The 241,716-nt window shown below is 43.3% G+C and overlaps 1 protein-coding gene across 3 annotated transcripts; it reads left to right on the forward strand.

The window, feature by feature from the left end:
* Positions 1 to 64,617: 64,617 nt before the first annotated feature.
* Positions 64,618 to 200,531, forward strand: NOX4 (NADPH oxidase 4). 3 transcript variants are annotated; one of them, XM_054015679.1, is made up of 18 exons: positions 64,618 to 64,702; positions 65,688 to 65,783; positions 79,630 to 79,740; positions 80,957 to 81,041; positions 82,925 to 83,022; positions 85,680 to 85,707; positions 91,035 to 91,107; positions 94,250 to 94,330; positions 100,921 to 101,140; positions 106,089 to 106,253; positions 106,407 to 106,469; positions 124,521 to 124,581; positions 148,757 to 148,838; positions 180,932 to 181,051; positions 186,355 to 186,463; positions 187,271 to 187,339; positions 189,814 to 189,914; positions 198,853 to 200,531. In XM_054015679.1, exons 1-18 carry the CDS (start codon positions 64,646 to 64,648, stop codon positions 198,971 to 198,973), a joined length of 1,740 nt encoding a protein of 579 aa, XP_053871654.1. In that variant the 5' UTR covers positions 64,618 to 64,645; the 3' UTR covers positions 198,974 to 200,531. The 3 variants fall into 3 exon arrangements, with proteins under 3 accessions (XP_053871654.1, XP_053871655.1, XP_053871656.1); XM_054015680.1 differs by lacking the exon at positions 94,250 to 94,330; XM_054015681.1 differs by lacking the exon at positions 64,618 to 64,702 and having other exon boundaries at positions 65,694 to 65,783; positions 79,634 to 79,740.
* Positions 200,532 to 241,716: the final 41,185 nt, after the last annotated feature.

A 241,716-nucleotide genomic window follows, 5' to 3' on the forward strand; every position in this document is an offset into this window, starting at 1 on the left:
GTACTACATCTGCTTTCCATCCTACAAGAAGAAGAGCTCTGTGTTAGCTCAAAAGTTTGTCTCTTTCACCAACAGAAGTTGGTCCAATAAAAGCTATTACCTCACCCACCTTGTCTCTCTAGTATCCTGGGATCAACATAGCTACAGCAGCATTACAAACGGCAATATTATGTTAGCTACAGTACACACTCTTGTTTTACTGTTACCAACTGTAAGAGATGGGATTTATAGAGGCTTACAAATAAGACAGTTTGTTTCAGTGGCAATCTCTATTGAGCATTGTCTCTTACATAAGCTATGGAGAATGAAGACTACAGCATTACAAATTTATAGGGAGTTTAAAGAGGATAACAGTACTTCACCGTGTCTCTGCAAAATGTTGAGCAGAATCGCTTTCCCTAGAAAAAGATTGCTTTCTTCTAGCTTGAGCTGCTCTCTACGCTCTTTCCCGCACCTACTATTGCCTCTCCTGCCTCATTTGCCAATGCTAAAAAAAATAAATACATTAAATTAATGGAGATATCCTATCTCCTAGAACTGGAAGGGACCTTGAAAGGTCATCAAGTCCAGCCCCTTACCTTCACTAGCAGGACCAAGTACTGTTTTTGCCCTAGATCCCTAAGTGGCCCCCTCAAGGATTGAACTCACAACCCTGGGTTTAGCAGGCCAATGCTCAAACCACTGAGCTATCCCTCCCTCCCCAATGCTAGCACAATGACACTTGATTTCTAGTGGTAAGGGTGATGCTACTGGGAGAGACAGAGAAGAGAGTAATATCCCATTCCTTACTGTGCGGCACCCAACCCATATCTGGCGAACGTGCTGTTAGGGAAATGAAGCTCCTGGGACAAGTAAGCATGCACAGTATATACACGCGCCAAGCCTTAATAATGGTGGAAATGGTGCACTGGAGATGCCTTCTCTAATGAAACTGGGTGAAATTCTGGCCCCACTGAAGTCAGTGGGAGCTTTGTCATGGCTTTTGTCAAGTTTTTATCCATTATGAAAAGGGGGCTTAGGATGGGTTCTGCAAGTTTAGCACATCCCTACTTTGCCATAATAGAATGTACCTTCTTGTCACATCATAGTGCAGGGATTTCAATAGAGCTACAGAGCAGAGATTTGGGTCTTGTGTGATATATACCATGGATATTTCTGGTCCCAAATTATTGTGAACATATGCATTCTCTCTCTCTTTATCTCATATGTCCCTACATACAGGAATTACAAGGTAAAATTCAGTGCAGGAAGCTGGATAATATGTATTTCATTGATTCCTTCTGGCCTTGACATCTAGAGTTGTAGGTAAGGAGGACTCTGTTATTTCTCATTGTGGGAGTGGGCAAAGAGGATTATTCTTGCTGGGTATCTGGCTGTCTTGGATAAAGGTTGGTTCAGATGAATCACAAGGTACCAATAAAAATCGTTTCACTTCAACATTTGACTCATGTTTCTACAGCTGAGGAAAATCTTGCCTCCCCAAATTATGCTCACATTCTAAAGGACATACATAGCAAAGCTTAGTCAAAATGAAAACATAATGCAGTAGAACCTCCGAGTCACAAACACCTCTGGAATGGAGGTAACATTTCATAACTCTGAAAAAAATGTTATGGTGGTTCTTTCAAAAGTTTACATCTGAACATTGACTTAATAGAGCTTTGAAATGCAGAAGAAAAAATCTGCTTTCCCTTTATTTTTTAGTAGTTTATGTTTAACACAGCACTGTACTGTATTTTCTTTTTTTCCCCTCTGCTGCTGCTGCATGATTGTGTACTTCCGGTTCCAAATGAGGTATGTGGTTGACTGGTCAGTTCATAACTCTGGTGTTCATAACTCTGAGGTTCGACTGTAGGCCAAACATATCCCTGTTGGAACTCCACTGTGGTTGTGGCAACAAGAAATGAATTTGGACCAATGAGAAAAAAGAGAATGACAAAACAGGGAGAAAATTGGGTACAGTTAGTTTGATAGGGTCTGTTTTCTAGGGCTCTGCAACATTTGGAAACATTTGTGTCAACACTCATGTATCTCGCTCAGGGAGGCACAAGCTGTTCATGGAGTTTTTATGCTGCAGCCACTTTTACCGGCATCTTTGGGTAATTATCCATCAAAATAAGACTTTGTCACTTGTTTTTCTCAGGTTGTTATTCAAATATTTAAAAAACATGCAATAAAATCCCAACACCACCATGCCACATTTACATAGGCCCATTGAGCTAAATATTTAGAAGCACTTTACAGATATTAGATAATCCAACCTTGGTTCCCCCAGTAAAAATGGTATTTTACATTCTGTACAGAGCGGTAAACTGAGACTCAGTTTACAAGTGACTCACTTAAGGCCTCAGAACCAGGAAGAGAGCCTATTAGTTCTGGTTCCCAAGCTTTGCTCAAATCACTATTTCCCTGTTACTAAACAGCCTACCTAAAGACTATCAGCAGATGAAGAGCTGGCAAGATCTGCAGAGCTTGTGTTATCAGTCAGGCAAATGGGCTCTAAATGTCATGCAGACTAATGATATACTGCCCACTCAGGACTGAAGATTGCCCATTAAGGATAGCTAATCGGATAATGATTTAAGATATGTGTTTATGGGCAGAGTGGAGCACTGTGATACCAAGACGACAAGAGCCATTCCCACTGAGTGGATTAATCTCACGCACAATATTTTTTCTCAGCAAGAGCTCTGAGAACTGGCTGAGAAATACCAGCTGAAACCCCTCAGTCAAATCTGGACAGCTGTGCACATGCCACTACTAAGTCATCTGCAAGAACACACTTTGTATTAGCTGCTTTCTGTAGTGTGAGTAGTGCAGGGGCTGCATTGAGAGGATGTAGCATCATTATCTTGATTTTCCACTTCCTTCACCATTTCTCATGCTTCTGCATTTTCTCCTTCATGCTACACAGTGCTACCGAATGCCAATGAGAATATTGATTCAATGCCAGTTTGCCAATTTTAAGTAACTTGGTCATGGAACCAAATACTCATATCAAAATCTTTTAAACAGTGCGTGGTCCAAACTAACTCCCTCTATCTAGGCAGTCTTGGACCTTACAATTTAGATCAAGCCAGAACTTCATGGTTCTAGTCCATGTCTAGATTAGATTTTAGACAAAAGCAGTGGGAGGATGGTATGTAGGGTTTGTAATGATATGGTAGGTAATGAATGCAACATACGGTTGACTTGAGTTCATTTACATCTTAAACTCATATTTTCAGTGATTAAAAACAGTCTGGGCCTTTTGAGGAAAGCAGCAGTGCATGCCATATAATGACCAAACAATGAAAGATGCTCTCTAATTATACTACATATGGTTTTCTTGCATATTGAGTTAGATGTGCTTTGCAAACATTACTTTATTTATTATTACAGTAATGTCTAGAAGCCCCACTGAGATCAGGATCCCATTGTGCTAGGCACTATGCAAATGTGTAGTGAGAGATAATCCCTGCCCCAAAGAGCTTACTGTGTAAATATACAAGATGGACAAGGGTAGAGAAAAGGGATGCATTAACAGGAGTGTTATGTAAGACACAGGAGATAATTGTTCAGCTCTACTTGGCAGTGGTGACGCTTCAGATGGATTATTGTGTCCAGTTCTGGGCCATTACACTTTAAGACAGATGAGGACAAATTGGAGAGAGTCCAGAGGAAAGCTACAAAAAATGATAAAAGTTTTAGCAAACCTGATGTATGAGGAAAGGTTAAATAAACTAGCATGTTTAGTGTTGAGAAAAGGAGACTCAGAGGGGACCTGATAACAGTCTTTGAATATGTTGAGTGATGTTATAAAGAGAAAAGTGATTGATTGTTCTCTATGTCCACTGAAGGTACAACAAGAAATAATGAGTTTAATTTGCAGTAAGGGAAATTTAGGTTAGACATTAAGAGTAACTTTCTATTTATAAGGATAGCTAAGCTCTGGAATATGCTTCCAAGGGAGGTTGTGGAATCCTCATCGTTAGAGGTTTTTAAGAACAGGATGGACAAACATCCATCAGGATGGTCTAGGTTTACTTGGTCCTGCCTCAGTGCACAGGGCTGGACTTACTGATTTCTCAAGTCCCTTTTAGCCATTTGTGGTTCTATGGAAATACAAAGAGATGATTGTCAAATGTCACGTTAGCTCCACAAATATTTTAATATGCTTTGTTTTAAATAATGAATCCTCAAAATGCCCCTGTGAGGAAGCTAAGCTAACACCATGATAGCCCTTCTCCTGACTGGAAAACGGAGGCATGGAAGTGAAGTGATTTGCCATAGGAAGTCAGAGTGAGGCTTTTGAACTAGAACTGAGTGAAATGTTTCAGACGAATGGTTTATTCACTGAAAAATGCAGTTTCGGTCTATCCAAAACTATTCCTGAATTTCGTGCATGTATTTCTGACCATTCACAAAATGGTGATGCTGCTGGTGATGCTGCTCTACCTCCCCCTCCCCGTGACTCATAGTCCTTAGCCCCAGGGGTAGGGCATGCACCAGGGCTGTGGCAGAGGCAGGTTTGAATCCCCGTTCTAGATCTGACACAAAAAGAACTTGTCTGATTCACAAATCCTTTTTAAAAATTCAATTTTGGTTCAGCCCAAAACCAATTTTTTTTCTTCAAATTTTTTGGAACTGCCACTCAACTGAAAAATTAATTTCAGACCCAGGTCTACTTGGAACACAGGAGTTCCTGCCTCCCAGCCCTGTGCCGACGTCTCTAAGAACAAGCCTTTCTGTTTGCATATCATCTTTTAAAAATGCAGTCCTTTTATTATTTTGTTTAAGCTAATATCTGAACACTTGGGCTTTCTTTGTTTTAAAGTATAGGTATGTCTTCAACATGGGGCTTATTTATGATGTCAGCTTTTTTGAAAGTGCGGAGGACTGAGAAAATATGCAGTGGGGCTAATGATAATATTCAGCCCAGAGATGCACCTGCTGGTCTTGCACTACTACTTCACAACACTAAACACTAGTGTTTCACTTTGGTAGTTTGCCTCCAGAAATCCCATCTCTGAGAACCAAACAGCTTAAGGTCTGCCACTTAGACAAATCTTTCAGAAAATGGTTTGTTTTTTTTCTTAAAACAAAGTCTACAGATGTTTGAGCAATGCTCTATTTTAATGTGATGCTTCAGGTTTCTTGATGGATGATGTGACAATAGGAATGGTCATTACATCATATGTTCTAAATACATTAGTGAAAGAACTGATTTGCCCCACATGCCTAACAAGGCTCAGATTCCCTCCCAGGGGTTTGGTGATTTCATTATCAATCCAAGAGAATGGTGTTCCAGTAGTGTAATGTTAGCAGAACCTCCAACATTTTACAGCCTGATTTTCAGAGCACCTGCAGCTTTCATTGTCATTGACTTCAACTGGAGTTGAGTGCTCAGCACATCTGCAAGTCAGGGCATTAGTGTATGCAGATGATTGGTGATTTTAATAATAGCTCTTCTATCATAGTGGAAAAATTAACAAAATATTGCCCCTTTTTTGCTCTTGCTTAGTCCAGTGGGCAGTGGAATTACTCCACACAAAGTCAAAGGAGTCATTATGAATACGCGTTGATATAAATGAGGGCAGAATATGGCCCATAGAATGAATAGTTCTTTTGAAGCATCTATTTAAAAATTACAACCCAACTCTCTTTTGAATGCTGCCAGGGGTGCTCAAAGAATCTCAAATCCAAAATCAAAATCTCAAACAAAACTTCCAAGTGTCTCTTGCTTTAATGCAAAATCATAAATGAGCCCAGATGCACTCAGTGTTGGACCCAGGTGCACTCAGAAAGCTTGGGAATTTTAATGAACTGTTTGACGTACATCATCTGAGATTTGACACAGGAATCTGAAAGCAGGGGCAATGAGGTTTGTCTGATTGTGAACACTTCTCCTAGATGTACTGCAAACCATTTGATTTTTCTGAATGCATTTGCCGTGGATAAAACTTTCAAAAATGCCTATGTCCCTTTTTCAGATGTGACCCAGGCACTTCAGACACACTTTGACTTTCAATGAGACTTAGGTTCCTAAGTGATTACGTCACTTCTGAAAATGGGATTTAGGATCCTAGATTACTTAGAGATTTGAGATTTGTACTTTATATCTAGTGCTAAGAGAACATAATGACTAAAATGGACTTCAAGATACTATTGGAAGAACTAGGAATACAAAGAAAAATGAAAGAAAAATGGCTACTGTGCGTATCCAGTTATATGTAAACGCAGTGGAAGAAAGATTCCAATCCTCCTTATTGCTCGATTTATTTGGCCTAAGGACAATGGCCTTCTTTCCCATTCTTTCTTGAATTATTTTTCCCACTATGTACTCTCTTGATCACACTGCACTCATGTAGTTTTCTGATTAGCACTCAGAACATAACAGCAGATAAGTGCATAGAGCCAGATCATCAGCTGTAGTAAATCACCATAGCTTCATTAACCTCAGTGGCGTTACGCTGATTTATTCCATCTGAGAATCTAGCCCACAAACACTTGCTGATAAAGAGCCTGTGAGACGCTTCCATGGTTAATGGCAATATTAGCAGTTACACTAATTTTACCTTCTGTACTGACATCACCAGGTCTCCAATGGGAATTTTACCTCTGTTAGCTCTGCAGGGATTAGCCATTATTAGCACTGGTCAGATTTTCTCTACACCTTGCCTTCTACTCAGAAGACTGGAATTACTGGAGCTCAGCAATGATGGACAACACGGCAGAATGAAAAGGATACGCAGTATGAGAAAGAATTGCCATACCAGAAACAAAGCCACTATATCCATTTCATGAGTACCCAATTCCATTTCAAGGGCCACCAGTCAGTTTTCAGCAGATTTAAGCAGGCCTGCTAAATTGGGGAGGCAGGGAAAAAAACAAACATTAAGGGATCAGAAACCAAAAGGACCTGGGAAAAGTTAGAATCTTATATTAAACACAGAAACCATTTCTTCTCTATATGAAACAATAAAAATAAACAACTCAGATATGCTCAACAATGATATTTTGGATATAGCAACAAAGGCAGAAGGATCCTGGTCTATTAAAAGGAAGCAAGTGATCTATAGAATGGTAAAAATAAAACTCCCTAAATCATTTAAAATTCATGAAGACAGTAAGTAAATTACTGAAGCGTTTTGCTACAATAGATCTTAGACTCTGGCTTCTGACCCTGGTTTGTCTTTGGTTTTGCTCTTTGATTGTTGTCTGTAACCTGGTGCCCAGCCCATATCTCCTGGTAACCAGACCCTGCCTGCCTCCTGATGCCTGACTCTGTTTGCCCTCTGGCCTGTCTTGGACTCTAACCTCCAGGTATCTGACATGGCCTGACCCCTGACTCCTGGTCTGACCATCCTTCTCCCAGTCATGACCGTGAGCATGTGAACCATGAAGGCTTCATTACCATCATTCTGCAAGGCTTGGTGGATCACAGAGAGATTCATGAATACTTGTCGGGAGAACAGGAAAGCCAGAGTGCGGTGGGGATCAGTCCGTACTTGAAGGGTGAAGCAGGGACTTTACTCCCCAGAGATGATATTGTGATGAAAGGGGTGTCTGTGCCAACTTTTATTTTTTATTATGCCCTGCTTACTCACTCATGAAACCATACCTCTGCATTGGTAGTCCTGGAAAAAGAAAATTCACTTTCAACCTCAGTAGCTGCAGGATGGTGGTGGAGTGTACATTTGGCAGGCTCAAGTCCCATTGGCATTGGCATCCAGCAGGGTTTGTAGGCAATGTGGAGAGCTCTGTTTATATGTGCTTAGCATTGCACAACATCCGTGAAGGTAAAGGTGAGTATTTCCATGACAAGTAGGCTCAGGACACTTTGATTTGCAAACTCTGTACAGTTGCTGGCGGACATAAACTCTGCTGAAAAGCAGGATGTGTTCCAGCACAGAAAACATACCCACAACTTCCCCATCCCTGATGTGTATCACTAAGAGCTACTCTACACTATAATTGCTACAGCAGCGCAGCTATATTGCTGTAGCTGCGTTGCTGTAGCGCCATTAGTGCTACACTACACTATGTCACACTACATTATGCTACACTACATTATGTCACTTGGGGGCTGGCTTTTTCACACCTCTGAGTGACTTAAGTTATACCAAAGCAAGTGCTAGTGTGTACAAGCCCTAAGATATTTCTGAACTTTGGGGGAGATTTCCACAGTCATCCCAGCAAAATTTTCTACACCATTCAATGACGTAGGGTAGAAAATGGGAGTCTCATTCTACCACCAAGGACATCGGTTCACCTACACAGGACAGAAAAGATACACGCAGTGAAATAAATTTGACTTAAACAGTGAGGTAGATGGTCAAATGTGTTTGTTTTTTAAAAAAAAGGTGTAATACGAACAAGTAGAAGAACCTCTGTGTGCAACTCAGTCTTAACAGGCAGAGGATATCACAGTACCACGCAAACACACAGATGTCCCAGTGGCAGCAAAATATTTCTCAAGGCAGCATAAAACAACAAATGTTATGTTGAAAAAACAACAAAACAATTTCACAAGCAGTTTTCTGTACACTGTGTCAGAAGTCAAGAATTTGAGAACTTGTATGTTGCTTCGTTTCTAAAGGAGAATTGCACTGAAATTTTAATCTCTTTGAATAGTTAACCTCCTACTCATTTGGGAGAACGGTGAGGCATGATGGCTCTGGGAGCCACACAGGAGTTTCTCTGAAAAGGCTGGTAATTGTGGATTTCCTAGCACATCTGCTGGCCCAGCTTTGTCCTCCTGCCTGGTCAGGGGGCTGTTTGGTTGCAGAGCTACCAGTGTAGCTGCAACATGGCCTGCAAATGAAGGAGGAGGAAGAGGAGACTCATGAGCTGGTCCTGGGGCCTTAGCAGGCAGACACTGCACTCTGTTGCACACCAGTCCAATTAGCCATTACATAAAAATATGTTCCCATTCTGTATGCGGCCTCTCCTCTTCCAGGTCCACACACCTCTTCTTCTGCTGCAGAACCTGCTCTTCTTGCCCTCAGGAATTCAAAACACTCCTGATTTCTCTGCTCTATCACAGCAAACATGGTCCTTCTATGTCATCTTCTGCCTTCTCTGGGGTTCTGCTTCTGCCCTCTTGGTGGGATGGTTTCATGCTCAGGAGTTGAAGGTATTGCCAAGTGAATAAGAAAGAGAGCATTATATTTTGGGCCTTGGGTAAATCATCTAAGGTCTTTCTCCAACAATCTAAGGACCCTTTTTATTTTTATTTATTTGTTTGTTTGTTTGTTTTTGCCAGAAGCTGGGAACGGGCAACAGGGGATGGATCACTTGATGATTACCTGTTCTGTTCATTCCCTCTGGGCACCTGGCATTGGCCACTGTCGGAAGACCGGATACTGAGCTAGGTGGATCTTTGGTCTGACCCAGTATGGCCACTCTTATGTTAACATAACATAACTTTGCTTTAGAAAGCCACGATTTTGATGCCTTTAAACATTTAAAGCATGCAACCCATCTCCACAATCTATGCCCTGGTCCTTACAGTGCTGTGACTGCTCATGAGATACAAACACATTGAATTTTTAACAAATGTAAATGTTCACCATATCATCAGGGAGTGGTGGTGCTGGGGTGAGGGGTGGAGGGTGGTAATTCCTTCCTGGGGCTCTGTTACCAGTTATATATTTTCCCTACAAGGCCGGTCTATCTTTGGAAGATGCAGTGTTATTTCAAGTACCTGAATGGAAAACAGAAGTGGCTGTTCACTCCTGTGATGGGGATCCCTCAATCTGTGCCAGGAAGATGTTTGTGAGAATGGTCCCCTCACTACATATTAATGAATGGAGAGGTTTGATGAGTTATAAAGGTGCCCAAACAGTTTTGCCCTCCCACTGACCCTCAAGGACCACTTAGAGTTCATGCTGAATGAAAATTTGCTTGATCAGGACTGGGAGAAAATTAGAATGTAAATCAACATAATTTTGTGCTAGTGTAACATGGACAGACCCCGGTGGTCAGTGGGTGGGATTGAACTGGGAACCTCTGTAGTGAAATGCATGAGCCTCTACTGCGTGAGCTAAAAGCCATGGCTCTTAGTTAAGGCTGTAGAGCAGACTCGTTAATCTCTAAGTGGTCTTGGTGTCACTAGATGGACAGAACACCACACCCAGGTGTGTGGGTTACACTAGGATGGGGACTTTCATCCAAGAGGAGTCTTGACCCACACACATCCCCCACCCATCCCTGAGATCCCTGCCTGGGTGCCTGACTAACCACTGTAAAAAATGGAGAGGAAAGGGGTGAGAGACTGCAAATTTTCTGGGTCCCAGGACAGTTAGTATAGCACTGCAAAACTTCCCCTCAGACAGCTTTAAACCCTAGTTTCTGTTCCACTGTGAAACTGGACTGTAACTCCCCTTCTCCACGTGGCCCAAGAAGCCTGCCTGGCTGCCAGGAAGGAGAGGGAATAGAAGGGTGAGACATTGCCACTTCACTAACTTTCCCGTGACCCAGAATTGCAGTGGAAATCTTTTCCTCAGCCAGCTCTAAAGGTCCAGACCTAAGCCATGCACCGGAGACTCTTGCTGCCTGACAGGTGGCTGAGAAACAGACAGACACAGGGTCACACTGTTGTTGTTGTTGTTTTTTTCCTTTCCAAAGTGTTTACATGATGCGGTCTGCAAGGCAAGCCACATATCCTGTAATTGTGGTTCTTCAGAAATGTTTGAGAAACCTATCTTGCTGGAGGACCATTTTGGGGCCGGGTGTAGCAGGGGCTGACTGGAGGGGGAATGTTGGAGGAGGTTTGTAGGGGAATGGGGTGGGACAGTGGCGTGGCTTCAGCACTGTACTGCACACACACAGAGACACAGAGCAATGCATGACCTATTATCCAGAGAGGGGAAAAATGTGCACATACATTCAAATGCCCTTGGTTTAAAAAGTTGAAATTTGCCACCGACATAAGGCAGGAGTTTGGGGGCAGGGCGGAGGTAGGTTGTTCTAATTTACCAGTCTGGGGTTCTGGTCCCTGTCAAGATACCAGTCCCTTTTCAGGGGTCTCACCGAGGGCTTTTTCAACCTGCACCTCTGGGAAGAATCACCTCTTCCTCACCTTCTGGGAGTTTGATGTTCCCCGCTTCCTCTTCACCCTCGCCCTCATCATGGTCCTGTTGGACAGTCAGTCCAGCTGGGTTCAGCAGGAGACAGTGAGGCGCAGTACTAGGGGCCCGTGTGAGCACATGGTCCAGTTCCTCATAGAACAGGCATGTGGCACAAGCCCTCCTGGTAGCATCATTTTTATTGAAAAATGGAGGGGAAAAAATTGAACAAAATAAGCAAGTAGCTTTCTTCAAAAACTTCTCCGGGGGGAGGGGGGGCGGATGGTCCAATCAGCTCTGCTCAATGTGTATAGTTTTTCTCCTTATGCTTCCTCTCAGGGGGCACATTTAGAACTGGTTAAAGTGCTTAGAACATGTTTCAGTTCGGTCCAATGTCTCCAAATCCCTTCCACGTCCTTCATTTTCCTTTCCTAACCACCCTCCTAAAAAGAACCTCTTTAAAAAGAACTGCAGGTAAAGGAAACAAGAGAAATGGCATCTGACATTTAACAAGTTTCCAGGTATTAGAGCTATATTTTCAAAAGCGACTAGTGATTTTTTGGGGCGGGTTCTCAGTTTCTTGAGTGCCCAACTTGACCGCTGTAAGGGTCCTGATTCCAGAGGGCAGATGCTCAGCACTCTCTGAAAGTCCCTTAAGATGTTCCTTCCTGGACACTCAGAAACTGAGTCAACAAAAATCACTAGTTACGTCTAAAAAAAAATAAATTAGACCTGAATATTTAGTGAAGATCAATAAAATAATAGAGCTGTATATCGCAAATATGAAGTGAAATGGCTGTAATAACAATCTGCTGCATTTTTCACACAGGCATCTCAAAAAGTATTTCATAACCATTAATTAAACGTCTCAGCACTCTTGCCAAACGACTGAGGCACAGGGAAACTAAGTGTCTTGGCCAAGGTCACACAACAAGTCTGTGGCGAGACCTAAGAGTCTCTGCATTCCAACAGCTACATTCTCTGCTGGTGTAAGAAGCAACAATGCTGTTGATGAATAGGATTTGGCATGACATCTCCTGTTCTATCCTCTATAAATCGCACCGGTCTAATCTTTGGTAAATGTAAAGTTTTTCTTAGGTCTGATCTAGTATCTGATTTCAAATGCCGGCTCTGATCACCAGACTGCATTTATGATTCCTAATGAAGGGTCATTTCCTTTGAGGATTATTTCTTGACCTATTGGAAAAATGTGTAGAGGAATGTTTAGGAGGACGTTGCATGCTTGAGTGCACAAAACAACAAACTGGCAAGGAAGAAGGGGGGAAAGTCTCTTAATGGGGTACCCTCCTACAAACTGTGTTCATTCTATAATTGGGCTTTCTTCATTTGAAATCTGACATCTTTGGGTCACAATGTTGTGCTGTTGCCATTGTTTGCTTGGTTTAAGTCATGTAGAAAGAGCTTGCAGCTCAAGCATGAAAAACCTTTTCTTCCCAACACCGTAGGGAGCAGGTTTGTTCTTTGATCTGGCTGTGGTCTGTTGTTGTAGACCTTTCATTAGTGACTCTCCCCTTCCAGCGTTCCCTCCAAAGAGTCTACTATTACTTACTGCAGATATATTTAATTGAAGCTGTGTCCCTCAGCAATGGGAAGTCTTAGCAGAGTGTTACCATTGGATATTTTTATTAGGTGTAAAATGTTTTATGAATTGGTATGAAAACACTGACATCTTCCTTCAGTGAGCTGACAGAGATGATAGTGAGTTCAGTATATAGATTTTGGATCAGATATGAGCGGAGAGAGAATTGTTCCCTTATCAACAATGGCCTATTTGCCTAAGCAAAATGATTCTAGCAATGTTTTGATACATGCTACTAGATCTTGTAATTCCTTATGTGAATGGCTTGTTTTAGTAATCTACACTATAGTAACACCTGGCAATGCTTGTTTGTGCCAGAGCAGTCAGCAGAAAATGGACAAGGAACGGGAAAAGAGGAAAAGGCATTTGGGGAGTTGGAGGTGCCATTCAAAAATTTGTCAGTGCTACAGTGTGAATTAAAAACAGGAAACTTGCCAAGGAAAAGATTTTCTTTAGAGACTTAATTAGTTGACATGGCTTGATTCTCTTCTCCCCATGTGAAATAGCTGCCAATGGATCTCTTGACTGAATAGAGCACTTAACTATTTAGTTGCCACTGTCTGTAAATCCAAAATCCTTCACAACCTAATTCTCTGTTTACCGTTCTTCTTTCCATACAGCTTCAGCATTAACCAACCAGAGAACATAGTCGAGAAATGGATTTTTGTTTCACCTTGTCCTGAGAGATTCAGGTTAGAAATGGTATCTACTGTGTTTGAACCTCAGAAAGGAAGCGGCTGAAACTCAAGGCAAGAGCTGTGCATTACGTTATGGAGTTGGATTTTCAAGCTACTTTCTATTATGCAGAGTCTATGCTATATGGCATGTTTTGTAATTATGATGTCGCTAACAGTAATATTAGATGAGAACACTGGCCATGATTTGCCGCTGTGTTGTTCCAGTGAGATCAACAGAGTGACTCTGGTGTAAAAATGGAATAAAAAGGTAGTGAATCAGGCGCTTTTCTATGGGTTTTAAGTCAGTCCATAATGGAGTGGTATGTATTTATTTTTATTTACTTAGCGCCCTGGAGGGGCAAGTTATTTTACATCTATGCACCTTAACATACAATGAATGTATTTAAATTTAGTCTCAGCAGCATTAAAATCTGTTCCACAGGAACTCAGCCAGCCGGTCACTTACCCCCTTTTGTTATCTCAGAAGTACACCCTCAGCCTTCTCCAGAGACCCTACCACGCAGATGTCTTTCACAGCATGCCCAGAAAGTCACCAAAATGCAGGCTATTTCAGACTAAGCAGGGGTGCAAGTTGCAGAGTCTTGGAGTCTTCACAGCGAAAGCCCTGCCCGCTGCCCCCTCTCTTTTAGAACAAGGGGGATCCAGCTGAGGTGCCCAGGCTGACTGCGGGTGTGGCAGGATGGCACAGGGAGAGCAGTGGCCCTTGGGTAGGCCAGTCCCAGGCTATTCCAGGCGTGTCATAACCAACCCCGGGAACGGCACCCGGGGGCCAACAGGCAGTAGAGGCACGTGAACCCATGGCTCCCTTATTCCTGGTGAGTGCCTGGCCCACCGGGCTGTTGGGTGTTCTGGGATAGGGCCAGAGTTTTCTCTGGCCAGAAATTCCATCCTGGACCCGAGACCCGTCCTGACAAAGCATTTGTCTAAACCAACCCTTCCTTGTGAAAAGTTTAATTTCTGACAAATCGGCGTATTCCAAGGAAAAACTGTTTTGTAGAAAAATCCCCTATGAAAAGTGATGCCAGTCCCATTCTTGGTAGATCTGTGCCCTCTATTTGCTTGATCTTTCACTTTTTAAACTTCCAGAGCTAACACAGGTTCTGGACAATGAGCTGGAGTCTCTTCTCTTCTTGTACATCAAGAGAATTATGTACAGTGAAACACCAGAGTTATGAACTGGCCGGGTAACCACACACCTCATTTGGAACCAGAAGCCTGCAATCAGGCAGCAGAGACCCCTCTCCCCGCCCAAAAAAGTAAATCTTGTACAGTACTGTGTTAAACGTAAACCACTAAAAAAAAGAAAGGGAAAATTTAAAAAAATATTTGACAAGGTAAGGAAATGGACTCTGTGCTTATTTCATTTAAATTAAGATGGTTAAAAGCAGTATTTTTCTTCTGCATAGTAAAGGAGCTATATTAAGTCAATGTTCAGTTGTAAACTTTTGAAAGAACAATCATAATGGTTTGTTCAGATTTGCAAACATTTCAGAGTTATGAACAACCTCCATTCCCGAGGTGTTCGTAACTCTGAAGTTCTACTGTACTGAGCTTTGATTACATCTGTGTATAGGCGCTGGGGTTCCACAGGTGTTGCTAAAGGGCTAATTTGGCCTGTAGAATGTTTAATACTCTGTCATGGACCTTCAGTGTGACTCTGGTTAAGTCATTTAGCCTTTCTCTCTGTTTTCCCTCCCATCGGCTTGTCTGTTTAGCTCTGTGTTTGTACAGCCAAAGATAATGGGATCCCATAATACAAATAATATTTTGCTTAGTGACTACCTATCTCATAGAGCTGGAAGGTCATCAAGTCCAGGCCCCTGCCTTCACTAGCAGGACGAAGTACTGATTTTGCCCCAGATCCCTAAGGGGGCCCCTCAAGAATTGAACTCACATCCCTGGGTTTAGTAGGCTAATGTGCAAACCACTTAGCTATCCCTCCCCCCACTGATGAGATTCCACCATTGGACTTAAAGGGTGCACAATTTAAAACCTCTGAGAGATCTCAGCTCACAGTGACTTCCTCTTAATTATGCAGCCAAAATTTCCTTAACTATAATAGATGTGGTGGACTACTATATTATCTGCCCAGAAAAAAGCTGCCTGCTTGTTCCCTCTAGCAGTGGATTAATTCATTACCCAGGAATTATCCTGTACTTTTTGCAGTTTAGAGTAGTCCCTTGCACATTCTTTTTAATGTGAGGTTTTCTTTATAATTATGCAGTTGCTTCACTGAATGTAGGGAATGATTCCCTCCAGTCTTCATTTATATAACACTTAAAGACATGACAATTTATTGTTATTACACAGAAGGTATTTTAAGTGTGCGAACAGTGCTCAATGTCATTAAAAATAGATTTTAGGAAAGTATAAATTGCTTATTATATGTATAAATTACTGTGGCCCACAGATTCTCTTCCCACAAAACAGTATGAGAGGGTAAACCAATGTACAACAGTCAGAATCTTCTATCCCACAACTCCCAGGTCCATGAGACCCAGGGACAGGGCTTAGTAAGACAATAAAGGGTTACCCAAACCTGTGGAACATAACCAGTAACATGGAGGGATTCTCTCACTGCATTAATCCATTCCCACCTGTACTGCACAAGTAATCGTGCTGCTATTGGTCACCAATCTCTAGCTGTGCTCTGTGATGCTGTAGAGGAGAGTCAGAGGGTATGTCTACACAAGAACTTCAGGTGTAATTTCAATTCTACTTGAACTAGCATGCTAAAAATAGCAGCATGGCCACGGCAGCATAGGCGGTGGTTTGAGCTAGCTGCCCACATATGTGCCCCGGGGATTGGGGGGACTCTACTCAGGCAGGTTGCCTCAGCTGCTGCCCGTGCCACTACAGCCACACTGCTATTTTTAGCACGGTAGCTTAGCAGAGCTAGCATGTGTATGTCTACCTGAGCTGTGAATCATGCCTCCCAGCTGCTGTGTAGACATACCAAGAGAGCTTTCAATAGAAGTCATTGCCAGCTTGAGCTTTCCCACAGACTTTTGTCTACCAGTCAACCCCAGTTCTGATGCAGAACACTGACCCTTTTTCTGCATGGCATGTCTTTTGTGGAGTGGGGGAAGAGAGAAAGATAGTGGTATAGGATGGACATAGAGGAAATAATTCCTTGCAGATACTTTCCTCTTCCATGCATCCACACCACTGTTTTTGCTGTGGATTTTCTTTTTTGGGTGAACAGGTGGGACCCAATCCAAAGTGCTAACTCGAGGAAAGACTCCCACTGGAATGTCTTTCTAACCAAACCATCTGAGAGCAGAAGAGCAGAGTAATGCCAATGGATCAATCAATACTTAACTGTGCTTCTTTCCAGCAATAGCTGCAGAGAAGTAAAGACACATGTTCTTGATCCTAGCAGAGTATGTGGCCCCAAACCCAAAACATCAAAATTTTGTGGCTTTCTGGCTCCCAATCTATGCCTTCTGGTCCACCCTTCATCCCAGGCCCTGGTCAGAGGGGGAACAAGGAATGGACACAACAGCCAAGAGTTAAGGTTTCCTTATCTTGAGCCTGACATGTCATATTTGTTTCCTAAATGTCACATATTCTCCATTTTTGTGCTCTATATTATCCTTTATGTATCTCTTTCTGGTCTGGTCTTTTTCCACCGGTATAACTATATTAATTAACGGTGTGATATTCATTTATTTCTCTATTAGTGAGATAGTTCCTCTTGTGTAGACACAGTTATACTGATACAAAGGTGCTTTGTACCTGTATAGCTTATTTCCCTTCTTGTTCAGGAATCAGCTATACTGGTATAAGAACCAACAGAGGGTCCTGTGGCATCTTTAAGACTAACAGAAGTATTGGAGCATAAGTCTTCGTGGGTGAATGCCCACTTCATCAGATGCAAGTTGCGTCTTATGAAGTGGGCATGCACCCACGAAAGCTTATGCTCCAATACTTCTGTTAGTCTTAAAGGTGCCACAGGACCCTCTGTTGCTTTTTACAGATTCAGACTAACACGGCTACCCCTCTGATACTTTGTATAAGAACATATATACCAATCCAATCACATTTATATCAGTACAACTGCGTCCACTCTAGGGCGGCTGTGTCACTTTAACTATACCAGTAACTCTTGTGTACGGACCTGTCCCTTGTATAAAAGGGTACTTCTTTGGTGTCATAGTAATATGGTTCCCAGCACTCTGGATGCTGTGTCTAACCTATCAAATGCTATTTTAGTCCATTTAGCATAGCCATTTGCATTTCCTGACAATAGTATAGCATGTTCATCCTTTAATGACGAACGCTGCTAACAGATGATCAAAGATTCTTGGAGAGTGACTAATATCTTCCCCTGGATAATGAATTAACCATCAGTGTTAAAAACTGAATCAGCATATGTAAATATACTTGACCTGTACTTCCTTTTGATTTTTTTTTGTTTTGTTTTGTTTTGTTGGTGGAACATATTGAATTTCAGTAATACCATGCTGTTGGGTTTTTCTCTTCTGCTGACTATGCATGCACAAGGGGGTAAGAGTTCAGTTATTTTAAATGTAAATGTTTGATGGTTTTGGTTGTTTTTTTTTTAATAAATTCATGAGCCAGAACAGTTGGGTGCATAAGATAGGTAAGAATGAGGAAGAGGCAAAATTCAATATCACATTTTTGGTGCTTTGCAGATGGCAAGATTTCTACATAAGCCCTGTGGCCTGAAGCTCAAGAGGGCAAGGGTCTCTCTGCTCCCATTTGTTGGTGAGCGGGTGGAAGGACAGGCACAGAACTGCTTCATCTGCATAAGCTACTTAACTAGCCATAGAGAAGCTCCAGAGGGGAAGGGTCTCTCTACCATAATCTATTAGTGAATGGTGGGTGTCAAGAACTGGGCCATGGGCGGTCACGTTCAGTGGTTAGAGCCGTAAGCAGTTAGGCCTGAGGCGTTGACCCAGAGTCGGTAGGTGGGGTCCAGAGCCAAGGGTCACACCAAGGTCAATGCTATTAACTGTAGCCAAGGGTCAGGCCAGAATCAATAGTCAGGGGCTGTAGCCAAGGGTTAAGGCAGAGCCAATAGCCAGCAACCAGAGGGCAGGGTGGGGAGGCAGGAACCAGGAGCAAGGTACCAGGAACAGGGTGAGGAAACTGGAACGAGGAACAAGGTGGGGTCTGTCTCAACAGCAGGTCAGGGATCTGCCTTGTTGCACAGATGACTTCCTGGTTCTCCCTCCAGGCCTAAATAGTAGATCTGGGCCAAACATCATGGGAGGGGCTGCTGGTCATCTCTACAATGGGCAGCACTTCCTGCAATGATTGGTCTCCCAGAATCTATGGTGCACTGATGTGCCCAGGCTGCTTGGTAGCAGTGTTTTAGTGCTGCAGACCTTGTTTCAAGTCCTACAAATCCTCCTACCTGTGGGGGGGAAGTATGGCTGCAGCGAGAGCTTAATATATCTAAGCTTTCTACCTAGAATTACTGTAGTGACACTTTGGGAGTCACCATCACTGTATACACGTCTGAACCGGTGGGGTAGTGGAACTGAAAGGGGGGCGGGAGGCAAGGGGTGTGTAATGGAAGGCTCCAATTAAGGGCTTTATAGTCCACTAGTTCTTTTCCCTGGAAGATCCTACCCTTTTGTGAGAACTCTATGTGGAGAGACTGGCAGACTGAGGACTTTGATGTGACAGCTTTTGAGGTGATGCAACACAGGGCTCTTCATCAAAGCCACAGAGGACAACAGCAGGCCTGAGTGAACTCTGGGGAGGCTCCTCCTACCCAGCCACTAAACAAAACTGGAATTACTATAGCTGAGTAGGTAGTGGAGCCTCAGGATAGGAGCAGGCAGTGCTTCCCAAGGGCCTGAAGACAGACCTGCTACAGTGACCCTCACAAGTCTAGGACTATACTACCCACTCATACCAAACCTAGAGTGGGGTTGCTGGATGGGAGAGAGAGAAGTCATGTGATAAAAGGACATTTACTTATTGGATGTTCACACCAGAGGGTGGGAAACAGTATTGATTGTCTGCTGCCACAGTTACCATGGGGGAGTTTATCTTTCAGCTAGAAATATTGTTGCTGTGTTTTCCCAAGCTGATGCTCTATTCTTTCTCCTAATAGAATTTGCCTTGTTCATCTGCAGACTTGGTGCTTACGAGGAGGGAAAGAACTGTGTATTCTCTAAGATCTAGCTGCCTATTCATTCAGTTAAAGAGAACGTGGCAAATATCTGTAATAGTGCCATCTGTTGCCTCCCAAAACTTTACAGATTAATCACTTGGGCAGTTGATTTCCTTCTCACTGCTGCTTTGTTTATTAAATCCCTGATTTGTCAAGGTACTTACACATGTGCCTTATTGGAAGCACCGTTGATTAACAGCATGTAACTTCAGGTGCTTGGGGCGGCTGCTCCGGAGAGGGGCGGCACGTCCAGCTATTCAGCGGATGGTCCCTCACTCCCGCTCGGAGTGAAGGACCTCCCGCCAAACTGCCGCCGCAGATCATGATCGCGGCTTTTTTTTTTTTGGCTGCTTGGGGTGGCCAAAACCCTGGAGCCGGCCCTGTTCAGTAGAATACCTCAAATGCTTCAAGTTTAACTACATGGCTAACCTGAAGCCTACAGGCTACTTTATTTTCTCTCTCAACATATTTTAGTAAAGTTCCCATAAGAAAGATGTATTTAGATTTCTAAGACAAGTGTTGTATTCTCAGAAAGCATGCTGATAATGAGTCTTCTGCAAGGAAACATTCTGTAGATTGTATCACCTGAAGTAACTGTTATGTTGCAGGCAGATATGAATAGGGCAGCTATAATTTCTTTTCAAACAATATATAGAAAAACTTGATGTAGAAATTACAAGGAAAATAGATTTTTTTTATTGTCAATCAACCATTGATAGTCTGTCATCTTCTCTTGCTATATTCTCTTTTGAATGGCATGATAGGCAGTGTCTATACCACAACAAACTATTATGTATAAGACAATTATACAATTCTTAAATCTAGTTTTTCAATCATTTTACTATAAGAAGATCAACTATCCATTTGAAACCCCCTGGCTATTAAGATGCGACTGTGGTTATATCCTCGCACCCAACTTAACTATTTTTAATAAAGTATTAGCCAGTAACCACAACAAAAAGTGTGTGAGAGCAGTTCTTTGGTTTTTTTTAAATAAGTTTGAAAGTTATTAATCATGACAAGAACACTGAGGCACAGTTTTGGAGACAAGGCATTCTTTGGAAGGAAGATGTTCTTACCATAAATTACCACTCTTGAAATTAGTGTGAATGAACTTGTGAGAGCCATCTAAAAAAAAGAGGTCAAGCCTTGAACAGGGAGTAACACCAAGTGGTGATCTCTGCAGCTCAGGACTGAGGGTCACTGATAGAGTACGTTGAAGAAGTACCTCAAGGCTCTTTTTATTTATTTGTCTAGGTGTTTAGATGGTCACTGTGACACTGCACCCCATATTCTTCATAGTGATATTGTTATGATAATAGCATAATTATGATGTATTTTATGCAAGATAAGTCATGTGAGTTGTCATTGGAAAAGTTATGATTTGCTGAATATGATTATCCTATGTTTATTGTGGCAAAGTTCCTCCTCTATCTTGGTGGGTCCTGTGCTTACTGGCGGATTTTCTTGCCTCAGAGATTCACCATGTGGGTTGGGGAACAGCCCAGAGACCTTCCCCTCTGGAAGAACCCACAGTCCAGGTCAATTGGGAGGTTTTGGGGGAACCCAGGCCCGCCCGCCCTCTACTCCGGGTTCCAGCCAAGGGCCCTGTGGACTGCAGCTGTCTGTAGTGCCTCCTGTAACAGCTGCATGACAGCTACAACCCCCTGGGCTACTTCCCCATGGCCTCCTCCAAACACCTTCCTCCTGGTGTCTGATAACGCTTGTACTTCTCAGTCCTCCAACAGCACACCCTCTCAGCTCCTTGCGCCTCTTGCTCCCAGCTCCTCACACTCCCACCACAAACTGACGTGAGCTCCTTTTTAAAACCCAGGTGCCCTGATTAGCCTGCCTGCCTTAACTGGTTCTAGCAGGTTCCTGATTACTCTAGTGCAGCCCCTTCTCTGGTCACTCAGGGAACAGAAAACTACTCATCCAGTGACCAGTATATTTGCCCTCTACCAGACTCCTGTACCCCACTGGTCTGGGTCTGTCACAGTATGCATGCATCTTTTTTTATCTGAAGCTATGAATATTGACTGTATCTGGATTTCAAATGTGGTAACACCCACTAGGCAAGATACTTTCAGTCTAGATACCTGGTTAGGAAGGGCTTACTCAGGATAATGAGCCATTAAAAAGAACAATAGGCCTTAGGAGAAGCTTATCTCCCACCTGGTAAGTCTTCCTGAGAACGTTCCAAACAGCCTGTAAGTAATGGCTACTATGACTCTACAAGGATGTAATCAGACCATATGTCTCTGGACCCCATCTTGGGATGTGAGTATTTTTCCACAGACTGGTCTGGGAACCAAGCTTTGGAACAAAGGGTTCCTACCATATGCAAAAGCTAGATAAAGCAGGGAGTGACCTCATCTGTGGTTCTTCACTCCCCACACAAGAAGACTCCTGGAAACACCTGAGGAACAAAGACTGAACTGTGGGACATGCTGGACCCAGGCTAAAGGGATTTCTAGCCTGTGAATGAAACATCTGGGGATTCCAAGCTGTAAAGCAAGTGCCGCTTGTCCTTAAGAATCTGCAGCCTGCTTGAATCATCTCTTATGAATTAGAAGATTCTCATCCTATCCAATCTACTTAGTATATTAAGTCTCAGTTTGCATTTTTTGTTTATTTGCTAGGTAATCTGCTTTGATCTGTTTGTTATCTCTTAGAATCATTTAAAATCTATCTTTTGTAGTTAATAAACTTGTTTTTGCTTTATCTAAACTAGGGAGTTGGAGTGAAGTGTATGGGAATCTTAGCTCAAGGGGCAAAAGCTGTTACATATTCCTCTCCACATTGAGGGAGGGGGCAAACTTTATGAGCTTATGCTATACAGTTCCCTGTGCAGTGCAGGACAGTATAATTTTGGGCTTATACTCCAAAGGGGTAGCGTGCCTGGGGTGCTGGGAGTTGCCTTGGCTGTAGCCTTCCTATGCAGGGGCTGGAGGGCTTTGCAGGTTGTCACAGCAGTACAGTATAAGAGGGAGCCCAGGCTGGTGGGTCAGGGGGCTCAGTGGTACTCCAGTTCCAGGTGGCATCCCAGGGGGAACCCATCACAGTTGCCATCCCTATAGTGTCTGATTTTTCATTGTATCATGATCATTCATGGGTTTATCCTTGTTACACCCAAGTGAAATAGGGAAGCAGGAAATGCACCATCCTAAGAAGTGCACCAGTTGTGTGACAGGAAAGTGGTACAAAAGTTTGGGTGCTTGCCTAGGCCACAAGAGACCTGGTGTAGCGGAGTTGAGACTCACCAGCATGGTGCCTCCTGCTGGTTGTCCAGGGAATTAGCTCTCCAGCACTCAGCGCGCCTCCTGGTGGCTGGTGTCTCACCTGCCGCTGGTCCCCATGTCCCTCCTGGTGCCCTTTACGGTTCTGTCCCAACAGTATCCCACCACACTCTGGGTCTCCCCTCCCAGGGGAACTCCCAACCCTCTCACCCACCTTGCCTCAGTGGCTACTGCCACTCATCATCTAGCCCTCGCTCACTGGGGCATACTGCAGTCTATCATGGCCACTCATCATCAGCAAGGGTGTTTGGACCAGCTGCCTCTGCCTAACCCCAGACTGCACCTCTGCAGCCCCAGTACCTTCTTTAGGCCTTGCACAAGACCTGCAGCCTGGGCAGTTGCCAGGCTGGAGTGTCCCAGCACCTCTTGCCTTTCCCCAGCACTGCTCTAGTGCTAGTACCCTGCTCCCAGGCAGCTAGATCCTTCTCTGTCCACTGCTAAGGAGAGACTGCCCCAGCTTCTGGCTCACAGCCCTTTTATAGCGCCAGCTGTCTCCTAATTGGGTGTGGCCCCAGCTGTGGCTGCCTTCCCAATCAACCTACCCTATTGGCTCCCTGGGGCAACCCAGGGCTGTTTTTACCCCTTCAGGGCTGGAGTGGGGTGACTGCCCCGCTACACCAGGGTTTAATTCCCTGCTCCACTATGGACTCTGTGCATGATCTTGAACACATCACAGTGGGAATACTAGCACTGCCCTACTTCAGAGGGGTGTTGTCAGGCTACCTATATTAAAACTCTGAATGGCTCAGATACTATAGTAAAGGGGGGTAATAGTAATACCTTAGAAAGAAGTCATGTCCCCATTTTATAGATGGGAACCCAAGGCATAGAGAACTTAGCAGACTTGCCCAAAATCACACAGGAAGTCTGCGGCAGAGCCAGGAATTGAACCCAAGTCTTAGTCCAGTGCTTCAGTTGCAATAGTATCACTACTTCCCATCCTGTACATAAAGATTTTCATGCTCTGGAACTGTCAGTCTTGTTCCTTTTTCCAGCACTAAAATTGTTCCATTGGTGGGGGTGGAGGAAGGGCAAGTGGCAACAATAATGAATACCCAAGTCCTCACTCCTTTGAATGTTCCTTGGAGGCCCTCCTCTGGACTGGGCCCAATGCGTATGTATTGTTTCAGTGGAATTCTATTTGATCGTCAGGAAAAAATGCATAAAACTTTATTGCTGCTTTGGGAGGTAGATGGTGTGCATGGCATTGAGCATGAATCTAACCTGTCATTAGCTCAGTTACGAGGCCCGAGTAATTGCGCAGTGAAATCGTGTAAGTGGACTCAGAGTGAATTAAGTACCTAACTAAATAGTTTTAATCAGAATATGAACAGACCTCTCAAGACACCACTTACCATAATGCTGGGTCTCTTTTGTTTTTGTCCAGATCACTAAAATGCACCACTCTCTTTTGTGAAGTTACTTAATGCAATTTTTAGTGTTCAAAAGCTTTTGATGTATTAATAAAATATAATCATCTGTTCCCCCTATCGCCCTCCCCAACCACCTCCACAAAAATCCTCAGTCATGTCCATCTAATACTGAGACCTAAAGCCAGCTTTCACTGATTCTGGTGTGGCAGTATGGTAACTTAGTCTTATTCATGTATTGCTCCCACACTGCAAATCTTAACATTTCAGACAAGTAAATTGTATGACATGTTGTATATACAGGTGTAGTGATGCAGAGTAGCCTCCCTCCAAGCCTAACACCAAGAGACCACTACACTCCCTCGAACCAGCCCCACTCCCCATGCTGGAAGTGCAAGGACAGGACAAGAAATATAAAAAAAGGATCCTACAGCCCATTTGTGGCTGAGCCAGGGAAGGAGGCAGACATCTTGAGCCCTCTGCAGGACTCCGGACCAGGCACTGAGCTGTGCCATGCCCTGCAGCCAGAAGAGACTAAGAGCGGAGAGGAGTTAACAGGACTGCCGTTGGCTGTCTACCTCCAAGTGACTGAGGACTCGCTGACTATGGAGCCATGCTGATGGAGGGTGGTAGGAAGTAGCCCAGGAGAACCAGACTTTGGTTAGGTTATGCTGCCAGGAAATGAGGCAGCAGAGTTTGGCTTGACCACCGATCCAGTGGAGGGACTACCCACTACTGAGAGGGCCCTGGGCTGGGATCTGGTCGAGTAGGGTGGGCCCGGGTCCCGCTACCCTTTGGATGGGGATTGGCCACACACTCGCTGTAGGCCCTCAGGCCCAGACTGTGATTGCTGTCTGTCCTAGCTAGGATGCTAGGCTAAAGACTTCTGACTGCTCTGCCCCACCCTGGGGGTTGAGGACAGAGCCATTGAGACTGAGGGACCCTCAACTATTTGTTGAGTAATCAACAAATACTGAAGGCTGGGGCCTGGCTGTCCATGTGTTGGTGTGCTAGGGTGGAGAGGGAGCAAGGAGTCTTCTCCCCCCACCATCATTTGTGCCCCAGTACCAAAGTAGGCCATGATTGTGGTGGCACCATGCCTGAAGCTACTGCTGCCAATGGCACTAGTCTCCCCAAAGCAATGGTGGGAAGCTGGAATATAAACTTACTCCTCTTTATACTGGTCAGTAGAGCTGGGCCAATGTGTGTATTAGCACATGCTTTATCCTTCAAAAGGGTAGCACACACTTCCCCAGAGCTTTGTGTTTTGGGAATTGCTCCAAGTATGAGCACTGGCATGATTTTCAGAGACGTTGAACACCTGCAGATACTATTGACCTGAACTGGGGTTACTCAACAACTCTGAAGGTAAGAAACTTGAATTTGAATTTAGTAGCCTAACCTTGGGTTTGATCATTTTCTCCCCTTGTTTGTGCAAAGACAAAACAAATTTAAATTGTAATAAAAAAGAGCACAGGAGTAATAAAAAAAGCATTAGGCTAAAGGTCTAAGGTTCCTGATTGGGCCCTGGGCTTTGGCAAGACATTTATCCTAACCATTTTTAAAATAGAATGGGATTATATGATGGGGTTGCCTGTGACAGCAGGGAAGTGAACTTGATCCCTAAGTACCAAGAGGAAGACAAGCAGGAATATAAGTGTTGCTTCACTTTAGGCTGGAGTATGTTTCAGGCCAGGTGCCTGTCAAAGAGAAAAGAATAGAACAGGGGTTCTCAAACTGGGGGTTAGGACCCCCCCAGAATAGTCACAGGGTTATTACAGGGGGGTCACAAGCTGTCAGCCTCCACCCCAAACCCTGCTTTGCCTCCAGCATTTATAATGGTGTTAAATATATAAAAAACATGTTTTTAATGTATAAGGGGGGCCGCACGCAGAGGCTTGCTCTGTGAAAGGGGTCACCAGTACCAGGGCTGGCTCCAGTGTTTTTGCCGCCCCAAGCGGCAGGGGAAAAAAAAAAAAAAAAAAAAAAGCTGTGATCGGCGGCACTTCAGCTGCAGCTCTACCGCTGCCACTTCATCCTTCTGCGGCAATTCTGCGGCAGGTCCTTCCCTCCAAGAGGGACTGAGGGACCCGCCACTGAATTGCCACCAAAGAGCCAGACATGCCGCCCCTTTCCCTTGGCCGCCCCAAGCACTTGCTTGCTGCACTGGTGCCTGGAGCCAGCCTGACCAGTACAAATGTTTGAGAACTCCTGGAATAGAACAATCCTGTGTTCCTAACTTTCAGTGATTCCTTAAGACTTCCGTTGTAGTCAGGATTTAAAATCATATTTCCCCTAAATAGTAACAAGTCCCCACACTTGTTCAACCTCACTGAAATTTCTCCTCTGGGTTTGGTGATCAGGACTATTTCTTGGGTATACTTAAATGTCAGAAATGAGGTAGATTATGCCTTTCTCATTCATTATTATTGTACTTAAGTTGCTTGTAGGACCCCCAATCATGGACCAATCATTGTGCTACGGTAGATGTTGTAAAAACACAGAACACAAAAACTGTTTCAGCCCCAAAGAGCTTATGGTACCTACTTGCACTTGTTTGCTTTATGGATTGCTCCTTCTTTATCTGTTCCCTAACTGGAAGAATACAGCTTCTAGTATTTACTTACATGCAGCCTTCATAGGGCCAAATTCACTGCTGGCTTAAGCTGACCCAGCTCCATTGACTGCAGATTCACTAAGGTCAGCAGTGATTTTGGCCTAAGTCCTTTTTATATAATAGAAGGAAATTGATTTCCCTCCTCTTCATATTCTGCATATGCAAAGTGTGCCCTTTGATAGGTCACACAGGAGTGAGCAATGCCACCAACATCAGATAATACGAAAATATTTTCAGGCATCAGAGGTAGCAACAGTATCATGAACAAACTGTGATGGGGCAGGCAAAGATTCACTAAATGTGGCATGAATAACAACATACTTAGCAGTTACAGCGTTTTTCACGCTCAGGACTCAAGTTGAGTTTAAATGAGGATAAGTGTCATCAGTCTCATTTTGACAGAGAGAAACCAAGGCACAGAGAGATGAAATAATGTGTTTACGGTCCCACGGAGAGTTAATGGCAGATCTGGGCATAAAACCAAGCCCCCTGTGTTCCAAGCCCAGTGTTCTGTCCACGAGGCTTTGCTGCCTTGTGCTACTGTCGATTCCTGTTACACACTACTGGAACTTCCTTCTTTGACATACTGTAAAGATATTAAAACTTAAGCAAAGCAAAGTTAAAGTCCTCCACACCCATACAAAATGCCCTTTGCCTATAGTTAAAATCAGCTCCCAAGTAACTGAGTGATGCTGATGATACTAGAGGCTGTTCAAGTGATTATGTTTTTGTTGATAAATACTCTGAGGTCAAGTACAAATACCCATCTGGCTGCCAAGAGAAATCATATTATATGCCCATGTAAGTCCAATATTAATGAACAGGGACATCTTTACCGAAGGGAAAGTTGAATCTCACTTTTCATACACATGTTTTTTTCTTCTTCTTCAAATGTTTTAGTATTTAAGAGACATTACAGAGTTTGAGAATTTACTTCAGGAAAAATACTATATGAGCCTACATTAAAATATACAATATTGATCTGATCCAGCCTTCCTTGTGTATGCAGGGTCTGAATGAACTCTCCCCTGTCAGCTAGCTGGGAGGGGGAGAGACTTCAGGAGCAAACTGTATTTACATGAACACACCTACTCTGCTTAGATATCCAGCAGATAGAGTAGTATGGCTCAAAGTGATCAACTTTGGCTGGTGTTGGGTTAAAAATCCCTTTAGTACTGAATGCACGGGTAGTGAAATGCTGTTATCAATGTTGAATAAATGTATGAATAAAGGGGAGCAGAACTGTACTTAACCTGTCCCAAATAAGGGGGTCACCCTCAGCTAAAAGGACCTCATTAAGCCAAGAGCTCGAATGCCAGCCCCCTGTGAAAGTAAGAGGGATGAGGACAGATATCCCAGCCAGGAGGCATGGCCTCTTCCTAAGGGTCCTCGGTCTGGTTTAACCCTGTTCCTCCCCACTGTTCAAAGATAGAGCTAACTAGGCTCTATTAGGAGCCTTTGTTGTTTTAAATGCTTAAAATGAGAGCTGAAATCACTTGTGGTGGGACAGTGTTTCTGCCCAGCCTGCTACAAGCTGACAATCAGTAAGAGACTGACCTACAGATGTCACAGGAGAGAGGCAGGTGGCAGTGGAAGGTTGGCCAGTGGGAGTGGCGAGCAGTTGGCTGGCAGGAGTGGCAAACAAGTGGTCGGCAAGAGCTGAACAAGCAGTCAGCTGGTGGGAGCAGAGTGACTGCTGGCAGGCTGCCCATCGGAGAGGAACCATGGCTGGTGGGGCAGCCAACCAAGCGCTCAGATGGTGGAGCAAGCAAGATGCCTTCTTCCCTGGGTGGGAGGTGAACTCACATAGATGCACCTCTGAACCCTCGATCCTCACTGACTAAGGACAACCACTGTGAGTGGGGTGTGGTGAGGGAGCAGAGAGGGGCACAGAAAAGGAACTTTTGATTGCAACACTCAAGAACATGAGGCAGAAGGCTCTGCCCCACGCACTCCGGGGTGGGTGTCCTGCTCACAGTTTTATGTTTATGAATCCTGCTTGTGGCATTTTCCCTAATTAATGCAGGGTGACTTCCCTCCTTTCATTAAAAGTTTCTTTGCTACACTCAGACTCTGTGCTTGTGAGTGGGGAAGTATTGCCTCTCACAGGAGCCCAGGGGTGGTGTGTAATTTTCCCAGGTTACTGGATGGGGGCTCGAGCCAGTTCTGTGTTGTATTGTTGAAAAGGAACACGTAGATATTGAACCCGGCCCTGGTTGCTGCCGGCTCCACCTGGCAGAAGGGTTACACTTGTACATCCTAAACGCTTAACGACTCGGGCTTGGTGCAGAAGAAATAAACTTTATGTTATTTTTATAACAAAGTTCAGGTTTCTGGTTCTTCCCAGGGAGAGTAATCTGCACCAGCTATATACCTGGGGTAGATTCTTGCCCCTCTGCCCTGACTCAGCTACTCTGGCTTATGTGTTGTGGATTGAGAAATGGAAACCAGGCCTCCGTCTACCCTGACCCATCCCCAACATATATGCACAAGAGATTGGTAGCAAGCCCCTGGAGCACATGCCACTTATGATACAGGTAGCCCAGGAAGGGGACTAAGTCAGAAACTTCCACCCCCTTCCTCTGTCTGCATATTCATACAGAGGAATAAGTGACAAGCTCTCTCCCTAATTATATAATTAACAATAAGTCTACAGTTGAGTGAAAATAATTATATATAAGCTTGCATTCATTCAGATTCATAGTCCTCCTGTGTGGTGTTTGTGCTTTTAATCTATCACAGTATGAATTATGCAATACTAAATGTATCTATTGTTCTCCTATTTCTAAAGACTCTTCATCCTTACATCTCTTCAGCACAGCTGTTCCCTTTTTGAAGCTGCTGCAAAGCAGTATTTTTCTTCCCTTTTGTGACTTCCCAGGGATGTTATATAGTCTTTCTGGGAAAAGCACTTTAAGATATAATGTGAAGGCTTGTTTAACTGCTCTTTACATCTGTGCTGGAAGAAAACATTCATCCATTATGTTTTATAGTCTTCCAGGGGATTTACCTCAGTAAAGCAATGGTCACTACCATTGTTAAACTGGTGTAACCTAGAAACTTTAAATGAAACATAAAGCTCTTTCATTAAATGTAGACATCTGACTTTGTTACTGGAGAAGAGAACGTGCTGTGAGAAGTTTGCGATTTCAGGGTAACTTTTTCAAATGCTGTATACAGTATTAATAGCCGTGTCAGTCCCAGGACATTAGAGAGACAAGGTGGCTGAAATAATATCGTTTATTGGACCAACTTCTGTAGGTGAGAAAGACAGGCTTTCGAGCTACACAGAGCTCTTCAGGTCTGGGAAAGGTACTCAGAGTGTCACAGCTAAATACAAGGTCAAACAGCTAGTTTAGCATAAGTAGTTAGCACATATTCTAAGAGACCATTCAAGAGACCATTAACAGGGTACTTAACCTTGAATGCTCCTTTAGCAGACATATTAACTACTTATGCTCAATCTGTTCCATCTTGAATTTAGCTGTGACACTCTGGCCATGTCTATACTACCATTTATGTCAGTATAATTTATGCCACTCAGGGGTATGAATAAACCATTCCCTTGAGCAACATAAGTTACACTGATATAAGTGTCGGTGTGGACAGCACTGTCGGCACTCCTGCTGACATAGCTACCGCCACTCATTAGGGGTGGATTAATTATGTTGACGGGAGAGCTCTCTCCCGCTGGTTTAGCGCGGCTACACTAGAGATTTTACAGCAGCGCAGCTGTGACACTGTAAACTCTCTAGTGTAGACATAGCCAGACATAGTACCTTTCTCAGTCCTGAAGAAGAGCTCTGTGTAGCTTGAAAGCTTTTCTCTCACCTACAGAAGTTGGTCCAATAAAAAATATTACTTCAGCCACATGTCTCTCTAATTTTCAAACACTGGCACTTAATCACAAATAATTGTGTGTCCAAAACTTCCATTAGGGCATACAAAACTGTTACATGCACCTACAAGTATCTGATTGCACGTGCACCTATCCTTTCTGCAAGTGCAAAGGTAGGTTTGGATGCACAAGGACCTGTGAGAAAATCTATTCTGCAAACACAACTTGAGCACCAAGGGCCAAATTATGTTGTCAGTTACATTGTGGTAATCCAGTGAAATGCACTGACATGGTGAATTTTATTCTGGATTATGCCAATGTAAATGACAGCAGAATTTAGCTCCAAGTTTGTAAAACTTTTCCCTAAAATTCCTGCATTATATCTGTAAAGAGCTGCACAGAGGAATCCATTTGCATGGCACAACAAGAAGTTTTGTTGGCTCTACAAAAGTCAGGACTAGCGCTGATCAGAAATCTTCCACTGAATTCTTTCGACAGAAAATATGGTTTCTGCAAAATTGAAATATCTCTTTTGGAGGCTGGTCAACCTTTCTTCTACCCTGCTGGGGTTCACAGCCAAAACAATGGAGACAAGTCACGTGAGTGAGTGCATATGCATCAGTGTGATAAGAAAGGGGATATGTATTGCTTCACTGTAGACTAGAGTATGTTTCATTTAAGGCCAGGAGCCTTTCAAGGAGGGAAGAAGAGAAGTAATAAGTCCCAGTGATGGGAGAGAGAGGAGCCCTATGTTAAAAGGAAAGAAGTTACCTGCTGAATCAAGTTATTCTAACTTCCCCCAATGACTATTTCTGCTGAGAGTGTTGTGTAGCCTCCGCCCAAGTCACTGTAAAGTGGGCTGCAGTAAATATGCTGGGCTGAGACACTTGCTACTGGCTGAGACTGCTCGCAGAAGTGGAAGAGGGAAATTGATTGGGACAGGTTGCTGCTGGTGGATGGGGAGCAAATGAATGAGGATTTGGAGGGGTTGCTGCCCAGACGATTGGGATTCTGATCAGGAGCCTCAACAAGGAATGATGAGGAAAATTGGTTTAAGGTTTGAGGCTCTGGAGAAAAAGGGACAAATGATGAGGGGGCTGGATGCTGATTGGTGCTTTGGTGGCTTGGGGTGGCTACCTGGAGAAATGGGAGTGCAAGACACAAAGAATATAAACAGTGACAAACTGAAACAGATGAACTTGTTAGAACAGAAGTGTCAGATCAATGTACAGGTCCTTTCCATAGGTGCTGGAACTAGGGGTGGTTTCAAGTGGTTTCCATTATATACAGGGGTTACAGTTTGGTTCAATGGCTCTCAGCGCCCCCACTATACAAATTGTTCCTGCACCCCTGGCCCTTTCTTTTTTTTTTTTTTTCCATGTTATAAGTTTTATTCACTTTCTTTAAAAGAACGAAATTAAATGAAAATCTATTCCAATTGAGAATTTAACAAATGCAAGGCCATTCAAAAGTAAAAGTCCCTCAGCAGCGTCAACTGGCCTTATTGCTTAATACTGCCTGAAGTATTCTGGATAACTTCTCATGCTGGTAATGTATGCTTTGGTGCAGATGTTTATAAGTAACTAATACTCCTGTGGGAAAGCTAACATGAGAATTTTCTAACTCTTGTGCATTTAAACTCTCAATATTCCCATTGTTGTTAACATGGGGGGGGAGGGTTGTTGTTGTATTGCGTCTACTTCTTCTTAGCATATGCACAACATGCCTCAAGTGTGGCATGTGACCAGGATTCATCACCGAATTTGGTCCGCTGGTTGGATCATTAGCTTCCCTGACCTGAGCTGGGTACTGACAGGGAGTGTGATGTGAACGCTGATCCATGTCTCCCATTGCCTCTATTAATGGATTAATCAAATTCTTGAATGAATTGCTAGAATAGGTTCATAGCCAGCTGACTTCTTAGAACTAGCCAGCTCAGGCTGACATCTTAGAACTAGCCAAGTAATGCAAAAGTCCTGTGAGGTCATCGCTTCCAATGTCTGAACATTCTATGCTGTGCTACTGTTCTGGGCACATCCTCTCCTTCCTTAGGTACATGAAGGCCCCTTCCAGATAGGCAAATATTTTTTAAAAACTCAACAACTTGGTCCAGAAGAATGGAACAAAAACAAACAAAATATTATATCTAGCCAGGAAAAAATAAATCCGAGTTTGTACCAATCCAGTCTATTTATCTCTATTGGAGTGGCTGGTGGTTGTTTTTCTTCTGCTCTTTGACTATTTCTTCTCAAGAAGCTTGAATTCCAAAACTTCCTGAAATACAGACTGTGATAGTAATAATATCTAAGCAACCTAAAATCCTTAGCTACTGCTACTTACACTATTAATATTCAGAATTCATTGTACCAGTTCACATTCACTTATGCTAGAGTTGTCCTCGGAATTACTGGATGACTGCTAGTTTAAATCACATTTAATGTATTACTAAATATTAATGGTTTGATGATGGCTAGTACTGAGCGAGCTTGCCACAGTCTGAATGTGGAATTTTCCCTTACTTTAGTGATTGCCATTAAAAAGGCAACATGTCCCTGCGGCCCGCCGCTTCCCGCAGCTCCCATTGGCCGGGAATGGTGAACCACGGCCACTGGGAGCTGCAGGGGGCCGTGCCTGCAGACAGTCAATGTCAGCAAAATGTCTCGCGGCCCACAATCAGATTACCCTGATGGACCACATGCGGCCACCTGCCGCAGGTTTAGAGCCAGTTTAGGATCAGATCCAACCCCATTCCTTTCAAGCCCATTTCCAATGTCATCTATATTTGAAGTTTAAGGTGCCAGCAATTCATACACTCATAGAGAGAAGTATTTGAAGCAGAACCTCTTGATATTCTGAACCAACCATCCCCTCTAAGTTTGTTCCATGCATGGCTTTTCTTTTACTCTAATTGAGATACTCTTTGTTTTTTCTTGATTTCTTTTGGCTGTTGCAAGAACCTGGATTATGTGTATCTTTGTGGGTTTCTATAATGGCGTGGTAATTATTTTCATGCATTCTGTGAATTGCTGCTTACATTTTAATGTTTGGCTGAACTAGCAATAGCTAGTTCATTTTTCATAAGTAACAGGGACTGGGAGTTCTTCCTTTCATTATTCCCAGGGCTCTTCTCTTCCAGTACTTTCTGTTTACCATTTTCCTCAGTTTCTTTCTTAGCATTCTCACATAGTTTCAAATGACCTTTCTGCTATTTCTCTTTAGCTGTGGTTAAATACCAGTTCTGTTGCTATAATTATAATTCTTCTTTCCCTTTATCCCATTCTGCCTCTTGGTTAGCTTTGTGCTCTGCAGCCATGTGACCTGAGTCTTTGATATAGTTGCCTCTACCTGCCTGGCAATCAAATATTTTTCTGATATCTCCTTGCAAATGATTTCTTCAGACTCTTTCAGGGAATCCCTGGTGGATTCTTCCTTCTCCTACAATACATCTTCTTGATTGTTTCAGTATATGTTTCCATATCTTGCTTCTCAGATACCCTTGCACATCACTTTTGCTTTCTGAAGCTTCATTTCTTTTCTTCTCCCTGTGTTTGTACTCCCAATAGGTCATATTGTGTCATCAGTTATGAAATAGGATTCTTCCCTGGAATAAATGGGAAGTTCAATGGCACTGTATAGCCAAGTGTTGGTGGAGTTTTTTTAGCGAAGATCATTATATTTTTCAACTTGCTGGTTGATATAAGCTACTCTTTCTTTTGCCCACTGGCCACTTGCAATTACCATAATGATCACATGTTTCTTCAAGTTCAGCCTTCGTTTTGTTCAAAGTACAAAACCTTTCTTTAGGTCTTTGCTTCCAGTTATTTCTTGGGCTTTTCTTTAAGTAAAGCTCTTGCAGTTCTTCCTCAAAATCTTCTAGTGAACACTTTCTCTGCAACCACAATACAGCTTTCCTGCATCATCATGTTCTCTTTTGTCTGTCTCATTTATCTCTTAACTGGGAAAAGGATATTTGAAAGAGAGAGTTTTTGTTTACCCTTTTCTGGTATTTTCTTCTTACATAGTTCACTGGTGATTTTATTAGTTGCTAATATTTTCTTTTACATCTACCAGTGTCTTCTCATTTTGATCAAACCCTGTCAGTTATCTTTGTTTGATTATACATTTTATTCCTGGGGGGGAATTCTGTGCCTAAAAATTCTGCGCACAATATTTTAAAATTCTGCAAATTTTGTCAACATAACGCCACATAATCACGCAAGTTTCATTTATTTTGGTAATTTAGTTCAAAATACCCATCAGCAAGTATGTCTGTAACAACAATACAGACACACAAAAATTCCCCCTGGAGTAAAGAGTTAAAGAAATCCCTATGACAACCCAGTTTCTGTTTCTCTGTCCCCTTTCCTCCACAGAGCCCAGCTGCGGGGGCCAGACACCCACAACCCCTCCCACACAGAGCCAACCTGCAGGACCCCCCCCCAGCCAATACACTCAAACCCTCTCCTCCCCAGAGCTGACCGCAGGGCCCCCCCCCAGCCCAGATACCCATCCCTCCCCCCGAGAGCCCAGCTTCTGGCCCCCCTTTGCCCAGACACCTGTCCCCCTACACCCCCAGAGCTCAAGGATCAGATGGAGAAACAGCCTGATGCTCAGTCCCAGGCTTGCCCAGAGTTTCCTGCATTCCCTCAGGGCATGCTGGGAATAGGGTGACCAGATGTCCCGATTTTATAGGGACAGTCCCGATTTTTAGGTCTTTTTCTTATATAGGCTCCTATTAGCCCCCACCCCCGTCCCGATTTTTCACACTTGCTGTCTGGTCACCCTAGCTGGGAACTGCAGCTGTCAGAAACCCTCTAGCTCCCTCTCCATCCCCTCAGCAATGTCTTCTATGTGCAAGCTGGGCTCTGCCGAGTCCAGTGGCCCCTAGTGGCAGCCAGCAGTACTGCAGCCCATTTCTGTGGTCGGGGTGGGGGGGGGGGAAATTCAGCACGCACAACGTTAATTTCTGCAAAAGTCTGCATTGTGCCATGGTGCAGAATTCCCCCGGGAGTAACATTTCTTGTCCTACTTCTCACTTTTCAGATACTTGCATTAAGTGTCTAAACTGTATTATTATTTTCATTACAGAATCTCCTGTAGGACCGAACCAAGATCAGAGCTCCATTGTGCTAGACACTGTTCATTCACATATTGATGCTTTTGTGCTTTTTGACCAACTTCGCTGCATTTCAGATGATTTATACTTCACAAAAGTGCCTCACACAGTGGCTTAAAAACTCTCTCCCATCACTATTCTCTCACTTATGTTTGGAGAGCCAGGTGACTCCAAAACTGTGTGGCATGATTGTCTGTATTGCAGCTCCTCAACTTTCTCCAATAGCTGCATGTACACTAGGCTGCAGAAGGGTCTGAGCCACAAAATTAAGATCCAAGTTTGAACAGCACAAATTTCAGAGGTATTTAGATCCCAAGATTTTTGTTTGGTCCACTATAGACACAGGAATTGACACAAAATTCAGGTCAGGAGCCTGGATTGGGTTCCATAAGCCATATACCCTTAGCTTCAGGAGTGTTTGAATATGGTTTAGGCTAAGCTCTATTTCTTTCCTGAACATTTCTCAACTATATACCTTAATGCAGTTTGTGATAGTGCCCATTTGCAGGAGTTTTGGAGCCCAAATTCAGCTCCACTTTAAGTCGGTGTAAATCTAAAGTAACTCCAATGGGTTCCAAGAACTTACCCTAGGTTTATACCAGTGTAACTAAGAACAGAATTTGGTCTTGAACGTTTTCATCAGAAATATCTCCATTATTGGTATGGTCAATAATGTTATTTCTTACGAGTAAAGCATCTTATTTTTGATTTAATATATTTAATTTAAAATTTTAATTTATTTATTTTATACTAACATTTCTAACTAATCTCAAGAGGCGATTGAATTATTAGTGGTTTGAAAAGTATTTTTTTATAACTGTACAAACAATACAGTCAAAAAAGGCACAGTGGTTGTCAAATGGCTACATTCTGCTTATTATCTATTTGTATTACTATAATGCTATGGACCAGAACACCATTGTGCTTGGCAATGTTCAAACAGAACAAAAGCACTTCCAATCTAAATATTAAAAAAAGAGACAACAGATGGACACAGACAGGGGAGGACAAGGAACCAATGAGACAATATTGATAAGCATGATAGGCAATAGTCACAACATACCTATTGCCTAATTGTTGTCAAGTTTTATAGGCATCACAGCAGAATGATTTGGAGGAGAATGATGAGGCAGCTTTGTGGATGTTTACAGGGAATTCCTCCTCCCCAAGCGTGAGGGGCAGCATGGGAGAGAGCATGAAGATGCTTGTTTGAAAATTTAACAAGTGGGTGACGGAGGCTGGCCTCAGGGGCCAATCAGAGGCAGGAGTCAATATCTCGATAGTATCAGACGGGTAGCCATGTTAGTCTGAATCTGTAAAAAGCAACAGAGGGTCCTGTGGCACGTTTAAGACTAACAGAAGTATTGGGAGCATAAGCTTTCGTGGGTAAGAACCTCACTTCTTCAGATGCAAGACTTGGACCCTCTGTTGCTTTTAACATCTCGATAGTGAATGAGAGATGATGATAGGTTGGGTGTGGATAGGCCATGAAGGGCTTTGAAAGTGAAAACAAATATTTTCATACTTAAGATGAGATCCGAATTAAAAACCCTTGGTAAACCCTGCTCTTTTACACTGACGGTACCTGTGTAACTGGGACCTCGTCTACACTTAAAATTTAGTTTGACAAAGCTATGGTACCCAAGAGTGTGAAAAATCCATACCCCTGAGTGCCAGATCCATGCCAACCTAACTCCCCGTGTAGATGCAGCTAAGTCAATGGAAGAATGCTTCAGAGGACCTAGCTACCATTGCTCCTGAAGGTGGTGTTCCTATGGTGATGGAAAAATCTCTCCTATCATTGTACACTGAGTCTACACTACAGGGTTATGCTGCATAGGTATGGCACCATTTGTAAAATGGAGATAACAATGCTGATGTCCTTTATGTAGTGCTTTGAGATCTACTGAGGAAAAGTGCTATATAAAAACTAGGTATTATTATTATTTTATTTTGTTACTTGTTTCTTTCCAGATACAATATGTTTAGAACATCTTTGTTTTCTACTTGTCTCTGTTTCTTTGTGTGTGCAGTGAGACTGAATACTCTGGTCCACTTTGCAATATCCAGACTCAGTTAGATCAAGGGCTGGATTGTGACCCCTGTTAACTCAGTGAAAATCCACAGAAACACCACTGAAGTTATTCAAGTTCTACAGTTGTGTAAATAAGACCAGTCTGTGGCCTTAAATGAGTCATCACATACACATTCCAGTGAAACCATCCCTCTCCAATTGCTGGGCGTTCCATCCTCTGTTTCTGTTCTCTCTCAGGTACATGTAGACCCTCTACAATCACACAAATATTAAAAACTCAACAACTTGGTCCAGAAAAACAAAAATATTAAACTTGGCCAAGATAGCAAAGAAATTAGTCTGCATTAATCCAGTATCTGTTTATCTCAATTGGAAGGGTTGTTGCTAGTTGATTTTATTTTTGTTTTTTGGCTGCCGCTTCTTCTCAAGGACCTTGAATTCAAAAAATTGCTGAAATCTAAACTATGGTAGTAATTATAACTAAATATCCTAAAGCCCATCATTATGACTACTTAAAATAATACATAAATAGACAAACATTAACTTTCTTCTAGATTTCTGGTGCTGTTCAGCTTTTCCCCTCATTTTTTATTCTCTAGTTTACCACTATTTAATGCTTTTACTTAGCCAAAAAGATACAGAAAACTAACTTACTTTGAATTGAGGTACCTCTCAGTGTTATTTTTTCCACATTCACTTTTGATGAAACTCTTTGCCTTTAGAGTCTCTTGTAACTTTGTAGCAGTATCTTTCATCCACTCAACTGTAAGGTTCAGATCCTCAAAGGTACTTCGCTTCCTAATTTCCACTCATTTCAGTGGAATTAAGGAGCTTAAATATCTCTGAGGTTCTGGGCCAAAGTTCTAAGTCCCTGAGGCAGGGGCATAGGTGGTGGGTGAAACTTCCCCTGGGGGAAGCGAGCTCCTTGTCCTGCCTCTTTTGCCCACAGCCTGCTCCCACTCACCGCTGGCTCACCACTCACCTCTTCACACACACACACACACCCGAGAGTCCCCTCCGCTCACCTCCTCCCCCAACCGCCTGCAGCGCACCTACCTGCTGCTCGTCTCCTCACACCGCCCACCAGACCCTTTTCCCCGCCCGCCACAAGACCCCCCCACACCTGCTGTGCAGCTGGCTTGCCGCTCGCCTCCTCACCATGCTGCTGCCCACCCGTGACACCCTCTCCCTTTTTCACCTTAAAGCACTAATAACATTCCCCAAGGGAACTGAACAGGGAACAGGGATAGCTCAATTGCCAGATAGATTCTTCTCTGCGTGGCAGGGAGTTCGGTGTATGCTGTATAGAGAGAGACGAAAAGCCAGGCTACCTGCGCCAACCTGAAGACGGATCTCTCCTTTTGAAAAAGTGCTTGTCATTGACAGCCAGCATTAAGGCAGTAGTTTAATCACTTTTCTTACACAGAATTCCCTGCCAGACTCGTTTATTTAAACTGGATTTGAATAAAACGATTAGATCAAGAAATAAACTCACTGGCAATGTCAGCTCCTCCTTGAGCCAGGTTACTTCTTCTGGGTACAGAGACTATTGAAGGCTCTCATTTGGAAGCTGTTTTTAACCCCAATAACACATTTTCCTACAATAGAAAAGCCGGCTGAACATGCCTAAAGGCTTCCTGGGCGTTGGCAAATGCCTATTAAATGGCTTCATGACCACGTCAATGGCTCTTTAACAGTGTCAGTGATCTCTGCTACTAGGTCTCTGGAAGACTTTTTCACTGTGTAAAGTTACTCAGAGATCCCTTCTCCTCACCTCCTCACTCTCCCTAACCCCCTCTGTCTGCCACTGACTCCCCACTTGCATTCTCTCTCTCTCTCTCTCTCACACACACACACAATGGGGAGAGATGCGGCCGGCAGCTGCGGAGACCTTTGATGGGGAAGGGGGTGGGGTAGAGGACAGGAGGAAGATTCACCCAGGCAGCAGCAGCAAGCCATGGGAGAAGGGTCATAGATTCATAGATTCATAGATTATAGGACTGGAAGGGACCTCGAGAGGTCATCGAGTCCAGTCCCCTGCCCGCATGGCAGGACCAAATACTGTCTAGACCATCCCTGATAGACATTTATCTAACCTACTCTTAAATATCTCCAGAGACGGAGATTCCACAACCTCCCTAGGCAATTTGTTCCAGTGTTTAACCACCCTGACAGTTAGGAACTTTTTCCTAAGAAAAAGGTCAGAGCAGGGAGGGGAAGAGGTGGGAGGGGGTGGGGATCGCTGTGCGAGGGAAGGCAATGCCACTTGCCTATTATACCTGTCATCCGTGAGCAGGGGCTACCGTTTTGAAGAAGTGAAGTTTTGTGTGTCTAGAGAAGGACAGAACAGCAAATTCCCTGCCAGTCTGCGGATGCCAAGACTTTCTAGAGGGGGCTTTTTATTATTGGTTTAGCACTGACAGGACACAAAGATGAAGGCAGGCCTTGGTCTTGAAGAGCTTTTGTTGTGTTTTGAGAAGGCAGCGCACAATAGGAAATTGGAGGAAGGCTTCCATGGAAGCTAGGAGCCTAAATATCGTTGAGGATCTGTGCTTAGGTATCTCATGTTAGGCACCCAGCGCTTGAGGCATTCCAAATTAGTAGGCGCTTTAGCAATTTTTAGCATTGCCCTCTATGCTTTAGCTCCCTAGCTGTAGAATGCGATTAATACTTCCCCCCACTTCACTAGGCGGTTATTAATGAATTTGTATTCATGTTTGTGAGGTGCTTGAATTCTCCAGTAATGAGCACAATAGAAAAGCTCCCCCCCAAAATAAAATATCTTCTATTCAGTGTGGCGTTTGGATGGCACACAGCAATTAAGTCATGGGGCTACACATTGAATGAAGAGGACAAAAAGAAATATTTAGCAGCTAGCTGACTCATTTGCTGAGTGCTGGTCATCAAAGTGTCTATTTAAACATTTTATTTATTAAGAATAGAAAGAAAAATCAGCTCAAAACAAAAGAAACAGCCTGATTAACTAATCTTATACTTCAGCAGGATTAGTGTGCCTGGGGAGAGCTTTTTTTCCTTTTTCAATTCTGACCCTTTCAGCCAGTCAACTTGTCATACACCTTATTCCACTGATTTTTCCCTTCACAGCCCTGTTAGACCTTTCAGTTTTTTTTTATTATACCGTGCACCTCTCGCAAGTAGTGTTCGGTAGGTCTGCCTCCAAAATCAATGTTCATTAAAACTAGGGTGACCAGATCGCAAGAGTGAAATATCAGGACACATTGGGCAAGCGGGGCAGGGAGAGGATGACAATGACAGACACAGGTGCACAGAGCCATGAGTGGGGGCCCTAAGAAGCTGTGCGAGGGGTTGTACAGCCCCTGCTGCAGCCTGCACCACAAGCCACAGGGCAAGGACACCTATTGAATTCAATGAGAATTTTGCATGTGAATTGGTGTACCTAGTTCTGAGATTATAAAGCCAGAAGGGATCCGGTGATCACCTGGTCTCACTGCCTGTATAGCACAGACATAGAACTTTCCCAAAATAATTCCTAGAGGATAGCTTTCAGAAAAAGCTTTTAGAAAAACACCATGACCCTTAGTATATTGTTAATCGTTAATTACTCCCACCATTGAAAAGGTATGCCTTATATCCAGTCTGAATTTGTCTAGCTGAAACTTCCAACCGTTGGCTCATGCTCTACCTTTCTCTGCTAGACTGAAGTGCCCATTATTAACTATTTGTTCCCCATGTAGATACTTACAGTCTATAACCAAGTCACTTCTTAACCTTCTTTTTGTTAAGCTAAATAGATTGAGGTCCTTGAGTCGATCACTATAAGGCATGTTTTATAATCCTTTAATCAGTCTTGTGACTCTTCTCTGAACACTCTCCAATTTATCAATATCCTTCTTAAATTGTGCACACCAGAAATGGACACAGTATTCCAAGTCGAGTGGAGGGGGGCAGGGGCCGGGGGGAGGCTCTTTGCCGGAGTCTACAGGCCCCGCCCCGCTGCAGCAACAGGGGAGCGAGAGCTCCTCGCTGCCTTTCTGTGTGCCGGGGCCGGGGCAGGGCTGTGCTCTGCAGGCTCCTGCCGGCCGTGCAGTGGGCCCCGTGGGCTGGCGCCGTCACGCCGGGAGCTCAGCTGTGCACTGCCCCAGGGCCCAGGGAGGGAAGGTGAGTGGCGCTGGTGGCGCCAGCTTGCCGCGATCCCCCTCATATAGGGTGACCAGACGTCCCGACAAATGTAAGGTCAGGATGCGGGACAAGTCCCCTAAAATCGGGACTGTCCCGATAATATCGGGACGTCTGGTCACCCTAATTAAAACTCTTTCAGTTCCACCTTTGCATGTTCCTACTATGTAAACATCCCCTCTCAGTTGCTTCTCCTCCTCCGCTCCCTTCATTTCCTCCCTATGACTGGAGGGGAGCTAATGGACTACTCTACTTTGAATTGTCCCTTGAAATATGTGTTAACTACTTATGCTAAACAATCGGTTCCATCTTGTATTTAGCCCTGAGGCTCTGAGTACATTTTTCAGACCTGAAGAAGAGCACTGTATAAGCTCAAAAGCTTGTTTCTCTCACTGACAGAAGTTGGTCCAGGGATAGCTTAGTGGTTTGAGCATTGGCCTTTTAAATGCTAGGGCTGTGAGCTCAATCCTTGAGGGGACCATTTAGGGAACTGGGGTAAAAATCTGTCTGGGGATTGGTCCTGCTTTGAACAGGGGGTTGGACTAGATAATTTGCTGAGGTCCCTTCCGAGCCTGATATTTTATGAAAAGATATTATCTTGCTTACTTTGTTTGGGTCTGTCTAAGGCATTTATATGGCCCCCATTACCACAGACTTGGTACCTCACAATCCCCTGTGAGGTAGGGCAGTGCTATTATCTGCATTTGACAAACGGGGAACAGAGGCACAGAAAAAATAAGGGCTAGCTCCACAAAGAAATAGCCATGTAGTTAAAGCACTTGCCAAGATGTAGGAGACCCAGGTTCAAATCCTCACTCCTCCTGGAGAGGAATGCAGTCCAGGCGGCCTACTTCCCCAACAAGTGCCATAACCCCTAGGCTATGTGGCATTCTGGGGCTGGGCTAGCCACAAGTGACTTGCCAATGGTTACACAGGAAGTCTGTGGCAGAGAAGAGAATTGAACCTCCATTTCCTAAAGGGTAGACTAGTGCCCTAACCATTCTTCTAACGCATCCTTTGTTTTTTTTCCAAACTCCAAGGCTTCCTACCTTTTCCGCTGGCCTTGACCAACATGCTTTAGCAAGTTAATTGTCTTCTCTGAAGGTGTCTCCCTGAAACCAACTTAGTCGTCTTTTAAAGATGCTGGAGTTATGTAATCTTACAATTCATTCTTAACATTAATTCAATTCCCTATCAAATATACATTGTAGAAAGATTAATTGATCTGTCACAGGTAATGACAGGGATGCTTCATGTTTCCTTAGATGCTAAACAGCCTTTCAAGTTTAAGATAGTTCATGCTGGTCTCTTGCTTTAAAATTCTCCCTTTAGCCTTGAAGCAGTAAGAATTTGATTTTGTTCATGCTACTACATCAATAGATTCCTAGAGCTCTAATAATTCTAATAGGGTGCACAGATTTAGCTGATAAATGAGTTCTCTCCTGTATGTCTGAGGTCTTTTTGAAACCATCACAGCCTGCTAAATTATTGAAATGCAGAACCAGAGTTGTTAGTCACTTTATCCTTTGTTGTCATTCAACGTGCTACATTTTTTTTCTTTTTATGGAGGCTCCTCAAGTTTAATTTTATCTAATTCTACCCTCAAGGGTTTTTGAATTTTCAACTAATTCCTTAATCAATATTTCAAGTAAGAACATATAACAAACAATAGACTCCTTGGTTAGATAACCATTCATTTATATTTTGGGGGCAGGGAGAAAAATGAATTCTAGCCTAAACCTGACAAGTGGGGTCAATATAAATCTTTGAACCCATGGAAGATGGGTTTTCTTGACCTGCTGCTCACAAACAGGGAAGAATTAGTAGGGGAAGCAAAAGTGGATGGGAACCTGGGAGGCAGTGACCATGAGATGGTCGAGTTCAGGATCCTGACAGAAGGAAGAAAGGAGAGCAGCAGAATACGGACCCTGGACTTCAGAAAAGCAGACTTTGACTCCCTCAGGGAACAGATGGGCAGGATCCCCTGGGAGAATAACATGAAGGGCAAAGGGGTCCAGGAGAGCTGGCTGTATTTTAAAGAATCCTTATTGCGGTTGCAGGAACAAACCATCCCGACGTGTAGAAAGAATAGTAAATATGGCAGGCGACCAGCTTGGCTTAACAGTGAAATCCTTGCTGACCTTAAAGGCAAAAAAAGAAGCTTACAAGAAGTGGAAGATTGGACAAATGACCAGGGAGGAGTATAAAAATATCACTCAGGCATGCAAGAGTGAAATCAGGAAGGTCAAATCGCACTTGGAGTTGCAGCTAGCAAGAGATGTTAAGAGTAACAAGAAGGGTTTCTTCAGGTATGTTAGCAACAAGAAGAAAGTCAAGGAAAGTGTGGGCCCCTTACTGAATGAGGGAGGCAACCTAATGACAGAGGATGTGGAAAAAGCTAATGTACTCAATGCATTTTTTGCCTCTGTCTTCACAAACAAGGTCAGCTCCCAGACTGCTGGACCGGGCAGCACAGTATGGGGAGGAGGTGACCAGCCCTCCGTGGAGAAAGAAGTGGTTCGGGACTATTTAGAAAAACTGGATGAGCACAAATCCATGGGGCCGGATGTGCTGCATCCGAGGGTGCTAAAGGAGTTGGCGGATGTGATTGCGGCGCCATTGGCCATCATCTTTGAAAACTCATGGTGATCGGGGGAGGTCCTGGATGACTGGAAAAAGGCTAATGTAGTGCCCATCTTTAAAAAAGGGAAGAAGGAGGATCCGGGGAACTAAAGGCCAGTCAGCCTCACCTCAGTCCCTGGAAAAATCATGGAGCAGGTCCTCAAGGAATCAATTATGAAACACTTAGAGGAGAGGAAAGTGATCAGGATCAGTCAGCATGGATTCACCAAGGGGAAGTCGTGCCTGACTAACCTAATTGCCTTCTATGATGAGATAACTGGCTCTGTGGATGAGGGGAAAGCAGTGGATGTGTTATTCCTTGACTTTAGCAAAGCTTTTGATACGGTCTCCCACAGTATTCTTGCCGCCAAGTTAAAGAAGTATGGGCTGGATGAATGGACTGTAAGGTGGATAGAAAGCTGGCTAGATCGTCAGGCTCAACGGGTAGTGATCAATGGCTCCATGTCTAGTTGGCAGCCGGTTTCAAGCGGAGTGCCCCAAGGGTCGGTCCTGGGGCCAGTTTTGTTTAATATTAATGATCTGGAGGATGGTGTGGACTGCACTCTCGGCAAGTTTGCAGATGACACTAAACTGGGAGGCGTGGTAGATATGCTGGAGGGTAGGGATCAGATACAGAGGGACCTAGACAAATTAGAGGATTGGGCCAAAAAACACCTGATGAGGTTCAACAAGGACAAGTGCAGAGTCCTGCACTTAGGGCGGAAGAATCCTATGCACTGCTACAGACTAGGGACCGAGTGGCTAGGTAGCAGTTCTGCAGAAAAGGACCTAGGGGTCACAGTGGATGAGAAGCTGGATATGAGTTAACAGTGTGCTCTTGTTGCCAAGAAGGCTAACGGCATTTTGGGCTGTATAAGTAGGGGCATTGCCAGCAGATTGAGGAACGTGATCATTCCCCTTTATTCGACATTGGTGAGGCCTCATCTGGAGTACTGTGTCCAGTTTTGGGCCCCACACTACAAGAAGGATGTGGAAATATTGGAAAGACTCCAGCGGAGGGCAACAAAAATGATTAGGGGTCTAGAGCACATGACTTATGAGGAGAGGCTGGGGGAACTGGGATTGTTTAGTCTCCAGAAGAGAAGAATGAGGGGGAATTTGATAGCTGCTTTCAACTACCTGAGGGGGAGTTCCAAAGAGGATGGAGCTCGGCTGTTCTCAGTGGTGGCAGATGACAGAACAAGGAGCAATGGTCTCAAGTTGCAGTGGGGGAGGTCTAGGTTGGATATTAGGAAACACTATTTCACTAGGAGGCAGGTGAAGCACTGGAATGCTTTACCTAGGGAGGTGGTGGAATCTCCTTCCTTGGAGGTTTTTAAGGCCCGGCTTGACAAAGCCCTGGCTGGGATGATTTAGTTGTGAATTGGTCCTGCTTTGAGCAGGAGGTTGGACTAGATGACCTCCTGAGGTCCCTTCCAGCCCTGATATTCTATGATTCTATGATTCTATGTATTATTTTGATTCAGTGTAAGCCACCATTTTGCTAAAAACCTCATCTGGGTTATAAAAAGAAAGCAATTTAAAACACACGGTCTGAAAGACTCATACCATGAGAACATCCCTTTACCTTTTAAGAATTCTCTTGAAAAAATATAGGAATATAGGTATTATTGCTGTGGCTTTTTACGAGGCATTATTCTAGCCCTTCCTGTTCATGAACAACTGCATTTGGGAAAGCATGAAAGCCTTTATGAAAGACACGTGGCAAAATCACAGTTCCTGTGTTTGATCCATTACCATGAAATACATATAATAATGTTTAATCACAAATGGAATTTTCTGGGTATATTATCTGAATTTCTGATAGAATTTACAGTACAAAATGGCCAGTGTGGAGCGACAGGTGAAACTGGTTCTTGTAAACATTTTCAAATGATCTTATTTCTGGTGGATTGCTGGCTGTTCATAATAAAATAATAGTGTTATTTCTGCTTTTCCCTGAGGAAAAATTATATACCCCAATCGAAGGACAGTGATCTGATGTATGTGTTAAAGAATGGAGGCTTATTAGAAAGGTGCAACCCTCACCAGGAAAAGTGGCATAAAGAAAAAGAAGAAGAAGAAAAAGAGAAGGAATGGAGGCTCATTAGAAAGCTTCCATACTTGTTTCAGTTTTCTTTTCTAGGTACTTATAGCTCTAGTCACTGTAGCGTTCAAATGATCACCATCACCAACAATATTTCCCTGCCTCACAACAGCACCATGAGGTATAGAAATATTGCAGATCAAGAAATGAGCACAGAGAGATAAATAGACTTACCCAGTCTCCAAATGTGTGGCAGGACAAGAACATAACCCAGATCTCATGAGTCTCAATCAAGTGCCTTATTCATAAGACTGTCCTTCCTTTCTATCATTGTCAGTTACAGTGGGTGCTACTAAAAGCACTATTACTAGCAGTTATGATGTTATAATATTTGAAAAGTAGCACATAAGCACAAATGGCTGCAATGATACACACAGACACCTCCAGTGGCAGCCCTGAGACCTCCAACAAATTTGGAAAATTCTCCTGGAACATTTTTTTCAAAGTTGGCAAATATGCATCTCAAGACCATTTTCTATATGAGCTTAGCTTTATCAGCTCTGAAATGGAACCAATAAAAAAGAAAACTTCAGGCTAAAATAACCCAGGGAGCTAATATTTGCTGTCACCAACCCATCAAATCTTTCTAGGAAGCTTCTTGTAGCACTTTGAAATTCTTAATTTTATATCTCAAGGAAACACCATAAAGATAGTTCTTAGTGTAGCATACACTAAAGTAATAGTGTTATTTCTGCTTTTCCCTGAGGAAAAATTATATACCCCAATCGAAGGACAGTGATCTGATGTATGTGTTAAAGAATGGAAGCTTATTAGAAAGGTGCAACCCTTACCAGGAAAAGTGGCATAAAGAAAAAGAAGAAGAAAAAGAGAAAGAATGGAGGCTCATTATATAGAAAATCTCTGAAAACAATGTTGCAAGATTTTATTGCGGTGTTTTGGGTTGTTTTTTTTTACTATAGGGTGGGGGAAATGCAATATATACCTTAGTTTAATACCCTTTCTTCAAAATGTTGTTTATATTGTACAATAATGAAGGCCTATGAAATGTCTAGTTAAATTAGTCACATTTTCTACACTTCAGTAAACATGTTCTCGGGAAAACAGTTTAAGTTGGCCTGGCAAGTGAATTTTCAAAGTAACTCAAGAGACAGAAAGGTGACAGTTACAATTGCACATAGTATATACTGTTCATTCCTTTATTTACACCTCTCAATCTGTAATTACACTTGCTTTTAGAACGTAGGTGGTGATAAATGAGTTGTTTAAATCCACCGTGGAATAATGTTCCAACTACCAAGTGCTATTTTTTCCCCCCAAAATTCAGGAACTCTGCACACACAGGTTGTTTTCCTAGTCTTTGTTCTCATAAAAGGAACATTCAGTTAGCAATCAGCATTCTTTAGGATACATGGGTATTTAGTTTCTTTCAGTAACATGAGCTATAAATAACAGCTGTTCATTGCTATAGGGAGGGGGAAAAAAAAAGAATGAAGCTGTACTCCAGCTCAAACATTATCTTGGCATACACCAGGCAATTGTGAGTTTCATGACTACAGCCTACAGCATACTTATACAGTATAATATATAAGCACTTAAGAATCAAATATTTTCCCACATACAACTATAATATCTCTGTGTAGATATGGTAATATACTTATCTGACAAAAAGCAACCACAACAGCAACCACCCAGCAACTTTATGCTCCAAAGCACTGGGTAGTTTTGTCCAAAAAGTAGCCTTTTTTTACAGTTAAATTGAAAAATAAAGTATTAATGTAAAATCAGTGCTCCTGTTAAACATTTTGAAATTGAGAATTGAGGTTTTTAAGGTCAGGCTTGACAAAGCTCTGACTGGGATGATTTAGTTGGGGATTGGTCCTGCTTTGAGCAGGGCGTTGGACTAGATGACCTCCTGAGGTCCCTTCCAACCGTGATATTTTATGATTCTATGATATCACAGGCCACCCACACCACTCAGCACCCGCACAACTAAATCCACCAACCAAAATTAGATCAAAGTATTACAGCCCACAAGAGACTAGACTATTATGTGCCACAGGGGGGACCGAGGTGCACCAGTGCCTGAGGCCCCACAATGGCAGGGAGGGAAACAGATAAACCTGGCCCGTAACCTGCATCAACATGCTGCAGAGGAAGGCAAAAACCCTCCAAGGTCACAGCCAATCTGACCTAGGGGGAAATTCTTTCCCAGACCCACGTGTGGTGGTCAGTTAGACCCCAAGCATGTGAACAAGATCCACCCAGCCAAGAACCTGAGAGAGAACATGGTTGGTCAGAGCTCTGGCACACCCTGTCTGGTGTCCCATCTCTAGACATAGCTATCCCTGATGCTTCAAAAGAAGTAGATTAAAAATAAAACAAAACAAAACGCAAACCAACCAATCACCACCACTACCAAACCAGAATACATTGGCGTGGGGAGGGGAATCCTTTCCTGAATCCTGCAGGTGACTGGCTGAAACCCTGAAGCATGAGCCGGGCTGGATTTATAGCTTACGTGCCCCTAGACACAGTATCTTCAGTGCCCTCCCCAACCCCCGCCTACAGCTGATCTTCATGTTTTCTGTAAAAAATGAAACTTTTAACCCACTTTTCACTAGAACAGCAGCGCCCCGAGGCACGTGCCTACAGTGCCTAATTGGAAATCCAGCCCTGAGCATGAGCTTTTAGGAACATAAGATGTGACCTAGATGTAAGCCCCATGCTGATGAGCCTTGTTCCCCTGCCATCGCAAGCAATCCTGTTGTATAATCACACTCATAAATTTGTCCAGGTCTCTCTTAAACCTAATTAAGTTGTTTGCTCCCCACAGCTCCTACTGGGAGCCTGTTCTGGTACCTCATTCCAATGATGGTTAGAAACTTTCTTCTAATTTCCATCCTGAATTTGTTCATGGCCAATTTATATCACATGTTCTTGTGCCCACATTGTTCTTTAGCTGAGATAGCACTTCACCCTGCCTGGTATTTATCCCTCTAATATATTTATAGAGTGCAAACATATCCCCTCTCCACCTACCTTTTGATAGGCTAAACAAGCCAAGGTCTTCTAGTCTCCTTGTAAAATAGACTGTTCACTCCTCTGATCATCCTAATAGCGCTTCTCTGGACCTGCAAGATAACAGCAATGAGGCCTCATGATTTAAGACATATGATGATCGCTGCTGTAAGCCACTCTAGCAGTGGTATGTGGTGTTTCCCCTCTATTTCCTGGTTCACTAGAGCATAATAACCTTCTGCTGCTGGTAGCTAATGAAGTTACTCCTTTATCTAACATGGTAGATGTCTGTACTATGGTGCTGAAGTCCTCCAATTCAAATCCTGTGAGGTAGAAAGGTTATATTTGCAGTTGTCAGGAGCAAATGCCTCCACTCCTCCCACCCACCTGTACAGCAATGGACAACATAGATTATGGAGTCAATCTGCGGTTTCTTTCTCTCTCACCTCAGATATTGGCTACAGCCAGGAGGAAGCACACCAGATTTATGAAGGATCAATAGAAAATAGAAGAACAGGAGTACTTGTGGCACCTTAGAGACTAACAAATTTATTAGAGCATAAGCTTTCGTGGACTACAGCCCACTTCTTCGGATGCATATAGAATGGAACATATAATGAGGAGATATATATACACACATACAGAGAGCATAAACAGGTGGGAGTTGTCTTACCAACTCTGAGAGGCCAATTAATTAAGAGAAAAAAAAAAAAAAAAAAACCAAAAAAAAAAACTTTTGAAGTGATAATCAAGCTAGCCGAGTACAGACAGTGTGATAAGAAGTGTGAGAGTACTTACAAGGGGAGATAGTCAACGTTTGTAATGGCTCAGCCATTCCCAGTCCTTATTCAAACCGGAGTTGATTGTGTTTGTAACAGGCTATGGAATAGAAAATAGAAAATCCTGTGTTTGTAACAGGCTATGGAAGGATGTTTTGCTATCCATTTATATTCAGAAATGTATTTCTCACTGATCCAGAATTTACTCAGATGTTTGGTCCATTAAAGACCTGAGGGTAACGTTCTGTTAGAGCACCACATGCTATAGAACTGAATGACGATTGTGTGAGCTTTCTGAGGGCAGAGAGCCCAGTTCTACTTCCACTGAGGTTGGTGGAGCTTTTATAAGTGACATCAGGGCAAAGGGAAACAGGACTAGAATGTTTAATTGGAAATAAGTGAATCACATGGTGTTTTTAACTAGAATGCATCTTTGAGGTCAGCAAAGTATGTCAATGCTTTCTTATGATATTAGGGGTCTACGAGATAGAATACTAACCTACTACTAGATGTGCTAAGATTTGGAACAAAATGAAACTGAAATGTAGAGGTTTTCCATAGTGGAAGAGACAAGAGATGAGAGGGAAGAGCAATTCTTGGAAATTTGATTAAAGCCTCTTTTTTTTTTTTTTAATGCCTTCTACCTAACCTTCTGTTTAGAAGAGGGACACTAGAGTGTTTAGGACCCTAGCCTGGGAATTCAGAGACCCAAATTCAATTCCCTGCTCCACCACAGACTTCCTGTGTGACGGTGGGCAAGTCATTTAGTCTCTCAGTCCTCAAAACTGTAAAATGGGGATGATAATTAATGTTACATTTAGTCATGAGTATTATTAGTCATGGACATGTCACAGACAGTAAACAAAAATTCACGGCTCGTGACCTATCCATGATTTGTACAATATACCCCTGACTAAATCTTGGTGGGGAGGGGATGGCCCGGGAATGCTGCAGGTGCTCGGGGGTGCAGCCTGGGGGGCCCCATGAGTGCTGGGGTGGGGGGTGGCCTGGGAGTGCTGCAGGTGCTCAGGGGTGGCCCGGGACCCTTGCTGATGCTGGGTGGGGGTTGGCGGGGCTGGCAGGCTCCCTACCTGGCTCTGTGCCTCCCTGGAAGCAGTGCCATCCCTCAGTTTCTAGGTGGAGACATGGCCAAGCAGCTCTGCGCGCTACCTCCGCCATGAGCACCGGCTCCGCAGCTCCCATTGGCCGGGAACCATGGACAATGGGAGCTGTGGGAGCAGTACCTGCAGGTGGAGGCAGCGCGCAGAGTCCCCTGGCCGCACCTCCACCAAGGAGACGAAGGACATGCTGGTCGCTTTTGGGGAGCTCCCCCGCATCCCCCGAGGTGAGTGCTGCCCAGAGCCCTCACCCCCTCCCGCGTCCCAAACTCCCAGCCCTGAGCCCTCCATCTGAACTCCTGCTGCTGCTGTGGGAGGAGGGCGCAGTGGTCTGAGACTGCCCCAGCAGTGGCCGGTGCGGCTGGCCCAGGGGCTGCCTGAGCTGCTCAGGCGGCACCCGAGCCAGCCAAACCAGCCCCTGCAGAAGTCCCGGAGGTCCCAGAAAGTCACAGAATCCATGACCTCCATGACAAACTCGCAGCCTTAATGTTAATAATACTTCCCTACATAATGGAGGTGTTGTGAAGATGAACTCATTAATGACTGTGAAGAGATACTATGTCTGGTAGGCATAAAAATAGATAACTCCTTGATAGCCAGGTTCAATAGTTCTTCCCAAGATGTCAGGAACAAAAGGCAGAGGACAATAAACTCCAGCAAGACTCATTATGGCTAATTTGATCTGGTGACCCAATACAATTCCTATTCAAGGTATCCATCTCTTTAAATATACAGTCTGTATTGTTCTGTGTGTACAGATGTGCAACAGCTCCAGAGTTCAGGGTCTGTAAATGTCCAACTGTGTCTAGAGGCCTGCCTTTATGATTGCTTTTCAGATAGAATTGAAAGCACTATTAAGGTTGTTCCTCACACCCATCTTGGATATAAAACAAAGTAATATTTGAAAATGAGACATTTAGGTAAGAATACCATGTTCAGCTAAATAACATGACCAGCTAGTGAAATATCTTCCTTTGTTCGGGCACCTCTTAATACTGCTGGTATTAACTTTGAATAAATAAACTTATAGATTTACACATTTAGGAGATATCAAACCTCAGCTGTCCAGCACTCCTTGAAGATATCGGGTGTTTTGCCTACAGATGAACTGTAGAATTGGGCTAAATTATTTAATTCCTTTTAGGAACAATTTAATTCCAGGAAAGAATAAGGGGTTTTGGTTCTGGCATAGCGCTGACTATGAATAAATAACACAGAATTTTTTTCTACACATTCCCCCAGCCTCATTCACATACCCTTAATCAGTGAGAAAATGTTAACATGTTTGAATAAGGGGGATTGGGAGGGATGGAACAAACTTGTCAGGAATGCAACTAGCAAATTTTGCATTGTACAAAGTCATTACAAAATGTTACCTCTCATTGACCTTTGATTTTGATCATCCTTACACACTGGACACTTGAAAGTGAGTTTTGTTTAACCCTTTCACAGCTGCCAGAATATGCATTTATGGTTTCCTAATAGTATGTCAGGTTATACTGAGGTATAGTACATTAAGAAAGCACTAGCCAAAAATATTTGCTCAAAAGCACCTGGTATATCATTCAGCACTTGAGTGACTTAAGGCATTTTGAATTTTGTGTGTGTGAGTGAGACAGCAGGAGAAGGACAGAGAAGCTATTGTAGGGAAAGTCTTTTTATAACATTGAAGTGCAAAAATACTACGGAGTGCCTGCTGCCATACTAAAGGGCCAGCATAATGGAAAATAAATGTCATTAATCTATTCTAGATTACCGAGTGTTCATAATGTCTGAGACGAAGAATGAGCAATAGAATAGAAATTCCTACTTTGGAAATGAGGGCAATTTTTTCCCCCAAGCCATCCATCTCTAATCCCAGAGATTTTCCCCAGAATGAGATGAAAATCAGGAATATTACACAATAATATTGAGAATTTGAGCTGAAGAAATTATGGCGTTGTTTGCTAGTAGTAGTTCTTGGGGTGATTTTTAGGGTCAGTAGGCAACCATGTAAAAGTTAGAACTGACATATATAAACGTGATAGTAGTGAGCTTTTCAGTCAGATGCCATGAGGAGAGAGCAAAAGAGAATGTTTTGGAACCATAAGATTCCCTTGCATAGAAGAAAACAACAAGATATTTCAAAGACTGTGGGAATTTAATAGCTGTCTGAATATCCAGACAAAAGCCCAACCTATAATATATAAGAAGTTAAAGGTTATGTTGTTTGCAGGGCCGGCTCCAGGCACCAGCTTGCCAAGCAGGTGCTTGGGGCGGCCACTCCGGAGAGGGGCGGCATGTCCAGCTATTCCGCGGCAATTCGGCTGACGGTCCCTCACTCCCGCTCGGAGTGAAGGACCTCCCGCCGAATTGCCACCACTTTTTTTTTTTTTTTTTTTTGCGCCGCTTGGGGCGGCAAAAACCCTGGAGCCGGCCCTGGTTGTTTGCCATTCAAAAGATAATTTCTCTTAAACTGGCAAGAAAGTATCAGAGACCTATGACCCAGCTGTCATGATACTATTAAAGTGCTCCGTTAAACAGTTCCCATAACTCATCCAAAGTGGTAACTGCCTTTCATCGGTGTGTAAAGTTCATAAGACGCTTTGGGATTCATCTGGATTCAAAACACTACCTACAGTAAAATGTAAGTCATGTATCTCAACATGGAAGAGACGTCAAATTTCCACTGGAGAGGGCATCTCAATAAACCACCAAATGGGCTGAAAATAGCTGACATTTGCCCAATTTTACACCCAGTTATACTGCAAAAGAATGGCTTGTTTTGAAAGAGATGTTTCACCAATGTCTCATCATCTGTTACATGTAAACTACATTGTGACGGGTTGGATCACAGAAACCCCCTTGGGAGCTGCCACCCGATGTGCAAAAGACTACCCCTGCTCCTGTTTTCCCTGCCAGCTCAGGACTCCAGCACCCTGTCTTGCTGAGCCAGACACTCCCGTCTGGCTCCAGACACAGACCCAGGGTCTGAATCACTTGTCCCAAAGCTGCAAGTTTACCTGAAAACAGCTCACAGACGTGTGCTTGTCTCTAGCACTCAGATGCCCGACTCCCAATGGGGTCTAAACCCAGATAAATCCGTTTTACCCTGCATAAAGCTTATGCAGAGTAAACTCATAAATTGTTCACCCTCTATAACACTGATAGAGAGATATGCACAGTTGTTTGCTCCCCCAAGTATTAATACATACTCTGAATAAATTACTAAATAAAAAGTAATTTTATTAAATAGAGACAGTAGGATTTAAGTGGTTCCAAGTAGTAACAGACAGAACAAAGTAACTCACCAAGCAAAATAAAATAAAATGTGCAAATCTATGTCTAATCGAACTAAATACAGATAATCTCACTCTCAGAGATGCTTCAGTAAGTTTTTTCTCAGACTGGACACCTTCCAGGCCTGGGCACAATTCTTTCCCCTGGTACAGCTCTTGTTGCAGCTCAGATGATAACTAGGGGATTCTTCATGATGGCTCCTCTCCCCCCTTGTTCTCTTCCACCCCTTTATATCTCTTTTGCATAAGGCGGGAACCCTTTGTCCCTCTGGGTTTCCACCCTCCCTCACTGGAAAAGCACCAGGTTAAAGATGGATTCCAGTTCAGGTGACATGATCACATGTCACTGCAAGACTTCATTACTCACTTGCCAGCACACACATATACAGGAAGACTCACAGGTAAATACAGCCATCTGCAGACAATGGGAGTCATCAAGATTCCAAACCATCCTTAATGGCCCACACTTTACATAATTACAATAGGCCCTCAGAGTTATGTTTTATATTACTAGTTTTAGATACAAGAGTGGTACATTTCTACAAATAGAATGATCACACTCAGTAGATTATGAGCTTTGTAATGATACCTTACAAGAGACCTTTTGCATGAAGCATATCCCAGTTACATTATATTCACTTATATTTTTATAAAACCATATAGACTGCACAACGTCACATACATAAACACAAGTAAGTCATAAAACTACAAAGAGAGTTTGAAATGGAAATTCTGATATTGGCAGCCTTCCATGCCAGGGTGGATTCTAATGGCTATAGTTAGAGTAAGTGCTCGGGGGGGGGGGGGGGGGGGGGGAGAAGAGGAGAATTGTTGGCCAAATTTTGTTCTCCGTTACACTGATGTAATTCCATTGACAATAGCAGTGTTGTCCATGTTTACCTCTGTGCAAGGCCCTGACTCAGCAAGCAGTTATGCTGGTTGCCCTTGGTTCCTGTTAATGTGCATGGAGGATAAGTTGGAGGTCCTTGGTATTTTGCAGTACCTGAGATTGTAAACACATTAGGCCCTAATGATTAGGGCAAGGACGCATTATGTTGCTTGGTTGTATGAAGAGATATGTATATTCACACGGCAAGTAATTGCTACTATTTATTATTATTTTAGCAAAAATGTTGGACTCAGTATGATAAAGGATATGATTAAGAAATTGGAACAATAATAGGGATCTTTCTCCAGAAGTGCAATCAGGATTTAATTAAAAGAAGGATTTGACAGTATTAAAGTCAGACTAAGATTTCTGGAGATGAGTCAAGTGAGCTGGTTCAGGGAACCGGTTATGGGTAATGGAATCTTTAATGTCTAGATTGCTGGTTTCAGTGCAGACCAGGTGTTGTTAAGTTGGTCAGTGGCCAACATGACATGAATTGGCATTTTTTGTAACAACTCCTAGATTTATTCATCTCCCAAAATCACTACCTTGGCACTGTTTTGAAGCCCTGTTGTAATCACAGCAGCAAGGCTAAAGATGACAGGAAATGGGAACAGAGACAGAATAACAATGCCACATTGCACCAGATGGAATGACCATCCTGTGAAGTGACCCCTTCCAGGTCAGCAATGAAGCACAGGATGGGACAGTATTCTGATGCTTATACAACTGTTGCCATGCTGGACTGGTTTTCTGGATAAATACAAGACTTTAAGGTAAAATCCTGGCCCCACTGAAGTCAATGGAAAACTCTTATTTACTTCAATAGGGCCAGGATTTCACATGTAATCTCTGGGGCTCTTGGTTGGGACTCTTCATGATCACTATTTTAAACTATTTGAAAATGACATTCAGTGGTATAGCTGATGGGACTAGTGTCTTTAATTGACTTGAATAAGTAGAGGGTCTGGCTAATTCAGGCCAGATCCCATCACCCTTACTCATGTTGAGTAGTACTCTTTCATTGGGATTATGCCTAGAGGTAAGATACTACACACACAAGAATCACAGACTCTGGCCATTAAGCATATTGTAAGATGAGTTTTGAAATGTGACAATATACAGTTGGTCCAGTAAAAGATATTACCTCACCCACCTTGTCTTTAGGGATGAAATCCTGCCTCTAGTGAAAATCAATTGGAGTTTTGCCATTTATTTCAGTGTACCAGGATTTTACTCTCGCTATTTAGACAGCATAAAATTGGACAGCTTCTTGGGGTAAGAAGAGACTTTCTAGGAAATGTAAGACAGAAAAATTCAGAGCAGCACGTTCATGGTGCTTCTTGTCGGCACATTCTGTTTTCCCTTTTCTGTTTTAATTTTAGTTGGCAGCTTCTAACTTGCACTTTTGAGTGGTTTCTTGATGAGGGCTAAAAGTCAGCTTTAGTCCATTTAGTCACAAGTTAATTTCCTCCCGTCCTCTGCCTCTGCCATTCCAATTTAGTTTTGCCATTGTCTCTGTCTCGTTAATTTTGTAGTAGAGATGTGCGCAGCAGCTTGGCTGAGATTAACAAGGAAGAACTCTGCCACTTCTTAGATCTGGGGTTCTGATACTTGTAGCACTGTTGATCCCTAAGAGTAAAGTTTTTCCAGGAATTGGGCAATTATGAATGCTTAATCAATGTGATATTTACTAAAGTAACCACTGTCCCCCCCCATCTCTCTACACACCTGTTTAATCTAGTCCTTTGTAAAGGTCTTCCCAATTTCTAAAAACAGCCTGCAGTTGCATGTTGTATAATATTCTTTTAGGACTTCACAGCTAGATAGGGCTGGACTGGGCTGGATTAGTAAATGAATAGAGACCTCTCTGGGACACCTAGATATGTCTACAGTGCAATAAAATACCTGTGTCATCTGACTTGGACTCATGGGACTTGGGCTAAGGCAGTGTTTCTCAAACTGGGGTTGCCGCTTGTATAGGGAAAGCCCCTGGCGGGCCGGGCCAGTTTGTTTACCTGCCCCGTCCGCAGGTCCAGCTGATCGCGGCTCCCACTGGCTGTGGTTCGCCACTGCAGGCCAATGGGGGCTGCTGGAAGTGGCAGCTAGTGTGTCCCTCAGCCCACACCGCTTCCAGCAGCTCCCATTGGCCCGGAGCAGTGAACCGCGGCCAGTGGGAGCCGCGATCAGCTGGACCTGCGGATAGGGCAGGTAAACAAACCTGCCCGGCCCGCTAGGGGCTTTCCCTACACAAGCAGTGACCCCAGTTTGAGAAACACTGGGCTAAGGAGTTATAAAATTGCAATGTAGATGGGCCTGGGTTCGGGCCCAAGCCCGCTATGCATAGCCCCACAGCCCACGCCCCGCAAGCCTGAGTCAATTGATACAGGCCAGCTGCAGATGTTTAATTGCACTGTAAACATACCCCTAGGTTCTGCTTTCTGAGCTGGTACTGAATGAATGCCCTGTGTTGCCGGAGATGCCGTCTTTTGGAGATATAAAACAGACTCCTGATCATTAAAGATCCCATGGAACTTTTGCAAGAGCAGAAGTGTTAATCCCAATGGCCTAGCTAAATTCCATCTTTGGAAATTATGTTCTACCTATCTAAAATACTGGCAGCAATTCCACCTGGTTTCTCCGCTTCCTGTCCTAAAATGTTGTGTAACATTGCTGTGCACTGTTAAATAGCTGCCTTATTCTACCTTAGAGGTGGCTGCATTGTGGGTGAAGTTAATTCCTGTGTAGGCCTTACCTACTCCATGGGGTTGCTCTCAGGCTTAGTTAATGTTTTTGTTAAAGCTCTTTCAGATCCTTAGAAGAAAAAGGCCCTCCTATGTATCTACTATATGGCAAAGTATTCTTATCCAAAGAGGGTGTTCCTAATCTAGTAGGATCCCCTAGGGGTGTGTTCTCATCCCAAGCTATTCAAAATCTTTATTAACAATCTGGAAGAAAATAAAAATCATTACTGGTGTCATTTGCAGCTGACAACAATTGGTGGAGTGGTAAATAATGATGGTGAAAGGTCAGTTATACAGACCAGTCTGGATCACGCGGTAAGCAAGGTTCATTTGAGCAATGTGTTTTAATACACTCAAATGCAAGGAACAAACAAATACATCTAAGAACAAAGAATGTGGGTCACATTTACAAAATGGAGGAATTATATCCTGGACTGCAGTGACACTGAAAAGGATTTAAGGGTCATGGTAGATAACCAACTGAACATGATGTCCTAGGGTAATGTTGTAGCTAAGAGTCCAAATGTAACAACTGGACGAAGGAGAATATCAGGTAGGAGTAGGGAGGTAATATTGCCTCCATTTATGAATTAGTGAGGCCATTACTAAAATACTGAATCGAGCCCTGGTGTTCCCACTTCAAAAAGGATGTTGAAAAATTGGAAAGGAGTCAGAAAAGAACTATAAGAATGATTTCAGGTTTGGAAAACATGATTTTTAGTAGGAAACTTTAAAAGTTCAAGCTATTTCATTTATCAAGAGAAGATTAAAACGTGACTTGATCATGGTCTACAAGTATCTAATGGGAGAAGAGACTTCTGATAGTAGAGAGCTCTTTAATCTAGCAGAAAAAGGACTAACAAAATCCAGTGGTTGAAAGTTGAAGCTAGACAAATTCTGACTGGAAATAAGGTACGCATTTTAACAGTGAGGGTAATTAACCATTGGAACAACTTGCCTAACGAAGTGGTGGATTCTCCATCACTTAAAGTATTTAAATAAAGATTTGGATATCTTTCTAAAGATATGTTCTATCTCAAACAGAAGTTGTTGGCTCAGTACAGAAATTACAAGTGAGCTTCTTTGGCCTGTGTTATGAAGGAGGTCAGACTATACGATCATTTTGGTCCCACCTGGCCCTAAAAATCTATGAATTATTATATTTACTATATACAACTAAATTTGAATCTGCTTTTACCTATTGTACTGTACTGTTCTGCAAAGCTCTGATCGTACTTACACTGAAGTCAATGGAAAAACTTCAGGGGAAGTTGGATCGGGCCTTAAGCCTTTTAAGAGCTATAAGACTTTGCCATCTTAATTTTCTTCTGACTGTGTGGGTCAGTTCTGTAAAGAACCTACAAACCCAAGGCAAGTTTTATGATCAGTAGGACAAATGAATGCAAATAATACTTTTCACCGGTTTGTCATGGAATGCACAGCAGCTGTATTTATTATACACACTTTCCCTGCATGTGCTGCTTACTTGCATTCCATTATATTAATCAGTGTTACTGCTGTGCGCTGGAGTTGGTGTTCAGTCTTTTCCTGTTGAAAGTAGGAATGTGTGGGAGGTTATTTGAGGACATAATGTTACATGACCTCATGCTATATTTTGTGATACTTGTAGCATGGAATTTAACAGTGAAAATTGGGCTCAGTGGTTTGGAGGGCTATTAACAGAAGCAAAACTTACACTGTTAATGTCATTGCTAAATTTAACAAACACTTTCTCTAATGGCTAGTTACTGGTTTTGCTATTTCTATAGGAATCAAGAACCAGCTCTTCAATTAGTGCAAACTGTTGTTGCCCCACTGAAGTCAATGAAGTACACTGATTTACATTTGTGGTGGCTCTAGCCCCAGATCTTCAGAAGCAGCTATCGCTTCAGACCCTAGGGAGACCGTAGAGTCAGTCAGGGAGCCATTCCTAACAGAGTTTATTGTATGGCATGCAGCAGATGAAAAGATCCAGTTTCAAAAAATAAGAGAAATGATACAAAATGAAATGCCTTAAAGGACAGGTGCCCTTTGTGTAGGATATTCCTCTTACACAGCATTGAAAACAGTGATATAAATATTGGACATCATTTTAACCTTGTGACATGATACTGAATCACACACTATAGACAAACAGCATATAGCTTAATTTTAATCAGAATGTTTTTAACAAATACAGGAAGTCATGCATGGGCCAGTTCTTCTGTTTTATTTTTACATTGCTCCAACACTTGCAGTGTTCCTGTTTGAATCTATTAATTGTTTTTTCAAGGGAGAGCAAAAAACTCTGAAGCGAGGGGTTAGATGAGGAGGGAAATCTTTAGCGCCGCATAAAGCTGTACCTGTGTAAACAATAATAACGGAGTGCTTTTTTGAACAAAGTCCAAGTAACTAGCTGTCATTGTTACTTAGCTATTTTCAGAGTAGTAGTAGTAGGGGAAGTGTGGCCTATTTGCCTGGGATGTGAATGACCAGAGTTCAATTCCCTGCTTTACCCCACTTCCTGTGTGACCTTCCGCAAATCATGTAAGGTAAAATTTTCAAAAGTGTCTACGTGACATAGGAGCCTAAGCCCCATTGAAAGTCAATGAAACTTAGGCTCTTAAGTCATCTAGGCCTAGATACACAAAGATATTTAGGCTCCTAACATCCATTGATTTCAATGGACATTGGGAACCTAAACAGCTTTGTGGATCTGGGCTGTAGGTGCTTTCAAAAAGTTTACCATTAGTCTCCCTCCACCTTCCCAATCTGTAACAGCACTTCCCTACTTCAAGGGGTGTTGTGAGGCTAAATATGTTAAAGACTGTGTGGTGCTCAGGTACTTTGGTGCAGGGGGTCATGAGTATCATGGAGAGAGACTAGAATAACAGTAGACTTGGATGGTGGATTTAGGTTTAGTGTTACTAATCTAGAAGAAACAGTCTCATCATAGAGTGTTTGAAGGAAGAAGAGTACTGCATTGAATACAGTGCTCCATTCAGTGTATTCCAACCAACACACCTAGTTAGACAATGAATGAGGTGGAACAGTATGAAAACGGGAGAAGAGCCACCGTGCGTTTAGGACAGTGTGGTGAGGATGAGCGAGCGTCAGCTTCAAATACATGTCACAAAATATATTAAATAAAGAGCTAAATATATAACAAAATATATTAAATAAGACAGCGCTCTTATTCCCTATATTAACTTTGAGAGGCCTCATTAGCACCATTTACTTATTTATATCACTTTATACCCTGTATTATAGTTTCGTAGAGGTTTAGGTCGGAAGAGATGATTCACTGCTTCCCCAGTTAACCCTTCGATCTCCCTTCAGGAAAAGCTTCTCATAGTAGCTGGGCTCTGCACACCACTCGTAAACTCAGATTTTCTGAAGAAGGGAGAGAGCAAACTCGAGTCAAGGGCTCTCAGCTGAAAATGGCATGCCACCCTGCCTCCTCTCATGTACATTTTTGGGATGTTAGCTCATGTGCCTCAGCTGTTCCCAACAATTTGGTAGATATGTGGAGAGGGGAAGTTTGTAATTCAGCTAGGACCCAAACAGTGCTTAATTTGTGCCAGGGCTTGCTGGAGGTGAGCCCCAGCACCTCTAGGCTTAGCAGTTCATAGCCTTGGCACGTCTGGGCTTGCTGCATCAGTTATGAATGTAAAAAACTTGCTTGAACCCTGGCACCTAATTGCTCGAGCCCCAGCACCTCTTTCATTAAGCACTGGACTCAAACTATTAAGGGTGGAAATGAGATGGTGGCCAGTACAGTCACTGAAACATGTGTCTTCCGGCAGAAAAAGTTCTACATCAACTTCATTTCCCAAGACATCTCCAAGAAGAACATGCTGTGTAGCATATTGTCAAGTCTGCAATAACACTTCAAATTATTTGTTGTTTTATGTCTATGGTGGTAGTGATTAAGGCCTCAACCAGGCCCTATTGTGCTAGGCAATGTACATCCTGCAAATTTTATTTTCAGTTCAGAACATTCCCCAGATAGTCAAAGGGGGAGGGATAGCTCAGTGGTTTGAGCATTGGCCTACTAAACCCAGCATCGTGAGTTTAATCCTTGAGTGGGCCATTTAGGGATCTGGGGCAAAAAATCTGTAAGGGATGGTACTTAGCCTTGCTAGTGAAGATAGGGGACTGGACTCAATGATCTTTCAAGGTCCCTTCCAGTTCTATGAGATAGCTGTATCTCCATATACTATAACATCCAAAATTATTGTGCAGGGCAAATTTTATCAATTGGCTCTCTTTATAAATTGCTTCAATTTTTCTATACATTCCAACAGAAATGAGGGGAGAGGAAAAAAAAGAAGAAGAAAGAACCAGGTAGTGAACATCTTTTTTCTGATGTCATCACTGCTCTGGCCTCAAATGTGGTTTTTTGCTTGCTTCCAGCATTCTTAGCAATAGCACTGTTCAGTATAGCTGCCCTCCTGAGCCCTGCTCTTCCGGGACCTCAGTTTGAGAATTAAGCAGCTGCCAAAATCACTCAGCATTTGGGGCTGGGCTCATATCACAGGCAAAGAAGCAGCAGCAGACTCAGCACCCACTGCACTGGGACCACCAACGAGCTGCCAGAGCAGCTGTACTGGAGAGTGTTGGGTGTGGTTCTCCCCTCAATCATTTGACTTCAGTGCCCCATTCCTTCCCCCCTCTGGGAATCTCATGGGGCAGGCTCTCCCACAACCTGCGGCCAGAGGGGGAGAGAGATAGGGCTGTGCTTCTCCCAACCCTCCCTGGGCCAGGCACACGGCTCTAGCGACCAATTCCCCCTTCTAGGGGCAACATGTAGGGCAGTTTCCCCCCAATTCTAAGGGCAAGAGTGGAAAAGAGCCAGGTTGGCTAGGCTTCCTCTCATCACATCCCGATCACCCTACTTCACTCAGGAAAAATAGCCTTCCGTTGCTCAAAAAACAGTAGTGTGTGTGAATGCTGAAGGTTCTGTGTTCAAGCTCTGCTGGTGACTTGTGTGGGGTGATACTACAGCTGACTGATTTTTGAAAAAACCTTGTAAAGAAAACAAAACATACACATAAAGAACTATGTTAAAAGAATGATATTTAGGTTGCAAAGTCAAGCCCTCAAAAGTAAGGAAATTCCAGATTTACAGTTGCCTGTGAAGTGCTTAATTCAGCTCCCTTGTCTGCATGCACTGTGGCAACAGTCTTTAATCACATGATCACATACAGTTTTTTCCACAGGACCCCATGTCCTTCAGTGCACAGGATGGACATTCAAGGGGACAGAAATAAGGTCATGCCGTCAATGGTAAATCTGGCATTTCCTAACTTTCAAGTGCTTCATTCTTTGAACAGTTTTTTTGATGTATAATATATTTTTGTTCGCTAATGCACAATGGGGCGCTGAAAATGCGGGAGCGCTTTTGAGAACCTGAACTCAGCAAGAGTGCAATGAAGGGGGGAGGAAGTAGGGGGCCAGGGCCCAACCCTTCACCCCCGATCGGAGGTGGGAAAGCCCTTTCCCTGCTGGCACGATGGAGGAGCAGCTGGGCCAAATCTTAGTGGCCCGTGGGGTCACAGCCCTGCTCAGGTTTGCACGTGTGTCTAAGGAAGGTGTTACAACTGCATCAAGTCTCCTAGAGCCCAGAGCCTCAAAGATCTTTAGTCTTTGAATTCTAGCCACTCGGCCTTTACGGGGCAGAGATGCTGACATGCATCATCCAGGGAGGAACACAAGCCCCTCCACCACCCCCATCTCCCTTTGACAACCCGCAGAAGGCTCGCCCCATTCCCAGCAAATTCCCCCCTCCCGCCCTTCCCCTGCCCGGCCACTGTCTGGCAGTGCATCTGCAGCTTCCTGACCAACTGGCTCATGCCCCCTGTGCTCAGAGATGCACCCAGCTGCCCTTCTTCTTCCCCCCACCCCCAGCCCTTCTGCCCTCCTCTGGGTGCAGTGTGCCCCGCCGCTGCTCACACCCTGCCCTTTCCTCCTCTCCCATTCGGGCGCAGGGCCCGAGGGCAAGTCTGGGCAGGGGCTTCACCAGATGTAACTGAGCATGCTGAGCGCGAGCCTGCCCCGGCCGGCCCCCCGGGGGGCAGAGCAGCGCGGGGAGGGAGAGCACGGGGGCGGCGGCCGGAAGGCGGGGAGGGGGAGCGGCAGGACTGAGCAGCAGCCGCAGCAGGACCGGCTCCGCGGCTGGCCCCTGAAGCCCTGCCACAGGCGCGGGGCTCGCACCATGGCTCCGTGCGGGAGCAGCTGGCTGGCCAATGAGGGGAGCAAGCACCTCTGTCTGGTAGGATGCTGCGGAGCTCGCCGGGCGCAGCCCCCCCGCGCACGGCGCTGCCTCTGCCCGCTGCGAAGTTCGCCCAGAGAAACTTTGAGCTCCGAGCCTCTCCGGGGCTGGGGGACCGCGGCCGGCCAGGGCTCCGCGTGCGTGCTGGGGAGCGGGGCCGCAGGGAGCCGCCTGCCTTGTTCCGGGCACGCCTGTGTGTGCACATGGACCTTACATGCCGTGCGTGGCTCTGTGTACGTGGGCACGCACGCTGCCCTGCCTGAAATGTACCTTACACGCGCGTGTGCATCGCACGGTCCTGTGTTCTCTGGGTCCCATCTGCACGCGCTTGTCTGGGGTGGTTGGGTGGCTAATGTACATTGTGTGTACCAGGGATTTGTCTCTGTCTGTCGTGTGTAGCTATGTGTGTGTGCAGTGGTTTCCATCATACAGAGGACAGGGCTTACAGTTGGGTTCAGTGACTCTCAGCACCTGCACTACAAAAATCGTTTCAGCACCCCTATAAATAAGGGATAATGAATTTGTGTGTATCAATGCATGGTGCATGCGGGTTTGATCTATGTTATAGCCAGTCTCCAGGGTTGGGGCAGAAAAAGCATGGATCTCATCTGAAAATGTGCTTTTCCTTGCTTAGGTCTCGTAATTTGTCTTTTCTTTCGCTATGTATTTATTTTTTAACTCTTTAATAGCAGCATCTAACTCCATAAGTTTTGATGGACAGTTTGCATGCAAGATGCTACATAAGATTCTAAAGGACTCAACCTCGAATTCAAACTTTTGGGAGGCTGGCTGAGAACAAAAAGTTTTGCAGCCAGCAGGGGCTGTTTTTGTAATGTCTTTCCGCTCGTTTTCTCATTCAGCGGCAAAATCCTTAGAGAGCTCATTGCATGTGTGCTGTGTGATGGAAAGAAATATTGAGACGTTCTGGATTGTACATGTGCCTTTCACTTACATGCATTCTTTCTTGTTGTCTTGTTCGTTTTAGCTTTTCTGGCTCTCCCTGAATGTCTGGCTCTTCTGGAAAACCTTCCTGCTGTATTACCATGGGCCACAGTACTACTATTTACATCAGATGCTAGGTGTAAGTGATCCTTTTTCCAGGGCGGTGGGGTGGGAAGTCGGGGGCAGAAATGCTTTGCTGAGGGATGAATTGGGCTGCTTAGTAGCCCTTGAAGGTGTGTATGGGGGGGCAATGGAGGATCAATAAGAAATTTACTATGAGATTGTTGACATTTTTGTGGGGTTAGCAAGTTGATAGTGTTGAGAACAATCTCTGTGTTGGAGTGAATAAAGGGTAAGGAGCCAGTCCAGTGGTTAGGAAAGCCAACTGCAGGCACGCTTAAAAGATCGGACACTGTAAACATGATCACAGATGACTGGGGCTTTAGTTTTTAGTCATCATATCATTAGCAAGCTTGTGGGCTTGTTCCGGTGAACTTTTATGCCAGTTCTCATTATGTATATTTCTTAGGGGAGTTGTTTTATTAACTATCTTTCTGCCTCTGCATCTCATTCTCATGCTTCCTGTGTGCTTGGTTAATAAATAATTATAAGCCACATTATTTTTTGCCTTAATTTTTGGCTATCAGTATGAAAAAGCTGGCATCTACTGGTATAATGCCTTTGCAATGATGACCCACAAGAAATAGTTTCTAGGTGGTGAGATGTAGGTCTGTTTTTTTCTTGAAGTTATCAGTATCTCCTGAATAGGTACAATTAGCATTGTAAACTGTCCAGAGGGAATGTACAAAGGGGAAAAAATATAATGAGGAAAATCTGGCCCTTGGTCTGTCTGTGTCTTAGTCCCCCATCCGTAAAATGTGTATGAATACTTCCCTAGCTCACAAGAGTGTTGTGAGCACAAACACATTAAAGGTAGTGAGGGGCACAGACACGGAGCTAATAAATAGGACCTTAGATACATCTATTAGTCAGAGGCTGATGAGAAAGAAGGAGTTCCTGGTTCTGATTCAGGAACACTACCTGAGTAAGAATTCCAGCATTCTCTCAGTAACCAGTGATGGAGTAGTGCTTGTTATTTGCCTGTGACTACTAAATTTAATCCTTTGTCCATATATAATCTGACCCACGGCCAGATTTTCCTCATTATATTTTTTCCCCTTTGCACATTCCCTCTGGACAGTTTACAATGTAAGCTATATAATCTCTCTCTCTCTCTCTCTCTCTCTCTCTTTCTCTCTAAAGCCACCAGGTTTATAGCTACATTAAACTGAGTAAATAAAAATCTATATTTTTAAGCAGAGAAAAAAAGCATGGGAAATAATTTCTTAACTGCTGAATAATGCTCCCCACACCCTTTTTTTTTTTGCCCACCCATTTTTGCATAACTCTAAAATGGCCAACTAGTCATTAATGGAAGAAATTACCTTCTGGGCATGAGACCATACTGGAGAAATTGCATCCCCAAAAGGAACTTGTTTGGGGAGTATTACATAACTGAAAATGGAAGTGAAAAGAGATACTTTAGCTATACTGGTATGTCTGCACATAGCATTTTACAATATATTATGTTGATGTCTTCTTTATTTCTTGCTTGGAATATGTTCCAGATGATACAATGGCTTGAGCTCTCATTTGCTGTTGCTTTATCATGATAAAGACTTTGCTATTTGAGGCCCAAGTTCTCCCTGCAAATTTCTGGTGCAACTCCATTGAAGTCTGTTTTTCCCACTACAGTCTGGAGGGAATTAGGCATCTTGAAACTTTGTTTGCTTTAACGTACTATTTTGTATTTAATTGCCTTGTAACCAAGGGATGCCAGATGTGTTTATTAGTTTGCTTCTTCCAGTAGGTGTTTCGTGTAGCAAAAATTGTTACTAGAAGCTTTTATTTTTTCCTTTATTATTTAAGCTCCTCTTCCTGTATTGGGGTTTCACAATATTGTTTAAGGCTTTAACTCAGTGTCCAATTGTCAACATAGTCCATGTCTGATTTGGAGGCAATTTGCTGCCTATTGTTCTGTCTGCCTTCTCTTTCTGCCATTCTGGTGTTTTGCAGAATTTCCTTTAACCCTTTGTCCTCTCTTCTCAGACTCAACAGTTCAACAATGCTATTAGGGTTATCATCTGTTAAGGGCCAACGAAGAGCTTATTCTTTGCACTGTACAGATCTTTAAGATTCATTCTTTGCTTTTTTAATTCTTTTCCACTCAAGTGGCAGTGCTCCCATCAAGGGTGTTTATATGAATGTTTTTTTGGGAGACCTCTCGCTGTTGTGCTACCTCAGATGGAGCTTCATCCATAGTAGCAACATTGGGAGCATTAATGCACACAGGGCTCAAGAAGCCCCCAGCATTTTTACCACTCTCTCTTCTAGAACTGTGGTAAAAATGTCGGAGTCCTGTCTACATTACCATTGGAGCTTAGATACGAGGGCGGTGAGCACAGAGTAAGTACTTACATAGAAGAGAATAGGTGCAGTGATATCTGTGCAATGGAGGGATATTTCCCCTAATAGTCTAGCGTAGACAAGGCCTTAGAATGAACATAGACACCCTGAACCTTGAAGAGTAACTTTACTTTCAACCAGTTTTGCCTGGGTTGATTAACTCCCCGAGATGGAGATGAGTACAGTGTGTTTCCTGATCGTTATTGATGTTTACATTGTGGTCTACATGACAAGGTGTGAACCTAATGACAAAGAAGGATGAATTCAACAGAAATGTGGAAAAAAGGGGTGGGGAGAAAGAGGAAATCCCTGAAATAGCAGCACTTCTCAATAAACCGTGATCCAGACAGTATTAGAGATCCAAACATCTCAAAAGAGAAGCCTCTTTGGGCCTGATCCTGCAACCTGTGCCCTTTGAGGTGCTGAGCACCCTTCTCCGACAGCTGACTCCGTGGTTTTTTAGGGCATGCAGTATCTGGCAGGATCATTCCTTCATGGTCTTCTGGTTAAGAGTGTATAATAGAGTCCCATTCTTCAGAAAGGGACTATGTTCCTTCAAAGGGAGCGTGATATAAAATGCCCACATACCTAGAAGGACGATACATACATGACAAGAGGCTTTATTTTCTAGCTTCATGTCACCTGCTCTGGGTCAGGACACTGTTACATCTTCCCTATTTTTGAAAAATAAAATGCAAATAAAATCCTATATCAGCCCAATCCCCTCCCCGCAAATGACTATGGCTAGGTAATAAAACACAAAGAGATATCTAGGCAGGAGATCAGTGTAGGCCCTGATGGCTTCTGTTACACTTCAGACAACGACTTACTTTGCTCAGGTAGGTTGTGTCCTTGTCTCCAGCAGAGTTACAGAGCTCATATGATACATGCAAGTAACATATATAATGTGTACATGCACTGGCTATTAAGAAAGAAACAGACAAAACACCAAAAACAGTCTCAGAGGAGTGGCCTGATTAATGGGTTCCAAGTGGCGTGGAAAGAAAATGACTCATACAGTTAGCCACAAGAATTTAGAGCTTCAGTATTGTTATGAAGACCATTCCCCTATGTTGGGGAAGGGACTAAATCTGCTTCTGATGTTTGCTTTCTTCTGCCCCTTCCCTATTTTGCATTGCATTAGATTCTGATCTCAGTTACACCAGTGTAAACTTAGAGTAACTCTGTTGATTTCAGTGGTTACTCCAGATTTATCCCATTGTAACTGAGATTAGAGTCTGGTCCCTAATTTATATATATACATATATAAAATAACATTAGATATAGATGTATCTGTAAATATATGACCACGTGTCAAACATTTAAAAACGTTCTGACTCCTGTGTGCCCCCAATGACTTAACATAACTTCAAAAGAATTGCAATTAATTGAGGATGGGATTACATAGCTCTCTGCCCCCAAAGTGCCCTCTTTTAGGAACAAGTACAAGTTAAAATGAGGTGCTAAAATGTTCTGGTAGATTTTTTTCCTCCCACTTCCATTTTCTGGAAATAAATAAATCCAGCCAGAAAAAGCTGTTTTTGCCAGAGTTCCAGCCAAATTTGGCTGACTCTAGGGGTATGAATAAGTTTTCTTTAATAAGCACCTGATCTCAACCAAGATCAAACTCCAAACTTTTCTTTCATCCCAGATTGTAAGGTGTGTGACATTTCATGTACTCTGTGATCAGGAATAAGGAAAAAATACACAGTACAAAGAAAAGGCAAATGAGTAAAAATTAAGTAAAGTTTGCAGTGGAGCCTGCCTCACCCACAGAGATCCTATAAATAATTTTGACTCAGAGAAACTGAGGCATGGATGGAAGTTCACTGATGGACTCTTAGTCTTGGTCCTTCTGTATTGTGCTTCAAGATGGGTTTAACATGTGAAATAATACCCTACTTATTGAGATCTTATCTGTGAGCTCCCTTCTAATGCATTCCCTGAACTTAATATTAGGTTTCAGTGCATGGAATTGTGACATTAACTTTCAGTTTAGTGTTGTTGATAACTTTGGTTGAGAATTTTGGGGCATCATGTGGTTTATATTAATGATAAATAGTTTTAGTCTCTTCTCGTGCTAATGCTGAAATATCCTGCTTAACCCAAGAAAAGCATATTTCCTCCATTACAGCATTCCTCCAGCATCCCTTGCAGCAGCACCAGAGAACCAGGAACCAGTTGTGACTCCTTGGTTCTTTACTTCAGCCCAGGTTAGAGCAGCCTGGGGACTACCCTGATTGACATGTGCCAGCTGGCAGTGGTCCCCAGGAGACCCTACGTTGCTGGGGCTAGCTGGAGAGCAGTGCACTCCACCCATTCCTGCTGCCCACTCAGACATGTCTATACATATTCTCTCCCCCCCTCATCCCCATACACTTCCTTGGCTCATACTGGCTTTGTGCTTGCCTAGAGAGAAAAGGTGATTCCGTGTATTGGATGCTAGCTTGTGACTCTGGTTTCAATTCCCTGCTCTAGCACAGACTTCCTGTGTGATTTTGGGCAGTCATTTCAGATACTTCTACATTGCAAAAAAACACCCCGCGGTGGCTAGTCTCTGAGCCCAGGTCAACTGACTTGCGTTTGTGGGACTTGTGCTGCACGGCTAAAAATAGCAGTGGAGACATTTCCGCTTGGGCTTGAGCCTGGGCTCTGAGACCCTTCCCCCTCGCTGGGTCTCCAGCTCAAGTGGGAATGTCTACACTACTATTTTTAGCACCGTAGCAGGAGCCCCATGAGTCTGAGTCAGTTGACCCAGGCGCCTAGACTCACTGCTGAGAGCTTTTTTTTTCTTTTTTGCAGCATAGATGTATCCTTAGTTGCACCCTCAGTTCCTCATCTGTAAAATGGGGATGATAGAACCTCACAGGAGACAGAGGACTCCTAGCAGCAGCAGGAGTTGCTTCCTCCTTTTGCTCTGCATGAAACAATTGAATGTGCTACTTATGTGAAGTAATATCTTCTCTTTCTAGACCATGCCAGCCTGCCAGGGGACAAGAGAGGATTGTATGCCTGCTATTTTATAGTTAACAGGGATATGTTCCCCTGTTAAGATTTGCCTTGGAGCAAGAATCTTCTCTTCCTCTATCATTGTTTAAAAATCCAAAGGTCCACTCTTTTGAGCCATTTTTTACTACATGATAGTTTTAAAGTTGCCCAGGTAGCACAAAGGAAGTTGAGAGACCATTTAGGGATCACTTGGAAAGAATGAGTTACTTGGTGACATTTTTGAGCTCTTGGATGTTTATCAAGAGAAGCTTTAGCTCTCCAATTTATTTCTGGACCTTCCGTAAACTGTGGTTCTAGACATTACTCATTGTGTTGCTTTATCCATAGTTTTCCAACAGCTCATGAGCTTGTCACAACATTGCCCAATTTGATTTCTGCTCAGTAAAAGCTTACACGAAGGATTATTGAAACCACATGACATTTTCCGTCAAAATACTTCAATCACACTTTTTTGGAAGTGTCCTGCTTTTTTTGAGAAGTTGTTTCACCTTTTGTTTGTAATAACGTTGATGGAAATAAACCTGAATTAATAGGAAGGCAGTGCATTATAGGCGAGTATTTATTAAATAACACTAAGACAAAACACAAATAATGGTTGCTGGCCCATTTAGACAGCAACCCGATTCCAGCAGAGGGCACTTCTTAATTTTTCATAGAAAGGCAAGCTGATTCTCACCCTCCTCCACTCTTGCCTGTCCTCCCTCTCTCTCCCCATAATGTACCTGGGCAGTTCAGTACACAGAGACTAGGGGCCTTATTCTCATTTCATTTGCACCTTTATAACTCCATCGCTTTCAGTGTTGCCTTCCAGATTTACATCAGAGTGAGTGGAGAATTCTTAGGGGGTGGTCATGTGGGGGGAACATTTTGGGGGGGGGTCTGAAGTTATGGGATAGATGGACATGCATACTCATGAGTGAGAGGAGTTATATCCTACTGTAGAGAACATATGGGGCAGCAAATGGGAGAGGTGTCTCATTAAGGGACAATGAGCTACTAGTGGCCTACTTACTATCTCTGTAAGTAAGGGAAACCTGCAGCCTTCTCCATGGACATCTCCTGTAGCACATACTTGTTTCTACCCCAGCTGTACTTTGACATAATATTGCTGATCATAAGGAACTGGGTGACAGTTGGTTTAACATATTTCACTTTCCTCTGGGTTAACAGAAATATATTCCAAAGACTTTTTTGTGGCAGTTGTGATAAACTCTTTGCTATGAGCAGATCATAATTGCTGTAAAAAAAGGCCCACTTTTCCGGCAGGACAGAAATGCCCAAGAGTTGCTGCTAGGGTATGTACAAAAAGCAGAGTACAGCCACCAGTGGGGTCCAGAATCTTTGTGGTCAGTTGGTGCCAATACAGTACGCAAAGACCCTGATGCTTCTCTTAGTCATGCTAGTGTAACTGAGCTGAAGTCAGCAGAGTCATACCAGTGTAAAACAACTGTAAGTGAATTCTGCATCAAGCCCAATAACTTTCTATGAGTTACTTGTGGGAAGTGAGGGATGTGTGAAAATCTATGTGTGACAGGATCCCTGGGGTGCAACCTGGGAATGTGGGGCCACTATGCCCCTTTACTTCATATTCTGGGTTCTCTCTCACAATACCTTACTAGTGGCAAGCAGTAAACCCTTCCAGTACAACCACATGTGGAGCCCCGCACCCAGCTAGATTGCATGAATGCTCCCAGAGCCACTCATGGTCACACAGATAAAGGCACCAGCCAAATCCCCCAGCTCCCAGCCCTGCACCCTAGGAATATACTATCTTGCACTGCTCAAGACTCTTTCTTGAGCAATGCAAGGTTGTTAATTGACTCACCACTTCATCAATGGAAAGTGGATATACACCAGCCTTTGTGACCTGAGCAGATTTACCAAGCAGTTCAGTCAAACTCACTCGTAAGGATAAACATTAAAATAAATGTATTGATTACAAAAGATAGATTTTAAGTGGTTATAAGTGATAGGCAAAAAGTCAGAGTTAGTTACCAAAAAAAAAAAAAAAGAAAATATAAGCACACCGTCTAAATTCTCAACCCTACTAGACTGGGCAACTGCTAGATCAGGCAGTTTTTCTCACCCCAGTGGATATTGCAGGTTGGTTACAATCTTTCATATGCAGGCTTTTCCCTCTTAGCCCGGGGACCAGTCTCTGCTGCTCCTGCGTTCTCATTGCCTTCAGTGTAGGTGGAGGAGAAGAGAAAGTACTAAGCATGGGGCCACTGTGTTCAGTTTTATACCCTTAGGCCATGATGTGCATAAGTCCAGGCATTGCTGAGTCACCAGGCAAGGTTGGTTGAGCAACTCCCCTGCATAGCCTTGTGCAAGTGAGTCACTGAGTTGTAACTCACTTGCTGGACAATGGCTGTGGATGGTTGTTTGACACCCACCGGACATTGGTTAGCTCCCTTGTCCTTGTCTCTGGGGCTCTGATATCTGGGCAGTTACCTAACTCTCAGCATATTTTTGTGACAACCATTCAACAAAATCTCTTAACTTCATATGCACTAATATACATATTTAGATAGAACTCTCAGCAAATCATAACCTTTCCCCTAATACCTCACATGGCATGCTTTATATGAAATATCACAATTATACATAAATGATGAATATGGGGGCTGCAGGACACTCCCCCAAGGTATAGTGTGTCACATGTGTTTGTGCAAACTAGTAATAGACAAACCAGTTCAGATGAAATAAAATAAAATACCCACTCTGCATACTAAAGCAGAACTGAGCCATTTTGAAGTTTGGGGAAAAAAGTCGGGGCAAACTTTCCTGTTGCACTCCTCCTCATTTTGATGATGGAAGATGGGGTGCTGAAGTGCTGCATACAATGCTTTCCTTAAGCTATTTCCAGCCTGCATGATGTATACATGATTGAGATTTTTGGGGCGCTCCTTCAATTGGAACCATTAGAGTATGTCTACATAGTCCCAGGGAGCAAGACTCCAAATCGGGTCGACAGACTTGGGCTCTCTGGGCTTATATTACAGTGCTAAAAATAGCTGTGTAGTTATTGCATTAACAGAGTCATAGCATGCAAGTCATGGGAGGTGATAGTACCGCTCTACTTGGTGCTGGTTAGGCCTCAGCTGAAGTACTGTGTCCAGTTTTGGTCACCAATGTATAGAAAAGATGTGGAGAAACTGGAAAGAATCTAGGAGCAAGTGACAAAGATGATCAAAGGGATGGAATGCAAGCCATACGAGCAAAGGCTGAAGGAACTGGGTATGTTTAATTTGGAAAAGAGGAGATTGACGGGGGACATGAAAGCAGTCTTCAAATATTTGAAAGGCGGCCATAAAAAAGATGGAGAAAAGTTGTTCTTTCTTGCCACAGAGGGCAGGACGAGAGGCAATGGGTTCAAACTATAGCAGATTTAGAGTAAATCTCAGGAAAAACTTCCTAACTGAAAGAACAGTAGGACAATGGAACAAACTCCATAGGGAGGTTGTGGAAGCGTCTTAACTGGAGGTTTTGAAGGCCGGATAGCCATCTGTCTTGATGGTTTAGACACAACAAATCCTACATCTTGGCAGGAGTTAGCTTAGATGACCCTTGCGGTCCCTTCTAACCCTATGGTTCTATGATTCTGACAAAACATAATTTCACATATTTAATAATGTTCAAGACAGTAATCACCCTGGGCTCAGCTAACAACAGACATGGGATTCCATTGTAATTTTGTGTGAGATAATCACATCTACTTATTATTATTTATTATTTGTAATGCCTAGGAGCCTCCGTCATGAACAAGCACCCCATTGTGCTAGGCGCTGTACAAACAGAACAACAAAACAAAACATGGCCCTTGCCTCTAGGAGCTTGCAATCTGATAAAAGTGCTGTTAGATAATGGCTGCATGGATGCTGTACATTTCAACCCAAGCAGAAATATCCTGTTCAATATCCTTGTGATATATCACATGTGCCAGATAACAGAAGTTATAAAGTTTACCAGTTGCTTTGCTTATTATTTTTGAGCTTTGGAATGTTTACTTTTAGCACTCTCATTTTATTTCTGGATTTTCCATAACCTGTAGTTCAAATAATTGCCGTGTTTCTCATTTCATCATTGAGATTCTCTAACCCGTTCTTTGTGTCAAAAGCCTCTAATGAAAATGTTAAAACACTTTGATGACAGTTTTTTAAAAATTATTCCTTTGACACACACAGCTCATTTCTAGCCTTCCTTTACAGAAATAATAATGAATGAAAGTAGCAACAAACTTCACCTCTCCAGAATTCAGCTTACGCAAATATTATGCCAGAGCGAAACAGAAGGATGTCAAGAGCACTGCCACTTTTCTGATACTCCAAAAATATTTGTGATGTTATAAAATGATTCATTTTGAATAACGTGGGAGTCCCTTTAAGCCTAATCTGTGGCAAGGAAATAGAAATACTGTATTTACTATGAATGCCACAGTGTTCAAATGATATTTTTTACCCACTTTGAACCAGGAGCAGGTTCAGGGTGTATGTGTGTAGTGAGTGGGTGGGGGGTGATCACTCCTTCATGCCATCATCACAACACTAGGGACATTTGCGAGTCTGTTCATGATAATCCTCCCTTCATTCTCTGGAGGCTAGTGTTCGATGAGGGGAATCCCTAGCAGCTCAGCTCTAACAAACGGACTAAAAGGAGCCAAGGGGGATTGGGAGCCAATGTGGAGGCACAGACGCTCCAGCCAGGTGGGCCACTCCACTGAAGATCTCATACAAGCTGTGCGTATTTCAGGTACCTGCTGGCTTTGTGGCCAAATTCACTACAAAGAGATGGGGCGTATACGGGAGAATCATCCACTATTACAAGCTCTCTGCTGGCATGCAACCTTCCACAATTTCCTTTCCCAGTACAGGGGACGCTGGGCCCAAAGTGTGCAAGTGATTTCAGATCCTTCTCTATGAAAGGTACCATGTAAAAATAAGATCATTGTTACCATCACCTCCTTCCTGTGGCTCTGTGCCTGATAGGGATCCACAGGATTTTGTCCCCTCTGTCCTTTATACAATAATCCGTAATCAATACTTAGGCATCTGTTCATCTATCACTGTAATGCAGCCCCTCTGGAGTGGAATGTGGCACTCCTAAATAATACACAGCAACCCTAAATAACAGGACAGGAATCAAAGAATATTTTTTCCTGTTCAGACTATGATGTAGAGGATGAGTTAATACTGTTTGGGCAATATAACTGCCCACGTCAGAAATCGGCTAAGAAACCAGGGTTATTACTTCTGCCTTTATAACATGTGCCTGGGATTTTTAATGACTATAACAGGTTTAGAGCTTAGTTTTATGCCTCATAAGGAAGACAGCGCCGCTGCTAATGTTACAGTGGACGTAATCTTGGTAGACATGTACCTGTGTGAATTCTAAATGAGAAGTGTATGTTCATTATTTGATTTGAGAGTGTATGTGTATGTATATGTAATATTAGAGCTGTTGGAAAAATTGTATTTTCCACAAAAAAAGTTTAGAAAGAAATGACAAATTTTCATATTTTTCCAAAACTCTTAACAGTTTTTTTTTTAAATTTTTCAACTAACTGTAAACTGACCCTTCTCTCCTAGTTTCCCCCTCTCTTTTTTTCTTTCCTTTTTCCCCCTTTCCTTTATTTTTTCCCACTAAAGAAAGTGAGAAAAACCTAAAATTGTTTTGATTACATTTGAGGTTACATGTTACAAAAATAGCTATGTTTTATTTTTTTTTTGAAAAAGGGCAAACATTTCCAAATTGATACTATATTTTTATTTTGATTTATATTTTAAAAATACACACACATAAAACTATGCAAAAATGACTTGTCTTTTAACTTGTATACTTCTTTAATTCATTTTTGTGTGTGTGCGAGATATTGTGATTCTACAGAAGTCCCTTAGGAGTAAAATTTCTTTATCTACTGACAGTCTAACTGCATCTTTTGTAAAAGCTAACAGAAAAATGCAAATTCAAACTAATAACTGCTGCAAATTGCTAAATTGCTACATTTTTTGAATTAGCAAACAAATGAGCAAACACAGTACAATAAGACAACAAAATACAGGGTTAAGGCATCACAAGGTGTACTTTGCTCATTTATTTGACGTGTGGTTTAGGTTTAATTATTTAGGATCCAAGTGGAGTGATAAATGTTATGAAGCATATTTTATAAAAGCTTTAGTGAGTGGAATTCCCAGCTATCAACTCCCCACTGCTGATTTGGGGTCCAAGTTAGGGAACATGCTTATTAGCACCGGGTGACTTGGTAAGGACCTACTGTGAGTCTATTCCAACAGTCTCTGAAACTGCACAATTATTTCCATTTTAGCTGAATTAATGTGTGACATTGTTCTTTGGCTCATTTATCACAAAGTCATTAATTTTTAGTTAAGTGGCTAATGAGGATCTTCATGCTGTGTAATCCTCTCCTTCGCTTTAACTGTGCCTGTTTAACCCCTCTGGTCGCTTAGAGGATGGTTGCTCCATTGACATTAGTGTTGCTTTTGATTTATTCCATTCCATGTACTTGGGAGCATTGCTTAGGGTGGCAGTTCTTTCCAAGTGAGATGTCACCTTTTGACATAAAAAAAGGCCAGTCCAATTCCTACTGAAGTCAAAGTGAGTCTTTCCATTGACTTTGGTGGGAGTTGGATCAGGCCCATGATTAGGTCAACAAATCCTCACAGTAGATTTTCTCTCTTCTTTTACGTAGCTAGGTCTGAACCATAGCTATAGTTACTTATGGGGCTGAGGCCTGCCCCTTATAAAAATTTTCTAGATTCTTCTGCTTTCAGAGGCAACAGCTGGGCATCTCCAAGCTCCTCTAGGGCAGTGGTCTCCAAAGGGGTACGTGCACCCCAGGGGGTGTGCAAGATGATCAATTGGGGTGCGCGGCAGGAGGAGCGCTACCGGAGTGGGGGGAGGGGGAAAGGGCAGCCGGAGGAGGGAGGGAACGAGCGAGCGGGAAAGCTGCCCCCCCAAACAGGGCCACCCGGAACGCAGGGGCTTTAGGGGCTGCAGGGCCCTGGGCTAAGGGGTCCCAGGGCCCTGGCCTGCAGCTCTAAAGCCCCTTTCGGAATGCAGCCCTGAGTCCTCCGGCCCGTGGAGGAGCAGGGGCAGCCGCACAGCCAGTGGCTGGAAAGAAGCGGTGCTTTCCCCTTCAAAGCTGGCTGGAGAGAAGCAGCGCTTTGAAGGGGAAAGCACCGCTTCTCTCTGGCCGCTGGCTGTGCGGCTGCCCCTGCTCCTCCTTAGTCCTCCGGCCCGTGCTCGCAGGGCCGCATTCTGAAAGGGGCTTTAGAGCTGCAGGCCAAGTCCCTGGGGCCCCCTTAGCCCAGGGCCCTGCAGCCTCTAAAGCCCCTGTGTTCTGGGTGGCCCTGCCTGGGGGGGAGGGGGGCAGCTCCCAGAATTGTGGCCATGAGGGTGGTGCCGCGCTGCGCAGAGCCACCTGCACACCCTCTGCACCAAACAAGAGCTGCCCCAGGTAAGTGCTCTGCACCTCCTGCCTGCCCCAGCCCTGAGGCTCCTCCCGCACCCCCACCCTGAGCACCCTTCTGCACCCTAATTCCTTCCCAGACCCCGCACCGCGCCCTGAGTCCCCTCCCGCACCCATACCCTAATCCAGACCTTCGAATCGCTGTATCATAGTGTTAAACCAGGATTTTCAGAAATAATGAAGCATATTCAATCACATTGCTCTCACTAAAAATATTATTATTAATAATACTTTTTTTTGAGAGAGCAAAAAGGTTTTTTGTACCATTAATAAATAAAATACAATAAAAAATATTTAAAAAGTATTGTTTATTTCATCTTTATCTCATCCTTTTTTAATTTCAGTTTTTTTGTATGTTTTATAATGTACATAATATATTAGTATAGTAGTACATATATATAATTTATACATAAATAAATATACATATGTTGGGGGTGCGTGCTCAATAATTTTTTACTGATAGGGGTGCGCGATCAAAAAAGCTTGGAGACCACTGCTCTAGGGAAGAACAAAGAATTCTTTTAATTACTCTACAGTAGGGTGACCAGATGTCCCGATTTTATAGGGACAGTTCTGATATTTGGGGCTCTCTCTTATATAGGCACCTCTTATCCCCCACCCCCCGTCCCGATTTTTCTCACTTGCTATCTGGTCACTCTACTCTACCGGGTCTTCAAAACTGGTCCTTTGGGACAAATTTATTTCATTTTGTAAAGCCACCTGAATTTCTGACATTAAGTGTGCAATAGATCTTTTGTTACACTCTGTCATAACCCCCCCGTATCCATAGTACCTAAGCCGCTCACAGTCATTAGTGCATTTATCCCCACAACGCCCCTATCAGTTAGGGAAGTACTATTATTTATTTATGGGAGTAACTGAGGCACAGAGAGCCCAAGGTCACATAGGAAACCTGTGGCAGAGCAGGGAATTGATCTGGGTCTCCCAAGTCCTAGCCAAGCACCCTACTCACTGGACCATACTATCGCCCTATAATCTGACTCTTGCTGTATTTGTTCAGCTAGGATTGTGTATTAGCAGAGCTTCAGCATCTGTCCTCAACCTGAACTGCAGCCTGGTCCTTTTACCGATGTGCCGTATTCTCCTGGCCTTCCTCCGAGGATCTCAGAAGGTAAACAACATTTAGAATACAATCAGTTAGCAAGGACCATGCACATAGACAGATTCCTGAGAAACAGTAGAAAGGTTATAGTACACACATATTTAGTGATTATTCATTTGCTTAACTGTTTATAGTGCTACTCTGCAGACAGGTATCCCCTAGATGTGCATGGTAGATGCATTGTATGTGGCCCCAGCTCCGGATCCCTTTGAAGCCAAGGAAAGTACTCATATTGACTTGGCTAGTAGCTGGGTTGGACCCAGTGCTAAGAACATTTCTTGCTTTGGTAAGTAAGGTCATCATGTGCCTGTGTGCACAAGAAGACTGAGTGCAAATGAAGCCTTACCCCCATTTTCCTCTCTTGCTCAGTAGCTGGTGTGTGCTTTGAGTATCAGGACTATTTGCTTCTACCTAAACTCAGAGAAAAGTGGGCTGCGGGCTGTGGCCCCACCCCAAGCCATGCAGCGAGGAAATACAGAGCACCAAGAGTAGAAAAGTGGACATACCTCCCTTATTCTGCAGCTCTATGCTGCCTCCAGTGTGAGCTATTGGACATGATTGAATCCCAAATAATTAACCTATTGGGCATCCCGAAAAGAGAAATCTGACAAACTAAAGAAGGTTTGGTCTCTCTAAATATCCAGTATCCAGTAATTTCCATGGCTTGTGACTCAAATCAGTAAAATGTAAAAAAAAAAGTAAAATGTTACTTGTGACAAAAATCTAAGTAACACTGTTCAAGTAATACAGACGTACTGGCTGCCTGAGGCACTTTTTGGATGGTTGCAAATTGAAGATAACTGTAGCCTTATCCTGTGTCCTCTGCCTTGTGCCTGACAATGATATGAGGTGAACAGATGCACAGTGTAAACAAATACCTTGTCCTGTGCTATTGGTCATTTACATTAAAAACCTTCATTCACTTTTAGTGTATAGACTCATAGATCGTAAGGCCAGAAGGGGCCATTATGCTGATCTAGTCTGATCTCCTGAATAACATACATCAAACAACATCTTCCAGTAACTTCTGCATCAAGCCCATGGAGTTACCCTATTGTCTCTAATCCTGTGCCTACTAAATGTAGGTGTTGTGATCAAATAGCGTTAAGCCTCGTGTAAAAGTTAATTTGACAAAGAAATCACCTCTAGAACATCAATTACTTTTAACTTTATTTTCCATTGCTTCATTTTAGAAGAGAGATTGCTTGAATTCTTTTCTTACTAGGTTGCCAGCAGGAAAACAAGAAGGCTGTTGGATAAAAGTAAAACTTTCCATGTAACATGTGGTGTTACTATATGTGTCTTTTCGGGTAAGATTTTATTGTGCTGAGCACTAGCTCATGTGGGAAGCATATTAAACAATACAAGTCACTTGTGGCTTTTCTTGCGCAGTACGTTTTGGGGTAGTTTTTCTCTGTGTTTCTTTGTTTAGACGTGTGAATGTTTTCTCAGAATTTTTGAAGCCTGGGATCTAAATCTGCGTGGAAAGACTTTCCTTAAAAGTTACAGGTTCTGAAGTGTCAGTTCTTATTTCATATATGAAATCAAATTAAAAGCTGCCATCCTAACTGATTTCAGACCACATGTAGTCAATTTAAATGAGGAGGCATGGATGTTAGAGATGAAAAGACCCATTGCAAACATGTGGCCAATATATCACAATATCATAAAATATTGCCACTTTCAGTGAAGTGTTAACATAGCTTTGACACAGTCCTTGGATTCAGTCTCCCAATCAGAGAATTGTAGTGGGAAAATAAACTACAGTACTTCAAAAGGTTCTAGCACTAGCTCATGTGGGAAGCATATTAAACAATACAAGTCACTTGTGGCTTTTCTTGCGCAGTACGTTTTGGGGTAGTTTTTCTCTGTGTTTCTTTGTTTAGACGTGTGAATGTTTTCTCAGAATTTTTGAAGCCTGGGATCTAAATCTGCGTGGAAAGACTTTCCTTAAAAGTTACAGGTTCTGAAGTGTCAGTTCTTATTTCATATATGAAATCAAATTAAAAGCTGCCATCCTAACTGATTTCAGACCACATGTAGTCAATTTAAATGAGGAGGCATGGATGTTAGAGATGAAAAGACCCATTGCAAACATGTGGCCAATATATCACAATATCATAAAATATTGCCACTTTCAGTGAAGTGTTAACATAGCTTTGACACAGTCCTTGGATTCAGTCTCCCAATCAGAGAATTGTAGTGGGAAAATAAACTACAGTACTTCAAAAGGTTCAAAATGAGTAGTATTTTCATATCAGCCTATCTGTCCAACTCACTTAGTACAAAAATAGCATATGGGGTCTTAGGACTGATCTTGTTTCCCCTAAAGTGAATGGGAGTTTTCCAGTCGACTTCAGTGAGAGCTAGATCAGTTCCATAAAGAAAGTTCTTATATAAAATCTGCAGGTCAGTAAATTTAATGTTCCAAATATGCAAAGGAAAATGATAAACAGGTAAAAAAACCAAGAAGAAGTCCGGTGGCACCTTAAAGACTAACACATTTATTTGCCAGTAGGAGAACACTTCAATCTCCCTGGACATTCAATAACAGATTTAAAAGTAGCCATCCTGCAACAAAAAAACCCTGCAAAAACAGACTTAAAAGAGAAACTGCAGAACTACAATTCATTTGCAAACTTAACATCATTAATTTGGCCTTGAATAGGGACTGGGAGTGGCTGGGTCACTACAAAAGCATTTTCCCCTCCCTTGGTATTGACACCTCCTCATCAATTATTGGGAGTTTACCACATCCACCGTGATTGAATTGGCCTTGTCATCACTTGTAAGGTAACTCCCCTCTCTTCATGTGCCAGTATATTTATGCTTGTACCTGTAATTTTCACTCCATACATCTGAAGAATTGTTTTTTTACCCACAAAAGCTTATGCCCAAATAAATCTGTTAGTCTGTAAGGTGCCACTGGACTCCTCGTTGTTTTTGTGGATACAGACTAATGATACTACTCCTCTGATACTTGATAAACAGGTAGTTTATATATAAAGGCTAGTAGTAGCATAGACTAAATGGTAATGATGGAATCAGCCTAGTAAATCACTTGGGACCCAGATCTACAAACTCATATATGTAAGAACAGGGATCCACCTACACATATGAGCGATCAGGATTAAGGGCTTCACATAATCTTCAAAATGCAGTTTACTGAACTGAGATTTGTTCTGTTTTATAGTCTTACATGTTGCCGCGCACCTGGTGAATGTTCTTAACTTCTCTGTGAACTATACTGAAGAATTTTTGGCACTAAATGCAGCAAACTACCGCGGTGAGGTGGGCGATCTGTTCTTTTATATTTTCCTTGAAATAGATGTAACTTGTATGGTGCCTTATAGTTTCCACGAGTGATCTGTACAGTGGTGCTTGTCTTGTATAATGTGAAAATGCAGTATCCTGTTGATTTTTTCCCCCTTCCTTTCGATGGCTAGAACACTAGGATTGGAGTCAGGAAACCTGGCTATGCCACTGACTTTCTGTGCGACCTTGAGCAAGTTACTTCACTTATTTATTTATATTTTATTAATCCCCCCACCCCCAAAAATAAGGGGAGAAAAAGACAAAAAGAACAAAAAAGTAAAGGAATGGGAAGGGAGGGAAAGAAAGGAAAGGGGGAAGGGAAGGAAAAGGAGAGCAACAGCTTGGTTTCTATCTGCTAGGAATTAAAGATTTCTAAAAAGTTAGACCATATCTTTGCCAATTTGTCTTGGGGTCCTTCTTCTCCAAAATGTTACCTGCTCTTTAGCTGCCAGGACAGCCACATTGCTGAGCCAAGCTTCTGTCCCTGGAGTCAGGCTGCTTTTCTGTTTATGTAACATGAATTGTGTGGCTGCAAGCATTGCTCTAGAGGACCAAGCTTTTCATGGAGGTGGAGAGTTTCCAGGATGATGGTTTAATTTTTAAGGTGGTATCCATTATCCTGTTAATCCTCCTACCAACTTCTAACCCAAAGGATTGAGAGTCCCCAAACATGTGAGCCAGTGTGATTCTGGGGAGACCCATATCTTCAGCAGCAGTCTCCACCAGTGCCGTGCTGTGTGCCCTTTGGCAAGTCACTTCACTGTTCTATGCCTTAGTTTACTGCCCTCACGGTGGCTGGGCTGTCCTTGTTGAATCATTTATGCTGCTATCATTGGCCCTGTCATTAAACCTTATAAAATGGGAGAGGCAGGAGAATAGATGTTGCATTTGAAGCATTGCGCAGACAGTGTAATGTGACATATGGATTGAAGGATGACAAGATTTGGGCCAATCTTGCTCTCATTCAAGTCAATGGCAAAACTGTTGTTGGCTTGAATGGGAACAGTATCAGATACTTTTATTGTGGCTTTAGTTATCTGCCTGAATGAGGCTGGAAGCTGCATTCTGCTTGCAAAATGCCATACTCAGCTGACTTTTCTATCTCCAATGTATCCCCCTTAAGTCATATCAGAATGTAGGGCCAAAAGTCATTTGGGGGAAACACTCTGGTCTTAGTCTTCTCCTGCCTTTGCACTGCCTACAGGAGTAATGCTCCCACAGGCTTCCCCACTGTGCATTGCCCCCTAACTTTTCTTTGGGTGGTAGGCTTTGCCCGAAATAGGGGGGGAATAGGAATCATTTAGTGCTTACAAGGCCGGCATTAACTTAGGGCACGTCTTCACTACCAGCCGGATCGGCGGGTAGCAATCGATCTACTGGGGATCGACTTATCGCGTCTAGTAAGGCGCAATAAAATCGATTCCCGATGGCTCTGCCGTCGACTCCGGAAATCCACCACAGCAAGAGGCGGAAGCGGAGTCGACGGCGGCGCGGCAGCGGTCAACTCGCCGCCGTCCTCACAGCCAGGTAAGTCGACCTAAAATACGCAACTTCAGCTATGCTATTCACGTAGCTGAAGTTGCGTATCTTAGGTCGACCCTCCCACACACCCCCCGTAGTGTAGATCTAGCCTTATGCTCACAGAATCCTTCTGAAGTTGAGTGGAGGAATGATTCCATGGAAGATGACGGTCTCCTTTGCTCCATAATTGCTTCTTCCCGCAGCCTATCCCTCTCACCCATGATCCTCATGGACTTGGTCTTCACTACAAAAAAAAAAAAAAAGGTGTGTTCTTAACTTGAATTAATGAACCTGAGGCAAAATCCCAGTGGAGGCAAGGTAGTTAGAAATTTTCATATGAGTTAGCAGGTTGAGTTATGGTCTATGGAGGAGTCTCGTCTTTAACTCAACCAGCTAGTTCATACAAAAACTAACTAAATGCCTTGCCTTCACTAGGATTTTATCTCGAGGTAGTTAACTCGAGTTAAGAACCTACTTTCCCCCCCCTCTGATGAAGACAAGGCCATAGAGCGGCTTCCACAGGATCAAGGGGATTGTGGAAGCATGCTGTAGAATTGGCACTCTGCCCTTTCCCCTCCACTCAACACTGCTGCTCTTTCCCCCACAACCTCCCACAAGGAAGTGAAGAGAAGAATTTGGCCTGATAGTGTGAACTCCTTGAGGCAGCCATGTTAAGCTCAGTCCTGCTTCCAGGGAAGTCCGTGACAAAACTCCAGTTGACTTCAATGGGAGCAACATACTTGCCCCATGTTTTTATATTCAGCTTCAAAATCTCATCCCTCTCCTACAACTATTCGGTAGCTAGGGAAAGTTGTTTTGTAAAATGATTATCTATGAAAACAGAGAAGTGTCTGATTGTCTCACTACTCTGCTTTCTTATTCAGTGTGCGGTTGTTTTTTGCAGGGTTGGCAAAAGGTTCAGTTTACACTGATGGAGTGTAGTAGTTGTCATTGTTCTCTATTACCAGTTACACAGTCCACTTTTACAGTCAGGTTTAGGGATCGACTGTCGAAGTGAGGCATGTGGAATTTATGAGCAGTTTCTTATATTAAGAAATATAAAATGATAAATAGCAACTGATTTTTGTTTGTTTTTTGTGTCTATTTTTCAGGACCCCAGGAGACTCCTTTTCACTACCGGTAAGTTGGTGATGTTCTGTGCAGAGTTGATAAGCTGATTAATTAGTTTAGATTTCATATTGCAATCAAACCAGAAATATATTGTCAGCAAGACAATGGTCTCATTTCCACCCATAGTGGGATTTACCTCCATGTCGCTAGGGGCAGAGCTGGGATCACAGTGTCCTTAAAGGTATTTCCTAAGTGTCCTTAAAGGTATTTCACTGTATCCACATAGCAACATACAAATAATCGTAGGGACCTATCCTGCTCCTGTTCCAGTCAAAACCAAAACTTCCATTGACTTCAGCGAGAGAAGAATGAGGCTTTTAGTTTTTGGAAAAGAGAGAAAATAAATCAAAGGTTGGACCCCCTAGAGCAGTGGTTTTCAATCTGTGGTCCCTGGTCACCTGGGGGTCCACACACTATGTCTAAGATTTCCAAAGGGGTCCGCAGCTCCATTTGAAAATTTTAGGGGTCTGCAAATGAAAAAAGGTTGAAAACCACTGCTGTAGAGTCTCCTGTCACGGAGCAGCATTGATGGGGACAGGGAGTAATGGGGGATGGCTAGTCCAGTTTGTTGCTCCAAGTTAATGCAGGCTGCTCAATAGATCTCTCCTAATATTTAGAAGAGGAGTGAGTCTCTGAAGGAGGCAAATTGAAGGGCTAGGTTGTAGCCTGAGCCCGACTTTAGGGGCTTTTGGTTGTTACAGGACAACTGACCCACTTCATCGGCTTCCCTGTCCTTTATGGACAGCCCAGTCCTGTAAGGTTTAGCACTTGCAAGGTACTGAGGAGCCTCAACTTCCCTGCCTGACTTCAGTGAGAGTTGAGGGTGTTCAGTCCCTCAGAGGTGAGATTAACCCTAAACGAAGGGAAAGCTGCTGCCTCACAGAGTGTCAGTGGATAATAACCCCTCCCCCCAACTCGAGATGGCTGCAGGGAGAATGTAACTATTTAAAAAAGAAAACAGGGATCTAATTGAGGATGTGTGATACTGATTCAGTAACCTCGATTAGAATATTTAGAAAACACGCATTAAATATAATGGCTTGTATTGCTCTGTTATCTGCAAATCAAAAAAATAACTCCCATGACTGTTTGCCATTTTTCATCATCACGCTCCAGACAAAATATTTAGTTTCTGTGTTGGTGTTATACAAATCTGCCATTTGTTACATCAAGCACATGACGAGATGAACCTAGGTTGGCTTACCCAGTAGTCGGGAAGGAGGAGTTATAGAAACTCTTGGAGTGGTGTGAGCAAAGTCTTCAGTGCTGTTGTTCTGCAGATGAGTCAGTGGAACATAGTTTCATACAGAGATTCTACATAATATTAAAACCAAATTTCTGTATTATCCAATGTTAGAAAAAGAAATGTAACCAAAAAAAAATGTGAAAGTAGAAGGCAGCCTGGGTGAAAGTGATCATGAAATCATAGACTTTGCAATTCTAAGGAAGGGTAGAAGGGAGAACAGCAAAATAGAGACAATGGATTTCAGGAAGGCAGATTTTGGGAAGCTCAGAGAGCTGATAGGTAAGGTCCCATGGGAATCAAGACTGAGGGGAAAAACAACTGAGGAGAGTTGGCAGTTTTTCAAAGGGACACTATTAAGGGCCCAAAAGCAAGCTATTCCGCTGGTTAGGAAAGATAGAAAATGTGGCAAAAGACCACCTTGGCTTAACCACGAGATCTTGCACGATCTAAAAAATAAAAAGGAGTCATATAAAAAATGGAAACTAGGACAGATTACAAAGGATGAATATAGGCAAACAACACAGGAATGCAGGGGCAAGATTAGAAAGGCAAAGGCACAAAATGAGCTCAAACTAGCTACGGGAATAAAAGGAAACAAGAAGACTTTTTATCAATACATTAAAAGCAAGAGGAAGACCGAAGACAGGGTAGGCCCACTGCTTAGTGAAGAGGGAGAAACAGTAACAGGAAACTTGGAAATGGCAGAGATGCTTAATGACTTCCTTGTTTCGGTCTTCACCGAGAAGTCTGAAGGAATGCCTAACATAGTGAATGCTAATGGGAAGGGGGTAGGTTTAGCGGATAAAATAAAAAAAGAACAAGTTAAACATCACTTAGAAAAGTTAGATGCCTGCAAGTCACCCGGGCCTGATGAAATGCATCCTAGAATACTCAAGGAGCTAATAGAGGAGGTATCTGAGCCTCTAGCTATTATCTTTGGAAAGTCATGGGAGACGGGAGAGATTCCAGAAGACTGGAAAAGGGCAAATATAGTGCCCATCTATAAAAAGGGAAATAAAAACAACCCAGGTAACTACAGACCAGTTAGTTTAACTTCTGTGCCAGGGAAGATAATGGAGCAAGTAATTAAGGAAATCGTCTGCCAACACTTGGAAGGTGGTAAGGTGATAGGGAATAGCCAGCATGGATTTGTGAAGAACAAATCATGTCAAACCAATCTGATAGCTTTCTTTGATAGGATAACGAGCCTTGTGGATAAGGGTGAAGCGGTGGATGTGGTATACCTAGACTTTAGTAAGGCATTTGATACGGTCTCGCATGATATTCTTATCGATAAACTAGGCAAATACAAATTAGATGGGGCTACTATAAGGTGGGTGCATAACTGGCTGGATAATCGTACTCAGAGAGTTGTTATTAATGGTTCCCAATCCTGCTGGAAAGGCGTAACGAGTGGGGTACCGCAGGGGTCTGTTTTGGGACCGGCTCTGTTCAATATCTTCATCAACGACTTAGATATTGGCATAGAAAGTACACTTATTAAGTTTGCGGATGATACCAAACTGGGAGGGATTGCATCTACTTTGGAGGACAGGGTCATAATTCAAAATGATCTGGACAAATTGGAGAAATGGTCTGAGTTAAACAGGATGAAGTTTAACAAAGACAAATGCAAAGTGCTCCACTTAGGAAGGAAAAATCAATTTCACACATACAGAATGGGAAAAGACTGTCTAGGAAGGAGTACGGCAGAAAGGGATCTAGGGGTTATAGTGGACCACAAGCTAAATATGAGTCAACAGTGTGATGCTGTTGCAAAAAAAGCAAACATGATTCTGGGATGCATTAACAGGTGTGTTGTGAGCAAGACACGAGAAGTCATTCTTCCGCTCTACTCTGCTCTGGTTAGGCCTCAGCTGGAGTATTGTGTCCAGTTCTGGGCGCCGCATTTTAAAAAAGATGTGGAGAAACTGGAAAGGGTCCAAAGAAGAGCAACAAGAATGATTAAAGGTCTTGAGAACATGACCTATGAAGGAAGGCTGAAAGAATTGGGTTTGTTTAGTTTGGAAAAGAGAAGACTGAGAGGGGACATGATAGCAGTTTTCAGGTATATAAAAGGGTGTCATAAGGAGGAGGGAGAGAACTTGTTCACCTTAGCCTCTAAGGATAGAACCAGAAACAATGGGTTTAAACTGCAGCAAGGGAGGTCTAGATTGGACATTAGGAAAAAGTTCCTAACTGTCAGGGTGGTTAAACACTGGAACAAATTGCCTAGGGAGGTTGTGGAATCTCCGTCTCTGGAGATATTTAAGAGTAGGTTAGATAAATGTCTATTAGGGATGGTCTAGGCAGTATTTGGTCCTGCCATGCGGGCAGGGGACTGGACTCGATGACCTCTCGAGGTCCCTTCCAGTCCTATAATCTATGAATCTATGAATCTATGAAAAACACTGACTGGTTGTCTCAGCTGGTTTATGTCAGGATCAGTTCAGCTTTAGAATGATTAAACTGCAACATGGAAGCAAGCAACTAGAATCATAAAAATAAATGAGCAAAGAGGTTTTAGCTGCATGCACATGACAGAACAATGTACTCCCATTATGGAATGGATTCCCTGGGCCTGATGCAGGCACTCCTCACTCAGACACAACTCCCATTGACGCCTACGGGGTGTGATGTTCTACTGTGTTTCACCTTGTTCACCCCTGTTCAGAATGAAGACAGAATGCTGCTATTCTGATTTGGTAGGGGTTGGTGCAAGACAGCATAGAAACAAGCCAAAAAAAAAGTTTAATTTGAAAGGACTGCAGGATGGGGTCCCATGTCTCTTGCATATCCTACAGTATAGGAATCAATACTTGGCACAGATGGTTTGAGGCTTAAGGTGTGGGGGTTTAATTTAATTTTAAATTTTTAAGAGTTTAACTTGTAAAAAAAATAGCAGAAGCATTCAGGTGAGAATGCAGCAACCATTTCAAACCATTTCCGTTATTGTGGTTGTTTGAATTGTGGTAGGTCCTAGAGGTCCCAATCAGGATTGGGGCCCTGTTGTTGTTAGGTGTTGTACAAACACATTGGTAGACACTGTCCTCACCTTGAAGAATTTACAATCTAATTTGAGACAGGAGGCAACAAGTGAAACGACAAGAGGATGGAAGGAAGGAAGGAAGGAAGGAAGGACAGGAGTAGCAGCAATAAGAGTACAGGAGTGCGTAGGTAGCTATTGCACAAATGGATAGTTCCCATTCATCTTAATTTTAAATAAAATGAGCTATCCCTGACCAACCATTAGTTATTATTATTGCCATAGTGCCTAGGAGCTCCAGCCATTGTCTAGTCCCCATGCTTCTAGGTGCTGTACAAACTTTGAAAATCAGATGCCAGAATTAATGTAGGTAATTTAAAGTCTTTGTCCTATCACTCTGGAATGCTGACTGCAGCTCATCTTTGCAGGTTTTGTTCTACAGTCAACAACTTCAAACATTATACTATGTTATGAAGACTAATTGCAGCACTTTTCCCATTTCAGGGTAAAATGGGTCTGCAAATGATCGTAGCAACAGCTGGCATTGCAGTTGGTTTGCTTGAAATTCTCTTTCTGTGACCAATTTTTTAATTGTGCTGTTCTGGAGAGCTGTACATTTAAAAAAAATATATAACACTCAAAATTAAAATGGAAATGTTCTGCAAGTAACTAGCTTTGAAAGAGATTTCAAAAGCTATTATAAAACCAGCCTTTACAGCAAACTGAAAGCCTGTGCTGTTAGAAAGGTACCTGCTGAGATCCAGCTGGTTCATGGTGCAAAGGGGGTACAAGAGGAGAAGTGAACAGTAAATTGTGAATTTTAGAGGTATCTGTATATACATGGACTAATGCAAGGCAGAAAACATATTTTCCCCTCTCCAGATGGAGAATAACAGTGAAAATCTGTTTTGCACAAAATTCTCTGAAACTGTGTTTATTTGGAAAATTGATTCTTAGAAATAAATAAATTACACAAATCAAATAAATCATTTTGATCAATACATGATTTGTGCTCCTAATACAGACCGGCACTTTAAATGGTCATAAAAGATGAGTATACCTTTTCCTAATACAATTTTAAATCTGTGTGTGTTTATGTTGCAGTTCCAGGACTGACTGGGGTCCTGATGGTGTTAGTTTTATTCCTAATGTGCACAGCTTCTACATATGCTATCAGGTAAGACTTAATCTGATTATTACATTGAACATCACAATCTGAGAAATTGTATTCTGCCGCAGATTAGAAGGAATACAGAGCAACTACAATGATATGTAACAGGCATTATATAAATGGAAGGAAAATATCAAATATCTTGTTCTATTTGTTGCACTAACTTGTAGTGAACTAGCACATTACGTTTTGGAATCAATATTTGTACAATAAATATGAAAACTGATGATGTTTTCAGAGCGTAGATGTATTTAAGGGACATGGTCTATTGAAATCTAGACAATTTTACTCTCCCCTGTCACTAGGGTGACCAGCTGTTCCATTTTTATAGGGACAGTCCTGATATTTGGGGCTTTGTCTTATATAGGCGCCTATTATACCTCACCCCCATCCCGATTTTTCACACTTGCTGTCTGATCACCCTACTGTCACTGTGTGAAAGATCCACACAAGCAAAACAGGAAACTGACTGTACAGTGGTACCAGTGAAACTAATTGTACACAAAGTGCTGTCAAATGCGCAAAGTAAATAAACTGCTGGAAAAATCAGAGGTTAATGTAGTTTTTCTTCATCCTTTCTTGGGTGTTTCTTCTAACAATACATCGATAAAATATTTCAGATAGAAATGTGCCATTTAATTGACTTAGTGTCTTTTTAAGGGCATATTAAGAATTCTGGGTACCATATTTCATAACTGAACACAATAATTCTTGGTCACAGCCTCAGGTAACATTATTAATGGAGATGATAGTCTAGAGAGAAAATGAGCAGGGAACTGTATCCCCTTTTTAGCGCAGAGTCCTTAATGCTATATGGTGCCTGCTCCAACGACTTAAGTGTCAGATTGCTTAACACCCTGCAGGGTTGAGTTTGATAGCCTTCATAGCCTTAGGCCCTGATCCTGCAAACACTTAAGCACATGCATAACTTTTGCTCACGTAGCAGTCCGTATCCAGTACTCACTTGAGTAGATTAATGTTTTTGCAGGATCAAGAATCAAGTGTTTGCAGAATTGGGGTTTTAGATCTCGATTCAACAAGGTACGTACAGATGTGCCTAACTCAAAGCATGAGAGATTAGTCCGAATTATGTCAGTTAGGCATATGTAAATTACATTGCTGAACCAGCATGTCTTAGCTAGCTATTATTATTATTGTTAGGCCCTGATTGAGGAAGCAATTCAGTATGTACTTAAGAATCTTTCCTGAACAAGGATGCTTTCCTGAATCAGGACCTGAGGAACTGGCAGCCACAGATGGAGCTACAGAAGCATTGAATTTGAGCAGGATTAGACTGCAGTGCTGCTAGACTCAAGATAAGATCTCAGGATAATTGGGCAGGATGTAAGCTATACTAAAGGCTTTGCCTCCAAAGCCAAACCCATTTCATAAAAGGTGGAAACACTAAATGATCACTTCAGACTGATACAGCTCTGCAGGGCTTTTCCAAAAGCAAAAGTCTGTTTTCTCCAAGACCAACATAAATTAGAAAATAACAGTAGCATTTGTTTAAATAAAAAAAAAGAGAGAGATGCAATGCAAACCTTCTTGGAAATAATGAAATTGCTGTGATAAAAATTTAAAACTGTTCCTGATCCAGGCAACAAAGGTTTCCCTGTTTCCAAGACTGTGTACTAGTTATATCCTGTTTTGACTATGGCAACCTCCTGCCCTTCCGTCTCCCCTCCCTAAAACTCCACTCCCATCAAAACCTCATTTTCCTCTCTTAGTGCTTCGACAATGCCTCTTCTTCTAGATTCATTACAGTGGCATCTCCTCTTCTGTATGAAGATCAAGCTTCTTTTCTTCACGCATTCCACAGCTCTGCAGCCGCCTATTGTGTCTAAGCCCGTTTCTCCTCCTGTAATCCAATCTGCTCCTTCATGTCTTCTTTGTCTTCTCCTGGAAACTCTTTCCACTTTCTTTCATGCTGTCTCTATATTTGCAATAAGTAAAGGCTTGATACAGATTTGAGGTGAAATGGAAAAGCAGTTTCCGACATAGGAATTTTAGAACAAAACCAGTTGAAGACACTTCTTGAAAAATCGTCTTAATTTAAAAAAATAAATGTCTTCCATGCAGTAGCTCAGCACCAGCTTGTGTAGCAACTCTCCATTTTTCATTCAAGAACCATTTGCTAGGAGGGAGTTGGAATGATTATAAAATGTAATAAAACATACAGAAAAATGCTAAAATGTGGGATCCAATTACAGGTTAAAGTTATTCCAGGACCTTTCCCATGAACTCAATCACTAAAATATAGGATGCCACTTATTCAGGGCTTCCTAAATAAGCGCCAACTGCCCACACACAAGCTATCTTCTCAATAACATATAACAATAGTCATTCACATTATTATCTTATAAACCATCACATACACATTTCCTTCCAATGCAAATCTACACCCACCCACATACCAAGGCCAGTTTCCCAAAATAGGAATTAAACACACAATTTGAACTCAGGTTTTCAAGAACACTGATTTCTAGGAAATTAGATTTTGATAAATGTCTATTTTGAATCACAGATAGTAGAAAAGAAGCAGTCTGATATATTTTAAATAGCAAAAAAGTTCTGATTTAATAAAAAGAAATAACGTTTATTTTTAGGCAATGTAACAGATATAAGCTGTCTAGGTAAAAGGAGATGAAGACATTTCAAGAGAGGGACATAGTATATGTTTGCAATGTCTTAATAATAGTTTCTGAAATTATATAGTCAGAGTTAAGGTTATATTCGATTTTATTTTTGATTTGTATTGTGGGTGGGGATAAGGGTTTGTATTGGAAGAGAATATGTTGTGCTGCTGTGTGGGGTTGGAATGTGCTGTGTTGTGTATTTGTGAAGATAGGTAGCTTATGCGTGAATATTTCCTTGATTAGCGAGTTCCTAGTTTTTTTGAGTGATGATTGTATTCATGGAGAAAGGAATAAAGTTAAGTGACAGTTCACAGAGTTTTTATGTGGGGAGAATTTCCCTGGTTTTTAAAATCATCAATAGAAGGAAGTTCTTCTTCTCCTTTGTCCTGCACTCCCTGCACTTATGTGGCACTGCTTGTTCCCTGCAATTTACCTCTATGTGCCCTGGATTCCAGATTACTGAGTGTAATATCTGAGAATGGCATTAAACCAGAGTTTATTCTTTACAGGCTTTCGAACTACAATATCTTCTGGTACACACACAACCTTTTCTTTGTCTTCTGCGTGCTGCTGCTGGTGCATGTTTCCGGGTATGTAACAAAATAAACGGTCCCTGTTCCTTAAGCACAGGGAGGAGGGTACAGCTCACAAAGAAGGACATTGAGGCAGGGAGCTAAGTGGCATCTTCCTGACGTGACCTTGTGCTGATCAGTATTTCACAGTAGCAATTGCTCAGGTAAAGCTTGTGTTGTGGTTGGAGCATCATTTGGTACAGCAGATTAGAACACAGCAGGGTCAAAACCTGAACCAAACCCCGCTCCTTGCCCATTCCACCACATTCTGGTGTTAACTAAAATAAATGTTGTTTAGCTCTGTCTCCAGAACCACCCTGGCTGAAGTGAAGTCACTTTCTTCCCTTTGTCTTTCCTTTCTCCACATCCCCATTGCTGTAAACACAACAGTTATTTCTCTCTCCCCAACCATTTTAAACAACCAATCTATGGGTATAAATGACCACACAAGTGTTACGAGTGGGGGGGCTTGGGCAGTCAGTCCTAATGGCCAGAGCCAGAGTCCCGGGGTCTAAGTCAGGGGTTCCAGGATCAGAATCTAAGAGTGATAGCTGGAGTTTGGGACAGGGGACGGAGTTTTAGTACTGATGCCAATGGGCAGGGATGGAGCCAGCATTCAAAGGGCAAAGCCAGGTCTGTAGCCAGAGTCAGAGTTCAAGCACTGAAGCCCAGGATCAAAGCCACAGTCAGCGTCCAGGTACCAAAACCAGAGGTCAAAAGCTGGAGTTGGCCTCCCAATACTGAAGCCAGGGGTCAAACCCGGTGTCAGAGTCCAAGTACTAAAGCAGGGTCTGGGCTCGGAGTCAGAGTTCAAGGCTGGAAGCCGAGGGTCCAACCTGGAGCCAAGGGTCTGAAAGCTAGCAGAGAGGCAGATCCATCACAGTGGCTGGCAGGGAAGTCAACCTTATTGCAAAGATGCTTCCTAGAACTCCTCCTGGGTTTAAATAATGTGCCTGGACCAATCGGGGCCATGAGGGAAGCTGTCAGTTCGGCCTTCTGGGGTGATACTTCCTGTGGTTTTATCTCCACGGGAAGTATGCGGTGATGCCTACAGGTTTCCCATTGCTGTCAGGTAGTGGCATGGAGGTGTTACCTGTCCTGCAGACCCAGGTTCTGGTCCCATCCCCACAGAACCTCACAAGGTGCAAGACTGTGGAGTTTCTCACATCAATGCAATTCCTTTGGAACAGATCCTTAGCTGGTGTAAATCACCACAGCTGCATTTGAATCAAAGCAGGTGCATCATTGACACCAGCTAAGGACCTTGTCCATTGACTTCCCTGGAATTACTCCTGATTTAGACTGATGTGAGATGAGAAAGAGACAAGCTTTTGAGCTACACAGAGCTCTTCTTAAGGTCTGGGAAAGGAACTCAGAGTCACAGCTAAATACCTATCGGAGTTGCATTGGTGTGAGAAACTGAGTACCTTTCCCAGACCTGAAGAGCTCCGTGTAGGTTGAAAGCTTGTCTCTTTCACCAACAGAAGTTGGTCCTATAAAATATGTTACCTCACTCATCTTGTCTCTCGTTGTAGGGTCTGAAGGTAAACAATGAGTAGCTGTTGGATTTTACAAGTGGTTAAATAGAGCACTGTAAACTTGGAACTCTTTTTTTTTTTTTTTTTTTTAATTCTCTAGATTTCAAGTATCAGGTTCTTACATTGGACCATGATTCCTGACTTTTCCATGTTTTTTTAAAAGGTTCCCCCCGCCCCTTCACTGTTGCTATATGAAAGATCCAACAGGGGAATCTGACAAACTAAGGGCACTGAATCTCGCACTGAATAAAAGGCAGGTGGCTCCCTGTGCAGACCCCTGTTCTTGCAGGACTGAGCCTGCCTGGCTATACAGGGGAATTGGTGACAATGACTCTGCACAAAGTGCTGTCTCATACACAAACTAAAAACTAGAGGAAAACATTTTTCCTACCCTCCATCAGTTATAGTAGATGTAAGATGTAACTTGTAACAATAGAAGCTAAAAACATTTCAAACAGAAGCATGTTTTTTTTTAATTCACAGATTTTTTTAATTATGATTAAGGAGCCCTTGTCATAGACTAGGACCCCATTGTGCTAGGTGCTGTACAAAATGATGATCCCTGCCCCAAATAATTTACAATCTAATTATAAAAGACAAGAAACAACAGATAGAGAGAGACAGACAGGTGAGAACACAAGGAAACAATGAGACAATATTAGTCAGCATGATAGGCTGTGGTATCAGCACACCTATCCCTTGGCAAGGTTTTTTGGATAAAGTTACCGGTACCAGTTCTTAATTCCTGAGGCTAGATGGAGCATATAACTAATGTCTTTTTGCATCCTCAGCAGCCAGCCTGAAAGGGTAGATTATAGTGGAGCAGGCATCAGGACTGAAACATCTAGGCTACTGACTAAAAATCCCAGTGGAGTTAATGGAGGCCTACCGCTCTCTGAGGTGGAGAAGCTGAATTCCATGCAGAAAAACCTGTGTGGGCAGCTTTTGAATGAGCAAGGTTTAAAATGCAAGGACCAATCCTGCTCTCACTGAAGTCAGTGGGAGTTTTGCCATTAATTTGCAGGGCTCACTCCTCCTTCCATTGATGCACTTTTGGTAAGATTAGGGACTTGCCCTGGTGTCTTTATTCAAGATGTCCCAACTCTCATGAGGTGCTGCCTGCAGCTCTGTAAGCAGCTCAAGTTCCATTATGGGTTATAGTGTGCATAGCTGAGTAGGGAGCAGGCAGCAGTGGTGTGTGTGGGGACCATTGCTAGGAAGTGCATTAGGGTTTTTTTGTAGTCACGTTCAATCTGGATCCTCAGTTTAAAGATTGCCTGCCTCCCCGCCCCTGGGCACTGGCAGCTGGAGGAAAGACTGTCAGCATGACACCAGAGGAGCTGAGCTGTCAAGGAGCAGGGGCATGGGCAAGGGGTCCCAGGGTGTCTGAGATTTGCATGGGAATGGCAGTTCATTCTTCAGAGGACAAACCTCTTCCCACCACTGGAATGATTTGGGGAAAATTCTGCAAGGGGATATTTTTAGGATATCCCATGCCCTTTCCTCCCAGATCCTCTCCTGGGGGTTCTTCCTGGTTCTACTCTATGTATATTGTTATACTGCCTGGGTCACTACAAAAAGAAGAACAGGAGTACTTGTGGCACCTTAGAGACTAACAAATTTATTAGAGCATAAGCTTAGTCTCTAAGGTGCCACAAGTACTCCTGTTCTTCTTTTTGCGGATACAGACTAACACGGCTGTTACTCTGAAAAATGGGTCACTACAGTATCTGAGCACCTCCCAGTAGTGCATTAAGTGAGACGACTAACATCTGTCATGTATGGTTTGTTGTTTCTTTCATCCTCACCCCAGGGGGAGAAGAGAACTAGCTTTAATAATTAATGCATGTTCTGTTGTGGTACTTTTTACAACAAGACCTGCAAAGAATTTCAGTGACTTAATGTACAGATGCCCCAAACTTTAGGTAGGCTTTAGTATTAAGCCAACAATAGCAAAAAGTCAATAGGAAACACAAAACAGATGCTTTCACGACGTTATTCTACAAACATAAGGATTACTAAAACATTTGGAGCCAGCTCTTCTGCTGGTGTCAATTGGGCTAGCTCCACTGAAGTCAAAGGAGCTACGCCAGTTTGCACCAGCTGAGGATCTGACCTTGATGGTATTGCTATAGTTGTCAAAGGACTTAGACATCTCCTACAGGGTGAAGAATTCTTAAGATTCTACCCACACCTTGTCCTCGATCAGGTCCAAAAGTACCAGAGCTTAACTCACCCTGGGACACCAGAAAGAGGATGCCAAGATAATCCTCAAAAACCCCCAAACATAAATCATACGTCATTGCAGCTAACTCAACTTCAGTAGGACTAAATATTAAGTAATTAATTAAATTAATGTATTAAAGTTAAGAAGATGCTTAAGTGCTTTGCTGGAATGGTGTCTTCATGGCAAATACTTTATTAAATACTGGTTGGTGATCTGAAATCTGGGACATGTTTGTAAATTTTATTTTCCTGTGTTTCAAATATATTCTTCATCGGAGATTGTTTGGAGGAGGGGAGAGAAGTGACTAATGTGGTGGTACTGGATTTATCAAAAGAGCACATAGCTTTCTCAGTGGCTGTAGCTATGGTAATAGCTTTTATAGTTTATCAAAGAATCAGTGCCTTTGGAAAATGATTCATGATTGTGTGTCGCTTTAGTAGATAATCTCTTGTGTATTGGACACAACGTGTCAAAAAGTATAATATTCAAAGAACAGGGTTAGTCGTTCATTTATATAATGTGGTTGTGGATGTATTGTAGCTTGATTGTTCAAGATTCCATTTTCAGTGAATGCTGAGGCTACGCTACATAAAAGCAAAAACGCTATCATTAAAATTAGGGTTACCATATTTAAAAAATGAAAGAAGAGGACACTCCACAGGGCCCTGGCCCTGCCCCTTTCCTACCCCTGGCCCCGCCCCAACTCTGCCCCCTTCCCCGCCCCAACTCCGCCCATTTCCCACCCCTTCCCCAAAGTCCCCGCCCTAACTCCCCCTCCTCCCTCCCAGCCACACGAAAAGGGCTGCCCCAGCGCTACCGGCTTCACAGTTTGCCAGAACCTGCGCCCCCGGTCGGCGCTTCCCCAGCGCAGCTGAAGCTCGGGAGGGGAAGCGTCCAGCCGGGGGCGCAGGGTCTGGAGGCTGCCCGGCAAACCGTGAAGCCAGTAGCGCTCAGGCTTCGGACAGCCCCCATGCCTCCGGACCCTGCGCCCCCGGCCGGGCACTTCCCCTCCCAGGCTCCGGCGGCTGTGCTCCTCCCCTGACTCTTCGGCTCTGTTTAAGAGCTGAGCTGCCCGAGCGCTACCGGCTTCGGGCAGCCCCCGTGCCTCCAGACCCTGCGCCCCCGGAGCCCAGGAGGGGAAGTGCCCGGCTGGCGGCTCAGGGTCCGGAGGCAAGGGGGCTGCCTGAAGCTGGTAGCGCTTGGATAGCTCGGCTCTTAAACAGACCAAAGAGTCAGGGGAGGAGCACAGCAGCCGCGGGAGGGGAAGTGCCCGGTCAGCGGTATTTTTCCCGGACATGTTCGGCTTTTTGGCAATTCCCCCCGGACGGGGGTTTGATAACCAAAAAGCCGGACATGTCTGGGAAAAACTAGACTAAACTCAGGAAACAGAAAACTACTCATCCAGTGACCAGTATATTTGCCCTCTACCAGACTCCTGTACCCCACTGGTCTGGTGGTGTGTCTGTACTAACCTTCTGAAATATAGTTATGTAATATATCTAGTGCCTGGTACACTAGCAGCAATTTTGCCAAGTTTATGTACCGAACAGTGAACTTGTAAGCGTCAGCTTTAATACGTGGCCTGACTTTGGTTCACAGCCTCTGGTTCAGGCCTCAGGTCCTGCACCAGGCCCAATATTCCAGGCTCTCTGTACTACACCTTTGATGGAGGACTGTAATGGGGTTCACTCACTGCAAGAGCTCCTCTTCCTGGCCAGGCATGGCATAGTGGCTTTCTTCCCATATGGCGGCTCCTGCCGATAGTCAATCCATGGCTGCAATGGTCTCTCTTTCCATAATTCACAGTGCTCCCTCTTTGCGATTCAGCCTTGCGGATAGATCACTTATATAATCTGCCCCCTTCCAGGGTATCAAAGTCTCACCAGACCAGATGTCTGGATGGCACCTCCAACAGTGCTGTGTCATTTCCCAGTGACTGTTAGAGGAACTCAGGCTCCTCCTCTCCTCCCTCTTTCTTATTGTTTCCCTGGGCTTCTTCCTACCTAGGCTTCTCTGGCTTTCTTTCCCCACAACTCCTCCAGTTGATCCTGCTTCTCAGGCCAGGATCCCAGGGCTTATTCTCCCACCTGGGTTTCCCCCTCCTCCCTGCTCTCAGAGAGTGACTACAGACTCTCTCCTTGTGGCCTTCTGCTACTAAAGACTTCCTCTCTTTATATTCCTTATCCAGCTTCTCCCCCAGCTGGGCATCACCAGCCATTAGTATTCATAAATCCCTTGGCCTCCCTTTAGGTGCAACTATGAAGATTAATTGGCCCCTTCTGGGGCCTCCTTAACCCCTTCAGGGCCAGTGTGGGGTGAACACCCCATCATAATGACTTTTTTCATTTGACAAGTGGATTTTCAAAAGCACGATGTTGCTCATGTATGATGCTGTCATGCACAAACATGAAATACCCTTAATGTTGGGAGTGCCCCCTGCAGTTTATAATTCTGCAGTATTGATAGGCCACTTGTATTTAAGATTGCATTGAAACGAGGGCTCGTGTAACACACAGAATGTGGCTGAAAATAGCGTTGGTGTGATTGAATTGCAAATGCAACTATTTAATTTCTCTCCAAGGCCCCCACAATTTCTCCTACCCTCAAGTAGTGCCAGGTGGGTTGCAGAACCTCCACTCTAGTGACAAAGGGATCTATTGTTGGAACGCTTCAAGCTAATTCAAACTCCTGAAGGGAAAACAAAGTAAAAATGCTTGTGGAATATCAGCCTTTGATCCGCTTTGTGACATGCTATAACATGCTCTACAAATTGAGAGAAGTCTGTTGATTTTGATTGCTGTTTCAGTGTCTTTTCTGTTTGTTCGTTTGTTTGTTTCCTGTAGAGGAGTGCTTAAATACCAGACTAACCTAGAGGAACACCCTCCTGGCTGCTTTCATCCTAACACAACTCTCCAAGAGGATATTCCAGTGCCACGGATTTTTGAAGAGCCTTTTCCTGAATACGCTCCTGAGCCTTTCCCAGCAGAACCAGAACCATTTGTACAAAATAACGTTGTGAGAATTTGCACTGAGGAACCCAAGTTCCAGTCGCACTTCCCAGAGGTCTGTATGATCCAATGTTTCAGGTTTTACAGGCAATGCCAAGTCTTTCAGTCAGCCACAACCACTAATTATTACTTCTCTGGACAAGAAGTTTTAATAATGGAAAATATTATTAAAACCTTTTCAGGCATCCGTAGATTTGGTGGCATGAAACAATCTGTATTAAATTCGTAGAGCACAATACAGAATGGTGAACAGTGTACAGTGGGAAGAACAGGAGTACTTGTGGCACCTTAGAGACTAACAAATTTATTAGAGCATAAGCTTTCATGGACTACAGCCCACTTCTACAGGGGGGAAAATTTTAGGGACCTTTGATGAGCATTTTGAGACTTTAGCTTAATTGAAGCAATTAACCTCCACTTGTACTCATTTTAATCATATACATGTAAGTTTGATTACACATTACTTAGGTGTAATTGTTATCAAAATATAGATTTGGCTTCGTAGTAGAAATTAGATAATCCGTGTAACTATTTCATTATTGTTGTTATTGCTGTTATTTATATTAGAGTAGAACCCAGAGTCCCGTATCAGCATTAGAGCCCCATTGTACTGAACACCATACAAAACATAAGAAGAGACTGTTCTCGCTGAAGATCTTAGAAACTAAGAACATGATCCCGCAACAAACTGCAGGAAGATCCTTTTGTAGAGGGTTGCTGAAGTCAGTGGGCCTCTGTGCATGCAGAGTTTCATCAGCACAGAGCTCTTTGCTGTATTAGGGTTTAACAGAAGACAAAACACCATAGGGGGCCCTAACACACATCAGGAAGTGAAGGGAGGGATAGCTCAGTGGTTTGAGCATTAGCCTATTAAACCCAGGGTTGTGAGTTTAATCCTTGAGGGTGCCATTTAGGGATCTGGGGCAAAATCAGTACTTGGTCCTGCTAGTGAAGGCAGGGGACTCAACTCAATGACTTTTCAAGGTCCCTTCCAGTTCTATGAGATAGGTATATCTCCATATATTTTTTACTGTTAGAAATTAAAGAAATATATGAGTAATCCCTGCTGGCCACCTGCATAGCCACGGTCAGTTGGCAAATCCCGTTGACATCATCTGGTTCTTAAGGAGGGATTTGAAGGAGGAGAGGGCAGCGGCTTGACAGGCTATAGTTAGGGAGGTGATCCATGCAAAAGGGGCTCAAGGGAAGTGTTATACGGGAGGTCAGGGCCGGCTTTAGGAAATGCGGGGCCCGATTTGAACATTTTCGGTGGGGCCCCAGCAGGGATGAATAAAAAAAAAAAAACCTGTTCCATAACAATATAAATAATCAAATTATATATTATGTACATTGCGTCATATATGCTGCTGATCAGTTATTAATGAGCTCCATTTCACATGTGTGGGTCCCCGCCACTCCCTGGGGGTGTGCTAGGGTGACCAGATGTCCCGATTTTATAGGGACAGTCCCGATTTTGGTGTCTTTTTCTTATATAGGATCCTGTTACTCCCCCCCCATCCCGATTTTTCACACTTGCTGTCTGGTCACCCTAGGGTATGCACATGTGTGGGTCCCAGCTGCTCCCTGCCCCCCTCATTGAAGCAGGTGTGCAGGGTTACTGCCCTGGGAACTGCAGGGCACCAGTGGACATGGGGTTGGCTGGAGGCAGGGCAGGGGCTGACTGGAGGTAGGGTCTGGCTGCAGGCAGGGCAAGGGGTGCGGGGCTGGTTGGAGACAGGGGTATGTGGGGCAGGCTGGCTGGCTTCAGGCAGGGCTGCAGGGTGGTGCGGCAGGCAGGGCTGGCTCTAGGCACCAGCAAACCAATCACGTGCTTGAGGCGGCACATTTTCAGGTGCGGCATACCGGCCATCTTTTTTTTTTTGCTTCAGGCGGCAAAAGCCTAGAGCCAGCCCTGGCAGCAGCGCGTCCTGCGTGGGGGTGTCCAGGGGCCGCTGCGGTTCGCGCCGCGGGGGAGCAGCGCTTGCACCTTGTGGCTGGGCCGGGCAGGCTCCGAGCGGGGGACACTCAGGCTGGGGGCCTCCCTGCAGGGCACACGGAGCTGCCTGCAGGTGAGAGCCCAGGGCTGGGGTTGGGGGCAGCCAAAAATGTTTTTGCTTGGGGCGGCAAAAAACAAAGAGCCGGCCCTGGCGGCAGGGGTTGGCAGGGCTGCAGACAGAGGAGTGCGGGACTGGCTGGCTTCAGGCAGGGGAGTGTGGCAGGGGTTGGCTGGAGACAGGGCAGGGGGTGCAGGGCTGGTGCGGGCAGGGGTGTGTGAGAGGCTGGCTGGCTTCGGGCAGGGCCACAGGGGGGTGCAGCAGGGGTTGGCTGGAGACAGGGCAGAGGGTGCAGCAGGGGTTGGCTGTGGGCAGGGCAGCGGGGGTGGGGCTGGTGCGGGCAGGGGGTGCAGGGCTGGAGGCAGGGCGGGGGTGCAGCAGGGGCTGGCTGCAGGCAGGGGGTGCAGGGCTGGCTGGAGACGGGCTGGCTGCGGGCAGGGCAGGGGGTGCGGGGCTGGTGCGGGCAGGGGGTGCAGCAGAGGCAGCTGGAGCCCCAACCCATTAAATAGCCCCCAAGCCTCCCACTATCCTAGGGCTCTAGGGGCTATTTAAAGGGCCCGGGGCTCCCCTCCTTCTACCGCCCCGGCCCTTTAAATAGCCATGGGAGCCCTGGGGAAGCAGCGGGACTCTGGCGGCTATTTAAAGGGCCGGGGCGGTAGAGGCAGCGGGAGCCCCGGACTTTTTAAATAGCCCTCAGAGCCCCACAGCCCTACCCCAGGGCTCCAGCAGTGGGGCTCTGGTGGCCACATCTCCAGTGTTTGTTAAGGGTCCTTTATATTGTTTGTTGCCCGGCTCTTGCAGAGCAGGCATAGTCCCTGGTCTTGCAAAAAGCTTCACCCCTGAAGTCAAGGGGACTCCATGCAGGTGTAAGGAGACACACTGGGAAATGCTGCTTTAGAATGGGTCCGTGTGCCTCCAGGCCAATATGTCTGGTGAACTCTTTTCAATTCTTTCAGTCGGCGCGCTAATATTCAAATGGAAATGAATCTGATGCACCAGGTTTACTTGTATCACCCTGTCTCTGCTCCATGTGTCCTTCAGGGCATCCAAACAGAGTCCGCTCTGGGAGATGAGTTAATATAATCTGTGTATTATGTTTGGCGCCAGGTGACATTATTATCTGTGTAGCCAGGGGAAGCTGGCTGGACTTAGAAGTGCCTTATGCTGTGAGAGCTACTAGGGCTAAAGAAGTCTGCTGCATTTCTAAGCTCTGTGAGCTATTAGACTTGCTAGGGCTGTAGATGCCTGTGGACCATACAAGCTGGTATTTTGAGTGTGAAAATCAGAGAGGAAGGGTGGACATGTAGCTTAGGCCCTGACTGGTACACAGCAGAGCTGGATTTAGTCCATACCTCCGCCAAGGGCTCCCTAAAGGATGTCTACACAGGTAGCGGCACCAAGCCCCCCAGCCCAGGTTGACAGCCTGGGGCTTGTGGGGTTCGTGCTACCATTTTAAAAATAGCTGTATAGATGGCATTTTGAAGTTGTGGTGTGGGCTGGAGCTTGGGCTCTGAAGCCCCCTCCGCCCCCCAACTTCACATCCCGAGTTCCAGCCTGAGCCACAATGTCTACACAGCTATTTTTAGGGCAGCAGTGTGAGCCCCGCTAGCCCAAGTCTGTTGAACCTGGCTGGGAGTCTGGCTGCCGCAGACTGTGTAGGCACACACTGTGTGACCGTGGGCAAGTCACTTAATCTCCCTGTGGCCAAATCCCAGCTGTAAATTGGGACTAAGAATGCTTCCTATCTCCCACCCTTTGTCTATTTAGACTGTGAGGGTAAGATTCACAAAATTACTTAGATACCTAAACCCAAGATGTAGGCACCTAAGTCCCAGTTTGTGCTCCGCTGCAATCCATGAAACTCCTGCTGAACACCATAGGCACCTAAATTCACTTGGTGGCCACGTTTTTTGCTGTAAAAGTTCCCTCAGCATCTGTGTTTCTGCCTCTGGGCACACGTACTGCTGCATCCCTCTAGATGTCCGGGTGCCTATCTCCTGCCTAAGCCCCAGAGCAATTCACAAACCAGAGAAGGTAGGCAGATGAACATCTATGTTGTGTGCCAGGCCCAGTTCAATCGCTGAGCTCAGAGGCAAGTCCATACAAAACAGCTGGGGTGAAGAAGGGAAGGAGAACTTCCTTTATAACTTTGAATTTAGTGGTAAGGGTATTCGCCTGGGATGTGAGAAACCTGTGATTCAAGCTCCCCTCTGCCTGATGAGGAGAAGGGATTTGAACAGGGCTCTAGCACCTCTCAGACGAGTGCTCTAACTGCGGGGCTATGGAACATGCTGATGTGGGAATCTCTCCTATTGAAGTTGTTCCACTTTAATTAAAGAACTGAATAATTCAATATTAATTGGGCCAGAGAAAGATTTAGAATGACTCTGTAGCTTAGTGTTTAGGACAGTCACTTCCTCCTCCTCCATTGGGACTACTTGCAAAGTAAAGCGATGTCTACATTTATGGCGGCATGTCAGAGTACAGACATTGCACGCTCAGCTAGCATGCTGAGGCGAGTAGAGTAGTGTAGAGTGCCCGACCTGCCTGAACCCCAATGGTATAAACTCTACACGGCTCTCACCGAGTAGTGCCTCCCGTGACTACCCTGCTATTTTTAACAGTGTAGTGTCTTACTGCCTCATTGGAGCCTTTCACGTGACATGGAGAATCACAGAACCATAAGGTTAAACGCGAGGGTTATCTAGTCTAATCCCCACATTTTGATCTACACACGGCAGTGGCACGTGTGGACACAGCCGGCTCTTCACTGCAGCCTGTAGCTATATGTGTAGTGCCTGTATTTCAGATGCCTAAGACATTAGTCAACAGGTAGACTAAACAGGTAGTCAAAGGATGGTAGAACTAGGCTGTGTAAGGAGTCACGTTATTTTGAAATCAAAAAAGAAAAATATTCCTTGGAGTAATATTTTTGTTTTTCTTCTGCAGACTTGGCTTTGGATTTCTGGACCTTTGTGCTTATATTGTGCAGAAAGGCTCTACCGCTATATTCGCAGTTATAAACCAGTCACGATAACTTCAGTGATAAGCCATCCCTCTAATGTCCTTGAACTACGAATGAGGAAAGAAAACTTTAAAGCAAGGCCTGGTCAGGTGAGTTGACTCACAGCACATAAAACTACAGCTTCTCTTATATAAGGGTTGAGAGATGCTTTTAACTTTGAGGTATTGTTAGTAGCAGCTATGACCGAACGTTTTGAACATATCTTTTTTACCATTCATTTTTCTCTGGGTGATTTATTTCAGTACATTATTCTACACTGTCCAAGAGTGTCAGCATTAGAAAGCCATCCATTTACGCTCACAATGGTAAGAAATCCATTTACTTTGAGTTAATGCATTTTAAGTAGTTTCTTATTTATTTAGTTTTGGTGAGTGAGTGTTCTCTCTCATTCACAGTGAAAATTCCTTGCATAAGAGCTTCTGGTTCACTTAAGAGGCTACCTGTGAATATAAAGTGATGTGATTGTTATGTCTCTCAGCACTTTATGTGTATTTAATTTTGTCTACTGTTGAGAAAATGATAATAGGAACCTATTTTCTAACTTCCATTAGTGGAAAATAATAATAATAATAAAAAATCCATTCTATTTTGCTCATTCAAATATAAACAAAATAGCACTGAAAATCTTTTTGTGGAATTAGGCACAAACTTTCATTTTGTCTGGTGAAATAAACTTAAACAAAGATATTGCGTCAGTTTCTTTTAGTTTAGTCCATAAGTAAGTTCTTTTTTCAGTCTTCTACTATGTTTGTGACTTGTGAAGTTTACCAGTGATGTAGAACCAGTGAGATGGAACAGTTGGAGAGTATGGGCCTATTTCGTCTTCTTATTATGACTGATTTACCCCGTTGTAAGTGTGAAAAGACCAGAATCAGACCCATTTCATTTAAATATTAAATATCTTTTGATTGTTCTCCCTGTATTGAAATTGACAGAAATAAAAACTAATAGAATTCATTAGTAATATTTGCACAGTGCCTGCAAGATGCAAAGCACTATATAAATGCTAGTTCTTATTAAATTAGCCCACTCTCTGGAACAATCTTTTATGGCCAATGTGATGTCAGGTTCCAGAATAACAACGGCAGCTAGCATGAAATCGACCATTATAATTAAGGACATTTGTCCAGATCCTGCAGATTTTACTCTGGCAAATCTTTGAATTGACTCCTATGGGAATTTTGCCAGAGGAAAGACTGCAGAAGTGGGCTTAGTGGCATAAACTGACATAAGTTCATTCACATCAAGTTGATTGGACTAGTTGAGGATCTGGCCTGCTATTTGGAAAAGTCTATTACAGTGATGGCATCCATTGCAAGAAGCAAATCTCAAGATTGGGTGAGACAGATATAGTTTCTCAGTCAATGTAAATAATTCATTTATATTCGAATACAGTGTTATGTATTTTCTGCTGAGTACAAATATCTAGTTGATAAATTAGTTTAGATCTGTAGCAGAAGAGATGGTAAAGTAACTTTCTCTTATGTACAATGCATTCTATACTAAAGTAGGGTGATATTAACAGCCTATGGGATAGGGCCATCAATGTCTATTAGCCAAGATGGTCAGGGATGCAATCCCATGTGCTGGGAGTCCCTAAGCCTATAACTGTCAGATGTTTGGACTGAACGAGAGGGGATGGATCACTCGATAATTGCCCTGTTCTGTTCATTTGCTTGGAATCATCTGGCACTGGCCCCTGTCAGAAGACAGGACACTGGGCTAGATGGTCCATTGGTCTGACCCAGTGTGGCTGTTCTTATGTAACATAGTATATACTGCTTTAAATATTCCTTCATATTAAATTGCTATTTTGACATTAGCTCTGATTTTTATTGCCCCAAATGTATTTCAGTAACACTTTAATTACACTAGAGTAGATGCTATTACTAGGTGGTTTATTGCATAGCAAGGACTTGAAACATCTAGACTTATAATAGTCTTCTCTGTCCAGCTTAGGCAGGGGACAGTAGTTTCCAGATGTCTTTCTAGGTCATTGTTCTGCCTTGGGCTGCTTCTTTGCTTAGAAAGCTTTTTTTCACTGCAGTATAATGCTAGATATGGGACGAGGCTTAAGGGTATGTAGGCAATATCTTGACTCAGTATTTTTCCCCCTGCTCCTGTCTGACCTACTTGTAGGTACGAAGCATTAATGATTTCAGTGTGAGTTTTGCCAACTTTTCTTATTCTTTTACATAATAATAATCTCTTCTTGTTGTTATTTTATAGTGTGCATGGTGCTTAATAGACAAGTAAAAGTGGTAGACCTGGGAGCTTACAATGTCAGTATTGGACATAATGCAGCAAGCAATGCCATTAGACAAAGGCTGGAGGGAAGGGGAGTATAGGCACAGAAGAAGGGCTATGCATCTTTATTGGTCCCTCTTTAAAAAACAAACAAAAAAAGGTTTAATATGTTGCTGCTTGGATTAGTGCCTGGTATTAAGTAAGGCTGGGGTGGAAGCCCAATACCTGCTCCCATTGAAGCCTCTAGCAGAACTCCAACCTGTCTCTGTGTACACTACATCTCAGCCAAGCGAGGTAAATAAGATGGCATTTTGTAAAGAGGCGGAGTAATTGGTGCAATTTAATAGTCCTCTCCCTCCCCGGCCCCCCCCAGTGGAAGGGGTAAGGCGTGAAACTCGTACGTGGATTTGGAGAGGCAAAATCCATATCACTCCTAGGGCTCAGAGCTGCTCCCCTGCCTACCTCTACTGTGGCTGCTATTTTACCCTCTAAGCTGGATCGGCAGTCAAAGGCCTCAGTGCCTCTTGTGCACCCTGTTGAAATCACTGGATCCATGCAGGCACTGATCCTGTGGATCTTCCTCCAGCCTGCTCCAATGACTGAAACGTTTTGCTACTTGAAAACACATTTTTCTTTTCTAATATGAAAATTCCATTCATTTTTATCCATTCTTTCATTTTGTCTTGCTCAAAATGTATAGTTTCCAGAGCGGTGGGAAAGAGGCTGCCCAGCTTCTGAAGTCCCCCTGGAGGAATCCTGCTGGTCAGCTCAGCAAATTCTTTTGGGGGCTCCCAGGTAGCTCACAATAGAATAGACGTTGCACCATCCTTGAATAGGGTACATCACCCTCCCCGTTGCCTCTCAGCTACCTTTGTACAACCTTTGTCAATATGCTCTCTATTAAGCAGATTTAAGAATATTTATTTCCCTAGGTCCCTTTCAGAGCATCGAACAGTCACTCCCAAAGTGCTGTTTGGTGTGGCATTCAAAAACTCTTCTACTTGGACCCTTGTGTGCCCGATTTCCTTACTTTAGATGAGTATTTCCTATCACTTTTCAGAACAAAACCCTGGTGGAGTAAAACAAAATAAACATGGATTCTTTCCTTTATTGCAGCCTGTATGCCAAGGCTTCTGAACTCCCACAGGGCCTTGTCCAGAGCTCATTCAGATCAATGGGAAACTTTCCACTTACTGCAAGGGGCTTTGGATCAGGGCGACAGGCTTATTATGCATTTTAATAGGGGGGTTACCTAACAAGGTAACAAAAATGTTCAAGGCATTTTACTTTTTTTTGTTGGCAAGGATATTTAAAAAAAATTGTATATCACTTACTTTTAATTAGGATATGAGATGTTTCTCTCTCTGTGTTACACAGATTAATCTCGTGAGTCCTATATTTCTGTGTAAATATATATTTTTGGCCAAGATTTTCAAAAGGGGCTAGAGATTTCTGGATGCCTCCATTTTAGGGTGCCCAATTTAAAATTCCTTAAAGGGAACTGATTTTCAGAGGGCTGATGCTCAGAATACTATGAAAATCAGGCCCATTTAAGGTGTCGCAAGTTGGGAACCTCAGAATTGAGGCACCCCAAATCAGTAGTCACATCTGGAAATCGTGCCATTAGTCCCCAGGACATCTCTCTACATGTGTTAATTGCTCAGCAGTTTCTCTGTGGTTGGGTGGGTGGAATTTATGCATTCTGTCATGCAGTTTAATGCTTAACACCTGGAGCCATCTCTTAAGGCTCTTCAGTAATAGCAAACGTCAACAGTTATGTTTGTTTCCAACACAATAGTGCTGGTCCTGTAAAAGTTCAGTTTAGATTTCCAAAGCGTTGTTTTCACTCTTTTTAGTACCCTCGGATCAAAATTCTCCTCCCCTTTCTTTCTTCCTTACAAAAAAAAAAAAAAAGACACATTTATGGGGCTCTCATTTACACCAGTTTTAACATGATTCAACTCCACTGTTGTCAGCAAAGTTGCTTTTGATTTTAACTACGTGAGTGAGAGGAGAATCAGGGCCAATAGTTTATATGGAGCATTTTGTAGAAATCTTTGTCTTTTGTTTCTTTCAGTCTCAGTTCTAGATCTTCCACTCAGGGTTATTGAATTTCCTCATTTTATAGATGCTTAACCACAAAGATGATTATTGGCTAACAGCATGAAACCACAATACTAGTAATTTATGGTTGCACATGTTTCCTTTTTACCAATGAATGACTTCAGAAGAGGGATTCCTATTTAAAATATTCATTGCAATATTAGAAGAGAAGTAGCTTTTTATGTAATACGTTGGCATCACTTCTTGTGTTGGCACGTGATGCTTGGCTCTATGTCTTGAGGCATACAGCCTTACATTTTAAGAGCTGTAGAAGATACAGGGTCCTTTCATGTGGTCTCAGTTAAACCCACTAAGGAATCAAAGCAAGCCACAGTCTTTTACAAGCTACAATATGTAGCTTGGCTAATAAATAAACTTGCATCTACCCTAAATATCATTAAGTATATTGTATGGGGTAGCTGTGCTAATTTAATTATGTTGACTTTCTTGTGGAGGTGCGATGTAGCTTATTTTTACAGGACTAAAAATATGTGCATCATTTTGGTATGTCTTCACATGGAGTGTTGACTGTGTTAAGCTTTATCCTGCACCAGGATCAGTCACTGAAAACCAAATTTCAGTTGTGGATCTGAGCTAAAGGTTGGAGTGGTTCAGATCTGAGGTTTTGATTCAGGCTATTATAGAGGTGTGAGCCAGCCACAAGGTTTGGATCAGGGCAGAACTTTCCAAAAATTTAGGGCTCCTTGGATCCCCTCTACCTTTTAGTAGTGCTCTCATCTCTAATTAGAATTCAACACTGTATTTCACAAAGAGGGGCTATTCCTTTCAGTTGTTTTGGTGTGACTTTAGTTCTGTATTGACGACCTTGCAGACTGATGTCCTCTGTTCTAGCACATACAGAAATAGAGAAAGCTCTTCAAAAATATCATGCCAATGTGCCTCATTCATAGCCTGAAGCACCACCTCTGATGGAAGAGATTCCATGGCGCATTCAGTCCTTGGTTTTGCTACTGAGACGGCGAAGGAGGCTGTCATATAATTGCCTATTGTGGTGGTTTTAGAGACTTGTCCATTGCGCCTGTTATGATGATCTGAATCAATTTCCAATATGTCCATCACCATGGCATCTAGGCATTATGGCAAAGCTGAATTATCACGTAAAGTGGCTTCATTATCTTCCGTTTTATGCCAGTAAAGTATAGCTGATACTGAAACTGGCGATTCCGTTCTAAATTCAAAAAGATTGGGAGCCAAAGGGCTGTCCTCTTTAGTGTCCAACAGGGGTTTCTTAAATTTTATACTAGAGAGATTTCAGTAGTTCAGCACTTCAGCATACCAGTATATCGACACGTATTATTGTAGCCCCTAGAAGTCCCAACTGAGATTGGGACCCAACTATGCCATGTGCTGTACATATGCATAGGAAGGGACAATCCCTGCCCCCAAAAGCCTGTAATCTACTTAGAGAAGACAGACCAAGGGAAGGACTTTACAGATGGGGAACTGAGCTGTAGAGACATTGAGTGACTTGCTCGAGGTCACAAAGGGAATCTGTGGCAGAGTTGGGAACTGAACCCTGGCCTCTGGAGTCCCTGTCTAGCGTTTAAATGTCAAGACCATAATTCTTTTCTTCATGAAGGTTGTTCAAGCTGCTCATCCAGTATGCTCATTCTGCTCCTCTCTAGCATGCAGAACATCATTTAATTGGAACAGGGGGAGCAGTAACTTGATTCCTGTAGCAAGAAGGGGTACATTCCATAAGCCCTCACTTCTCTTCTTTAACTTGCTCACATCACACTGTGTCCCTCTGTTTCACTTTGGGTCATAATGGAAGGCGAGTGAAAGGGGGAAAAGGGAAGCTTTTTATTCTTTTTATTTTTTTAAGGTACTGAAAACTATGCAAGCACAGACCCCTCTGAGCTAGAGCGATGCTGCTCCCTGGCTTTACACATCTCCTGGTAATGTTGAGGTAGTTCTGTTGCCCTGCTTTACAGTCCGAACCAGTACCTGGTGTCTGCTGGAGACTGTCCCTTTGGCATTGCATTTCAGATGGAGGCTCCATTCAGTTTGGGGCCAGGTCAGTTCACACGTATGGGCTTTGGGACTTCATCTGACAGTGAGAAGGCAGGACCGCTGTTGGTATTGCAGAATTTTAGTCACCACCTGTTCCTCCCCAGCATCACAGTTTCATTCTGCCATTCTCAGAGAGAACAGAAGGAGCTGTTTCCTCTCAGTCCTTTCTAGAGCGTGCTGACCTCCCATGAACAAGTTCCAATCTTAACATGGCTGAAATATCAGAGGAGACACAGAAGAAATCTACTTTCTTTGAGGCACTGAAATCCAGTGGCACTGAGGTACTGTGACATCGTATCTCTCTTGACTGTAGAGCTCTGTACTGCCATTTGCAGCAGTCATGGAGACCACAATAAATCTTAGCCCACTTTTTTCAAATTCCTCAGTGAGAGAGGAACAACTGTCTGAGGCCCAAGTACCTGTGGTGCATATAGGTCAATCATCATCTGTCTGTGACTTCACGCATGGAGATTTCATCCTTTCTCCATCATTTCCTCGTAACCCAACTGTGACAGGTTCCCCCCGGGGTGCCACCTGGAACTGGGGTTCCAGTGTTCCCTCTGACCCACCAGCCTGGGCTCTCTCTGTCACTTTGCTGCTGTGACCACTCCCAGTCCTACACTCGCACCAGCATTCGCACAGTCAGGGACACACCCAGCTGCAGTTACATGCAGGCTCTCTGACCAGCCACTGCATGTGAACCAACAATAGAGAGGCTACAGCCAAGATACTCCAGCTTCCCAGCTTAGGACCCCAGAGCTGTACCGCCCTGCCCTGGTCGAAACTCCGACCAATATGAATTTATTACCCGGTTTGCCCCTCCCTCAGTGTGGAGAGGAATATGCAACAAACTTGTGTTACCCAAGCTGAGATTTCCCCCCAAATACTTCACTCAAAGGTACACTGATTTAGATGAAGCAAAAAGAAGTTTATTAACTACAAAAAGATAGATTTTAAGTGATTATAAAGTGATAGCAAAAAGATCAAAGCAGATTACCCAGTAAATAAACAAAACCTCAAACTAAGCCTAAAATACTAGAAAGATTGGATATGAATTAGGAATTTCTCACCCTGACTGATGATACAAACAGGTTTGCAGATTCTTAAGGCAGCAGGCTGCACTTGCTTTGCAGCTTGGGCTCCCCACCCTGGTTCCAAGTCCTTTTCTTTCAGAGCTTCTCTCATGTGTTGAGTTGTGGGGGAGTGAAGAAAAGAGATGATGTCACTCCCTGCCGTGTATAGGTTTTCCATATGGTGGGAACCCTTTGTTTCAAATTTGGTTCCCAGACCAGTTTGTGAAAAAATACAGGTACCCCAAATGGAGGTCAGAGTCATGTGCTCTGGTCACATGCCCTTGCAGAGGCATGGCAGTCATTATTTACAAGCTGGCCGAAACATTTACAGGAAGGCTAAGCTATTGCACAGCCCATTGTCTTTGTTGATGAGCCATTAGCACTGGCTGGCTTCTTCGTTGTTGTACCTGAAAGGCTGGTGGTGGGTGTTTTCCAGAGTAAGCCCATTTGAAATACAGATCCATAGTCAATATTTATAACTTCAGATACAAAAATGATACATTCATACAAATAGGATATTCATAGTCAGCAAATCATAACTTTTCCAATGACACCTCACATGACTCATCTTGTACAAAATGCATCATAATTATGCTATAATCATATGATAATAATATTACTATGATGAATATTGGGTATAGTGTCACACCGATTTTCTGTTGTTGGCATTAGTTGAAGCATGTGCCATCCACCATAAATCTTCCAACACTCATTTGTAGCTAACATTAAAAATCCACACAGTGTTAAGATCTGAAGGCTCACTGTTAAGGCTTCTTTAGTCCAACCTACCCAGGTCAGAGTGACTCTAGCCTCTTCTCTTTCTGTGAATAACATGGTGATGCTAGCCTGTTTACTTTTTGTGAGTAGCATTTTTGTGTGGAGTGCCTTTGGACTCCAGATTACCCAGCTCCAAAGTGCTGGCCAGGGTCTCATTAGTGATTGCAAATGGTTTACAGCCCCCACTACTGAGCCTGGTTATGACTGGGCCTGACTTTTCAGATGAATATGTCTTATGGTGGAGTGTCCTTCAATGAGTCTATTTGCACGTATACTAAATGCATAGATTCCATGGCTAGGTCTTGACTCAAGCGATTGAGCTGTCTTTGTGTATGTCTATACTGCAGTAGATGTATCTGAGATAGCTTTGATCTAGCTGACTTGAATAACAGTGGGGATGAGGGGTTGGTGGCAAAGGAGGGTGCTCCGGGCTGGGACTGAGGGTTTGGGACCCAGCCCCACCCCAGAGCCCGCACCCCCAGGGGAGCCCTCCCCCCTGCACCCTAACCCCTTGCCCCAGCCCAGAGCTCCCTCCTGCACCCTGAACTCCTCATTTCTAGCCATTCTGGCACCACCCCAGAGCCCGCACCTTCAGCCAGAACCCTCACCCCCTCCCGTACCCTAACCCCCAATTTCATGAGCCATACAATTTCCATACCCAGATGTGGCTCTCAGACCAAAAAGTTTGCTCACTCCTGCCATAGACAATTGTTGAAATGTAATGTTTTCATTTAGTATTATAGTATGCTATCTATCCCTGTCTCTAGAGTGTTTGATCACAAATTCCGCAAATGAAAAAAAAAAGGTTGAAAATCACTGTATTAATGTGAAGCAAATCACTGTGGTAGTATTTGCAGTTAAAAACCTTTAGACCTTGCCTTTTTAGAATTGCAGTTTCTGTCTGAGCAGAAAAAATGAGGGACCCATTTAAAGTTGAGTTCTTTATTCATGTACAATGTTGGATAAATCCAATCCATGGCTTGCTGCATGTACCAGGGTTTCCTTTGTATTATGTAGACTTGCTTCCATGGGTAATAAGGCATGTTTTTATATAGAGATATTCAAAATGTCAGCACATGTATAAAGGAACGAGCAGAGGTAGTTGCCAAACCTTGTTTGATTAGACATACTCAAAATATAAAATTCTATAAAGGAGTGATAGTTAATGAAGCTGAGATAGAGAATTACCTGAGATAGGTTTACTTGTGTACATGAAAAAATTTAATATCGCTTCTAGGTGTCTCCAGGCTATTGTTTATTTATGTATTTTCCATCCTCATGAGCTTCTCCTCTGCACTCTGATCTTCCCTTATTTTTTTTTTTTACTTCCCACTTTGACTCAGAAATATGTATAGTTCAGTCGACCTAAGGCCTTAAAAAGCCTGACAAATTTAACTTAGGCATGTGTGGGTTGAGGACTAGTGCTCTGAAGCTTTCGAGTCCGTGCCTGACACCTTGTTACAGCAATCTGAACAAATGAAAATGTGAACGTTATTTAAACAAATTTAAACAAGAACGTGGAAGCAAATGCTTCCTTTTGCTTTAGTGAGTTAGGTTTTTATTTTACAAAGCCGTGGATTGCATTATTGTATTATTGGAGGCCTGATCCAACATTCTTTGACGTTAATGGGAAATCTGCCATTGACTTCAGTGGAATTTTAACAGCCCCCCAGTGAAGTTTGATTCTCAGTGTCTTTCAAGCAAGTAATATAGTATTATGCAAAGAACAAAACTGGGAAATGTTGGAGATGCCTATATACTGTACGGTAAACTCAAGAAACAAATGATGTACAACAGGAAAAGCCCAAGGGCCGGATTCTGAGATACCTAAAATTTTTAAGTTATTGGAAGTTTTCCCTTGTAAAAACTAGGTAAGGACCTCAGGAAGTGGCCTAATGCTAGCAGATTAATACAAGAAAGAAACAAATCTAAAAGTGATAGGATTTTAATGAGCTTTATTAATCCTTTTGCATATGGTAAACTTGGCTTTATGAGATGATCTACAGAACACTCAGGGAGATGCAGATATTGCTGGCAAACTAATGCAAGTCCCAAGGGCTTGTCTGCTTTTCATACAAATAGAAAATCTAACAGCTGTGTGGAAAATAATTTAAGTGCAATAAAAATAGTGTAGATTAACCTTTCTCTTGCTCATTGTGTGCTGCCTTACATCCATTTGCTTTTAGATTTTTGTTTTACGCATCCAGTTTATCTAAACAAAAAAAACTTTACACACGTAGACTTATACTTTATATGCTTACAAATATCCACCTATAACAGCTACAAGAACTGAGATCTTTTAGGGTTTGCTACATAGTCATTGGTACTGTACATAGTCCTGTACAACAAATTATAATGTCTGCAGACACTTCTCAGTTAAATTAAGTCACTCATAAGGCCAAGTTCCCAATATGGAGAGAGTTTAAACAAAGCCAAATTTGCAAAGTAGCCCACAATAGAAATAAATGGAGTCACCTTGAAGACTCTTCCCATACAGCTCATTTTTTCGGACATAAACATCTTAAAAAAACCCCAACAACCTTACAAGCACCTTTTTCTGACATCTGTCTTTTAAACTGTGTGATTCATTAGTTAAAACTGGGGTAGTCTGATTTAATATGGTTCACTTTCCATGAGTCAAACCTAAGACTAGCTGTTCTGTATTGGCTGTATTCTTTATATAGCATGCCTGTATTTGTCATCATTCTTCCTCATTGTTTTATAATCTCAGGATAAATTGTTTTGGGAATATTTAGATCAGTTTTCTGTGAAAACCAGACAAACTATGGCTCACTGAACTTTTGAAGCCCAAATTCTTTTTGCAGCTGATTGGCAATGTTGAAAATCCACCCACACCTCCCCCACGAGGGAAAGAAAATCTAGCTCAGTTGGGTTTAGTTCCGTCATTTTCTCATATACATTAACTCTTAAGTGTCTTTCTGTCTGAGTTGCATAACTGATCTGACCGTTTCCAGGTCACAAATTTGGACAATACAGGAAAGGTTTGCAACAGAGCAGTTTTATCCTTGGAGGCAATTACCATGACAATGAACCAGCTACAGGAGTGCATGGTGTTTACAGTGCCTGCCAGGATGTCTCCAAATTCCAGTTCAGAATCATATTGCGACTCTTTCCAAAGTGAAATAGCCTCTTAGAAGGAATTTCTCTCTGCTTGTTCATTTGTGTTAATCCAGCTCTGCCGTGACCTTTCTTTTAGCTGTTGAAATGGGGACAGGGCTCCTTTTCATTCCTCTGCCAGCCAAAGCACACATCATAGCTGTCGTTGCCAATAAACGACTAGTCCTGTTCCCACTTCTGCCTGTGCAGAGGGCCCCTGGGCAGTAGATTCCGAGCAGTTCCATTTCATGAGGGGCGCAGAATGCAGGGGGGGCTCTCCATTGGAGGCACATGCCTTGCATTGGTGCCAGCTCAGCAAGGGATTCTTGCACAGCCATCAAGGGTGGGTGGTTTGGAGAGGTCTGAGATCCAGATTGTCTGGCTCCTCACTTTTGCTGGAAGTACTTGGGTTATGGAAACCACTCTGTGCCTTAGGCTGATGTTGATTCTATGTAGTGTGCCACAGTCGAAAGAGGATTCTTTCCCTCTTCCCGCCGTTGCTATCCCCAGTGACAAGTTGAATTACTTGAGGTAATCCAGGAAAAAGATTTCTCTCAAACTGGAGGTTTTGTTTGGCTTAGTGAGTAAGGTTCTGGACTGGAACTTAGGAGGCTGGTGCTCTAGTCCAGGCTCTGCTACTGTTCTGTCATGTGACCTCTGATACCTCTGAGCCTCTGTTTCCTCTGTGACGATGATGAACTTTCTACAGTGCTGCCTGGTGCATCCATGAGCCAGTGACTCCTCCACAGTAATAGTATATCCAGAAACATATGCCAAAGGCTACCAAATCCATAGTGAACCACCACAGAGGGTAAATTTGTAGGCAAGGGCCATCTACTGAACATGCCCCTGGTTGTAGGGAGAGTTCTAGGCTGGGAATGGGTGCCAGAGGTGTCCCTGATGACACTAAATACTGTAGGTTATATAATTTACAAGACCTATCTGTTTTCATTTCCTGTCTCTTGTGCTCTCACACATATGAGATCAGATTCTCCATTGCTCTGCACCTTGTGTAGTCACTTACGTTGGTGTAAAGTGGGTGTAAACTGTTACCACTCTGATTTAGTAGCATTTTACACTTTCTTTGCACTAGAGAATCTGGTCCAGAATTTTTTGATGCTGCTAAATAAAATCAAGTATATTTCTAGTATGTATTAGTACTAGTAATAAATTAAACTTGGATTAGTTAAATTAAGAATATTATCCATATTCTTTCTGTTGCTGATTGAAATAAACGACATCTACAGATGAGTGCTAATCCATATGCTGGTTTATGAAGACAGAGTCTTCCAGGGATTGTCACAAATCCACATGATGTCCCCTGAGTGCTAGATTTTGCATTTGTATCATGGAGTTAGCTGAACGTCACATAGAGGCAGATGACTCCCTGTTAAACATGCGTCTGTGAAGGCTCAGAAACAGTAGTTTTTTTCCCAGCAAAGGATGCAGAATAAATTATATTCCATAAATTTGATCCAGTTATAGGATGTTAAATCCAGTGTTACAAATGGCAGAATGCAAAACAAACCAAACAAACAAATAAACAAACAAAAAGGGTGTGTGTGGGAGGGCACATTCTACATCTCACTCATCATTAAACCTCTTAGCAGGAAATCTACCATTTCAAATACAGAAGACTTTTATCTCTGAGGGCACAGGGCCATGTTCTCAGGTGATGTAAATCAGTACAGATCCATCAAAGTCAATAGAACTGTTCCAATTGACACCTATTGAGGTTCTGTCCTATAGTCTCTGGAGGATGGCTGAATGCCTACAGATGAACATTTTAGCAAAAATTGCTGGAAGATCTTATAACATGTCAAATATTCCATTTTTTTGAGATATGCATGTTTGGTTTGAGGACGGAATAAGATGAGCATAGCTTCATGTAATCACAGACAGTTTATTTGCAACAATAAATTTGCATAATTTCTCGCATTTTAATCAGGTTGGTACATCAAATAAGGTTCATTCACAGCTCTCTTGTACAGAAATATTCCATTTAACATTGTCCAAGGTCTTCTTTCGCTATAAAAGTCCTAGAATGTAGTTAGGAAATAACTCTACCTTCTCAATTTGGTAATCTAGTGAATACGTCTTTTTAGAAAGACTAAAATACTGTTCTTAAAACAACTTCTATGTCCTAGGAGTGGATAATCCTAACAAGTTTTGTAATAGCTAAATTATCTTCTAGGGATCTTGGAGAAGAAGTTTTATTGTCTTTGACTAGAGCTGCAAAAAGCACATCATGCATTCCTGAAGTCACTCAGACACTTGTACACCTCTACCCCAATATAACGCGACCCGATATAACACGAATTCTGATATAACGTGGTAAAGCAGTGCTCCGGGAGGCCGGGGAGGTGCACTCCAGCGGATCAAAACAAGTTCGATATAACGTGGTTTCACCTATAACACGGTAAGCTTTTTTGGCTCCCGAGGACAGCGTTATATCGAGGTAGAGGTGTAGTTTGCTAAAGGTCATACACATACTTTTTAGGGTCCCAATTCACGAAAGCACATAAACTTGTGCTTAACTTTAAGAATATTCTTAAGTCCCTTTGATTTCAGTGCAACTTAATCACATGTCAATTTAAGCATATGCTTAAATATTGTCCTGAATATACTTGTTTTCCTCAATCAGGGATTAGAGGTATTCTATTTTGGAGACCAGAGATGCCAAAGAGTTTAGGTTTAAATTTCAGATTTTTAGGCATGTGTGCATTTACTGTAATTGTGTGCAGAGACCTGTCAATGGCATGTGTTATTTAGACATGCCAAGGCTTGCATATTTTCATGCCCACAATTCTGAATGACAAGATGGCTGTGGCTGGCTCGGGTCAGCTGACTTGGGCTTGGTGCTAGAAATTGCTATGTAGATGTTTGGTCTCCAGCCCGAGGCCGAATGTCTACACAGTAATTTTTCAGGCTGGGAACCTGAGCCTTGGGTGAGCCGCGAGTTTTTTTTTTTTTATCCCTGTCTAGACATACTCTCAGAGGTCAGATATGGGGAGATTGTTTTATAAAAAGCCTTTTCCCATGGATGATGTGGTGTTTTTGTCGTTTATCGTTTTTGTGTCTGAGTTCATTTGAGAGCACAGTGATTGTCTGGTTTCACCCACATAGTTGTTATTGGGGCATTTTGTGTCCTGGATGAGGTACACCACATGCTGTGATAGCCATGTGTAGGACCCATTGATCTTGAAAGGTGGGTTGTTGTGGAGGGGTGTTGATTATTGTAGCAGTGGAGAGATGTCGGCAGGTTTTGCATCTGTTGTTCTGGCAGAGTCTAGTGCTGCTTTGAGTTGGTGGGTCCTGGTCTGTGCGGAGCTTGCTTCTGATGATGAACATCAGTCTCTAATGTCCATCCAAACACTCGTTTGTCTGGCAGTCTGGGAAATGCCAGGGTTCTCAAGTTTAGCTGATCTCAGAGGAACAGAACATGTGAATCTACTATTTATGTAATAAAAATATGACTAGGGCTTTAAAAACTAGGCTCTATAGAGCCTACATGATGGCTTTGTTTCCTCTATGAAGATTTAATAGCGCAATAAGGTTTTCTAGAGCCCTCCAAGGGACCCTTAGGCCTGTGGTGTCAGCATATACTTCCTAAAATGTGAGAAGAAATAAATCCTGATGTTACGGGGTTATTGTTCAGAGTACTGCAAAAGGGAATTATTCACATAAGTCATGTAAAGGACAATGGGCTTGAACTTGCACCCACCTGAGTTGAGGGGAGTTTTGCCATTTACACTGGATGGGGGGAGGTTTTAACAGGAGAGGAAGGATAGTCTTTTTTTCACATTGGACATTAACAGTGACTGGGCAGGGTTGGGATGGGGGGGTTGCTTCTTGTCTCAGTTAAAAGTGAAAATTAATCTTTCTTAATTTTAAATTTTTTAAATCTGGTTTGGCACTTCTGCATTTCTCTATAAAACCATGCTTTGAGATGGTCGGGCTGCAGGAGGGCAACTGGCACCTCCTGCGGGCCCTGGGTGTGAGATTCGGGGGCAGCCAGGCGGTGGGGTGGTACCTCCAGTGGGCGCCGGGCACAAACTTGTCTTGTAGAAAAGGTGCTGAACTGGAATTCCAAACATCTGGATTGAACAAATCATTCCATCTTCCTGGGTAGAGAAATTTATCCACCGAGCAGAGATCCAGCACAAAACCCACCTGAAGACTTAAGCTCTGCATCTGGGTTGTACTGGAGACCTGCTGGCAAACAGCTGGGCCAGGGTGCTGCATGCTCCATGTGAGCTTCAGAAAAGCTGCAATAGGAGCCGGCTAGTTGAGGAGCGGCAAACTTTACCTTTGCATGGATAAATCGGGCCTGTAGCCGGGTGCTGGTGCAGAGGCACCCAATTAGCCCCTGCTCAGCCAGCCCCAATCAGGGGAAATAGGTTGGGGCTGGGGAGAAGTCTGGTGCCTGGCCTTTAGAACTGGCTGCACCTGTGGGCTGGAGGGTTCAAGGACTATAAAGGTTGGCTGGCTGGCAGTCAGAAGGAAGGGGGGGAGGATGGCCATGGCCAGGGCCAGGGCCAGGGCCAGGGGAAGGGGAAGGTCAGTCTCTGGGTGGAAGTGGAGATTGTAAGGCCTGCAAACTGTATATAGTATATCACTGGTGGTGGGAGAAGTCTGTAAATAAAGCCATGGGTGCTGCAGAAGGAGAAGCCTCTCTGTGCGTTATTGGGGCAGCCAGTGGGCCCCAGGAAGAAGGATGGGCAGGGGACCTGTTACAGGGCCCATTATTCTGTGCTAGTGATTGCAGTCCATAGGCTGTCTGACCAGTATTGGCCAGCCAAACATGCCCATCAGTGGCAAGTGGGTGAGTGTCAGAAGACAGGATACTGGGCTAGACGGAACTTTGGTCTGACCCAGTATGGCCGTTCTTATCTTCTTATGACATTAGGAGCCTAAATATCTCAATCTCTGTGCCTTTGTGCTCCATCTATAAAATGGGGTAATAGCACTGTCGTACCTCTAACTGGCCCTGCGCATGGAACTGGAAGCATTTCTGAGCATGCTACCATGGCAGTCCTGGACTTTAATCTCTTACCTAGCAGCCTAAATTTGGCTCCAGGACCTGTCTCCTATCCTTCCCTTTGTCATTGGTATCTACATATACCACAACCACCGGCTCCTCCCCAGCACTACACATAAGCCTATCTAGATGTCTCAAGAGATCCACAACCTTCGCACCAGGCAGGCAAGTCACCATGCGGTTCTCCCGGTCATCACATACCCAGCTATCTATGTTTCTAATGATCGAATGGCGCATTACTAATACCTGTCTCTTCCTAATAGTTGGAGTTTCCTCCCCTGGAGAGAGATCCTCAGTGCGAGAGGATACCATAACATCATCTGGAAGGAGGGGCCCAACTATGGGATCGTTTCCCTCTGCTCCAGTTTGATGTTCTCCTTCCCTGAGACTTACATCCTCCTCAACAGTACAGAGGTTGTTAGACTGGGGGTGGGACCATTCTACTGTGCCCCAGAAAGTCTCATCTATGTACCTCTCGGTCTCCCTTAGCTCCTCCTGTTCCGCCACTCTGGTCTCCAAAGCCCGTACACGGTCTCTGAGGGTCAGAAGCGAATGCACACATATGCCACCCACCCAAAGGGCAGATAATCATACATGCTGCATTGGGTGCAATACACTGGAAAACCCCCACTCTGTTGCTGGACTTCAGCAACTGATTTCAGAGTCATACTGTAAATGTGTGGTGGAACAGGGACTTGGACACAGGTCTCCCAAGACCTATGCCAGTACTCTAACTCCTGGATAATCCTTCCTCTCTAGAAAAGTTGTGACTTTGCCAAGTCCATACAGTCAGTCAGTGTCAGGTTTAGGGGAAGGCTTCAGGAGTTCCTGGGTTCCAACCCTCCCCTCAGATCCACACATATCTCTAAAGCTTAGAAAAATAAGGTAAGGAAGAGTCCCTTATCCTTTGCTTTCTCTGTTGGCTCTTGTTTGTGTGAAAGTTAGTATATTTGGATCTATCATTAATCGCTAAAAAAGAATGTGTTAGGGTGTAGTAGTAATGCTGTAGCTTCAAAGGAAACTGATAGCCTTGCTGTTAAGTAGGGAAAAGAATATTCTTTTCTAAAGGGATAGCTGCTTATTTCTTCTTTGTGTTTAAAATCATCATAGTCCTGCAAGTCATCCTGTTGATGAGACTCTTTCTAGCTAGCAAGGAGTTACAGATTTGAAGGGCCAGATCCTCAGTCCTGCTTCATCCCTTTTGTGCTGCTTTGGCAGTTCAAAGAGACTGTGCGGGTAGCTTAAATAGCTTGGTGTGGGGGGACTCTTCAGGTGGCATCTGTCCAGTGTAAGCAGCTGTGCGGCCTCCAGAGTAGGGGCATGGCTGAAGTAGAGTATTGCCTACTCTTTTGATTTTATCGTGTGTCCCATGATATCTGGTGTTTTTCTTAAAGTCTGACCTCCTGGAGTCATTTGAATACAAGAGAATCTCAGCTTTCATTAAAAAAAAAGTAAATGTTTATCCCCCATTGTTGTGAGGATAAGCTTGAAAATGTGAACCCTAAAGGTTGAAAAGCCAGAAGGGAACTAAAAAGAACTCCCAATGTGTGATTTGGAGGCCTGGCTAGTGGTTTTTGAATGCTTGGGGTTGGCAATACTGAGCATTGCTGCACTCCTGCGATCCTCCGTTACCATAACTGTCCCTTGTGAGCCACTGTAGCTGGGCACAACTTAGAGGAGTAGCTATTCAAAATCAAATCCAAGTTGGATACATCCCAGCCCTGTTCCATGATCACAATGAGAGAGAAGAATGTTTGGAACCTGAATTAGTCTGTTCTAGGCCTTCTGCATTTTACTGAAGTTGCAATTGCTTTATAATAAAAGGACAACTCCTCATCTGGTGTAAATCACTGGAGCTACTCTCATTTACACCAGCTAAGGATCTGGTCTCAAAATTGTGCTTAAATCTCAGTTTATTTAATTATTTTTCAGAAATGTTCGTTAACTTATTTCATTTTTTTCAGTGTCCGACAGATACCAAAGCAACATTTGGGGTCCATCTTAAAATAGTGGGAGACTGGACAGGTATGTAGAAACAAACTTTCCTTTTTAGGCACAAATACCTTCACTTGAAATTTTATCTCCTGAAGGCTTGAATACAATGATCACACTTTGATTATGAAGATTTTTCACTAGAAGTTATTCATATTTATTTGTCAAAAGTTGCCTTTATTGCTTTATCAATGCCACCGCTGACTTTTTCAGATGTGTATTTCTTTAGATAACACATTTTTTTAGTACTAACAGATATTCTGATTGTCAGCTAATTATTAGTAATGTGCTTCAGTCTCTATGCTTTTTACAATAGCCTGCTGCCTCTGTGCCAAGTGTAATGGTGCCTGCAGAAATGCTGAAATGTGCACTCCCTTGATAAGGGGATTTTAATACCAGCAGTTCGGTTGACTGCCGGGTTAATTAACACCTATGGCACACTGAGATTACAGGTTGCTTTCATGTTCTCCTCTGCTCTTCCGCTGCTCTGTCAATATTCTCCAGACCGCAGGTGTCAACCTGGTTTCCATGCAGAGGAGAATTCTAATTTGCTGCTCGACGTGACAGCTGTTTACTTAGGTGACAGTTGTCATTGGTGTCTGATGGGTGATTTTTTCCAGCTTTGCATTTTCTGTCTTAAGAGGAAGCCGGCTCATTTGTTTTTTGTAGAGGAATGTCTTCTATATTCACTTACTCTGGTTCATCAATGTGGGGTGGGCTTGGTACCCACCACTTCTCCCCAGGACCAGAGAGCCGCTTAAAGAAAAAACAAAGTGGGGAGGTGTTAACTAACTGATCTTTCTTGAGGGGTTGGGAACTTCAGCAGGTGCGACTGGCTGCCTGATTTTAGTAGACGTGGTTTTGTATGTTATACTCCTTTCCCTCTGCTTAGTGTTTGTGTTATCAGTTTAGATGGTAAGCTTTCTGGGGCAGAGACTCTGTTCTGCTCTGTCTGGACAGTGACTAGCACTGTGGGACCCCATTCTCAGTTGGTCCTTAGGCTCTACCATAATAAACCTGGTTAATAAATAAGAATAAGAATAATAGACAGTTGTACTTTCCTTCAGGTCTGTCTCCTCAGCTTGAATTCCTGTTATTTACAGCTCTCTTCCTGTATCTGATCATTAGATTTCAAATAATTTACACCTGATATCATTGAGGGCTCACGCTGTATTGCAGAGAGGTCAATTAAACGCGTACATAAGAACATAAGCGTAAATTAAAGGGGTGCGATGGTGCAGATATATGGTGAATCAGAGACGCGCTGGTTAGTTCAGAGCAATTTCCCATGTCCCTGGCTGCTGCTCCTGCTACCTGCACCTGTGAGATGCCGTGAAGAAGTGGTAACCTGGGTTGCTTCTGGCTCTAACGTCTTGAAGGAGCAGCTATAACATGCTGTTATAGGCATACCTATGATAGATTTTTTTTTTGGCTAAGTCACTCATGTGGGTTTTGTGCTTTTCTAAAAATTGAACGGAAAACCATGTGGCCTGAGTATTTGGGGGCAGGGAGGCAACTGCACGTGGGTAGGAGATGTGTGTAGCGCTGAAGTCAGAACAGGTTTGAAGGAGTGATTACCACATCCCTGATCAGGCGATGACAGAAGGATAATTGAGCTGGCAACTCCTTGTGGGAGGTTTCTGTTGCTGGAACATCATTTCTTGCCTAGGTTCCAGCAGATATAAATTTAGCATCCCAGTAGATGTAGGAAGTAGCTTCTGAATGAATAATTATGACTTCAGAAGTACATTTTCAGGCCAGGAGCAGATATTTAATAGATCTTAAGGCAATATAATTGCTCACTCCTAAGAATTAGTGATTTAATACAATGGAACATGGGATGCATTTGAACAGCGGGGGGAAAATGTAGTTTTGAGACTCATTTAAAGGGCATAGCCTGTGGGCCAAATTTTCAGCCAATGTGTATCAGAGTAGTTCCATTAAAGTCAGTGGAGCCAGGCCAGTTTACACCAGCTGAGGATCTGGCACGTTAATTAATACCTTTTCAGAAAGGCTGTGCATGGTCTCCCATTTTGTTGGCAGAACATGCATCCTGAAGATGACTTTTGGGTGCAGATAAGAGTACTTTTCATTTATGGTCATATGGTAATAATACTGGAGATCCCATTGTGCTAAGTTGTGCAAAAACATATTGGGAAACAGACACTGCCCCCAGGGGTTTATGATCTAAATCAGTGGTGCCGAGCCTGATTACACAGGAGGGCCACATAAATCTAAGCACAGCCTTGTGTGGGCCGAACAGATTCAACGTATTTTAATAAGATTTAAAATCACTTGTATTGATTTAAGTTCAGCTTGTTTCGTGTGTATTTAGATAGGTTGTATAAACTAAAATGACGTAAACATGACAACAAAATGCTAATTAATTGGCGTTAGTATATTGTGTTGAAATAGGGCGTGGGCCTTACGAAATGCTCTGGTGGGCCATGTGCAGCCCCCGGGCAATAGGTTGGGAACCCCTGGTCTAAATAGATAGGCCAGACAAAGGGTGGGAGGCAAGGCATAATTATTCCTTGTTTACTGATGGGGATCAGAGGCATAGAGAAACTAAATTACTTGCTCAAGGTGATACAGGGAGCCTGTGGCAGCACCAGAATTGGACCCTGAGTCCCAGTCTAGTGCCTCAACTACAAGACCAATCTTTTCTCCTGTATTTGAATCCATAGCTACCTGATTTGTATACATTTAGGGCAGTGCGGCTTGGTGGAGTGTGTAATTCTGTCCCTGGGAAAGAACAGCCACCTTGTTGGCCTTGTAGAACTGCTCAAGCATCCGTGGCTGTAGGGCTAGACTCTGCAACTCCTAGATGCCACACTCATTGTTCCAGGGCCACAGTTTGGTGTTTAACTGGCAGAGAAAGAAGAGATGTAATCCTGGAAGACATCTGTCTGAAAGGGCTAGATTGGTGCCAAAAGAAATTCCTTGTGTAAGATTTCTTAAAGGAAATCACAATCCATGTAAGATTTTATTTCCTTTTAAATGACTTGATGGGGGCTTCTGATCAGTCTGCTTATGCTTAATGAAATACAATGTACTGGGTATCACCCCAAAACTTTATCAGGTAAGGTCACAAACACAGGTGGGGCTTTGGCACAGGCTTGCCAATAAAGAATGCCCAAGTTCTAATTTATCCTCTGGGATACTCTTTTTGTGACCAGGGGCAAGCAATATAACCTCCTCCCCTTAATTACCCTGTTTGTAAACTGCTTTCCTGGCTCCCATAGATGTTGTGAGGATTAATGAGTTGATATCTATAAAGCATTTGGCAGATGGCAAGTGCCATCTAAGTGGTACATTAGCCCTGGTCTGCTCTTAAAACTTTTACCAGCAGAGCTGTGATGGTTAGGGGTGAATTTTTTTTTTTTTTTTTTGCTGATATAGCTATGGTGGTAAAAGCCCTAGTGTACACATAGTTTTACCAGTATAAAAGTGCTGTGCCAATATAGTTTATTTTGCTTCCCAAACTGGAGTAAAGCACTGTTGGACCCTGTAGCGGGGTGGTTACCCGCTCCAGCCCTGACAGGGTAGAAGCCAGCCCTGGGAGAGGGCCCAGGGCTAAGAGAAAAAGCCCAAGCTGATTGGGGAAGGAGCTACACCTGGGCCACGCCCCAATCAGCGTAGCTGGGCCTTATAAGAAGGCCAGCGCAGCCAGAAGCTGAGCAGAGTCTCTCCTCTAGTTGTGGAGGGAGACTGGCCTGGCCGCTGGGAGTGAAGCAGGGCTGGGGAAGAGCTTGGGGAGCTCCAGTCTGGCAACTCCCCAGGCTGCAGGGCCTGGTTCCAGGCCCATAGAGGCACTGGGTGGTAGAAGAAGGCAGCAGGTCAAACCCCCTTGCCTATGATGAGTGGCTTTTACACTGCAGTCTGCCCCAGTGAGCGGGGGGCTAGATGGTGACTGGCAGTAGCCCAGACTGAGGCGAGGTGGGGGTAGTGGGTGGGGGTTCCCTGGGGAGGGGAGACCCACAAAAACTGTTGGGGTATTGCCAGGGGCCCAGAGAAAACGGGCACCAGAGTCTGGGAGGGACATGGGGGCCAAGCTGTGGCACTCGGGGGGCCTGCAGAGGGCACTCCAGGCTGGAAATTGAGCTAATTCCCTGAGACTCCAGCAGGAGGCGCTGCAGGAGTGACCCACACGCTTAGACCAGTATCTACCAGGAGAGAAGGGGATGTTGCCCTAGGCAATTTGTCATCTGTAAAATGGGGATAATAGCACTTCCTACCTCACAGGCACGTTGGGAGGACAAGTGCATTGAAGATTGGGAGGCGCTCGGGTACAATGGTGATGGGGGCTATAAAAGTACCTAAGATAGCTTTGTCACTTTAATTATGCCAGCATAGTTAAAGTGCAAAACTTTTCAGTGTAGACAAAGCCTTATAGTGTCTCCGATTCAGTAGATAAACATTAGCTGATTAACACCTGTTTGTTCTGCTTCTCTACTTTCTGGCTGGTGACCCTGTTCTCCTCCAGACCCGGGAAGTTTGTTAGCTGAACGTTTACAGAAGTCCTTTAAAATTTTTTTTTGGTTTAATATTTGTTGTCAGCTTTGTCGCCTATTATGCTCCTTTCTCTTGCTGCTCCTTCAAGGACCATTGCTAGTTGTGCTTTAAAGCTGACATTTCAACTAACACCCCCTGAAGGGAATTGAGAGACCATAGGCCATGATGATCTGTCCAGCAATACAACAGCAGCAAAAACAAAACACCACACTGTAGCAAACAATGTGTCTTGCTCATTAACTGTATTTCAGGTCTTTAGACAGAAAGTGATATTGATAGCATTGAAATAGACGTGCTCTTCTGCAGCTCTGCAAGATGTTGTCATGGAAAATAAATATACAGCACACAGAAGAATTAAGGTGAACTGTATATTTTTAATAAATCCAGTAAAAAGACTGCAATATATTACAATGTCTGCGGGGACAAACTAGTTAGGGTTATATTAAAAGCATTAGTTTTGTACTGTGCCTTAACTTTTATTCTGTAATGATATCATTCTGCTGTCAGACTGTTTATCCTGTTAAAGATGTTTGCAAGACGGATCCAATGTTGCTGGGTCACAACACATTGTTACAGGGACAGTATAAATAGCACTGTGTTGGCCTTCAATTGAATTTGGTACTCTTACTATCCTGTACGTTACTACATTGGCCCAGGAAGTGGTAGACATGTGACTTTGGTCTGCTTGGTTTGGAGATGAGGATAAATATTGCAGTGAGGTTCCTCAGCATTAGGTATTGACTCTCCTGGTTTGAATCAGTTATAGTATGTTCTTTATCATTGTTGCCAACTCTTGCCATATTTGGTGTTTTTCTTAAAGCTCCATCTCCTGGAGTCAAGTGGTTTCAAGAAAATCCCAGCTTTCATTTAAACAGGAAAAAAATAAATCTCCGTTCCTCATGGATGTGAGAAAAGTCTGAAAACATGAGCTGAATGCACCCTGAAGGCTTCAAACCCAGAAACCAAATAAACTTTCATGCTTTTTAAGCCAATCTTATGATGTTTCAGAATCTGATTCTTGCTATTTGAGCTGGAAAACTGGCTTAAACAGGCAGCTGGGGATTTCTTGGGATGGGGAGTCCTCATGTAGTGAGACATGGCTGCATGGGCTCTGTGTTAACCCCTCACAGCTCTGAGTATATGAGGTATTCCTGGGGGCAAGTTGTGACGTGCTGTGAGCCATTTCAGCCAGATAAAATGTAGTGGTAAATGTAGGAACTGGAAAGAGAGTGATATTTCATTTTCAGAAACCTAAAGGATACAATTAAAACTGTTGAGATAGCTGACCATGTAATCAATAGTCACCACAACCCTAATTGAGTTTGGTTCAGAATGGAGAGAGAAAGAGAGAGAGGGGATGGGGAATTTGAGTGAAAGAGTTGACAAACTTGCCCCATTATCTTCATAAGTTATTGATTGCGGCTGAGTTTCTTTTAAAATATCCAGTTGCTAGTTAGTAAACAAATAAAGGATAAAAACAGTGATCAACATTCCCTCAAGATCCCTTCTCTTTTGGGTCTATTTCATTTCATGCTAGTATGCTTCAATAATGTTCCTCTTTTGTTATATTAGATTTTGCGAGGAAAAGCAGCAAGAGAGACGATGCCATGTTCAGAGCTGTACAGTCGGTCACGCCAGCAGAATTAAATCTCAGTTTAACGTTCCAGAATCAGCAACAGTGGGACTCTGTTAGGCACACTAAGGCTTTAGGCTTAACTGTCCGATTTTCAGACTAAGAAGTCCCACATTATTGGTGAAGCCTTCTGATCTTGCAGTTCAATAAGGATCTGATTCTGCTACCCTTACCCACAGCCCCACTGAATTTAGTGCTTCCATGCATTAGAGTTGCAGAAATGAGCCATAAAGAGCTTTGATTTTGTTGCTGATTTGATTTGATTTGTATAATTAAATAGAGCTGGGCAAAGAACTGATTTGTTGGTTTGGTGCAGTTCTGAAAAATTGGAAAAAAAAAAAAAATCAGTTGAGGTCAAACCAAAACTGAAATTGTGGGGACTTTTCAGTGAAACAGAGTCTGTTCCAGAGCAGGGATTCAAACCTGGGTCTCCCACATCCCACACAATGCTCAGATCACTTGGCTGAAGGTTATAAAGATGCGTGGGAGGCCCAGCAGCACCTTCTCGTCTGGCTGTTTTGTGAATGGCCGAAACTATTTGTAGCCAATTCACAAATAGTTTCAGGTTGACTGAAGCTGTGTTTTTGGGCAAACAAACTAGTTGTCTGAAAAATTATGCCCAGCTCTAAAACTGAATATTCATAATAAAAACATAAAAATGAGTTAGCTGTGTCATTAGCCAAAGATTGCCATAAGTAATATAAATTTTTTACTCTTTAGAACCATTTATGTTCATTGATTGATTTTATTATTGTAAATAGATTAAAATAAATCATTAAAAGAAAGGAGTCCAGAACAAATTTTGCTTACTGGCTAGACATTGAAAGCCTCAGTGCCCTTTTTACAAAAGGAAAGTTAATGACAACAAGTTTACCTTTGTGAATTTTTTTACTCTTAACTTGGATGATTTTGCTTAAACTGATCTTCGTCTGATTTGGTATAAAACACCCTGTTATTTGAGTCAGCTGTGCGTGGAGTAGTCGGTTTCCTAATTTAAAGGAAACAGTCAAGATTGTTCGGCTTGAAAATTAGCCTATAGCAACAGCCTTCCTACAACGAAGGTCCTATTTTGACAATTCCTGTTATGGCCAAACCTCCATTTTTTACACTTCCCAAACTCTCGGTGACTTCTTTAAAAAAAAAAAATAATAAAGACAAGGACGTAATGTGACCATTAGCAATTATCTTCGAAAAGTCATGGAAGATGGGAGAGATTCCAGAGGACTGGAAAAGGGCAAATATAGTACCAATCTATAAAAGGAGAAATAAGGACAACCCAGGGAATTACAGACCAGTCAGCTTAACTTCAGTTCCCGGAAAATAATGAAGCAAATAATTAAGTAATCAATTTGCAAACACCTAGAAGATACTAAGGTGATAAGTAACAGCATGGATTTGTCAAGAACAAGTCAAGTCAAACCAACCTAACAGCTTTCTTTGACAGGGTAACAAGCCTTGTGGATAGGGGGGAAGTGGTAGATGTGGGATATGTTGACTTTAGTAAGGTTTTTGATACTGTCTTTTATCACCGTTTCATAAACAAACTACAGAAATACAACCTAGATGGAGCTACTATAAGGTGGGTGTATAACTTGTTGGAAAACCGTTCCCAGAGAGAAGCTATAAGTGGTTCACAGTCAAGCTGGAAGGGCATATCGAATGGGGTCCTGCAGGGATCAGTTCTGGGGAGCCTATGATTCTATGACTGAATGATTTAGGTTTTTCTTATGTTTCAATATATTATGTGTAGGAGACGATGAATAATCTTGTAGTTAAGACACTGAACTGCGACTTGAAAGATCTACTGCGAGTTGAATTTTCTGATCTGCTTCATCTTGTCTGACTTGGACACTTTATCTCTCTGTGCCCCTGTTTCACATTTTGTAAATCAGGGACAGTAATATTTCACAGGTGTGTGGTAACTGATTTTTTTTTTAAAATTACTTGTGGCATCCACAATTTGCTGGCCGTTGTCCACATGTGCTCAGATAGTGTCTGCCACAAAGAACTTGTAAGACGATTTAAAACAGTCTAATGATTGTTGGATGGCAGTGCATGCATTGTGTATGTATGGTACATTCATTTGCAAGTATCAAAGAGATCCAGTTTGTCACATAATTGGAATAGGAGTTACTCTTATTATTTGGTTTTCAAAACAATTATGCTGCTTAAACTTTGCAAATATAGTAAGAGAAAGAGGGCCATTAGTAGCATTTTCTACACTTTACTAAAGAAGATCATTAGAATATAAAGGTCCAAGTCCAGGTAATCCTGTGGATTTCTAAGCAAAGGTCCACCTTTTGTACGGTCACCTCTCTCTGTAATCATTACCAATATCCTGTATGCTACATTATGGGTTATTGAAGAAGACAAGGTCTCTGTCCTGGGATTTTCTATGCTAAATTAGACAGATTTTAATATCTCTGGTTCAGAAATGTTCAGTGGTGTTCCATCCTCCATGTGCCAGTTTTCCCTAGAGGGGGCATGGGTGCTTTAAACCATGACTTTATAGTGCCTGGCTGAACTTTCCAGTCCTGTGTGTATCTTTAAGTACCTTAGGTGCTTGTGGATTTCCAGGGAGACATGAAGGTGCCATCTATTGATGTATGACTACGTCTCTAAACATGTCTCTGAACATGCATCCCCCTAGATATGTAAAATTTGAAAAATTAAAAAAAATTGCAATATTAACTACAGTAATAAAGTAGTTATTTATAGCTGCGTAGATTTTAAGACCAGAAATGACTACTGCGATTGTCTACTCAAACCTGCACAACACAGGGCACAGAATTTCACCCAGTGAACACAATCCAGCCCAATAATTGGTGGTTGAACTAGAGTATCCCATTAAAAACGTTGCATCTTATTTATAATTTGAATGGTTGTGACTTCATCTTCCAGCCAACAGATCTTGTTATTCCTTTGCTAGATTAAAGAGCACCGTAAAGTCAGATATCTTCTACATGTCTGTGGGTGCATATAAACTGTGATCAACTCACATTTGAACCTTTTCTTTGATTAAAAAAATAGATTGAGCTCCTTAATTGTCATCATAAATCATGTGTCAAGACATCAGATCATTCTAACTGCTCTTCTCTGCATGCTCTCCAGCTTTTCAACATCTTTTTAAAAAGTACACACTAGAACTAGACTCATTGTTCCAGTAGTGGTATCACCAATGCTATATATAGTAATATCCTGGTCAGTATTCTCCATTCCTACATCCTAGGATTGTGTTAAATTCTTTTTGCCACAGCAGCCTGCTAGGAGCTCCAATTCAACTGGTTACCAGCAAAGACCACTCCTCCTCCCAAATTATAACAACCACCACCGATCAACTGCCATGGCTGCTAAAATAAAAAACTATAAACACCCCAAGCCATTAGGGTGCAGGGCCTGGCTCGAGAGATGACATTAGAAGCCTAGAATCAAAAGTGTCATTTTGTGACAACTAGCAATTGTCTGTACATGTCAAGGCAGAAGCACTCAATTCAGGCAAGGTGCCACCAGTGAAGACTTACTTTTGAAGGTTGATGGTTACATATTTTAGATGGTCCTGATTGTATGACAAAGGATTTGGTGGTCTCAAACCATTGTAGAGTGAACAGGTGTTAGGATGACTAAACTTTTCACTAACTGCATTCTCAGCAGAGTTGAAGTATTTGAATAGGCATGAACACTGAATTATCTTCACCCCAGTAGATGTGGTCACTCCAGATCAGCGCTGAGACACCGGCAGGGCTGTGTGGAGATAGAGGCATTTCCCTGTTGCTGTCCATGCTGTACACATTCTATGATTAATAATAATAAAAAAGGCTTGAGTCTTTGTGGCTGTCAGTCCAGCAACTTCTGCGAGCACCAAATTCACCAGAATGTTGCATCAACTTTTGGAATTTCAGATGAGCAAAATGAGGGACACAGTTCTGGTTGAATTTCTAGTACATGAGCAAAAAATAATGGTTGTAATATGATGAACATGGCACCCCTTAATGAGACAGGTGGTGATTAACTATTAACTAATATTTAGCAGGTGATTAATAGTACAAGAAAATACAACCATGTGAGAGATTTCAACAGAATGGCAAGTGCTTATCAAAAATGTGAATGATGTTGCAGCCTTGTGTGCTATGCATGGCAATGAAAGGCATGAGGGTCATGTAAGCAGAGGAGGGTGTGCTGTGACAGTAATTAGCAAGGGCTTGGCACAACCACCATGAAATGCAACATCTGACAAGCCATTGTTCACCATGCTTTTCATTTCACTGACATTACATATACTCCAGCTTCCTGCAGCTCTTCCTGCTTTCGTTTTGAACCCCACTTCTTGGTAACAGTGAGGTAAAAAAGAATATCATGTGACCTTTGGCTTATGCGATGTGTGACATTTTTACTAAATTGGTCCAGGATAAACTATACTGAAATCATCTTACATATTGTTTGTTGCAACGCCGGTTATGCAGCAAAAACATCAATATTTACGCTACTGGGGAAATGATTTTTTTTTTCTGCAGAAAACTTTAATGAAAACCAGAACATTTGTTTTATTTTGGCCGGCGTTGGGGGACCAAAAATTTGACTACCAAAATATTTTGCTTGAAAATGAAAATATTTTGATTTGGAAATACTGCCGTGTTGCCTCAGGGCAGTGGTAGTTCAGCTGCCTCAAACTCCCATTCTGTTCTAGGCCAAACTCCCGGATCAGAGTACATTTCCTGTGATGACCATAGTCTCCCCCCTTGGAGAGGAGAGGCGAAGCATCATGGGAGTCCCTGGCCATCCTGCATCTTGGGAGATGTAGTCTGAACGGGAATCCTGGCCCATAGAAAAGAATAAGGACTCAAGGCAGTGCAATAGTGTAGCCAAATTGAAATATTTCGGCTTTTGGCTGAAATATTTTGGTTTTTGAGTGCTTGGGTTTTTTGAATAAAAATTGCAATTTTCATCAGAAAGAGGACACTTGTGAAAAATTTTGTTTTGTCAAAAGCCTAATTATCTATCCAGATACATCTCCCATGTATTTCAGCTAGTGCTGTTCCCACTTCGGAAGATCATCAGTGCACTTTCAGTAATTAGCAGGGAGCCTGTTCTGTGTTTGGAAGCAGATGTACTTAAACGCAGTGGGAGTTTGCTTGGCTATTTCTGACCCAGTTGGAACCAAAAAATATTAAGCAGGGCATTGTGCAGATGGAATAGAGCATAACCACCCTCCCTGCGGGAGCATCATGAAGGATTGTGCCTCAGGAAAAGCATCCTGCTGTGTGCATGCCTGGTGGGGAGGAAGGAACTGAGTTTGATCAGGTTTTTGGAGAGGGGCTGAGGGTATGCTTCCCATAACAGTGGAGTGATGGAGTGGAGTCTTAGCAAGTGTCTGGCTGGCTGCGTACTTGTGAAATGATTACTTTAATACTACTGGGATTTTATTGTGATCTCAATAATAGAGCTTGTAGAGCCTTGATAGGCATCTTTATATTATTTTGAATCTGAATAAATAAGTTGGTGGGTTGCATTCTCATTTCAATAAACAGAATTTGGCATCCTCCCCTAACATGCACTGAATATATTCCCTTATGTGTTTTGAGTAAGAGAGAAATGCCATTTCCTCAGGGAAAATTCCACATACACTCCCACACACGTTTTTCAAAAACATAACCAGAGATACTGTGTTTCCTTCAGTGACTACCACTGGACTACTGACCGCATAGTCCATTCTCCCAAGGATCTCAGTTATGATACAAGTATTACTCAAGCACTGCATCAGCTCAGCAATGATGGGCTTTTTTAAAAGTGAAATAATAATAATTTGAAGAATGATTTATTCTAATGTGTATTATTGAATGTCTGTAGTCTGTGAAATGGGTTTTTTTAGGGCAATTACTCCCCATAATTGAATAGCCTGGGTATCTAATTTTGCTAATTGTAATTTTTTAGTAATTCAGTGGACAGTAAACCAACTGTTTAGCACTTAATTCATTACCTTCTGCCATTTCTGTTTGCAGCAGACTTGACTTCTCCTCTCAGGCTTGTTGTGTTGCTTGATTTATAATGGCGAGTGGATTCTTTGTAGGATTTAGATATTTTTCATGCTCTGTGGAAGGTACTTGAATGGGCACCATAAGAGAATTTAGATCTATAGATGGATGGAATCTAGGTACAAGTTAGATAGGTAGAAAGCAAGTGACTTGATGAATTGCAAAAACATTCATGTTGGAAAAGTACATTGCTACACACCTTTCCCAAAGATTGTAAAAGGAACTGTGGTCTAAATAACATTTAACCAACCGTGTTTTGAATCTGGCAAATGTCTCAGCACAATTCACTAATGTAATACGGCAGAGTAACATTTACAGCTTAGTCTTGTTCTCATTCAAGTCAATGAAAAAATTTGCTGTTGACTTGAGTAGGAGCAGACTTTGTACCATGTCAAAACTATTGTATTTAGTATTCCCGTTATGTTCCTAGAACCATTGAAATTAAAGATGGAAAAGGTTATCTAAGAGCAAATCCTATAGTCTTTACTAAGACAAAACTCCAACTGACATTAGTACAAGGACATTGGAATCTATAGATTGTGAATATAGAAAAAATAAGTTAAATATTAGTTAAAGAAGAAGAAAAGTATTAAGATTCATCTGTAAACTGTAGTCTACCCTTAGGATATTGGCTGGCTAAAGTCATTAGCAATAACTTCTTTAGCTCAGTTTTAAGACATAATAGCAGAAATGTACATAGACTGAGATGAAAAACAATAGTTAGATTTATTACTTGACACATTATATGCTTTACTTTGTGCTATGCATCCAAATGAAATAAAGAGAAACTAATATATCATGTCTGGTTTCATTTTCCCGTCATCAAATGATCTCCTTCACACAGGGCATTGCACTTCATGAGATAGAATAGGAGGTGGAGCTTCAGATGTGGTGAGGTCTTGGGAAAAGTCATGCATTTCTTCCTGTGATCATCCCCAGCTGACTATTAAAGTTTATTCAGAAAACAGGAACTTAATTAGAATCCAGCTGAGCTCTGATTACTTTACAGTGCCCTGTGTTTTCAGTGCAGCCATGGCGGGGGAAGCTTTTGCAGTTAAACTTGTAAGTATTCTGGAAAAGTCAGAGTTGAAAACACAATGGGAGTGATACATTATATATTTGATGTATAATTAATTATATTGTGTGTATATATAATGTATGTATGTTTTTGTTCCTTTATTCAACCCTTGTTTCTATTGATTTTTATCCCCTTTGGTTAGATAAATATATGGCTAGACAGGGATTGGAGGCATTGGCCCCTCAGTTACACAGAGCCCCGGCGGCTAGAGGCTCCAGTCCCGGCAGCTCTATTTAAGAGCCCAGCTGCCTGAACGCTACCGGCTTCGGGCAGCCCCGTGCCTTCAGACCCTGCGCCCCCAGCCGGGCACTTCCCCTCCAGGGCTCCGGCGGCGCAGGGTCTGGAGGCACGGGGCTGCCCGAAGCCGGTAGCGTTCAGGCAGCCGGGCTCTTAAACAGAGCCGCCATTTTCCCGGACATGTTCCGCTTTTTGGCAATTCCCTCCGGACGGGGGTTTGACTGCCGAAAAGCCGGACATGTCCGGGAAAAAGAGGACGTATGGTAACCCTACTGTTGCACTGTAGACATACCCTAAGTGACTTGCCCAGGTCCGCACAGGAAAGGTGTCTTCAAGTGCTAGGCTAATGCCCTCACCATTGGACCATCCTTCTTTCATTCTGTTGTTCCTTCTTGTGTGAACTTGCTTGCTTCTGAAGTTTTTGAAAACTTATTTGTAACCAAATGTAGCCACCATGAGTAAGAAACAGTACAGAACAAGGAAATTCTCAGTTAAAATGGCATATTTCTGCAATGTGTATTTCTGCAATATCAGCCCTGTTCTTGCCGAATTCTGTGAGCAGGTCCTGCTCCTGCTCACAGCTTGTCTTTGCTTTATATCAGTAAAGATTTGACTACTACTTTAGCACAGGCTTCAGATCAGGCCTTTGATACAGGGGCTTATGTCTCAGGCTCTTTTCCTACTTCATATAGTATCGGTCTCTCTCTTTCCTCCCGTGCCCTGCCACCTAGGTTTGTATAGGGGAAGCCTATTAATATTACTTTAATGTTTTATTGGAATGGAATGTGAACACACTTTGTTCAGGGGATGGTTAATTGTATGGTCTGGGGATGTAAGAAGCTGCAGAGTACCAAAAAAAAAAAAAAAAGTGGATGAAGGGGAGGATGCATACAATGGCCTTTTAACAGCCTCAAAACACCCTTTGGATATCTCAGAAATTACAGATGGAAAAGGCCATGAGTCCAACCCTGGAAGTGCAAGATTATTCCCTCCAGTTCTAGTGCTTTGTCCACTCTAATTTTAAATGTCTGAAGCCATTATGTAGTAGTTAGTTGTGTATTTCTCTTGAGTGCCATAATGAATGTGTATTTGAAAACTGTTTGTGAAATGATCCAGTAATTATGGTCTAAAATAAGATCAAATGTGAATGGACAGGCCAGCTGTTACTTTGCAAAAGATCATAGTCATGGGGTGATGTTTCTGCTGGTGATGGATGCAAAGTTTCAGCCTGGGATGGAATTCATTCCAGTATTTTGTTGCTGCTACTTGAATATGCTAGATGCAAAGCGGGGCAGCTGCTGCTCACTTGGACAAATATGTATAAAAATATCGTACACTTCTGAGCATCTTGATGGATCTGGTTAATAATGTTTTTTATTGTGTGTGTAATATTAATATCTCTCTTTCTATAGATATATAGATATATAGATAGTGTTTGATTTTTACACACATAGTCACTGAAGCCATGGCCATGTGCTGGTCTCACTTCATCAATGTTCATTTTATAATGAAATGAATAAATAAATCAGTAGCCTGGCTCCAGTGTTGGACTGTTCCTGGTCCCCCCACAGGTTTACAAGGACTGGAGAGAGCACAAGGAGAATTCCCCCAAATCCTCCTACACCCAATTCTGAGCAGGTACAATGGGAGCCCTTTGTTGTGGTGCACAGACTTTTCAGGGCAAGTACCAATGTCAGAGCTTAAAACATTTACATAAAAAGATTAGGTATGTTTTAATTAAAGTATAACTTTATTTATTTATTTTTTTTTACTCTTTCTATATTCATTCTAAGCACTATTAGCTTTGCAGCACTTTATATGAACTTGTGTTGAGGAGTTAACTGTACCTTCACAAGGGAAAGAGGTATAACGTGCAGTATGTCTGAAAGGAAGAACAATCTTGTGGTTAAGGAACTGGATTGGAACTCAGAAGATCTGGGAATAGTTCCCAGCTTTGCCATGGGCTTCCTTTGTCACCTTGGGCAAGTCAGTTAATCTCTTGATGCCTCACTTCCCCTTCTATAAAATGAGATTAATAATACTATGTCTTTGCCACCTTTGTCTTGTCTGTTTAGACTTCAAGGTCTTTTGGGCAGGAATTGTCTTTTAGTATGTGTTTGTACAGTGCCTAGCACAATGGGACACACATTTCAGTTGGGGCTTATGGATGCTACTGTAATTAAAGTAATTAGGGCTAGTAGAAAATATCCCATTAAAAGTGTTTTACAATGGAAAATTGGGCTTCTGACACAACTTTTTTTTTTTTTTTTTCATGAAGTGTTTTGTCATCAAAATACTCTGGCCCAAAGTCAAAAGATTTTGAACAAAAACTTGTGGCTTTCAAGTTTTCACCAAAAACTTTAAAACTTCTGTGGGGAGAGTATTTTTTCAGACCAGCTCTACAAATAATAATATACCCAGATCATTCTGTTGTATGACTGAGAGACTGGAGAAAGGAGAGGCGTTGGTCAGCATTCTTAAATGTCTGAGCTAAATACAGGATAGATTAATTGTGTGCAAATCATAGCAGTTAGGGCGGATAAAAATGGTTTCCTACATGTTAGTAATAGCAAAAGGAATTTGTTTCAGGGATTTTGTGGTTTGTGCTCTAACCACTTATGAATGTTGTATCTCATTAAGTCTCTTCCCCACATCTCAATCTTACCTAGAATATTTGTAATATAGACTTTCTTCAAGAGGAGATGCATGTTCAGCATTTCCTGAACTTCAGAAACTTTCAGACATTAATAAGTCACAGGACAAAAACAAACAATGGACACTGCACTCTTGTGACCTCTTATGGCTCAGCATAGTTGCCATTTTAAGCCCTTAATTGGCAAAAACATCATCTTAAACCCTTCTTAATTTTTTTTAAATAGGGCACTGAGGAAGTGCTTATGACAGTGCTTCTAAATTTGCAAAGCTTGGAGACAAGACCTGAGTGATGGGTCTGACATCATTTTAAAGCCCTTGACAGTTTTTTGAAAGCTGACTAAGCAAAAAAAAATAAAAAAAAAAATATATATATATATATATTATTGCAAGATGGTAAACAGTAGCTTAAGGAGCTATTCATAACAACAAGTGGGATGCATAAAAATGTACATAAAACTAGGCAGGTGTTTTAAGTTTGAAGTTGATGATGGCGGCAAATGCCCATGTAGCTTAGGGTAGAATTGAGACCTGTGTCTCAGAGGAAAGCAGAAGTGCTATAGATAATTACAGAAGCATAATTACAAATATTCCAAGCTATGAGTGCATCCCTATGGGGAGAACTTTGGAGTGAGCTAAGCATTTGGATGACAATGTTCTATTCAGCATCGCTAACGAAGGGAAGCATTTTTGCTCTTGCACTTCACTCATTTTACAGTCGCTTTCTAATTACATTTCTGTTCATTCTTATTAACATTATTTAAAAAAAAAACTCCTGGTAATTGTACAGATATGCTTAAGCAGCCTCATATCCTGTAAAAAGCAATTAACTTCAGTTGTACTGTTAATCTGGTCCAGTGCGCACAATGTTTCCATTAAGAGTTCAGGGACATCTGAAGCTCTCAAAAAAAGGGAGGAGGCTTAGGTATAGAGGGGAACAACACCTTAAAAAAATTTTTTTTTTTAAACTCTATTTGTGCACTATTCTGACTTAATGGATCTCTTGTCAACATGCTTTTTAGTAACAGAAAGAGGATCTTTTTTCTTTTTTTCTGTCTTCACTAGCATAGATTATGTATTGTTATTAATTCCTATGTATTTCATAAACGGGGGGACACAGGAATGGGATTCAGAAGACCTGGATTTTTATTCCAGCTCTGCCACCGATGAACTATGTGACCTTAGGCAATCACTTATGGCATGATCTTCTGAAGTGTTGATTTCATGGGAGTTGCATGTGCTCAGCACCTCTGAAAAATCAGCTTTAACCTCTGTTATACTGTGCCCATCTATAAAATGGAGATAATAATGCTCATTTACCTCCCAGGGATTTTTGTGCCATTTAATTGTTATGCACTTTGAGATCCTTGACTGATAAATCTTAGAGAGATGCAAGGTATTATCATCAGGCTATGATTTCCATTCAAGCCACTTTGTATCACTAATGGCACATTTTGGAATAAGGAAACCAATGACTTGGTAGACAGTTTGGAATGCTCTTATTATACCATATTTTCCAGTCATTACCATTTAGTATTGTTACAGATGACTGTATCACACAATCCTATTTGAGAAGGTCAAGGATGGTGATATAATTAAAAAGGAAAATGGTGCATTTCAAATGACAATCTGCCTGTGTAAATTAACTACTAGAAAACAGTGTAATTACAAATTTTATAAAGTATTCTCTTCTCCATTATATACAATAATTCCATGGAAGTAAATGGAATTGCATGTGTGTAACCGAGGACTCGTGGTCTTTTGGAGACAGGAGGCCAAAGCAGAATAGGACATGTCTTTTCAGAGCTGCTGTGTACCCAGAACTGCAGTAGAAGTCAGTGGGATGCCTCGTGGGGATGGAAAGGGGGTTTTGGTAGGTGTCTGTCTTGGTGAGATCCTGTTGAATTGACTATTTTAAAGCTGCTGAGATTTGATTGGTGCTATTAATGGTGTGTTAGGGTGCCTAGATCCTTGGATAGGTATCTTTTTAGTTATTTAAATCTAAATAAACACAGTAAAATAAAAGCACAACTCCCTGCCCCAAAGAACTTAGTCTAATTTAGACATTCATGGAGGGGAGGGAGAGAGAGTGAGATCATTAGTAGTTCTTTTTTTCTGTGAATAATTTTCAGGAACTGGAGGTTGCAAATGCTTGAGGAGATTGTAAGATGTATGCATGGTTGTGTGAGAAGATATTCCTAGCCCATTGGCATGGAAGGAGGATACAAAGACCCATCTACACTGGGAAACTGGCTGTGGTTTGAAATGGTTTTCTCAAACTCATCTGGAAAGCAGACTCCAGTAAGAGAGCTGTGCTGGCTGGTTCCTGCCAGTGTGATTTGGCCACATTCTCCTCAGCATTGGCCAGCACAGTCACGTTAGTTGAAACCATTCTCAAGATCACCTTTTCAAATGCAGCATTGCAATACAGCCAGGTGGCAGGCATCAATAAGAGAGGCCAGGGGCATAGGAGAGAAAGAGAGAGAGAGAGAGTAGGGGAAGATGAGAGCAGAGATGTAGCCTGTCTTTTGGTCTGGGATGTGTCACCTAGGCTGTGGCCTTTTTCAGACAAACAATGGTGGTACGACATGTCTACTCCCTTGCTGAGAGGTGTCCTACCTGTGCTCGAGGCCCTTTTCACAGTGTTCAGATGCAAGTGAGTTCACTTATACATAACACTTTCAAAACCCTGTGTAAACTAAACTAGAGAACGTTCCTAACTTGTACCTACAACTTGTATTGATCTATCCTTGGATGATATGTTAAAGCCCACCTTGTGACCAACGTTCATGGGGTGGAAGAAGCTCCCCCTCCCCTGAACATATTGAAGTGCACCTTGCATGTCCTATTCAAAGGCCAATCACTGTTATAGTTTGTTGCAGCCATGTGGAGCAGGAAGACTCCTGCAGTGAGTGCAGCATCAGTCTTTACATGGTTAGTCAATAAACATAGAATTTGGCTGACTGCATCTTTAACCCAGTAAACAAACACACAAAGTAACTGCCTGGTTGTGGCACTTTAAACAAAGGCCCTGACCTGACCCCAGGGTTCTGGGTTAGGACTGAGGTGCTACTCTCCATTCCCAGCTTCACCCACCATTCCCCTGTGATGAAGCAGGCAAGCCTTCTTAACTTGCCTGATGGCTCCTGATTGGTTATTGTCTCTTCCCAGCCCTTCTACACTCCTGGATGACTAAGTCTTGTTGGTACTCTGGCAGGAGTATGTCACCATGGTGATTCATGGGAGTTGCACTTCTGATGTCTCATGCTCCTATTTTTTTCTATTGGCCAGGCTCCCTGGTTAGACTGCATCTCCCATGTAGCACCACAGCCTCCCTTCTTGGGGAGGGGAGGCAATGCATCATGATAGTCGCATGGCTGCAGTGTATCATGGGAGATGTATTCTGGCCAGGGAGCCTGGCTCATAAAGGAGGATGAGGAAATGAGGCACTCGAACTGCAGCTCCTGTGAGGCCGTGTGGCTGCAATTCAAAGTTGAAATGCCTTTGTCTTTGTTCAATAACATTTCTGGTTTTGGACATTCAGATTTTAGTCCAGAAAAGAAATTTTCTGCAGAAAGTAGAAACTTTTCTCTCTCTCTTACATACAGAGTCATTTAATGGAAAACCCAATTTTCCATCAAAAAAACAATTTTGACAGAAAATTTTCAACCAGATCTAGGTCTTCCTTATGGGACCCAGGGAATATCCCCCCTTTCTTCACTAGGAATACATATCGCCTACAATACAGTAGGTAGGGTGAACTGGGATGTTTGGGAGGCATTGAACTCTGCATTGACTCTTGAAGGCATAATTACATAAGAACAACCATACTGGGTCAGACCAAAGGTCCAGCTAGCCCAGTATGGTTCCCAACATTTTGTTCGCTTTTTTGATGTTTTCAGAGAATTATGCACAATGACTCTAATATCTCTCTCTTGAATGGAAACAGCTAATTTAGACCCCATCATTTTATATGTATAGTTGGGATTATGTTTTCCAATGTGCATGATTTTGCATCAACATTGAATTTCATCTGCCATTTTGTTGCCCAGTCACCCAGTTTTGAGAGATCCTTTTGTATCTCTTTGTAGTCTGCCTGGGACTTAACTATCCTGAGTAGTTTTGTATCATCTGTGAATTTTGCCACCTCACCGTTTATCCCTTTTTCCAGATCATTCATGAATACATTGAATAGGACTAGGCCCAGTACAGACCCTTGGGGGACACCACTATTTACCCATCTCCATTCTGAAAACTAATCATATATTCCTAACCTTTGTTTCCTAGCTTTTAACCAGTTATCAATCCATGAGAGGACGTTCCCTCTTATCCCATGACAGCTTTCTTTGCTTAAGAGCCTTTGGTGAGGGGACCTTGTTAAAGGCTTTCTGAAAATCTAAGTACACTAGTTTGCCTGATATTGAAGTCAGGCTTCCCGGCTTGTAATTGCCAGGGTCACCTCTGGAACCCTTTTTAAAAATTGGCATTACATTAGCCACCCTCCAGTCATTTGGTACAGTAGCTAATAGGGTACAGACTATAGTTAATAGTCTTGCGATTTCACATTTGAGTTCCTTTGGAACTCTTGGGTGTATACCATCTAGTCTTCTGGTGATTTATTACTGTTCAGTTTATCAGTTTGTTCCAAAACCTCCTCTAATGACACCTCAATCTGGGACAGTTCCTCAGATTTGTCACCTAAAAAGAATGTCTCAGGTTTGGGAATCTCCCTCACATCCTCAACCGTGAAGACTGATGCAAAGAATTCATTTACCATAGTTTCTCCGCAATGGCCTTATCGTCCTTGAGTGCTCCTTTAGCCTCTTGATCATCCAGTGGCCCCACTGGTTGTTTAGCACAGTGGTTCTCAAAGCAGGTCCGCTACTTGTTCAGGGAAAGCCCCTGGCGCGCCGGGCCTGTTTATTTACCTGCCGCATCCGCAGGTTCGGCCAATCGCGGCTCCCACTGGCTGCAGTTCGCCGCTCCTGGCCAATGGGGGCTGCGGGAAGGGCAGTCAGCACATCCCTCGGGCCCATGCCGATTCTGAAGTACTTAAAAAAAAAAATGTGCTATTACTTTTTGAATCTTTAGCTAGCTGTTTAACTTGAGCCTCTATTATGGTGTCTTTAAAAGGTTTCCATGCAGCTTTCAGGGATTTACTTTTGGTGCTGTACCTTTTAGTTTCTGTTTAACTAACCTCCTCATTTTTGTGTAGTTCCCCTTTCTGAAATTAAATGCTACAGTGTTAAGCCACTGTGGTGTTTACCCCACCACAGGGATGTTAATTTTAATTATACTATGGTCACTATTACCAAGCAGTCCAGCTATGTTCACCTCTTGGACCAGATCCTGTGCTCCAGTTAGGACTAAATCAAGAATTGCTTTTCCTCTTGTGGGTTCCAAGACTAGCTGCTCCAAGAAGCAGTCATTTAAGGTGTCAAGAAATTTTAACTCTGCATCCCGTCCTGAGGTGACATGTACCCAGTCAATATAGGGATAGTTGAAATCTCCCATTATTATTGAGTTTTTTATTTTTAATAGCCTCTCTAATCTCCTTGAGCATTTCAGTCATTATCACCATCCTGGTCAGGTGGTTGGTAATATATCCCTACTGCTAATTCTTATGAGAGCATAGAATAACTATCCATAGAGCTTCTGGGGAACAGTTTGGTTCATTTAAGATTTTTACTTCATTTGATTCTATGCTTTCTTTCACATACAGTGCCACTTCCCCACCAGCTCGACTTATTTTGTCCTTCTGATATATTTTGTACCCTTGTATTACTGTGTCCCATTGATTATCCTCATTGCACCAAGTTTCTGTAATGCCTAGTGTATCAATATCCTCATTTAATATAGGCACTCTAGTTCACCCATCTTATTATTTAGACTTCTAGCATTGGAATATAAGCACTTTAAAAACTTGTCACTTTTTAGCTGTCTCCCATTACATGCTGTAATTGAATAAACCTTTTTTACATCTGTTTCTCATCAGATTCTACCCGTATTTTATCTTCCATCCTCTCCTCCTTACTAGGATATAGAGAATCTCCATTAATAGATTCTCCCCAAGGGACATCTCTGTCCGAACCACGTGCTCCTCCACACCTATCGGCTTTCCCCCAGACCTTAGCAATCTAGACCAATTCTAGCCCATAATGAAACATATTGCCCATATTACATCTATTAGTGGTTACTAAATGTTGCTTTATATTTAAGAGTGTAATTCATGGGTGCAGCCATGCAGGAAACTAAAATCTCACAGGGAAGAGTCAGAAATTCTTATGTCAATGAGTCCAACATTTGAAATTTTAGTTAGCTAAAATGTGTAAAAGTTCCCCAATGAGCAGGCATCTGATGAGACCCAGGTGTGTAGAAGAGTTTCAGATTCGTTTACTGACATTAGTTTATGGAAATAAAAAGGTTGTTTTTGGTCAGATTCATGTCACAATTTGGGGACTGTTCAGCCATCAGCAATTCACATGAAAGCTGCAGCATCTCAGCGTAACTCCATTTTGCATAGAGACGGCTGTTAGCCATTTAAACACAGAGTGGTATTCCACTTTGTGGTGATAGACGTGTGTGTGTATATCATGGATCAGAAAATACTGTTTTACTGTAGGATTCTTTATAGGCATCTGTTTCTGTGGTACTTGGCTGCGTGTCTTCAAAATAAATACATCACACACTAATTTAAACTGCCCGGAAGATGTAACATTAAGCAAATGCTTAACCAAATAGATGTCATACACCATGTTTGGAAGGCCAACAAACTCAAGTTCTGGAAGGTGGCTGGGGGAGTGGGTTCCACAGCCAGGTATTTGCCACAGAAAACTCCCCCCTTCTGGCCATCCACCATCCACATCTAAAGACTGTTGATAAATGTGGTGTCAGCCATTGTTATCTGTAAGGTAGCTAGGTCCCCGATTATATAGACCTCTACAGATTAGTACCAATAACTTGAATTGCATTGGTAAAGAGATGGGAAGCCCATGCAGTTTGCAGAGCATAGGTCTAATGTGCTCACTCTCCGTTTCACTGATTAGATGGACTACTGCATTCTGTACTGTCTGAAGCTTCAATGGGTGTTAGGCCTCGTCCATAGAGCTCATTGTAGGGTACCAACCTAGAGGCAGGAAGGTCCTAGAGAGATGTGGTACAGTTAGCGTTATCAAGTCACTACACTTCCCTGAGAAGCCAAGAACAGACAGGTCAAAAAAATAATTGAAAACGGCAACTTCTTGGACAAGGGATTGAGCAGACACAGCCCCCACCAATTCTTGACACTGATTCCCCTCCCAGTCAGACTCACCTCCATCTTTACAGGATTGTGCTTCAGTTGTGTCAGTCTCCTCCAGATCCCTGTCTCAATCAGGCACAGGGAAAGTAAAGGACCTGTGCCATCAGACTCTGACATAAAGGAGCCAAAGAGGTGTAGTGTAGTGTATGGATGGCACTGTACTCATATTCAGCTGGTAGAGTGACAAAATGAAACCTCTGAAAAACCACACGTGAGAATATGGATGGATGAGAAGTGACTCTTTGAGACCTCTTAGACTGTAAGGGATGAAGCCACTGTCCCCATCTACCTTGCCAGATCCTCCAAGCTTGTCAGCAATTTGTTCAGTATAATTTGGCCAGCTATATCAAAGGCTGTTGACAGATCTAATCAAATCAACTTAGACATTTAACCTTTAAAATTGACCCCTTCACGAACATGGTGGGATCCTTTCCAAATTAGAATATCATCACAATAATACCTAAAACTAGAGTAGAGACTGCTATCCTCAGTTGGGGCTTATAGGTGCTACTGGCTTGGAATACAAAAAATAACCAATAGTAAGTACAAAAGCTTTATTATTATAAAATGTAGTAGAAAAGAGTGATTTATAGTGTTTTCAGTGCATTAGTGGAAGCGTTTTGATTAATTATCTAGCTTTTGTACCTCAGTTAAAACACACCATAGAAGAGAATGTATGTCGGATACTGCTTGCTTACTCATGAGGTGAACTTTTATAACATGAAGTCACAACCTTAGATCTATTTTTTTTTCCCCTTTGACAGAAAGATTTCGAGATGTACTGCTTCTCCATTCAAGTCAGGACACAGAGATTCTACCCAACTTTCAGCAAAGGAATTACCCCAAGTAAGTAAATTGCCTCCTCAGGAGAACCAGTCTTTATTAATTCATAGTGAGGGAGAGAAGCATTTATAGCCCTATAAATGCTTTCAGCATAAATTCCTAAGGCAGAGCTGTCAGGGAGCCTCCCATAGAATAAGCCTAGTGCTCTTCACGGCTGCGTCAGGAAGAAACAGACATATCTTGCAAGTGCACCCAGCTGTCACAGAGGAGTCAGTGGCAGAGTGTGGATGATAAGCTGCACAGATTAGTGTCTGGTGGAGCTTCATTTCACTTGACATTGTGTGTCGACATAGGCAGATGTTTTGTCACACTAATCCCTGCTCTTGTCTTGTGGGATTCCATCATTTGTGCTGACAGACTCATTTGGATTTTAACAAGCTATCCTATGGAATCATGCGAGTGCTAAAAACAGTTTGACTGCCCTTGTTAGGGATGCGTGGGCAGGCAAGCCAAAGGAACCGCCGTGCATGCTAGAGAGCAATCAATACAGCATCCCCTCATGTCATGCGTCTCTATTATAACAGCAATGCCATAAGTGATGTGGGGAGTTAAGAGATTACCCCCATTAGAAAGTTTGTCTTTCAGCCTATAAATCCACTCAAAGGTTTTAATGTGCCTTATCTCCTTTAACATTGCTCCTGACAAAAATCTCATACGGTGTCATATGTTATTTTACTGAGTGTCTTGAACAATAATGATTGTTTTAATTGGGGTTGGTCCTGCTTTGAGCAGGGGGTTGGACTAGATGACCTCCTGGGGGTCTCTTCCAACCCTAATCTTCTAGGAGTCTACGATTCTAATGCTATTCCTACAAAGCTAAAGAAAAGCAGAGTTAAATAATGATAACATTTTTGCCGACTTAATTAAAACAAAGAGCAAAAAGAGAAATTGAGTCACATGAAAAAGAAAGGAAAGCGCTTTCAGCAGAGTCAGTGAGATGGAAAGGCATGGGAAGGCTGTTCCGGATGGCAGGAGCTGCGGAAGTGAAGGTTCTCTCCTGAGCCGTGGCCAGATTGCGTGGAGGAATGGTGAGAGGGCCAGCGTTAGATGAACAGAGGGAGCAGGGTTGGGGAGGAGAGGTACGTGAGAACGGCTGAAGCAAGTCCAAGAGCAGTTTTGAAAACAAGTGGGTAATTTTTGAACTGAATCCTGAAATGAATGGAAAGCCGTTTGCGGTGAGAATGTAACTCTTGTGTACTGTAAATGAAGATTTAAGGCTTAATTTCAAAATGGGATTAAAGTTCACTATGGAATTTTAATGCGTGGCAGTAGGATCCACACGGTAACTAGTGCAAGGCAGATTTACACCTAGCTTGCTGTGCACTAGCAGTTTGTATAGGCAAGCCCTTATTTTTCTAGAACATGCAATAATTAAAGAGTTAGATGTTCATCACTTGCTGAAAACAAAGCATGTCCCATGGGCACAAAAAACTTAAAATACCTAGGGTAAAATCACGGCTCCACTGAAATTGATGGAAAGTCAGTGCCATTGACTTTCTGAAAGCCAGGATTTCATTGCCAAAATCTACCTGTTTTGTGGGTTTGTACTGCAGACTATCATCAGAGTATCTGAGTGCCTTCCATGTAAAATAGATGGACATAGCAATATTCCTACTAACCTTTACGGAGGCTCTGGCTGTGCTCCCTTTTTGTAGTATAGACACTGTTTGGTTTTTAGTTTTGGTTTGTTGCTTCGTTGCACTCTTGAAAGTTTTTTGCCCATAGTTATCTTTGCCTTGCCCTTCCCTTTTTGGTTTCACAGCCACATTCTTTTCCCCAGTGTAATTTGCTTGGTTCTAATGATAACAGTGATAATACCTGCAGACTGATTCAATTATGTTTGTATTCTATAAGGAATTATGCAATGAGGAATAAACAAAGACATAAGTGTTTTTATTTTTTGCAGTCGAGGTCTTTGACTACGTAACTGTGTAAAAACAGTAAGATTCATGGCTGGTATTCCTGAAGGTACAGTGTACTTGTACTGTAACTAATGACTAGGTCTGCGGAGATGCTGAGCATCTGCAGTTCTTTGCTGAAGTCAGTGAGAACTGCAGGTCCTAACCCTCTCTGAAAATCATAAAGTAAATCCTTTTCACCAGAATTTCATGCTGTTTATATTACTGAGCTGTAATGCTGTTTTAAATTGTAATGTTCCTGCATTATAGTACAACAATATGATTGGCTGAACATGTACCATTGCTTGACAAGAATGACTGATCCTAACACATGGAATCAGCCAGGGTTTGGCAGCTAATTTAAAAAAAAAAATCTTTACAGATGTTTTCATAAGTAATTGACTGCCGCTTATAATGTCATTAATCAGTACAAAATTGTTTGCTTGTTACCAACATGAGTCATTGGCTGCAGTTCATTTACAAACTGGTTGGTGACTATTGATGCATCCTGATTTTTCTGGGAGATCTGGTAGAAGCATATGTTTGAGCTCAGCAATATGGGGAACCTAGTCAGCCTCATAATATAGGCCGTACCCTCATTCCCCTTTCACCTTTTTCCTATTCTGTGCTGATTTCCATTGTATGAATAGTTAATGGAAGTTGAGTCCATATAAAGCGAGATCCTGTAAATCAGCACCTCTGCATTGACTTCAGCTGAACAACACTTCTTTGCATTAGCTGAGGATCTGGCCCATAAATTCATCTTAATAATATGAAGGCATCATGGGATCTAGGCAGTTTGCTGAGCTTAGAGAGAGAGAGAGAGAGAGAGAGAGCGCACCTGGAAACAAGGCAGGGTAGAATAGAGGAAAAATTGTGAATAGTTTGGCTAAGTAATGTCCAGTGGTGGGAGGGTGAACATGAGACCAGCCAAAAAAATATTTGATGGGTGTAAACACCAAAGAAAGAGAATGGGAACTAAAGATCCCTAGCACCTCTCACTAGGTCCTTGGTGCATCATACTCTCAGCTTCTCACTTTACTAATTTAATGAGTTTATGAATGCTGAGCTTGTCGAGTCACCTGTCTGTGCCTGCTGTCTGTGGCAGTGAAAAAGGAGAAGAGAGAAAGGAGGGTTGGCCATCTGTTCCAGATTTTACTAAGATTCATAGTTATTTGTTATAGTAGTGCATAGGGTCCAACCAAGAATGTTGTCCTATTGTGCTAGGGGGGAGAGATAGCTCAGTGGTTTGAGCTTTGGTTTACTAAATGTAGGGTTGCAAGCTCAGTCCTTGAGGGGGCCATTTAGGGATCTGGGGCAAAATCTATCGGGGACAGTACTTAGTCCCGCTGCAAAGGCAGGGGACTGGATTCAAGGTCCTTTCCAGTTCTGTGAGATAGGTATATCTCCATATATTATATTATATCACTACCCATTGAGCCCAATGATCTATCCAGCTTTCTATCCACCTATAGAAATACCTAGGACCTGTTCCTCCACGCTCACTAGCGTATATCAGGAGTAACTCCCATCTTCAAAGAGTACTACATATGTGCAAATTCAGGACCTTTAAATTCACACCTGCAGCGTCCACACTGGGAAGTTACAGTGCACAGTGCTGTTGACACCCCCTTAGTCTGAACTGCAGGGCAGTGTAGCCATGCCCTTAGGCTCCTAACTCACTTAGCTGTTTTTTGAAAATGTTGCCCTTAGCATAGTCTTGTAAGAGCACACCTCAAGTTGATAATGAGATCTGACTTGACTCAATATCCTGCCTAGCTTATGAGAGATCCTCCTTTTACATGAATCCACAAATGAGCCAAGAGTGAGCAGCAGCAGTGCTGACACTAACTATAACAAATTGGTCTTGAAGAAGACAAAATTATGTTCATTAATCAAGCTGTTGATTCTGACACTTGGACAATTCTTGGAGAACATCCAGCTTAGATCTAAACATCCTGGGCCTGATTGTCCTCTCACTTGCACCCATATAATTTCCTATTGACTTTAGTCTAGTTACTGCTGATGTGCCCTGCTGTGAGTGAGAGGAGAATCAGCGTTCATGTAATCATCTCACATTGCCTAATGGCAAACTTCTGAAAGGGGCCGAATTGGATGCTTGTCAAAGGTAAAAAGAAAATGATCAGGGGGAAAAAGATAAGAGCTAAGAGTCACTACATTTGAATAGGGAATTATGTTGTTAAGTTAACCATGCTAGAAAGGAGGTAATGCTGCACAGAACTGTGCTAATTAGAGACATACCAAGCCTTTGTATAAAATATTCTCAGCACTATCCACTTCTAACAAGTTTCTCCCTACTTAAAAGTTACCTGAAAAGAAATAATTAAACTACGTTTGTGGCCACTTTGCATCTTCATGATATTACATAAGGCCTGATACAATGCTTTAAAGTAAGTTGTGTTTTTTTCTTTTTTTTTTTAAACCATAGAAATACCAGTAATGTCAAGTCTTATTTTACCTGTCTTGGAAGGAAACTTCTTGGATGATTTGTAGATTTTAAGGCTAGAAAGGACCATTATGATAATTTAATCTGACCTGCTACATAACACAGGTCATATAGCCTCACCTGGTAATTTCTGCTTCAAGCCCATTACTTGTTTGACCTAGAGTATATATTTTAGAAAGATATTCAGTCTAGTTTTAAAGACTTCAAGTAATGTAAAATTCACCACCTCGGTAGGTAACATTTTAGGTATCAGCAGCTCTTAGGGTGACCAGATGTCCCGATTTTATAGGGACAGTCCCAATTTTGGGGTCTTTTTCTTATATAGGCTCCTATTAACCCCCACCCCCTGTCCCAATTTTTCACATTTGCTGTCTGGTCACCCTAGCACTGACATTGTTACAACCTGGAGAGGGCAACAGGCCCAGCTGAGGGGAGTTATACGCTTTCTGTTTTGGGGAGTGTGCGCACCTGGGTGGCAATCACTGGGCTTACAAGGTAACTGGGGTAGAATATAAGGGGAAGAAACAGAAGGCAAGGGTGCAGCTTAAAGGGTGGGCCTGGGCTGGGGGGAGGGAAACATACCCTTGTATTGTATGGTCTTACTGTGTAAGAGAGGAATAAATATTCATCAACAGTCTGGTGTGTGATTGTGAAACTACCTGACCTAGCTAGGGAGTGAAGTTCACTGGGTAGTGCCAGAGGCACTCTGTGGTACCCTGAGTGTTCAAAATCAGGGCCTTTTTTCTAGTCTGAATTTGTCTAGCTTGAGCTTCCAATTGCTGGATCTCTTTATGCTTTTTTTCTGTGAGATTAAAGAGCCCCCGACTATCAGAAATCTCTTCCCCCTGTAGATAATTGTAGCCTATGATCAATTCACCTCTCAACCTTAATTTGATTAAACTAAATGTAGGCCCCTTGTTTGAGGAGCCTCTGAACCCTATCAGAGGTATCCTGATTAGACAGGCTTCTGCACCAGTGTTTCTCAATGACCTGTCTGTGAGATCTCCCTGACGCAATCTAGGAAGGCAGCAAGCTTGTCTGTGGTTTCAGAAAGGTTGAGAGACACTGCTGTGTGCTGGCTTGGAAGGACTGCAAATTCCATGATGCAGTGGTGGGCACCTGCTGGGACTGGACTGAGCGTCCTGGGCCAGAAACTGCTGCAGAAGGGGTGGCAGGCTCCATTTCCCAGGCAGGGAGCTGGAGCAGAGAGCTGTTGCTGTATGGGGTCTGGGCCAAGGAAAAGCGGCGACAGGACCCTTTCATTGAGTTGCCAGGGTTGAAGACACATGACCAAGGGTAAGACTACATTCCAGTTGACATCTTGTCAGTGCTGAGCCCCAAGTCATGGACAACTTCACCACAGGTAGGCACTGAGAGCGGCAGCTGTGGATTGTGCGGCAAATCTGAATTTGGTTTACAGATGACTGAGGAAAGAGTGAGTTACTGCTGAGCTACGCTCTCTGGGTTGAAGAGGTGGTGTTAAGACTCAGTGTAGCTACGTTAAGTTTAAGAAGAAATGAGGGGGAATTTATGATATGGGCTCTTGCTCTCTGACACATGTTACCGCCAGCTAGTATTGTGCAGTGTAGGCTGTCACAATACAGAATTGCCTCACTCCTCCTTGTTTCACCTGGGACTGCCTTTGCCAGACTTAGAGTGCTGGCCTGAACTCCTGCCCACCCAGGATTATAAATTTAAGGAACCTTGCGAACTCATGGACGGGGTGAGTCTCTGTATAATGCTAAGAGTGTTGGTGAGGTGTATGTTGCCTTTGACTATTAGTTGAACTATTGCAGCCTCACCTACTGACCTGGTACAATTGTAACAGTTAACCTATATTCATCTGTTGCATTTCCCCCCTGTATGTTGTTAGGATAACTTTTGGTGAGCACAGCAATCATCTACAGACTTTCAGGAGGGGTGTTACATTGTGGTGATTACATGGCTATCAATTACAGTCCATGCACATTTTGATGGTTCCATTCATGTTTCATTTGCCTTTGTGGGTTCCTTTTTTTGTGGGTTTTATGGCAGATTTATTTGCCCCTTGTAGACAGCACAAAAGAAACATGTTTTTATAGGAGAGATTTTAACAAGAAGGTTGCTTGGTGGAGAAATTGAGAGGATGCCCATATGAAAGGGGGAAGAGAAACTAAGGGATGGTTGAGGCTTGTGTTGTTAGTGGACTAGAGGGAACTGTGGGTGAAGGAAAACAGGACAGGGTGATGTGGTGTGGCAAGGACTAGAATGCAAGAGCAAGGAGTTTGAACTTGATACAGAGGATGAAGGGGAAGCAGGGAGGGGAAATTCCATGAGAGAGTTATTTGTGAAAGGTCCCAGAATTGTGCCAATATTTATAATTAAGCAGTAATTATTAGTTATCATTATTGATATTTAGGTATCACCCAGAGTCCCCACTCAGGTTTGGATCTTCATAATTCTGGCCACTGTGCTAACAGATTGGTTAAAAGAGCCCTGAAGAGCATACTTTGAGTCCTGATTCTAAGAAGTGTTCCTTAGATCTATTATATTATATTAGTGAAGCCTTCCCTGCCTTTGGGTTATTACCAAATGGTGGTAATAACTCGTATCAAGGTGAAAAAGATCACGTCATAGCAGGATCCATGTTAATAAAAGTGCAAGGATTGTGTCTGGATTAGGCAAAACCACAAAGGATTGTGGGATTAGAATCAAAGAAAGAAACAGCAGAGCTGCAGGTTTTGGGGCCCCAGATAGAGAAAGGGGAAGAACTCTGCCCTGCCCTTTGCCTGCTGGGGCCCTGGTCCTACAATGGACTCTGTGTGGACAGGTCCCCACTGAATTCAGTGTAGGTTACAGCAGAATCTGTCGAGTCAATGGAGCTATACGTGAAGCTCATTCCAAGAGCAGTCTTAGTCTTAAACATGGTTGTAATAGATTTCAGATACTACAAATGAAGTATTAAAAAGGTAGGATGAAATCTTGCCCCACTGAAGTCAATGGAGTTTTGCCATTGACTTCAAGGGAGATAGGATTTCACCCACAGTCTAACAAATTTTGAAGATGCAATTACAAACACTTTGAAAAGGTAGATGTGAGAGAAAAGCTTCTGTGCACTGGGAGTTTAATTTTACATGTATGTTAGCTGTTTTAAAGTTCCACGTTGCTACATATGCTCTTTTAAGCTTTAAGTCATCTAAATTTCAACAGTTCGACTTTAGCTTTGGCAGGCTGTATAGTATAACATAGTTGAACTGTTTTATTCAAAGCATCTCATTACTTCTAACTGAGGGTGGAGTTTGCTGACTGGAAATAAAAGATTCATAAACCTTTCAAAATATCTGGGAGATGAAATCATGAATTTGTTCAAAAACGACTAATATAAGATAGCCATAATAGTGTATAGTATATAACTTTTGTTGGTCAAAGGGAGAAGCTTTTGAGTTTTACAAAGCTAAGGAGGAGCTCTGGGATCTTGGGACCAACACTGTTAAAACAGCCCTGCAGATATCATGCAAGATAGGACATTACAACTGATTTTGCTTTTGCTTATTTGGTGATATAAAAAGCATCATTTTTTGATAAAGCTGTGTGCTTACTGATTTAATGTATACCTGCCCCCAGTGAGAGTAATTAACCACTTATGTAGGGATGTGATGGAGTCTCAGATAGATGAGGTGGTCATCTACAGCCGAGATTGGGAGGCACACCCTTGCACAATTTGTCATCATACCTTGGTCCCTATGGAAGTCTGGGCTAACTGCAAACCCAGCAAAGTGTAGGATTGGAAAAGAAGAGACCACCTATTTGGGATATACTTTGGGGAGGGCCAGGTCATTTTTGTAACAACTTTCCATGAAAAAAATTGAATTTTTGGCAAAAAAAAAAAATAAAAAAAATATGTAGGCCAAAATCTGGACTATTTGGATTCTGAAATGCCCCCACATGAAGTGCCTCATGGGAGTTGTAGTTTTGGTGCCTCATGTTTCCATTCTAATTTATAAGTGGACTCTGGTTGGACAACATCACCCATGATGCACAACAGGCTTCCCTTGCAGGGTGGGGTCACAGTTAATCATCATGGCTGCGCATTACAGGAGATGAACCCAGCCCACGGAGGAGAATTGGAGCACAAGGCATTCAAACTACAACTACATGAGACACCACAGTAGCATTTCAGAATTATTTCAGGTTTCAGATGAAAATCAAAAGTAATTCGTTTTTTGGGCATTCCATTTGTGTATGAAAAAGCAAAATTTTCTGTCGAAAGCAGACACTCTTCATAAAAAATAGTCAACAGAAAAATTTCAACTAACCTAAAGGACTGGGCCAAGATTGGTCTATTATGGCCTTCAGTTTTGTAAAACACCGTTTTGATGGTTCCAGATTCCTTTAAAGTTTGCCAGCCATTTTATTGGACACATGTCACAGTAAGACATGTTGGCTGTTCAAGAGCTTGACCTGGTTCTCAGATTACATTTTCCCTGTTTTGACATGAGGAATGTATCTTCGTATAAGAGATGAGAAACCATTCCTCCTCTCCAAGGAGGATTTAAATTAATTATTTTCAGAATTTCTTCCAGGCTTTACGCCCCCATTGGCTCAGTAATTTTTAATGACATTTTAACATCTAAGTCATCAGCTTTCCTAGGGTAAACAAGCATCTGTGTGCTCTGTGCTTAAAACCAGTTTGACTGACTTATTACTCAAAAGTGTTTTGCTTTCTTATACTGGGTCAGCTTGAAATTAAAGGGAGTGCATTTTTTGTTTTCTCTGGCATTGTTCTTCTAGAGAACATTTTTAAAACAAACCTCTTCAAGTGCAGAGAAGCTGCTCTGTGCATCCAGGGCAGGGATCGGTAACCTTTGGCCCACGGCACGCCAGTGTAAGCCCCCTGGCAGGCTGGGCCGGTTTGTTTTCCTGACGCATCTGCAGGTTCGGTCGATCACTGATCCCACTGGCCGCGGTTCGCCGCTCCAGGCCAATGGGGGCTGCGGGAAGCACATCCCTTGGCCCGCACCACTTCCCGCAGCCCCCATTGGCAGGTAAACAAACCGGCACGGCCCGCCAGAGGGCTTACCCTGGTGGGCCACGTGCCAAAGGCTGCCGATCCCTGATCTAGAGTCTACACGGGAGGTGGGGAGAGGGGCAACCAAGCAGGCTAGAGGGAGCAGTTCTCCTTGCAGAGATACCCAGGAAATGGTAACTTGGAGCTATTATCTCCTCTGTAGATCTTTCCAGTTTTCTTATAGACATCTGTGCCCACAGGGGGCCAGGATGCACCACTAGGGGAGCAGAGCTGCCAAAGGGGCAGCGTGTATGACCTTTGCGTGACCTGGCTGCACAGTAATCTGGTGGGAATCCACGAGGTTTGGGTGCATCACCCTTTGGCTTTTTCCTCGGCGAGGGCAAACCCTGCCCATCAGTGGGACAATGCAGGGAATTTCCATGGGTATTCCTCGGAGATGTCCCTCTTTCGAGTCCCCTGCGTTGGGTTTGAGCATGGGAGGGGCTGAGCTGATCCAGTCTTTTAATTTGTTATGAAGACAAATGTGATCTAGAGTAACTGAGAGACAGTACAGACGGAAATCATCTCACCCTCGATGGCACTATTTCCAGAATCACTTTTGAGACCAGAAATGCACTTTGACACTGTGCTGGGTCTCTCAGGAGTCTGTCAGTGGAGCAAAGGCAAAGTGTTCACAGTTCAGAAATATGCATCATTCTTGCTTCATAAAATCTACCTGGAAATATTTGTAACATGTTTTATAAACTTCAGTATGTGTGAACAGTGCCAGACTGATCTCTCTGGAACCTGGAATCCTGTATCTCAGAGTGAGTGTAGCACACATTAGTGTCACTGCAAGTTTCCCCTGTTACCCCACCAGTATGACTCAAATCTGACCTAGAAGGAAAATCCCTATGATTGAGAAGGTAATTTTGACTTATTGTCCATTCAATCCATGGCAGTTCTGCTGCAGATGTCATTGGGTTTCCCAGATGTGTTGGTGATTTTCCAATGAAGACACCTGTCCCTTAGTATCAGTATTTTGAATAAGGAAGGTCTTGTCATATAGGTAACTGAATATCTACTTGGTGATAACAACTTTTGAGCATTTCTGACCCGTGTTGAATTTTAACCACTTACAGAGGATGTAGAGAGATGGTCTAGGTATAACTAAGGCCTTGGCTACACTTACCAGCTAGTTCGACGGCTGGAAATCGAAGTTCTGGGTTCGACTTATCGCGTCTAGTCTGGACGCGATAAGTCGAACCCGGAAGTGCTTGCCGTCGACTGCGGTACTCCAGCTCGGCGAGAGGAGTACCGCGGAGTCGACGGGGGAGCCTGCCTGCCGCGTGTGGACCAAGGTAAGTTCGAACTAAGGTACTTCGACTTCAGCTACGTTATTCACGTAGCTGAAGTTGCATACCTTAGTTCGAATTGGGGGGGGTAGTGTAGACCAAGCCTAATGCTGCTTCATTGCAAGGGGGGGTGGGAGGGGAATATGGACTAGATGACTTCTTGAGGTTCCGTTCCAGCCCTACATTTTTATTATTGTTCCTGAGAGTAAATACAAGGAAGAGTTAGGTACGGAAGCCCACTTCATCTTTCTCCTACTCTTCATATTACACAAGAACCAGCAGATTTATAATGAGAATTAAAATTGGAGCTGCATTTGTGAACCTTCTGTAGAATCAGTCTCTCATCAATTTTACCTGAAAATTATTTATGTAGCAAAGCTCTTTATTTTTATAATGAAGGCCGTAATCAGCTCATATTAATAAGGCAACATTACCTTCTTCTAATTAGCATGCGCAAAGTTTGCCATATCAGAGGAAATACAACACAACTTGTTAATAAAAGGGCTTCTTATTATGGAAATCCTTGCTCCAGTTTCATTGCACTGCTTGTTGCTTTGGGCAAATCCATGCTCTCTTTAATGACACTGTTTTATACATATTACTAATGATTTTATCAAGATAATTATTCTCTGTGATTTTGCTGTTGCAATTAGAATAAAATAAAACCAGAAACCACAAAACTTTGTACTGCAGACCAGACAGAATTATTTGTCTATGGCCATTTGTTCTCAGTACAAATGTATCGTGTATTTACAAAATTTAAAAAAATAAGTGAAAATCAGTGCAAAAAATGAATGTAGTAGATGTCTGGGGGTAAATATCAGGATAACTATCACTCTCTTTTGTCCCCCCCCCATGCCCCTTCCCCCACCAAAGCTTTAAAAAAAACCATTAAGTTCTAAAAGAGAGTCAGGTGTTTGTTTGTTTTTAATATTTGACCCATTTTAGCATGAAAAGTAGTTCACTAACTTTTATTTGCTTGGACTGCAGTCAACTATCCATGTTATCTATAAATCTGGTATCGTGTATGTAGTGGATGTGGGATTGAGAATAGTACACACACCGACGCTCGAGTCATTCTGCTATTTCTGACCTAGCTCCCCACTCTGGAAGGAGAGCTTACTGATTGGTAACCTGCGAGCCACCATCTGTCCTTCCGGAGCAGGAAACCAAGTCTGGAGAGTTCCAGTACTTTTAAAGTTTAGATGAAAATTGGTAAAAACCAATAATGGCTTTTGTAAAACTTGGGAATATTTTGGTAAAAACTGACAACAAAGGGCCTTATATAGGACTCATACCCAGAGAGCTGGACATAGAATCCTTCAGCTCCAGAAACCCTTTCTTCTTGAACAAAAAGAATCATGAATAAAAGACACAGGCTGATGGCACTAGCAGCTTCCTTCTCAGTGCTGTGGGCCAGCCACAAAGGGGCAACACCATTCACTCACTCAGATACACAATGCCTGTGCATTAGCACCTCAGGGTTTGTGTCTAGCACCTACATTTTTCTCAAATTTCCTGAGCAGGATGAGTGTTTGTTTGATAGAATTGGTAAAAGAATCCAGGTTCTTTCACTGCTAGGTTATGATCAGAGCTGGTTGAAAAATGCCCTCTTCTCTCTCCCTCTGCCCTCCAGATGTATTTTATTTATTTACTTATTTTGAAAACTTTGACCAGCTGTAGGTGTTCGTTTTTGCTTTAGTCCCAGACAGAAGTGACTGAAAGTCCTTGCTAATATCTAGTCTGTCTGATGGGCTTTGTAGAAATGACTTGATGGGTCTCCATCCAGTTCCTAGGTGGCAGGTGCCTGTGTCACAAATGTTCCTAGAAATGTTTTAAAATCAGGTGCATTCTGGTTTTTAAAATGAAGGTATATGAATTTCATGCCCAATGAAAAGGGAAACATGGAAAAGATTATGGTCCATGCTATTCCCGGCTCTTGAATATGTGAGCAAAGAGCAAAGAAACCTCCCATCATTTCCCCCTTTATACTCCCATGTGGGACCTAAGCAAAATTATATTCCACAAGCTGTCTTCAGTGCAGGGGTCACTCCCTCCTTGGTGTACCAGCCACACCAAAGGTGGTTTGGAGGGGTTGGGAGGATATTGGGCCATGATCCCACCCCTGTCCCACTCCCTTTTACACTAGTCAACATAGCTGGCTGGATACACAGAAGACAACCCCACCTTGCTTAGACGAAGCATGAGCCCTGAAGAAGCACAAGGAGATTCATAGATTTTGAAAGCAAGATATGACCATTAGGAGCATCTAGCCTGACCCTCCTGTATAACACCAGCCAAGGAACTTCACCCAGTAATTCCTGCATGACGCCCTTAACTGCTGTTAGAGCTATAGTGCATCTTGTAGAAATAGAGTGCCAGTGATGGAGGATCCACCACATCCCTAGGTAAGATGTTCCAATGGTTAATTACCCTCACTGTTAAAAATGTACACCCGAGAGATTAAGCCTAATAGGCCAAATCTGGTCCTAGGAAAAATGCTTTTAAGCCCATGTTAAATATGATGTAAGAATCATAAATGCTTTTGAACAGCTGGACAGTTAGCATCTGGACAACACTATTAGCAGGTGTAGAACAGGCAAAGCCCGTCAAATTAGGTGCCAAATCCATCCTGAGTGTTGCTGAAATTGTTCTGTGAGGAGAATTGGAGACTAAAGTAGGTAAACTCCAAACACAAAAGCCATTAGAATAAAAGATTTCTAATGAGCTGTTGCACAGATACAATATACTGGATGGTGTTTAGAGTTCCTGATTATTTATTCCCTTCTTGTGGAAATGTTTTAAGGGATAAAAATGTGGCAGTAGTGGGCGCTAATGTAGTCTTATAATGTTTGTTCTAATCACATAATTACTGGTAACAGTCTCTTCGCTTAACGGAAAGCACTGCACTGTGAAATGAGGCTGTCTTTGTACTCACTACAGTAGAAGCTAATGAGATTGTTTTTCTCCCACCGTAATGACAAAAGCTGAACAGAAGCGGGGAATGGGTGACGGCATGGATCACTTGATGATTACCTGTTCTGTCCATTCCCTCTGTGGCACCTGGCATGGCCACCGTCAGAAGACAGACTACTGGGCTAGACTGCCCTTTGGTCTTACCCAGTATGGCTGTTCTTATATTCTCAACCAAAAGGAAAAGATATTAAAATAATATGCTTTGTTTTTAGAAACCACCAGGCTTCATGTGACATTTTGTTTTATGCCTTTATTTTCCATTTCTGTCGAGGTATCTTATGTCCTATAAGGAGTCAAATAACATTTGCATACAGTACTGAAACTTATTTAGCGCCACTCATGTGCGTGCATGTTATGAGAACTTCCCCACTCCTTAGTCAGCCTCTGTAAGCACCTTATTATGTGCACTGTGTTTTAAAGCTCTACTCCTGGGGGAATTCTGCGCCTAAAAATTCTGCACACAATATTTTAATATTCTGCATATTTTATTGTCAAAATAACACAATATAACCACACCAGTTTCAATTATTTTTGTAATTTATTCCAAAATACCTGTCAGCAAGTATGTCTGTACAGTCAGGGATAACAAAAGAGCTGAGGGAGGTAATTGCTCGGAGGGAGCCTGGGAGTGAACCTGGAGGGTTGTTGGGTGTGGGTGGGAGAAGTATGGAACAGGGTTTATTTTGGGGTGAGGGATTGTTAGGGAGTTGGGGAGCCTCCCCCATGCTGACCCTTAGCCTCTCCCATTCAGTCAGGCACAGCTGCCCTGTCTCCATCTATCCCTGCATCCCCATTCAGCCAGGCATATCTGCACATGTCCCCATGTATCTTTGCACGCCCCTCCCCTGTCCCTATGTAGCCCTGCACCCCCACTCTCATTCAGCCCCTTGCTCAATATTGTCACCCCACTAGCTCCTGTGCCCCCGCCCCTGTCTGTCCCCTCCACTAGCCCTTCTGAATCCCAGTTTGTGTGACCGCCCCCAACGGCCCCGTGTGTCCCACTCTGTCCATCCCCCCATATCCCATGGCTCCTCACCTGGTCCTGCAGGCAGGGTGCTGTGAGGAAGCAGCCTCTGCTCCGTCCCTTCTCTGGGGCTGGCTGCTCCAGCCCATGAGCCAGCTGCCCTCTCTTCTGGTGCCACATCAACCCCTGGTGGGCAAACAGTGTAATTGTAACATGATCCCTCTTGCGGCATCCCTTCACCTCCCATCAGAATCAATTATTCTGCAGATGGGGAAAAAAAAATCTGTGGGGGACATTAATTCTGCTCCTGTGCAATGATGCAGAATTCCCCCAGGAGTAGCTCTTAGGAAATATTACTGTAGGTGATTTGGAAGCTAAACTCTTGAGTGTTTAAGATATAATAACCCCTCCTTTCACAGTAGTTCCTTGTGAAACACTTTATTTCTGAATTATCCTCATATTGCTCCTGTTTACAGAGTTCTGCAGCTCCTAGGACAGTCATTTAAAGCTGTTAACTTATCTCAGGACCCTCCCATACAGAATTTGAAATGTCTCCAGTTATTTTCAAGATTTTGTGCAAAATAAACACATTGACATTGCCTGGTGGAAAGCTCAAAATCTATAACATTTTCTCTGCAGAAATTTTTATATGGTTAGGGAAAATAGAGAAATGGATGTGGTCAGTGGCAATTTTGCAGCACATGGGCTGTCAGTTTGGACTTCCTGCAGAGTGAGGGACAATTAAGTATGTCAGAATTGGCCCCTCTATATTTTTACACCATGTGAGAGTAAACAAATTTAAACATGATGTGTATTTTTAACATGTATGAGGGAGATAATGTGAATCTTCTTGCTGAAACAACATTATTATCTTTCTGGATGAGTCATAAAACTGATGTTCTGGCTATTTGTGGATTATAAAGGTTCAGTGATGCTGTGTGAGCCTGAAAATCTACCATGGAACTCTCCCATCATTGCAAAAACTTCCAGGGAATCCAGATACACAGGGTTGGGGCTGGACATGGAGTGAATTCCTATATCAGTAGCGCCTACAGGAAAAGTGACACATAGAGCATCTGTTTACTTTGTCCAAACCCAGGAATTGGGAACTAGATTCATCCTGGGATAAGAGACATTCTTGCAGAGCTGTGAATTGAACTCAGAAGTCTTAAGTTTCAGTCCAGTGCCTTAATCACAAAACCATCCTTTCTGTATTGTTACTGTCTATGGCTAAAATGCTATCACATCATACTAGAAGAGTCTATAAATAAAGTCTCAAAACCCATTAGTTAAAGGCTGACAACAGCTAAGTTATTCAATGTCTGTGTCTCTGTTCCTGTCTGGGCAGGGAGAGCAAGTGCTACCATATTAATGGATCACAGCTGACCGGAAAAGTATATTAAGACATTGGCCAAAATATTTTTGCTATCTTTAAATGAAAGGAAGACAAAGAGGAAGCTTTCCTTACATAGAGCAATCATTCTGAGCTGGCCTCTGGATTGACCCTGTTTCGTTCAAAGGAGACATGTATGTGAAAGTTGGCCCCAGTTCATGTGGCCTCAAACTTGGCAGTGAACTTAAGAAGAAAAAGTTTTGTAGTTTTGAGTTGAGTCCAACTGATTTGAAAGGGAGCAGAGTGACACTCCATTTCATGCTGCCCTAGACAAAAAGACAGAAGTCTGGGTTTGTGTATCACCCTTTAAGCATTTAATGGGGAAGGTGACTGAATTTGAAGGAACAGTTTTATTTTGTGTGGTGAAAACAATTTTAATGAGCTTGTTTAGCAAACAGGGCCCTGATTGTACACTAGGGGTCACTGGGTGCTGCAGTTATATTTCAGAAAAATAATGATATGCTATAGGTATTGATTGACATGGAGTGGATGCCTGCCTTTTGCTGTGTTGATGCACAAGGAGGTGTAGGAGAGGATCCTCTTTGCCCGGCACAAGTAGCAGCAGCATATTGGGCTAGTCTACCTGCCTGATCTCTGTGTCCTCAATGGAAAGTAGTTTCTAGGTCAGGGTGTCTGCTAGCCCTCCAAGCTGGCTAGCACATGTGCTCCCATTAGCATCAAGCACTAGCCAGCAGAATGCTGGTCAGCATCTGGTTCCTACTCAGAAGGACAACAAAGTGCATCTGAGTCAAGGCACTGTTCCCTGCCTCTCCCCATAGAATTGGGCCGTGGGCCAGTCACATTCCTGTGGCACTGAGCTTTCTCTCTGCTCCCTTTCAGTGCGCCAGTCAAGGCAGGATTTTGCTCTTTGTTCATATGGCTTTTGTTTTCACATTATTAAACAACCTAATCGAACTGCCCGCTTTGTTAATAGCTGGATCCTTGAGATTCACGTGGATGTTTGGCATCATGATCCCCATTTTTGAAACCGTTGTGCTTATTGGAGCAGATCCTCAGCTACATGCAGTGACTGCACAGCACCCCTGGAGGGGGTGGTGCAAATGTGTGATTGTATCAGCTGGACATCAGCAGAGGAGACCTCTTACAGTGGGTAATCCCCCATTGGTAATTCGGTTGGATCTGCAGTCAGATTATGCTACCATAGCAAAGTAGTTGTATTGCACCAGAATGTTTGGGCCCTTAAATCTAATGTTTTGGGCTCCACATGTAAAGCCTTTAGTGTAAGGGAAAGCATCTTGCTTTGATGAGTAAACGGACCCCAACACCAACATTTTGTTACTTTACCCGTTTTACTTCTGTTTTTAAAATTGATAGCTGTTCCTCCTGTTATATCCATTTTAGGTTGTCCAAGAAGATGATTCTTCTTACTAAAAATTTTGAGAGCTATTTTCCCAAACCCCTTCCCTATTGAGCAACTTTTGTGGATGCAACACTCAAGAGACGTTGCTTCTGAAAAAGAAAATAATTTTAACAAAAGATGCTCCTGAGTCAAGTATCATATCATCATTATTACTGGTAAAATTTGTCATGGCCATGTGAGAAACACTCAAGAATTCCAAATGAATTAGTAGAGAAAATGGCATACGTGTTAGCTTTTCCCACAGATGACTTCACACTTTCTCCCATGCTGCATCTGGCACTTGGCAAGAATTTCCCATCAAAATGTACAGAACCACCACCTTATCAGTTAGGCTGGTGATCACTTATAACTATTAATTTATAGGAACACATGTATGTGTACTGTTAGCTTCTCCTTCCTCCCCCCCTTATTGACTTATTGTGAGCTCTCTATCCATCTAAGTTACTTATACAGCCCTCATTCCTGTTGTATTTGAGCATCTCACAACCTTTAACATATATGTCCTCACAAAACCCCTGTGAGATAGGGCAGTGCTATTATCTCCATGTAATGGATGGAGAGTTGAGGCACAGAGAAAGTAAGTGACTTGCCCAAGGTCACAGGGGAAGTCTGTGGCAGAACAGGGAATTGAACCTGGTTCTCTTCTGGCTTGGATTTAGTGCCATAATCATTGAAATATCCTTCCTCCTCTGTGGCAGATTCATCTTTGTGTTAAATGTTTGCACAGTGCCTAGTGCAATGAGGCCCTGGTCTATGTTTGGGGACCCTTAGATGCTGCCACAATAGAAATAATAGTAATAGCATTAGTAATACATGTTGACGTCTTGGCAAAGAGGTCATGTGTATAACAATTAGGAAAAAGGTAAATACGATCTCCGAGTCTACAAAGGGGCAGCGACAAAATGATGAACCTGCCTACTATAAAGACCGTAAGAAGGAATTTTGGTTCTCTGTTTAAGTACATTGAATAAATATTGTGCAGTGTCCTTCAATTATGAAGGAATCAATGCAGGTGTGAGAGAAGCTAGCAGTCAAACACCGATTGCCTCCCAGCTGGTGCAGGATCATGCCTTGGCCAATGAAGGGTGGGATTTTCAAACGCATTCAGCATTGGTCTAGCTCTACTCCCATTAACTTCAACGAAAGCTTTAGCAATGAAGCAGTTAGGCCAGCACTAAGCATCTTTGCAAATCTCACCTTTAGTTAGGTACAAGGCCACTTTCTCTCTACAGTTATCTTTCGATCTGTCTACCTCTGTATTTACACTGGTATCTGAGCCCCAACACTGCACTGGGATCTGCTAGCCCCTGCACTTATGTGGAGTCTCATTGATAGCTGTGCTATTGGATACTAATGGAGGATTGGGGGCTAATTTATTAAATGTTCTGGTATCAATAAATACAAATGAATGAGGATTTCATTGACCGCGAATGAGTGAACATTTTGGCCTTAATATTCCACTCTGGCCTGCTGTGTCAGACAGATTGGAGAGGGTGGAACTGTGGCTCCCAAACTCAGGACCATTGTAACTGGGTAGGTACCCCCATCAGGAGGAATTGTGGGGGAATTAAGGCAGGGGATTCAGGACCTGAGTGGCCTAATCTCTCACATGGCTCCCAGGGCAGCACGACCTAGTGGTCAGAGTCCGTGGCACCTGCCCTCCTAGTGGGGCAGAACAGCCTAGTGGCCAGAGGAGAGTAGGCCACCATCCAGGGTGGGGTGGCACCCAGGATAGAGAGACCCAGGCCCTCCTTACTTGCCCAGGGCCTTGTCTGTGGCAGGTGTATCCATCACAGGATCAGCAGGGGTCCTTGCAAAACATGCTAAGTCCATCCCCAGTTCCACAACTGGATCAATGTCTAGTTCACCTGGGCTACTTCCTACCCTTTCTTCTGAGTCTGGCCATCTTGAGGCTTCCACTGTCTCTCTTCCATCAGTAGTGGCGGGCGGCTGGGAGTCAGTTGGAGCTCAGTCTGGCTGGCTTCTGTGTCTTGGAGATCTAGCAGTCTCTGCAGGAGCCTGCAACACACATCTGCTCCCTTCAGCTTCCAGCCAGACTGAGCTGAGCTACTCATTTATACCAGAGTTCCAGCTGGAGCAAGCCCAGCAGGGGCAATGGGGCATATCCTCCTTGACCCACGTTGTGTGGTTAACCCCTGCTGAACCAGTGCAGGGTAGGTACATCCCATCACAGCCATATAGCCCCTGTGCAGATTAGGGCTGGAGAACTGGGTGTAGCAAAGCTGCTACTCCACACCCTCTTTGATGCTCTCTCCATTATATCCGTGCCCCCGGCACACTCCCTCCTTCATCGTATGGCCAGGGATTGTGGGCAATTGACACAGGAGAGAAGATTCTTTACCAACCCTCTCCAGCCACTTTGGGTATGTCTACACTGCAACTGGGAGGATGTGATTCCTAGCCTGGGTAGACCGACTTGCACTAGCTCAGCGTGAGCTAGCACACTAAAAACAGAAGTGGGTTCCCTCTAATTTTTCCCACCTGTGTGCGGAATGAATTTTGTTATGTGCACCAATATGGAGGTGATGTGTGACACATCAGCTTCATATTGGTGCACATAACAAAATTCAGGTGGTGGGGGTGGGGCCAACGGGTTTGGAGTGTGGGAGGGGGCTCAGGGCTGGGGCAGAAGGTTGGGGTGCAGGGGTGTGAGGGCTCTGGCTGGCGATGTGGGCTTTGGGTTGGGTCCAGGGATGAGGGGCTCAGGGCTGGGGCAGAGGGTTGGATGCAGGGTGTGAAGGGCTGGGGGTGCTGGCTCTGGGGTGGGGCTGAGGATCAGGGGTTTGGGGTGTTCCAGGGCTACTGGAGGACTCCCCCCTGCGCACTCTTCCTGCAGCAGCACCTGGGCTGGGGGAGAGAGGCGCCCGTCCCCACCACGGGAGCACTGGGGCTGCAGGATAGGCGCCCCTCCCCTGGACCCAGCAGGTCCGGGCCGGGGGAGGGCTGCCTGGGCCGTGCCGACTGCACCTGGGGCCAGCCCAGGCACCTCCGGGGCTGTGCCATGCCACGCCGCCCCAGCCATGCCTAGATCTGCGCCTGGGCCCGATCCAGCTGCACCTGGGGCCGCGTCTGGACCCAATCCGGTCACGCCTGGGTCCGGGCCATGGCAAGTCCAAGCTGCAGGGTGAGTTGGGGCTGGGGGAGGGGAGGGGAGGAGCACCCCTCCCGTGGCAGGTTGGGGACCAGGCTAGGTGGAGGCAGGGGAGAGGGGAGAGGCGCCCCTCCCCCTGGCCATGGCAGGTTCCTGGGCTGGTTCCCTAAGTGCCTGCAGTGCACTAAATAGGCTGCTGGGCGGCCGTGCAGCTTACAGGGAACTTAGGGTGGACGTTGCAGCACTGGCGGAAGCTCGGGCTGGCCACTTGAATCCAAGCCCACTCAACCCCCCTCTCCCCCCCCGGGTCTGTACTTGAGTGGCTAGCCCGAGCTGGCACATATGATACAATGTCCACACTGCTATTTTTAGCATGCTAGGTCTAGCATGAGTCTGTCTACCTGGGCTGGGACTCATACCTCTCAGATGCAGCGTAGACATACACTGTGAGACATTAGCAGAGAATCCAACTCCTTATCTTAAAGCATTCTGCTTTTCGGATATAAAAATGTAAATTGAAACACAGGAAACCCATCCCAAGCCACCTGTGTTAAGAATCACAGCAGGTCCACCACCTCCAAATTCCTGTATGCGGGCTGGGTAATTGTGCACCCATTGGTACCCACAGATTGAGTGCCAATTTCCCTGTGTGCAGAGAGCCAACAAAGCCTATGTCCCAATTATGTCCTGCTTATGTCCCGAGGTCCTTCTGCAAAAGGAGAGAATTTCTTTTACCTTTTGTGTACACAGATTTGTGGGTTTGAAGGTGCATTAGGTACACACACGCTCTTGTCGGCATACACACTGTATCCTACTTGGAAATTGTATCGTATAAATGCAAGGGGTGGGGCAGGGTGGTATTGTTTAATATTTTTTTTTCCTTATTTCAGGAAGCCATGTAACATTCTGGGAAATTTCCCAGGCAGGCTTTTCCTGTATGATGCTTTAAAATCCTACTAGATAGTTTCTGAAATGAATAATTTCCACCTCTATATTGCAGATTAGTACATGTCTCTCTAAAAAGATCTGATTCTGTCTGGAAGGGAAAGAAGATAATCTTTATGGTCTAGGGAAAATATGAAAGGAAAGATCTGCACAATCAATAAGAAAGAAATCTAGTGGAGATGTTTCAAAACAAAATGTTTGCTAGAACTTGCACTGAAATAATAATTTGGAATCGTCTGTGAAAATAAAATATGAAGGTAATTGATTCCATGTGGTTTTTGAGCAAACCTTTTATTATAACTTAAACATTGTACCAATAAATACCCTAAAGAAAGCGGATTCTATAAAAAGGGGGGGAAAACCTCTAAAAGCCACTGTGCATAGTCTAAGAAAAAAGCAGTGCTTGATATTGAAAAGAAAGAATTGCATAGTCAATCTGATAGAAATTGAGCACAAGCCGTTCAAAATAAAGACCCTAATATAAATTGAATTAAAATATTAGTGCTTTGACATCTGATGTAAAAAGAAATATATGAAGCTAATTGGACCCACTGGGTTTTCAAAAAGCTGATGTCTAGGTGGTTGCTGTTTTCTTTAATGAAAACATCGTCCTTTTCAATGTCAGGAGAACACACGGGGATTTCCAGTTTCACATGCCAGATGTCACCTTTTGTTACACTTTAAATCGTGAAAGCAATGCATATTGTAGGTCTGGAAATGTGTCCAAACCAAGGCGGACTCCTATGTTATTCAATTGTTGCTCTGTGTATTGTGAAAAAAGACTAAGGATATTGAAATGCTGTCAAAAATTACAAGTTTTCTGAGCACAGTGCTTTCAGAGTTTAGGTTAATTATTTGAAGTTTAAATTAAAATGTAAGATACAGTATTTTGCCTTACAAAGACCAAACAACTACTTGGAGATCTGTTTATTAATTTGTCGTGGTGTTGCAAGTATTCTGTAATAATGACAAACGTGGTTTATTTGGAAGGTAAAATAATGTGAACCTCTATAACTTGTACTAATATAATCTAAGCAACCTATATATTGGGTCAAATATTCAAAATGAGGCAGGAACAACTGTCCACATACCTTTGCACACTGTGTGCCTAATTTATGTTCCAGATATACCCAGATTTAAATTTCCAGTTCTGTCCCATTTATCATTTTTATTACTGTAGTCCTAGGCCAGGACCACATTGTGCTAGATGCTATTTAAAAACAGAACAGAAGGCTAGATCCTGCCCCAAAGAGCTTACAATCGAAGTGTAAAACAAGAGACAAGAGATGGCTACAGACAGACAAATGTGGGGAGGGGGGTACAAGGAACCAATGAGACAGTGTTGGTAAGCATGATAGGCAGTTATCTAGGCACACCAGCAGCCAAACTCTTGTCAATTTTTGGAGGCATCACATCAAAAGAGAGTTTTTAAGGAGGGATGTAAAGGAGATATTGAAGTAGTTTTGTAATGTTGGAGTCCTCCCAAACACAAGGGGCAGAATGGGAGACATCACATAGGTACTTGTTTGAAAATGTAATGCGTGGGTGATGGAGACTGACCTCCTGGGCTGATCGGAAGCAGGAGTTGACATCTGGAGAGTGAATGAGAGGTGATAGGTAGGGTGGGGATAGGCTGTAAAGGGTCAGGAAGTGAAGAGAAGCCGCTTACGTTTGATGCAATAGAGAAAGGGGAATAGAGGAGAGATGTAAAGAGAGGAGTGACATGGTCAGAGCAATAGACTAGGGAAATGGTCTTTGCAGCAGCATTCAGAATGGATAAGAGTGGAGTAAGATTGCATTTGTCAAGGCCAGGGAAAAGGATGCTGCAGTAGTTGAGAAGTGAAATGATGAGAGCCTGGGTGAGAGTTTTAGCTTTGTGGATGGATAGGAAAGGCCGCATCTTAGAGGTGTTCTGCACGTTTTATTCAAGTGAGTCCAAGTCCTTTACAAATGTTAGTTAAGGAATGTTTCTCTGCTGAGTGTGAAGCGGCTGGGATGAGACTCAGCACCTCCAAACTGGAGGTCATGTTCCTCTCCTGGAAGAAAGGCTGCTCTCTCCAGGGGAGGGGGAGCGGGGAGCAGCTGCCCTTAGTGGAAGAGTTCAAGTATCTAGGGGTCTTGTTCACAAGGGTTGGCAAGCAGGAGCGTAAGATCAACCAGCAGATTGGTGCAACGGCAGCAGTGATGCTGGTACCGTATCAATCCATGGTGGTGAAGTGGGAGCTGAGTTCTCAAATGAAGCACTCGGTTTACAGGTCTCTCTACATCCCCATTCTTACCTGTGGTCATGAGCTTTGGGTAATGACTGAAAGGACGAGATCACAGGTACAAGCAGTGGAAATGAGGTTTCTCCACAGGGTGGCTGGGCTTACTCTCCGAGACAGGGTGAGGAGCTTGGCTATTTGGGAGGGCCTCGGAGTAGAGCCCCTACTCCTTGGATTAAGAGGAGCCAGCTGAGGTGGTTCGGGACCTGATAAGGATGCCCCCTGGGAGGCTTCTGATGGAACTCTACCAGACATCTCACTGGGTGGAGGTCCCGAGGCTGACCCAGGACATGCTGGAGGGATTATATCTCCTGGCTGGTTTGGGAACACTGAGGAATCCCCCAGGAGGAGCTGGAACCTGTTGCGGAGGAAAAGGAGGTCTGGTCCTCCCTACTCGCCATGCTGCCGCTGCAACCCTCACCAGGAAAAGCGTCATAAAGGAAAAAGAAGAAGAATCATCCCTGTAAGGCAGGTAAATATTGGTCTAGCAGACTACAGAGGGAGAGACTAAAACCTACAAATTTCTATTTATTTAGACTTAATCCAAAGCCTATTGAAGTGAGTGTGAATCTGTCCATTGGCATAACCGGTCTCTGGGTCAGGTATCTGGGGTACCAACGCTCATTTCCTTGGGTGGAATCCTGTCTACACTCAAGTCAATAGGAGTTTTGCCTCTGACTTATTTGGGGCTAGGATTTCACCTCTGGTAAATAACGTTCAATACTCAGATTCCATCCATTTTTCTTCAAGATACAAATTCTGATACAACTTTCATCAGAATTCTATATGAACTCCCTTATCCAGCTTATTGCTCCATTAACATCACCTGTGGTCCCCCTAACTGCTCCCCAAAGCCTTGAAAAAAGGCAAGACATAGCAGCAGCATTTGCAGTTGTGTAGTGGAATATAACAGGGGTGTTATACTTTTACACAGTTCATACACATTCCAAGTTTCTTTGAGGGTTTTTTTTAATATATGTATATATACACCATGCCATGATTCTTCCTGTGGCACATTTTTTTCCCCCTGTGCTTCCCCTCTGCTGTGTTTAGAGATGTTATGCTAGAATAATTGAGAGCAACCCTTAAGCCTGAAAATTAATAAATGTGAAAAATGGTAATTCATTTGAATTGCTTTGCTAGGGGGAGTTAATAAAACTTTATTAAGATTGTAATCCCTTTATACATTTTAAATTAATGATGTTTTTAAATAAAAACTTCTCTGTAACAGGATGCATCTGAGACTAAGTTCAAGACAAGAAATCAAATCAGCTCCCTTTGGCTTGGCCGTCTTAATAGAACACGGTTAGGTTTCGTTTGCGGCCATGCCGGTTTTTATGCAAAACTTCTCATTACTATCAGTTGAGTGGGGGAAGTGTTGACAGGACTTAAAAGATACATAAGATTCTCCATATGCTTGTGAGTTTGAATCATTAGTCAGTTCAGTAAAGCCTTGATCCTTCAGTATGGGAGTTTTTCCATTGACTTGAATGGAAGCAGGGTCCAGCTCTAATTGCTCATACATGCAGCTTTGCTTTTGCTCCTTTTGGAATTGTCTAATAAAGCCTGATGTTTATGGCCCTAGTTCAGCAAAGCAGTACATATGCATATACTTAATGTTAAGCATATTCTTAAGTGCTTTGTATAATAGGCATAGAATTCAGCACTTGCTTAAGTAATTTGCTGCTTCTGGGTCCAGTTTTGCAAGGTGTTGAGCAGCTTCAACTCCCATTGACGTGACTGGGATTTGAGGGCATTCAGTATTTCCAGGAGTTGTTTAGCCTTTTGTAGGGTCAGGCCATAGTACGTTGCCCTCGATTTTAGACCATCTGAAGCAGATCTTTGTACAAGCCTGCGGAATTGCTGCAATGTGGTGTGAAGCTATTCTCAGAAAGGATGCCAGGCCATCATCTTTGAAGTCCCATTTGCCTGATTTGCTTTTGGTTTTTCATGATTTTGGCCATGACACTATATATTCAAGGAAGAACCAAAACCTTTGTAGTAGAAAGAAAAAGAAATTCGTAAAAAATGCAAGGCAAGTGTTTGCTCTGTTCTTGTATCCCTATCATCTTGGCTGTGATCTTGTTAGATCTCACAAGCTAAGCAGGGTCTGGCTAGGTTACAAGGATGAGAAACATCCAAGGAATGCCTGTGGGCTGCAGGAATTGGTTCTGGTGATTCAGTACAGATTTTTTTTCTACACCAATACCCCAGAATTAGACCTCAACTGTCTTAGGTATTACTGTGCTGTTGGAGGTGCCATTTTACAGATGAGATGTACATCTGAGAGGCATACTATTTGTCATTAAAGCATCTGTGGCAATTTTCTCTAAGGGTAAGTCTATACTGCAATGTAAGCCCAGGATTTGAAATCAGGTTCAAGCCTAACCCCCTTTCTATCTATGCACAAATGGTGCTAACCCAGGGTTCAAGCCATAATTGCTTTGCAGTGTAGACACAGCCCCACTGGACCCTGGGAGTCCACCAAAAATATTCGAAAACCCCATTGGCTGACTTTCTTTGTTCTCTGGACAGTCAAGTTTGGTGAGCAGTCAAATTTTCCCTCACTGCATCATGAACAAAGGGCTAGAGCAGCCACATTTTGGTAGGGTGCTAGGCAAGCTGGATATGAGTGACTGGCCTTGAGCCCACATAACGTAATGTAGAGGCTGGAGCCCCAGGTTGGGACCCAGGGTTCAACAATTCCTAGCCTGGGGTTACAAATGAGGGTTGATGTTCAAGCCCTAAGTTAACAAATCCAGGATCTGCTCATTCGGGTTCTACTAACCCTGGGCTTACATTGCAGTCTAGGAATACTTTAAAGTTCTCTGTTCCAAATCCCAGTTTGATTAATTACGGTTTGGCTATCTACATTCCCACTTCTATTTCATTTAGGTAACAGATGCTTCTTTACCATCTCTATTAAATGGCTGTGCAGTGTTGCAGTGGTCTGTTAAGCAACTGCTGTACTCCACTCATTACTCAAGAACTGTCATCGGTTCAGTAAAGTTACCCATTTATATAGTTTATATATCAATTTGGTACATTTATTAAGTAACTAGAGAAAAATGTTATAGTATATTTTATGAAAAGATAGAAACAAAGTCCTATTTTTACAAGATGCATGCACACATCTTGCTAAATTTCTTTCCCAGCCTGGAAATGAAGTTACCTGTCCATATTTCTTCCTAATCTGTTTTTGTGCCATGCTCATCACTGTGCTGTCTGGGGACCCGATATTGATTAGCACTGGGATTTCATAAAGGTATTTATGAAGTCATTCATAGGATCAATAAGGTAATAGCCCCAAGACTTTAAAAAAGAAATCTAGCTAGTTTATAGAAGGATCAGTTGCTAATTTGAGGAGATTCAACCAGGTAAAGAGGGGAGGTTGGCAGTACTTCTGATATTGTTGCACCTTTGTTTTGTGCAATGGCAAAAGCAATTATGGAGGTATAATGAGAGGCATATATGATGGTAAGTGAAACACTAACCATTATAAATGGTGAATTAGGAAGAGAAATTATATAATTTTACTGAAAATGATGAAATTAAACATTTAATTTTAGTGCACATGCACTTACATGCATGTAAGTGCATGTGCACTAAAAATCAATTAAATCAAAATAATTGTTTTCACGGTCACTTTTTATATTAAGGGTCCATTCACAAATGGTTTCTAAATGGTTAATAAATGATGAATAGCTGCTATAAGCATATCAGAGATATTCATAGTAGGGGTCATATGCACTTCACTAGAAGATGTTATAGATGTTTACAACCCATGGTTATAAGGTACCTGTTGACTTTGGGGATTTAATAACTATAACAGTTGATTAACCATTTATTAAAATAGCTAGGAATTATCTACTAACACTTTATAAACTATTTTTAAATGGGATCTCAGTATAAAGTCTGACCAATTTGGGGTAGAATGTTTGTTCTGGGACAAATAAGGTAACTTGTTTTCCTAAATAATTGCCATATGAATAATATATTTAGCTGAACACACAGACACTGCCTATATGGGATATTCTGGGACTATATTGCTAGGAAGAGATGGGATCCACCTAACAAAGAGAGGGAAGAGCATCTTCACAGGCAGGCTTGCTAACTTAGTGAGGAGGGCTCTTAAGTAGGTTCGCCGGGGGATGGTGACCTAAGCCCAGAGGTAAGTGGGGGAGTGGGATCCCGGGAGGAAACGCAAGGAGGAGGGTACAAGATGGGAAGCCTCCTGATTCTGAGATGGGAAGCCTCCTGAGAAAGTAGGGCAATTGGCTAGTTATCTTAGGTGTATGTACACGAACGCAAGAAGCCTGGGAAACAAGCAGGAAGAATTGGAAGTCCTGGCACAGTCAAGGAACTATGATGTGATTGGAATAACAGAAACTTAGTGGGCAGTTCACATGACTGGAGCATTGTCATGGATGGGTATAAACTGTTCAGGAAGGACAGGCAGGGGAGGAAAGGTGGAGGAGTTGCATTGTATGTAAGAGAGTGGTATGATTGCTCAGAGCTCCAGTTTGAAACTGGAGAAAAGCCTGTTGAGAGTCTTTGGGTTAAGTTTAGAGGCGAGAGGAACAAGGATGATGTTGTGGTGGACATCTGCTATAGACCACTGGATCAGAAGGATGAGGTAGATGAGGCTTTCTTCGGACAAGTAACAGAAGTTTTCAGATCACAGGCCCTGGTTCTAATAGGGGACTTCAGTCACCCTGCCATCTGCTGGGAGAACAATACAGCAATGCACAGACAATCCAGGAAGTTATTGAAGAGTGTTGGGGACAACTTCCTGGTACAAGTGCTGGAGGAACCGACTAGGGGCCATGCTCCTCTTGACCTGCTGCTTACAAACAGGGAAGAATTGGTAAGGGAAGTAGAAGTGGGTGGCAGCCTAGGCAACAGTGACCATGAGATGGTTGAGTTCAGGATCCTGACAAAAGGAAGAAAGGAGAGTAGCAAAATATGGACCCTGGACTTCAGAAAAGCAGACTTAAACTCCCTTAGGAAACTGATGGGCAGGATCCCCTGGGAGGCTAATATGAGGAGGCAAGGAGTCCAGGACAGCTGGCTGTATTTTAAAGAAGCCTTATTGAGGGCACAGGAAGAAACCATCCTGATGTGCAGAAAGAATAGCAAATATGGCAGGTGACCAGCTTGGCTTAACAGTGAAATATTCGGTGAGCTTAAACTCAAAAAGGAAGCTTACAAGAAGTGGAAATTTGGACAGATGACTAGGGAAGAGTATAAAAATATTGCTGGAGCATGCAGGGGTGTCATCAGGAAGGCCAAGACACAATTGGAGTTGCAGCTAGCAAGGAATGTGAAGGGTAACAAGAAGGGTTTCCACAGGTATGTTAGCAACAAGAACTAGGTCAGGGAAAGTGTGGGACCTTTACTGAATGGGTGAGGCAACATAGTGACAGATGATGTGAAAAAAGCTGAAGTACTCAATACTTTTTTTGCCTTGATCTTCACAGACAAGATCAGCTCCCAGACTGCTGTACTGGGCAACAGAGTATGGGGAGGAGGTGAGCAGCCCTCAGTGGTGAAAGAACAGGTTAAGGACTATTTAGAAAAGCTGGACGTGCACAAATCCATGGGTCCAGATCTCATGCATCCAAGGGTGCTGAGGGAGTTGGCTGATCTGATTGCAGAGCCATTGGCCATAATTTTTGAAAATTCGTGGCATTCAGGGAAGGTCCCCTGGAAAAAGGCAAATATACTGCCCATATTTTAAAAAGGGAAGAAAGAGAACCCGGGGAACTACAGACCGGTCAGCCTCACTTCAGTCCCTGGCAAAATCGTGCAGCAAGTCCTCAAGGAATCCATTTTGAAGCACTTGGAGGAGAGGAAGGTGATCTAGAATAGTCAACATGGATTCAACAAGGGCAAGTCATGCCTGACCAACCTGATTGTCTTCTATGATGAGATAACTGGCACTGTGGATATGGGGAAAGTGGTGGATGTGATATAGCTTGACTATAGCAAAACTTTTGATACAGTCTCCCACAGTATTCTTGCTGCCAAGTTAAAGAAGTATGGAATGGATGAATGGACTATAAGGTGGATAGAAAGCTGGCTAGATTGTCGGGCTCAGCGGCTAGTGATCAATGGCTCGATGTTTAGTTGGCAGCCGGTATCAAGTGGAGTGTCCCAGGGGTCAGTCCCCCCTGGGACTGGTTTTGTTCAACGTCTTTATTAATGATCTGGATGATGGGATTCATTGCACCCTCAGCAAGTTTGCAGGGGACATTAAGCTGGGGGAAGAGGTCGATATGCTGGAGGGTAGGGATATAGTCCAGAGTGACCTAGACAAATTGGAGGATTGGGCCAAAAGAAATCTGATGAGGTTCAACAAGGACAAGTGCAGAGTCCTGCACTTAGGAAAGAAGAACCCCATGTACCGCTACAGGCTGGGGACCGACTGGCTAAGCAGCGGTTCTGCAGAAAAGGACCTGGGAATTACAGTGGACGAGAAGCTGGATATGAGTCAGCAGGGTGCCCTTGTTGCCAAGAAGGCCAACAGCATATTGGGCTCTATTACTAGGAGCATTGCCAGCAGATCGAGGGAAGTGATTATTACCCTCTATTCGGCACTGGTGAGGCCACACCTAGAGTATTGCATCCAGTTTTGGTCCCCCCACCACAGAAGGGATGTGGACAAATTGGAGAGAGTCCAGTAGAGGGCAACAAAAATGATTAGGGGGATGGGTCACATGACTTACGAGGAGAGGCTGAAGGAACTGGGGTTATTTAGTCTACAGAAGAGAAGAGTGAGGGGAGATTTGATAGCAACCTTCAACTACCTGAAGGGGGATTCCAAAGAGGATGGAGCTAGGCTGTTCTCAGTGGTGGCAGATGACAGAACAAGAAGCAATGGTCTCCAGTTGCAGTGGGGAAGGTCTAAGTTGGATATCAGGAAACATTATTTCACTAGGAGGGTGGTGAAGCACTGGAATGCATTACCTAGGGAGGTGGTGGACTCTCCATCCTTAGAGGTTTTTAAGGCCCGGCTTCACAAAGCCCTGGCTGAGATGATTTAATGGGTGTTTGTCCTGCTTTGAGCAGGGGGTTGGACTAGATGACCTCCTGAGGTCCCTTCCAACCCTAATATTCTATGATTCTATTATTCTATTCTATAAGGGCTCAAATCTCCCCTACCTTTACATCTGAGCCCATCAAAATGGTGCTGTTTTATGCTTACTTTGCATAAAAGTGTAAATAGCTACACTAAGTGTAATGCAAGGAAGAACCAAAGACCTAGCTTTTTTTTGTATCAAGTCCACCTATTCTGATACTACTTCTGGTTAGTTTGGTTTCTCTAATATGAGTCAAAAACTGCATCCAATCCTTAAATATTAATAAAAAGATAACCTTGATTTATATGAAATTGTTCAACACATTTTATAGAGTTGTCTATAATTCTTCTAATGACTGGGGCTGAGATTTTCAAAGTTGCCACAGAGAATTAGAGGTAACGTTTTAAAAAATGCCTAAATCCCATTTCAGAAGTGATTTAGTGGCTTAGGAGCCTAAATTCCATTGACTTTCAATGAGACTTAGCTTCTCAGTGCTTCAGTGACTTTTGAAAATGGGACTTAGGCTCCCAATCACATAGGGTAACATTTTCAAAAGTGCCTAAGTGCAGACTTCCTATTGAAATTCCCTTTTTAATTTTTTTTTTAATTGAAATGCTAGAGGTGTCACACCCTGTTGCCATTCTTGGTCATTCAGTCATCCCTTTATAGTCTTTTACTGTATCATTTGTGCTAATGTATGTCTCTTCCTGGGCATGATCAGAATGTGCAATATCACCCCTATATTCCCTGGAGTCATTATGCCCATGTGAAGTATAATGGACACCAGGGGAAGGTTGCAGGGGAGTGGATCTTGCTACACTTATGAAAATGTAGAGTAGGCAGTTGAGCCATCTCAGCCATGCCTGATGTTCAGGAAGCAGGCCTCCTCTGGGACTGCTAGCCTAATGGGCAATGCAAGGCAGTGCTTCTTGCCTTCCCCAGCACAACCAGCCATGTTGTTACTGTCTCCACTGTAGGGCAGCCATAGTTTGGCTCTCTCTGTCCACATCATTGAGAAATGTGCCATCACATGTAATCATGCAGAGTCTCTAGAGATTCAGTATACCTAGGTTTTTTTTTTTCAGTCTTGACCTAGGTTCCTCTCTACAGCCTCCACCACATATGCTTTCCCAGGGAAAGCTTTCATCTTCTGAGTCCCAGAAATAATATTTAATTTAAACTGTTTCTGTAGAGGCTTTACATTCATTGCACCCTTTTTATTGTATTGTATTTTAATGTGTTTGTTGAAAAGTATTTCTGCTTTTTCTGCAGGCTATACATAGACGGTCCTTTTGGGAGTCCCTCTGAAGAATCCTTGAATTATGAGGTTAGCCTCTGTGTGGCTGGAGGCATTGGAGTAACTCCATTCGCATCAGTACTCAACACGCTGCTGTATGTGAGCCTAACCGTTTTAAAGCCATTTTCCCAGAGTTACTTCCGTGTTGCATATTGTAAATGCTTCCAGCATGTGCGTAACACCTATTCATGTAACACTGCCCTCCTGTGGAGAGAGGAACAGGGAGGAGGACTGAGGTCTGGCATTGAAAATCCCAAATCCGTTCATGCTGGCTGTTCATGCCCAATGAATGCTAAAGGTGCAATACTTTGGGTTGGACAGTGGTCCCTAAAGGTCTTATAGACAGAGCTTCCCATTCAACTGCCAGTGAAAAGTGAGTTTGAGCTCTGCCAAGTCCATGGGGATATTTGTTTACAATCCCAACCTTTTAATTAGAAAACTCCCCAGTCTGTGTTAGCGCAAGGTCAGGGATAGAGATAACAGGGGTGCTGAGAGTCAGGACTGAGGTGCATTTTCCTCACGTGGGGAAGGTTGAGCAGTATCAGTGTGATGTATATTTGGCTTCAGTCACAGCTCCTTGCCTATCATTTTCAAGAACACTTAAGCTAGGTGTTTTACAAGAACTCAAAGGAGTCAGGCATGCAACTCACATTGAACTTAAATGGGACTTGGACACCTAACTCTCTTAAGCCCCTTTGAAAATCCTAACCTTAATTGTCTCTTTTAAAATTATTATTATTGTTAATTTAAAACATTTTAAAATCCAGTAAGACAAAATTTTCAGTGGCTCTCTGAGAGTCACCGGGGCTGTCAAACTTCTACCAATCCCACTCTTACACAATGGGAGATAGCTTCATTATTATTTTTATTACGTGTATCACACTGCTGTCTAGTAGCCCCAGTCACGGGCCAATACCCCACTGTGCTAGACACTGTACAAACCGAGCAAAGACGGTCCCTGGCCCAAAGAGCTTACAGTTGAAATTAGCTTACGAAGTCTTTTACAATTCACACATGACACACTTGTTCAGAGATCAGCTGGTAGCTGGAGTGAAATTAAAACCTTTTAAAGCCCGATTTTCAGAGATGCTGAGCTCACTCAGCTCCCCTCAATCTCAGTCGGAGTCGTGCTCAGTGCTTCTGAAAATCCGGCTTTTATGTGGCAGCTCCTGGTGCCCTGTGCAGCCCCCAAAGAACCTAACAGGTTCCCTACTAATTTTCATCTCTCAAAGTCAATTGTTCATCTTGGAGCAGGGGCCTGGACTAGGTGACCTCTTGAGGTCATGCTCTTTCGAACGGGGAGTACCATTTTCTGAAGCGCATTTTCATTTCTGCCAAAAGACTGGAGTCCCGATGGATATCCTGACTATTTTCTCCAGGATGCGTTTATCCCTGACAGCGTTGAGCAAAAACGTCACATATCATAACTATGGGCCAGCAGTAGGTAATGAGACGGCTGCCTCTATCAGCATATTACTAGAGGCAGTGAAAGGCTTGTACAGACGTTGCCACAGCAGCTTAGTGTCCAGTGAATGTTTTCAATATCAGATAAAGGGACGCTTCCGAACACTGCATGCCATAGCCCAGCATTACAATGAACCAATCTTGCTGCCATGCACTGCAATATTATACAAAAGCAACAGCAAGAAATGTTTTGCTGTTAATATGTAAGGATATCAGCAGTACAGAGCACCTGTCCACTGGATAGGCTGCCTGTTGTTTTTTGTCCCTTCATAGAAATTGAGATCAGCGGGGTGAAAATGATAACTGTTGTGTGCAAACTTGATGGAGTAGGCAGGCAAAGCCCTTTTTGCTAAGGACATGCAGCTGTGGAGGATATCGGGGTATCCTTCAGGACTAGGATGCAGCCTTTTGTTTTCTGTTTGGTTTTGGTTTTGATATTTTCTGAGCAGCTGGGGTCTCCACTCGGGTATCTAATAAATGTTGCCTATTTATTATAAATCATGATTGTTTTTTTTAAAGAGAGTCTGAAGTTTTTTGGCATGGGTCAGGTGTCTATAAATTAATGATTAATTACAAGTAGTAATATTCAGTAACATGCATATCAGTGGACACGGCATGTCGTACACACATCTTTAGCTGTGTAATGATACTGCACATTTATCACATCATAGCTTACTGTAGGTAGACCCAACCATGTACACCTCTACCCCGATATAACGCGACCCGATATAACACGGGTTTGCATACAACACGGTAAAGCTCTGACACACTGTTCTGAGCAGCGTGTTAAGGGTGCCGTGTCTGGCCGGGGCCAAGGGGTTGGATAAGGGGTAGAGGGTCTCAGGGGCGTTCAGGGGCTCCTCCCCCCCAGGGTTTAGGAGGTACAAACTGTGGGAGGGCAATTTTGGGGGCCCCGCAGTCTCCCCTGCACTCACCGGCAGCGGCAGAAGCGGAGAAGCCCAGCCCCACCCTGCTCCACTCTGCCAGCTCCCAGCCGCAGCGCTTCGCTACCTGCTGCAGGTGAGTGCAGGACCTTTCCACAACACCTCCTCTCCCCCCAGCGACACGGCTGGGGCTGGGGCTGGGGCAAGGAAAGCGGAGCGGGCTGGGGCCGCATCCCTCCACTTCCCTTTCCTGCCGCTGGTGAGTGCGGAGGGCGTCCTTTCCCCAACCTCCCCACACTCACCGGCGGTGGGAAGCGGACGGCCGCGGCTGGGAGGTGGCAGAGTGGAGCGGGCTGGGGCCACGTTGCTCCCAGGGGCGGCTCCGAGCACCAGTGCAGCAAGTGCGTGCCTGGGGTGGCAAGATGTGGGGGGTGGCGTGCGGGAGGCAGTCAGGCAGCCTTCGGTGGCATGCCTGCGGGAGGTCCGCCGGTCCTGCGACTTCGGCGGCGGGTACGCCAAAGGCGTGGGACTGGCAGATCACCCGCAGAAATGCCGCCAAATCCCGGTGACCAGCGGACCGCCCGCCGGCATGCCGCCAAAGGCCGCCTGACTGCAGTGCTTGGGGCGGCAAAAAACATAGAGCCGCCCCTGGTTGCTCCGCTTCCCGCTGCTGCCGGTGACTGCCTGTCAGGGGGCGGGGATGTGGATAGGGATCGGAGCAGTCAGGAGACCGGGAGCAGGGGAGTTGGGTAGGGGGTGGAGTCCTGGGGGTGATTAGGGACAGGGGTCTCTGGAGGGGGCGGTCAGGGAACAAGGAAGGGGGGGGGGGGCAAAGCAAGTTCAACGCGGTCTCACCTATAACGCGGTGAGATTTTTTGTCTCCCGAGGACCGTTATATCGGGGTAGAGGTGTATGTTTGACTTGCCATTCACTTCACATGATGCATGCCACAAAACAGTATAGATCAACCTCACGTTGATTCAACCTAGCTCATTCCCACTGGCGTGTGTTTGCTCAAGTCAAAAGTCTGAACTGATAAAAGATGGTCCCCAGTGAATCCTCTTGTATATCTTGCAGTTCATTTATGCTGAGAGACATTAATTTTCTTTAATCATTTCAGAATGATGCGCTGGAGTAAATGGCTAGAGTTTATTACTTACGTACTGCACGTATGATATTGTATTTGTGATCTCACCCCATATGGTCAGACCATTACCTTGGTTCTGGTTTCTCCCAGCACAAACGACATACAGAATAGGGAGAAATAACATTTGTCTGCAGGACAGCATTGTATGCGCAGCAGCTGGTGTCAGGTCATTAAGGATGCTGCACTCCCACTACAGACACACAAGGCATGAAGCCTAGTGCAGCCAGCACCTTTCTGCAGGTTATGGAGAGTTCACACAAGGGGTCAGAGCCCCCACACCCTGTGTGCTATGGGGTATTTGCTCCACAGCGCCTCTGCAGGCCTGCAGTGGAGGGTTTAGGCATATGGAAAGGGACGGTGGCATATCCATCAGTTACACAGATCCGTTAGCAAAATGGCCCAGATGTTAGGGTTGGCGGGTACCCGGTTTTCGACCAGAAAGTCCAGTTGAAAAGGGGACCTGGCAGTGTCTGGTAAGATGTACAGACTGGACACCAAAAGTCTGGTTACCATGGGCAGGGCGAGGAGGCACGAGGTCATCAGACTGTGCAAGCCCCTGTTCAGCCAGGACTGCCTCCTACTGGCATCTCATGGGCAGACAGGCAGGCTCTGCATCAGGCTGCAGCTCTAGAGCAGAGGGAGCCCGGCTTGGGCGGGAAGGGGGAGCTGGAGAGGATCCAGCTGTGAGGAAAGGAGAGGGAGGAGAGCAGCTGGGGGGGGGGGGGGGGGCAAAAGGAGTGAGCCAGGGCAGGGCCTGGAGGAAAAGGAGGGGCTGGGGTGGGGTCTTAGGGGAAGAGGCAGGGCAGGGCTGTCCAGTTGGTAGCCATTATGAAGTTGGTAGCCCTAATGCTGGTATATGGGACCACAGCGGCTACTGTAACTCATGTTGTGCAGTAGGAGATATGGAGCAGCTATGCCATTATCCCACACCTTACCCCCTGGACATGGCATTTGGCCTAATACACACATATACTGCTGAATTTTGGAAGTCCAGAATGCAGCTGGGATGGTCTCCAATGGGTCTTTATGATCTGTAAATAGTTTTAAGGGGAAGGATTTTGTCCCCTAAATGGCTAAATTATAGGTAAGTAACAATAACATAAAGTCAGCCATGGCTGATCTGAGAAAAAATCATGCAGACTTTTTTTAAAAATCTATTGATCAGTAGATATTTTTCATGTTTATTTTCTAGCCTGGTTCGTGGTGATCATCCCTCTTTTACTGAATTCATGTTTTGTCTCCATCTCCATTAGGAAACCTGGCACAAGTGTCATGTTTTCTAAACCAAATGCCAAACTTTGTCCATGAACATGCTTTATCCATTGAAGCTCTTTGGGGGAGTATACCTTTGTCTAGCACAATGGGGCTCTGACCTTGTTTAGGCCTCTGTGCATATAAAGTAATAATTGAAATCATCTGATGCTTGCATGCACCTGAATGCAGAATTTGGCCCTAACTTTGCTTTGGAGTTGCATTTTGTGAGGTTTGCATTCATCAGCATCACCTCCCCTGGGACGAACTGAGTTTGTGGAATGAACTCTGCCTTATAATTGCAATAAAGAATCCAGATTATGTATTTGAAATGAACAGGCAGCTTTGCTTTTAGATAACAACTTTCATCTTGGTTATGATGTATGCATCAACATTCTTACCGTAAGTCATATATGCAGTCAGTGTGCAGTATATACTGTTCGGCTGTAAAGATAGTATCCGTAAAGTGTGTTGTTCTGTGTTATGGGTTCAGTATTTAAGTACATCCTTTTAGACTGATTTGGGCATTTCAGTGTGATGCGGGGAAACTAACTTCACTTAATGGAAATGGAAATTAACATTTGAACAATGAATATAAAGCATATTAATTAGTGTTAATTAATTCCCCAAACATATCATTTTCATTTTAAAGTGATGACTGGCAATGCTACAAGCTCAGAAGACTTTACTTTATTTGGGTGTGCAGGGAAATCCAGTCCTTTCGCTGGTTTGCAGATTTGCTGTGTATGCTGCATAACAAGGTAAAGGGAACGATTACACAGGGTTGGTTTTAAAGGGATACTGACAATAAACACATCTGTTTGAATATATTTAGATTAGTAACAAAAGTGTTTCCATTAAACATGACTAGAGAAGGCTGGGACTTCAGAGGGACCAAACCAAGTTATGTGGTTTGGCAGCAAAATGGCAGATGAAATTTGTTGTTGATGTACATGGAAAGACTGGTTCAAAAAGTCATGTGGGACAAAACGGATGAAATCCTGCCTCCCCTGAAGTCAATGGAAGTTTTGCCATTTCCTTCAGTGGAATCAGGATTTTACTCACTCTTTGGGGGGGGGGGGGGGGGGGAAACAGGCAAGGATGTTGGGACAGGCCCTGCAATCGGGGTTATGTGACCCTTCTTCAGGGACACACAGTCTCCTTGCATGGTCAAGAAGCTTGCTAGAAGGGGGAAAAATGCATCTAGAGAGTCTGGGTGCATCCTTTCCTTTGAAGAAAAGTGAAACCCCAGCTCATCTAGTGAGCAGACTGAAGGAAGGGGGTGGGTGAGTGTTTATGGGAGTTGGAAGTCATCTTCAATTCTCAAAACAGAGATCAGGTGGATTTTCAAACTATTTTAAAATCTTTTTAGAAGAATTTCTTCACTATCCTGGGATGTAAAGAAGCTTCTGGGTAAAAGAAAGATATGTAAATGTGTCATTTTCATTAACGTGTCCACTGCATCTTCTGTGAAGATCCAGCTTAATCAGGGTACTGGACAAGAGCAACTGCATTCTTCTCTAAGAGGAGACGTATTAATTCATTTGATGTTTTTCTGATCCTCCCAGCTTTGGCAGGAAAACCGCCCAGACTACATAAACATCCAGCTGTACCTCAGTCAAACAGATGGGATACAGGTATGTGGCTAAATGCTGTTTATAAACCTAACTAGATCTGTTGGTGGTAGACAACACAAGCTGCCAATTAAGCATGAAATGGAATGATTGCAGATGGTTTAAGCAGACAATAAGGGCTAACTCTCTCAGTAAGATTGCATCACAATCCAGCCCCACAATACTAGAAGAATGAAGTCTGGTAGCATTCAGTTGATTATCAATGGGCAGAGATCCATATCTCCCTCCACTAGGAAAGAGGTCCTTCAGGCCAGGCCACAGACTAGACAGTTGGCAGAGCTTTGTGGGAAACTTGCATCATTCCTGGGCTGAGGATCAGGCTGGAATAATTCTAGCCCCAAACTTTTGAAAGCAAACACATTGTGAGAAACTGGCTATTTTTAAAAACCCCAATTGGTTTCTTTTTGTGTTGTTTTTGTCTCGAATGTTTGAAGAAGTCAAACTTTTTAAAGTATACAGCCAGAAAATGTACTGAACTGTTCACGGTATGCCAGTTTAGAGAGTTGGATTTATTCCCCACTGGCTGGAACTTTGTGTAGCCATTTATACATGGGATGCGGTGACCTGGATGTTAGCATTTTACATCCATTTTGCACTGATGTAAGAGCCCAATTCGTCACACTCGAAATTAATGTGAGCTTTGCCATTAACTTTGATTGGCATTGGATCAAGCCTTAAATTACTACACAAGGTGAAAGGCAGTCAAGAATCAGGTCTGTTGGGTTTCGATCTCCTTTCTAGCAGATGAAGATAAGATACAATTTATAGTTCTGATGAGAACTACCCCAGTACACAGGGCTTGCTGCTGGGCTCCAGCTAAATAATCTGCCAGCAACAATTCTGAACAGTCTTCCAAATATTCAATGCTAGTTCCAAATAACTGGATGGGATCTCTCTGCCGGCATGGAGATAATCCAATATATGATTAATGAACAGGCAAGAAATGACTCGGTTCAAGTCAAAACATCCAAGATGAAGCTGAATGTCAATGTAATGCAGTTTAGAATATTTACTCTTAAATTATGTGTCCAGTAGCTACTGACTTTGTATTAGAACTCCTTTTCTTTTTTATGGCCATTTGGTAGAAAAGGTGACATCAAGTATAGAACTGTATACAATGAGGGCTAAATTTTGTCTTCAGTTACACTGGCATAAATCCAGAATTGAACAGTTACTCCAGATAGTTCAAGGGAGCACTGGATGCAAGTCTCCATTGCCCTGCACTTGTGCTGTCATTGACACCAATCCAAAGTGAGTGTAAAACGCTACCAAACCGGAATAGTGTCACGTTTTACTCCCTCTGCACTGAGTGACCCGAGATGCAGGACACCAGAGAATCAAGCCCATTTTTTTTTCCAGAAAATGCTTTCAGCCATGGTAAAAAAAACAATGTAAAATGGTTCAAGCTTAGAATGTACTTTTGTATTAGTATAATAGACGGTTTAGATCATTCGATTATGGGGTGGACGCAGAAAATCAGATCAGATATAATTCTTCTCTAGCCACATGTTACATTCTATTAGAACAGTAAAACAAGGAACGGTAATGCAATGCAGTGGAAACAGGTTTGGCTTCATAAAGAGAGGTCAGCTGGGATTTTAGTGAGTTAGAATTGCTAGAAGAATCCTGTGCTCACTCCAAGGACCCAGCTTTGGTGCTTGATACTGCTGAGGCTGTTCAAAGCAACTGGTAAACCATCCTCTAAAGCAGGTGTAGGCAACCTATGGCACGCGGGCCGAAGGCGGCACGCGAGCTGATTTTCAGTGGCACTCACACTGCTGGGTCCTGGCCACTGGTCCGGGGGGCTCTGCATTTTAATTTAATTTTAAATGAAGCTTCTTAAACATTTAAAAAACCTTATTCACTTTACATACAACAATAGTTTAGTTCTATATTATAGACTTATAGAAAGAGACCTAAAAACGTTAAATATATTACTGGCACACGAAACCTTAAATCAGAGTGAATAAATGAAGACTCTGCACACCACTTCTGAAAGGTTGCCGACCCCTACTCTAGAGGTTTCCATTGTCATTTTTTCAGCCCCAGTTAGCTTAGGTGTTACTTGTACCAATAGTAGGTAAAAATACTTCAGACAGAAATGTGATTTTTCCTATATGGACAGTGTCCCTTTAAGGGTAGCAGTGAAGGCAAACTAGGGAGTGAGTAATGAGAATATAACTATTGCTCTATGTATTAATTGACAAATTGGTTTAAAAATAACGTGGAGACTAATAAGCAGCTATATAAGAAACGGCACACAACCCTGAAGATGGCTGTTCAAAAGGCAAGGAGCCGAGGTATTGATGCCTAGAAATGGCTGCAGTTTAAGTCACTTGGTTTGATGCTTAGTTCAGTTTTTACATTTCAGCTATTTGGTAAGTCAGCCAGGGCATCTACCAGACCAGTATGCAAGCTTTGAGTGATGTGTAACAATGTACAAAACACACAGCAACTGAATTTATTGTTTCTCACAGAAAATAATTGGTGAAAAATATCAGGTCCTGAACTCGAGGCTTTTCATTGGACGACCTCGTTGGAAACTCCTTTTTGATGAAATAGCCAAGTGTAACAGACAGTAAGTACCAATCTTGATGGGTTTTGCCATAGCTTGAGGGATGGGGATTGTGTATGTTTAATAAACAGTTATTTGTATGGAAATGACTTGGGGGTTTATCTTATCATGTAACATTCAAGCTACTGATGTTAATATTATCGAATGTGTTGCAGCTGAAAGATGGACTGTAAAAAAAAAAAAAAAGAAATCTTTCCTTTTGAGCTATCAGAGCAGTTCATCTTTTCCTGCAACTAAACCGTTCAGTGGCCCAGGCAATAAAAATCATATTTCTGTGTTACTACACAGCGATTGTACATGTTTTAATCCTTTGCTATAATCAGTATCTTGCTTGCAACGTATGCCAGTTTTATATTGAAGGATATAATTGGTGCTTTCTGCAGTTACTTTTACAATTTACAGTTTGAATAATAGAAATGCAACAGTAAAACACCGGCCGTATTCTACTGTGTTATATCTTTGTTCAGAAGATACATTTTCTTTGGGGGGTACCAGTGCTATTTATTGTTTAAGAGCTGACTCTGTAATCAGTACTGTGCAAGGCAGAGCTTACAGTCTAGACAAGGCAGATGTAGGATAAATGAGACACGCACCAAATTATTGAGTCACCTCTTCTGGATTTAATTTAACCCAGTTGTTAAACCAGCCTCGTTGATGCTGTGGTTACTGAGGATTAGATCCTGAGAAGGATTGGGCCCCAGCAAATCTTATTGATCTCAGTGTGAATGCTTGGTATGTGATATCTCTCCGGTCAGGACCTAAGATCTGATCTATACACTGTGGTACTAATCTTGCTATTCCCCCAAAGTAGCAAAGTGCTTAGCACAATGGAGCCACGCTCCCTGTTAGGGAGTTACTGTAATGCAAACCAATATATATAAATACTACCAGTCAGTGATGTGCAGGAGGAAAGGCAGGAACTGGAGCCTAGGTAGAGGTGTGTACTTCCTGTGCAACATGGAGAACAGCTCTGCAGGGGCTTAGCTCTGGGCAGTCCTGCTCTTTATGGTGGGGAGAGGTAGGGCATAGCAAAGGAAAGGGCGGAGGGTGTGAGAGGTGGATCTGCTGCTAGGTTGGTCCTGTAATCACAGCCTCCTGCATAGTTTGGGGAATGTTAACCCTTTAAGTGTCATTCTTATTTCTTTCTTAATCTTTTTAAAAGACCAAAATAATGGGAGCCTCCATCATTTCTCTTGGGAGACTCTTGCATACCCGAATGCACATCACTTTCAAGACGTTTTTCATTTTTCCTTTCTACATTTCATCTCATCACCCCTGGTTAGATCCTCAAGTACCACTTTCCCATACATCTTTCTATCTCTAAGATGCCCATCACCTTGATTTCTAAGCAATTTCTAAGTCTTGTACTACCTCAGTAATGCTTCTGCATCCTTGACTGTGTACACCTTTTACATTATTTGTAAACTCTTATTATGTCCTTCCTCAGCCCATATCACCCCCTTGCTAAGGTCTATAGACAAGCTCTGTAAGGTCACCATCCTGCAGACACATGAGTTAGGTGTGTGGTGCAGGTAAGGAGTGGTCCCCTGCTCCTGCCCTGAAGGGCTTAAAACAGCCAGGGAGCAGGGCTGGGGCAAAGGAAAAGCTACCAGGCTGATTGGGGAAGCAGCCGCAGCTGGGCCATGCCCCAATCAGGCCACAGCTGGCCTGTATAAAAAGGCTGGGAGCCAGGAGCTCAGCAGTCCCTCTCTCTGCTTTCAGAGGGAGAAGGGCTTGGTTGCATGACCCTAGACATAGGGTACCTGTAGTGGAGCAGGGCTGGGGAAAGGCTGGGGAGCTCCAGTTTGGATAGCCGCAGGCTGTGGCCTAGTAGGAGGCTAAGGGGTACTGGGGGTTGCAGAGGGCAGCCCAGGGCTAGGCCAAGGCAGCAGGTCCAAACCCAACCTTGCCTGTGATGAGTGGCCTATATTGCAGTCTGCCCCAGGGAATCGGGGCTAGTGGGAGACTGGCAGTGGCCTTATTCTGAGGTGAGGTAGGGATAGTGGGTGGGGGTTCCCCAGGGAGGGGAAACCCTAATACTGAGGGGTGTACTGCCAGGGGGCAGCACCCCAGATAAAAGGGCACCGGGGTCTGGGAGGGACATGGGGGCCAGAGGACAGGCGGATCACTGGCCTGCAGAGGGCGCTCTGGAGGCTGGATTGAGCTAATTCCCAGAAGTCACCAGCAGGAGGCGCCGCAGGGGTGAGTCCACTCCTCTACAGAGTCCCATTAACTTAGAACTTACCAGATGCAAGATCAGAACTTTAACCTTTCACCATAATTCAATTGTTCAGCTTCCTGACCTTTTTTTTGCTGCTTCTCCTACTTCTTCTTCCCATTTTTCAGTAACTCCCTCCGAATGGCCCTGGTGCAATACGCATACCACTAAATAAGGGCAAGACAAACAGTTCTTCTTTTAGCCAAATAAGTCTAGCGTTGGCATTCAGGATTCCGGACATATTGGCAGACACACACATGGTTGGTTTGCAATCTTTATTTTGTGACATCCAAAGTATTTCCCAGTTTTTATTTTACATTTCTACTAAAAAAGAACAGGTTAGACAAACACCAGTCAGGGATGGTCTAGAGATAACACTTAGTCCTGTCTAAGTGCAGGGGACTGGACTAGATGACCTATTGAGCTCCCTTCCCCTCCTATCATTCTGTGGCTATGGTTACTAAAAGCCCAACATAAATAAACACGCAACTAGGGATGCTTTCATCAGTTCAGCATACCACTGGTTTTGGTTGCTTGACTCCCAGACAGGGAAAGCTCATGTCTAAGTGTCTGAGGTCTGCTAGAATTTAATATTTCTCTGCACAGTTAACAGATTAATTCAATCCAGCATCAGGTTCATATTCTTTCAGTTCAACTAAGAGGAGCAAAAGTGCACCATCTACTGTTGATAGTTTATACCACATCTACAGTATTTGCATTGGGACAATTCGGTGTGTACGATATGCAGCCAGTTTTCAGGATTTTCGTGCAATCTATTTGGGGAAAGGGTGGTGCCCTTTTAAGTGGTTCATTTATCTTCAGGATAAAAATGTGCTATTAGGGTTACCATACGTCCGGATTTTCCCGGACATGTCCGGCTTTTGGGGGCTCAAATCCCCGTCCGGGGGGAAATCCCCAAAAGCCGGGCATGTCCGGGAAAATCAGGAGGGAGGGAGGGCTCGGCCGGGGCCTCTTTGGCCGGGCCGGTGCGGGGCCGGGCCGGGGTCGCGGGGCCGGGCGGGGAGCAGGGGGCGCGGTGCCGGGGGCCGGGCCGCCGGGGGGTGCGCCGGGCCGCGGAGCTGGTCCGGGGTCGCGCCGGGCCGCGGAGCCGGGCCGCTGGGGGGTGCGCCGGGCCGGGCCGCGGGGGTGCGCCGGGCCGCGGAGCCGGTCCAGGGTCGCGCCGTGCCGCGGAGCCGGGCCGCTGGGGGGTGCGCCGGGCCGGGCCGCTGGGGGGTGCGCCGGGCCGGGGGGGTGCGCCAAGCCGGGAGCCGCGGGGTGCGCTGAGCCGGGGGGCCGGTCCGGGAGCCGGTCCGGGGTCGCGGGGCCTGGGGGTGCGCCGGGCCGCGGAGCCGCGGGGTGCGCTGAGCCGGGGGGCCGGTCCGGGGCCGCGGGGGTGTGCCGAGCCGCGGGGTGCGCTGAGCCGGGGGGCCGATCCGGGAGCCGGTCCGGGGTCGCCGGGCTGCGGGGGTGCGCCGAGCTGCGGGGGTGCGCCGAGCCTGGGGGCCGGTTCGGGAGCCGGTCCGGGGTTGCGGGGCCAGGGGGTGCGCCGGGCTGCGGGGGTGCGCCGAGCCGCGGGGATGCGCCGAGCCGGGGGGCCGGTTCGGGAGCCGGTCCGGGGTCGCGGGGCCGGGGGGTGCGCCGGGCCGCCAGGGGCCGGCCGGCAGTGCTGGGCGGGCCGGGTGTGGTCGGCCGGGGCCGGCCGGCACCCCAGGGCCCGAGCCGACCCAGGCTGGAGCCGCGGGAGGGCCAGCCTAGGCCGCACCTCCTCCCCCCCCCCCCTTTACCTGCTTCAGGCTTCCCGCGAATTAAATGTTCGCGGGAAGCAGGGGAGGGGGCGGAGACTTTGGGGAGGGGGCGGAGTTGGGGCGGGGGCATGGGCGGGGCTGGGGGCGGGGCCGGGGTCCCCTGGAGTGTCCTCCATTTGGAGGCACAAAATATGGTAACCCTAGTGCTATATACTTCTGAGATATTATCATAGCTTTTAAATGTTGCTGGGTCCAAATGGCAATATGCTTCTTCCATAGAGCTAAGAATGAGCTAAACAGAAGAAATTAAAACATGTGGGGAAAGAAGGTATGTAAAGATAAGGCACATTTTCTCCATGCTATAAAAGACAGTCATCTCTAAGGAATGTAATACATGGTTTGGAATCAGAAAATCCCAAATCCTAGCTCTGGCTCTTATTATATTGCCAGTCACCTCACCTCTCCCTCAATTACTCCATGTGTAAAATGGGAATAATAATGCTTACCTGCCTACTTGCCTCACAGGGGTGTTGTATGGATTGATGAATTAGTATTTGCACAACACTTTGAAAATATAAAGTGCTATAGCAGTGCTAAGTATTACTGTTAAGGGTGATCTGGTGGATAGGGCATTGACTTGACTGGGACTTAAGAGCCCTGGATTCAATTTCTGGCTCAGCTACAGACTTCTGATGTGACGTTGGGCACGTCACTTAACCTTTCTTTGACTCAGTTTCCTGTTGTAAAATGTTCCCTACTCATGGAAGTGCTGTCACTCATGGAAGTGCTGTGTTAGTGATTGTGAGAGGCTGAGATACTGTGGTGATTATGGTTATGTAAGTACCTAGAGTGAGAGATGCTACACCTCTACCCCAATATAATGCTGTCCTCGGGAGCCAAAAAGTCTTACGCGTTATAGGTGAAACCGTGTTATATTGAACTTTCTTTCATCTGCCGGAGCGCGCAGCCCCCTCCCCTGCATTATATCCGAATTCATGTTATATCCGGTCGTGTTATATCGGGGTAGCAGTGTATATTAGTTTTACTCAACAACTCGCTGTACTTGAGTAAACTTATGGATACAAATGTTTAATAACATTAAGGCTTTGAATTAAATACACAATAAGATAAAAATTCATATTCAAGGCTTACTTGCCCTTCTCCTCCTCCACAAAAGCACATACTATCTGGTTTTCAAAAGTGTTTGGCACCAACAGAGCCCGTTGAAGACAGTCAATAATTTGCTCAATGCATCTGAAAATCAGGCCACTTATTTTTCTCCCCTTGTCAGTAATGCAACACTGGACCATGATGACAATGGAATTCAATGTAAATACACAACAGTGCAGGGATGGGGGGGTGCTGAATGTGTATGGAAAAATTGTAAATCGTGTGGGACTGTATAATTAAAAATGGTATTATGATGCACCTGCACAAGGCCATTGTTTTGGTTGCACATGCAACTTTTTTGGTGACATTTCCTGCCTTTTGCAATGCTAGTGTTCGCTTCCCTTCATTGCATAAAGTCAGTGGCCATCTGTTATTCAGGTTGCCTAATTATGGATTTAACTGGTTAACTTTAGATACCTAAATTTGAAATTGTGGGCCAAAGACTTTTTTCTGTAATTCATTTTCTTCTTTCAAAGGCACATATTTCCATAAGTTTGTCAATATCCTTAGACTATACTTTTTTTCTGTCTAGCAGCGCAGACTTCCTTCAGGTTTCGGAGTAGCAGCCGTGTTAGTCTGTATCCGCAAAAAGAAGAACAGGAGTACTTGTGGCACCTTAGAGACTAACAAATTTATTAGAGCATAAGCTTTCGTGGGCTACAGCCCACTTCTTCGGATGCATATAGAATGGAACATATATACACACATACAGAGAGCATAACACGGATTACTGTTAATATTCACATCATCTGTCCCAATGGTTCCTTGGAGCTGTTATAGTGTGCACTAGTATTGTGGCTAAATGGTAATGAGTGTAACTGTCCATTCTAGATCTTCAGTAACGAATGTGTAATAAGAATCCACATCTCTGCATGTGCTTCTTAAAATTTGGTAAATGCTCATTTCAGCTTTTTCTTTGTCATTTTAAATAATCAAGAATCATACAAATGTAAGGCTGGAAGGGACCCTGAGAAGTCATCTAGTCCAGACCCCTGCACGGAGACAGGACCACGTAAACCTAGACCACCCCGACAGGTGTTTGTCAAACTTGTTCTTAAAAACCTCCCATGATGGGGATGCCACAACCTCCCCTGGAAACCTATTTAACTACCCTTATAGTTAGAAAGTTTTCCCTAATGGCTAACCTAAATCTCCCATGCTGCAGATTAAGCCCATTACTTCTTGTTCTACCTTCACTAGACATGGAAAACAATTTACTACCCTCCTCTTTAGAAGAGCCCTTAACATATTTGAAGACTGTTATCAGGTCCTCCCTCAGTCGTCTTTTCTCAAGACTAAACATGCCGAGTTCTTTTAACTTTTCCTCATAGGTCAGGTTTTCTAACCCTTTTATCATTTTTGGTGCTCTCCTCTGGACTCTCTCCACTTTGTCTCCATATTTCCTAAAGAGTGGTGCTCACAATTGGATGCAGAACTACAACTGAGGCCTCGCCAGTGCTGAGTAGAGTGGGACAGTTACCTCCTGTGTCTTACATATAACACTCCTATTCATACACTCCAGAATTATATTAACCTTTTTCGCAGCTGCATCAAGTTGTTGACTTATATTCAATTTCTGAGCTGATATAACCAGGGATTTGGAGCAATCAAATTTTTGAATTGCTCCGCTCCAGCTCTGGGCATAAAACCTACTGGTTCGTACTCCAGCTTCGGGCTCCGCTCCAAAGCCCTGGCTATAACCCCCAGATTCTTTTCAACAGTACTACCACCTAACCAGTTGTTTTCCATTTGTGCATTGATTTTTTCCTTGCTACGTGAAGTACTTTGCATTGTTGAATTCAGACAAATTCTCCAATTTGTCAAGGTTATTAGGAATTCTATTCCTGTCCTCCAAAGTGCTTGCTACCCTCCCAGCTAGGTGCAATCTGCAAATTTTATAAGCATATTCTGTTCTCTATTGTCCCAGACATTAATGAAAATATTAAATAGTACTGGGCTCAGGACTGACCTCCCCTGCAGGACCCCACTAGATATGCCCTCCCAGTTAGACAGCAAATCACTGATTCAAATTCTTTGAGTAGGTTTTTCAACCAGTGGTGCACCCATTTTATAGTAATTTTATCTAGACTACATTGCTCTCATTTGCTTAAATTGCTCATGTGGGACTGTCTGTGTCAAAAGCCTTATTAAAATCAAGATATACCACAGTTACTGCTTCCTCTTATTCACCCGGCCAGTAGCCCTGTCAAAGAAGGAAATTAGGTTGGTTTGGCATGATTTGTTCTTGACAGATCCATGCTGGATATTTCTTATAACCCTATTATCCTCCAGGTGCTTACAAGTTGATAGTTTATTAATTTGTTGCAGTATCTTTCCAAGTATCAAATCTAGGCTGACTGGTGTATAATTCCCCACATCCTCTGTTCCCCTTTTTAAAGATGTGTACTATGTTTTCCCTTCCTCAGTCTTCTTGGACTCCACCCGTCTTCCATGAGTTCTCAAAGATAATTGCTAACAGTTCCGAGATTGCTTCAGCTAGTTCCTTAAATTCCCTAGGATGAATTTGACCAGGCCCTGCTGACTTATCTAAATATTCTTTAACCTATTCCTTACAATTTTATAATAGTAATTTTATAATGTTTGTAATAATAAGGCCTAGTTAATTTACCTTTATAGAATACTAGTCTAAAAAGTGAAAAGTCAAATTTGGTATCAAAGGAACATTTTCTAACTTAAGTGTCCAATATTGGGCACCCACATCCGTATTTAAGTGCCTTAATAACTTGCATGATTTTGGACATGCTGGGTTCATAGTCCCATTTTAGTTATACTCATATTCCCTCTTTTTTTTCCCTCTGAACTGTGCCTAGGAACTAAATCACATAGGACTGGATTTTCAGCAGTGATGAGTAACCACAGATCAAATACCACTGACTTAAATTACAAAAAAAGCACACAAAACCCTACATTAAAAGAACATTAAGGTTCCATGGGTGAGCACTCAAAAGTGAGGAAATGTCACAAATAAGGTTGCATGTGCCTCTTTGACTCTGTCCCTTTGTGCACGTGCATTGCAGTGTAGTCTTCAGTTTGGGATCAGAATCTGGAGCATATTCAACACTACATTCTGACTGTGCTGTTCTAGTGATGCAAAGTTGCCTAAACCCAGTTTAACTGGCATTAATTGAAGACAAGCCAGTAAGCTAATTTATAACAGCCTTTTGTCACCAAAGTATATCAGTGAATCTGGGTTCATGATTTTGGTCACAGATTAAGGGCCATATCCTGTCTTTGGGTCCTCACAAGACTTTGACATGCATAGCAGGAGGGCAGAATTTCAATCTGAATGTTTCAATCGAGAACATTGTAGCCATAGAGGCATTCTGCTTCTGCTAGAAATAATGCATGATCTGGTAGTACTTCCTTTTAATTAGCGTTTTGAATCATCATAGACTTGATTGTGATCTCACGGTGGTATAAATGAGAAGTTATACTAATGAAGTCATTGCAGTGACACAAATTTGTAATAGTGATGGTGACTGAGCAATGGGAGTGGTGGATTCTTGATCTTTTGATGTCTTCAAATCAAGATGGGATTCCTTTCTGGAAAATGTGCTTTGATCAAACACAAGTTATTGCACTCAATACAGGGATAAATGGGTGAAATTCTATGGCCACTGATATACAAGAGGTCAGATTAAATGAACTAATGGTCCTTTCTGTCCTTAAAATATATGATACTATTGTAATTCTGTGGCATGTGAGATTAGAATCCAGCTCTGTGTGCCTTTTAGACACGATTCACAATTTATCTGGCATGTGGTGACTCACTTTTCATTCTTGATAGGAAAACTGTTGGCGTTTTCTGTTGTGGACCAAATGAAATCTCCAAGGTACTCCACAAATTGAGCAACAGCAGCAACTCCTATGGGACAAGGTTCGAATACAATAAAGAATCCTTCAGCTGAAAGTCTTGGGACTAACAGGACTCTATGGAAGAAAGAAGTGCAATTATTTTTTGTAAGACTTAAGAGTCAGAGCTTTGTGCTAAGCAGATACAATGTACCAAAGAGTAGCAGGTTTTCTTATTTATGATTATTTAAAATTCTGAAATAAGGAGGACACAGCAAAGTACCAAGTCACATCAAGTGTTTATGCTCAAAGCCAAAAGGGCTCAGAGAAGATTTGTTATGATGGTGGGGATGATTCATTTATCAGTGTGTAAATTAATTTAAAAAACGGAAACAAACGGTTGCTTGTATGGCTGATTCAAGAACAATCCATGGAACATCTGAAATGTCTCCACTTCAGCTTGCTAACCTCAGTCCTCTGAAATTGGGATTGGTTAAATGAACACCAGATTGATCAGAATTAAAAGTGCTCTGCAAGACCGACGGTGCTCTTTACTGGCACACAAATGAAACGGCTTTGAAATGGAGAAACTCCAGACAAAAATATTAGATTTAAATATTACAGATTGGGATTCTGTATGTAAAATATGAAAGTGTATTCTCCCTAGCCTGCCTCCATACTGAATAGCTGTCTGGTAGGGATATATATGGAGGGCTCACCCCAGACTATGGGAAAGTGAGTGCAACCTTATGAAATCTCTGGGCCAAATCCTATGATGATGTAAATGACAGGTGGGGTGTAAACTGGCCCATAGGGGTAACTGGTTTGATACTGAGTGTGTTCGCAAAAAGCATATGATTTATGCACTTGGAGTTGGATCAGGAAAAACAACTAGCAGGAGAAAGCAAGATAGGGTATTTCTGCTATACCCCCAAGTCACCATGAAAGTCACACTCACTTTGCGCACGCACACACTGGTGAATGAGTTCAAGCTGGACTTTTTAGGTGCCTCTGCTGATGAGTTTACAACTCACGTACTCCAGAGTGACTCAAATTGATTTTAGCCTCTCAACTGACTTCAGTGGATTGATGCTGATTTACACTGATATAACTGAGAGGAGAATTGGGGCCGATGTGTCATTTGCATCACCATTTATAATATGGTAGGAATTAGCCTTAATTGCTGTGACCCTTTGCTTTGTGTGTGCTGATGGAAGCCTTGCCCAGTCTACAGAATGTTGTTGTTGTTGTTCTTTCTTTTCCCAGAGCTTCAGAACATGAGCTCTCTCTCCTACCATCCATTTCCCAATCTGTACATAATAAGCGGGAGAAATCGGAACCCACTGATTCTGAGGAGCAACATTTCCCCTATCCCATTGCCTTGGCCTCCTTTATTTCTTCTTTAATCCCCCAGTTCTGTTTCCTCATGTTCAAGTTCTGCTCTAAGGATAATAGGGGACTAAAGACGTACACAATCGGGATCAGTATAGTTCCATTGATTTTAATAGAATGTCATTGATTTTGAGCGGATCTGGCCCTTAATCTTCCCCCAGACCTCAGGAGCATCACCTCTAGAATGCTTGTGGCATACACTGAAACAGGAGGGTCTCAGCCCCACTCAGAACTGTGGCTCTCCCATATGTTAGCACTTTGCACTTTGATTTAGTTTATGGCTTTCAACTCCCCCCCTTTTTTTTTATTAACGGCCCTGCATTGGTGTCTGTTAATGTCAGTGTCTGCATTAAGAGGGGTGCAGTCTTTCAGTAGCTCATATATTGGCTTGTCGCATGTGTGACAATGAAAATGAGGTTGGTCTCTGCTTTTGCAGCTGCTGTTCAGGAGACACCATGACTGGAATAGTAGGACAGAAGGGCCTTGGCAGAGAGGTGTGGGGAAAATGGCCTGGCACTTGTCTATGCCAAAGATAGACAAATGCCACTAGCCCCTGACTTTACTCAGTTTGGAGTAAATGGAAGGGGCAAAGTGGTTGTTTTCAGATAGGCTCCTTTGCAAATCTTAGCCAAAAGAAGTTAGGTGCCCAAATCCCTTTGAAGTTCAGTCACTGCCTAAATCCCACCCACTGATTTTTGGGCCTAATTCACTAAATGATTTGTAGATTAATAGAGTTTTAAGGCCAGAAGGGACCATTATGGTCAGCTAGTCAGACCTTCTGTAGATAGTTACTGCAATGTAAAACTGGAGAATCAGACCCTTTATTGTCATCTGTATTAGCTTAATATTAAACATAATATAATGCTGCCAGCCACCTGTGTAGCGATGAGATATTGCCATGCACAGAGGGAGGGGTTGTGGTTAGTTTATGACTAGCAATATCATAACTGTATCACCTCATCTCAAAAAAGATATATTGAAATTGGAAAAGGTTCAGAAAAGGGCAACTAAAAAGATTAGGGGTATGAAACAGCTTCTATGTGAGGAAAGATTAATAAGTTTGGGACTTTTCAGCTTAAAAAAGAGACGAGTAAGGGGGGAGATGATTGAGGTCTATAAAATCATGACTGGTGTGGAGAAAATAAATAATAAAGTGTTATTTACTCCTTTTCATAACACAAGAACTAGGGGTCACCAAATGAAATTAATAGACAGCAGATTTAAAGCAAATAAAGGGAAGTATTTCTTCACACAGTGCACAGTCAGCCTGTGGAACTCTTTGCCAGAGGATGTTGTGAAAACCAAGGGTTCAAAAAAGAACTAGATAAATTCATGGAGGACAGGTCCATCAGTGGCTGTTAGCCAGGATGGGCAGGAATTGTGTCCCTAGCCTCTGTTTGACAGAAGTTGGGGAATGGGTGACAGAGGATGGATCACTTGATGATTACCTATTCTGTTAATTCCCTCTGGGGCACCTGACATTGGCCACTGTCGGAAGACAAGATACTGGGGTAGATAGACCATTGGTCTGACTCCATATGGCTGTTCTTATGTTCTTATTTGTTAACCACAAGTGCAGATATAATGGTTATTATTCTGTTGCTTTAGGTTCTCTAGCAACTACCTACAAAAATGTTTATGGTTGCTTGCTTTCCTCTCTGGCATATAGCTGTTCCATTAACATACAAAGAGCAAACACTTTTCTAGATTGTATAGTTTGGCACAGCTCAAATATAAGTGATGCCTTCTAATTCAAAGAATAATGAGCTATCCTCTTAATCCAAATGATAGGAGGAGCTGGTACTGTCCTTATGAAATTTTGAAAACTAGTATATAGCTTGGGAGGGTTGTCAGAACTGGGGATAAATAGTTAGAACCTTTGGGTTCGACTTCTATCTAAGGCATTGGCTTTTCTGATCTTGGGGGGCATCATTTTGCCTTCCTGTATCTGTTTGCCCAGCTATAAAATGGGGTTAATACCATCTACCTCAGACGGGTTTTATGAGGCTTACTTGATGTTTTTGAAGCACTTTGGCAGTGCTATAACAAAAGGTGCTTTTGTCTTTATTTGCATTATTATTTTTTGTGGTGCTCTGAATCCTGGATCTTTCAGCATTGTTCAGATCTGAGTACTCTCTCCACGTTGTGGTGTGAATTGAAAAAGAGGCTCAAAGCCTGAATGTCTTTGCTTTCCTTGAGGCATGCTTTTTACAGCAGCAAAAAGATTAAGGGGTGGGGATTGTGACACTGAAATCTTGCCTTGTTGACTTCAGTAGCAGAAAATGTTATTGACAAATAGACCTTTCTGGAGGCTGCACTACGCACTGTGTTTTTGAGTGTACAGATTGGCAAAAAAACAGTGCAGGGCCTTTCTACTACACAGCATTTTCACCCCTAGGCCAAGAAGATATATAAAAAAATAATAATAAATGCCAGGAAAGTAAGTAAATGCTGGCAGTGCTTAATTCCACGTTTACAGATCAACCGGATTTACATAACTGAATGTCTCTTCGTGCTTTGAAACATGCCATATAAGCCAGGCTGTCAGGAGCTCCCTGACTGCTAGGGAGAATTCCTCTGGGTATTGTGCCATTTCTTGCTTGATACTTCACAAAGCTGCAGCCCTACCAGCATTTTCACAGCAGGTGCCTTTCTCTGTCTGCCGTGTGTGTCACCAACCTTTCAGTGCTTTTATTTTTGTGCATTTAAAATGGCATGAACTCCTCTCATCCCCTGATTGAAGCCACCGCCCCTGTCTTGTGTGACATTCTACCCCCCTCTCGCAACCCCTGAGGAGCTGGGCTTGGTGCAGAGACTAGTGCTGCATTTACATTGCGGGGTGCTGACTCTCTCAAGCAGTCACAGTAAAGTCACTGGGGCTACTCATGTGAGTAAGTGCTCCCCCTTGTGACTAAGGGTTGCCTAATTGAGCCTGAATGGGGACAACTGGGGACCGGGTAGGGTTGGCTTAAGGTTGATATCCATCTCCACCATTTGCAGGCACATTCCTGAGTTGCACTGCCACTCCGGACCATGATTTCAGTCCATGTGCTGGTAGTAAGTGCTGCTTCTCCTACAGGGGAATTAGGGTCACGGGATCTGGATAGTCAATGTCCTATGGCCCCTTTCTTGCCCTGTCCATAAATCTCCCTTCGCAGCAGCCTATTTGGGGCCAGCATGAAGACCCCTTCCATAGCACACAGGGTGTGCAGTCACACATGCAGTCTCCACCACAATCCCACTACATAAGTTTTGTAGAGATTCTTGCATGTGGGCTGTCTGCAGCGTGGCTGAGTTTCAGCCCTCATGCTCAGTGGGGTAAACATCAGGGAGGGAGAAGCACTAAAGGTCAACATTGGCATAAGAACAAAGGGCTGTCAACTCACCGTGAGTGCATTCAGGCTGGAAATCAGAAGAAGACTTCTAACCAGCAGAGGAATGAGGTTCTGGAATGGCCTCCCAATAGGAGGAGTTGGGGCAAGAAACCTAACTGGCTTTAGGATGGAAGTTGCTAAATGGGATTATAGGATGGGGTTTCCTGCAGTAGCAGGGGACTGGACTGGATGACCCAGGAGGTCCCTTCCAGTCCTGTGGTGTTATGTTGATTTTCATGTCTCATGTTAGTAGATATGCCATACCAGGGACCAGTTCTGATCTCAAGCTGACATAACCCATACCTCTAGATTAACATCCGTCGCAAACAAGATCCGAATTCATCCCAGGGCTTTAAATCCTACTGGCATGTGAACGGGAGGAGAATGGCCGACGAGGAGTTGGCTGGGAAGGTGTAAATAGTGAGGATGACAGGCTTGGGAGGCTGTAATTCTAGACCCGCTTTAAAAAAAAATAAATCTTGGGAGTAATGGTTTAGCAAGAGGTTTGTTCTCCGAGCTGCAGCCCAAGAGAAAACCCTCCATTCAGAGAGAGCCAGCCCACCAGGTTATGGTTTTAAACAGTAAGACATTGCTTGAAGAAGCCTGCAGGAGGCTAACAAGTTGCTGCTAGTAGCAGCCACGGAGCAAGAAGACAGTTATTAAAAAGCAAGGTTTACTTGTAACAAAATAACTGGTAGGAAGATTAATTTCTACTTCAGCTGAGCAGTTATTTCATATGCATGTCAGCATGATTTAAGAAAAAGCTGGATCTGCTCCTCTGTAGATTATACATCCCATTTTACTACCATTTTTTTTCACAAAGGCAATATTTTTAAAAGAGTTCAACACTAAAGTTTGGAAGCTAATAGAAATATCTCAGGCTTGCAAGCTGAACTGACCTTTACTGTAATGGAGGTGCATCTTGCATGGGTATGTATATTCCAACTGGAGAATTTCCACCATGCTCTGAATTTTAATATCAAGCGTGAATCTCCTCATCTGCTGGTGGAAATCAAGAGTAATAACATGCATTGAGGCTACTGTGAAGTTGCACTGGTGTAAGAGCATGTCACTAAGATGAGACTCTTTGGTCCCCAGGATGAGCCTGATTTGTCAAGGAGTTGAGCTGAGCAAATCCTGAAGGTTTTAAGGATTCTCCAGTTAAGCTGAGGGTGCTCAGTGCCGTGAGCTGGTCAGAGTCGGGCCCTCTGACACCTTTCACTGGCTCAACGTGTGCAATGCATTGTCATACCCAAAGGTTTCAATCAACGAATGCCATTTCTTCAAGTGCTTATATTAATGTATGTTGATTAATAATTAATCACTACTGTATTAATCACATTACCTATCTTGTAGCACTGAGGGGAGCAGTTACAGTAGCACAAAAATCCATCACATAATGTGCCAAGTACATTATGGGCCCACTTCTGAACATCCTCAGGGTTGGCTTAGACTTTCTGGGGCCTGGGGCCAAAGCCCAAGGGCGTCAGCCCTGGACAGCAGGGCTTCGATTACAGGCCCCCTGCCTGGGCGGCTCCCTTGAGCTTTGACCCCCGGGGCTCAGGTGGGCTTAGGTTTCCATCCCCCCTCCTAGGGTCTTGTAGTAATTTTTGTTGTCAGAAGGGGGTCTCGGTACAATGAAGTTTGAGAACCCCTGCTCTAGATACATACCACTATAATGGGGGAAGTGCGGAAAGCAACAAATCAAATGACAGCCTGGCTTTTAGCGGAGACCTTGAAAGTCTGAGCACAAATCACCCACACACAACCTAAGTGCATTCCTCTATGCCTCCTGTCAAAATCTTCCTGTCCCCCAACCCGAGACGTCCACCTTTTGCCTGGTGATTCGTAATATTCTTACCCGGAGGGGAAGGGGGAAGCCATATGAAGATCCTGAAACTGCAGGTTAATGGTGTCATAATATATTAATCAAATGATTCTTCAAGGAAAAAGCTCTGTAGCTAGAGAGGAGGGAGAAGGATATTTTCCTCAGATGGGGTAAATATTTAGAGCAGCCATGATGGGGAAGGGAAATTTTCCCTTGTTTACCAGACCCCATAGGAATCATTCCCATTGTCAAATAAGGTGCAGATATATTATGCCAAGGATTGTGAACTAATGCTTGCAAAGAAAACCCTTCCTATGCAAAAATCAGAGTGAAAATACCAGCACTCAGAGGACATCTGGAATAATTTGGTAAATGCCTTAGAAGTATGTAGTGCATTTGAAATACAAATACCACTGGCTATTTCTAATTTACCATTTTTAAAAGGCCGTATCAGCTTCTGTCTTTGATGCATTTTATTTTTCGGCGTGCTCTGTCTTTTTAACTCCTTCACTGCCACTCTGTTTGCAAACACAGTCCTTCAGCCCAAGTGGCACTGACAGTTTGATAAATAAATCTTGGCTTCGTTGCTGTTGACCCTAGGTAAGGACAAACTTGAAAGTGAGAAGCAGTGTTACATAAATGTCTACTGTACATAGCAACACTGAGGGGAGAAAAGCTGCTGCCTTATTTCTGGTGCACCAGTAGCACATTAAAATTCTGTCATTGCAAGGTCACAGTGTTAGGCTGATATTCCTCCACCCCTGGGGAAGAGTGAGAGCCTTCTTTTCACGCTGTAGTAATGTAGCCAAGAATCTATTCATCTATATCAGAGCATTTATTTCAGTTTTGAAATACCGCATCATTTCTTTCAGTGATGAAGAATCCTCTCCTGGTTTGGAGTAGAGTTGTTGGCATGTTAGAAATGTAACACTTGCTTTGAACAGAATAAATAAAGCATCCCAGCATTGCCTTCTCCCATTAATAATCCCAGAGCAAGGCAAAAAACCAGATAGCACATGTAGTGAGTGGAATGTGTCCTGAGTTGCACTCAATGCAGTGTGATTAGGAATGCTGCACAGCATTCTCTGTAAACTCCCAGGAAGAGGCAAGCTATAGACAGAGGAAAACAGCAGTTTGGAAGAGGAATACAGCACCTCTGTGAGTAAAGCTGGTTGGGAATTTTTCAAAAAAGTTTTTCTTTGGAAAATGTTGATTTCTCAAAACTAAAACTGTGAGCGGAAGTGTTTGGGTTTTGACAACAATTTCCTCAGGACCAGGCTGGAAATTCACATAAGGTGGAGAGAGAGAGACCACCCCAGAATAGCCAATAGCCCATTGGTTAGGCACTACCTCTGCCCTGTAGCAACACAGGGTTCCATTATTTTTCCCCCTCCTAGAGTACATTTTATTCAAACTGACTTGTGGAAACACAATCTCATCTCCAAGTTTACATACATTCCCAGCCAAAACACTGGTTAAAAAAGTAGGCATTTCCAAAGGAGTGTAAGGAGCCTATAGTGGGATTATCAAAAGCACTTAGGCACCTAACTGCCGTTAAAAGCCAGTAGGAGTTGGATGCTTAATTCCCTCTAGTCTTCTTTGAAAATCCCAGGCTTCAGGGCCGTGGTTCTCATCCCATTTATCATTGTGGACTGCATATGCAGCTCTCTATGTATTACATGGTGCCGCATCCACACAATATGTGTACTACCTGTATGGCCTGAGGATGTCACTGCTGTGTGCTGATTGGGCCGCAAGTTGAGAACGTGGTTTAGGGTGTGTTTCAGTGTCCCACGAACAACTGAAAATATGGATCTTTAACAACAGCTAAAAAGGTCGGAAATTTCTCACTATCACTCCCACCCGCAGGGACTCCCCCGCTCTCTGCTTCCATTAGTGCAGGGAAATTTCACTTCCCAGGATGTGGAGATGCTCAGCTTCAACCAGACCCGTGCCTCCACGTAGCTCTGTCCCCTCCCAGGCCTGCCCCTTCTTTATATGCCCAGTCCTGAGCACATCGAAATCCGTGGGGGTTTTCCCATTCACTTGAGTAGGCATTGGCTTGGTCCCTGTGTACGGGTCCCTGAAGAGCCCCTTCTGTGTTGCTCAGTGAAAGGAGGGAGAGTACCAGAGGTAGCTGTGCAGAGAGGAGGAGATCCATGGGCACAGGCTATCTGTGTGTGCCAGCTTAGGGGAGGGATCCAATCCTGTTAAACCCTCTCCCTTCCTTGGTCAGCGGCAAAATTCAGCATGATTTCAGGGCTGTGCTTTCACCCCAGACGTCAGGCCCTGCACAACACTTGGTATTGAATGACAAGGTGCTTAGTTCCATTACGCACCCTGTTTCCACATAGCTCCTGTTTATCTGCTAATTCTTCCCTCCTTTTACTGTTTAAACATTTCCTCTGTCTTCACTTCAGGAAACCTGGGGACACGTAGTCTACAAAGAGAAAAAAAGAGGGTTGTGCTGTCAAAGCCCTACTCCCAGCCTGTATGCTCTGCTCTGTGTCCTTGAGAAGAAGCACTCAGGCTGTGTTGACGCTCTAGAAAAAGGCAGAGTTTTCACTGAGGCACCTGCTTCAGCCAGGAGGCTCTTCCAAGCAAATGGATGAATGCGTAGATGGAACTCTGGGATCAATTACTTTTTTCTTTGGCAAGAAACACTGGTCTCTCTGGGCCAGTTTGTGAGACCCTTAATCTCACTGCGTTGTACAAGCAGCCTCATTGGTTTTAATGGCCTCGATTCATGGTGTAAAGTACTATTCGAAGTGAGCAAAGTGGTCACAATCTGGCCTTCTGACCATGAAAAGTTTCCTTTTAAAATGAAGGAACTGTCAGATATCCTCTAATGGTTTCTGCAGGTGGTGTGGGATTACAATGGGACCCACCTGAAAAGAAGGACGAGAGGGGACCTGATTCTTCCCTATTTTACAGCACTGTAACTGTATTGTTTGGGACAGAGGTACTCCTGATTTACAAGTGATGGGAGAATCAGTGTAAGTTCTGCTGCCCAGCATGGAACGAGGAGAGTATCACACATTGTTATCGACACCAAAGCAATGTAAGGGCCTGTGTTTCCTCTGGAGAAGGAGCCTTCTGTAGCCAGTGCTGCTGCTTACTTGTGCTGCTCTAAGGACAAAAATAATGCATCAGAATGATTAAGGGGGATGGGTCCCAGGCAAACCTATCACTACAACTAATGCTGAGATAAGGGGGGTGGATTTGGTTCATCTTCCTCTATGCAGTTATTCTCCCATTACATGAATAATGCACACCGTTGAAAAACAAGGGCTACATGTTGAGACTTCCAAGGAACACACATGAGGTAGGAGGTATCAGAAGCATGGATGAATACCTGTCTTTCCTGTATATTTTGATCTTGATTGTTACTCTAAGGGCTGAATTCTCTTGTTGTTTAGGGAGGGAGGGATTGTTTTGTTTTGTTTTTTGTACTCTCTTATTCCTAGGTTAGCTGTAGGATTCTCTTTCCATATCAGCTCTTTCTAAATTGTTTGGTGCTCATGGGAGGCAATGTAGATTATTAGTGTGGTTAGAGAAGGAAACAGTGGGTCAGGAATCTGGGGGTCTGTTGCCTGTTCTGCCACATTTGACATTAGTCAAACTGCACAACCTAGGATTTGGGCAGGAGTTTAAGGGATTCAGGAATTTCAATGAGAATTTAACACATAATTGCATTAGGTTCCACTTTTAAAATCACAGGCTAAATATCTCAGTCCCTGAGTCTGCGCATCTGTAAAATGGGGGTAGTAATATATACTTCATAGGGCTGTTGTGACAATCAGTTCTTTTAAAGCACTTTAAGTTCCTCAGATGAAAAGTGCTATGGATTTGCCAAGTATTATTATGTCTATTGTTGTATCACAGGGCTGATATCTTTCCACTATTACTAATGTATAAAGATAAATTGCAAGATTCTTTTGCAAGAATGCCTCTTTTCTAAAATTACTGAATTACCATTTTATCTCGATGGCCATCCTGACAAGCAAACCATTCATCTGGGTTCTTTTGCTGTTCACGTGTCGTTGAGCAACATTGTGTTCCATTATATTACCAGGAGGTACTTACTTGGGTTCATGCCTTGTATTGTATTTGACAAAGCACTGTACATTTACTCATAATTACTGCACTGTATTCTCAAGATATTCACTTTACCAAAAACATCATGACTTTGGAATAAATAAAACATTCCACCACTATCAAAACATGGTAGAGCAGCTGAGTTGAGAACTGTTTTTAATTCATGACATACAGCTTTAATTAACATAGAAGCACTGTGTATATATATTTGTTAGTACTAGAAGTAAACTTGGAGCATTTTGCGTGACATATTTTGGAAACACACTTATTTCATTTGCCACCTATTGGGATCTCAAACAAATACACAAACAGTGGAAACAGGAAACTGGGCCAAAAATGTTCCTGTTGTAACACCAATAATGAGATCAAATCAAATACAGGATGGATTTGTCCCATTTGAACATACGAACACCATTTCACGAACACTAGCTTCAGAAACAATGCCAGTCATCTAAGCTCTGAATATCTCTTTTAGAATGTAAGGATAGAAGAAAACTATAGGCAGGATTGACATAGGCTGATTCTGCACCTACTGAAATCAATGGCAAATCTTCTGCTGATTCCAAGTGTGACCTTAAAAAAGCTTCTTCTGATATTAGCAATAATAAGGATTTCAGACAGATCCCATATCCTTACAATGGGGAATACTATTAGGGCTCCCTGTTGAGCAAAGCACTTGAGCTTATACTTAACTCCTGGCATGTGCCTAAAGTCCATTCTTGTTCGATAAAGTATTTCAAGATGTGCTTCCCTTTAAGCACGTACTTAAGTCCCACTGAAGTCATTGGGGTTTAATGATGTGTTTAAGGTTATGTATGACTTTTTCTGAGTCCGGACCAGAACCAGTAATCTCTGTCTCAAAAAAATAAAATAAAAAAGAAAGTGTTTGATCCAACCTCCACTGACTTTGGTGAGGCTTTCCATTGACTTCAGTGGGACCTGGATCGAGACTCCAGTACACCCACTGTCTTGTAAAGTCTGAATCCTGCAAAGAGCTGAGAGCTACCAAGAGGTGCTTGGTGCCCCTAATTCTGAACAACCTCCGCCCTTCAACACTTTGCAGTATCAAGGCCTAACGTGAAGATATGATGAAATTCTTTTTGCCATGGAAAAAAACAGAAAGCAATTTGTGTGCAAACTACTTTGACGATTTCAGAATCGTTGTCAAAAGCGATACTTTTTTGTGAGAAACCAAAAAGAAATCATTAAAATATATAAGTATAAGTAGAAATTGTGCCTTGTTACTTTTTTACACAGTGTGGTGATGGCTAGGTTGGTTATTTTAACAATAACAAGATGAAACAAAAGACATGTTAAATTGTAAATCATGTGTAAAGGTACAATTAGGCAAGCCAAGAAAAAGTTTAAAGAGCAACTAGCAAAAGACTCAAAAACTAGCAGCAATAACATTTTTAAGAACATGAGAAGCAGAAAGCCTGCTGACCAATCAGAAGGGCCACCGGACAATTGAGCACTCAAGGAAGATAAGGTCATTGCAGAGAAGCTAAATGAAATCTTTGCATTGGTCTTCACTGCAGAGAATGTGAGGGAGATTCCCACACCTGGGCCATTTTTTTTTTCTTTCAGATGACAAATCTGAGGAATAATCCCAGATTGAGGTTTTTGGAACAAATTGATAAATTAAACATTAATAAGTCACCAGAACCAAATGGTATTCGCCCAAAAGTTCTGAAGGATCTCAAATGTGAAATTGCAGAACTACTAACTGTGGTATGTAACCTATCACTTAAGTCAGCTTCTGTACCAGATGACTGGAGGATAGCTAAAGCGACACTCATTTTTTTTAAAAGGCTCCAGAGGCAATCCTGATAATTACAGCCCGGTAAGCCTGACTTCAGTACCAGGCAAATTGGTTGAAACTATAATAAAGAACAGAATTATCAAATACATATGTAACACTGACAGAATCCAGTCATCGCTGGGCGGGAGTGAACTGGGGACCAACTGGCTGTTAGCTCAGGCTGTAGAGCAAACTCATTAATCTCTCTCTCTAAGTGGTCTCGGTGCCATTAGATGGGACAGAGCACCACACCCAGGAGGTGAGTGAGTTACACATAGATGAACACAATTTGTTAGAAAAGAGTCAAAATGATTTTTGTAAAGGGAAATGGAGGGATAGCTCAGTGGTTTGAGCATTGGCCTGCTAAAGCCAGCATTGTGAGTTCAGCCCTTGAGGGGGACACTTAGGGATCTGGGTTTTAAAAAAAAAAAAAAAACTCTAGGTATTTGTCCAGCTTTGAGCAGAGGGTTGGACTAAATGATCTTCTGAGGTCCCTTCCAACCCTGAGATTCTATGTCTTGCCAATCTATTAGAATTCTTTGAGGGGAGTCAATAAACATGTGGACAAGAGGGATCCAGTGGATATAATGTACTGTACTTGAACTTTCAGAAAACTTTTGACAAGGTCCCTCACCAAAGGCTCTTAAACAAAGTAAGCAGTCATGGGATAAGAGGGAAGGTCCTCTCATGGATCAGTAACTGACTAAAGATAGGAAACAAAAGGTAGGAATAAATGGTTTTCAGAATGGAGAGGGTAAAGAGCAGGTTCCCCCAGGGGTCTGTAGTTGGACCAGTCCTTTTCAACATATTCATAAATGATCTGGAAAAAGGGGTAAACAGTGAGGTGGCAAAATTTGCAGATGATACAAAACTACTCAAGATAGTTGAGTCCAAAGCAGACTGCAAAGAGTTACAAAGGGATCTCACAAAACTGGGTGACTGGGCAACAAAATGGCAGATGAAATTCAATGTTGATAAGTGCAAAGTAATCCACGTTGGAAAACATAATCTCAACTACGCATACAAAATGATGGAGTCTAAATTAGCTGTTACTGATCAAAAAAGAGATCTTGGAGTCTTTGTGGATAGTTCTCTGAAAACATCTGCTCAATGAGCAGCAGCGGCAATCAAAAAAGTGAAAAGAATGTTAGGCACCGTTAGGAAAGGGATTGATAACAAGACAAGGTATCATAATGCCACTATATAAATCCATGGTACTCCCACACCTTGAATACTGCATGAAGTTCTAGTCGCCCCATTTCGAAAAAGACATATTCAAATTAGAAAAGGTACAGAGAAGGGCAACAACAATGATTAGAGGTATGGAATAGCTTCCATATCAGGAGAGATTTAAAAGACTGGGATATTTTTCAGTTTAAAAAAGAGATGACTAAGGAGAGATATGATAGAGGTCTATGAAATCAAGAATGGTGTGGAAAAAGAGAATAAGGAAGTGTTATTTACTCCTCCTCATAACACAAGAACCAAGTGTCACCCAATGAAATTAATAGCCAATTTAAAACAAACAAAAGGAAGTATTTCTTCACACAATGCACAGTCTGTGGAACTTGTGGCCAGGGAATGTTGTGAAGGCCAAAACTATAACTGGGTTCAAACAAGATTTAGAAATGTTCATGGAGCTTAGGTCCGTCAATGGCTATTAGCCAAGATGGTCAGGGATACAACTTCATGCTCTGGGTGTCCTGAACCTCTGACTGCCAGAAGCTGGGAGTGGATGACAGGGGATGGATAGCTCGATATTGCCCTGTTCTGTTCATTCCCTCTGGGGCACCTGGCTTTGGCTACTGTCGGAAGACAGGATACTGGGCTAGATGGACCTTTGATCTGACCCAGTATGGCCATTCTTATGTTCTAAATTCCTTTTCAGGGATTTTTTTTTATTGTTGGAGAAGAAACACATGGAAAAAGCAAATATCCCAGCTTCTACAGCAGGGTGGGCAAACTACGGATCTCAGAAGCAGCCCCCGGGCGGGGGGTCAGAGGGCTCCACATGCATTGCCCTTGGCTCCAGGCACCCCCCCCACAGTCCCATTGGCCGGGAATGGGGACCACGGCCAATGGGACCTTTGGGGGAGGTACTGGAGGAGCAGCAAGGGCAGCGCACGCAGAACCCTCCGCCCCCTTCTCCCCCAGGGGCCGCAGCACTTCCTGGAGCCACTTTAGGTAAGCGGTGCCAGGCCAGAGCTCGAAAACCTCCTGCATCCCACCCCCCCAACTCCCTGCCCTAAGTCCCCTGCCTGCAACTTGCACCCCTCCCACCCCCCAACTCCCTGCCCTGAACCCCCTCGTACACTCCGCACCCCTCCTGCACCCTAACCCCTGCCCTGAGCTTCCTGCTGCATCCTGCACCCCTGTGCACCCCATGCCCTGAGCCCCCTGCTGCACCCCTCCTGCACCCCAACCCCCTTCCCTGAGCCCCCTCCTGTACTCCGCACCCCTCCTCTGCCCCAATCCCTTGCCCTGAGCCCCTTCCTGCACACCGCACCCCCTCCCCCACCCCGCACTCCCTCCCACACCCCAACCCCCTGCCCTGGCCCTCCATACAATTTCCCCACCCAGATGTGGCCCTCGGCCCAAAAGTTTGCCCACCCCTATTCTACAGCATGCATGCTTTAGAAATAAAGAAAAGTTGATCTGTCAAGACTTGTTCTTGCCCAACACTGGTGGAATGATTAAAACTAGAGCAGGTCAGAAAATGAGGGGGGGGGGGCGTAGAGGGAGTTTTCCCCCCGCGGAAAATTTAGATTTTGTCAAAATACTATTTTATTTTTTGTTTGGCCGCTGAAAAATTTTGCCACAAAAAAGGTGTTGGTTTGCCAAAAAAAGTTTACTATGGGAAGGGGTTCCGTTTTCTGACCAAAAAAAAGCAAAAATTTTTGAAGAACACTGCCCCTTTTTTCAACAATGTTTGTTTTAACTGAAAACCCCATTTTTTCCTTGGGGGAGCAGGGGGGATTTTAGATGGAAGTTTTTTGACCAGCCCTAGTTAAAACAAACTGAAACAGCCGGGGGAGCTCCCACAGTGATAGCCAATGAGTCTGGGGGAGCTTGGTCTCTTGGTTTTTAGCACAGGAGTCAGAGCTGTGTTCTTCCATTGGCTCCTTAATTTAATCTCTGCACACGGGCACAGTGTGGCATATAAATGCCGGGTAAAATGTGATGAGCAGGTGTGACGCTCTGTACCTCGGGGGAACACCCTGCACTCCCATGTTCATCTTTATAACATGATTGTGTGGTATCCAATGCAAAGTTTGTCATGCCGGGTGTCTTCGGAAGGCTCATGATGCGCTGAGCATTGTTATAGTAATGTTATAGGTTGTAATTTCATGTATTTAGTTATGAGGCTGAAAATGTGTCCACATGGCTTCAAACAAGCCCAGGCAAAAACTTTCCAGGAGCAGAGGGGCAGTTCTCACCTCATCGGGGCATGTATGGGACAAACCCAGCCCAGCCTCACAGGAACAAAGGACACTGGCCTAAGCAGCAACAAAGGATCTGTTGGACTCTTGAGTGAGTCACCCCCCTTCCTTGGTCAGTGTGGGACTACAATGAGGTAATGTGATGAGGGGGAGGGATAGCTCAGTGGTTTGAGCATTGGCCTGCTAAACCCAGGGTTGTGAGTTTAATTCTTGAGGGGACCAGTTAGGGATCTGGGGCAGAAATCAGTACTTGGTCCTGCTAGTGAAGGCAGGGGGCTGGACTCAATGACCTTTAAAGGTCCCTTCCAGCTCTATGAGATAGGTGTATATCTCCATATATATATATATATATATGTTTTTTAATGCTCACCTGACTCTGAAGGGGTGGGGCAAAGCCAAGAGGGAAGAAAGAACATGATAAAAGGGAGAGACATTTGCCATGCTCCCTCTCTCTTCCACCTCCATCTACAGACACCACCACCAAGCAACTGAAGGGCTGATCAAAGAGGAGAGCCTGGCTGAAGGGCAACCTGCCAGCCTGTGGTGAGAAGCATATAAGTTTGTAAGGGCACTAAAAGTGTTAAGATCAGCTTAAAATCCATTTTGCTTTATTTCATTTGACCAAATCTGACTTGTTGTGCTTTTATAATCACTTAAAATCGATCTTTTGTAGTTAATAAATTTGTTTGTTTATTCTACCCTAAGCAGTGCGGCTGGTTTGAAGTGTGTCAGAGACTCCCCTTGGATAACAAGCCTGGTACATATCAATTTCTTTGTTAAATTGACAAACTCATATAAGCTTGCAGCATCCAGTGGGCATAACTGGACACTGCAAGACGGAGGTTCCTAGCGTTGTGTCTGGGCCGGAGATATTGGCTAGTGTCATTCGGTTGCACAATCCAAGCAGCTTACATGCTAGAGGCTGTGCGTGAACAGCCCAGGAGTGGGAGTCCTCACAGAGGAGCAGGGGGTCCTCACAGAGGAGCAGGCTCCCAGAGTCGAGGATTGGAGTGACCTAGCAGATCACCAGTCCAGATAACACTGGGGAACGTAACAGCAGGATAATGGCAGCCAGGCTGATCCTGCATAACAAGAGCACTGTGCCACAAGCCACACTTATGCCTGTGTCTCCTCACACACTGCCCTAGACATCCCATGCTCAGGGAGCAGATGTGCAAGAGGGTTAATACTTATTCCTGCTCAGTCTGGAAAATGGCACCGAATGCTTAACCACAAGTGTATCCATCCATAATCTGCCTTCATAGTTGCCTTGGAACACGGCAGCCTTCCACTGCCTGTTGTGCATATTGCAGGGAGTTGCAGGATCAGGGCACCGGAATAATTTGCATAATCAACACATCTGTGATTGTGTCTCCAGAATTTCTGCCATCTCTCTCTTTTGTTCTATAGGCAAAAAGTAATTAAATGTCATGTCTGTGGTTTGCGTTCTTTCCATCTCCCCCCAAATTTCGTTCTGATGACTTTCATGGTCATATGATTTACACACAGTCTTAGTAATGTCATGGCTAACTTATGAGTGTAATTAATTACTGTATCTAGTCATGCTGAAGTGTATATTCTAGTGCTGTGAGGCAGTAGCCAAGGGCTTGTTCCAGCTCCAAAAACCAGACTTTAGTTTTCCTGAAAATGTAATGATTTTAGATCCAGGATTAATTTTCCAAAGGAAGCTTTCTCTGTCTCCTACTCAGAGCATGGCATTTCCATCAGGGACACTGTTCTGATTCCCATATCAATCATCTTCAAGAAAACACCCTAACTCCCCCAAACACAATTCTGAACATGACAGCTCCCACTGACATCGGTGAACAATGCTCTATAGGACCATGAGCTGGTAAAAGCACAGGCTGAAGTTTTCAAACCTGGGCACCTAAATTTATACTACCAAATACATATTTAGACACTCAAGATTGTCAAAAGTACCAAAGGCCCAGATTATCAAAGGTATTTAGATGCCTAACTCTCATTGAAATCATGGGAGTTAGTCACCTAACAGTACCTTTGAGAATCTGGTCCATAAGTGATTTAGGAGTACAAGTCCCATGGAAAGTAAAATTTTGCCCCTAAATTGAAATGATCCGATTTTGAGAAGCACCAAAGACTTCCAGTGCAGTCAGTGGGAGCTGCAAATGTTCACCATCATTAAAATCAGTCCATTTCCATTTGGGTGCCCAAATGTGGATTTAGGAGTCTAAATTCAGGCACCTATGGGGTGTTTTTCAAAGGTACGAATGGCAATTAGGTGCCCCTCTTAACTACCCCTAGGTTTGAAAATCTAGAGCACAGACTATAGAATTAGACAAATGCAACAGATATAACATAGTATCTGAATTCCCTGATCGGTCTAAAATAGGGCCTGATTTTCCAATGCCCTGCACCCTGTGTGGTCATTCACAGCAGTGCAGAGTGAATTCAAAGTGGATGTAGATCATCATCATTCTGTTTTGATTGTCTCTTTTCCCCACACTTTGCACTGACTACATAAGGCTCAGTGTAATGACAAACCAAGTCTGTTAGGTTTTGTCCGCACACACAAGTTGTACTGCTTTAACTCTACCAGTAGCGTTAACGCGGCACAACCCCCCTATTGTGGTTGTAGTTATACTGGTATAAAGGTGCATTTATTACTATTTGTATCATCATAGCACCAAGGCATCCCAGTTCATGGACCATGGCTCCATTGTGCAAGGTGCTCTGCAAACACGGAACAAAAAGACTGTCCCTGCCCAAAGAATTTATCATCTAAGTTCAAACATAGCTTACATACAGGAAGAGGAATAAGCAGATCAGAAGTGACTACAGGGCTCTGGGAGTAAGGGTGAAGGAGTTTGGTGCACAGGTGGTGTTCTCTTCGATCCTTCTGGTCAAGGGTAGGGGCCCAGGCAGAGACAGATGTATCCTGGAGGTGAATGCCTGGCTGCGAAGATGGTGTCACCAGGAGGGCTTCGACTTCCTTGCCCATGGGATGCTGTTCTAGGAAGAAAGACTGCTAAGCAGAGATGGAGGTCTACCTATCAAGGAAGGAGAAGAGCATATTTGTATACTGACTGGCTAACTTAGTGAGGAGGGCTTTAAACGGTTTGAAGGGGGCAGGTGACCAAAGCCCACAGGTAAGTCAAAAACATGGAGACCTGGGAGAAGGGTTGGAATTTGGGGGAAGCATGGGCTGTTATAGCAGGGATAAAGGAGAGACAAGACAGAACTGGGGTGGGGGGGTCAAATCAGTATCTTAGATGTCTGCATACTAATGCAAAAAGTATGGGAATAAGCAGGAAGAACTCAAAATGCTAGTAAATAAACACAATTATGACATAGTTGCCATGACAGAAACCTGGTGGGATAATATGTATGACTAGCATATTGGTATAAAGCGTACAGCTTGCTCAGGAAGGACAGGCAGGGAAAAAAGGGAGAAGGTGTTGCCGTATATATTAAAAATGTACACACTTGGACTGAGGTTGAGATGGAAATAGGAGACAGACTTGTTGAAAGTCTCTGGGTAAGGATAAAAAGGGTAAAAAAACAAGGGTGATGTCATGGTAGAGGTCTACTATAGACCACCTAACCAGGAAGATGTGGATGAGGCTTTTTTTAAACAACTAGCAAAATCATCCAAAGCACAGGACTTGGTGGTGATGGGGGACTTCAACTACTCACACACCTGTTGGGAAAATAACACAGCAGGACACAGATTATCGAACAAGTTCTTGGAATGTATTGGAGACAATTTTTTATTTCAGAAGATGGAAAAAGCTACTAGGGGAGAGGCTGTTCTAGATTTGATTTTGACAAATAGGGAGGAACTGGTTGAGAATTTGAAAGTGGAAGGTAGTTTGGGTGAAAGTGATCATGAAATGATAGACTTCATGATTCTGAGGAATGGTAGGAGGGAGAACAGCAAAATAAAGACAATGGATTTCCAGAAGGCAGACTTTAGCAAACTCAGCGAGTTGGTAGGTAAGATCCCATGGGAAGCAAGTGTAAGGGGAAAACAATGGAAGACAGTTGGCAATTTTTCTAAAAGATGTTATTAAGGGCACGAACAAACTATCCCACTGCGTAGGAAAGATAGGAAATATGGCAAGAGACCACCCTGGCTTAACCAGGAGATTTTAAATGATCTAAAAATCAAAAAAGAGTCCTACAAAAAGTGGAAATGAGGTCAACTTACAAAGGATGAATATAAAATAACAAGTATGTAGGGACAAAATTAGAAAAGCCAAGACACAAAACGAGATCAAACTAGCTAGAGACATAAAGGATAACAAGAAAACATTCTACAAATATATTAGAAGCAAGAGGAAGACCAAGGTCAGGGTAGTCCCATTACACAATGGGGGGGGGAAAACAATAAAAAATGTGTAGAGAACTCTATGAGAAGGCGTTCAACAGCATAGAGACTAACGCCATTCTTGAAGCTTTTTCAGAACGGCATCAGCGCAAAATATATCACATTACTAAAGGAAGTGAACTCTGGCTGCAGCATGGACATATCGCTGTTTGATACTCCCCTCCGAATCCCCATCGAGAAAGGTGTGAAACAAGGAGATACAGTTTCACCAAAATTATTCACAGCCTGTCTTGAATTGGTCTTTCAATGAGCAGACTTGAAAGGTGGTATTAATATTAATGGCGAGCAGCTAAACCATTTCAGGTTCACAGATGATATAGTGCTGATAGCTGAAAATACAGCCCAGCTTGAGAGAATGCTTAAAGAACTGAACGCAAAAAGTAGTCAAGTCATATTAAAAATGAATCAATTGAAAACGAAATACATGAGATCAGGTGTTCTGCCAAGAACCCAAATAACTCTAGGAGGAGAGCAGATCCAAGAGGTTGATAAATACGTTTATTTGGGCCAGGAAGTCAACATGCGTCACAATCAGAAAAGCTGGATGGTGTGCATTCAATGACATCAAGGACATCCTCCAAGGAAAGATCAGCAAAACAACTCGTGCAAATCTTTTAAACTCGACCGTGCTTCCAGCGATGTTATATGGCCACGAAACATGGTCACTGACAAAGATTGAAGAACATCAACAGAGGGCAAGGGAACAAACATTTTTGGGCATCTCGCTCCTCAATCACATCCCCAATTAAATAATTAGGCGGCAGTCTGGAGTGCGAGACGTTGTTGAAAGCAGGCTCAGCAAAATGCGGTGGACGGGACATGTGGCCCGACTCAGCGACAACAGATGGACCGCAGCTATATCTGAGTGGTATCCAAGAGAACAGAAATGGCCACGCGGTCAGCCTCCAAAGAGGTGAGATGATTTCCTAACAAGGAGATATGGACAAGCATGGCGAAGGATGGCCAGAGGGAGAGAAAATTGGAAGATGTGTTGTGATCGGCTCAGTCTGATGAAGGACTGACAGTCTACGCAGAAAATGTGGAAATGGCAGATGTGCTTAATGACTTCTTTATTTCAGTTTTCACCAAAAAGTGACTGGACATTTAACATAGTGAATGCCAGTGAAAATCAAGTAGGATTAGAGGCTAAAATAGGAAAAGAACAAGTTAAAAATTACTTAGACAAATTAGATGTCTTCAAGTCACCAGGGCTTGATGAAATGCGTCCTAGAATACTCTAGGAGCTGACGGAGGAGATATCTGAGCCATTAGCTAATATCTTTGAAAAGTCATGGAAGATGGGAGAGATTCCAGAAGACTAGAAAAGGGCAAATATAGTGCCCATCTATAAAAAGGGAAATAAGGACAACCTGGGGAATTACAGACCAGTCAGCTTCTGTACCCGGAAAGATAATAGAGCAAATATAAAGCAATCAATTTGCAGACATCTAAAACATAATATGGTGATAAGTAACAATCAGCATGGATTTGTCAGGAACAAATCATGTCAAACCAACCTGATAACTTTATTTGACAGGGTAACAAGCCTTATGGATAGGGGAGAAGTAGTAGACGTGGTGTATCTTGGCTCAAGTAAAGCTTTTGATACTGTCTCGCATGACCTTCTCATAAACAAAGTAGGGAAATGCAACCTAGATGGAGTTACTATACGGTGGGTGCATAACTGGTTGGAAAACCATTCCTAGAATGTAGTTATCAGTGGTTCACAGTCATGCTGGAAGGGCATAATGAGTGGGGTCCCCCAGGTATCAGTTGTGGTCTGGTTCTGTTCAATAACTTCAGGAATGACTTAGATAATGGCATACAGAGTACGCTTATAAAGTTTGCGGACAATACCAAGCTGGGAGGGGTTGCAACTTCTTTGGAGTATAGGATTATAATTCAAAATGCTCTGGACAAATGGTCCGAAGTAAATAGGATTTAATTTGATAAGGACAAATGCAAAGTACTCCACTTAGGAAGGAACAATCAGTTGCACACATACAAAATGGGAAATGACTGCCTAGGAAGGAGTACTGCTGAAAGGGATCTGGGGGTCCAGTGGACCACAAGCTAAATATGAGTCAACAGTGTAACACTGTTGCAAAAAAAGCGAACATCATTCTGGGATGTATTAGCAGGAGTGTTGTAAGGAAGACACAAGAAGTAATTCTTCTGTTCTACTCCATGCTGATTAGGCCTCAACTGGAGTATTGTGTCCACTTCTGGGCGCCACATTTCAGGGAAGATTTGGACAAATTGGAGAAAGTCCAGAGAAGAGCAACAAAAATTATTAAAGGTCTAGAAAACATGACCTCCAAGGGAAGATTGAAAAAAATGGGTTTATTTAGAGAAGAGTGACGGGACATAACAGTTTTAAGTACATAAAAGGTTGTTACAAGAAGGAGGAAGAAAAATTGTTCTTCTTAACTTCTGAGGAGAGGACAAGAAGCAATGGGCTTAAGTTGCAGCAAGGGAGGTTTAGGTTGGACATTAGGAAAAACTTCCTAACTTCAGGATGGTTAAGCATTGGAATAAATTACTTAGGGACGTTGTGGAATCTCCATCATCGGAGATTTTTAAGAGCAGGTTAGACCAACAATTGTCAGGAATGCTCTAGATAAGACTTAGTCCTCCCACGAGTGCAGGGGACTGGACTAGATGACCTCTCAAGGTCCCTTCGAGTTCTATGATTCTATAAATTCTCTTTAAAGCAGTATAGCTGTTTCTACATTCGGGGTTGCTTAGCTATTTTGGTAAAGATCACATTCTGAACTGAAATAATGATACCAGTACAAAAACTGTGTCTACACCAGGCCTGTGAGTGTGGGAACCATGTCAATAATATTAAAAAATATAGGGTGCTCTCATCGTCTAGGTATTTAAGTAACTATAAAAAAAATTACTGTATTTTTTTGAGTTCATTATGGAAAGTGGAGGTCATCTGAAAGTGAAATCATCTCACACTAAATTTAATGCAGTAGCACTAATGGAGTAGCTTTTTCCACCTTGCAATCCCACAGTAGATTTACCACAGGAAAGTTAGACTTTCAGGTCAAACCCCTCCATTGTCCTTATTAGCCGATGTTCCTGACTCTTTCTACTGGGTGAAAAAATAGTACAGTAGAGTTTTACATCTTGTTTGAAGGAGTTCCATACAAAGAGGCCTTTTAAAGTCTAGGTTTGCAGAAGGTTATATTATTAAATTCTGCATATCTGTTATTTATTTGAAATGGCTTGACATTGCAGACCATCTGATTGAGTCTGTGGACCCTTCCAGGCTCACTCAGTGGAAGGAGAAGCTTAACTTCACTTATTCCAGCCAGAAATGCTGGAACCTGATCTGCTGGCTGGGGGCTGCCCAATCCTCCACACCAAAATCTCCCACAGGTTAAGCCCAGTGAGATTGCAAGCCATTTATTGCCGGTAGCAAAGGTTCAGCTGGAGAAGCGATTTGAATGCAAAATATATGACAAATGGTGTCAACATCAACATTAGAATGTGGGCAGGAGTCAACCAGAGCCATTCACGGCTGACAAGCTAGATAAGGCACTTAACTCCATCAAGCCAAGCACAGTGGCAGGGTATAACATCTTGCCAGAAGTCCTTACGCACCTGGGACCAAAGACATCACAGTGGCTCACTAATTTCTATATACGGGTCATTAATGAGAAGAAGCTACCACGCACTTGGCATCAAGCAAAGATTATCGCCATTCTCAAGCTGGGCAACGACCCCCACCACATGGTGAGTTACCACAAAATGGTCTTGCTGTCAGTGTGTTTTAAGGTGTTTGAGCACTTGATCCTCCAACAAAGCACTCTGGAGTTGGACGATGTCTTGCAGGTTGAGCTGGCAGGGTTCAGGAAAGGACCCTGTAATCAAGGACTCTTGGCCTTGACCACCTTTATCAAAAATGCTTTTCAATAAAATTTAAAGACAGGAGCCGCCTTCCTGTATTTGACCGCTGCTTATGACATAGTTTGGCACAGAGGCCTTTTGTGTAAACTCTCTCAAGTTGCCCCATGTTGTGGGGTCGAAGTAGTAGAACTCTTCCTCCAAAATAGGTGGTGCAGAATACACATGGGTGATTATTGCAGTTCCTGAAAATGTCAGATTAACAGTCTTCATCAAGCTTCTGGCCAAGATCCATGAGAACTGCAACTTGCCTCTGTATTCAGACATCTTCAACCATCCGCCAGTTTGCCTGTCTTCTAGACTCCCCTTACGGTCACTTATGCCACTACAGGATGTGACAATGGAATCTGCTTGGCATAACGAGTGGTCAGTGATGACAGTCATTAATCACTCTCTTGTCACCAACCCAGCCATCTGCCCACCAGGTTTTGACTTGTCAAGTGGTTATCCCAGAACTGGTTTTGAACAGGACAAGGCAATTGTGAGGCCAATCTCTTCAAATGGAGTTTCTCTAACGACCCGCGATGTAGATGCGGTCAGTTTCAGACTATGTTGCATATCCTTGACGAGTGCCCTCTGACTTACTTCAATGACAGGCTACCGGCTCTTCACCTGGCTGATGATGATGCTATCAAATGGCGGGGCACACTGTGCATACACCTTGAATGGCTTGTACAGTAAAGTGAAGGTGGTAACGTCATTAGTGTTGTAAAACAGCTTATCAGCAACTGATGGAGAAAAACAAAATCTGATTATAGGAAGGTTTTGAGTGGTATGCAAATCAAGACAAGCTCGGTGCACAGCTCAGTCTCCCGAATTAAAAAGCTCTGTAAACTACTTTCCTTTATATTTACTGCAGCGATGTCAGAAGTGTGCTTGGAAAGATGTACAGCAGCATGAAACTGTATTGTGGTAAAAGGCTCCCACTTACACTTGGCATGAAGCTATGAAACCTAAAAGGAATATTTTTAAGCTGCTACAGAAAGGAAAATGCTTACAACTTTGCAACCTAAAACCCTGCTGCAGTATTTGTGTTCCTTTAATTTAAAATGATGAGAAAAATTATGTTTTTATACATTTTATAGGCACAATTGTGATATGTGGGTGGAGTAAGAAGATGTCCCCTCATAACTCAAGCGAGCTGTCCTCACTGCACATCAGAGCTCAGTGGGGAGAACAGCCTCTGCAGAACTATTATGCCTTCGGGGGGGAGGGAGGTGGTGTAATCTGTGCCAGATATAGGGCTGCTGCAGATTAACTTCCTGGCGCAAGATAGGGACCAGGAATCGTATTGTGACACTGAATCACAGTGTGGGTCTGCTCCTGGAGTGGTGCAACTATGCACTGCCTCTTACTCTGGGCTTATGGTAGAAACACAGCCTCAGTGCATATTATATATCTCATAGAATAACAGTAGACTCCAGAACTCCTCCACTAGTTAGTGGACTTCCAGTACTCTGGGGTAGGTCTACACTACGAAATTAGGTGGATTTTGTAGAAGTAGATCTTTAGAAATTGATTTTATACAGTCGATTGTGTATGTCCCCACTAAGCGCATTAAGTCAGCGGAATGCGTCCTCAGTACCGTGGCTAGCATCGACTCATGGAGCGGTGCACTGTGGGCAGCTATCCCATAGTTCCCGCAGTCTCTGCTGCCCATTGGAATTCTGGGTTAAGCTCCTAATGCCTGATGGGGCAAAAACATTGTTGCAGGTGGTTTTGGGTACATGTCATGAGTCTCCCCTCCCTCCCTCCCTCCCACCGTGAAAGCAGCTGCAGACAATCATTTTGTGCCTTTTTTCCTGGGTTACCCGTGCAGAAACCATAGCACGGCAAGCATGGAGCCTGCTCAGCTTGTCACAACCCAATGACCCCCTCCCTCCGGGGGTCCCCTGGGGAGGCAAATCAGCATTGTATGTTGCTAACATACAATGTAAATCAGCATTGTATGTTGCAGGCAGTGCAAGTATTTCGGGAAGGGTTAAAGGTGTGAGTGTGGAGTGAAAGGTTCCTTTCCAGCTTGCAAGAGGCCGAAGAGGGAGGGAGGGAGGGAGAAGAGAACAGGTTAACTCGACGCCTCAGCTCAGTCCAAAGATAAGATGCTGGCTCCAGTCCAAGGTCGCTGTGCTTGAACAGACTCTATGCAGCCAAGAAGCCTGCAGCCGTATTTGTATCTTACCCAACCCCAGCCAACTGTGAGAAAAGAGAAGTAAACTGAACAAGACTGCAGGGGATTGCAAAAACTGGTGAGACAGTGAAGGCCAGCGACGGGGAAAACAACAGTTTTGCGTCCCTGAAGCTGGTGTGTTTTGGAAAGCTGAGGAAGCCACAGAAAGCCAGTTTGGACTGGTACAAAGAGCACGGGGGACAGAGGTCCCTGAACAAAACACCCCCAAAAGACCCCAGGACTTAAAACCCTCCTGAGAGCTGATGCAAATCAGAGATTAACAGCAGACCCTGGATAGCCTGTGCACAGGACAGAAAGTGGGTTAGGGCTCGGGCACTAACGCTTTTTTCCTTCCTCTGAGTGACGTGGGGCCGGACCCATCACTCACCGCTGTTATTTTATTAATAAACCTTTAAAATTTAGTCACTTGGTGTACTCCTTCATCTCCTCCCCTAATGATCCTGCGGCCTCAGCCTGATCACCTGATGCCTCAGGCAGATTGGTAAAATAAATCTGTCACATTTTTGGTGGAGAATTGCGGGGTGGGGGCCCTGTGGAGTGCACCAACTGTTCTGTCCTTGATATTTCATGTTGGCCTGCCCAGCACTGGGCCTTTCAAGTTGAGGATTTTGTGATAAAGGTATGCCTACCCTCAATCATAGCAGGGCTGAGAAACGGAGAGAGGTTTAGCATTCCTTTCTCCACCCCAGTCCAATCTGGGCGGTGGGGGAAATAGTTGCAGGTGAGTATATCCCCAGTTGTAGTATGGCAGGGCAATAGGAGGAGGACTTAGCGATCCTCTCTCCACGCTGGTAAAATCCTCGGTGCATGCACCCTCAGCCGTAGCATGACTGCACATAAGAGGAGAACTTAGGGTTGCTCTGCCCCTGGGTTTTTGCATGGCGTGTATGGACCCTCAGTGGTAGAGGCCGAGTAATAGAGGGAGACTTAGCGTCCCTCCCTCTGGCCCAGTGGGGTAACATTGTAAGCCCCAGTGCCAGCTTGGGCAGCGTGAAATCTTAAGTGATTAGAGAGATTTTAAGAACGGTACCAACGGATTGTGATGACATGTTTAGGAAATGGAAAGGTTCAACTGCAGACTCGGGTGTCCCGCAGTCATGGGTGACGGCGGCATTCATGGTGGGATCAGGGCTGGATGCACGGGCATTAGGCAGCGTGGATATGGGAGTCCAGCTGCCTTGCCTGCTGGTGTCACGGGAGGCTGGTGGTCCTGATGCCCGAGCTACGGAAGTGGTGACAAAAATCCGGTTGCCTCTTTCACGGGGGAGGGGGGTGAGGACCTCTCCCGGCTGGAGAGGACTCTCACCAAGGTGGGATATAATCCTTGGGGTTCCATCGCAGAGCTTCAGAGAAGAGTGCATTCTTGGCAGGATTTGTTAGACCTATATGCTGAGTATGAAAAGCAGAAGAGTAAAAAACTAGGGCAGCTGAGGGATTGATATGGACTGCAGCAGCCATGTGGTATCAAATGTTGTCGGGACAGAAAGAGGAGTTGGGGAGAAGGGAAGCAGTGTGTACCCGACAGCTAGTGGAAATTGAGCAACTGAAAGTGCAAATTACTAACCAGGCGGCAACCCAAGCTTACGCCCAGGACAAGTTGCTGGCCTTGAGACAGGACTTCCAAGCAGAAAAAGCAGAACACACCCGCCTGGAAGCACTGGCTAAGCAAGTACTGGTCCTTCAGGGACTCGTCAAAGATTTGACCATTCGTGCCCAGCATATGCTGCAGCAGCAGTGTGTTCACCTTGAAAAGGAAATCGAAGAGTTGAAACATCAATTGGCCATGCGTTCTGTCCAGGTGGCAGCCATTATGGCGGGTGAAGGGGGAGAAGGACGTATGTACGGCGCCCCCAACTACGAAGAAGAGCACCCCATGGGGTGATTATGAAGAGGAAAGGGACCAGGAGGGATGGGGGCTAGTTGAGGAACCCACCCTCCTTGCTAAATTGGTAGCTGAACAAAGCTTGTGCCCATGGAAAGGGACGGTTCAACGAGAAAAAACAGGATCGGGCCCAGACAAGCCGGCAGGCAACAAATAAAGAAATTGAAAAACAGGTTGGAAGCCCTGAGGGCATAGTGGCAGGAGGAAGGAAAGGAGTAATTGCAGACATGGGGAATTCAGATCCCTGAAATAGTATTTGGAATGGTGAAATCTGAGTTGATGAAGGTGTCATTTGGGGAGATAAGCAAGTGATTTAAGGAAAGAGAGTGAAAAGTTAACTCTGCAGAGGCTGGAGGGAATTAAGCAGTTAAATTTTGTGAAAATGTCAAAAAGGAAAAGTGTTATGAAAAGAAAATTCTTGGTTTCTTTGCAGCCATTCTGAAGGAAAAATGGGCCCTTTTCCAAAGAAATGTCTGTAAATAATCCAGGCAAAGAGACTATATAATTGAAATCATTTGACTATGAACAATTTAGTCAAATTTGCTAAAAGAATATGAGGGGGTTCTATTGGAACTTAACTGCCCCAAATGTATAAAGGGAGTGTAATTTATTTATATAGCTATATACATTTATTTATTTATATAGCCTCCCCTGCCGTGTTGTTGGGCATCTGGGTGAGGAGGATATGGAACTTGGGGAGGAAGGCAGGCAGTTATTCAGTGGATGCAGTGGCGGTCTGTGCTTTTGTTGGCTTTCCTGCAGCTCCACCAGACGTCTGAGCATGCCCGTTTGCTCCCCCATTAGCCTCAGCATCGCATCCTGCTTCTTCTCATCGTGCTCACTTAATGCTTTCCTGGACTCTGCCACTGAATGCCTCCATGCATTAAGCTGTGCCCTATCAGTGCAGGAGAACTGCATAAGCTCAGAAAACATGTCATCGCGAGTGCGTTTTTTTTGCCTTCTAATCTGCGATAACCTCAGGGACGGAGATGATAGGGGAGCATAGAAACATTTGCACCTGTGGGGGGATAAAAAGGGAGAGTAAAATTTAAGATGATACATTTCTGAGAACAAAAGGGAGACTCTGTCACAGTGAATCAAGCAATTCACAGCAGACAGCACATGTGCTTTTGGTACAAGGTCACATTTTGCCTTTTATATTGAGCACTTGCCAGTATGGTGACACATTACATACGGCTGGGCAACAGAATTTGGTTTCCACGCAGCCATGGTAAGCCAAAGGGTTGGCTTCTAAAGCCTTCATAACATGTGGGAATGGTTTCAAACTGCAGCGCCCTTCTTTCCCATAGCAAGCAATGCCAGTTGGGTTTGCCATTTAAAAGGAGGGGCTGCAGTTTTGGGGTGGATGTGCAGCACACTCTTCCCCCCACTCCATCGCGTGGCTATTCTCTGGGATGATCCCTTCACCCCTCCCCCCACTGCATGGCTATTCTCAGGGATGATCCCTTTTAGTCAAGCGCAAACAGCCCAGCATGACCAGGGTTCTTTTACTGTTCCCTTACAAAAATTCCCCTATTTCAACCAGGTGACCATGAATGATATCACTCTTCTGAGGCTAACGCAGAAAGATATAGACCGAATGTTGCTTGAATGTGACCAAAACCCAGGACCATTCGCTGCCATGCTTTGTGCTGCAATGATTCCAGACAACTTGTTACTGGCTTCGCATGCCCTGTGCGATTTTGGCATATATATTTGCATTTCTTCTTTTTAATCAGAGTTCTGCCTGCACAGATTCTTCTCCCCATACAGCAATCAGATCCAGGGTCTCCCTTTCGGTCCATGCTGCAGCTCATTTGTGATTCTGAGGGGACTGCATGGTCACCTGTGCTGCTGAGCTCGCCACGCTGACCAAACAGGAAATGAAATTCAAAATTTCCTGGGGCTTTTCCTGTGTATCTGGCTAGTGCATTGGAGTTGAAACTGCTGTCCAGAGTGGTCACATTGGAGCACTCTGGGATAGCCCCGGAAGCCAATAACGTCAAATTGCATCTGCACTACCCCAAATTCGACACAGCAAGGTTGATTTTAGGACTACTCCCCTCACTGGGGAGGAGTACAGATGTCAATTTTAAGAGCTCTTTAAGTCAACGGAACTGGGTTGGTTGTGTAGATGTATGTGTTATAAAATCGACCTAATGTGGCTAAATTTGACCTAACCCTGTAGTGTAGATCAGGGCCTAGTTGCAGTATTAACTCCCTTGCTCCCATGAGAAAAGAGGGAATGTACAGCCACAAAGGCACAAAAAACCCTCAAGAATGAGTGAGCAAGAATAAACTTGTTTTCAGTCATTATAAAAGCTAGGCACAAAAAAACCCCTCAAGAATGAGTGAGCAAGAATAAACTTGTTTTCAGTAATTACAAAAGCAACTGAATCTGTAAATCTAAGTTTAAGAAAGAAAGAAAGAAAGAAAGAAATTTTTAACAACCCAGCATTGTTAGTTTTCAACTCTCTGTGGAGACTGGTTCAAAGTGACTTGCACTCCACTCATACTTGTACACACAGATGGTGAATTGCATGTTTGCCTCTTTGGTGAGGGCAGGTGCTAAAAGTATGAATTTCAGCAAAATACAGGCGGAGGAACAACAAGAGTGACAGCTGTTCATTTTCCTTCCCTTTCAAAACAAGGTTCATAATGATGCTGCTAGAAAGCGCTCAGCTTCGAAAATTAAAGAATTTCACAGAGACAACACTTTTCAACAAAAAACAGAGAGATATAATGCTGATTACATTATAATCAAGCTGCCAGGTATCCTGACTTCTGAATGACAGTTAGGTATTTCTTTTTGCTTTAATAACGTCTGGGTGAATTCTGTGCTACTGCACAAATGCAGAACTAATGTCCCCTGCAGATTATCCTCCCCCCACAGATTCTGATAGGGAGGCAAAGAGAAGCTGAATTTACCCCTTTTGCCCATCAGGGGCTGATGTGGCACCAGAAAAGAGGGCAGCTGGCTCGCCAACCAGAGCAGCTAGCTGCAAAGAAGGAGGGGGCAGAGGCTGCCTTCCTGACATTTGCCTGCTGGTGGGGCCAGGTGAGGAGGCACGGGATATGGGGGGACAGACAGAGTGGGGGACAGGAGGCTGCTGGGGGGTCACAGACTGGGGTTCAGAAAGGCTAGTGGGAGGACAGACTGGGGTGGAGGCACAGGAGCTAGTGGGGTGACAACATTGAACCAGGGGCTGAATGGGAGTTGGGATGTAAGGCCACATGGGGATGAGGGGAGTTGAAGTGGTTGAGTGGGGCCGCAGGGAAACATTGGGACAGGGTCAGCTATGCCTGGCTGAATAGGGCGTGGGGGTGCAGGGACACATGGGAACGGGACAGGAGGGTGCAGGAACACCTGGGGACATGTGTAGATACGCCTGGCTGAGTGAGGCTGCAGGGAGACATGGGGGTGGCGGGAGTAGAGGTGCAGAGGCACACGAGGACAGGGGCAGATATGCCTGACTGTATGAGAGAGGCAAAGGGCCAGCCAGGGGATGCATGGGGGAGGCTCCCCAACTCCCTAACAATCCTTCCCTCCCCCAAAATAACCTGTTCCATACTTTTCCCACTTACACCCAACAACCATCCAGGGTCACTCCCAGGCTTTTTCCTAGCAATTCCTTACCTTTCAGCTCCTCTGTTACCCCTGATTCCCCCAAGCCTTTGCACTGCTTCTAAGGGTGTGGGAAATATGTTTCTGTATTGTAGTTTAAATGAATGATTACTCAAAGGTTAATGTTCACTATTACTAGAATTACAGTTCAGTTGGAAACTCCGACCTGCATGGCTGTAACACTCACACCTAAGAAAATGCTTCTGCATTTGTAATAGTTTTATTAACACAGTTAGCAAAGTTACAAACACTCCAACCCAGCAAGCTAGAGATAATACAGAATGAGCATCTGAGCATTTATATATTCACACTATCCCTTGCAGAACAACCTGAAGTGTTAGTCATTATCATTCTCCTCAGCATCTTCCTCATCACCATCACCTGTTGCTGTTACCCAAGAGCTATATCTCTCAAGGCATATAGGCTGGGATACAACTTTTGTAAAGTGTTACGCTGATGCTTATGCATAATGCATATTCAGCCAGGGTTCATCTCCTTTTCCATATTTATTAGAGCATAAGCTTTCGTGGACTACAGCCCACTTCTTCGGATGCATATAGAATGGTTCCATTCTATATGCATCCGAAGAAGTGGGCTGTAGTCCACGAAAGCTTATGCTCTAATAAATTTGTTAGTCTCTAAGGTGCCACAAGTACTCCTGTTCTTCTTTTTGCGGATACAGACTAACACGGCTGCTACTCTGAAACTTTTCCATATTTGTTTTCTCACCCTATCATGACTAATATATGTAGGCTAGCACATAAATATATATCATAATATGTATTATCCACACCATGTATATATTAGTATGCATTAATCACCAATAACATTAAGCACAAATATTGTAATAGTGATATAGCCTAAACTGGCCTATACCATAATCCTGTTCACTTATACTAAGTATCCCATAACTCCTTGCATTTGCTGAAGTAAGCATTTGGCATAAGCAGATAGGCAACTTGTCAAATCAAGACACATTTGTTCCATGTCTTAGTGCAAGCTAGGGAAGTATCTTGATGGATCAATGCCTGGAAAGCTGGTATCCAATACAAAAATAAGGAAGGAACAGAACAACAAGTTAGGGAACTGGGACAAACTGGTGGGTTGGATTTCAGTGATGTGTAAAGAAATGTGTAACTTATAAAATCATATAAATAATACCAGCTGAAATGTGCAACTTGGGGAGCATACCTGCAGCGTAAGGTGAATGCAACAGGACTGACTGCTCTTCGGAGACTGGTATTGTATCGAACCTTTTCTCTATATTATATTAATAAACCTGACTGATATTGGTTATCTGGAATCTTGAATGCACACCTCTACCCCCAATATAACGCGACCCAATATAACACGAATTTGGATATAATGTGGTAAAGCAGTGCTCCGGGGGGGGAGGGGGGGGCTACGCACTCCGGAGGATCAAAGCAAGTTTGATATAACGCGATTTCACCTATAACGCGGTAAGATTTTTTGGCTCCCGGGGACAGCATTATATTGGGGTAGAGGTGTCTTTCATAACAAATCAAAGTGTAGTCAAGCAATTGACTATACAATTTATCAACACCCTACTAACGTTGGGGTGCCCTTCTCCCATTGGTTACTAATCCTTTTACCTCAAGTTTATTAGCATATGCATCCTTTAGTTACCATGGTATCCATGTGGTTGGATATCTGCTGATATTCCTAACTTTAAAATATTGAAAGCTGGTATAAACTAGCATCTTGTGGTTTTCTGTCAGCAGTTAGTCATACTTGTGTATTACAGCAGTCTATCTCGTGATACCTTATGATCTAGGGTTATTCTTGGTTAGCTGCTTATGCTAAGGTTTTTAGGGGCCATATGCCTTGATTAGTTTAGCTAAACTATTGTCTTACAGGCCTTGAGGCTTGTAAACTCATTGCATTACTACCTTAACTTATACCAAAGTCTTACTTATAAGCTACAATATAACCCTGGCAAGGATTTTTCCAGCACAATGATTATCTACAGATAATGCCAGAGTGATTATCACAGTTTGTCCTATCACTCTTATGTTTGCAAAGGTGAACACTTTTGGCATCCTTTAAGTCCTGTGGCACTGACTCCTGCTCCCAGATAATGTGGAAGACCCTAGTAAGATGTAATTTCCAGTTCATCAGTATGAGGGAGTCTGGGAGGGAATGCGAGCCATTCTGAGGTCTCCCTGCTAAAAGAGCATGTGGAGGTGTAGGCTGTCAGTCACTCCGTTGAGTGGTCAAGGGGCAGGAGCTCTGGGTCTCTTTGCTATGAAGGCCAAAGAAAAAACCTACATGGGTTTTGGAAGAAGCTGTGAAAGGACCTGGATAGAGACAGCTGGCAGAATGGGAACTCTGGGGTGGGGAACTTGATATGGACTTTCAGGATAGAACAGGAGGATTGACAATAAAGAGTTTTCCTGAATTACCACGTGCAGAGGGGTTCTGAGGTTAAAGAGCCAAACATAGTCCAGTCCTGTAAAGGAAGTTAATGGACTGTAGCAGAATGAAATAAGAGATCTTTGGTAAGGGAGCAGAGGTTTGGAATGTGAATTGGTCACTAGCTTCCTGTTTGGGGAGCAAAAACTGGGAATTTCAAGGCAGGATGGTCAGAAATTCCAATTCTGTCTTCCCACCAAGGAAAGAAGATCACACAAATGTGGAAAACCTGTGAACAAGGATGGATTGGTTCAGACCTTTTCTCGAGAGCCAGTGACATTACCTAGGGTGAGTTTTGGTTTAGCTGGAGACTAAACTACCTTATTAGTGAAGGAGGCTGATGCAGTAGTCACTTGGGAAATAAGAGACCTTACCACATTCCCCTATTAGAGTTACCATAGATAATGATGCAAATTATGAGGTAACCTTCCTTAGTTACCTATGACCATTGGTAAGTTTTTAAGGGTGATCATCGAAGCCCTAGTTTATTAGAGATACACATGGCAGGATTCAGAGGCAGGGGGAGAGGAGTTCTCATCCATTTTAATTCTTTGAAGTGACAGATTAATTAAAAGTCACAACTTGTACATTTTGAATAGGGCCTTGCAGAAGCTGGAGCTAACTGCTCAGAGATCCTGTATGTCCTGTAATATGGATAAACCAGGCAAGGAATCAACAAATGCTGTGGTCTTCTGGCTAAAATCAATCTTGAAATTTTGGATACACAAAATCAGAGAAACAATCTCTTTTCTGTTAAGAGCTGAAGTTAAAAGTTAAACATTCTTTCCAAAGCCTTTTAGAGTAGGCAGTCTAACCCCCACCACACCTGCTATAACACAACATAACTAAAGCTTAGAGCTCGTTGAATTTTTTTTGGAAATTACATCAATTTGTTTTCCACTGAATTAGAAAAAAAAAAATCCCTCCAAAATGTATCACTTTTTTCAATCAGCTTTGCTAAAGATAGAACATTTAGCCTAGATACATTCACATACACAATTTGAGAAGCATTTGGAATTATAAAATCTGTCTAGATGGAATTTTTAGTCTACTTGCAAAACCAGTTTAGACCAGAGACTGCAAATTTCACATGGAGCCCACACTAAACATTGTGTTCATCTGATTTTAATACAAACCCATAAATGTATAAAATTCAAATGTGTTTCTTTTCCACAGTCACCTAAAACAGTGGTTCTCAAAGTCAGTCTGCTGCTTGTTCAGGGAAAGCCCCTGGCGCTCCGGGCCGGTTTGTTTACCTGCCGCATCCACAGGTTCAGCCGATCTCGGCTCCCACTGGCCGCGGTTTGCCGCTCCAGGCCAATGGGGGCTGCGGGAAGGGTGGCCAGCCCATCCCTCGGCCCGTGTCGCTTTCCGCAGCCCCCATTGGTCTGGAGTGGCGAACCGCAGCCAGTGGGAGCCGCGATCAGCCAAACCTGTGGACGCAGCAGGTAAACAAACCGGCCCGGCCCGCCAGGGGCTTTCCCTGAACAAGCGGCGGACTGGCTTTGAGAACCACAGACCGAAGAGAAGTCAAGTGTTTTGGATTGTATGAACTGTTGGAGTACCATTGAAAGCAACTAAATATGAAGGCCCTGAAATTGAGACATCCCTCAGAATCCATTCACAGGAAAATTTCTAATCAAGTTTCTCTGCCATAATTCACTAATAAAACTGGAGTTTGAATTAAAAAAACACGTTTAAAGAAAAGAAATGTTGACATTGAAGAATCATTATGTTTTCCATCAGTCCCCCTCCCCTTTCTAATAGATTATGGGCAGCACAGAATAACATATTCTGACTTATAACATTGAAATCCAAAATGAAGACTTGTTAATGGTAAGATTAAGATTTTGATAACTGTATTTTTAATGGTTTGTAATTATGACTAATGAATGGATACAGATGAGGTAACTCTTAGGCCGTGTCCTTGCTGGCATAAGTGTGGTTTTGCTAATTCTTCTTTTGCACAGAATTGTTAATCTTCTTAAAATGTTATTGTTGATGAAACAAATTGTGCTGGAAGATGTAAGTAAAAGATATGCAAACAGGTAATGATAAATAACCCCTCCTCTTTTTTCTGGGTAGACCTAGGGAAGGGTGACACAAAACAACATAACTCAGAAATTACAAATCCAGCAGGAAAAATACAGATGTTGTGTAACTGAAGCTTGCGCATGCATAAAGAACAGGTTACCTAAAACCCAAAGGGTTGATATGTTAAAAGCCGATTGCATAAAGGGTAAGTAATCTGTAATGTAGAAACATGTAACAGACCTAAGTGAACATGGGCCCAAACAGGAGAAACACCAGACGAGAAACTGAAGAACGGGACTGAAGGACCAGACCTAGTGATCAGAGAAGGTGGCAACTACCATTGAAGATGGAAAAACTTCCCCATGTCCTAGAATGTGGTAACTTGGGCCCACTTATCAATTCTGTCTTGTCTGTTATTATTTGTCTGGCAAAAATGTATGTCTGGACACTGTACATGACAAAATTCTGTCTGAAATTGTATAAATAAAGGTGAAAATTGATTTAGTCCAAACCAGGTGGATTTGTGACTCAATTTCCCAATTTATACCCCCAACATTGGCATCCCTGTGTGGGCATGAGTCCAAGACATCTTATTGTCACCTCTAGGTCTTAGGGATTGTGACCTAGAGATTCTGGGTATTTAACAAGGCTTGGGAGATGATAGGGAGAAGTGCCTCTGGCCTCCAGCTGTCAAACACCCAGACAAGAAAGTAAGTACTTATAACAATAATGAAGGAGTATATGAATATAAGCTCCCATTGAGGGAGATTTGTTAAAAATGTTTTAGCCAAGGAAGAGCATTGGGACCTGGTGAAAAAGATTTTTAAGAGTAATGTTGTGATTAAGGAGAAATATAAAAACTCCCAAGAAAGGAGAGTGTGTACAGAAGAAGTATATCTAACGGTCTTGTGTCTGTCGAACAAGTTAAAAGTAGTTAAAGAATCCTGCAAACAGTTAAAATATAGAATATAAGAGCTTTGGCCAATGGCCAAGTGACAGCCACAGTGTTTCCTCCTGGAAAAAACGGTGAAACTAAAAGCAATACAGAATATGCAGTTATTGGAAGACAAAACACATAGTAATATGTCCAAGAATATGAAATACAATCAACCTATAGAGAATTTAAGGAAATGTAAGGGTATTGGCACTATTGTGGACTTGCCCCATCCATACCTTTGGGGAAAGAATAATAGCTAGCCTGATTTTGTACTCCCTTCCATAAACTCTCTTGCTCAAATGCTGGTCACTGATAATTTTGATGATTATAGACTTTTTGAATTGTTTGTTAAAAGGGATGTGTAAAGTCATGGAAGGTGCTGGAGGCCACTCATGACCCGGATCTGTGAAATTATGTTTGTTAATTTTTTTGGCTAAAAAACAGAAAAAAGATTGAGTAAAACTGCAGTTTGGCAATGTGAACAGTTTAAATGTGTCATTGGCTTACAATCTGAAAAATAGAGAGGAAAAATTCCAGGAGTGTCAAACCCCAGTTAAAGAGGAAGGTATGTGTAAAAAATGAATTGGCTTTTAAAAGATTTCTACTAAAAATACATTTACCTTAATATTCAAAGAGCTTAAGTCTTTGATGATTTTAAATATGTAATTGCAAAGGTAAAGTAAAGATCTAAATTAGCTGTTACCATTCAAGAAAGAGATCTTGGAGTCACTGTGGATAGTTCTCTGAAAACATCCACTCAATGTGCAGTGGCAGTCAAAAAAGCAAACTGAATGTTGGGAATCATTAAGAAAGGGATAGATAATATGACAGAAAATATCATATTGCCTCTCTATAAATCCATGGTACGCCCACATCTTGAATACTGCATGCAGATGTGGTTGTCCCATCTCAAATAAGATATATTGGAATTGGAAAAAGTTCATAAAAGGGCAACCAAATTAATTATGGGTATGGAACAGCTTCCATATGAGGAGATATTAATAAGACTGGGGCTTTTCATCTTGGAAAAGAGATGACTAAGGAGGGATATGCTTGAGCTCTATAAAATCATGACTGGTGTGGAGAAAATAAATAAGGAAGTGTTATTTACTTCTTCTCATAACACAAGAACTAGGGGTCACCAAATTAAATCAATAGGCAACAGGTTTAAAACAAACAAAAGGAAGTATTTTTTCGCACAATGCATCGTCAGTCTGTGCCAGAGGATGTTGTGAAGGCCAAGATTATAACAAGGTTCAAAAAAGAACTAGATAAGTTCATGGAGAACAGGTCCATCAATGGCTGTTGGCCAGGATGGGCAGGGATGCAAAACCATGCTGGCTAGATTGGTATAGGAATCAGGGCTGGCCTTACCATGAGGCCAACTGAGGTGGCCGCCTCAGGTGCCAGACGGGGGGTGGGGAGGGGCACCACTAGGACCCAGAATGTAGAAAATTGTGTCTGCTGCTGGTCCATATGTATTCTCTCTGCTCTAGATGCACAGAGATGGTGGAGTGCTGTGCTGGAGGAAGGAGGGCACAAGAGACATAACAGGCAGGCAGGAGAAAAGGTCAGAGGGAATAACAGAAAGCAACAGGAGCTGCAGGGAGAGCGAGGAGGAGGAGCCTCTTATGTACCTCTCTAGCACCCCCAGGAGCCTGGACTTATTAACACCAACTTTTCAGGGAGCTTCCTGTTTCCTGCTGCTTCCCTGAACCCACTTGAGGAGAACAGGCAGTCAACTGAAGTAGTAGGAGCCAGTTAGGCCCTTAAGACGCTGATATCTTCCCTCACTCAGGCCCTGCTACCAGCCTGCTTATTTGTCCCCTTCAATTGAGTGTTGAGAGCCACTATAACTGGCACAGAGCAGCAGTCATGAGTGAAAGAAGAAAACGCCCCTCTGGGGCAGCATTCATAAAAAGAAAGAAAGCAAAGGAAGCTTTTCTATCTAAGCAGGAAGGAGCTCTCCTGAGATACATAGACACAAATGTTCACGGTGAGCCTTCCAGCCCCAGTGAGGATGTGAGTGGTGAGGAGATGCCTGATCTTCCAGTTAGTCAGAGTGCAGGTGACCTGGCAGCTACTGCAGCATCCATATCTCTATCTCAAATGGATGTAACCATGCACATTCCTGAAGAAAAATGTCAATCAGAGAAGAGTGTGGTGGAGGCGCAAGAAAGAGCTGCTGCTGAGTTTAGTTCCTTAAGTCTAGATGATCCTGGACTGTGGACCAATTTGAGAAGTAGCCTGAGGGACTTCCTTGTACTGCATGGGCCACAGCAAGTGAAAAACTTCATGTTCCCCAAAGACAATGAAAATAGAAGTTTCCATCCAACACATTACTGGCGTGAAATCCCCAATGGTGACAAAGTGGAGAGGCCATTGCTTATGTACTCAAAAACCCAGAATGCTGCATACTGTTTTTGTTGCAAACTCTTCCAGTCTAATGTTCCAGCCACATTGGGTTCTACAGGAACAAAGGACTGGAAAAATCTGGCATGCCATAAGAAGGCAGTAAATCACTAGAAAGCATTCCATAGGTGGAAAGAGCTTGAGATGAGACTAAGGTTAAAGGCCACCATAGATGATCAGCATCAAGAGAAGACTGCATCAGAGTCTCTTTACTGGGAAAATGTTCTGAAAAGGCTCATTGCCATTGTGAGAATACTTGCTACCCAAAACCTAGCACTGCGTGGCACTTCAGATCAGTTGTATGTGCCAAACAATGGAAATTTCCTTAAAATTGTGGAGCTGATGGCTGAGTTTGATGCTGTACTCCAGAAGCATCTAAGAAGAGTCACTACCCAAGAAATGTACACACACCACTACTTTGAAAAAACAATTCAAAATGAGATCAGACAGTTACTGGCAACAAAAGTCAAACAGAAGATTGTGGCAGATCTGAAGTCAGCAAGATATTACTCTGTTATTCTGGACTGCACATCTGACATCAGCCATACGGAACAAATGACTTTAATGGTGCGTTTTGTAACAACAACAGAACCTAGTGAAAATGCCCCTGCAATGGTGACTGTCGGAGAGCATTTTTGAGAATTTATTGATACTGATGATACTACAGGAGCTGGTATGACAATTGTGCTTCTTAAAAAGCTGGAAGATACGGGAATTGCAGTAGCTGACATGAGAGGGCAGGGCTATGATAATGGTGCCAACATGAGAGGAAAGAACAGAGAAGTGCAGACACAGATCAGAGAGTTAGACCCTCAAGCTTTTTTTGTCCCATGCAGTTCTCATTCATTGAACTTGGTGGTCAGTGATGCAGCATCATCTTCTAGTGAGGCTGCTGAATTTTTTAACGTAATTGAAAGAATCTATGTATTTTTCTCTGCATCAACTCACCGATGGCAAATTTTGAAGCAACAACTGGGAACATCCTCTCTGACACTGAAACCACTGAGTGCCACATGATGGGAAAGTTGAGTGGAGGCGATAAAGCCTATCAAACACCAAATTGGGAAGATAGATGATACCATAGTTGCCATTTTGGAGGATAATGCTATGACAGGTATCAGAGTAGCAGCCCGTGTTAGTCTGTATCCGCAAAAAGAACAGGAGTACTTGTGGCACCTTAGAGACTAACAAATTTATTAGAGCATAAGCTTTCGTGGACTACAGCCCACTTCTGGGCTGTAGTCCACGAAAGCTTATGCTCTAATAAATTTGTTAGTCTCTAAGGTGCCACAAGTACTCCTGTTCTTAATGCTATGACAGGAACTGTTCGTGGGAGTACAGTGGCGGAGGGAAATGGAATCACCAGAAACATACATTGCTTCAAATATCTGTGTGGCTTAGTGTTGTGGCATGACATACTGTTTGAAATAAATGTTGTAAGCAAGAGACTCCAAGGTGTTGACCTTGATATATCTGGAGCAATGGAACAACTGGACAAAGCGAAGTCATACCTAATCTTACCAGTCAGATGAGGGATTTCAAAATGTTCTGAACAGTGCACAGAAGTTGGCAGAGGAACTTCACACTGAAGCTATTTTCCCACCCATTCAAGAATAGAAGAGTCACTGAAGAAGAAGACATTTTGATTACGAGACACGGGATAATCCCATAAGAGACTCTGAACAACAATTCAAAGTTGAATTCTTTAACCAGGTGCTAGATTGTGCAATACAGTCAGTTGAAGAACATTTCAGGCAGCTCAGGGAACACAGCAGTATATTTGGGATGTTGTATGATATTCCAAAACTCCTCACTATACCTGTAGAAGACCTACACCAGCAATGCAGGGCACTAGAGACAATGTTGCCACATGATGACATGAGCAATATTGATGCGAGTGATTTCAGTGATGAACTGAAAACCCTTTCAAGATACATTTCAGCAGGATCAACTCCAAAGGCTGTTCTGGAATAATTTTGCACAAATAAGATGACTACCCTCTTTCCAAATGCTTTTGTTGTTCTGCGCATACTTCTAACCCTTCCTGTAACAGTTACCAGTGGAGAACGCAGCTTTTCCAAGCTGAAGTTAATAAAAAACATATCTATGCTCCACAATGACACAGGAGAGGCTGGTTGGCTTCCATCTCAATAGAGCATGAGCTGGCCCAAACTGTGGATCTTCAGGAAGCAGTTCAAATCTTTGCAACCAAGAAGGCCCAGAAAGCACCACTTTGATTATTCAAACAGATAAAAATGCCAGTGTTTACTATGCAGACAAGAAAAGTTACATTTGCTGTTCAGGCGTTTGAAAGTTAAGTGTTACTTAAAATTTTTGAACAAGGCATTTTAAGTTAGTTCTCCTTTATTGGGGTAGGTAGCAGTGCAGTACCATGAGAGGAGTAGAACAGGAAGAAGGCACAATTGAGACCTTTCAAAGTTTTGGCCCAAGCAAGGGAGCATGGGGGCATCATTTGAGCTCCCCGCACAGAGTGGCTACATGAGCGATCTTACAGCAGCGCAACTGTATTGGTACAGCTGTTCCGCTGTAAACTTGCTAGTGTAGACGTGGCCCGAAGTAGCAGACTTTCTTAGTCATTGGAGCCAGCCACAATATGATACTATTCTCTAAAACCAGTGTATGACAATAAGATGAATGAGCAGAGATATGTGAGTTGAGGCTGCTGGGGAGAGATCTGAAATGGGATGACTAACAACCATTTAGAAGTCTGCACTCCCGAGGGTGAGGCATTTCTGTCGAGGTTATTCAGGTAAATACATCTCATTCTGTGATGCATTGGTCATTTGTAAACAGCATGAACCCATCTTTCTTTACATGCAATTGCCAGCCAAAAACTGTCCACAGCTGGCAAACAGCTAGAACTAGGCTTCAACTCTAGCTTTAGAAGAAACACAACTCTAAGAAAAGCCTAATTGAAACTTTTTAAACAAATGAGGAGCAGTTTTTGAGAGGCTACAGCTTGATGCTGATGGCACTCAATCAAGGACAAACACATTATTACTGGAGGTGGAAGGGAAATAATTCTTCCTTAAAAGAAAAAATCTGTCTCCAGATTACTCACTCTAATCAGAATCACAAGTATTATTCTCCCCTTAAATTAAAAGCAG

This window comes from Malaclemys terrapin, chromosome 1, assembly GCF_027887155.1.
Source record: "Malaclemys terrapin pileata isolate rMalTer1 chromosome 1, rMalTer1.hap1, whole genome shotgun sequence".
Taxonomy (NCBI): Eukaryota; Metazoa; Chordata; order Testudines; family Emydidae; genus Malaclemys; species Malaclemys terrapin.

Coding starts and splice junctions, on each gene's coding strand:
- NOX4 (XM_054015679.1), top strand. CDS start 64,646: ATGGCTCCGTGCGGGAGCAGCTGGCTGGCCAATGAGGGGAGCAAGCAC. Junction 64,703..65,687: donor GGAGCAAGCACCTCTGTCTG/GTAGGATGCTGC, acceptor TGTTCGTTTTAG/CTTTTCTGGCTCTCCCTGAA. Junction 101,141..106,088: donor TCCAGTCGCACTTCCCAGAG/GTCTGTATGATC, acceptor TTTCTTCTGCAG/ACTTGGCTTTGGATTTCTGG.